The 288,358-nt window shown below is 46.1% G+C and overlaps 2 protein-coding genes across 2 annotated transcripts; one reads left to right on the top strand and one right to left on the bottom strand.

The window, feature by feature from the left end:
- Window positions 1–34,137: 34,137 nt before the first annotated feature.
- On the bottom strand, window positions 34,138–48,237 carry KLHL31 (kelch like family member 31). The gene is made up of 2 exons (NM_001101955.1): window positions 48,071–48,237; window positions 34,138–36,003 (listed from the first exon to the last, which is right to left on the bottom strand). The coding sequence occupies exon 2, from the start codon at window positions 35,968–35,970 to the stop codon at window positions 34,780–34,782; it is 1,191 nt and encodes a 396-aa protein (NP_001095425.1). The 5' UTR covers window positions 35,971–36,003; window positions 48,071–48,237; the 3' UTR covers window positions 34,138–34,779.
- A 103,338-nt stretch (window positions 48,238–151,575) lies between these two features.
- LRRC1 (leucine rich repeat containing 1) lies at window positions 151,576–286,542 on the top strand. Its single transcript, NM_001205469.2, has 14 exons — window positions 151,576–151,734; window positions 201,510–201,627; window positions 237,627–237,705; window positions 241,702–241,791; window positions 255,412–255,468; window positions 255,768–255,831; window positions 256,210–256,284; window positions 259,828–259,972; window positions 262,262–262,380; window positions 263,864–263,947; window positions 274,531–274,646; window positions 282,289–282,461; window positions 283,370–283,506; window positions 285,090–286,542. The coding sequence occupies exons 1-14, from the start codon at window positions 151,576–151,578 to the stop codon at window positions 285,246–285,248; spliced, it is 1,575 nt and encodes a 524-aa protein (NP_001192398.1). The 3' UTR covers window positions 285,249–286,542.
- The last annotated feature ends 1,816 nt before the right edge of the window (window positions 286,543–288,358 follow it).

Genomic DNA, 288,358 nt, shown 5'->3' with positions numbered 1-288,358 from the left:
GTCAATCTGAATGGATTTTCACTGGCCAAAAATGGGAGCATTTGGGCTATGGATTGAAACTCAGGCCTTCCTAGGTGGCGCTAGTGGTAAAGAACTCGCCTGCGGATGCAGGAGATGTTAAGTTACATGGGTTCGATCCCTGAGTCCAGAAGATCCCCCAGAGACGGGTACGGCAACCCACTCCAGTGTTCTGTCCTAGAGAATCCCTTGGACAGAGGAGCCTGGCTGACCACAGACCATGGGGTCGCAAAGAGTCGGACATGACTGAAACGACTTGGCTTGCAGGTATGTTTAAATCTATGAGTTCGTAAAAAATAAAGAACTCCTGATCACCTATAGTGGATTCCGAGAATTGGCAAATAAAAGGAAAGAATCAAAGGTTTATCTTATGTTTCTTATACATTGGGGTAATCAAATAGTCGACAAGAAAAAGTTTCTGTATTGTAGAAGCATTTCTGCTAATAAGTGAATAAAGAGTGGAGAAGACAATGGCACCCCACTCCAGTACTCTTGCCTGGAAAATCCCATGGACGGAGGAGCCTGGTAGGCTGCAGCCATGAGGTCGTCAAGAGTCGGACACGACTGAGCAACTTCACTTTGACTTTTCACATTCATGCATTGGAGAAGGAAATGGCAACCCACTCCAGTATTCTTGCCTGGAGAATCCCAGGGATGGGGGAGCCTGGTGGGCTGTCATCTATGGGGTCGCACAGAGTCAGACACGACTGAAGTGACTTAGCAGCAGAGTGAGGGAATATTTGCATGCTCTAATGAAATAATGAACTTGGACAAAAATTCCTAACACTACACCAAGAAAGACAACTGGGCATTATGTATCTGCTAACGAAAAGTCCTGTCATTATCACCAGTGATGTCTTCTAGCTAAAATATCCAGTCCGTTATTAAGTCTGTGTCCAACTACCCATTGGAGAATGAGAACAGAGAGTGAGGGGGACAGCCAACAGATGAAAAGACACCACGTGGATGCAGTCAGGAATACCCAGAGTGCTGGAAATTCTCCAGAACAAATCACCCTGGTATCCTCACCATGTAAATGGCAAGAAGGGGAGAGTGGGTAGCAATCGCTGTCTGTGCTCACCCAGCTCTTCTGTACCCTTCACTGTGCTCAGCCTGACTTCCAGTGGTCACTGGCTCCTCTTTGTGCCAAAGGAGCTTTCCCCCTGAACCGTGAGAGGCTGCTCTGTCCAATTTTGAAAGGTCAGGAGTGCCAGGAAATCAATGTCCGCAGAAGCAGCCCTCAATCAATGATTAAATCAAGTGGGTGAATAAGTATCCAGCTTTTTCAACTCTCAGGGAGATAATCCTGAGGGGCGTATGTGTGTGTGTTAATCCCTTTTCCAAAAATTCCCCTGAAAGGATTAGGCTTCTATTCTGCACTGGTAAATGGTTAAATGGCCTTGTTGGTTTACGTTTAATACCCGTTGTTGGTTGTCTTCTCCCCCTGACTCCCCTCTCTCTTTCCCTTGTGGTGTTCCCTGAACTTAAACTCCATGGATCTGAATCCTGTCTTACGGTCTCTTTTTGGAGGAACTCAAACTATAGCAGAGGAAGAACTTTAGCTTAAAAGTGACTTACGAGGCAGGGAAATTTGCACACTGACTGGATATTTGAGAACTATATAGAAATTTTTTTTTTGGTGTTTTATTTAGGTGGCATAGTGCTATTATGCTTGTATTTAAGATAAAATGTTATGATATGGGCAATTTGATTTCAAATAATATGGAATTGTGGCTGGGAATACAGTATAAGACTGACAATGAGCTGACAATTTTTAAAACTGGGTGATGGGTGTGTGAGGATTCATACTTTTTTGTGTACTTTTGTATATGCTGGAAATTTTCCCTAATTAATTACCAAAAAAAGCGCTCCCAGGGTGTTGTTTATAACTACTTGGTGCTTGATACTGCATTGCACAGAGTAAGCCAAGAGGCACTCAAAACATTGTTGTTGAATTAACATGTTGTGTCTTATGTTGGGGATACCAAGGCAAATACCGTTGATGTTAATACTTTTAACTGACATACCAGAAAGCTTATGTAGAACAGGGGGGAAAAAAGTCATTGAATCAATTAGAATGATGTCAGCTTTTAAAAATTTCTTGTTTGTCCTATCACTAATTAAAATTTTTCTTTGGCTTATGATTATTCATCATCTGTGGCTTGAAGTTATTCTTCAGTTGTGAATGTTTTTATTGTAATGCTTAAGTGCTGGAATTTTTGGGGCATTTTGATGGCTCAATGGGACAGGATATGGGACAGAACACTTCAAGCAGGACTCAGAAAATCTGAGCTTGTGAGTGCTGAATCTTCAGGGCTATGTGTTTGAAATTTACAAGGTGACTGTTTTGTAGGAATCAAAACCTGATATAACTAACACTTTATTGAGAAAATCTTTAAAAGTATTTTATGTTAAGTGGAAGGGTAGCGTATATCTGAAGTCTGAAGCTTGTAAACAGAAACTTGCAAGCAATTCCTACAGAAATTTTTTATCTTAAAATAGTATAGATATAGATGTATGTATAAGTCCCTAAAAAATCCTGTCACATCCCAGGAGTTCACACAGGCTGAGATTTGCTTTTTGTAGGATTTTCTAGTGATATGACAATCCTTGTTTTCAAGCTATTAATTTGACATATCAGTATTCAGTTTGATATAATATTAATATAAATATCATAATAAGATGTGACTTTGATTGTAGGAAGACTCACTAGAAGATTATGAGAAGTGCAAAGGAATATTTTTGGAATGTCCTTCAAATGTCCTTAAACTGGAAAAAGTGAAAATTTAAATATTATATATATAAAAAGTCTAGCTATTTTTTTCACTTCCTCTTAACAAAGTTGGTACCAAAGTAACTAAATAGCTTCATATAGTAGACAATTTTTTCTTGGATTTATTCCTAGTTCTATTTCATGTATTTTGTTTTCCACCAATATGTAATTTATGTTATCAAGCTCTATTTTATAAAACCGTCTAAGTGGCTTATTATTCTTTATAGAAAATGGTGTGGGAGTAACTAATTAGCCTACTAGTTAAATTTTAAAACTGTAACCCAGTAGATAAAGATTGCACAACATTGTTCTCATAGATTGTTATCCTCACAGTAACATTCATGGAATTTCTTTTCCTTTTAACAATTTTTTGCAGTAATATTTATTTACTTTGACTGCACTGTGTGGCATGTGGGATCTTAGATCCCCGACCAGGGATTGAATCTGTGCCCCCTGCATCAGGAGTGCAGAGTCTTAACCACTGGACCAGAAAATAAATTCTGGTACCCAGAATTTATTTTCTAAGGTATTTCAGAAAATGATATTCTCATTCACATCATGAGCTAGATTCACTCAAATTTACTACTTGGGTTTAGCTGTTTAGCCTGTATAATTAAATCCTAACAAGTTTGCTACTTCTTGGAATCCATCAATAAATGATGGATTTAATATTTCTGTTAACAAACAGTCAAAGAGATTTACTATAAGCTCTAAATAAGTAATTTAATTTCTTTAAGCTGTCAAGAAACTGTTTGGTTCCCCCAAAGGACTCTGAATCGGCTAAACATATTATTAAGAAAAATGACTGTCAACTTCCTTTCAACTCAGTAACATAAAAAAACATCTAAGACAATAGTTCATCCTAACGTCATTAAATTGTAATTCTCAGTAACTCCCAACTTTCTCTCACCATAAATTTTATCTGCAAAATTTCAATTTTGATCCTGATACAGAATGGTGCAGACTTCTACTGTTCCCCTTCCTTTGACCTTAGTGCTCCGCGGCTTCCTGAACCTTCTCTAAAGTTCTCATCTGAATCCATGGTAGAGCTTCCCTGGTGGCTCAGTGGTAGAGAATCAGCCTGCCAATGCAGGAGACATGGGTTCGATCCCAGGTCCTGGAAGATCCCCTGGAGAAGGATATGGCAACCTATTCCAGTATTCTTGCCTGGGAAATCCCATGGACAGAGGAGCCTGGCGGGCTACAGCCCACGGGGTCACAAAAGAGTGAGATGTGACTGAGCAACTGAACAACAACCCCAAGTGTCTGAAAGCACATTCTCCCCATGCTGTGGCATGTGAGGGCACAGAAGTGCCCCTGAGCAAATGTCCTCCATCCTCTGCCCACTTCCCGTGCCTTGTAAACTTGTCCTTAAGTTCCATGCACTCCTGGACCCACTAACAGAAATTTGGAGGATGTAAGTCTTCTGTTACTTTGAAGGGAGGGGTGGGAGAGACCGAGCCTCTGGTAGTGGAGACTTGTCTGAGCTCTACAGGCCTGTCGACAACCCAGGAGAGCAGACATATCTATTTTTTTACATCCGGAAACTGAGGCCTAGAGAAGGCACTTGGGCTCCTTAGCTGTGAGCTGTCAGTGAGCCGTCAGCCTAAGTCAGATCCTTTTATCTACAGCATGACTTCCTGAGTCACGCAAGCGGTGACTCAGAAGAAAGCAGACCCTTGGGGGATGGGCCACCACCCACTGTGAGCTGACCTGGCCTTGAGCACAAGGGAAATCAGGCTGTTCTGGGCACCTGGGGGTGGAAGTCAACCAGTTACCCCGCTAAAGCGGGACACTGAAGGAAACAGGAAATAAAAATGTTCAAGCTTCAAATTCCCACCTGTCGGCCAGCTCAAGCTGGAGCTTGTTTTACAGTAGAAATTAGGCAGCCAGACCGGTCTGTAGGGCACTGGTGTTTTTGTTGAAAATGTATGTTTGACTCTGGTGAAACAGAGCCTTTTACCAAATCGAGGGTCTCTTGTGTGTTCTGCAGAAGTGTGCATGCTTGGTTGTTTTATTTTTTCCTCTTCATGCTGTTCAATGTCTCTTTTTTCTTTTCCTCTATCCAGAAATACCAGTTAAAGAGGGCAAGAAAATGCTCTCTTTTATCAGAGTTACACATCAGGTGGGAAGAAGGCTGTGTTAGGTGAGAGGGTAAGATCTGGTTATAGTAAAACCAGGCAGCTCATCAGTGATTCCAGACACCGAGACACCCGTTCTCTCATCCTCCACTCCCATGGAGTACTGTGCTCAGATGGTCAAAAGAGGGAAGCTGGGTGATGGGCCTGCAAAGATTTTCACTGATTTTTCTCTGTTTACCCTTTTCTATGTGCTATTTCTAGATCTTCAGTATGATCTAGGCAAGAATTATTTGTTTGCAACAAGTGAAAACAAACTGAATCTTGCCTAGGTAACACAGGGGAGGTGGGTGGATAAGGGAAGGATTTGAGGAAATATCCTGAACTTCACTTGCAGGAAGTGTGCATGGACCTCTGGGGAACTCTCCCTGTTTCCTGACTGAGGTGACAACTGCTCTCTGCTATTTCCTTGGACCCTTGCCATAAAGTTGCCCTCATGACTACAGTGCTGTAATAGCCACATAACCACTCAAGTTCCCTTTTTAAGAACGTGTCTTTTGGGGATGTCCCTAGTGGTCTGGTGATGAAGACTCCATGCTTCCACTGCAGAAGATGCAGTTTCAACCCTTGTTGAGTAACTAAGATCCCACAGGCCTCCAGATGCAGCTCCTCTCCAACCCCTGCTGCCAAAAAAAGTGTTTTTTAAGCCAAGGTTTTGCAAGTTGCTTCAGGAAGATTCTGTAAAATGCTTGCAATAAAAGTCTTATTAATTCACATTCATCTTAAAAAGTGTAATGAATCTACATCTTGTAACTTGTTTCCTGTAAGTGCAGACGGAGGCTGCGTATAAGTCCAGATGATCAAGCAGATAGTGATGGGCTGCCAGAATTTCTAAGAGGTTGGGGGTCGTTGTTGGGGGTGGTCAAAGAATCTGTTCCCCCAAAAGGCATGTGGCTTCTGGCCAGCACAGCTCAGAATTCTTCCCTTCTCTTCCCTCCTCTATTCCTGGTGCCTTCTTAAAATGTCTCAGAGTAACCAGGTGGAGTGAAGGATAAGCTATGGCACCCTTCGAGCACACACAGTTGCTTCTGCGATCCACGGCTGCTTGCAAGCATTGGGTGTGCTGTTCTGGCCTTTGTCCTTTGAAAGTTTTAAAGTCGCTTCTTCATCTTGTATCAAATACTGGGCCAGGGGTCAGAGTCCAGAACATTAGACTCAGATGGTAAACTGGTGGGTTGTAAACAGGGACAAGAATGGCACTAAATTGAAATAGATCTAGAATGAGTTACTAAAATTAAGGAAATGAGAAGCAAATTTGGATCCACTTAAAAAGAGCAAAACATAAAGAGATGTTCTATTTATGAACAGAATGAAAAGAACTGGAGAATGAAGAGAACTTGCTTGTTGTCTGGTGACTAGTTGGTCATCTCTCCTGCGGTGACTCTGGCCCTGCTGTACTGGTCACACTGTTGGTGTAACTTCCAGAAGATGGGACACCATGAGTCAGGCACCTCCAGAGGGCTTGGTCAGGGTGACACCATAGGTACTAGAACGTCAATGTGATTGGTACCGAAAGGCCAAGAGATGCCTGTGGTCCGATTAGATCGAGAACATTTAAGGTCACAGAGATGTGGAAACAGTTTTCTTTTTCCCTAGGAAAGGATGATGCAATAGATGACAACAAGCATCTGGGTAAATCCCTCCATCCAGTCTTGGACGGCATTCACGCCACCTGGCAGGTGGGTGGGAGAAGTTTCTTTGGTCCCAAGTGTTCTTCCAGGGCCCACATCCAGCCAGAGCCTTTCAGTTCTAAGCCAAGAGTGGGGCCAACATTCCCAGTCCATTTGAGAATGACCCAGAGAGTGAGATGGGGAGAGGAAGAGACCACTTTTAATCTAGCCTAGAGGATAAAGCCTTGATCTGATTGAGGAGGGTGTGGTCTCATTGAGCAGTGTGTGGTACAGTGTTATTTTTAACTTGAAATTAATTGATTTGTTTTAACTTGAAATTAATTGAATCGGCTGACTGATGGGCGTTGGGGATCTAAACATGAAAATCACATGGTCATACCCCTTACAGAGCTCAGAGTTTAGTGGAGAATGTGGATAAATATCTATGGTATTGTGTGATGAGAGCAACTGTAAAGCAAGTTCCAAGACAGAAGGAATCTTCTGGGCTTCGTGTTAGACACAATGCCTCTGGAAGGCCCTCTTACCTGCAGGCTGGTGTGGGCCTAGCTCTAGCTCCTGTTCTGCTAAATGAGACCTGAGTCTAAAGATCACAGATTATCTCATATCTGGAGCCATGCCTGCTGTCTGAAATTTCCTTGTGGTTACCAAGTTACTGGTCTGGTCCCTACAGGCCCATTAATTATTATCCATCCCACACGGCTACTTCTGGAGCAGACACTGGATAGGTAGTGTCAGGAACGGCACAGCATGTGTTTGTCTCCAATAATCTTTGAAACAGGCCTGCTCCCATTTGGCTGGTGCTGGGGAAGCAGCACCTTCGCTTCCTGGTTTCTGTTCTACCCTTTCCCTCAACCCTGTCTGCCAGGCCCAGCTGGTCAAAGAGCTCAAAGGGAGAGACATTGGCATGGGAGAGACCCGAAGCTCAAGAAATGAGCAGTAATGTCGCAGCCTGGATGGGAGGGGAATCTGGGGGAGAATGGATACGTGTGTATGCATGGCTGAGTCCCTCTGTGTTCACCTGAGACTATCACAACATTGTTAATTGGCTGTATTCCAATATAAAATAGAGTTAAAAAAAAAAGAAATGATCAATAAATAGTACATCATAATCACGGATAATTCAGCAGCCCATGAAAATAGATGACCCTGGAGGGCTGCTGTGATGTTTAATAAATATGCCGTCTCTGACTCTGAGTGGTTCTTTCTGTGTTAGTCTTTGGGGGAAAACAATCCTTGCTACATGCAAAAGTATAAAAGACAGTCTGTTGAAAAGATGAAAAAGGAGCTTCTGTTTTAGACAAAGCTTGTGAAGGTTCAAGGATCGCTTATCTATTGGTCCAACTGAGTTTCAGTGGCTTAAAAATAAAAGAAGAAAAATAAATACAGGTATTCTGGTCTTCTCATTCTACTTAAAGGCACATTTCCTAAGATTTTCTTCTCCACTTGGAAATAGGAATTGAGAACTATTCAGAAGAGATACTAGATAAGACTAGAATTTCAGTAACCTGAAGATAAAACCTATTCTTAGAAGTAAATGCTTGGTTCCAAAAGGTCTCTGAACACCATGGAGCAAGAAAGAAACCAGTTACTGGCTCAGATAACATAATGCTGCTGCTGCTGCTAAGTCACTTCAGTCGTGTCCTACTCTATGTGACCCCATAGACAGCAGCCCACCAGGCTCCCCTGTCCCTGGGATTCTCCAGGCAAGAACACTGGAGTGGGTTGCCATTTCCTTCTCCAATGCAGGAAAGTGAAAAGTGAAAGTGAAGTCGCTCAGTCGTATCCAACTCTTAGGGACCCCCATGGACTGCAGCCTACCAGGCTCCTCCATCCAAGGGATTTTCCAGGCAAGAGTACTGGAGTGGGGTGCCATTGCCTTCTCCAGATTACATAATAACTAGCATGTATTAGGTGTTTGGGCTTCCCAGGTGGCGCTAGTGGTAAGGAACCCACCTACCAATGCAGGAGACATAGGAGATATGGGTTCGATCTCTGGGTGGAGAAGGTCCCCTGGAGTAAGGCATGGCAACCCACCCCAGTATTCTTGACTGGACAATCCCATGGACAGAGGAGCCTGGTGGGCTACAGTCTATGGGGTCACAAAGAGTCAGACATGACTAAAGTGACTGAGCACACACGAACATTAGGTGATTATTATAGTCAGGCACGATTCTAAATGCTGTATATGTATACTAATTTATTTATTCTTGTAGGACATAAAAGATTAGCAGCCCCTTCAGGTTCTGGTATGTTCTAAGATGGGGTTAACCCAGAAACTGTCACGGAAAGACAGATTCAGCAAAAAGACAGCAGCCAATATATTAGAATCAAAGTCCCTGTGGCTTAGCGGTAGTGACTGGACATTGTGCCCTTGGGGAAAAATTAATGAGGTCAGAGCAGATTGGGCGAGATCAGGTCTGGCCCTTTTGCCACAGAGCCTGGATTCAGAGATGGTCTGATGGGGAACCAGGCAGACAGTGCAACTGAGGCATTCAGCCATGGGCCCGGGCCAGAAGGGCACAGTTTGGGTTGAGAATACGGACTTGCCTGATGAAAGCCAGAGGTTGGCAGAAGGGATGAGGGAGCCGAGAGGAGCCTCAGCCCCTGGGACAAAATTGAGGTGCTTTTTATAGAGCGCTGGGTTTGGGATGCTCCGGGGGACCCCGGGAAGGCCTTGAGGGTCCCCAGCACTTTTGGAGATACCCTGCTGTGATTTGATGACTCTAGCAAAGGAGGGGACGAGCTACAAGAATGACCACAGCGGGGAGAAGTTGTGCTGGGTTTCATCCCAGCACCAAGCATAAGATCTTATCCCCTTGTCAGAGACTTATCCCCTAAAGGCAGAGAATTATGCTTTATTTGGTGGGCTTTGCTGAGGTCTTAAGCCTAGGAGGCAGCCTCTCAGGTAGCTCTGTGGGACTGCTCTGAGGTCATAAGGGAGGAGTCAGGATATATAATTTTTGCAACAAAAACCATGAATTTAGGAATATCAAAAGATGACTGTTAATTAAAGAAAAGCAGCATCTCAAATGGATGAAAGTAACCCTTTTCTATGGATGGGAAGATTGAGGTGTCTGCGCTCCCTGAAGCCATCCCTCTGACGTGCACCCAAACTACACAGGGCCGGTACCCAGCTTTTTCTCGGTCCCAAGACCCCTCAGGTGCCCCGCGGTGGGGCGGCTGTCTTGGCTGAGGGCTTGATGCTGCAACATCCTTGGTTTACAAGGCAGATGCCCTGCTTCAAGCCTTAGAGGGCTAGTCTAAACTGTGATTCAGTCTTCTTTTCTATTCGTTCTGGGATTCTGATTCTTAATAGTGCTGACTTCTGGCATCTCTATTGTTATGATTGCTAGGGGGTTTTGGTGGTTTAAACCCTACCTGGCTTGTACCAATAGGTACTAATGCCAAGCATTAACCACTAAGCTCATAGCCTTGTTATGAACCAGGAGGTTGCAAGTTACTGCTGGAAACCCGTGTGTTTGGGGCTTTGTGATATCCTTTAGTTCCTAATTCCCTAAATCTAGATAAAGCATTGGCAGACTTCTTCTGTAAAGGGCCAGATGGTAGATATTTTAGGTTTTGCTGGCAACGCCCAGTTCTGCCGTATAGTGGGTAGCAGGGATGAACAATAAAACAAATGCGGTTGGCCGTGTTTCAATAAAACTTTATTCACAAAACAAGTCGCCATCGGTTTGGCATGTGGGCTCCCATTGCTGACCAGATATAAATAAACACACAGGCGAACAAACAGGTAAATAACTTTCATGCTCTTCACAAGCAATTTTATTTAAAAATTTTTAATTGTCTTTTCCTGAAGAATGGGGAAAGGAGGACCCGTTTTGCCTGCGGAACTGTGTCACTGTCATTTCCCTTCTATCTCACGTTGTGACTTTGGAAACTAACAGCCTTAAACCAAACTTCATGCCTGCTTTTAAGATACAGAAAGAACGTGTTGTTCCAGGCTTCCTTTAAAGAGAGGGGCCCCCTTTGCTATCCCCACCCCCCAGGCTAGTGAAGTTCTTTGCTTGCAGACAGCCACTGGTGCGGGTTGAGGAGCGTCTCTGAGGCAGTCTCTGTCTTCTTTCTCCCACGTTAATGCCAACAATGACCAACTAAACAGCTTTTGGGATTTTACCTTCTAGGGTGACATCCACATGAAGAACAACAGATTTAAAGACAGGACAAAGACCATTTCTTCCAAAACTGGAAGCAGACTAAAACAGAAATCAAGTGAAACAGTAGAAGAGAGTTTTTCTTAGAAGATCAAGTCTAAGGGTGAAACGTGTACACTCTCCTCATTTAAGGAGTGAAGATACTCAGACTAGTGGGCAAAGCTTGACTGACTCTGAATTCTCCTCAGCAATTAGCAAATCCACACCTGTTATTGCTTGCATTGTGTCCCCCGCCCCCAAAGAGATGTTGAAATCCTAACCCTTGGTACTTGGGAACGTGATCTGATTTGTGATAAAGGTCTTTGGAGATGTGATCAAGGTAAGTTGAGGTCATTAAGGTGGTACCAATCCAACACCCTGAGGGAAGTTTGGACACACACACACACACACACACACACACAGGAAAATGCCATGAGAAGACACAGGGAGACACTGGGAGAAGGTGGTCACGGAGTCATGGAGTTTCAAGTCAAGAAACGCCGAAGACGGGTGGAAGCCTCCAGCAGCTGGGAGAGAAGCACGGAACAGATGCTCCCTCGCAGCCCTCCTGAGGGAACCAACCTTCCTGGCACCTGGATTTTGGACCTCTTGCCTCCAGAACAGTGAAAGAATACTTTTCTATTGTTGTGAGTCATCCAAATTGTGGTCATTTGTTATGACAGCCCTAGAAAACTAGTCCACCGCCTGTGGACTCAGATAAATCCTGTGCAGGGCTCCCCTCTGCTCATGTTTGCCAAACACCCCCTTCCTCCTATTTAGATGCCTCAGGAATGGAATACATTTAATAACTCTGCCATCAGATGCAACGGGCTGCACTCTGGGTTTAGTTTGACTGATCTTTCAGATAATCTGGGACTTTTAAAGTCTGACGGAAGTGAGCATTTTAATACCCATCCTCTTTTTGTTCTGTGAACTCAGGGACGATGCCGAAGGCGGTTTGGCAAACAGTCAGCCACTGGTAGTATGACTGCAAAACCTGATATGTCAGCTATTGTCCTCCTGTATTAGCGGCATCTTTGGGTGCCATGAACTCATGAAATATAACAAAGCAGTGTATTGTCTAAACTCTTCTGAATATGTGGCTGGTGTTCACATAACTCCCTTTGTCTTGGTCTGTGCCTGTCAAACGGGAATTCTCTGGTGTCTTTGTTTCCCTGTGGAGCTTTCCTCTCTAATCTGGTCTGTGTTTGATGACATGCACAGAAAGGGCACCACGCACCTGGCATACCCAGGTCACGACAAGCACTGCTGAGCCGTCCTGCAGTCTCTGCACTCCAGGCGGAAGGGAAGGAAATTTTCCAGGAAGAAGACTTGTCACGGCTATCACATTTAGCCTGTAATACGTACGTGCCAAACCCTCCTCTAGGCACTGACAGAATATAACTCTTTCCGTTCTCACGGGTACCACTTGAGGCAGGTATCCTCATTCAACTGCCCAAGCATCTGAATTGCAGGGATGGTAAATAAAACCTGCTGGTCACAAGACTGGTCAGGGCTGGAGCTGAGCCGAGGAACCCAGGGTGACTAGCTGCAAAGTCTTAGCTTTCACAATCACTCTGTTGGCTTCCTGGCTGGAAATACTCCCATCCTGAATCTGAATGCTGTGATTTTTTTTTTTTTCCACTGAAAACTAGTCTTTCTATCCTTTTCAGCTAATGCAAACTTTGGGTTTATGTCCTTGCCCAAGGTTATGGGGTCATCTTTGGAGGAAGGGGAGAGGATGAGCTGGCCCCTGGAGCCCAGCTTGAGGGAGTCACAATGGGTGGTGGTATAGAGGTCTCTCCATCTTGGAATGAGGAAAACCAGGTGTGCACCATCTTCCAGCAGTTACATTTCCTCCAGCTAGGCCCACTCACCAGAAATCCCTGTTGCTGTCATTGTTCAGTCGCTCAGTGGTGTTTGACTCTTTGTGACCCCATGGACTACGCATGCCAGGCTTCCCTTCACTGTCTCCCAGAGTTTACTCTAACTCATGTCCATTGAGTTGATGATGCCATCCAGCTATGTCATCCTCTGTTGCCCCCTTCTACTCCTGCCCCCAATCTGTTCTAGCATCAGGCTAAAAATGGAATATTTTACTTTAAAAAATCATGATATTATATGATAACATTAGTGACAGTGACCATTTGGAGATCTACTCACTTCCTTACAGAATACACACATTTTGGCAGGGGATGTCAGAGACCCAGGAAGGGAGGGCTAGGTCCAGTGCCTTGTCGTCCTGCAGACCAGCATCTCCACCAGCTGGAGTGGGCAGGAGAGAAGAGAACTAACGGAAAGGATGGTCAGAAATGCTTCCAGAGCAGGGTTTCAATCCCATCTTCCCCAACACCTCTCCCTGTCAATTAAAAAAAAAATTAACTTCTTTTATCTTAAAATAACTTTCAGAGATAATATAACCTATTATACAATCAGTATAATGTCCCACCTGAAAAATAAAGAAAAAATAAAAGGAACATCAGTGAAACTGGTAATAGTTTGATATCTGTTGCTCGGGACCAGCTAAAATCACAGTGATGTAGCCAAATGTTTGCACTCACGTGGAGCCTCTGCAAAGCCACACAGAGGCGGACGCGCTGAATCGAGGGTGTGTGTCTGACTCAGGCATTCCCCATGGCCTTTACAGCAAGAGCTGAGGTCTTCCGGTGGTGAACAAGTCAAGTAGAATCATTACAAAACAAACTACAGTCGTCCTCTGCTTTAAAAAAAAATTATCAGCAAAGCAACATATAATTTTCTTTTTAATCTAGCGGCATTACTGGGATATTCAGCTTATATCAAAATAGAGCAATAATACTGTGTGCTATTAGGGAAAAACAGAGTCGACTCCTGGATCTCTCACCTTCCTGGATTAGTTCCATGGTTAAGCAGGATGTGGTGGTCAAACAACACGATCCTACAGTATAGCACAAAGAAATATATTAGTATCTGATGATAAACAATAATGGAAAAAGTATTTAAAAAAGAATGTGTATATATTTATATATATAAGAGAATCGCTTTGTTGTACAGCAGTAATGAACAGAACATTGTAAATCAACTCTACTTCAATAAAAAAATAGGATATATAAACCATCATTAAGTGACTTTTAAAACATAATAAATATTGATAAGATAAAATTAAGAAAAAAAGCAAGCTGGGCCCCTTCTTTGAGTGGTGGGATCTGGAGACCCACATGACAGCTGCCACGTGCCACCTGCAAGTGTGGAGACAGGCAGCCACGCCCTTAGGTTTTCCCAGCATGCTCTGGGGCTGTAACACTCCATCCAAGGGGACAGGCAGCCACGCCCTTAGATTTTCCCAGCATCCTCTGGGGCTGAAACACTCCATCCAAAGGGACAGGCAGCCACGCCCTTAGATTTTCCCAGCATCCTCTGGGGCTGTAACACTCCATCCAAAGACTCTGAGGTGAGCATGTCCCCGGTCACAGGGCTTCTCTCGCCGCCTTTACCTCTCTGTGCATTTCCTTCTCCCTCTTCTGTCCCCCAACCACGTTCTTCTTCACTTCACTTGCTTCTTACGTTCTCCAGTTCTCTCTTTACCTCGCCCAGACCCTCCCCCTTCAGCAGGAGGAGGTGACGGCCGCTTTCAGGAGTGGAGCTGAGGACTGCTTGTCTCTTGTGGAGAACAGATCTCATCGGGCTGCCCGCTGTGGTCCTCCCAGCCCTGGCCTGATCCTGCACACTCTCTCTCATTTTTCCAGTTCTCAAGTTTTAATCTGTAATTTCAACTGTAGACGTCAGACGATACTGTCTGAGGAACGCTGTGATATCAGAACCTTAACTCTTTAATACAGTTTTCATATAGACGCTTAAGCACCAAACAATGGCTAAGATGTATTTGCACAAAAACTTACTTACCGGCACTGTGCCAGGTGCTTCAATACACATCACTGGCTTTGACGTCCGTGTTAACCCCATTTTGCAGACGAGGACTAAGACTTTAGGAAATTAAATGGTAGGCCAAGCTCACAGATCTCATAAATGACAGAACTGGAATGTATGCTTATGTACCAGGTAAAGGAGCACCAGAGAACCAATTTCCCTCCTCAGAGAGCTGAAGTGAATCTGACAGCTGGTATTTACTGGATGGGCTTCCCAGGTGGTGCTACTGACAAAGAACCCACCTGCCATTGCAGGAGACATAAGAGACGTGGGTTCGATCCCTGAGTTGAGACGATTCCCTAGAGGAGGGCATGGCAACCCACTCTAATATTCTTGCCTGAAGAATCCCGTGGACAGGGAAGCTTGGTGGGCTACAGTCCATAGGGTCACAAAGAGTCAGACGTGACTGAAGCAACTTAGCACATACCCATGCATTTGTTGGGCATTGCACACGTCATCAAGTGTGCTACTTGCATTATCTTATCATCATTATCCCCTTAATAACCCTATAATGATAAGGCCATTGTTAGCATGGCCACCACAGCCTCCCCCTTACAGATAAGGGGCCAGAGGTAGGAAGGTTCAGTAGCAAAGCAGAGGTTCAGACTCAAGCTGACTTCCTAGGGGCCTGGATTCTTTCCCACTAGTCTAAGCTGGTGAACATATTCCCAACATCTGGGATCAGGGAGGAGTGGCATTTGGGCTGAGCTTAGCAAGGAGAAGGGCTTCCCTGGTAGCTCAGATGGTAAAGAGTCTGCCTGCAATGCAGGAGATCCGATTCCATTCCTGGGTCAGGAAGATCTCCCTGGAGATGGGAATGGCAACCCACTCCAGTATTCTTATCTGGAGGGTTCCATGGACAGAAGAGCCTGGCGGGCTACAGTCCAAGGAGTCACAAAGAGTCAGACATAACTGAGTGACTAACACTTAGGCAGGAGAGGAATTTCCACTGGCAGAGGTGGGAAAAGGGGTTCTGTGCCTAGAATGGCTGGAGGGGAACAGAGCAGGGGTGTCCCCACAGCTGTGCAAACCCCTGGGAGGAAGGCGGGAACCTGGGCAGGCAGGCAGCCTGTACTTTCTCCTTTATATTTTAGAGGCATGGGGTTTTTTATTTTTCCTTTTTTTCTCCAGCTGAATATTGAAGGGAATGAACTTTACTGTTGAGCATTTGTAATTGGAATAAATATATCCCTGTCTGTTCTGAGTGGCTATTAAATGATGCGTTAGCAGGACTGCTGCCATTCCTCCTGGTGCTCTGGGTGCCGTGTGTACACAGAGGATGGTCTGAAAGCAGGAGCTGGAGTCCAAGTCTGGATCCCACCCTGTGACTTCATCTTCCTCATTCTTCTGCAAGTCTGGGGCAGTCATATGTGCCCCAGCTCATCTTGGAAAGACATGAGGGGGTTCCCAGAGAGAACAGATGTGCAAGGCTTCAGAAGAAAGGTGCTGTGGAACTCAAAGGAGTCAAATCATGTATTACTCTGATGAGTCTGTTCTTTTAGAACATGGCAGTCATTCACAGCAGCCACAGGAACTCAGTGTAGAAACGCCGTGACCTGAAGTAATCTGTCGGGTGCCCTAGCGTTTTCGTGTACATGATATAATTTAATCTTTACAATTGTCCTACAAGATAAGCAGAATGGTTATGATTAACTACCATTTTTACAGAAACCAAACCATTTGTTTAGCAGATGCTGGATTTAGATATAAAACACCAGTTTTCCAACTCTCGATTTAGGCTTCTTTCTAAAGACGATAGATGAGGTCATGAGGGGCTAACCCTTGTTAAATTTTTTGGTAAAATTCAAGGGAGGCCAGAGTATACACTTATAATGCTCTTTTTTAAAATTTTTAATTAATTTTTGGCTTGTTGTTTTGCGGGTTTTTCTCTAGTTGGAGTGGTGGGGGCTACTCTTCGCTGCAGGCTGCAGGCTTCTCGCTGTGGTGGCTTCTCTGGTTGCAGAGCGTGGGCTCCTGGGTGCTAGAGCACAGGCTCAGCAGTTGTGGTGCATGGGCTTCGTTGCTCCACAGCAGGTGGGATTTTCTCAGAATTGAATAGAACCCACATCTCCTGCATTGGCAGGCGGATTCTTCACCAACTGAGCCACCAGGGAAGCCCTACAATCTCTTTGAATGTAGTGCATGATCCACAGAAATACTTGATTTCTAAATCTTTTTTTAAATCCAGTTGGAAGTTTGCCTCTTTTGCGTTGACCCCTGTAGAGAAGTTGCCTCTCCCGCAGGATCCCATGAGGCTCTGCACACACCCTGGGGTTCCCTGCATTGCATCATCCGGCAATTACTTGTTTACACTTCTGTCTCCCAGCCTCTCTCCCACACCCCTCCACCCCTGGGGACTCCCAAGGTCTAGTCATCTTGGGTCCAGCGCCTAGCAGGTTGCTAGACATAACAGTTCAAGATGTATCTTTATGTTTTTCACAAAGTAAAAAATTTGTTTTGACTGCATAACATTTAAAGACATTTAAACAGTAAAGGATATATCCTAAACAAAATAAAGGTTAAAAACACATGGAAAAATAAGAAACAAAGGTGAATGTCAAATCCCCTAAACTATGAGTTAGTGATTATAAAAATATTGCAAGACTAAGTTTAGCTGGGGGTGGTGTTGTCATTTGGGGGTGTGTGTGTGTGTGTGTGTGTGTCTACACTCATGTGTTGTTTTTAAAAGCAATCAAAATTTTTGAGATATTAACCTACTATTATAGATTTCCAATAACAGCTCATAGAATATAGAAATGATCTTTATGCTTTTGAATGTTTCCTTCTGTCCATGTTGAAGTTTAATGATGGCTTAAATGATCATGGACCTTTTATTTTAAACAAAATACAATATTTATATGATTTATTCTCTACAGGAAATAATGTATGCATAAGAATTACATAGCAACCACTTATATTTGAAAAACAATACCTTAGGAATTGTAATTTTATCAGCAAATGTGGCATCAGTGAAAAAAATAGTGGTTAAACTAAAAACAGATAAATTGACTTTTAAAGAGAGAAAACACAGGCAAATTTCCTGTGGCTGTGGATGCACAGGGGCCAGTGAAAGCGGAAACAGACCTGCATGTGACCCTGGGTTCCAGAGTCCTTAACTCTCCTCCTCCCTCGGGGACCTGATGCACTGATCTTTTAGGACCTGTGCCGAGGGCTGCTTGTCGACTGGAAGAATATTAGCTCTCAACTTAGTTCCTCAAAACAACACACATTTATTCTAGTTCTGTAGGTCAGAGGTGTGACTTTGCTCTCTGGTTTCTTTGCATCAAAGTGCGGATGGGCCGGACTCTATCTAATAGAGAGGCTCAGGCTAGGCTCATTCAGGTTGTTGGCAAAACTCAGTTCCTTGCAGCTGTAGGTCCGAGGTCCTGTTTCCTGGCCAGCTGTCAGCTAGGGGCTGGCAGCAGCTTCTCGAGGCCTTTATTCAACCTTTGCACGTGGACAACTGCGACTCGGCGGTGCAGTGAATCCTTCTCCCACCTGGAAATTCCCTGACTTCCTCTCTGACTCTAGTTGGAGAAATTTCTCTGGTTTTTCGAGGTCTCAAGTGACTAGATTGCATCCATCTGGTGAGTCCAGGATAGTCATCGCCTCAAGATCCATAACCTTAATTACCTCTATGAGGTCCTTTTGGCCACATGACACAAGTTATGCACAAGATCCAAACAGTGGGGTGTGGCCATTAATCAGCCCACTCTAGGGCTGCTTGGGGAAATTGGAAATTTACTTCAGCTGATTTTTGCCAGGTACGGCCATTCCCTTGTCTTAGCTCACTGAGCTTTCTTCCAGTTGTCGAAGCTGCCAGCCAGCTCTCTTGAGCTTTTTTCTCATGGAAGATAATCCATCTAGCTTTCCAAGAAGGAAGTTGTAATTCTTTCTCCAGACCTTCAGCCAGACTGTCTTCTGGCTGGAGTTGTGTCTCCAATTCATGTTTCTGATGCTTTTCTACATTTTTGGAAGTTTTTCCTCTAAGAGATAAATTACCTCCTCAGCTGGTTTTCTACAAAGTTTCACTGTGTGTTCTTGACACAGTTCAGGCAGTATTTGAAGTTCAGTTGAAGTTCTTATCTCTCACCTTTAGGCTGTGAACTTTTAGACATTAAGATACTTGCTCAGTTTGGAAATTTTTCATTTGAACTATAAACTCTTCATCCATCTGATTTTAGTCAAATTATTTAAAATAATTCCTGTTTTTCTCTTTCAAGGAAACATTTAAGCAAGCAGCATTGATAAGTTTCTTCAAATTGACTTCTGACTGATAGTATAAGCAGCTGTGTTCGAATCACTTTTTTCATCTAATTCAAATGTAATCTTCCCTAAACTAAGCAGGCAGATGTATCATCTTCAGTATAGTTTCAGTTAGAGATGTGAACTGGCTCCCTTCATCATTTGAAACTATTTTGTTTTGTAGGATTTGAATATTTTTTTCCCTTTCTTTAATTCCTGCACTTTCTTCCATCTCATAACTTCTTGGATCAGCAGTTTAAGGCTTTCCAGAAGATGAGTGTTTTCATGCAAACCATTCATCATTTCTCTCTGAAGTTGTTCTATATTCTCCCAAGATGCCTATAAGATATTTTTGGTGTGAGTTACCAGGCACTGGGGGATGTTGATGCCTCTTCAACTGACTGTACCTCTGTCCTTGAAGGTGAGCCAATGTCACACCAAGAAATGAGAGGTTGGGGGTCTCGGTTTTCTATCTTTTGTCAGGAAGGCCTATTGTATCCTCAAGTGAAGAGATGAACATATTCAGATTTTTGTCACATGCTTGTAACTTCAGAGGACCAGTCTCCACTAGAGGTGACTCGTGCCTTCTTGGGTCTTGTAAGAAGTCTGATCTCTCTGACTTTACTGTAGTATTAATCCCTGGCACAAAACCTTTTGCTTCACTCTTTTTCCCACCTTATAGCTCAGTTGGTAAAGAATCCACCTGCAATGCAGGAGACCCCAGTTCAATTCCTGGGTCAGGAAGATCCACTGGAGAAGGGATGGGCTACCCACTCCAGTATTCTTGTGCTTCCCTTGTGGCTCAGCTGGTAAAGAATCTGCATGTAATGCGGGAGACCTGGGTTTGATCCCCGGGATGGGAAGATTCCCTGGAGAAGGGATAGGATACCTGCTCCAGTGTACTGGCCTGGAAAATTCCATGGGCTGTACAGTCCATGGGGCCGCAAAGAGTCAGACATGACTGAGCCACTTTCACTTTTCCCTTCTTAAAGTACACAGGCTTTTTCGAATAAAGAGCAGATACCACACTCAGTGGGAAACTCAGAGAAAACTGAGCACCATTCCCAGCATTCTGACCACACAGGGGGACCCAGCTGTTCCATGGCTGTTGGAAAGATATTCCCGTGGCAGTCAGCAGGCCCTCCATGGCTCCAAAGAACCCTGCAGCTCTGTTGCTGGTTGCCAGTGTCCTGTGAGCCACAACTGATACTCTGCATGGAATCCTGTGGAGTTCTGACCCAAACAAGTGCCTGATATCCAGGGCAGACCATCAGTGGGGCTCGATTCTATAAAACAGGGCTCTCTAACTTTGCACTGCGTGAGCAAAGAGAAAATGCACAAAGAGAAAGTAGAATTATGTAATGTGGTGCATTGGGGAAAAATGGAAAAGACTGACTGCAGCCTGAGAAGCACTGGCCTCTGCGGGTTCCATCTGGCAAACCCACAGCCAAATCCCTTCCACTACATCCCAACAGCAAAGAGGAACTGAAGAGTCTCTTGATGAAAGTGAAAGAGGAGAGTGAAAAAGCTGGCTTAAAACCCAACATTCCAAAAACTAAGATCATGACATCCGGTTCCATCACTTCATGGCAAATAGATGGGGAAACAATGGAAACAGTGACAGACTTTATTTTCTTGGGCTCCAAAATCTTGCAGATGTTGACTGCAGGCATGAAATTAAAAGATGCTTGCTCCTTGGAAGAAAAGTTGTAACCAACCTAGACAGCATATTAAAAAGCAGAGATATTACTTTGCTGACAAAGTCCCTGTAGTCAAAGCTATGGTTTTTCCAGTAGTCATGTGTGAATATGAGAGTTGGACCATAAAGAAAGTCGAGTGCCGAAGAATTGATGCTTTTGAACTCTGGTGTTGGAGAAGACTCTAAGGACTTGAGAGTCCCTTAGACTGCAAGGAGATCAAACCAGTCCATCCTAAAGGAAATCAGTTGTAGTTGTTCATTGGAAGGACTGATGCTGAAGCTGAAACTCCAGTACTTTGGCCACCTGATGCAAAGAACTAACTCACTGGAAAAGACCCTGATGCTGGGAAAGATTGAAGGCAGGAGAAGGGGATGACAGAGGATGAGATGGTTGGATGGCATCACTGACTCAATGGACGTGAGTTTGAGCAAAGTCTGGGAGATGGTGATGGACAGGGAAGCCTGGCGTGCTGCAGTCCATGGGGTTGCAAAGAGTCAGACATGACTGAGCGACTGAACTGGACATTCCAACAGCAAACCCGGGAGGCATCAAAGCAGGGCTTGGCCATCACTTGTTCCCTGCTCAGGAGTGTGGCAGAGCATATGGTGGCATGTGCTCCATCCCTAGGGAAGCCCCCCCCCCACCGCCCCCTAGTGTAAAGTCTCCTCCTGCAGCTTGGAGCCCAGGGCTGCCTGTGGTCACAGGGACCTCTGACCCCTAGAACTCCCTCTCTCATCTGTGTTTGGTCAATGTAGTCAGGGTCAGAGGTCTGACAGACTTCACCAAAGGCACTGACTTATTGAGCTGGATTTCTACTGGAGGATGGGCTTCCCTGGTGGATCAGTGGTAAAGAATCCTCCTGCCAATGGTTTGATCCCTGGGTCAGGAAACTTCCCTGGAGGAGGAAATGGCAACCCACTCCAGTATTCTTGCCTGGAAAATTCCATGTAGGCTGGCAGGCTACAGTCTATGAGGTCACAAAGAATTGGACATGACTGAGTGACTGAGCATGACTGAATGAATTCATCAGAAATCAAAGGGAAGTGACAGTATCTCAATATTTCATGGACTTTTGGTGGAGCCAGTTTGTCCCTGTTCCAGCCAATCCTTGGATGGAGAAGCTCTCCTCCAGGGACCCTGCCACCTCCAGCACATGCCTTCCGCCCTTGCCTGGGATCAGTCTCCCATCCACTGTATCACCTTCAGAAGGGTGCCCCTGGGGAGAGCCTCTGAAGAGTGGGCAGGTCCTTCTTTCAGCTGAGTTTACCACCTTCTATGTTATTTAATGTCACATTTTAGTGTCTCTGGAAGATGTCCTAGTATCTCAGGTCAGGGCTGGTGCTGTCCATCATCCAGGGACTGTGACCCGAGTCCTGACTGGTCCTCAGTGTCTTTATCCATGAGGGAAATGAGAGAACCATCAGTGAAGGACTGTCTGGGGGATCTAAAGGGCTCCAGGGTTTGGGCTGCAGGTGCCCTGCTCCCAAGAGTCCCTCTGTCTATGGCTCATTTCTGAACCAAAACAAGTCCTCTGGGGGTCAGGGGGTGGGCTTCAACCTTCTCAGGTTTCTCCATGTGGCCAGGAACATGGCGGCCCTCAAGACGTATTTAAAGAAATGAATGTTGCCTACGAACTCATTCAGCTCCCATGGAATTTAAGGCAGTGGCATCAGAATGGCTGTTAAATCTCAGAACCAAACGTGATGAGACATAGATATGTCTCTGTCTCTATAATCTTCATCTCTACTTGTATTCCTAGCTCAGTCTGCTCCAGCTGGGGCTGCTGTAACAAGGCACCGTAGACCAGGAGGCTCCACAACATACATTCATTTCTCACTGTTCTGGAGGCAGGGAAGTCCTGAGAGTTAGTGTGGTCAGAGTCTGGATGAAGGCCCTATTCCTGGTCCACAGATGGCCATCTTCTCAAGGTGACTTCACAGGGGAACAGGGAGGGCTCACTCCCCCTCTTCTTACAAGGACACTACTCCCATCATGGGGCTCCACCTTCATGACTTAATGATCTCCCAGTCATGACCAACTTAGATAGCATATTGAAAAGCAGAGACATTACTTTGCCAGCAAAGGTCCATCTAGTCAAGGCTATGGTTTTTCCAGTGGTCATGTATGGATGTAAGAGTTGGACTGTGAAGAAAGCTGAGCACTGAAGAATTGATGCTTTTGAACTGTGGTGTTGGAGAAGACTCTTGAGAGTCCCTTGAACTGCAAAGAGATCCAACCAGTCCATTCTAAAGGAGATCAGTCCTGGGTGTTCTTTGGAAGGAATGATGCTAAAGCTGAAACTCCAGTACTTTGGCCACCTCATGCAAAGAGTTGACTCATTGGAAAAGACTCTGATGCTGGAAGGGATTGGGGGCAGGAAGAGAAGGGGATGACAGAATGAGACAGCTGGATGGCATCACTGGCTCGATGGACATGAGTTTGAGTGAACTCCGGGAGTTGGTGATGGACAGGGAGGCCTGGTGTGCTGCGATTCATGGGGTCGCAAAGAGTCGGACATGACTAAGTGACTGAACTGAACTGAACTGAAAGGCCTGCTTCCAAATACCATCACATTAGGGGTTCAACATAGGAATTTTGAGGGGACACAGTCCCCTATTACACATAACATTGTAACTATATATATAAGTACATATATATGTATAAAACTATATATAGGACTTGATTCTACATTTAGCTGGTATTTATTTAGTGATAAATACAGATAGATCTAGCTAGCTACAAAATTTAACAGGATGTATGTTTATATTCATATATATACACCATTTGACAGAATAAGTATAAACAAATATATTCTATCAAATTATATATAATTATATACTATATATTTATATTCTATATAGTAAGCACGAAATAAATGCTTACCAGCTATTTGCTGAAATTAGTCCTAACCTGCTTTTAAAGGTTTGGCAATGTTAGAGAAAAAGTATGTGATTTAAAAAATTTTAATAGAGAAATAAGTATAGAAATATTATCAACCTTCTAAGAAATTTAAAAGTAAATAGGCAGAGGTAGAGTAAGGTTTGTCTGGATAATTCCCTTTGCCTGTGATGTGTTCTCAGCAATAGAATTCACGATGTCCCATTAGTTTGGAGAGGTTCTTGTTGCCATGGTTGTCACAACAGCCTTCATTATACTCACCTCTTCCTGGGGCAAAGGAAAGTGCTTTGAATGTAGTAGATGTGCAGTAATTGATTGTTAAATAAATGAATGGGGCTTCCCTAGTGGCGCAGTGGATGAGAATCCACCTGCCAGTGGAGAGGACACACGTTCCATCCCTGGTCCAGGAAGATTCCCGCACACCACGCCGCAACTAAGCCCATGCACCATAGCTACTGAACCCTCCTGCTCCCACTACTGAAGCCCACATACCTAGAGCACGTGCTCCTCAGTGAAGAAGCCTCCACAGTGAGAAGCCCGCACACCACAAAAAAGAGCAGCCCCAGTCAGTAAAACTAGACAGAGCCAGTGCCAAGCAGCAGAGACCCAGCGCAGCCAAATCTAACTAAACAGACAGAAATCCAGCTGTTTAAAAATAGTAATAACAAAGGACCTTGTGTACGTGCTAAGTCGCTTCAGTTGTGTCTGACTCTGTGTGACCCTACAGACTGTAGTCCGACAGGCTCCTCCGTCCATGGGATTCTCCAGGCAAGGATATTAGAATGGGTTGTCAAGCCCTCCTCCAGGGGATCTTCCTGACCCAGAGATTGAACCTGCATCTCTTACATCTCCTGCACTGGCGGGTGGGTTCTTTACCACTAGCACCACCTGGGAAGCCCCATAAAGGACCCTATCATTCTTTGAAAATAATTGGAATGGGAATCTAGCAAGCAGTAAGTTACATGGGTTTGTAATTTCATTCACGTGTTCATTCATTTATTCAGTCAACAAAACATGCTGATCCCCTGCTGTGCACCAGGCATGTTCTAGACGCTGGATGTTCACAGCAGTGCCTGAGACGGACAAGGTCCTCTCTCTCAAGGAACATATTCCCAGAAGGGTGACAGACTGTCAACAAGCCAGTGAGAAGGTACCCAGGGTCGGCAGCTGGTGTGGAGGTGTGAGTCCTGCGAGAGCCGGAGTCCCGGGGCTGCAGGCACAGAAGAGCCGTGGAGAGGGACACCTGCTGGAGAACAGGCCAGAAACACCGCAGCCACTCTCTCCCACCTCAGACCTTCCTGCGTCCTCCCACAGAAGAAATACAACCTCTCATCTGAAGAGTCTGAGTCTGGGTGCTAGTCCCTGGGGGTCAGCCTCCTGGAGCACAGAGCCAGGCAGAGACAGAGCGTGATCAGGGCCCAGCGGGGTCAATCAGGAAGCTTCTCACCACATCTGAGCACCCTGAGCGCAGGCTCTAAGTTGGGTTTACCTTTCTTTTCTCCATAGCACCCAGGGAACACAGAACTTGGCAAGGAGCACGTGCTTGCTAATTTAATTGTGTGCTGTAGGGTTGGCCCTACTTGATCTAAATATGCACTTCAGGCATCGGGCAGGAATCCCATGGGGACTCTGGTTCTTCACTACCCTTGGGGAAACACAGCATCTTGTTCACCATGTATCACAGCAGAGCGCCTGGTACTTGTAAACATTTGCTAAATGCGGATTCTTTTTGCATGCAGAATTTTCTTTGTTACCCATATGCAAAACTCTGATAGGATAAAACATTTCTCAGCTTCAAGCTTGCACTAAATGGAAAGGTTTCATAGAGGTTAGGGAAGAAGATTTGGAGGACAGACTGATTATTTCAGTTTCCTTCCTCCTCTCTCCCTAAGGAATCCTCTCCTGTGATGGTGATGAAGAATTGATGAATTGAGGGGAGAAGGATAAATCAGGAATTTGGGATTAACAGATACACACTGCTGCTGCTGCTGCTGCTAAGTCGCTTCAGTCATGTCCGACTCTGTGCGACCCGAGACGGCAGCCCACCAGGCTCCCCCATCCCTGGGATTCTCCAGGCAAGAACATTGGAGTGGGTTTCCATTTCCTTCTCCAGATACACACTACTCCATGTAAAATAGATAAACAACAAGGACCCACTGTATAACACAGGGAACTGTACTCACATCTTGTAACAATCTATGATGGAAAAGAATCTAAAAAAGAATATATATATATTCTTTTGTACATGTTCATATATGTATGTATAATTGGATCACTTTGCTGTACATCGGAAACTAACATAAGAAAACAAAAGAATCGATGCATAGTATTTCCTCTCTTAGACTACACAATGTGCTCTTCCCCCCAAAGCATCATGCATTAGGAACCTTCTTCTATGGCTGGAATGAGAGAAGTTTAGTCACAGAAAAGGACTGTATAGTCCACATTGTCTTAGAAGAAGTGTTTTAATAAAATCAAGAAGAGTTTAGAGCATTCTAGAAGTAGAAGGACAAGGAAACCTGAGTGGGGGAGAGGTAAGGGGGGCAATTCTGATATTAGACCAGTTTCCTTGAGTTCATTGGCACCAGCTTTATGCAAATACCCGAGGCTTACAGAACCCATTAAATGTATGCTGGAGACCCATAAGAGCCCTGAATTGAGAAAAGGCTGCAAGAGCTGTCTGCGCTTGTCTTCAGAAGGGAAGAAGCAAGATCTAAGGAGGGGGCTGAGTGCAAGACCTGTGAGCCTGGAAGCGGGTGGACGGAGCACATGCTGCCGCGTGAGCACAGAGAGAGGGGCACTGGGAAGCTCCTTGTTTCCTGGACAGCCGGGGTGGGAGATGAGAGCTATGGTTTCCAAAGGGTAATCCTTCATCGTGTAGAGACAACACTCTGGGAAAGCTTTTCTTTTTCCCTCCCAGGCTCACCTGAAGCCTCTTTCCCCAGCTCCTGAGCATCCAGGAGGGCCACGTGCCTACTTCTAGCCGAAGTGACATAGATGCAATTGACATAAACCACTTCCATCCCTAGCCCACCAAACATTCACCCTGCTCAGTGTGCCCCCTGATCTTGTTGAGGAGCAAAGATATCCCCAAGATGGAAAGGCTTTCCGAATGTGGAGCCTCTGATGATAACCTAAACGTGAACGCAAAGCAAAGATGGTCAGAAAGGCGGGGGTAAGTTCTCTATTCGTATCACTGGACTCTTCCCTCCTCTGGGTCCGTGTTGCTGGCCAGTATGGGGAGGCAGTGGGAGAAATGTTTGTTACTATGATCAGAGCCATGCTTCTTCCTTTTTGGCACATCATCCCTTCTGGGCTAAATGAATAATGGTAATTAACAAGGGTCTTCTTTTTGAAGACTGCGATCACTTCTGAATATCAAGGCAAAGTCCAGATGGAAGATCAGTTATGAGTCAGCCTGACTTACTTTATAAGGCTTTGCTCTGAAAGGGATAAGGAAAGAAATTGCATAGGATCTTTAGGCTAATCTGAGGGTACTGTTTCTGTCCAAAGGTTCAGGAAAAGTGCTTTCTCCTCTGTACCACTCCCTAAAGAGCAGATTTGGTCTGAAACTGGGTAGAAGGTTGGTGCCGGCATGAGGAATAATGCACGTTCCACCCAGGTTCATAAGCCGGCAAAAGGGCTGGGCAGGGTGTTCCCAGGGGCCACTGGTTGGATCCCTCTCTCCCTAAAGGCCCGTTTGTGAAATGGACCTCCTACTGCTCTTCTCTGTACCGCTTTGAAGGGAGGAAAGCAGAGGGGAAGGTCTGAGTATCTTTTCCCCGCTAGTCTTTCTACTTCGTTTGCCAAGCACACTGTGTGCTAAATGGTTATTTCTTTGACACACAAAGGCGTAATTTCATGAAATAACTTCCTGTGTATTATGATTTGGATAGATGGTATATGAACGTCAGGGGAGAGGAGGGCTAACCTGCAGAGAAACTTGGAGCTCTGTGGGGGCTCAAAGAAAACTCGAGGAAACTCTGGGGCCCTTGGCTGGGATGCTCACGATTGGGAATGCCACCTGTTTCTGTTTGGGGCCCAATCCCTGGTGGCTAGCTGGTAAAAAAAAAAAAAATCCACCTGCAATGTGGGAGACGAAGGTTCCATCCCTGGGTTGGGAAGATGCCCTGGAAGAGGGTATGACAACCCACTCCAGTATCCTTGTCTGGGAAATTCCATGGACAGAGGAGCCTGGCGGGTTACAGTCCATGGGCTGCAAGAGTAGGACATGACTTAGCGACAAAACCACCACCACTAACTAGTCTCTGTACCTGGTCATGAGACTCGGGGAAGCTTAAGAAAAAGTTATTTCTGCCATTTAGAATTTTCTAGAAATGACTAAGATGGCCTCAACTGAGTTTCAATATTTTACTACTAGGACATCCCCAGTGGTCCACTGGTTAAGTGCCTTCCAATGTAGGGGGTATGGATTCCATACTTGGTTGGGGAGCTGAGATCCCAAGGCCGGAGCCAAAAACCAAAACAAAAAACAGAAGCAATATTGTAAAAAAGAAAATCAAGAAGGACTTAAAAAAATGGTCCACGTGTAAAAGAAAAAAACCTTTACTGCTAACTCAGATCAAAGGTTGAACACCTCGTGTTGGTTACACGTCATTTGCTCGTTTGGATGGTGAGGTGGAAGGGACAGGCTGTGAGGCTGGTCTGACAGCAACATGATTTCATTTCCTAAGTGGTGGTTTCCTTGCAAATGATGATGAATCCGAGTCTGTTCCGGGCTGGCTGTGGTCAGGGCGGAACCAAGATGAGAAACCACACTTCATCTATGACTTATGCACGGTCAGGACTGACAGACAGACCTGGGCTCCTGTCTGAGTTACAAAGCAAGTCATTAGCAATGCTTTATCCCTTTTTGTTTTTCACTAGTCTTCAGGTTATTGGAACAGCTTTTTAAATGATTTGTGGCTTCCTTTTTTGTTGTGTTTCGTTGAGGTGAGTCATCATGAAAACAAAATAAAGAAGAAGAAGAAGTAAAAAAGAAACCAACACCCAACTATCACAGAAAGAACACTTCAAAGCTGCCCACATCTGATCACTGACAAAGTGCTTGTTGAATACAGCTTTATTGATAGTGAGGAGATTATAAACAGGATATACCTTTTAGTTTGTTGTTCCTTATACAGTACAAGAATGTTTTAAGCAAACAAAGAAATTTTGGGCCAAAATTTGATGAATAAACACAAAGATTTTTAAGGAGTATTCAAGACAAGTATTTTATTTCTGGTTCCCTGAGAGGGGCATTTAAATGCTCTTTACTTTCTCAATGTGGTGAAGGGTAAAATTGTTAGTTTTAGAATCTTCTCATAATTATGATGGAGGAGTGTTTAGGAAACCAGTCTGCAGTTTTTAAAAAGCATGTATTGAAAAATAATTCCTTTGAATTATTTTTGTGCTGGAGAATATACTCATCAGTGGCTGGGCTGGGAATTCTAGTTTATTCAGAGAAGACTCATTCAGAGTAGATGGCATAAACTCATTTCTTTGTAACTCTGGAAGAAAAATAAGTGAAGTGATATTAGTTTCTTTTATCTAATAACTTGGATGAATTTGGAAGATATTTGGCCAGGGTAACCAGCAAAAGATGGACCTCTTAACACTTACATATTTCCAGGCAAACTTTAACTACACGCACATTTGTAAAATACACTTATTATAATGCTGCTCTGCCTTAAGTCATAGAGCCAGTCAGTACGTTCTCACATGCTTCTTACCTCAATTATACCTCCTCATTCATAACACTCCACTACCATCTAAGCCTGGTTTAGAATTATATTCATCTGCACCATCACTGACCTCCTATTCATAACCATTCGTACAACATAGGAAGCAAAAATAAAACCCATCCAACGCCGCTGAAAGCAACTGGTACATCAGGGATAACAATCTGGTACCAAAAGTCTAACTAAAAATGGACAGACTACAGTCTGGTATCCTGGAAACCTTCACATCAGATCTCTGGCCCATTCCAAAAAAGAGAGCTTGAATTTTATTATTTCAGCTGCTGGGTGGCCTGCTATTTCTCTGATACATTGAACTAATGCTTTTATTTCATCAGAGGACTCTGGTATTACAAAAATAATAAGTCCTTTGCTTTCAGAAAAATAAAAACAGGAACAGGGTTGGATCCTAAAGGCCTGAAAGTGTGATTGATTCTAAGTTTAAAACATAATGAAAATTAAGTAATTTTCCAGTTGGAAAACATGGAGAAATTGTCAAGTTTTCTAGGAACACCTGCTTCAGTAGTTGGCTTAAAGAGTGTGTTTCCCTTACACATGGAAGGTTACAGACATCATTTTGATGCTATACACTTTCATGGCTTTCGATTGTCCACGCAGGATGTTCTAAGATGTAAAACTTTCATTAACTCTTATGTTCCTTGCTCCCTACTAATTTGATATGTAAGAAATTCTGGAATTTCAAATTTCTATTAGTTTTTTGTTTATTGACCTAACTGTTGGAGCAGACGAAACAACAGCAATATACCCAGGAATCTGGTTAGCGCAGATAATTGTATTCTGAGTCTTCAAGCAACCAGTGTAGAAAATACATTAAACGGTCATCTCAAACAATCTGTCCATTCTAACCCAGGCTCTCTTCTAGAAAGTCACTACCGAATTTTTGCACATCATATTTTATCAAGCTCTGATGGATAAAAAATCTTCTAGTTTCAGCATCTTTTCTCATTCTTCCATGATAAAATACTTTAATTGATTGGTTGTATTCCATTCACATCTTAGGCCCCCCACTTCACGATGTTTCTAGGATCTCGGTGGGAGACACATCCAAGAAATTATGTCTGTTTGCCCACTTATGGCCGGTAACCCACAATACATCACTTTTCTCTCTCAAAATTAACGATGCGCTGTAGGTTTCTCAATTGTATGCGAATATATCACAGCAAACGAAACAATATTACAGTCACCCTCACACTGGCTTTGTAAGTTGTGGCCAAAATAATTTATTACAAATCAAAGTTAACTTTACCAGTAGTGCTGCAAGGACAAAAGTCTATCTATGCGTTGCACATTGGGACTTAAGAGCTCAGTGATGTAACCGCTCCATGCACTGGCTTCTCACACGCTTTATTTTTCAGACTGGGACAGTAAAGAATCAAGGAGCAGGTCTGCTCTGTACTGCCCTGCATGGGGAGAGGAAACAGCCCAGTGTTTTTATATTAATAATGTCTTATTCTCAACCTATGGTGTTTTAGCCTTTACCCAAGTATTACCATTAAACACTCAGAGACTGAACTTCCTCTCAGGGGCAATGATATAAAATTGTTCCACAAAATGTACTATATGAACCACTTTTCACAGTTCGAATAAAATATTTTAAATATAAATATTGTAACTCTAGCCATAACCTATCTACACAAGGTGGAAGAGGAGGGGGTTCATGGAAACCCAGTTATACTGTCATAGATATTCATGTTTCACCATTTAGATACTTTATCTTATTTTTTCAAAATCCATTTGCACGTAACCCATAATTGATAAGCCCTTCCTCTCCAAAACGAACTATCAAAGAACAAAAGGATAAATTATAAGAAAGGAAAATATGTATCATTTACTACCATCATTCCTTTGCTCCCAAACTTGGCAAACATAATAAAAAAGTGATATGCAGTGGATATAGTTTCATTTGTAAAGCTAATTTGCAACAGATGAAATTTTAAACATATGTGATCAAATGGGCATATATTAACATTTCAATGGGAAATGAATGTGTTAGATTTTTAATTAAGAAATCAGGATTGATATGAAATGGTAAGCAATAGGATTTACCAACAGGAAAATCCATTCATCCCACTTGTGCCAAATCCAGGAATTCTAAACATTTCCTTCATTCTCACTCATCTAAGAGTGGAAGAAATCAAATTATTGTTACTGGCTCCATAACCTTTGGGCTGTGTATGCTTTAAGTTAATGATCCTTAAGGACAGACTTTTATTTGCTGTTCTTCTGGGGTCCTACATGAAGGTCAAGGTTGCCTTTAACCATCTTGGGGTGGTTTTTAGATTAGCAATTATATTAATAATATCAATATTTGCAATCCCTTTAACAGGGAAGCAAAGTAAAGTGCTAATACTTCCAGGAGAAACAGAAAAATGATCTAAATTTACACTAGAAATGAAATGACTGATGTCAGTTTCTTCTCTGAGAGTAGGATTTTATGATAGGAAATACTCTGGAGGGCCTGAGGCATGGAGGAGGGAATCACTCTTAAGCCAAAGGCATCAACCTGGCAGCCCCTGGATGGAGTCCCTGTTACTTTCCAGTCGCGCTCTCATCTTAAGCTTTGTGATTTTTCTCCTGGGATGCCTTTAAAAATCTTTTACTCAGGCACGCATAGGAAAAGAAATTGCATTGACACATAGAATTAAATCTTGAGTTCTTATGGACGCAGACGGATTTCCATTTTAAAATAAAGTCTATAAAGAATATTTTTAATTTCCTAAAGAAAAAAAAAAAGAGGACAATCAACTTTTGTACGAGAGATCTTTTACTCACATAAGCTTCCTGTGTTACTAAAATGCGGAAGCACCATCTCCAAGGTGGGTGTAACCGCTCTAGTTTAAAAAGGATGCGGCGATGAAGTGCGCACCGCGAGTGCTGCCTGCCACCCAGTGGCCGCTGAAATCAACAGCTTCTTGTCTCTGTTGGCTCCGGCCCTGACTTTTGCTTAAGGAAAAAAAAAAAAAAATCGACAGAGAGGTAGATGATGCCCCACCAGCAACTGCAAACCCCCGAGACGGGTGCCTCGATGGATCTGAAAAGACTGCCCCGTAGTAAATGTTAGATATTTTCCTTTCCTCTCCCCCAGCTCACGCTTCGCCGCGCCGGCCGCTCTCTCTTCCCGCGGCGCCCCGGGCTCAGATGCTGACCGGCACCGAGGACACGGAGCTGGCGCGCGACTCCCGGGTCACGGGGTTGGGCATGGCCAGGGCGCAGCACGAGACGCCCACGGTGGCCTCGGGCAGCTCGTCGTCCTCCGTCCACTCGTTGAGCTCGGGGTTGAAGCACTGGATGCACTTCTTGTACTTCCTCTCGCCCTCGTTCCAGCCGCCCAGCAGGTAGGCGCGGCCGTGCAGCACCGAGGCGCCCGCCGTGCTCACGCCCACCGGCAGCGGCGCCGCGTAGCTCCACTGGCCAGAGGCCGGGCAGAAGCTCTCCACGGTCAGCACGTCCACGCGCTCGCCGCGCGGCCCCAGCTGGCTGCCGCCCATCACGAACACGCGCTCGCCCAGCGCCACCGCGCAGTGCCAGCCGCGCGGCGTGCCCAGCGCCGGCCGCTCCTGCCACGCGTCGCGCGCCGGGTCGTAGGCGCACACGGAGCGCGAGTAGGCGCCGCCGATGTAGCCGCCGGTCACCAGCACGCGGCCCTCGGCCACCGCACTGGCGTGGCAGCAGCGCGCCACCTCCAGGGGCGCTTTGGGCAGCCACTGGTTGGCCGAGGGCACGTAGCACTCGAGCGAGGCCAGGCTGCCCTCGGCGTTGCGGCCGCCCACTGCGTACAGGAGCCCGTTGAACACGCTCAGGCTGAAGTGCGTGCGCCTCTGGGTCATGTTGGCCAGGTGGATCCACGTGTTGAAGCGGGGGTCGTATCTGGAAGTGGCAGAGCAAGCGTGACAGCCTGGCGGGAAGTACCCGGGGCGGGGGCGGGGCTGGGGGTGGGTGAGGGGTAGACACCAGCCCGTCCGTGCGAGGAGCCGGGGGACCCAGAGCAACTCCTTGCCGGGATGGAGGCTGCTGATCCTCTCTGATCCAGTAACAAAGTGTGGCCCTTAGGAAAGGCAGGGCCGGCGAGGGTGACTCCCGCCCCTCCCGCGTGTAAAACCAGCCACAACCGCCCCGCTGAGATGACCTCCGGCCCCCTTTCCTCCGTATTCAAATATGGAGGGGGGGAGGTGAAGCCGGAATGTGTGGAATGAGAGAAGGGGAAAGGAAACGCGGCCGCATGAAAGCCAATTCCGCGTATCCTCAGACACCAGCCCCTCCAGCTCATCCTCACAGCTTAATCAAGGTAGGGGTTGACTAACTGGGTTTGTTTCTTCTTTTCTCACAAATCCCTTCTTGTTCACACACCTCTCCTGGCCACTGGCACCGTAAAGCTAGTCACTGAGTCTTCAATCCTCTGTTGAGCATGAGAACAGTAGAACTCATGTCTCAGCGCATCAACAAAGCTAAACTGTGGATGCTTTTCTAATTTCTAGCACTCATTATTAATAATAGGTCCGATTTTTTTAGCGTAGGTATACACTTTTTTCAGTGTTCAACGTTACAATTACTATACAATCAGCATTGAAGTCAATACCGCAAAAGGTGGAGTACCAACAGTTATCAGCTGGAGGAAAAGAAGCACCCATAGGAAACTAATACTTTCCTATTTCCGTAGTTCCAAGTATTGTAAACACAGAACTGACTTTGTTTGATGTTCATTCATGTTTGTCTCATTTCACCTCCAAGTCAAGACTTAACCATGGCTGTCAAGGCTAAAAATCATTAAGTGTTTAATTTAAATGACACGTGCATATAATAAAATAGTAAAGAATATTTTTTATGATTACTAGATGAAGTTTCAACTCTTGTTCATTAGGTATGTTTGGCTTTGAACCACTACCCCAATAGAAGCACTGCTTTCTGAACATTTCATGTGTATGTAGGTTTCATTTTTTATTATAAATATACAAAAATAACATGCATGTAAATTTCACTTTCTGCAGGATTCGTTATGCTTTTGCTCTCTACATGCATCAAAGATATTGATGGTATTTAGTCTTTAAAGAAATGTTTTAAATTAATTTAAATTAATTAGCTGTCACATTTTTAATAATCTCAACCTAGTTGCCAGTTATGAATCTGACAGTCATCAGTAACAAGCCAGTTATGAATCTGACAGTCATCGGTAACAATCCACTTAAAAGAAATTTTACATCCTTTTAATCTTCTTACTTTGCACCCAGTTCCTTTCAAAAAGGCACGGTATCATGAAGAGCATCCTGACCAGAAATGAGAACATGTGAATTCCACTTACTAGCAGCATCACTTCTCTGGGTGTCAGATTTCTCACATGTAAAATCAGAATCATCAGACTCTTCCTGGCTTGCTTCACTGGCATATTCAGAAATTTCTAGTGCAGAATCTATGTGAGTGCACTCTATAAAATGTGAAGTTTTATATATGTGTATTGTGGCGTTATTATTATTGATTTACTGAGCCAGTAACCTAAGCTAATAGACATGATTAGCTTCCTTTTATGTCAGGGCAATTCCCTCATGATATTGAACCATTTCTATTTCTAATAAAAGAGTCTGTACCTGCAGAAATTGCTGACTGCATGCTTGGCTTGATTTCTTGCATCGTTCTGGTCTTCCCCACCAGCCACATAAAGAAATCCATCCATCACAGCCACACACTGATTAAAACTCTTGGCTGGCATCTCTGTAAGTTTGCTCCATCCGATTTCAGGGTCTCTATACAAGACGTCTCTACTAAGGGACTTCTCTGTAAGGCCTGGACGGCCGCCCACAGTGACAAGCACACGACAGCCTCCTCGGATTCTCGTGCGTCTAGACTGTAACGTGTTCTGATGATAGGGAAGGAGGTGGTAGTTCATAGCATCTACAAGAAGCTTGTGACAGTCAGCATCTTGCATCATTCTCGGTACTGACTGAACATAATTGACCAGGTCTTGTGCAGAGATGGTACCAAAGCGAATATTGCTCAAAAGATCGGCAGCGTATTTCACTCTCTTTTGGTCAAATTCTAACCATTTCATTGCAATCTGGAATGCTACTATTTCAGAAGGCAACTGTAAATCATCATCTATAAGAAGTTCATTAATTTGCTCAAAGGTAAGTTTCATAAAATGATCTGTCTCTGCAAATTCAAGGAAGTTATCCCGGATAAATTTCTGGGCGGCTGCCTTTGCGTTTCTCAGGGAGTATGTTTCGGCGATGTTAGCAATGTACATGCAATTCTCAACGCTCATCTCTTGTATCAGAAAATCACTGCACATCTTGACAAGGGTGTGGATCTGAAGATAAACAGCAGCAGAAATAATGCTTCCTATGGTATACAGGGAGAGAGTGAGCTTTCCGGTGTAGGCGTATGCAATGACTGTGGCCAGGCCCAGCGGTGCGATGTCATTGAGATCTACCCTTTGGGTTGAGGGGTCTTTTTTTAGGATGTTGTAAAAGTACTCACTGCATGAAGCCATCACTGACTTGTGAACATCAAAGGATTTGGTTTTTGTGCTGATGACTAAGTCACAAAGGAAGCCCTCCTGCCTCATTTTACTCAAACCTTCCAAGAGGTTGGGGCCATAAGAAGCATCTGTCAGTTCAGAAGAAATGCAGCTAAGGCCGTTGCCTCCTTCCAGGAGCCCATTCAGAGCGTTGAGCTTGTTGAGGGGACTGTCTTCCACAATGATGGTCATCTCATTGACGTCAGCTTTGTTCTTCCTGACCGTCTTCTTTTTGGGGGCCATGTTGGCAAACACACTGTCACAGGCAAGAACTTGCTAGGAAAAAAAAAAGACTTGGTTTTCATTGTGCTTTGGACTTCGAAATACTACCCGGAGAAACTTCTCTTTTCCTTTGTAAGATAGTAGTTTTTTAATGGCACAATGTAGATTGTCTCAAAAAAAGATTTAAAGACATTGAACTAGATCCACATCTTATTGACAGTTGACTTAAGCATCAATCATTGCAGACAATGCTAGAAAGATTTATGTTATCAAATGAGACCTCTCAGTAGCTATATGGACAAATTTTATACAGCAGAAATGGCCAAATATTCTCTGATCTAGCTGCCCAATAATTATGGAATAAGCTAAACATCATTTCAAGGACTGAGCTTGCACTCAGGAAGAAGTAAATTAGAACTGTGCTCAGTTGCTCAGTCGTGTCTGACTCTGCGATCCCAGGACTGTAGCGTGCCAGGCTCCTCTGTCCATGGCGATTCTCCAGGCAAGAATCCTGGAGTGGGTTGCCATGGCCTTCTCCAGGGGATCTTCCCAACCCAGGGGGCCACCAGGGAAGCCCAAATTATAACTACTCTGAAGTTTTTCTCAATGAAATACTATAATACTAAAACTCAGGAATTCATGTTAAATGTAGATGTCTGAATATATATTAGAATACACATGGCTAATAATCAGTGGATAAGAACTTGTAATGATGTTCAAGTACTTCCTACTCTGCATAGTCACTAAAATAATTTCCAGTTGAATTAAATATCTAAAGGATGCATATACACACACAAACTTACAAAAACAAGAACAAAATAGTTAAAAAAAAAAAAAAACCTTAGCATCAGAAAGATACTTAAGCATAACATAAAATCCAGAAGCATACAGGGAAAGACTGAACTCTGAATATTAAAAAAAGTGAAAACTTATATCTATAAAACAACATCAGCTATTTAAAAGACAAGCAACAGACTGTGAAGACAAATGTTCGTAACATTTTTGACAGATAAAAGGTTGCTGCTGCTGCTAAGTCGCTTCAGTCATGTCCGACTCTGTGCAACCCCATAGATGGCAGCCCACCAGGCTCCCCTGTCCCTGGGATTCTCCAGGAAAGAACACTGGAGTGGGTTGCCATTGCCTTCTCCAGTGCAGGAAAGTGAAAAGTAAAGTGAAGTAGCTCAGTCGTGTCTGACTCTTAGAGACCCCATGGACTGCAGCCCACCAGGCTCCTCCATCCATAGGATTTTCCAGGCAAGAGTATTGCGGTGGGGTGCCAAAGTAAAGTTAATACGGTGTCTATTTTTATTTATTTTTATTTTTTGGCCACACCTCACAGCTTGTAGGATCTTAGTTCCCTGATCAGAGATCAAACCTAGGCCCCAGCAGTGAAAGCACTGGGCTATCAGGGAATCCCCTAACATGGTAGTTAAAGAGCTCCTACAATTAAGAGGTAAAAGGTTAACAAAGGAATCTTTGTAATAGAAAGTGGTTGCTAAGGAACATCAATAAAAATGTTATATAAACGACAACAAAAAAAGAAGTAAAAGGTAACCCAACTAGAAAATGGATGAAGACTATGACTGGGTAACTAGTTGTTCACAGAAAATAAAATACAGAGTTAATATTTTTTAAAAAAGCTAAACTAACAATAATCAGGGAACTGTCAACTGAAATACAGAGAGCATTTTTATTTTTTGTGGTCAAATTTTGCTTATCAAATGGTTAAAATATCTTAAAATACGAAGAATATCAGATGTTGGTGTTGATGGGAGGATAATTGATACAGACTTTTGAATAATAATTAGCAGACTATCAAAAAAAATTTATGCTTTGACACTAAAGTTCCAAATCTACCAATATGCATCTTAGAAATATATTTACATGGATGCTGATGTATGAAGGACAGTAACCATTTCATATTATCAATATCATAAATATTTGAACCAACTTCTAAACCTATAGGGAGTGTGGGTTTAGCTGTATATTTAGAGCTATGAACAGCTCTAATATTAAATGTAGACCAAACTCCTAACTTATCCCTTCCCCACCCCATCCTGTTTCTCCTTTTGGTAACGGTAGTTTGTTTTCTGTCTGTGGGTCTATTTCTGTTTTATAAATTAGTTCATTTGCATTTTTTTAGATTCCACATATAAGCGATATCATATGATATTAGCTTTTTTCTTACTTAGTATCATACTCTGTAGGTCCATCCATTTTTTTTTCATTTTTAAAATGTCAAAATCATGTGAAGGGACCTAGAGAGTATTATACAGGGTGATGTAAGTCAGAAAGAGAAAAACGTTGTGTATTAATGGACGTATGTGGAATCTAGAAAAATGGTATCAATGATCTTATTTGCAAAGCAGAGATAGAGACATAGATGTAGAGGATAAATACATGGACACCAAGGGGAAAAGGAGTGGTTGGGAGGGATTGGGAGATTGGAATTGACACACATATGCCATTGATACTATGTATAAGATAGATAACCAATGAGAACACAGTGTATAGCACAGGGAACTCTACTTAAAGCCCTGTGGTGGCTGGATGGGAAGGAAGTCTCAAAGGGATATATGCATGTGTGACTCACTTTGCTGTATGGTACACAACATTGTAAAGCAACTATACTCCGAAAAAATTAATTTAAAAAGAAAAAAATCATGTTTCTCACCAAAAATAATAAAATCAGTATGTGTAATTCAACAGTTAGCCGTTTGCTGTATATCATTCCAGACCATATATGCTTATGCATATAGATATCCATAGACCTTTCAGGGCTTCCCTGTGGCTCCGTGGTAAAGAATCCACATGCCAATGCAGGAAATGCAGGAGATGTGGGCTCGATCTCTGGGTCAGAAAGATCCACTGGAGTAGGAAATGGCAACCCACTCCAGTGTTCTTGCACGGGAAAGTTCAGGGACAGAGGAGCCTGGCAGGCTACAGTCCATGGGGTTGCAAACAGTCGGATACGACTGAGCAACTAAACGATTCCCTTGATATAAATACACTTGTGGTTGGTTTTAAGCTGTCAACAACCAGTTTGCTAAATTCCTGAAAATATACATTGGTTCTTATAAGCTCCAGCATACCACTGTGAGACAAGTTATCTCAACTCTGTGCAACTCTGTGGACTGTGGCCCGCCAGGCTCCTCTGTCCATGGGATTCTCCAGGCTAGAATCCTGGAGTGGGCGGCCATGCCCTCATTAGGGGATCTCCCTGACCCAGGAATCAAACCCGAGGCTCTTATGTCTCCTGCATTGGCAGGCGGGTTCTTTACCACCAGTACCACCCGGGGAAACCCAAAACAAGTTTGTGCTCTATTATTCGGCAATTTGCTTTCTTCACTGGGATGTACTCATGTACTTCTTTCCGTAACAGCACATACATAAATTTATCTTATTCTCCCTAATAGCTGCAGAGACTCCCACAGCAAGGATATATAAAATTTGTTGAGTTATTCTTGTGTTGATGGGCATTTAGGTGTTTAGGTATTCTATCACTTTTGAAGGATGGTGTGTGTGTATTTTAAGTCTCACTGAGGGGTGACACTTAGCTTTGAGTCCCCCTTGAATGTTTTCAATTTAATTACTACTGGAATAGATGTTTGAAGAACTCTATAACCTTTCTATTGTGTTTGTTCTTGTTCTTTTCCATGTGGAAGGAGAGAAGCAAGTAGGGAAGAAACAGGGTGTCTGTCTCTTTGCCGGGCCTTTTGTCTTCCTCATTAAGCTCTGATTGTCATGTTCACATTTGTATTTGTTTACAAGACTGGAGCACGTGTGTCCTTCTTCATTCTTCCTTGTGAGCAAAGCCACATGCTTCCTTACCTGTGAAATAGATTTTCAACCCCCCATCATTTTAGTCTTCACATGCATTTGACTTATGTGGCGAGTGACCCGTTATTGGATTTTTCTGGGGAAAATTTAAAAAATTTTGTTCAGCAAGCAGTTATCAGGGTGTGGGCGGCACTGTGCTGGGAGTGAGGGAGCGATACAATGTGCAATTCATGTTAAACAGACAGACAAGGGCAAGTATGGGATGCCAGCAAGAGAGTAGGGAAGCGCAGCAGAGTACCTGCGAAATAACACAAGCAGTTTCCACCACCGGGAGCACACATGTGTCTTCGCAAGAAGCCCTGTCTGTTTCTCCTGGAGGAATCCCTACGGGCAGTTTTTCACTCGTGTAGATGTAGGGCTTATAACTACTCATCAGTCTTTGTTTTGGAGGACATCAGGGAACTCAAATAATACGCTTCTAAATAATCCATGAGTCAAAGAAGAAATCACAAGGGAGATTGGATCGTATTTCAAACTGAATGATAATGACAATATGATGTAAATACCAGCTTGCCTACTTATCTGACGTGTGACTTTTCATAGATTACTGACCTCTCAGAGTCTGCACGGACTTACCTCTAAAGGAAAGATAACAATGGTGCTTGCCTGTAGAGTGGCCCATGAAAGCTTAGTGAGGAAGCATCTATACAGCATTTAATAGGGTATCTTGCAAAAAGTCAATTGTTGTCATTAAAACAAACAGCCCCTGTTATTTGTGTTTAGAGGAATAAAGGAAGTGACCTGTTTAAGCTTTGAGGTGAAGCCCATCAGAGAGAGCAGCTGCACTATGGAGAGGTAATCAGGGGATTAGGAGATTTCTGGAACAGTAGACATTTCTAAGGGATCTTTGAAAATGCCAGGGAGAGAACTGGAATTCATGCAATGATATAGGCTGAAGAACAGGTTATCTTTACGTTGCTATGAATAAGGGTAACCCTGGAAGTTTAGAAAACTTGGGACACAGATTATGTAAACAAAAGAACTAATATATGGGTGACTTCCCTGGTGGTCCCCTGGTTAAGACTACCCACTTCTGTGGCAGGGGGCACCACTTCCATCCCTGGTTGGGGAACTAAGATCTCATATGCCGCATGGTGTGGCAAAAAAAAAAAAAGCAAAACAAAACAAAAAACCCCAAAACAAACAAACAAAAACACGGATTATATGGAACAGGTTGAATCTATGAGCCTGGACCTTAGAATTCAGATGAAAGGAATTGTTTTGTTGTGATACAGTTAGGATGGGAAAGTTTATAGATAACAAGAATCTTGCTGGTTCTAGTACTGAAAGCTTTTTAAGAGGAGTAGGTATGGGGGTGGGTGGAGGGGAACAAGGGCTTTAAAGCAGAGGAAATGCCCTTGTGGAAGCAGAGAGGGATGTGCAGACCGAGACGGCTGGAGTGATGGAGACAGGAGGGCAGGTAACACCAGACCAACACAGAAAGGATGCTGGGCGCCAGGAAGGGTTTGAACCTGAGAAGCTGGTACACGACTGGGAAGGACAAAGAAACCTCCAGGAAGGAGAGAACACACTGAGGCCCTAGTGCACTCCGTCACGTTTCCGCCGTGGCTTCCTGCTCTTGCTTCCTGTTATCACCTTCTCTTTCCTCCATAGTCTGGCCTTCCCGCTTCCTGCTGCCCTTGGCGTTCCCTTGGAGACCTCTCAACCCTCCATCTGAATCCTCTTGCCTTTGTCCCATTTCCCCAGGACCCTACTGGGTGAGACATCAGCTGGTCTGATAGATGATCGAGGATATGCATGGTTTCTCCCAGATATGCGTGGTTTTTGTTTTGTTTTTATCAGTGTCCTCCTATGACTCACATACAAATTTCTAACAGAGTTGCCACCATGGGACATATATTTTTTAATGTATTATTATGATATATTAATATTCAAATAATATTTTAACATCATTAATTTATTTAATCTTAATGTTCTTAATTTGGCAATAAGGAGTTCATGATCTGAGCCACAGTCAGCTCCTGGTCTTGTTTTTGTTGACTGTATAGAGCTTCTCCATCTTTGGCTGCAAAGAATATAATCAATCTGATTTTGGTGTTGACCATCTGGTGATGTCCATGTGTAGAGTCTTCTCTTGTGTTGTTGGAAGAGGGTGTTTGCTATGACGAGTGCATTTTCTTGGCAAAACTCTATTAGTCTTTGCCCTGCTTCATTCCGTATTCCAAGGCCAAATTTGCCTGTTACTCCAGGTGTTTCTTGACTTCCTACTTTTGCATTCCAGTCCCCTATAATGAAAAGGATATCTTTTTTGGGTGTTAGTTCTAAAAGGTCTTTTAGAACAACAGACCAGTTCCAAATAGGAAAAGGAGTACGTCAAGGCTGTATATTGATTTATTTAATTTCTATGCAGAGTACATCATGAGAAACGCTGGGCTGGAAGAAGCACAAGCTGGAATCAAGATTGCTGGGAGAAATATCAGTAACCTCAGATATGCAGATGACACCACCCTTATGGCAGAAAGTGAAGAGGAACTAAAAAGCCTCTTGATGAAGGTGAAAGAGGAGAGTGAAAAAGTTGGCTTAAAACTCAACATTTAGAAAACAAAGATCATGGCATCCAGTCCCATCACTTCATGGGAAATAGATGGAGAAACAGTGGAAACAGTGACAGACTTTATTTTTGGGGGGCTCCAAAATCACTGCAGATGGTGATTGCAGCCATGAAATTAAAAGACGCTTACTCCTTGGAAGAAAAGTTATGACCAACCTAGATAGCATATTGAAAAGCAGAGACATTACTTTGCCAACAAAGGTCCGTCTAGTCAAGGCTATGGTTTTTCCAGTGGTCATGTATGGATGTGAAAGTTGGACTGTGAAGAAAGCTGAGCACTGAAGAATTGATGCTTTTGAACTGTGGTGTTGGAGAAGGCTCTTGAGAGTCCCTTGGACTGCAAGGAGATCCAACCAGTCCATTCTGAAGGAGATCAGCCCTGGGATTTCTTTGGAAGGACTGATGCTAAAGCTGAAACTCCAGTACTTTGGCCACCTGATGCGAAGAGTTGACTCACTGGAAAAGACTCTGATGCTGGGAGGGATTGGGGGCAGGAGGAGAAGGGGACGACAGAGGATGAGATGGCTGGATGGCATCACTGACTTGATGGACGTGAGTCTGAGTGAACTCCAGGAGTTGGTGATGGACAGGGAGGCCTGGTGTGCTGTGATTCATGGGGTCGCAAAGAGTCGGACATGACTGAGCGACTGAACTGAACTGAATGTTCTTAATAAATATATTTTAAATACATATATATATCTTAAATAAGAGAGGCTTTTTAGAGTCCTCAAAAGCACTTTGTAAAGGCTTCTTTAGCAGGGGACCATCTAACAATTTTGAAATCAGAGCCTGCAGACCCCTTCCTGGTGGCTGTATTTCCCCAGGTATGCTCATACATCCAGTCTTTCTTTACGAGAGCTGCCATTGCATTCTGTTCCAAGGTCTGCACCTCAGAGATAAAGCTATCCCGGCACCTGCCCAGGTGTACTTGGTTGGGGCTGAGTTCCTTCAGCAACACTGCAGATGCCTCCGAGGAGCCTGGGGTCCAGGCTCACTCCTTGGAAACTGGGCCAGGTCCTGATGATGTCCTCTCGGCTGCGGAGATGGTCACCGCCTCCCACATCCTAGGCAATGCTTTTCCTCTGGTGTCTCCCAGGGAGACAGGGCCCTGGCCAAAGCCCTTCTCAGTTTATGGGTAAGAACAGTAGGGCAGCTGCAGGGTGCTCTGGTCCCTGCTGCAGGTTCGACCAGCTCCCTCCTGATGGGGAGGCAAGACTCAGAGGCTCTGTTCTCCGCAGGCGCCCTGGGAAGCCTTCAATGACCCTCCAGGCCCCTCACACCGAGGCCTCTCTGACATGGCACGCTAGGGACAAACACACACACACTCTCACCACGCCACGTGACTAACACACCCAGCATTGTTCTACAATCACACTTAAATGAAAAAGCAAAGGCAGCCTTAAAGGAAAGAAGTTATAAGCAGGCAGCCTGGGTCATGAATGGAAGGAAAGGGGAACAGTTTAATTCACTGCTATTCACTCATCTGGTGGTGGTGCTGGGTTGCTGGGCTGATGGTGTGGGCTTATGGAGGGAGATTAGAAAAACACAGAATGTCCACAGACATGTACTACTCAGTCCCAAGGTTATATGTGAACATGTAGTCAAAACAATGCACCGGAACCCTCGGTGGATCCTTCAGTTATTATGTGTGAAAGTCTTAGTTGCTCAGTAGTGTCTACTCTTTGTGATCCCACGGACTGGAGCTTGCCAGGCCCCTCTGTCCATGGGATTCTCCAGTCAAGAGTACTGGAGTGGGTAGCCATTTCCTTTTCCAGAAGATCTTCCCAATCCAGGGATCAAACCCACGTCTACTGCATTGGCAGGCAGATTCTTTACCATCTGAGCCGCCAGGGAAGCTAATATGTGTGTGTGTGTGTGTGTGTGTGTGTGTGTGTGTGTGTGTATGAGTTTTTACAATCATACAAATGTTCATTATGCACCCATAATGACCCAATATGGGTCATATTGTAAATGATCACAAATGATGGCCACAGATGATACCAAAATGTGGCTGCAAGGGAGACGCAGAGGTTACGCCAGTGAGTTGCCTGTATACATCCTTATATGATCCAGACTATAACCCAGGCATTGAGTTACAGTTTGGAAAGCCTTCCATTCTTATTATATCAACTCAAAGTTGGATGAGCATTCTACTTGTTGTTTTCAAGGCGTTTTTCTTTTTTTGACGAGTGAGTGCTTTGTGGCTGGTGGTCAGGGAACCCCCCAGCTTGGTAGCTGTTGCCATGGGTCCCGGCGGGGGTGGGGGCTCTGATGGGGGTCACAGTCAGTGTGCATGGGGTCTGCATGGTCAGCCTAGCTGAGCAGCCTGCAGCTGGGACACTTTCAAGACTATTTCTCTGTTTTTCTCTGAAGCACAAAGGGCTGGGTTCTCCCTCCCCACTGTGGGGTTCTAATGAGTCGTCCCCTTGGGATGGAAGCACTTTCCCAGCACCCTGGGACCGGGAGTGGCCCTGCCGTAGCAGGACACACTAGACGGAGCAGGTCCAGCCCTGGCAGCAAGCTTGTGTAACGGGATGAGCAGCTGTTAGGAGGCACTGCCGGTCCCCTTCTGTCCCTTCCCTTTTTGAGTAAAAGAGGTGCAGGGTGCGGAAGGCTGCAGAAGGCTCGCAACCGAGCCATGCTTTCATTCTGTGGAGGGAACCCGGAGAATTCTCCTCTGGTCTTGAAGCCCACAGCCTCCTTCCCCCTCTGCTACATCCACTGTCTCCCAGAGCAACCTCCCAGGTGCCCTAGAAGAGCTGCCCGTTAGAAAGTGGGCAAAAGGCAACATAAGGCCATGCTCTCCTCCCACTGCCCGCCACTGCTCTCAGCACTTCTATCATTTCTGACAATAGGATCACGTATTCAGCGTGTGATCAATGAGTGGGCAGTTACATGAGCTGTCAAATTTGCTATGCTCTTTTGTCTTTGAAAATTTTAAGTATGTGAATAATTAACTCCTAAATATAAATCATCAAGCATGAATCTAGACTCTGTATTCAATGGAAACCATTACCTTTATTTCTACCTAAAATATTGATAATATTTATAGAGCTAGCAAACGTTGAGGACCACTGTGTTCTGTGCCCAGGTAAATACATGATTCTATTTTTATAAATTTAAGCATCATGCAAATTCCAAAAAGGCAGGTGATATTATGTTCACTTTACAAATGAGGAAATTAATATTCTGAGAGAATTTAAAAGACATATCCAAGTTCACACACTGGGTACATAATTCGTAGTGGAGCAAAGATCCAAATCCAGATTGAACCCTGACCCCCTATATTACCCTTACCTCCAGGGCAGCTTGTAATCTTTCATAGGTTAAAAGGTTAGCTCCTTCCAGCATGAGCAGATAGAGACTGAATGAGGTGGAACTCAAGTTTATAATTTCAAAGGGTAGATATGGAGATCATGAAATGGTTCTTTCTGGCTCCAGACTGAAGCCCTGAAGCTGCCCTTCTCAATGGGAGACAGATTTGTTTAGAGACGGTCAGAGCCTGTGAGTTTCTTTATCTTATTAGGGGCAGTGAAGCTATGAGATTCTAGTAGTTTGGGTGAGCCAAAAGCAAAAGTAGGTTCAAGGAGATCTTGCGTGGATTTGTTGACCAGAGAATCAAACACTTCCTTTTAAGTGTTAGGTTGAATATAAAGTTATCAACTTTTGCTTAAAGACAAATATTGCCAATCTCTTATGGATCAACTTAGCTAGAGACCTGTCTATCTATAAAGTGTACAGACTCTATACCTAAAGCTACCTTCGGTTAAATCTGCATACACAATGTAAGGACTCTGTGCTAAGATTTTTGGCCTTGATTTTGTTGAAAATTTTAGTAAAATAGCTCTTTATTGTTTCTAGTCTTTGGTGTGTGTATGTTAAGGTTGTGAGAAGTGAGGTTGGAAATCTGGTTTGTAAGACTAATGATCTGGTCATCATAGAACTGAGAATTGGGTTTTGGTGTTAATGTTGCTGTAGCCATCTGAATGATCTGTGGCAAAACACTCAATTTTTTAAGATTTCAGTTTAATCATCTGTCAAATGAGGAGCTATATACCTTTCAGTTCTAAAATTTTACAGAGTTAAGAATAAACAGCTGGTCTTTGCTGTTAGAATTGTCAAAGTCTGATCTGTATCACTTCTTCTCCCTGACCCCCCTTCAGTATGGCCTTTTAGACTGGTAGTATCAACTCATGATTAACTATGGATAAACCAACAGAGATAAGGGATTCTTCACCCCGGGATCATGCATTTGGGTCTGAGTTGCCAACTTTAGCAAATAAAAATAGAAGATTTCTAGATAAATTTGAATTTCAGAGAAACCACTAATCATCTTTTAGAATTTAAGTATATCCCAGGCTATACTTGGGACAAACTTATACTAAAAACTGGTTTGTATCTGAAATTACCTGGCTGTACTGAATTATATCAGGCAACCCTTTATTGGGTTGGGTTTCAGGAGTCCAGGAATTGCATGAAAATTTCTGGAATATTATGAAAACATATTCTGCATGTGTGTTCATGTGTATTTTTCTCTAAGTGGGCCCAGAGCTTTCATAGGTTCAGAAAAAGGTCCATAACCCCAAATATTGGGTTGACCAAAAAGTTCGTTCAGGTTTTTCCATAACATCTTTTTGGCCAATCTAATAGATCTGCAACCACTGGACTGAAGTAAGGCTGCCAAGAAATGCTAACGTAATTCTACCCTCTTTTACGAGGGGCAAGCCCACGTGGCAGGATCACACTCGTCCCTCATGGCCTGAAACAGATTTCAGATGAAAACTCCTAGAAACGATTGCAGAGTGGGACCGTCACTTCATAAGTAAGAACGTGTTCTTTCCTTCCGCCCTCCACCCCGCCTCCTGGGAGGCCTCTGCCCGGTGCGGCCTGGGCAGCCTTGTGTGTCCAAGTGTCCCTGTCACTCTCCTGCCAGACCGAGCTGGGATCCCAGAGGGCCTTCTTGCCAAGGGGGTGGCAGCTGCGCCTGCCCCGGCCCCAGCACATTCCAGCCACCGCGTGTGTCCGCCCGGCAGCTTGACTCCGGGAATAGAAACAGCAGCCCTCTGCCTCTTGCCATTTTAAGCGAAGTCCAGCTTTAGGGGAGGTTTCCATTTTACTGTTCCACTTCCAAAATGATTTCTAGCATAAAACACAGGTCAGTATTGCCACAGGTGCACATCCGGAACAAAAACTTGTTTTAAAGTTAAATTAAACGCTGTTCTTTTTTTGCAGAAGACATTTTGTCAATAGGCTCTGTTTCTGGGAATTCAAAGAGCTGTCTGATTTGTTGGTACTGATTTCAACACAACAGATTATATTTTATCTAAACTTATCAGATACTAAATGCTCCTGATGTTCCTGATAAAAATGAAGATGAACTTCTAAACTTTAAGAACAAAACCTCAGAGGTTTATTTCCCCTCCCTCCTCTCTAACACAGAAAAAGAAAAACCTACATTAGCATTAGAGACTTAAAATGAGTGTTAGTAATTGTCACTTTACTTTCACGCCTTTCTATAACTATACTTCCTCCTCACATTCCTTAGATTTCAAGAAAATGTTTTCTAGCTCACGGCTTCAGGACTGGAGGATATGACGGAGAGGAGATCGTTGTCTATAAAATCACTACCACCGCGAACACACAGACACCCCCCTCCCACCCTCTGTCATTCACCCCCCGGATTTGGAGACTGGGGCCCCAGCGCCTTACCCTCCTGTGTGAGGGGCGTCCCGGAGACTTGCGATGCTGAAGTTTCAGCTGCAAACTCCTTTTGAGAAGCAATCTGTGGCGAGAGGGCGGAGGAAGACCCGGTGCGGAGCCCCCAGCAGCCACCTGACGCGTCCAGCAGCAGCAGTGCTTAGAGTGACCCTTCACCGCCCCGCGGCTGCGGCGACGAGCCTGTGCTCTGCCCTCCGCTCCCTCTCTGGCTTCAATTTCAGGCCACCCCGGGGCAGAGGGCGGAGCCTCTGGTTGGTGGAGAGGGTTTGGGTTTCTTGATCTCCCCACTTATTGAAAAACAAAAAATAGTCAAGCCCCCATAACCTGAGAGTGAGGAGAGAAAATTAATTAGGTAGATATTTAATTGTCAGAAGCAGATTAGAGTGTGTGTGGACTTGGTCAGAGAAAGGGAATGTGGTGGATAAAATGAGCTTCTGGAAAGGTAAATAGCCTGGTCAGCTCAGGTCCTTTGAGAAGACTGGGCTTATAAATAGACTGTTCTTTAGAAGAGGAGCTTCTGGTAGCTCGCACATGGCACCATCATCATTGGAGTCACAGTTCCACGGGGTGAGATTCACAGTCCCGACTCTCCGGTGGTCCCCAGGGAAGCCTGAGATGAACACGCACCCCAGCACACCCAGAGCTTGGGGATATACTTTGGCAGTGCTTCCTGTGGGGGGAGAAACAGAGAGGGTCATAACTGACCACAAGCTTTAAATAGGTTCTGGGAGTGTGAAATAGCTGCTAAAAAAGTTACCCTGATAGTAGGCTGCAATAATAGAAAAATAGATCATGGAAAATAAATGTTCTAATTATTCTTGATTAGTCAGATCGTGAGTTCAGCATTGCTTTGCTGCTGTGGCTCGCTGAGAAGTTCTGTATCCTGAAGGAGGGGGCTGGAAGGAAGCTGGGCGTGTTGGGACCATCTGCAGAAAAGAAGAACCAAGAGAGGACTCAGGAGGAGTGGGAATCCTGGGTGCAAGTGTCCTGGGCGCTGTTGGGCAGCAAGGGGCCTTAATTAAAAATTTTGTGGTTTTAAGATATCAAAACTTAATATCAAATATCAAATATCAAAAGTTCTACCAGTGGGTAGAACTTCCAACAAAAGACCAAAGTACTCAACTCTATTCCTGCTGTGATAAAAAATGAGCCTTATATCAGTATTTATGATAATGATGTTATAATGGCAAGAGCCTCTATCATGGCATCTGGTCCCATCACTTCATGGGAAATAGATGGGGAAACAGTGTCAGACTTTATTTTTTGGGGCTCCAAAATCACTGCAGATGGTGACTGCAGCCATGAAATTAAAAGATGCTTACTCCTTGGAAGGAAAGTTATGACCAACCTAGATAGCATGTTGAAAAGCAGAGACATTACTTTGCCAACAAAGGTCCGTCTAGTCAAGGCTATGGTTTTTCCAGTGGTCATGTATGGATGTGAGAGTTGGACTGTGAAGAAAGCTGAGCACCGAAGAATTGATGCTTTTGAACTGTGGTGTTGGAGAAGGCTCTTGAGAGTCCCTTGGACTGCAAGGAGATCCAACCAGTCCATTCTAAAGGAGATCAGCCCTGGGATTTCTTTGGAAGGACTGATGCTAAAGCTGAAACTCCAGTACTTTGGCCACCTGATGCGAAGAGTTGACTCATTGGAAAAGACTCTGATGCTGGGAGGGATTGGGGGCAGGAGGAGAAGGGGACGACAGAGGATGAGATGGCTGGATGGCATCACTGACTTGATGGACGTGAGTCTGAGTGAACTCCGGGAGATGGTGATGGACAGGGAGGCCTGGCGTGCTGCGATTCATGGGGTCGCAAAGAGTCAGACACGACTGAGCGACTGAACTGAACTGAACTGAATGGCAAGAGCCTCTAAGAGGTAGGTGTTGGAGCCAACACTGTTTTCGAGGGTTCAATACTGTTCATTTCAGTTCTACTGGAACAACACTGAGGTCATCCTTTCAATAGACTATTATTTTACATAGCGGTATGAACCCAAGTGGAAGAAATCAATGGCAGAAATGGGAAATCTAAGACACTTTGATTTAAAAACATTTACAGAATAACTACATGTGCCAGGATTCAACTTCTGCTGTGGTTTGTATGCTAGAAATGGGGGCATAGAATGTGGGTGAAAAAGGAGCCTGTATGTGGATGAAAAAGGAGTCCTTGTGTATATTAGGACATTTAATCTTTATTTTTAAAGCAATGGGAGCTTATGTATTGAAGTCTATTATGACAAAAAGATCATGATGAGATTCGCATGGGAAAGAATGCTCTGGCATTTGGGGACTTTAACCTTTATAGACTTTAGAGGTTTAGAAAGAGAGAGAAAATATTAGGTGAGTTATCAGCAAAGACTGGGGTAGAGTAGATGGTGCTGGTGATGGAACGTGGGTTGGGATTGCCTGGCAGGATAGAAGGCCCCACTGAGGTCAGTGGCGGTGACTGTGGGTCTGAGACCTGTCAGTCTGCATGTATGCTTTTCTTAACCCAACTTCAACTGCAGAAGAAGGGAGAAGGGGTATTGCAAGGTGGGTAGTTTACTTGTTTCCATTGCTGGTGCCCACCTCTCCTTCACCAACCTCTCCTCCGGACCCTGTACCACAGGCCGTCTCAAATGTGAGCTCCAGGAGAGCAAGGGTCTTCTTCTGATGAGTCCCAAGTGCCTGAAACAGTGCTTGGCACATATTGGCTGATGAGTCATTGTTTATTAATTGACTAGGTGAATAAATGAATGAATAATTAGACACTGAATGAGTACAATGAAGTTAGGGGACGAGAGAGTGGAGGGTGTATGCCAAGGAGTATTATAATGGCAGGCCACAAAACTGAGCTGAGTGAGGATGGATATGAAATCCTAAGGGCAGGGGATTTTTCTTGTTAATTACTGCCATCCCAGAACCAAGACGCTGCATATAGTAGATACTCAATAAACTAGAGTTTATTAAAAAAAAAAAAACAAACACCGGACATACATGGTGGCCCAGTGGTTAAGACTCTGCACTTCAACTGCAGCTGGCGCAGGTTCAATCCCTGGTCAGGAAGCTAAGATCTCTCAAAAAAAAAAAAAAAAATCCACTATTATAAATAAATAAATGATTACCTTAAAAAGTAGTACTGACAACACAGCAAAATACAAAGCTGAAAAGTGTTGTGATACTTTGCTTTTTCCTTATCCTATTTGTCTCTTATAGAAATTCATAGGGATTCTGTAGCTAAAACAAGTGTGTCTTTTAAAAAAACTTGTAAAGCTGAAAGAACCATTGGACAAAAAGGCATGGTCCTTAAAGTATACGTGTCTGCTGTAGATTACAGCTCTGACCCTTTAGTCAGTTCTCAACTCTTAGATTTAATAGGAAGTCGTTAAGAATGCTGTTTCTCAAATTTTAGCGGATACGGGACTCCTGAGAACATTTTTAAACACTCATTCTGGTTAAGGGATGTCTGAAGTGAGGCCCAAGATTCTGCCTCTCTAACTAGCTCACAGGTAACGTTGATGCTGCTGGTCTCAGGGCCACGCTTTGAATAGCAAGGATTTGGAATGCTTGGTTACTCAGCATCTGAAAGGAAAGGGTTTGTTAAAAGACAATAGAAGCCATTTCATCAGAACTCAGTATTTCAGTATCACATCTTCAGATCCACTGGAAAAAGTTCCTGACGTTTCTTCATTAAGTTGTAACAGCCCGGACTTCCCTGAAGGCTTAGTAGTAAAGAATCTGCCTGCCAACGCAGGAGACACAGGTTCGATTTCTGATCCAGGAAGATACCACATGCCTCGAGGCAATGATGCCTGTGTCCCACAACTACTGTGCCCCCAAACTACTGAAGCCCACCCACCCTAGACCCTGTGCTCCGCAACAAGAGAAACCACCACAGTGAGAAGCCTGAACACCACAACTAGAGAGGAGCAAGTAGAGAAAACAAGCACAGCGATGGAGACCCAGCGCAGCCAAGAATAAATAAGCAAATGATGTGGAGCAGCCCTCCTCCTAAACCCAGCTTTGGACCACTGCCGCAACCACCTGTTTGGGAACCCCACCCTCCGTATCTGCAGCTAATTTCTACCACCATTGAATGGTACACACGCTTTCTCTATTAAAAAACAACAACAACGGCAAACAAAACTTTCCATTTAGTCTGTTTTTCCCTGCAGTTAAAGCCACATTTCCTTCCACGTCCTCACAGGCACATTTCTCAGGCGCGCTGCCTGTCTCCTGTTGCTTTCCATTTCCCCTTAACTGTATCCAACCAAGCCTCCCTGTTTGCCCTCTACCAAGTGATTTGCCAAGGTTGTAAATAACCCTGGGTCACTGGGTTTTTTTTGGACATTTGCCAGTGTTTGACCTTTCAGAATGATTCCACACAGCTGACCAATTGCTCCTACTAAAAATGCCCTTTTCCCATTGGTTTTGGTTTTCCTCAAATTGCTCTGGCTGTTTCTTCTTATCCTCTTTTCCTCACGGAAGGTCTTCTGCTCAACTCTTGAAGATTACAATCCTTCAGGTCTGTCCTGGACTCTCTTTTCAGCCTCAAAACTGGAAGACGAGCTCATGCATTCTTAGATATCCACAGATATCTAAGAATATCTTTCCAAGACTGGAGTCATCCTTTCCCTCCAAATAGGTTCCTCTTACAATATTCTCTTTGGTAGTGAACAAGCCACCCCTCGTCCAGTTCCTTAAATGGTAAATCTGGGCTCATACATGACCTCTTCCTCACCACCCCGTGCCCGCATCTCCACATCTGATTGATTGCCATGTCCTTGTGCTACGTATCTATAATTTCTTCTCACTGCTGCCATTCTGGTCCAAGCCATCAGCACCTCTCACCGGGACCATCGTGAAATCCCCCCAAAATGACTTTACTGTATCCACTCTTGCTTCCCTCCAATCCATCCTCTGCACAGTACAGTCAAAGTGATCTCTTCACATCTGATCATGTGACTGCCCTACAGAAAATCTCACAGCTTTCCATTTTCTTAGGAGAAAGTCTCAACTCCTTCTTGGTTTGTAGTGGTTTGCAAACCACTTTGCAAACCTTGGTTTGCCTCTCAGCCACCTGGTCCCACAGTGTCCACCTCTGTGATCCCTTCATTCAAAACCCTCTTCAAGGGCCCCCAATATTCCATACTCATCTTCTGCCTTGGCTTTCCATACTTGCTGTTCCAACTGCCCGAGTGATCTCTTCCTCACCTTTGCCTAACAATTCCTAACTCATCCTTTGCCTTGTGGCTTAAATATCACTTCCTCAAAAAATCCTCTCTTGAACCTTCAGCTCAACTTCTGTGTTCCCGCAGCAGCTTCAGTTCCCCTTCCAGAGCACGTGGCTGGTGATGGGTGGAGCCATGATGTGAACCACATGGTCAGGCTCCAGGGGCCATGCTGCTGACCTTGACTTCGATGGAGGTAGGTCTGTCTAATGTGTCCACAGCTCTAATGCTAGTCACAACACGGTATTTAGCACATACATTATTTGGTTAATTAATTGATTACTTAATTCAGAAACTTACTAAATGAATAGATTGTTTATGTGCTGGGACTGTTACAAGTGTATTCTTAAGTGGTATAGTGTCTGTTTGGTCTCAAAGGCATCTTCTCATTTTGTAGATTGTCTAGGTGTGGGATGGGCCGTATACTAATTGACTGAAAGTTAGAGATGCATTTCAGTGTATAGAGCAGCATATATACACATTATGTGAGTTACATATGTAGCTTTAAATTTTCTGGAAGTTGCTTTAAAAAGCAAAATATTAAAATATTTTTTTATTAAAAAAGGATCCCGTGCAGCTCAGGAATCGTTTCAGCTGGACGACCAGAGAAACAGACCAGGGAAAGGAAAGGAGAAAACGGGTCTTCTGCAGATAGAACCACAGCCCAGACAAGCTCCAGACACCATAGCAGCCCGCACAGGGCCACGGAAGCCATAACTGAAACTGGCAGCTTGGATATTTCTCTCTCTTTTTTTAAGATTCTTTTTTATGTGGACCATTTTTAAAGTATTTACTGAATTTGTTACAATATTGCTTTCATTAAAGCAATCACTGCAGACGGTGACTGCAGCCGTAAAGTCAGAAGATGACTGCTTTGGCAGGAGATTGATGACAAACCTAGGCAGTGTGTTGAAAAGCAGAGACATCACTCTGCCGACAAAGGTCTGTATAGTCAAGGCTATGGTCTTCCCCGTTGTCTATGGTTGTGAGAGCTGGACTGTAAAGAAGGCAGAGCACCAAAGAATCAATGCCTTCCAACTGTGGTGATGGAGAAGACTCCTGAAAGCCCCTTGGACAGCAAGGAGACAGAACCAGTCAATCTGAAGGGAGATGAACCCTGAGTTTTCATTGGAAGGACTGATGCTGAAGCTGCAGCTCCAGTATTTTGGTCATCTGATGCAAACAGCCGACTCATTGGAAAAGTCAATGATGCTGGGCAAGACTGAGGGCAGAAGCAGAAGAGGGTGGGTAAGGTTGGGTACAAGGATGAGACAGCATCACCAATGCAATGAACATGAACTTGGGCAAACTCTGGGAGATGAGGAGGGACAGGGAGGCCTGGCATGCTGCAGTCCATGGAGTCGCAAAGAGCTGGACACAACTGGGTGCCTGAACAACAGTGTAGTTGATTTACAATATTGTGTTAGTTTCAGGTGTCCCGCATGGTGATTCAGTTACATATTCATATGTATGTGTGTACATATATATGTCACATACATGTATGTGTAGGTATATGCACACATATATGTTAATATATATACACATATTCTTTTTCAGATTCTTTCCCCTTACAGATTATTGCATGATATTGAGCACAGTTCTCTGTGCTATACACTAGGTCCTTGTTGGTCATCTATTTTTTTTATAGCAACTATTAATCCCAAACTCCTATCCCTCCCGTCCTTGCTTCCAGTAGACCCCTTTTCTCCTTAGTTACACAGTTATCTGCTCAGGAGCTCATGAAATGAGGGGCACTGAGGAGCTGGGAGCAGACCACCTTGGAGGCAGGAAGGCTGGGGCTGAGGCACACGACTTGAGCTGGAGTCTGTGGGGAAAAGGGGCCCGGGAGGACTTCCTGAGGCCCAGCGGCCGCAGGACCCACGTCAGCAAAGGTGCCTGACCATCTGTGTTCAGTGGCTTGCGTTCTGTGGAGTGAGGACCCTCCACGGCGCCGGGGTGTCAGGAAAGCCTGCTCTCCGTAAACGCTGGGTGGGTGTTTCGAGTGGAGATCACTGAAGAGAGCACTCGGTGGGCAGAGCTGATAGGAGAGCTAAGCAGAAGGACGTGATGGGGAGTGAGACGCGGGCCTGAGGCCCTGGGCCCGCCCCTGCAACGCAGGTGAGGGCAGGGAACTCCCCAAAGGCTGTGACTTTGAGAGGTCAAGCCAGTTCTATTTAAAAAGGCTCAGAGACCTCAGTTGACATCCGGGTCACACCAGAGCTAATCCACTTGTCTTCGCTGAGGAGGACACACGGTGACAGGTCACAGGGAACGACAAGGCTGTTTCCATCGTCGCTGCGGGAGGTGGAAACTGCCTGCAAGAGGAGCTGTCAGTGACTCTGCAAACAAATGCCACGCGCAGAGCCAGCAGAGGCCACGTGCCAAGAATTCCAGATAACAGACTCGAAACCTTGCCTTTTCAAGGGGACACAAAGTGGGATGCTTTATTATTCAGACAGGTAGGTCGGAAGCAGGAAGCCATAAGTTCAGCACAGATGTGTTGACTTCCCATCAAGCTCTAACTTCTGGAAAATAAACAGGAGGTTCATCAATGTAGTCAAAACGTTCATGGAGACTGCTGCTAACTCAGTGAATTCCCACTGCCTGTTCCAACAGCCTCGAGAAATGCCAGCTGTGCTGAGCTGCACTGAATATAGCTAAGAGCTTCTTGATGTAAGTGGACACTTGCGGTTCACATGCTCTGTTGTGACATTTTAAAGGTAGCAGCACTGTTTGGGATAAGACACACTCGGAAAGGAGAAAGCATATGCGTTGCAAGCACTTCTGAAAGTATCATGCAGTTTGCAAAACCCAGAGCAAGGTTTCTCTGACTGTAAGCGGGCAGCCACCATGGGCTGCTTTTCAGTGTCAAATAATGAAAACAGTGTACATATGAGAGCTGAGCGCCAGCCCGCCTTTGCGGTGGCACTGTTGAAGAGTCTTTCTTCTAGAATGTAGATGCCTCTTAATCAGGCTACTTGCTGTCCTGGCAGCCTTTGGCTTAATCAAAAGTAGGTTGATTCCTGTGACATCACTTCACTGACAAAGGTCCATCTAGTCAAAGCTATGGTTTTTCCAGTAATCACGTACGGATGTGAGAGTTCGACCATAAAACAGGCTAAGCGTCAAAGGATTGACATTTTTGAATTTTGGTGCTGGAGAAGACTCTTGAGAGTCCCTTGGACTGCACGGAGATCAAACAAGTCAATTCTAAAGGAAATCAACCCTGAATACTCATTGGAAGGACTGCTGCTGAATTTGAAGCTCCAATACTTTGGCCCCCTGATGCAGAGCTGACCACTGGAAAAGACCCTGATGTTGGGAAAGATTGAAGGCAGGAGGAGAAGGGGACAGCAGAAGATGAGATGGTTAGATGGCATCACCAACTCAATGGACATGAGATTGGGTAAACTCCAGGAGTTGGTGATGGACAGGGAGGCCTGGTGTTCTGTGGTCCATGGGGTCGCAAAGAGTAGGACATGACTGAGCGACTGAACTGAACTCCGCTTCATATGAACAAGCTGCATTCAAAGAATGAGTTCGAAAAGACAATTTGTTCTTAAGTCTGAAGAAGTTAGCCTAGGTACTAACACAATTGGCTGTATACTGCTGGACTATAATAGGCTTATAATACTTTTCACACAAATAATACATAGAAAACAAATACAAAAAAATAAAACATTTTTAATCTTGCAGTATAGTACCTTGAAAAGTATAGGAGTATAGTACAACAGCTGGCACACAGGGGCTGGCATCGAGTGAACAGTCAGGAGTTACTGACTGGAGATGGTAGCGCTGAAGGATCGTCAGCAATAGGAGATAAAGGGCAAGCCGCAATGTCACTCACGCCTGACACTGATGGCACAGCTTGTAGTTCCTTGCTGGAACCAGATGCATGTTCTCGTCTTTGAAAGTTTGCAACTTGAAGGTTCGTATGTAGGGGGCTTACTGTATAGTTCTCTTGAAATATGTATTTTTCTGGGGTTGGTCTGCTGTGGGGCCTGAGATTCTGCATGGCTAACAAGCTGTCGGAGGCAAGGGATGCTATTGGTCTGCAGACCATGCTTTGAGATACCTCAGTTCTAATGCTGACATCCTGACTTCTTGCTCTGAGGTAGAACCCAGACATTACCATTTTCTAAAGCTTTCCAGGGCTCTTTTGTAAACAGGGTGGAAGTGATGAGTAGCTTGGGGCCCCTAGCGAGGGTAGGAACACTGAGAAGAGGACTGCATTAGACATGCTTAGTTCTGAATACTTCAGCTAAGAAAGTGTTCTAAAAGATGAGCGTAATATGACTTGAAATTATGAAAGTTTATAAAATAAGAGAATCCTTCATTCTTCACACAGTATAAAGAAAACTAAAAAAAAATTAAGCTATCTCTGCATATGCAACAGTTTTCTTTTTCTTTTTAAAATCTTTTCAGGCATGTGGGACCTTAGTTCCTGACCAGGGATCGAACCCGTGCCCCCTGCAGTGGAATTGCACAGTCATAACCACTGGACTACCAGGGAAGTTCTTACAACAATGTTCTAACTCAGTGATGAGTCACGAGCCTCTTCCAGCATCAGTACTCGGAAACATACTGCGTCCTTACTGACACGGCGCTGTATTCCACAGCTTGGTTAAGCCATAATTCATCTCACCAACTCCTTATAGGGGGACATCCTGTTGACTCTGATTTTTCTGTTTTGCAGATGATGCTCTGTGCGCATATCCATGGGCACATGTACACGATGTTCCATAGGGACAGATTTCTAGATGTGGAAGTGCTGGGTTATTTAAATAATGCTCCTCAAATTGTCCTCCAAATCACATCTTCTTCAAACAGCTCACCAAATTACATTCCTACCATCTTATATAAAAATGCTTTTTTCCCAATCACTTTGCAACCACTGGGCCTTGGCCGTCTTTCGAGATTAACCAATATGCCATGTGAAAAGTGGCTCCATGGTGTTGTAGTTTGCCTGTCATGATGAAGGTGTGAGGCTGAATTAGATTTAAGGACCTCTTCTTGGGATGGCCTGTCTATAGCTTTTGTCCCTTTAGCTATTTGATTGTGTTTTTACAGTAATCTTTTGTCTACTATGCATTATAAGTATTTTCAGCCTGTTTGACAGTGGTACACAGACAAGTTCCCTTTCTATACAGTGAGATCTATTCATTTTCATGACTTCTGAGTTTTACTTCTTGTTTAAGAAAGACGTCCTTATCCCAAGATTATAAAATATATTCCTGGTTTCTCTATCTGCTACTTGCATAGATTTGTCATTTATTAATCTGTCTGATCATTAATCCTTGTGCAAAATGTACGCTTCACTTACGACTTGAAGTTGAGCTATTACTTCGTTTCTTTTATTTTCAAATTTCATTCTCAGCACCAGACAGGTCTTCATTATTCCCGGATTTGAATCATCTCCTTTATCATATAGTCAACTCCACAGGTACATTCTGGTCCTTCCTTTTATCTCTTCCTCTTTTTACGTGACTATCCGAGCTGTCAAAACTTCTGCAGTTTTATAGAACTTCTAGAAAGTTTAGTTTTTGTTTTTCTTCTTCTCCCCTTCCTCCGCCTCTTTCTTCTTTTAACAAATTTCTTCTTGACTTTTTTCTAGATGGATTAGGAATTCCCATGTCAGGTTCTAAAGCAGTCTCATTGGAATTTTTACTGCAATTCCATTTTAATCCACGAATGTAAGAATAGACTTTTTTACAGTATTGAGTGCTCCAGACAGAAACAAGGTCTCTCCACTTATACATGTATATTATTCATATATATTTAAAATATTTTTTACAAATATAGATCTTACACATTTCTTATTAAGCTTATTCCTGATGTTGACAGATAGACTGATCTATTAATCATCATTTTAATTGATTACTAACAGTATACGACAGCTATTGATTTCAATATCTGCTGTTGCTGTTAAGTAGCTAAGTCATGTCCTACTCTTTGCAACCCCATGGACTGTTGCCCACCAGACTCCTCTATCCATGGGATTTTCCAAGCAAGAATACTGGAGTGGGTTGCCATTTCCTTCTCCAGGAGATTTAAATATATTTATCTCCTAATCATCAATCTCACTAGGCTCTTAAGGCCTCATGGTTTAATTCATTGTCTTTGGAGTTATTAAGCTTTGATTTTACAAAACCCATTTATTAGTTTCCTTTTTCAACTATGAAGCTAATAAATATGCAATTGGGAAAATTAGAAATATAACAGAGAAACTACCCCAACAACCAAGAACAACTATTATTATTTTATTATTTTACTTGCATCGGTTTTCATTCCTTTTTTTAACATTTTTTGTAACATTGAAATGTTGTAGGCTTACAGGGCTTCCCTGGTGACCCAGTGGTAAAGAATCCACCTGCCACTGCAGGAGACACAGGAGATGCAAGTTTGATCCCTGGAAAATTCCATGTACAGAAGAGCCTGGCGGGCTGCAGTCCATGGGGTTGCAAAGAGTTGAGCATGCACACGCAATTGAGCATGCACATGTGCACAGTTGTAGAGTATAATATTAATTTCAGGTGTACCATACAGTGATTCAATATTCTTATATAGTACAAAGTACAGTTACCCTCTGTCATCATACAAAGCTATGACAAAAGGAACTACAGTCAATATCTTATAGGTTATTGTAATAATTTATAATGAAAAATAATATATATGTGTTACTGAATCATTTAGCTATACACCTGAAACATTGTAAATCAGTTGTACTTCAATAAAAAATTTTTTTTTAATTTTAAAGGAGGAGGACAAGATATATTTGCATGGCTTCTTCCACAGAATTGTAATAACACGGCATACTTAACTGGGTGCCTTTCTTAAATGAATAATTGCCTTCTATTTGCCAAACCCTTTTGCTGGAGGCATATTTGTCTAATAAGGAGCCGTGTGCTTCTCACTTAGGGGCAGAAGCACTCATGTGACTTGTGCACTGAGATGCTGAGTTAGGTCAGCCCCTCTGCTGCCAGCCTGGCCTGCTGGCATCTGAACCACCCGCTCCGGTTCAGCGTAACCAGGCCTTCCGGCCCTCGCTCCACACATAGCTGCTAACCTCTCTACATACCTAGCTGCCCCTTTCCAGGCCTCTGAGCAATCACTTTCAGGGTTCAAGTGATGTGGAGGTGGCAGAGGCCTTATAATTCTACTTAAAAGGCTGACCAGGGGCTTCCCTGGTGGTCCAGTGGCTAAGACTCCGTGTTCCCAATGCAGGCAGGCAGGTTCAGCCACTGGTCAGGGAACTAAAGGCCCAGCGCCGCCCTCCCCCCACAAAACAAGTCCAAAAAGAAAAGACTGACTAGACTGTGACATGATAGAGATTTCCCAAGAACACTTTTAGAAACCATTTCCCATATGGCTCTTCCATGGGGGTTGGGTAGCAGAGTTTCTACTTCTTGAATGGGTGCTTCTCCATCAACTGACCCTGTGGGAGGTGGCTGATTCCCCTGCTGTGTGTGATGGTGTTTCTCCCCCTTCTCTGGGCCCTAGCAAAATTCCCTGCAACAGGAGAAACCCGTTTACCTGATACCCTATTACTCTGCTAGCCTAGCATCCTCTTCGGAGTATTGGAGGGTGACACCCGAGGTATTTGTGAGCCACTTGAGCCAAGACAAGGAGATGATCTTTCGCTGTAGCTGCATCGCCCACATGACCAACGTGAGGACTGAATTAGAGCGGTGGGCGTGGGCTTTGACCCCTGCTCACATGGAAATGAGCAGAAATGTCGGCACATGGCAGCTGAAGATATTCCACGTCTAGACGAGCCTTTTGTCGTTTGGAAGGGAGCCAAGCTCAATGAGTGACTGCACCTGTTCATCCAAAGAATCTTAAAAAGATCATCTCAAGGGAGCAGAAATAGTCCTACACTTGACTAAGTCCAGGTTTCTGGACTGAAGAAAACAATCACTTTTTTTTTTTTAAGGTTTTGAGCCAGTATTGGTCAGGTACTGGTGAAGATTTCATATTTTTTCCCCTACTTGTCAATTAACTGGTTTCATTTTTCTTTTGCTCTCAGGGATGAAGGTCTCACTTAAATCATTAGCATAACTCCACAGATTGGAGCTTTACTGAGTGGTGATCTCAGAGGTAGCTTTGAATATTTAAAAACCATGTGTAGAGCAGACCCAAACCGGTACCCACAAAAACAGTGATGAGGGTAGTCGGCTCAAAGGAGCTGATGGAGCACAGCCCCAGCTCACAGACACCACGGCAGATCTAACAAGCAGCCTTTCTCTTCAGCAAATGACACCTGTGATGCAGAGAGCTGAGACACGCCGCAGTACAGAGCTTGACAAGGGCAGGCGATCCCCAAGCCTTACCCTGGCTATCTCCTCTGAATTTCTAGATTATTACAGACTGAGAACTCAAACTACTTGCTCACAGCTGGCATGAAGCTGAGGCATCTTCATTTGTTGCAAACAGACTGCTGATGCTAAAAAAGGAACTCACTTCATCCGGGGTTAGGTTGCTGCTTAAGCCGGCTCCGACCAGAGCTGTTTAAAACAACTGCGCTGAAATTAACCAAATAGCCACATTACTTTAAGAGAAACACATTGTAGGCGTGAATAAATCTGTGCTGAAGAGAAGCGTGAAGCTGTCTGAACTGATGTTTACAGGTGAGCAGGGAGAAGTAAGAATGGCATTGGAAGGGCTGTTGGATTTCATGCATGTGATTGGAGGGTGTGCGTTACAACACCAGCACCCATTCCAGTCCTCAGTCCCCAAACCCAAGGGTGGTTCTGGATTCCTGCTCCCACCTCCCCCTTCGCAGTCTCTCAGCAAGTCCTGCCAGGTCCAAAATGCAACCAGACTCACCTGCTTTCTCCATCACTACTGCCCCTGTGCAGTCCAGGAGTCTGCCCTGGCTTCCTCTGCATCCCACTTACAGCCACACCAAGGGCCCACAACACTTCTCTACTTACCACCCCACAGGGCACCCCTTCTTAGAGCCCACAGTGTCCTTCAGGATCTGAGCCCTGCTTCCCGCTCTTTCCCTCATCTTCTCACACCTTCTACCCTAAGCGAGTGCAGCACACTGCAGCCCAGGCAGATACACTAACGGCTTTAGGTTCTCTGATGGGACTTCCCTGGTGGCTCAGACAGTAAAGAAACTGCCTGCAACGCAGGAGATCCAGGTTTAATCCCTGCATCAGGAAGATCCCCTGGAGAAGGAAATGGCGACCCAGGGGACGACAGAGGATGAGATAGTTGGATGGCATCACCGACTCAATGGATGTGAGTTTGAGCAAACTCTGGGAGTTGGTGATGGACAGGGAAGCCTGGCGTGCTGCAGGCCATGGGGTTGCAAATAGTCAGACATGACTGAGTGACTGAACAACAACCACCAATATTCTTGCCTGGAGAATCCCATGAACAGAGGAGCCTGGTGGACTACATACAGTCCATGGGGTCACAAAGAGTCGGACATGACTGAGTGATTCACACTTTCACTGTTTTCAATGTACCTCGTGGTCTTTGCATTGCTATTCTCTCTGCACAGACTGTTCCTCGCATGGCTCACAGCTCAAATGTCATCTTCTTAGAGATGCCCCCCACCCCATGGCCTCAGTCACTGCTCAGTCCCTCTATGGAGCAACCAGGCTTTATCCTCTTTATAGCTTGATTACAACCTGACCTCTGCTTGTTTGCTAACCAACTCCTTAATAGAAGCAGTGACTGTATCTGTCTTATTCACTGCCGTGTGCCCAGCGCCTACTCATTCTCAGTTAATAATGGTTGAGTCAGTGAAGAGGATGCCACGTTTCCCGCCCATTTGCTTCGATTTGGACTGTGCCCCCTCTTCCCCCCAAATCACAGAAGAATAATGCGTTAACAGTTGACAGGAAACTGAGGCGAACAACTTCCCTTCTCCCCTGCTGGGCTGGGGAGCTGGAGGCTGCGGTTCCGAGGTGGTTTGCCCAGTAGCACACAGCTCACCAGGGGCAGAGTCCGGAATGAAGCCGGGTCTCAGGACTCTGTCTGGCACCCTCCCTACAAAACCTGTGGATGGGCTGGGCTCCAAAAGAACTGGATTTTGTGGCTGAGCAAACAGTAATAAGGAATATGCGATGAAAGGAGGAAGGCGAGCCTGGGAAGAGAATACCATAAGACCCCTTAAAACAGCAGGGATAGGGAACAAGGTCCTGAAATAAAAAATAAAGGGAAGTCTTGCCATCCATCTGCCAATGCAGGAGACTCAGGTTTGATCCCTGGTCCAGGAAGAGCCCAGAGTCCTCGGGACGACTGAGCCTGAGAGCCGCAACTACTGAGCCCATGAGCTACAGCTACTGAAGCCCATGTGCCCTAGAGACCGTGCTCGGCAACAAGAGAAGCCTCTGCGATGATAAGCTGAGCACGGCAGATACAGGGCAGCCCCTGTTGGCCACAACTACAGAAAGCCTGCATGCAGCAATGAAGAACTGGCGTAGCCAAGATAAAAGTAAGGGGAAGTACACGTGTGGGAGGAGCAGTCATTGGCACGGGCCGTGGAGGTCGAGGTACAGTCTCCTGCTTTGTAGAAGGGCTTCCAGGGCAGCAATGTGTGAGAAGGCGTGGAGGCTGCCCCGTGAGACAGTGATGAGGACCCAAGCAGGTAGGAGGCAGACTCTCGAGCCCCGGCAGACACTCACAGGCACTACTCAAATGCTCTTGTGGACAAATGTAAACTTTTTATGTGGCTGGATGCAGCCCCGGGGAAGTCAGTTTGAATCCTTTGACACAAAACCTCTGAATCTGGTTGGGTCTTCTTGTTGTTCAGTCGCTCAGTCGTGTCCAACTCTTTGTGACCCTGTGGACTGCAGCACGCCAGGCTTCCCTGTCCTTTACCATCTCCTGGCACTTACTCAAACTCTTGTCTATCGAGTCAGTGATGCCATCCAACCATCTCATCCTCTGTCGTCCCCTTCTCCTGCCTTCAATCTTTCCCAGCGTCAGGGTCTTTTCCAAGGAGTCAGTTCTTCACATCAGATGGCTTCAGCTTCAGAATTAGTCTTTCCAATGAATATTCAGGACTGATTTTCTTTAGGATGGACTGGTTCGATCTCCTTGCTGTCCAAGGTACTCCAAAGAGTCTTCTCCAACACCACGGTTTGAAGGCATCCATTCTTCAACACTGTCTTTTTGATTGTCCAGCTCTCACATCCATACACGACTACTGGAAAAACCATAGCTTTGACTAGACGGACCTTTGTTGGCAAAGTAATGTCTCTGCTTTTTAATATGCTGTCTAGGTTGTTCACAGCTTTTCTTCCAAGGAGGAAGCGTCTTTTAATTTCATGGCTGCAGTCACCATCTGCAGTGATCTTGGAGCCCAAGAAAATAAAGTCTGTCACTGTTTCCATTGTTTCCCCAATTATCTGCCATGAAGTGATGGGACAGGATACCACGACCTTAGTTTTTTGAATGTTGAGTTTTAAGCCAGCTTTTTCACTCTCCTCTTTCACCTTCATCAAGAGGCTCCTTAATTCCTCTTCACTTTCTGCCGTAAGGGTGGTGTCATCTGCATATCTGAGGTTATTGATATTTCTCCCAGCAATCTTGATTCCAGCTTGCACTTCTTCCACCCCAGCATTTTGCATGATGTACTCTGCATATACGTTAAATAAGCAGGGTGACAATATGCAGCCTTGACGTACTCCTTTCTCAACTATGAACCGGTCTCTTGGGTCTTGTGTTGTTCCAAATATACAGTGAACTTGAATTGTGGTCAGTGCTGAGCAGAAGATTACCTCTGATGGGAGAAGTGGCAGAAAAAGCTATGGGGTTGCTTCTGAATCTTTGTCATCTTCTCTTCCTCCCAAATTCCTGCCCACGGTTTGACAGCTCAAGCAGGGAGTGACACAGGAGAAGATGGAGCTGGCCTGTGGCTGGCAGTGGGCATCTGTCCACACGCCTGTCCACACACATGTCCTTCTTCTTCTTTACATGGACTCCAGGCTATGACGGATTGTGTCTTGGAATTAAAGACAGTCATATACTCTGGTCCCTTGGTGGGATCCCAGAATTTGCTATTGAGTTAGGAAGGAAACCCAGGATTGGGTTAGAAAGCAAGGGTGATGGGAAAAGTCAGGGCATTAATATTAACGATGGATGTAGTCAGAGGAATTGGAAGGGGGGCAAGGAATTAAAGGGAGAACTCTTTAAATGAAAGGGGGGAAGCCCACTCAAGGTGGTATCAATCAGTCTATTTTGGTGACTACTCTTTAACTTATCCTTCATACATAATAGGCTGTGTGTGTGGTGGTGGGGAGTGTTCCAGATAAAAATAAATACCAACCACCAAAAAAAAAACCTTTTCAAGGAAACTACTGAAGTAATACCCAATTTTTTTGCGGGTCCCTGACTCCAAAGAAACTTTCTGAAGAAACATCATACGAGATCCTAAGTCTTGGTTTATTTTGCGGGAAATTGTTCCAAATACAATAGTAGTTCCTCTAACGCACTGCACTGGCTGACAGTGATCACTGCTATTCATTACATTTCAGTTCACGGGAGATGAAAGTCTTCAATAACCTGAGCAGAAAGGAAGGAGGAGTAACAATAGCTTTAAGACAGGAGGGCTGCTCCCAAGAATTCTTCCTCTTCTTCCCCAGCCCCTTCAATAAGGCGCTTGCTGGCTTGGTGGTCTTTCTTCCTGACTTTCGAGGCATGTTTGGCCGCATGGATGAGACTGCAGGCTCCGGAACCCGGTGAGGAGTGTGTCCACCTGAGGGGCCGCCTGTGCGGGTCAGGAGGTCTGTCCACACGGGGGCAGCGAGGTCTGGGGGTCAGGGCCCACGTGGAGGGAAGAGGGGATGTGATGTAGAAGAGCGTGTCTCGGGTATGAGCATCTAAGCAGAGCGAGGGTGGTGATGCAGGGCAGGATGTCAGGGCTCAGGTAGAGTGGGGGGGTTCCGGGGGGCTCCCACCCTCCAGCAGGCCTGACCCTGAGGGAAACAGGATGGGGGGAAGGGCACACCTGTCTGGGAAGGGGGTGGCCGCAGCAATATGGACCTGATTATAAGGAGGGAATTGATTCGATAAGTGAACATATCAAGAATGATGGGTGCCAAGTCTCTCACCGTCAGCAAGAGAAACTATTAAAATGGAAAGGGGGAAAGCAGGAGGAACCCTGTGGGATGTGGTTAGAACTGGCATCAATGCTGAAAATTGTGTGTGTGAGTGTGTTCTCTTTGCCGATAACCTGGGAGCAGGTTCCACTATAAATTCTAAATACCGTTTCCTACTAGAAGGAACCGGAGATCGTTGCAGAATTTGGCTGATTTCAGAGCGAGGGCAAGGCAAACATACCCCAAAATGGCTGTGCTTTTGCATTCACATCGTTGGAGATCTTCCGCCACTGGAGTATTTTTATTCTACAACAGTCTGTGTTTTATGTGTTCTCTGCACCTCCAGCCTAGCACACAGTAGGTTCTCAGCATAAATCTTTTTGCTGAACGCATTTCACTTTCATCTTTTGAACACTTACTTTGAAAACACAGAAAGCTTCAGAAAAATTTTACCTTAAATTGTAAATGAACGCTCCTATTCTAAATGTTTTATTTATGTGCTTATTTATTGAAGTTCAGGTGATTTACAATGCTGTGTTAGCTTCTGGTGTACAGTAAAGTGATTCTTTGATGTATACACACACACATACACATGTGTATTCTTTTTCAGATTCTTTCCTCTTATAGGTTATCATGACATATTGCAGATATTTCCATGTGCTGCACAGTACAACCTTGTTGTTTAGTTTATATATACTAGTGTGTATCTGCTAATCCAAAACTCCTAATTTATCCCTTATCCCTTCCTTCTTTTCCCCTTTGGTAACCATATGTTTGTTTTCTATGTCTGTGAATCTATTTTTGTTTTCTAAATAAGTTCATTTGTATCATTTTTTTTAGATTCCACATATAAGTGATATCATGTGATATCTGTCTGATTTATTTCATTTAGTATGATCATCTCTAGGTCCATTCACTTTGCTGCAAATGGCATTATTTCATTCATTATTTCATATGGCCGAGTAATATTCCACTGTATGTTTATATACTACATCTTTTTGTCCATTGATCTGTTGATGGATATGTAGGTTGCTTCCATGTCTTGAGTATTGTAAATAGTAATGCTACATGGTTTAACAAGAATTTTATTTTCAACCAATTCATAACCTAGAGTATGACCCAGACATCGGATTAGAACACTTATTGAATATTTAGAGGGAAGGGGAAAATTACAGAAGTCAAGATTTTTGTTTCTTTATAAAAGTGATAAAATTCTCCAAATTTTAAATTTTAGCAGAAAGTTAAAGAAGCGTTTAATATGTCTTTTGCTCAATTATCAGTCTGGGCCAAGAGACTTCCATGGAATTTTTCACATGCTCAAGTCTTGCCTGCTAGAGGGGAAACTTGCTTTTGAAGGCAACTGTCACCGCAAGTCTACCGGGAGGACAGGTGAGTGGACAAGGCAGGATGGCGAAGGACTTTCAGGTGGAGACATGCCTGCTCTTTCCCACGGTCCCTTCCGGGGCTAATGGCGCCCCCGTATCTATCCCCCAGGACATAAACCTGTGGATTGAGATTGGTACCGCAGACTCCTTTATGCCTCCCACAAAGACACCCAATGAACCCATCATCAAATGGTTCTTAACCTCCCAAACATCTCCCCTCTCATTCTGGGCCAGCTTCGCAACCGTGCCGTGGCGCGGGGCCGGCTCTCAGCGGTGTCTTCTGGGGTTTAAGGCTCTGAGGCTGCTGTTTAACGCATCTTAACCAGGTTGGTTCTGGGGTTTTGCGAGGAAGTCGAAGGGGAGGAGGGAGCAGGCTCCAGGGGCTTCGGAGCACGCGTTGTCGGAGGTGCAGCCCTCCGGCCAGGAGCTTCTCCCCACCCGCACCCCGGCTCTGCAGCCCTTCCCCCGCTGCCCAGGTCTCGGGTCGCAGGGTCAGATCTGTGGGCCCTGGGCCATCGTGGCGGGGCAGGGGGTGGCTCTCAGGCCGCCGACCCCTGCGAGGCTGGGGGCCGTGGGGGCTGCGAGCTCCCACGCCTCCCGCAGGGGCAGCGCCTCCGGCCGGCGCTGGACAGGGAGGCGCCGGCTCGGCGGGGGCGGCAGCGCCCCGAGACTCCGCGCAGCCCCACCGTCACCCCCACCCGCACTAGAGAGGACCCCCTGCTCCTCCCTCCGACCTTCCCCCAGGCGCCCCCCAGGATGAGCCGCAAAATTCAAAAGGCTCGAAAACTCTGATATTTGTATTTAACACTGGCCTTGCACAATATAAGGATAAGGGGTAACATTCAACGCAGGAATGTAGAGTTAAATTTTTCTTTACTGGGAAAAGCACTAAATGGCAAGTAAAAAATATCCCAAGTTGAGAGGGATTTGGGCGGGGGCGGGGTGCTGTGGAAGGAGACTCTTGTCCCTTTCAGGGTCTTTCCCCTTGGCACTGAGCCCTGCGGCCCCGGCCCTCTGCCCCCAGCTCAGCCTCTCCGTCTCCAGCCTCAAGTTAAGGCTAGGTTCTGGGCCTAACTCTCCTCAGGCACCATTTCAACAGCTTCTTCCGGCCTCTCAGAGTCCAGTCTGACGCCAGTCCACCCCAATACCTCCTCCAGTTTGCAAGAGCAACCTTTAGCACCCTCCAGAGTCTCAGCTCCGGTGACCTTGCCAATAATCCTTCTGAGTTTGCTCCAAAGTTACACACTTGCCCCTTCTCTTTTCTGAACTGAACTTTGTATATTTCTATTGTAGCACGTTTAATACATCATATTATAAAAACTGTTTTGCATTTCTTCCTGAGTCAACAGCAGCTTGAAGGCGAGTTCTATTTATTTCTTAATATTCTTTATTTTCCAGTGGTCGTGTATGGATGCAAGAGTTGGACTGTGAAGAAAGCTGAGCACCGAAGAATTGATGCTTTTGAACTGTGGTGTTGGAGAAGACTCTTGAGAGTCCCTTGGACTGCAAGGAGATCCAACCAGTCCATTCTGAAGGAGATCAGCCCTGGGTGTTCTTTGGAAGGAATGATGCTAAAGCTGAAACTCCAGTACTTTGGCCACCTGATGCGAAGAGTTGACTCATTGGAAAAGACTCTGATGCTGGGAGGGATTGGGGGCAGGAGGAGAAGGGGACGACAGATGATGAGATGGCTGGATGGCATCACTGACTCGATGGACGTGAGTTTGAGTGAACTCCAGGAGTTGGTGATGGACAGGGAGGCCTGGTGTGCTGTGATTCATGGGGTCGCAAAGAGTCGGACATGACTGAACAACTGAACCGAACTGATTCTTTATTTGGGGGCTTCCCTGGTGGCTCAGACGGTCGTGTATCTAGCATGTCCTAGGCACTCTTAAGCTAAGAATTCAATGGTTAACAACAAAAAATGCCTGCATTCAAGGAATTGCTGTTTAGTCATTGAGATAGAGAATCGCATAGCAGATTACATTTCAACAGAGAAGGGGTGCTTTCAGGGGAGCTTTAGGGGATCTGATGTAGTTAAGGAAGCAGAGGTGGCATTCCTGAGAGCAGATTAAGCTGAAGCGTGGGTAGGAGTCCCCCAGGCAGAGCTGGGGAGAGAGGTTTCAGGAAGATGAAGCAGGGCCTGCAGAGACTGTACAGTGTAGCCTATGCCACTGGAGGTCAGGGCATGAGGGCCTAGAAGGTGAAATGAGCCCAGAGGGGTAGGTGGGGTAGAGTTTTGTGCAACACAAGCCCAAGAAGTGAAGAAAACTAGATTAAGCAAAATCTGGACATACTTTGCAGTGGTAAAGTTCAAAAGCATCTATGTAATACCAGCCTCACGGAGAAGGCAATGGCACCCCACTCCAGTACTCTTGCCTGGAAAATCCCATGGATGGAGGACCCTGGTAGGCTGCAGTCCATGGGGTCACTAAGAGTCGGACACGACTGAGCGATTTCACTTTAACTTTTCACTTTCATGCATTGGGGAAGGAAATGGCAACCCACTCCAGTGTTGTTGCCTGGAGAATCCCAGGGACGGGGGAGCCTGGTGGGCTGCCGTCTATGGGGTCACACAGAGTCGGACACGACTGAAGCGACTTAGCAGCAGTAGTAGCAATACCAACCTCTGGTTTTGCCAGTAGGCATGTACAGATGTGAGAGATATAAAGAAGTCTGAGTGCCAGAGAATTGATGCTTTTAAATCATGGTGCTGTTAAATCATGATGACTATTGAGAGTCTCTTGACTGCAAGGAGCTCGAACTAGTCAATCGTAAAGGAAATCAGTCCTAAATATTCATTGGAAGGATTGATGCTGAAGCTGAAGCTCCGATACTTTGGCCACCTGATTCAAAGAGCCAACTCATTGGAAAAGACCCTGATGCTGGGAAAGATTGAAGGCAAAAGGAGGAGGGGTTGGCAGAGGATGAGATGCTTAGATAGCATCACTGACTTAATGGACATGAATTTGAGCAAACTCCAGGAGATAGTGGAGGACAGAGGAGCCTGGTGTGCTCCTGTCTATGGGATCGGAGAGTTGGACATGACTTAGTGACTGAACACCACCAACAACAAATACCATCCTGGTTGAGAGTGTGGGAAACCATGGCCCTTGTATTAGGCTGGGGACAACTTTTTGGATCCCAATTTGGTCAAGTGTATTATAAGCCCCTTAATATCCTTTGACACAATAGTTCTACTTTCAGGAACTTACCATAAATAATTAAATGAGGGTATTAAGATAGTGTTAATTATTTAGACTTTGTAGAAAAGAGGATTTCACACTTGGGAGATTGTTACTTCTTTTGATATTCATGAAGGAATTCATGAAGTTTTCTTTTTGAGTATGCAAGTCTATTTATTTATCTGAATAGATGGGTTTTTTTTTTCTGCTTATGTCCCTAACAAAGTAAAAACTAAACATTATTAGTTTAGCCATTATCTTAGTTGATTCCACATATGATAAAGCCATTTGTTAAGAATGAAGAGATATTTTCTCTTTTAAAAACAATTCGAACCAAGTGTCTTCATGGTGGATCTTGCTATTTAAGGCGCTGTTTGGGAGTCACAAATCACTGCCTGTCCATGGCAACTGTTGTAAGTAATGTGATTTTGCAACATGGCAGCTTGGACACTGGGCTGCTGACTCCTGCAAGTGACATGGATCAGTTTTCTTGCCTCATATAGTACGGTGCTCCTGGCAGGTGGATTATATGCCTTCAGGTCTACAAACATGATTTTTTAGAGTGATTTAAATGTGGTTGCACATGTTTTAGAATGTCATCAAGAACTAGACCTACCAGTGATCACCCTAGAATTGATAGGACAATGTTAAGATTCAGCATCTTGGGTCTCATCAGGGCTTTAATAAACTGTGAATAAGCCCGAAATCAACTCTGGTATCAAAGAGCATGGATTATGCCGCTTCTAACTGTTACCTTGCCAGGAAACAAGAGATAAAGGAACTTCTCTGAACCACCCTCCTTGTCTACGATTAGAGCTAACAACAGTAGTATCACCCCATCAGGTGATGCAGGGGATTAAATGAGCTAATACAGATAAAGAACTAAGAGCCACACCTGGCTCAGGGTAGACCCCAAACAACGTCAACCATCTCGATCCACAATAGAGAGATGCTGTGAGAGACGCCATTTTCCAAGTTAAAAGAAGTTATGAATCCACTGGGAGAAAACTGCTGTTATGGGAAAAAAAAGGGAGACACGTCTTAGCATAGCCTTAAAATTCTTGCTTCAAGAAACCCAGTCTCTTCTTTGTTGCCAGCCAAAAAGTGACAGACATGGAACTGCTAGTCTCCAGGTGTCAGAGGTAAGGCAGATGTGGAAGCCCTGGGGAGGAGGAGAGATTAGGACTGCCCTGGTGGGGGAATGCGGTGAGCTGTAGGTAAATTTGTAGAGAGCCACCTTTGACCGGACATAGAGAATGAATGGTTACCTTGGAAGAAATCATCTCTAGATAGTCATGGGCTACATGACTTTGCAGTAAACATAAATCTCCAGAATCCCAAAAAGTCTTCTTTTCTATTCAAAGGTATGTGTCTTTTCCTTATGGTTACTTGACATCTTTCAAAGGGACAGTTTGTAGAGGTTCAGTGTACAGACCCTTAAGTCGGAAAAGACTGAATTTGTATCTTTTTTCTGCCACTTTCTTAGCTGTGTGACCGTTGGCATGTTAATCACCCTCTCTGGGAGGGATTGGGGGCGGGAGGAGAAGGGGACGACAGAGGATGAGATGGCTGGATGGCATCACTGACTTGATGGATGTGAGCTTGAGTGAACTCTGGGAGATGGTGATGGACAGGGAGGCCTGGCGTGCTGCGATTTATGGGGTCGAAAAGAGTTGGACACGACTGAGCGACTGAACTGAACTGAACTGGGCTATGTGTGATATTAATTGCATCTACTACAGTGAGTTGCTGTGAAAACCACAATAATCTCTATACAGTGTTTCAGTACTCACTAGCACTTGCATGCGCCCTCAGTCGCTCAGTTGTGTCCGACTCTTTGCAACGCCATGGACAGCAGCCCTCTAGGCTCCTCTGTCCGTGGAATTTTCCAGGGAAGAATACTGGAGTGGGTTGCTATTTCCTACTCCAGGGGATCTTCTCGACCTACAGATTGAATCCGCATCTCTGGCATCTCCTGCATTGGCAGGTGGATTTTTTTTTTTTTTTCCACCACTGCGCCACCTGGGACTAGCACTTACCAAAATACTATTATTGTGTGTATTGTCATTTCTTTTTTCATCTTCTAGTCCCTGAAGTTCTGATTGTTTTTATAGACACTCAGCCCCTTTCTGGGTTCTCTTTTTTCCTTAGGAAACCTGGGCCTGAGCCCATTTTACAGGAACATCTCCACCACTTTGCATTCTCTGCCTTCTGGACACACAGTGGGTTGCTAAATGGAGTGGGTGCCAGGAGAGCTCAGCTGCAAGTCCAGGTTGTCAGTGGGGCATCGACATTAATACAGGATGTCGAGGCTGCTACTGATTGAGAACAGCAGCTTTGAAGTCAGATGACAGGTTCCAGGCCTGACTCTGATCTCTGACCATCTACAAGGCTTTAAACAACAGAAGCCCTAGTCTATGCCTCAGTCTGCTCACCTGCAGCCAGGCTGTAGCCTGGGCTGTGATGGCTCTCCGCTGGTGCCCCACCAGGTAGTGCTCTTCCCCACCTCTGCTCTGTGCCCCTGGGGGATCCCAAGCCCCCTTGGGAAGCATCCAGAGGTCGGTTGGCACATCCGTCTCCCAGGAGGGCACATGTCAGGTCAGACTTGTGCAAATTTGGCTCTCAGGAAGCTGCTGGGACTCTTGGGGCATGGAGTGAGTGTGCGATTGTTGCCTGTAATTCTTCCTGACCTGGCAAGAATCTCACTTTTACCTCCTCTTCTTCCTGTCAAAATCCCCTCAAGCTGAGCTGATGAGTGCAGATTACTCGCGCCCCCCACCCCCCGCCCCGTTTCCCAAGCATGTCCACGCAATTCCCTACCTTTGTGCCCCTGCCAATCTCTGCCAGGGCCTGACTGTGCAGGACTCAATCCCTGTTCTGGCTCAAATGCCTTCAAGACACACCGTGCCTCACCCCCGCCAAACACAGGAACTGGTCTCCTTCAGGAGCGTCCACATTCCTGTGTGTGTATCTTTGGACACTTCCTCACTTCCCACCTGTATTATAACTGCGCGTTCTATTTCCCATGTTGTTTGGGAAGTTCCATGGGGAAATGTCCAGTGTTGGACTCATCCGATGCCCCCACAATTACCTGCCCACGGAGGCGGTTCAACAAAGACTTCATGAATGAGGCATGGTGTGTTGATAGACGGTTGATGTCCACGCGCTGGTTGAAAGGATGATACCAGTTTACGGATTTGCTTGTAACCAGCTCTTCTGGAGGTGTTTAGCCATCTGAGTAAGGATTGGGCCTTTTGTAAAGTGCTGCTCAGCTCGGGGGAGGGATGAGGAGTAAATTCACCTCTAATCTTGCTTTTGGACCACTGCTACTTATAGTTCATGATGACACCCTGTCAAAAAAGTTCCCTGGAGTGACCCTGTGTGGATGGTGGGTGCTAGGGTTAGGTGGGGTGTTAAGAAGGGAGATGGTGAAATTCTCACTCTCTGCCTGCCTGCCAGGAAAAAGAGGAAGCATCTTCCACCCTGGCGTCTTTGATTCCCCTCTCACATTAGGACACACAGGAGGAATTATGTTTATGACTTAGTGATAAACGCAGTGAACCTGCATTGGGTGCCCCGGCACTGCCCCATGCTTTGGGGGACCCCAAGGACTGGAGGCAGGGTCTCTGCCCGGAATATATTGTTCAAATTTCCATGGGAAACAAGATCAAAGCTATACCATCCACAGCAAGGAGGCACACAGGTTGGTTCATGATCTGACAACTTTCTGCCCCAAAACCATTCATGAGTTGAAAGTAGTTTGGTGTAATTTGAGATCACATTACATGAGCCAGATTCGCCGGCCTGAGTTCCTCTCCGGGAAGAAGTAAGGTTCCTTTAAGGCAGCCCAGGAGTAAAAATAGCTTACTGTGGACTTTGAGTTACCCTCTTAGGAAGCAGACTTGGATGGCTCCCTGCCCTTTAGGACCCCAGGCCTGCCCTGTACTTGTCTGCCTCATCTCAGAAGCTTGAACAGGACCCTGCTGGTGGTGGCCACTGGAGGGAGGTGTGAGACTGCCCTCGGGTCCCGGGGAGTGGGCTGGGCTGCTGGCAGAGTGGCGAGCGGTTTGGGTGACCCCACACCCAGCAGGTGGGGCTGGGCCCTCCTTTCCCCTGAGTGTCCATTTAACCCGTGCTGTTTCAGATTTGTTTACAAAGCCTGTGACTCAGAAATGAAAGGAAAGGCAATTTCACATTTTTAACGTCCCTTAACCCACTGGTTATGGCTTGATTCTTGCCCTACTTGTCTGTTTTCCCAGCAGCTTGCTGCTTTAGGAGGTTGGGAAGATGAGCTCAAGTCATTTAGAGAACTCAGCACTTCTTCTTTGACCGTTTATCCCAGATTCCCAAGGATTAACAGAATCCTTAGGCAAGTTATTAGCACATCAGTGCCTTGGTTTCCTCATCCGTAAAATGAGAGGATTGTGTGAGATAATACCCATAAAATACTTAGAGTAGTGCCTGACGCATGGCAAGCACTCAGTGAATGTTGGGCTTCCCTGGTGACTCAGCTGGTAAAGAATCCGCCTGCATTGTGGGAGACCTGAGTTCGATGCCTGGGTTGGGACGATTCCCTGGAGAACGGAAAGGCTACCCACCCCAGTATTCTGGCCTGGAGAATTCCAGGGACTGTATAGTCCATGGGGTCACAGAGAGTCAGACACACGACTGAGCGACTTTCAATAAATGTTAGCTGTTACCAGCTGTCCTTCTTTGGCCTTCTGTAACACTTAGATTCTTTCACGGGGCAGTTATTACCTTATGCCATATCTGTTTGATTTCTCTCTATATCTTCTGGTGTATTGGTAGCATAAGCATACCTTGTGACCAATATCAGGCCTTATATGTAATATGCTTTACGTAAATACCGATTGAATAAAAATAAAGTACTTGGGTGAAAGTACTTTAATAATAAATAATAATAATAAATTATAAATAAAAATAAATAATATATTTATTTATTTAAATTATAAATAAAAGTAAATAAATAATAATAAAGTCCCGCAGGGTGAAAGTGCAGAGCATCATGCAAAAATATTGTGTTTTGTGGAAGATTCATCATTTAGTACTGTCTCAGCCTAGTGATGCCTTGAGAGCAGAAACCGCATTCTAATTTTTTCTGATTACAACCTAGCATGTGGCTTAAATGCATTCCTCACTTTGATTAAACCGTTAATACTATATGATGATGGATCCTAAGAAAGCAAGTTGTGATAGTAAGTGTTACAAATGAACCCTCTTCCTGATGTTACACCTGCGTGTTTACTGCGAGTGTCCCTCGATGTCACACCAACTGGTTTGGAAGAGAGGACCCTGCCCAGAGCTGTATTCAGAGTGGCTTGGGGACAGTCTTGGTGTTCTTGAACTTGTATAAGTTTTTTTGGTCACAGATGAACGGACATCAACTCTTGCAGCTGCTCCAGTGGCTCTGTCCAAAGGAAAGCCACTCTCAAAATAGAATCAATGGGAACAAATGGCCTGCCTGATAGACTATTTTGAGGAGGAGGTTGGAGAATCCAAGTTTGAAATACTGTTATTAAGGAGGATAAAAAGGATGTAGAATTTGGAGAAGTTTGGGGGTGTGACTTTTTAAAAAAAAATGTTCAGTTGGCCAAGTCCATGGATATGTGCCACCCTAAAAGACCAAACATATAGAGTTTCAATATTGGATACAACCCAATGTTTAAAGTTTTACATGTTTCCTACAAAAAGCAAAGTCCTCTGTATCTTAGGGACACAATTTCAAGTTTTCAGAGTAAAACTCTGGCCTTTAAAATGGTGTTGGGGCTGCAGACATCCATGTTAGAGAACATTTAACTCCCTCACTACTGGGACTCCTGGTAGCACAAAAGACAGACCCAGCTTCAGCCGGATTGCTGCTCTGGACTCTATCCACGAGCTCACAGCCCAAAGCCCGGCTCAGGCTTCCCCCTCCCCATGGGATCCTAAATTTTCCTTCCCTCTCAGTAAGTTGGGGATGATCCAAATGAGGGGTCAGCAAATCAAACAGCAGCACCAGATCCAGTTGTGTGGACTCATGTCCTATGTGGGCACCCAGAGTACTGTGCCCAGAACCATTGCTAAATTTCTCGTGCGTGTTCTTACATGCTTTTAGTAATAATAAATAATTATAGATGTAATCATAATGTTTATACAGTTATGCCCTTTGCCCTTTCACATATAGGTATTTTCACCCATAATACGTTCATTAACTCTTTTTAAGAATAATTTTGTCTATTTATTTGCTTATGGCTGTCTGGGGTCCTCTGCGCTGCACAGGCTTCCTCTAGTTGCGGTGAGCAGGGGCCACTTTTCGTTCTGGTGCCGGCCTCTCACTGCAGTGGCTTCTCTTGTTGCGGAGCACGGGCTCTAGGTTCCCCGGGCGTCAGGAGTTCAGCACACGGGCTCAGTACTCAAAGCTCGAATGTGGGGCTGAGACGCTGATGCTGAGTGACCCAAATGTTTGTACAGATAAGACCCTGGCAAAATAGATTTGTCCTTCCCCTGCTCCTGCCACCCCAGGGACAGTCCTGGAAAAACAAGGGAGAGGTTGGGCAAAGGAAGGTGCCAAGTTGCCAAAGGGCCTGAGAGAGATCAAGAGACTTAGCTGGGGAAGATTTGAGAGAAAGTCCATTAACAATAATACGTAGTTAGTAATAGCTAGTACTCTCACAGGATTGTTATCATGGCCTGGAGTCTAAGACCCCTACAAATACTAACTTGTTCTGTCCTCACAACAACCCTACGAGGTGGGGGCTATGAGTATCCCAATTCATAAGAGAGAGAGAGAAAAAAAGAGAGAGAGAGAAAGGTTGGAGAATGGAGAGAGGGAAGAGAGAAAAGCGAAGGGAAGGGAAGGGAAGGGAAGGGAAGGGAAGGGAAGGGAAAGTAGAGTGTATCTGTTAACCTCAAACTCTAATTTATCCCTGCCTTGCCCTTTCTGCTTTGGTAACAATAAGTTTTTTTTTTTTTTTTTTTTCCCTTGTCTATGAGTCTATTTCTGTTTTGTAAATAAGTTCCTTTTAGATTCCACATGTAAGTGATATCATATGATATTTGTCTTTCTCTTTCTGATTTACTTCATTTAGTATGATAATCTCTAGATCCATCCACGTTTCTGCAAATGGCATCATTTCATTCTTTCTAGTAGAAAGAATGGCTGAGTAGTCTTCCATTGTATTTATGTACCACATTTTCTTTATCCATTCATCTGTCGATGGACATTTAGGTTGTTTATGCCCTGGGTATTGTGAATAGTGCTGCTATGAACACATCTTTTGAATTATGGTTTTGTTTTATATATATATATATATATATATGCCCAGAACTGGGGTTGCAGGATTATATGTTATCCCTGTTTTTAGTTTTTTTTTTTCCTTCCTTTTTATTGCTGAGTTGCATTCCATGGTACGAATATACCAGTTTGTTTAACTATTCACCTGTTGAAAGAAATCTGGTTTTTTTCCAATTTTGAGCTATTTCAAAGAAAGCTGCTGTAAACCTTCATTTACAGTTTTTTGTGTAAATGTAAGTTTTCTTTTTTTTTTTTTTTCTGTAACAGTTGCCCAGCAATTCAAGTGCTGGATCATTTAGTAGTTGATGTTGACTGTTCAAAAAAAAAAAAAAAAGTCAAATATTTTCAGAGTGGCATAACCATTTTTTCCTTCCCATCAACCATTCACAGTAATCTAGTTTATCTCTCTCCTTACCAGCATTTGGTGTTGTCTTCATTTTTCATTTTAGGCATTTTGATGTGTGTTTAGTGATGTTTTGTGGTTTTGTTTTTTAATTGAAGGATAATTGCTTTACAGAGTTTTGTGGTCTTCTGTCATACATCACCAAGAACCAGCCATGGGTACCCCCATGTCCCCTCCCTCCTTAACCTCCCCCCCATCTCCCTCCCCACTCCACCCTTCTAGATTGTCACAGGACCCCTGTTTGAGTTCCCTGAGTCATAGAGCAGATTCCCACTGGCCGTGTATTTTACATATGCATTGTAAGTTTCCGTGTTACTTTCTCTATACACCTCACCCTCTCCCTCCTCCCATGTTTTTAGTTTTCTTAAGGAACTTCCATACTGTTCTCCCTAGTGGCTGTACCAGCTTACATTTGGAGTGGGCTTCGTCTTGATTCCAGTGGTGGTGTTGGAGCCTGGAGGCTTTACTGAAACCTTCTAGCACTTTCTGCTATTACATCAACTGATCCATGGAAGTGTTTCATTGGATTCTACTCTTAAGCTTCTGCTTGATTCAGTGAAAAATCCAGGATAAAGTGTTTTGTGTGAAGTTTCTTGATTTTGTGGGTAATGTGATGCTGTAATATATGTGTGATATATGAGATTATGTTTGAAATGTTTCAAAGGTCTTGCCTTTCTCAGGGAAGGAGTGTGGGCCTTTTGTGCCAGGGATTTCTTGCCCATTTTTATCCCCTTGTTTTTCAGTTCTCCTTATCATCTTGGCTTTGGCTCTGTGGTTATTTTAAGGCCACTGTTGTGACTGAGCTTCTCAGTGAACTTGACCCAGCACCTTCCAGTCCCAGAGACCTCCCAAGGGACAGGGGAGTGAGAAAAGGGCTGGACGAGCTGGAAAGAGGGAATGAGAAGGCCAAGTGTTGGAAATGCCACCCCACTAAAACCATCCACTCGGTGGTAAATTCCAGCAAACAACTTTCCAGGTGTTGCTGAATTTCCAAGATATTAATGCAATCCCTAAGGGCAAAAATCTTAAAAAGAAACCAGAAACCAATATGGGAAAAGGGCAGACCTGGGAACCTACACAGAGAGGCTCTGCTGTGTGCACTTCTTACACACAAGTCATCACAGACCATGCCTATAAGCAGAGAAATGTCAGTAATTGGAAATGTGGAAGTCTCTTTGGCTCAGACAAGGCTTCTGCCCCTAGGATGTGAATGATTTGTGCCACAAATAACAGCAGCTTCCTCTGACACAGCGGTGGAGGAATTCCATGGAGAAGGGAAATGCATTCATTGCCACGTCTCACCTGGTTTGGTCATTTGTCCTGTCTCAGAAGGCCTAACTGCAAGTCCACCATATGAAACAAAGTACAAAGACAAAGAGCCAGAGCATCACCTCTGGCCCCACCTTATTTTGCACACACCCTCCCCTGCATCTGCACGAGCAGCCTGTGAAAATCCGGGGTCCTTGTTCTACACCCCTTCCTCATCCTCCTCCGTCAGGCTCCTTTCATCTTTTCTATGTAAGATGTAATACTCTATGTAATACTCTATTGACTGTAGTATTTATTTGTTTGGTATGTCATGTCATTCCAACTGTTGATATTTTTATGAGAAATAGTAATTTGTTCCCAGATTAGAGTTGCATTGATTGAGTTGCTGGCCACTTTTTCTCACTCCATAAACCATGTTGTTTTTAATGTACGATATCACAGAATGTGAGGTGTTTATTTTGGGGGTTACATCATGAATGGATGTAAGAGGTTGGACCAGAAGGAAGGCTGAACACTGAAGAATCAATGCTTTTGAACTGTGAAAAGACTCCTGAGAGTCTCAAACAGCAAGGAGATCAAATCAGTCAAAAAGGAAATCAACCCTGAATATTCATTGGAAAGACTGATGCTGAAGCTGAAGCTCCAACACTTTGGCCACCTGATGCGAAGAGCAGACTGGTTGGAAAAGACCCTGATGCTGGGAAAGATTGAAGGCAGAAGGAGAAGGGGACGACAGAGGATGAGATGGTTGGATGGCATCACCAACTCGATGTACATGAGTTTGAGCAAGCTCCGGGAGCTAGTAAAGGACAGGGAAGCCTGGCGGACTGCAGTCCATGGGGTCGCAAAGAGTCTCACACGACTTACGGACTGAACAACAAAGAATTGGTGAATACCCTGGGCGGACAGCTCGGAAATACCCAGCTCCCCCTGGCGGGCTCTGGCGCCTGGCGCTTCGCCGCTTCTCTGCCCCGCCCTCTAGTGCCGCAGGGGTGTCGGCGCTGGGCTGCTCCGCTCTGCACCAGGCTGCCAGGGACGCATTTTCTACTGTTTCTCAACTTTTCCCTTCCAGTCCTGAGAGTTCTTGCTCAAGTTCTTGTTTCTTGCCAGAAGAGAGTCACCTTTAATGGACAACATTGGTCTTGGGCCCTACTTGGAATAAAAGTGCTTAAAAAACGTAGAACATCCGGCTGGAAAGAACATGCCCATTTGCAGTAACCAGGATGGGATCCAGGCCCCTCGACGAGAGCCTCCGATTCAGCACCGTGGGGGCCGATGGCGGGCTGTCGGGGAGCCGTAGCCGGGCCGGGGTGCCCCTCTTCACCACCCGGATGTCATTCCCAGCTGTCAGGAGGGAGGTAGCCTTTCTGTTCTATTCAGGTTCTCAACAGGTTGGGAGGCTGGGCCCATCCGCGTGCAGAGGATGGTGTGCATTACTCCGCCCACCGACTCCAATACTTCTCTCTCCCGGAAACACCCTCGCAGACACCCGGAGACGCCCTCACAGACACCCGGGAACACCCTCACACACCCAGGAACACACAGACACCCGGGAACGCCCTCACGGACACCCGAAAGTAATGTTTAACCAGCTTATATGAGGAAACAGCAACCCACTCGTGTTCTTGCCTGGAGAATCCCAAGGATAGAGGAGCCTGGCGGGCTACAGTCCACGGGGTCGAGAGAGTCGGACACGACTGAGTTACTAAACCATGAACATCTCGGCGCGCAGTCAAGCTGCTAAGTTAATTAACCATCACAGGGAAAAATTATTTCACTGAAGAAGTAACAGGACAAAAGTAAGTACTGTGTTAGCATGATAAAGAGAGGAAGTGAATGGTGGCTAAAGGAAAACTTCTCAGTCTTGAACATGGTCTACGATGAATTCTCAGTTGCTAACGATTACTACTGGTACTTTGTAAACCCAGTAGGGCGGCCAACCAAAGACCCCAAGAAGCCAAGAAGGCGCTTCGGAGATGCGGCGTCTGTCTGTGGCTCAGAGGTGAGACCCCAGGAAAGGGCAGGGAGGGGCTCGGAACAACCTGAAGGAGGCGGCAAAGAGGGGCCAAAGGGAGCAGTTGGCAGATGCCCATCTGAGGGGGATTCTGGAGATTAAAAGGTGACTCGTAAGAACGACAAAGTAAGTATTTTGCCACACTTTCTACCCTCCGTGTATTAGTTTTTATGTTTACACTACTTTCTATGTGAAAACAGATTTTACCTACAAACCATTTCAGGTGTTGAAGGTGCAAGTAAAGGTTACGTAGAAGCTTTAGTGCATCCCTGGTGCTTAGAGAAGCAAGGGGGGATGGCCCGTGTCCTGAATTGGAATTTTGTGTTTTCCCTACGAAATCTCACCTGCGCATATAACTCGAGACCGCACTGACTTCACATTAGAATCACCTGGAGACTCTTCAGAAGGTTAAGTTGGAGTGGGGGAGGGGCAGCGGGTTTTTCAGACCCTCCCCAGGTGAGCTGAGGGTACTGGTGGCCGCGATAGGAACACTGTGTGGGCACTTAGCGCTGCTGCACCTGCGGGGGAAGCGTGGGGATGAGGTGGATATTTCGGAGACGTGGAGACATGTTCCCACACGGCTCCTCTGAGGAAACTTCCCCAGGTACCAGCCAGAAGCCCTGTCATCCCCTGGGGACGGCACACAGTCTAGAGATGATATTCAAGTGCCTTATCTCAGGCCAGTGGGATTATACTGTTGTTTTCTTCCTAGATTGTTTCTAAGCCCAAACCTGAAATCTAGAAAAGTTTATGGTCAAAAACAAAACAAAACAAAACAAAAAACCCAACGGGTTCGGTTTTGTTTTGTTTGTGCTCACTATTGGCTTTTTCTCATTGATATTTTGCACTTTGGTTTTGGTTTTCTGTCATGTATTGTTACACTGAAAGCATGTTGTCAAAGAGCCATCTCTGTTCCTGCCTGGGTTTTCTCCTTCACCGGGTGATTTCTGATCTGGTCTCTGAGTCTCAGCACACTGAGGCCTTGGGGACACACTGCCTGCTCGCCCCCACCCCTCATCTGACTTACACCCCTCTGGCCCCAGCTCACGTTGCCTTTAGGACGTTGCCTGATGAACTCATCTGTTGGCCTCGCTGCGGAGACCATAATACACCTGTGGCAGGAAGTGGCCAAGAGATGCTGGTCTGCGCAGTCTGCACATGCATGCAAAGGGCTGAAATATTTTAATGAATGAAATTTGTCAAAGGCAAGAACCTTATCTTCGTTATGCAATATTGAATTTCAAAGCGTTCAGCTAGTGCTTGCCCCGGCCGCCGCGCTGCCCCCCGCCTTTAGCGGTGACTCTCATAGTGCGGCGTTATTTAAGGGATGAAGAGTGAGTTCTGTGTATAAGGTCTGCCGGACGCTCAGCCCTTGGTCTCCGCTTGGGATTCCGAGAGGATGCTTAACACGAAGTGGTCTGCGTTGCCCTCTTGTGGTCGCCGCGTCGCAGGACACCTCCAAAGAATACCTTCATGAATTCTTAACTCTGTAGTAGTAGAGGACGGAGAAGGCAGTGGCACCCCACTCCAGTACTCTTGCCTGGAAAATCCCATGCGCGGAGGAGCCTGGTAGGCTGCAGTCCATGGGGTCGCTAAGAGTCGGAACGACTCAGTGACTTCACTTTCACTTTTCACTTTCATGCATTGGAGAAGGAAATGGCAACCCACTCCAGTGTTCTTGCCTGGAGAATCCCAGGGACGGGGAAGCCTGGTGGGCTGCCGTCTATGGGGTCGCACAGAGTCGGACACGACTGAAGCGATTTAGCAGCAGCAGCAGTAGTAGAGGATGGAGAAGGCAATGGCACCCCACTCCAGTACTCTTGCCTGGAAAATCCCATGGGCGGAGGAGCCTGGTAGGCTGCAGTCCATGGGGTCGCTAAGAGTCGGACAGGACTTGGCGGCTGAACAACAACAGAAGTCATAGTAACTGTCATGATAGTAATGAGATGGTTAGATAACATCTCCATCTCAGTGGACATGAATTTGAGCAAACTCTGGGAGATAGTGGAGAACAGAGGAGCCTGGCCTGCTGCAGTCCATGGAGTTGCTGAGAGTCAGACACAACTTAGTGATGCTGACTGAACAAGCAGTAAGAGTCGTTATCATCACCACCGTCATCTCTCCATGATGGTAGTGGAATGCCAGCCTGTACAGCAGCCTGGTATGACATCCGATGGGTCTCCCTGCGTTCTTTTGCTGTTTTCTGTGAGAGATGAGGGACCCTTGGTCAACAGTCTGTAGGCATACTCTGCAGGAGATTTCGTGTTTAAGAACACTCCTCCCCTCAACACTCTGCAGGTCCAAGCAGCATCCCACAGGCCACTTTAAATGTTTTCTGTCTTTCGAATCCCAGATATTTTCCCATACAGTTTAGGAGTGACTGCAGATTAGGTTTGGCAAGACTCCTTTAGGCTAAATATTCAAATGAAATTCTATCATAAAAATTCAACATAGCCCAATAGAGCTGAACCACTATGAACATTTCATCAGGCTTCAGTAAGTTAAAGAAAGTTATTTTTCAGACTTCCCTGGTGGTCCAGTGGTTAAGAATCCACCTGCCAGTGCAGAGGACACAGATTCGATCCTTGGTCCAGGAAGATTCCACGTGCCTCAGGGCAAGCCTGAGCGCCGCAACAACTGAAGTCTGTGTGTCCTAGAATCCATCCTCTACAACCTGTGCACCACAGCTAGAGAGTAGCTCCCACTCGTGACAACGAGAGAAAGCCCACATGCTGCAATGAAGACCCAGTACAGCCAAAAATAAAATAAATAAATACATAAATAAAAGGACCACAATGTTACAATAAGAAAGAAAGCTACTTTTTATTAAATTATAGCTGATTTACAGTATTGTGTGTGTTAGTTTTGGGTGTACAAAGTGATTTGGTCATACATATGTATATGTTGTTTTTCCTGATTCTTTCTCGTTATACTTTACTACAAGAAGTTGAATGTAGTCCTCTGTTCTATACAGTAAAACTTTGTTGTTTATCTCAGAAAGTTACTTTAGTTTCTGAGTTTGGGTGGTGGTGGTGGTGGTGTGAGGACTTTTTGTTTGTTAAGTTTTTGTGTTTAATTGTGACAACAGAAAATGGTTGTGAGGATTTGGGGAAGAAATACAGAATATTCCTGAGGCCAGTTGCTTTATAAAACCGACCACACAAAATCTGTTGATGAAGAAAAAAAGACATTCTGATTCCTATCTGACCGTTTTTAGATTGGGGCATGGGGACGATTAGGGACAGTGCAGGAAATAACACGGTGTCCACAGAGGAGTGTCCCCTGCCCGTGACCTACAGATTGCTGCAAACACTCTCTGCAAGTTGCAGGCACAGTTTTGAGTCCCCACAGTGTGGTTCATGATGCAATTTGTAGTCTCAGTTTCTTTTACAAAATTATGATGTTTAAAGCATCGTGTAATTAGGTCAGAGGAAAACAGTGTTTATTCTATGAGCTGAGCAGAGGCTGCACTTCTGAGTTCTCATTAACCCAGTGGTTGATTTGCTACTGCCAAGAGTCTGCTGACAATGAAGGCATGAGAGCAGGCCGACAGGTAATGATTGCAAAGGAGTTCTTCTTTTTATGTTTCACTCTTTTAATTTCAGTGTTGATTACTTAGAACTTTTACAGACTGTTTGAATAAACCCAGTATTCCTGCATAGAATGGATAGATCACCTTATTTTTGTTGTTAATATTTAATATTTTATTTTTTGTTTTGGGGTTTTAAATTTTTAAGATTTTTTTTTAATTGGAGGAAAATTGCTTTACAATGTTGTGTTGGTTTCTGCCATACAACAATGCAAATCAGCCATAATTATACATATATCACCTCCCTCTTGAACCTCTTCCCCCTGCCCCCATCCCACTCCTCTAGGTCATCCTAGAGCACCAAGTGGGGCTCCCTGTGTTATATAGCAACTTCTGACCAGCTATCTGTTCTATGCATAATAGTGTACATATGTTGATGCTGCTTTCTCCCTTCGTCCCACTCTTTCCTTCCTCCACTGTGTCCACAATTCTGTTCTCTAGATGAATGGATAAAGAAGATGTGATACATAAATACAATGTAATATTACTCAGCCATTAAAAAAGAATAATTTGAGTCAGTTCTAGTGAGTTGGATGAACCTAGAATCTGTTATACAGAGTAAAGTAAGTCAGAGAGAGAAAAACAAATATTGTACATTAACGCATATATATGGAATCTAGAAAAACAGTATTGATGAACCTATTTGCAGAGAAGGAATGGAGACGCAGATATAGAGAAGGGGCTTCCTTATAGCCGCAGCTCACGGGCAGATGCTGACGGCTTCAGACCCTGATCCTGTCTGAGAACGTGCGTAAGAATGAACTGGATTCACACTTCAACCCCCCTTGGAAGAAAATAGAGATTTTCTTCCCCCCAAATATGTACAGTGTGGCACCTGGAAAAATGCAGGTATTCACAGATGAAAGTATTAAACCATGCATTTTGGACAAGACAGCAAGGCTTAAGAGAGACTGCTCTGATTTCAGCGCTAGATGACTACTGACCTCAGTACCCCAGGGAACCAGAGTCAGTGGTGTCTTGGGAAGCCTTTGATCACCTTCTGCTTTCTTTTTGTAGAATTGATCAAAATGCTAACTGTGAAGAAAATCTCCTTGGGAAGCTGTAGGGCTCAACTCAGTCCTAGGCCCAGGGAGATTAAAATGTTATGACAGTTATGAAGTTCCTTTCTGGTAAAGCTCCAGAATCCTGTGAAAAGTATCAGAGGAGAATAATTAATGCAAAAAGAGGACTTCACCTTGTACCTCAAAGTCAAAGGATGTGTTGTTGTTGTTCAGTCACTCAGTCATGTCCGACTCTTTGTGACCCCATGGAATGCAGCACACCAGGCCTCCCTGTCCTTCACTAGCTCCCGGAGTTTGCTCAAACTCATGTCCATTGAGTCAGTGATGCCATCCAACCATCTCATCTTCTGTCTCCCCCTTCTCCTCCTGCCTTCAATCTTTCCCAGCATCAGGGTCTTTTCCAATGAGTCAGGCTCTTCACATCAGGTGGCCAAAGTATTGGAGCTTCAGTTTCACCATCAGTCCTTCCAATGAATATTCAAGGTTGATTTCCTTTAGGACTGACTGATTTGATCTCCTTGCAGTCCCCCCTTAATATTAGTGGGGGGAACTAATATTAGTCCCCCAAGGGACTCTCAAGAGTCTTCTCCAGCACTACAGTAGAAGATGGAGTAGAACATTAACTGTAGTCACTCCAGTGTGACAGAAATGCTACATACTCCTGCCGCCTCAAGTCCCCAGTCTGTTCTTGCTAACACACACACACACCCTAACGTCCTTTAGTCTTTCTAGCAGAGTGTTTCCTTGCTGATGGTGCTCTATGTGGGAGGCAGATTAAAGAGAGGAAACCTTGTCTAAGTGGAGGCTGTTTTTCAGAACTTGAATCTTTCACCCCAGGCATACATACCTGGGTAGAGCAGAGCATGACCCCCACCTTAATGGTAAATCAGTTTAGCTGTGAACCCAAACAAAAGCTCTCATCCTCAGCACCTCCGCCTCTTCCTGTCTGCAGGTTTCCCCTCTCCCCCTGCAACACCCTGACTCCTTCCTTCCCTTTGAGACAGGCTGGGACCTCAAGCACCCTTTTCTGTAGTGCTTGTACCTGGACACACCTGTCCTCGAGCAACAAAAAACAAAGAAACTGTATGGGACTGAAAATACTAGCATGCACATTTGGGGCAAATTCTAGACCCAAAGGATATAAAGAAACCAAAAACACCAACTACCACTTTTTTCCAACTACCACTTTTGAGGACAGCGGGTACGGAGCAAAAGCAGGGTACTGCGCATGCCCCCTGCATATTCCACCGCCTAAGGGGTGGGCAAACCACCTAAGCGAGCCCTCTGGCGAGACCCCTGGACACACCCCTACCCTCGGCCCATGTAAGGAACAAGCTTGTCCCCCCTCAGGAAGCCAGCACGGGAACATGTTGCTTGTTCTCCACCCCTGCTGCTGCAGTACCCCAGTAAAAGCCTTGCCTGACTTTCCTGTCTGGCCTCTAGTCAATTTCTATTGATGAATGAGGCTGAGAACCCTGGTCAGTAACACCTTGACTGCCAGTCCTGACCATCCTTCTGGTGAAGGGCTCTGACTTCGGGGGCATGTTCCTCCTCTGTCTCCTTCCTTATTGCTTGACTGATAAGAAACGGCCTGAGAAAACCCCACGTGGATAACAAAGCCATGAGACTCCTTCTAATGCAGCTGTCTGCTGCCCTTCAGAGTGTCTCAAAAGACCCCTCCCTTTCTGCCCAGACTTTAATCTTGTGAGACTGGAAGGCCAGGTGTGATGTTTTCCAGGTGGAGCTGTGGGTATCGAGGTTGAAGATCCGCACTGAGGCTGCCCCAGGTAGGACTGTGGAACAAGTACTTGGTGTCTTCCATCACCTTTTAGTTTCTTATCTGCTTTCCTCCCTTCCCTCCCTTCCTTTCTTTCCTAGTATATTCGGTGCAGAAACTTCCAGGAGCAAATTTGCTGCTGGCTCCCAGCCCTCCCACCTGCCCTTGCTTCAGCTGATCACCAGTAGGCATGGAGGTGCACTGCATTTAACAAGGGGTCTCCATTCATGGTCCATATAGTCAAAGACCCGTATAGTCAAAGGTATGGTTTTTCCAGTGGTCATGTATGGATGTGATAGTTGGATCAGAAAGAAGGCTAAGCACTGGAAAATTGATGCTTTTAAACTGTGGTGTTGGAGAAGACTCGAGAAACCCTTTGACTGCAAGGAGATCAAAGCAGTCAATCCTAAATGAAATCAACACTGAGTTTTCATCAGAAGGACTGATGCTAAAGCTGAAGCTCCAATACTTTGGCCACCTGATGCAAAGAGCCAGCTCATTGGAAAAGATCCTGATGCTGAGAAAGATAGAAGGCAGGAGGAGGAGGGAACGACAGAGGATGAGATGGTTGGATGGCATCACTGACTCAATGGACATGAGTTTGAGTAAACTCCAGGAGATACTGAAGGTCATGGAAGCCTGGTGTGCTGCAGTCCAAGGGCTTGCAAAGAGTTGGACATGACTTAGCAACTGAACAATAACTTCATTCCTGGTGGTAACAAGTTGGTGGACAGGGATGCTCTCTATTCCCTGGGATCATGTGTCTGTGGAGGCTGCCCTGGGTGGATACAGTCAAATTCTTCTTGGAAGAGTCAAGTTGCTCTGAGAGCCTGTTCTAGAACTCTGCTCCATCACCAGCATCACCTGAAAAGTTACCAACAGAAGATGGACGATAGTCACCCACTTGAATTTCTCTGGTCAAATTTGATTTTTTATCTCAGAGGGATTTCTTCTTGCTTTAACGCAGCAGCTACTGTATTCATGGGATACAACGTCTTTCAGATGTGATATTTTTTTCAAATCAAGCCTGAGCCTGCAAAGATCTCAGCTTTCATCCTTGGCGGCTGTGCGGCCTCAAGTAAGCTGCATCCATTCATTCTATGAACATAGGTGCCTGCAGGCCCTGGGATGCAGTGGTGAGCACACAGAACACGGCCCCCAGTATAGCCCACGGCAATTTGCTCTACAGTCTCAGTACAGGACCAAGGGCAGACAGGAAGCAGCTCCTGGTCTGCTGGAGGAGGAGCCCTTTCACAAGACACGTGGCCATCAGCTCTAGTGCTGTGACACACCTTGTTAGCTGCGCCTGACCACAAGCTTCTTGAGAGCACCTGTTTGAAAACTGTACATTTCTCCTGATGGCGATAGTTACAGTCTGATCACTCATAGATGACTTTCAAAGTCTGAAGTTAACAAATATCTCTGCCTCCCCCGATAGATTTTAGAACACTCTCAGCCAGCAGTCTTGTTGGAACTCCATCATATTTTTATAAGTACAAATCAATCATTGTAATTATGTCGGTTTATACAATCAAGGCCTATTTAGAATTTTCTAAGTATTTAGTAACTTTGCTTACTACACCTTTATGCATCTTACTTCTTCCTTCTGAGTTCAAATTTTTTCTTCCTGAAGTAGTAGGGCCTGTTAGGAGTACATTATCATCATCATCATCATTATCATTATTTTAATGGTAGTTTAGTTGGGCACAGGGTTTCAGGTTGGTGGCTAGATTATCTCAGCCCGTTGAAGATGGGAGTACACTGTCTTCTGACCTACAGTGTTGCTGTTGAGAATTATTACATGAATCTTTCTATTGTGCTCTTGTGTCATCTGACTTCCCTCTGCTTGGTACAGTCTTGGTCTTCACTATTCTGCTGCTCAGTACAGGCTGTTTTTGATTTACTTTTATTTGTCCTGATCAAGGCTTCTTTTTTGTTGTTGACGTATAGTTTATTTTCCATGCTGTGCTAGCTTCAGGTGTACAGCAAAGTGATTCTAAGTTGTGTGTATATATAGCAAGAAAATCGGGCAGCTGGAGGGGACCTTGGTGAGAAATGTATTTATTTGTTTGTCCAGCCAGCCAGCCAGTTACCTGATGTATGTGTACTAAAATGACACAGAAACTGCTGAGGATACAGTTGCTCCTCTTATAAAGCTTATCTTCAGATAGGAAGCGGCACACAATGAACAGAAAACAAGTGATTAAGGAAAATAGTTGCAGATGGTGATAAAGGCTGCAGAGAAATAGAGCTGGAGAGGCATCTTCTATAAAGAAGCGACAGCGAGGGACTTCCCTGGCTGTCCAATGAGCAAGACTCTGCCTTTCTAGTGCAGGGAACTCAGGTGCCGTCCCATCTGGGAACTAAGATCCCAGCAGCTGCGTGCCGCCAAAACCGGGGGGAGGGGAGGGGAGAAGCAGCAATGTGCTGACCCTAAACCGTGAAAAGCCACCAGTTATAAGAGCCAGGGCAGGAAGACAGTCTTCAGTCCAACCGGCGGAGGGAACCCTAGTGAGAAACCACAGCAGATGGATTCCAGAACCCAGATCCCAGCTGTGCCGGAGCTGATCCTACCGAGGCTCTGATCCTACAGCTTCTATTCTCCAATTCCCAGCCTCTCACATGCGGCTAATCCCCACGCCAGCTGTCCTGCTCAGCTCCGTCTTTAGACAAGCTGTCACCTCCCACGTCAAATAACGCTGAGCGCCCACACGAGCCACACCTGCAGCATCCCTCCTCCAGCTGTCTCGGGGGCTGGGGCCCCTGGCTCCAGATCCTCAGAGCTGCTGCCGTCAGTGCCTCTGTGAGCTCTTGCACCTGTTATTTGTATGTTTCAGTGTGTGTTCATTTGGATAACCACTAATTATGTCCTGGTGTAATAAATATAAAATTTGCTATTGTGGTTTTCGCAACAAAGAAAGTGCTTGATATGTTAATAGAAAAATCTCTAGCTTTCCTTGTAAAACTCCCAGCCACTTTTGTTACATACAGAGCTCTACAGCTCTGCTTCAAGTTAGCAACAAGAATATATACACATACAGAGGTATATATGCATTTATATGACAGTCCTAAAAGAAAGAAAAGGACTGTTTGGAATTTTACTGTCTTCTCTTTCATATGATATTACTGATTGATAACTACATATTCCTTATACTTTGAAACTATTGTTTACCTGATTTCACCTTATTTTCATAATAATCACATAAGGTAAATAGTTTATTTCTCTTCTTTTACAATAATTTGAAAACTTAGTCCAAAATGGGAACAGATTTGTCCATGATAGTACAATACAAAATATTACTGAGAATAAAATATTTGATCGCTCTCTGTACTAAGTGAAGAGCACAGTTACACCTTCATTTGCATTAATTAAATATCTTAAATAACTATAATCTCCAACCATTAGTAGGAAGACTGAGGTGCATAAGAATGCTTTTAAAATAAACATTCATTGACCAAGATTCACTCATTATTGAATACAATATCAAAATTAAAATTTCAGTTTTTATATGTAAGATGTGATTATATGTTCTTTACCTTGATTTTTGAAGGCCTTTTGATAGGAAGTCAGGGTCTTCTATGAATTCTGGAATGAGATATATTTCTGAGACATTAATCAAGTTACATGGAGTTACATTCATTAACCCTTTGTAGAGCAACTGAGAAGAGATGGTGGAAACATTCAGCTTAGACATAGAAACACCCCATGGGAGGAACATCACAACACAGTCCCGGGTCCCCAGTCTTAATTTCGTCTTCGCTTCGGTGCTGCAAACGGAATGTTAGGATTTGTACCATCAGCACTTGTCAGGTGACTTTTCTCAGCGACGATGTTGCCTCTGTATCCCCCTCCTGCCCATCCAGTCCATCCAGTGATGCCCTTTGGGACGAGTTAGAACACAAACCAGGAATTGAACAGCTTTCTGACACAGCTGTGTTGCATCTCAGGTTTTGTTTTACTTGGTCTGGTTAAGTGTCTTCACTTGGCAGCAAGGCTGTTCCTTCAGGCCTATAAAATGGATCAGGCAGGAAAATAATTGTGCAAATCACATGCATATGATTTCTAACCATGCCTTCAAAAGTTAAGCTTTGGGAGGGAAAAAAAGAGACTTATCTAGGGCCTTACTTGTGGATACTAGAGAAGTCTGTATAGTACTCTACAAGTTAATCTTCACTAAAGGATACAAATAGAATGAGCAGACAAAAATTAGTAAACGTGAGGATTTAAACAACATGATTAACAAATTTGACATAATTGATGTATATATATTAGAAAGTGAACTCAACAACTGCAGACTGCACATTTTTTTCAAGTGTGTGTAGAACATTATCAAAAACTAGACCATATACTTGGCAATAAAGGAAGTCTCAGCAAACATCAAAAGCAAATAGTGCAGAGATGGTTCTCAGGCCATAAGGCAGTGAAGCTAGTAATAAATATACCAATACAAAAATATACCAACATGAAAATCCCACAATTTTAGAAATTAGTACTATGTTGCTAAATAATCCAGTGGATCAAATGAAAAATCACTGTAGGAATTTGAATATATTTTTAATTGAACATATTGAAAATAGGAGGTACAAAAATTTGTAGGCTGCATTCAAAGCTATGCTTCAAGGGAAATTTATAGGCTTAAATGCATTTACTAGAGAAGTAGAAAAACTGAATGACCCAAGTATCCATTTCAAGAAGTAGAAATACCACAGAAAACTCAAAGGAAGTAGAGAAGGTAAATAATAAACCACAAAGTACAAAACAGACAACAAACTTACAATGAGGATTATTTGGTCTAAAAATTCTATCCAAAAAAAAAGGACAAATTGACAAACACTTGGCCAGTCTGATCCTGGTAAAGAATCCATCTGCAATGCAGGAGACCTAGGTTCGATCCCTGGGTTGGGAAGATTCCCTGGAGAAGGAAAAAGCTACCCATTCCAGTATTCTGGCCTGGAGAATTCCATGGACTGTATAGTCCATGGAATCGAAAAGAGTCAGACACAACTAGTGACTTTCACTTCACTTGGCCAGTCTGATCAAGAAAAGAGGTGGAGGAAATGTGTACATAATGTCAGGGATGAACAGAGTCGTTGAAAAGGTCGTAGGATGTCCATGTGAATAATTTTATGCCAATAATTTTGAAAATTTAGATACGGATAAAACCCCAGTGTACCTAAATGGACACAGTAAAAAATAAGATTAAAATCTAGATCTGGGGACTTCCCTGCTGGTCCAGTGGTTAAGAATCCTCCTCGCAGTGCAGGGCACATAGGTTCGATTTCTGGCCGGGAAACTAAGATCCCACATGCCAAGGAGAAACTAAGCCTGAGAGCCTCAAATCCCAAGTCCACTCACCGCAGAGGCCGCGTGCCTCAATGGAAAGTTCCTGCGCCAAAAAGAAAGATCCCTTATGAGGCAACAAAGTTCTGTGTGATGCAACTAAGACTCTGCACGGCCAAACAAATAAGTAAATAAAAATTAAAAATCTGGATCAAAAGGAACTGAGCCTCTGTCATCAAACTCTTTCCTACCCTAGATGCTTCTCTAGTGAGTTCTACCAAATATTTTAAAAAGTAATAACATCAGTCTTACACAAACTTTTCCAGAGAATAGCAAAAGAAGGACATTTTATGAGACCCACATAAGTTTGATACCCAAACCTGACAATGAGATACAAGGAAAGAAGTTACAGGGTGCTCTTGTTACCAAAAGAGTGTCTAGGGTTCGGCTGCTTCCCACTTAAAAGCCAATAGACCGGCCAGGTTGGTGAAAAGTTTGCTTTATTTCAGATGCTGGCAACTGAGGGTGGAGGGGGCAGGGGGCCGGTTGACGGACATCTGTCCAAAGGCCAACCGCTCTCCCCCGACAAGCAGGGGGTGAGAGCTTTTACAGACAGAGTGTGTTTGGGGGTGGGGGGCTACATGCAGACACAGTACAGTCGTCTCTAACAGTCATCTTCAAATTAGTCATCAGTGGTCTGACCACCATCATCTTGGTTGATTTAGGTAGTTATTCTGCAGTTCCAGGGTCCATTTTTTCCCCACTTCTTTGCAGTCAATTCTCGGAATTTTGGCAGCTCAAGTCCTGGGTACAGTCTGGCCATCATGTAGTTAACTTCTCCACCTGGTGTTTTGGTATCTATAAGACAGCTCACAGATGTGGCTCAGAATATTATCTACAGCCCTTGAGAAAGAACTAAAGGTCCTTGACTATGCTTAGTGACTATATTATTATTATTTAGTTTCCTTTGACTGTTTTCCTTTGTTTCAGCATTTCTCACTTCTCTGATTAAACTTATTTTTTTGACTCAAGTTTTCGCAGACAAAAGGCAGAGGGCATGGTGCGGGGTGGGGGGTGGGGGGCAAGGACCTGCTCCGTCTCTCTCTTGTCAAAGTAGTGAAAGTGAAAGTCACTCAGTCGTGTCTGATTCTCTGTGACCTTATAGACGGTGGCCCGCCAGGCTCCTCTGTCCATGGGATTCTACAGTCAGGAATACTGGAGTGGGTAGCCATTCCCTTCTCCAGGGGATCTTCCTGACCCAAGAATTGAACCTAGGTCTCCTGCATGGCGGGCAGATTCTTTACCACTGAGCCACCAGGGAAGCCCTTTAGGATTAGAAAAAGAGAAATAAATCTGTAATTATTTATATATAATATAATTTCATGTGCAGAAAAAGCAAAGATATCTGCAGATAAACTATTAGAATTAATAGGAGAATTGAACAAGTTCACTGCGTAGATGGTCAATAAACAAAATCATGTAGTTTATTTCTGTGCATAACTAATACTATTGATATTTATCAACATAAACACAAAAAGCGTATGTCTAAGAACCAAACCAAAAATACTCTGCAAGATCTTGACACAGAAAATTACAAAACATGGTGGGGAGAAATGGAAGAACCTCTGATAAAGGAGCAACTGAGGACGTTCATGAAGTAAATTCATATTACAAAGTCGCTTTGTTACCACTCCAAAAAGTAATGGCTGAAATCAGCAACAATCAATCATTGCTGATGACTCCATAGATGGCCAGATTCAGTGGACAACTCTGCTGGTCTCCTTGGGGTCCCTCCTGCGGCTGCAGTTGAATGGGGACTGGGACAGCTTCATTCACTGACGCCTTGAGGGATAGCTGGGCCACTGGGCTTCACACTTTCTTACTTGTGATCCAGGGCTTTTCCCTCCCCACCTGGCTTTTCCATGTGATCGCCCCAGTGGAGCATCTGAAATTCTTACACAGCAGCTCAGGGATCCCCAAAGTACAGAGAGGAGGCTGCTTGGCCTTGTTAAGGCTTGTGTGCAGAACTGCCATGATGTTACCTCTCCAGTGTTCTAATAGTGAAAACAAGTCACCAGATTTAGTGTAGGAGGACACTGGCCCCTGGGGGCCTGAAATCCAGGAGGTCAGGCTGACCGGGGTGTGTTTAGACACCAGTTATGAGTGCACTCTCAAGGGGAGCCCTCTCACGGGCTTCAAGGACTCACACCCCTCACAAGCAAAATGCATGTACACCCACTCCTCTCTTCACTTCCAAAGCCTCATCCCATGACACAGTTCTTAAAAAATCGTGTGGGTTCTGATGTATCAAACAACACACTTACTCCCTTGGGTTCCATTTGTATAAGCTACTAGTTAGCGGGGAAAGGGGCTTCCCTGGTGGCTCAGACGGTAAAGAATCCACCTGCAATGCAGGAGACCTGGGTTCGCTCCCTGGGTCGGGAAGTTCCCCCAAAGAAGGGAATGGCTACCCTCTCCTGTGTTCTGGACTGGAGAATCCCATGAACAGAGGAACCTGGTGAACTACAGTCCATGGGGTCGCAAAGAGTCAGACCTGACTGAGCGACTAACACTTTCACTTCACTGGGGGGAGAGAAACTGATGACATCCTATTTCTTGGCCCGGTGGCCACCTCCTCCTGTATCTCCACCTCAGACCCTCTGAGTACCACCTGTGTCTTCATCTTATTAGCACCAGAAAAATCACAGGATGATCAGATCGGGATGTCAGATACAGAATTCTTAGTGAAAACGGCTCCACTGAAGTGTATTAGTGGTGATGACTGAATGATTGCCCCAAACCCAGAATACCAGGTAAGGAGCATATACAAGAAAGTCTGCCTGAGCCCTGATTTGCTACAAGTAGCACTTCCTGTTTCGAATCAAGTCACAACCAGCTATTCTTAGGCTTTTCCTCATCCAAACCAGTTCTACCTGTTAGAATGCTTTATCTCCTAGAACTTGTTAAGGAAATATTTTTCCCACAATGGCCAACTGAGAAAATCTCCCTTGTTCAAGTCACATAAATGACAACCTAATAGATTTCAAGTGTTAATTTGAAATTAATGTTACTGATATTATTTCACAGGTATCAATGCTATTAGGAAAGATTTTAAAGTTTGATAATGCAACTGTGGGCTTCCCCGATGGCTCAGTGGGTAAAGAATCTGCCTGCAATGCAGGAGACAGAGGAGACGTGGGTTCAATCCCTGGGTCAGGAAGATACCCTGGAGGAGGAAATGGCAACCCACTCCAGTATTCTTGCTTGGGAAATCCCATGGATGGAGGAGCCTGGCACTGTCCAAAGAATCACAGAGTCAGGCAGGACTGAGTGATGAAGCACACACAGTGCAGCTGTGGGGAAAAGGAGACCCTCATACATTGCATGTAATGTTGACCGTACTAGAGTGTAAATACCTAAAGAGCTAAAGATGCACCTATTCATCGCTCAGAAATACCTTTTCTGGGTGGAGTGTGTGTGTGTGTGTGTGTGTACACTCAGTCGTGTACAACTCTGTGTGACCCCATGAACTATAGCCCACCAGGCTCCTCTGTTCATGGAATTTGCCAGGCAAGAACACTGGAGTGGGTTGCCTTTCCTCCTCCAGGGGATCTTTCTAACCTGGAGATAGAACCCACGTCTCCTGGATCTCCTGCATTGGCAGGTGGGTTTTTTTTTTTTTTTCCCACTGTGCCACCTGGGAAGCCCTCTGGATGGAAACTGCAGAAATTCTGAACTGCTATCGTGAGAATCCAGTGTTTCCCTTTTGAATTTCCAACCTATTGAGGATCAACATATTTATAAGGATAAAGCAAAAAAATTCATAAAATGTAGGAGAAGGCAAGGGTGGGATGCTTTGAGACAATAGCATTGAAACATGTATATTATCATATGTGAAATAGATCACCAGTCCAGGTTCGATGCATGAGACAGGGTGCTCAGGGCTGGTGCACTGGGATGACCCAGAGGGATGGGAAGGGGAGGGGGGTGGGAGGGGGGGTTCAGGATGGGGAACACATGTACACCCGTGGCAGATTCATATCAATGTGTGGCAAAAACCACTACAATATTGTAAAGTATTAGCCTCCAATTAAAACAAATAAATTTTAAAATAAATAAAATACATAAAACAAATGAAATATAACAATAGACCTACAAAATATAAGCCTGAATAATTTTTTATTATTAGACTCCATAGATGTAAAAGTCTCAGTTGAATAACTTTTGAAGTTTCTAAGTGCTTATTCTGCACTTCTGCAGTTCCTGGCCATGAAATGCTAACAGTCTGCAGTTCTCAGTTTGAGGAACTGTGCCATTAGTAACTGAACCCCACGGGCATGAGGAGATGCATTTAAAGAAGAAAATAAACATTAGGGGAAATGTTCATAGGGAAAAATAAACATTATAGTCATACAATGAAATACAATATAGCAGTTAAAATAAATGTTTCTATCCACATATTAACATGGGTAAATCTTGAAATCAAAACATTGAGATAAAAAAACTGTCAACTGAATCTTTCTTGTATATTATCACTTATAGGCAGACCTCATTTTAATGCATTTTATTGTGCTTTACAGATACTGCATTTTTTACAGATTGAAGGTTTGTGGTAACCTGCCTTACACAAGTCAGTCGGAGCCAGTTTTGCTCAGTTCGTATTTCTGTCACATTTCAGTAATTTTCACAATATTCCAAACTTTCTTTGTTTTCTTTGTGTGTTAAAGTGATCTGTGATCAGTGGTCTTTTGTGTTGTTACTGTGATTGTTTTGGAGTTCTGTGAACCGTGCCCATGTAAGAAGGCAAACTTAAACAGTGAATGTCGTGTGTGTTCTGCCTGTTCCACGGACTAGCTGCTCCCCCTGCTCTCTCCTAGGGCCCTCCTGTTCCCTGAGACACAACAGTATTGAAATTACATCAGTTAATAACTCTACAATGGCCTCCAAGTGTTTGAATAAAAGGAAGAGTCGCATGTCTCTCACTTTAAATCAAAAGCTAGGAATAATTAAGCTTAGTAAGGAAGGCATGTTGAAAGCCAAGTTAGGCTAAAAGCGAGGCCTCTTGCGCCAAACTGTTAGCTAAGTCATGAATGCAAAGGAAAAGTTCTTGAAGGAAATTAAAAATGCTGCTCCAGTGAACACATGAATGATAAGAAAGTGAGATAACCTTATTGCTGATATGGAGAAAATGTTAATCTCTGGGTAGAAAGTCAATCCAGGCACAATATGCCCTTAAGGCCTAACTCCCTTCAATTCTATGAAGGTTAAGAGAGGTGAGGCAGCTGCAGAAGAAAAGTCTGAAGCTGGCAGAGTTTGGGTCATGACTTTTAGGGAAAGAAACCACCTCCCTAACAGAAGTGCAAGGGGAAACAGCTAGTGCTAACGTAGAAGCTGCACCAGTTAATCCAGAAGATTTAGCTAAGATAACTCATGAAGGTGGCCACACTAAACAGATTTTCCATATGGACAACACAGCCTTTTACTGGAAGAAGATGCCATGTGGAACTTTCACAGATGGAGAGGAGAAGTCAATGTCCGGCTTCAAAACTTCGAAGGGCAGGCTGATTCTCTTGTTAGGGGCTAAGGCAGCTAGCGACTTGAAGTTGAAGCCAGTGCTCGCTCACCATTCCCCAAATCCTAGGACCTTTATCCTAAATCAGGGCTTCCCTGGTGGCCCAGAGGTAAAGAATCCGCCTGCCAATCCAGGAGACACGGGTTTGGTTTCTGGTCTTGGAGGATCCCACACGCCTCGGAGCAACTAAGCCCAGGCACCGCAACTGTGGGGCCTGTGTTCCAGAGCAAGGGGGCAGCAACCACGGATGCCCTCACCCCGGAGGCCCTGCTCCGCAGCAAGAGAAGACACTGCGATGAGAAGCCTGCGCACCCAGCTAGAGAAAAGCCTGTGCAGCGATGAAGACCCAGCACTGCCGAAAATAAAACACATGGTTTTGAAAAATTGAAAGAATTATGTGACATCTACCCTGCCTGTGCTCTATAAATGGAACAACAAAACCTGGGTGATATTGCATCTTGTTTACAACGCGGTTTCAGAAAATAAAAAAAAAAGCTTTTTATTCAAAATGTTACTGCTCACTGAGAATGCACCTGGTCATCCGAGAGCTCTGATGGAGCTGTGCAAGGAGGCTCATGTTGTTTTCATGCTTGTTAACAGGACATCCACTCGGCAGCCCACGGATCAAGGGGTAATTTCAACTTTCCAGTCTTATAATTTAAGAAATATACTTCATAAGGCTATAGATGCTATACAAAGTGCTTCCTCTGATGGATCTGAGCAAGGTCAATTGCCCGGAAAGGATTCACCACCTCGGAGGCCATGAAGAACATTTGTGATTCATGGCAAGAGGTCAAAATATCAAGGTTACCAGGAGTTTGGAAGAAGCTGATTCCTCAGAAATGGAGCAGGACGCTGTGGTCGTTGCTCCCTCACCATATCCTCTGCATGCCTTTTGTCTGTGCAAAACTATAAAGAATAAGTTTTATCACAGAAGTGAGAAATGCTGAAACAAAGGAAAACAGCCAAAGGAGACTAAATAATAATAATGTAGTCATTAAGCATAGTCCATTCTGAAGGAGATCAGCCCTGGGTGTTCTTTGGAAGGAATGATGCTAAAGCTGAAACTCTAGTACTTTGGCCACCTGATGCGAAGAGTTGACTCATTGGAAAAGACTCTGATGCTGGGAGGGATTGGGGGCAGGAGGAGAAGGAAATGACAGAGGATGAGATGGCTGGATGGCATCACTGACTCGATGGACGTGAGTCTGAGTGAACTCTGGGAGTTGGTGATGGACAGGGAGGCCTGGCGTGCTGCGATTCATGGGGTCGCAAAGAGTCAGACATGACTGAGCGACTGAACTGAACTGACTGAAGCATAGTCAAGGACCTTTAGATCTTTCTCAAGGGCTGTGGATAGTATTCTGAGCCATATCCTGTGAGCTGTCTTGTAGATACTAAAACACCAGGTGGAGAAGTTAACTACATGATGGCCAGACTGTACTTCAGCTGCCACAGTTCCGAGAATTGGCCGCAAAGAGATGGGAACAAGTGCACCCCGGAACTGAAGATTAACTGAACCTAAAACAACCAAGGTGATGCTGGTCAGACCACTGATGACCAATGTGAAGATGACTGTTAGAGATGACTGTGCTGTTTCTGCATGTAACCCCCTGCCCCCGCCAATACTCTGTCTATAAAAGCTCCCACTGTCAGGGGCAGGGGCGAAGTTGGACTTTGGACAGGTGTCCGCCACCCTCCACCCCCAGTTGCCAACGTCTGAAATAAAGCAAACTTTCCTTTCCACCAACCTGGCCTCTTTGTTGGCTTTTGAGTGGTGAGCAGCCGGACCCCACACTCCCCTTTCGGTAGCACTCATGAATGACTGACGGTTCAAGACCTCAGTGGAGGAAGCAACTGCAAATGTGGTGGGGAAAGTAGGGGAGCTAGAATTAGAAGTGGAGCCTGAAGATGGGACTGAATTGCTGTGGTCTCAGGATAAAACTGGAACAGATGAAAAGTTGTTTCTTATGAATCAGCACATAGAGTGAGTTTTTGACATAGGACCTACTGTTGGTAAAGACGCTGTGAAGATTGCTGAAATGACAATGTAGGATTTAGAATATTATACAAATATTCTAAATAATTATATAAATATCACCCAAAGTTTACAGGTCACTCTTGGTTTTGTAATTTGATGGGTTTGGGCAAATATATTCATCACGTACTTTTCAAAGTTATATCTTAAAACTAGAATACTCCAGAAACTTAGTAGGGATGATAGGAAAAAAAAAGAAACAACTGATGCCTTTTGAAAACAAAATCTGTGTCCCAGCCCTTCCTTACCCATAGGAAGCAAAAAAAAAAAAAAAAAAGGCTTTGATGTCAGGCAGATCTTGGTGTGAGTTCAAGCCCTGTTCTGTGTGTTAGCTGTATGACCTTGGTCCCAGGGTGACTCTTCTTTAAGTACAGGTCACATATAGCCTCTCTGATGAATGTACGCAATGGGTGTCTAATGTGATTTGTGCTCACTCTTCTGCAGCCTCTGCACAGTTATTTTTAACTCCATGCCTACTTAGAGCTGATGAGACAGACAAGTTAACAGATGATTACAAGTCAGACAAGGGCCAACTGGACACATCAGAAGTACTCTGAGGTAGCTGCAGAAGCAGTAACGATTATACTAGACTGTGTTGCCATGTAACTATCTGCGTTTCAGTGTATTCCCTTATAAAGTAATTCTCTGCTTATTGTTCTCCTGATTCAGAAGTGAGAGCCTAAAGGAATGAAAGTCTTGGTCTGTCCTACAACAGAACCACCAGTAGGAGGTGCACTGGGCAGAAAAATGGCCTGTCAAAGATGTCCATGTCCCTGTGTTACCTAGTAAGGTGGGATGAAGGTTGCTAACCAACTGCTCTTATTTATTTTTTTGGAACATAATTATTTATTATTTGACTGCATCGGGTCTTAGTTGCGGCATGTGGGATCTTTCGGTGTGGCATGTTGGAACTACTTCCGTGATGAAGGATCGAACCCAAGCCCCCTGCATTAGGAGCTCAGAGTCTTAGTCACTGGATCACCAGGGAAGCCCCAGCTGTCCTTAAAATATGGATCTTATCTTGGACTCTCTAGTTGGTTCAATATAATCACAAGGGAAAAGGGAAGCAGAAGTTCAGAATCAGAAGGTTTTGAAGGTGCTGCTCTGCTGGCTTTGGAGACAGAGGAAGCACACCCCCAGGAAAATGGATGGCCTCCAGAAGCTGCAAAGGTGAGGAAACAGTCTCTCCTGGAGATTCCAGAAGGAATGCAGCCCTGACAGCAGCTCCGTGTTAGCTCATTAGCCCATTTTAGACTTCTCACCTCCAGTGTAAAATGTATAAATGTGTAAAATGTATAAATGTAAAATGATAAATGTGTGCTTTCTAAGGCTTTTTAAAAGTATTTATGTATGTACTTATTTGGGGCTGCACTGGGTCTTGGTTGCTGAGCGTGGGCTTTCTCCAGTTCGGTGGGCGGGCTTCTCACTGCAGTGGCTTCTCTTGTGGTACACAGGCTCAGTTGCCCTGTGGCATGTGGGATCTTCCTGGACCAGGGATCAAATCCTTGTCTCCTGCACTGGCAGGCGACTTCTTAACCACTGGACCACCAGGGAAGTCAGATGTGTGCTGATTTAAAGCGGATTTAAGTTTGTAGTAATTTGGTGACAGTGGTGTTGGGGCCCAAGGCAGTCTGGCCCCAAATATACCAAAGTGGCATATTGATTAGTTTGCATGAAAGTTACATAAGAAACAGCTGATACAAGGACACTCTGACCCTCCCCTCCATCTCCCTGAAAACAGGAAATAGGTCTCCCATGTGAAAGTTGCCAGGAAGGCTCTAGAAACAACCTTGTTTCTTCTTTACTAATTTATCACCCAAGCCCAATTCTGTTTAGATTCTTCACTAATAATCACCTAAGTCTCAGTTTCTTCATCCTCTCCATTCCTCACAAATGTGTTGTTTCTTTGTCTAAAGAATCTAAAAGCTGACTGCCTTGGTTACTTCTTAGGTCTGTTCTATAAGAATTGTATGTTTTTGTTTTTTTTTCCTATTATTCTGTCTTGGGTCAATTTAGTGATTAGATTATACAACAGAATTCAAGAAGGATGGGAGGAAATTGTCCCTCTCGAAACATGAAAGAATCCCCCTCTCTTTCATGCAAAGACAGGCACAATAAAGGACAGAAATGGTATGGACCTGACAGAAGCAGAAGATAAGAAGAGGTGGCAAGAATACACAGAAGAACTATACAAAAAAGATCATAATGACCCAGATAACCACGATGGTGTGATCACTCACCTAGAGCCAGACATCCTGGAATGTGAAGTCAAGTGGGCCTTAGGAAGTGTCACTATGAACAAAGCTAGTGGAGGTGATGGAATTCCAGTTGAGCTATTTCAAATCCTAAAACATGATGCTGTGAAAGTGCTGCACTCAGTATGCCAGCAAATTTGGAAAACTCAGCAGTGGCCACAGGACTGGAAAAGGTCAGTCTTCATTCCAATCCCAAAGAAAGGCAATGCCAAAGAATGCTCAAACTACCACACAATTGCATTCATTTCACATGCTGCTGCTAAGTCGCTTCAGTCGTGTTCAACTCTGTGCGACACCAGAGACGGCAGCCCACCATGCTCCCCCGTCCCTGAGATTCACATGCTAGCAAAGTAATACTCAAAATTCTCCAAGCTAGGCTTCAACAGTACATGAACTGAGAACTTCCAGATGTTCAAGCTAGATTTAGAAATGGCAGAGGAACCAGAGATCAAATTGCCAACATCCGTTGGATCATAGAAAAAACAAGAGAGTTCCAGAAAAACATCTACTTCTACTTCATTGACTATGCTAGCTATGTAGATCATAACAAACTGGAAACTTCTTCAAGAGATGGGAATACCAGACTACCTTACCTGCCTCCTGAGAAATCTGTATGCAGGTCACGGAGCAACAGTTAGAACCGGGTATGGGACAACAGACTGGTTCCAAATTGGGAAATGAATACATCAAGGTTGTAGATTGTCACCCTGCTTATTTAACTATATACAGAGTACATCATGAGAAACACTGGGCTGGAAGAAGCACAAGCTGGAATCAAGATTGCCGGGAGAAATATCAATAACCTCAGATAAGCAGATGATACTACCCTTATGGCAGAAAGTGAAGAATTAAAGAGCCTCTTGATGAAAATGAAAAAGGAGAATGAAAAAGTTAGCTTAAAACTCAACATTCAAAAAACTAATGGCATCTGGTCCCATCACTTCGTGGCAACAATGGCAGACTTTATTTTCTTGGGCTCCAAAATCACTGCATATGGTGACTACAGCCATGAAATTAAATGACACTTGCTCCTTGGAAGAAAAGTTATGACAAACCTAGACAGCATATTAGAAAGCAGAGACATTAATTTGCCAACAAAGGTCCTTATAGTCAAAGCTATGGTTTTTCCAGTGGTCATGTATGGATGTGAGAGTTGGACCATAAAGAAGGCTGAGCAATGAAGAATTGATACTTTTTTTTTTTTAATTGATACTTCTGAACTGTGGTGTTGGAGAAGACTCTTGAGAGTCCCTTAGACTGCAAGGAGATCAAACCAGTCAATCATAAAGGACCTCTGTCCTGAATATTCACTGGAAGGACTGATGCTGAAGCTGAAGGTCCAATACTTTGGCCACCTGATGCAAAGAACTGACTCATTAGAAAAGACCCTGATGCTGGGAAAGACTGACGGCAGGAGGAGAAGGGGACGACAGAGGATGAGATGGTTGGATGGCATCACTGACTCAATGGACATGAGTTTGAGTAAGCTCCAGGAGATATAGAAGGACAGGGAAGGCTGGTGTGCTGCAGTCCATGGGGCCGCAAAGAGCTGGACACGACTGAGTGACTGAACAACAACAGCAACAGTGGAAATAGGAAACTAATCCAATCCTTGAAGCATAAAGGATGGATTCTTTTGGAAAGCAGCACAGAACGTGAGTCTTACTTTTCCTCTTTTAAGAGTCACTGTCCATCAAACCGGAGACACTGGGTTCAAATGGCCCCTCGTGGTTGATCTGGGCTGAGATGCAGCCGTAGGAGGCCTTTCATTAAACCTCTTCTAGCTCGATGTAGCTCTGGCAGCCACAAGGCTGTGCTCATCTCTATGCGCTAGTGGCCCTGGTCTATTCCATGACAGATGCTGATCACGGGTCCCCCAGAACGTGCCTGACTTCTCCCCTCAGGACTCTTCTTGGAGGCCAGATACTGTGCATGAATGTTGCTTGATGTTTCTTGATCTTTGTTTTAGATGTTTAGGTTTACCTGGTAAACTTGAGCTCATCTCTCAGGATGTAGAGCCAAGGTCTTATGGTAAATTGAGTTTGGAGCCCCAGTTTCTTTACTCCCCTGTAGAGCATCCACACAGACACTGTGGAAAAGTGGAGTGTACTGCCCAGTCCCTTGACTTTGGACGTGGCCACCTTGCTCGCTTTGGCCACCGGAATTTTAGTGACCGCAGTGAGAGGCGAGACTTACTGTTTTTGCACTGTTGAGCTCTCTTGCTCTTTAGAGACCCACTCTGAGAACAAATTCAGATCTAAGGAAGAGAAGAGCCGTGTGGAGTGAATGCAAACGCAATCAGCAGCGTAGAGCCGGAACCCAGAGCTTGCAGTCAAGTTCAGCCCAGTGGGTTGGCCGTTGTCCCGTAGACTGTGAGCCTGAGGACTATTGTTTTAACTCACTGTGTCTTTGAGCCGTGAGCTGCAACACTACTGTGGCCATAGCTGGTTGCTACTCCTCCCACAGGAAAGCTTTGCCAACTCCTCTCCCTCGATGGAACTGACCACTCTGCTTGGTGCCCACCATACAGTCTTACTGTGGCAGATATTCACATCTGTCTCCCCAGCTGGACTTAAATTTCCCTGATGGCAGGTCCCAGGTATTGACTTTGCATCTGTGACCTCCGAGCTGCTCAGAATATACTCAGCCCCAATACATTTTTTTTTTTTTTAACGAAAAGAAACGATTAACCAAATGAATGGATACAAGGAACACAATGGATTCCAAGTCTATGATCTTCAAGTAGCGACAGCGAGGAGAGGAAGAAGTCATAGGGGCCACTGCAAACATCATCTCGTTCCTCAGGGGCCCAGCATTGTTGGTCAACCGAAGAATTCATATTCTTTAATGAAATTTTCCAATAACATAAATGCTAATATAATCCATGAGGCAAAGATATTTGTTTCAAAGTCATGGCAAAGGTGCAGCTGCTAGCGATCATGTAGGCCTTTCTTCGAATGATGTACTCAAAAAGAACAACGCAACTCATAGAAGGAATGAAAAGTTTTGACAGGAAAAAGAGGCCCTCCTATTCCAAGATATTGGGAACTGTTGTTCTAAATGATTCCTTTTTAAGACGCCATCAAGAATTCAGCTCTTGCTTGTTGACTTGTGGTTCATGGAGCGGGGACTTTATGTGACTGTCTGACTTATTCTCCTCTGAATCTCTGGGTCACTGCCTGTTTACATGACCAGGGCAGGGCTACTGTGAGACTTCAAGATGCCTCAAAGGAAATTGTAAGCTTTCATTCTCTCTCCACCCTTCCTGTCACAAAAGCTGTCACATCGCGGCATCTTCTAGCTCAGTCTTGGGTTTGCAATTACAGTTGTTGCCATAAGAATGCTTCCAAAAGAGAGGCTTATTCAATAGGAAGAAACTCACATACACAAAAGAAAGACTGCCAGTACGGGAGTAATGATTGAACACGATCGTTTAAAACAATGATCGAACACGATCATTTAAACCAAGAGAACTATATACGCTGAATGTGGCTGGGAGTGCCTTAAGCCATGTTGCCTTCTTGTCTGAAAGAGTCTTAGCAGCAGAGAGGTTTCTGTGCCACATTTCCCTTCTGTGTTAAAGCCCTTTCTTTCTCTTGAAATTTGTTTATTTTCTTTCACTCTATTCTTTTAAAGGTTGACATGTCTAATCTATGGGTGAAACATAAGACAGAAATACTGAGGGACTTCTCTTGTGGTCCAATGGTTAAGACTGTGCTTCCGCTGCAGGAGGCGTGTACTCCATCCCCGGACACGGAACTAAGATCACGCACGCCTCACAGTGCAGCCAAGAAAAGTACTGAAGGATCCAAAGGCATGTTCTGGGGCCTGAGAGTGGAGGTTGGGGAGGGGGAAGCAATAAACCAACGGTGACTTCGCTTAGAATCTTTATCTGCTCACTGATGACTTTGAGCGTCTTAAGCCATGACACAACCATAGCTCTCTGGAGCTGGTGGAACTAATAGGAGACATGGGAAAGAATGTTAGATAAATATTTGTTGATGAACATGTGAATGACAGCCTCTGCCTAACCCCTCACTCCGGTGTTTCCTAATCATCCTCCTTGTAATCCTGCAGCAATGACCCGCTTGCTATTCTAAAAAGCATCACATGCTTCCTCTTGCTGTAATTTCTGGCTTCCTTATCATCCTAGGCAGCCCACCATTGCCCAGGCAGTCCCTCTCAACTTCCAAGTTATAACTCAGGCTCCGTGCTGGGGCAGTACTTCCTGTGTGTATCATGACACAGGACTCAGCTTGTTGCAGTTTTCCCAGCTCAAGTGCAGGAACCGTATATTTTAGATACTAATTTATTTGGCTGTGCCGGGTCTTAGTTGCAGCACACAGGGTCTTTAGTTGTGGCATGTGGGACCCAGTTCCCTGACCAGGGGTCGAACCTGGGCCCCCTGCACTGGGAGTGTGGAGTCTTAGCCACTGGACCAGCAGAGAAGTCCCAGGAACCATGTATTGTAATCATTGTCACTTAGCAACTGACTTGGTGCCAGACACATCACAGGTATTCAGTAAGTGATCACAAAACAACCTTTATGTTATTTGAGTCTTCCAGTGCCTTCCAAGCCAGACTATAAATTACCTCCATGTAGGATGATCTCCTCTACAACTCTCTTCTTATGCGTCTTCTATTCCTGGCTTGTGGCAGTCCCTCACTCTGTCCCAACAGTGATCAAGCTGGGAAAGGAGGAAGACACGGTTCTGGGTGCTGGGTTAGGAGTAAGAAGGTAAGACCATTGGGAAGCTTTTAGTTGGAGATGACGTCATCAGATTACCTGTGGGAAAGAAACCTTAGAGTTTAGAGAGAGCACCGTTTAGATGCTCTCTAAAGAGCATGGGGACAGTCCAGAAAAAGTGACTGCAGATTATTTCAGATTTTAACTAGGATCACAGCTCTGGGAATAGAGTTGGGGATCTATATTTTGTATTTCAGAGATGGCATTTGGATTTGGCAGATGATTAATAAATGGTGCAAAAGATGGAGGGAATCTAGGATGACTCCAGGGTTGTTTGCTTGGGCAGATAGTGTATCCTTCTATACAGTGGGGAATATAGTGGGAAGAGGTCCACCAGCAGAAGGGAGAAGGGCCCTGAATTCACTATTGCTTTGATTGCAAATGTGGGTCCTGTGGACCGACCGGAAGATAGGTACCCACTAGCAGACGGGGGTTTTGGAGCTCAGCAGTGTGATCTGGATTGAAGATGCAGAGTTCAGAGTCATTAGCAAGCAAGCAGAAGTTGAAGATGAGATAACTACTGACTGACTTTGCCCAAGAATATTGTATAGAGCAGAGGTTCTGGGGGTCTGAGTTTACACAGGAATTTCCCCACCTGAAAATGTTTAGTTTTAGGTGACCTACAGAATATGCCTTTGGGTACTTCCCTGGAGCTACAGTGGCTAAGAATCTACCTCCCAATGCAGGGGACATGGGTTCGGTCCCTGGTCCAGGAAGATCCCACATGCCATGGGGCTACTTAGCCTTTGGGCCACAACTGCTGAGCCTGAGCACCTAGAGCCCATGATCCACAACAAGAGAAGCCGTGGCAATGAGAAGCCCTAAAACAGCAGCTAGAGAGTAGCCCCTGCTCGCCGCAACTGGAGAAAGCTCACACACAGCAGCTAAGACCCAGCACAGTCAAACGCCCCACAAAACAAACAACCCCCAAGACCCCACACCTTTCATTGCTAGGTACAGGCGGGAGCAGTTTTGAGGGAGTGAGACTTACTGAGAGCATAGAATCCCAGCCCCCCTGGAGGTGGCTGTGTGTGATCTGAAAAGCTCCCCGTGTGTGTCTGATATCACCTCCCATCTCGTGAGCCTCTGTGGAATCTGCTTCTAGAACCCTGGTTACATCCATTTATAGATTTGACTTTCCTGTAGATTCTGGAGAGCCGGAACTTTGTCTTGTTCAAAGTATATCCCTAGGACTCAGCACAGGGTCTGACACATAGGTGTTCAAGTGTTTTATGAGTCAAATGATCTCATTTACTGTTGACTTCATGAGACGTTGTTTGTCACTGACATTTTAGATGTGAGAAAAGGAAGTCCCACAAGATGAAGTATCTTGGTCACGTCACACAGTTATTAATAATAAGTGACTCCACAAATACTCTGCCGCAGCGTCAGTCCAGGCTCTTCCCCTGTGGACACGGCCCCTGCTCATTCCTGACCAGCCTTCAGCATCAAAAGGAAGGATGGGAGATTGGCGGCAAGATGGATGGACTAGAGGCGATCCTACTAAGTAAAGTCAGAAACGGAAAGACAAATGCATGATATATGTGTGGAATCTAAAACATTACACAAATGAACCTGTCTATGAAGCGGACTCACAGAAAAAGACCAGACTTGTGGCTGCCAAGAGAGGGGACATGGGGGAGGGACAGAGTGGGGGTTTGGGATAAGCAGATACAAGCTACTACCCACAAGAGGGATAAACAACAGGGGCCTACTGTACGGCACAGGGAACCATATTCAACAGCCTGTGATAAATCAGAGTGAAAAGAAATGGAAAAGAATATATATATATGTGGGGCTTCCTGGATGGCTCAGTGGTAAAGAATGTGCCTGCCGATGCAGGAGATGCAGGTTCGATCCCTGGGCCAGGAAGCTCCCCTGGAGAAGGAAATGGCAACACACTCTAGTAATCTTGCCTGGAAAATCTCATGGATAGAGGAGCCTGGTGGACTACAGTTCATGGTGTTGCAAAAGAGTCCGACATGACTTAGTGACTAGACAACAACAATGTGTGTGTGTGTTTGTGTATGTGTGTGCTCGCGCATGCTCCGTTCTGTCCGACTCTTTGCGGCCCCATGGACTGCAGCCTGCCAGGCTCCTCTACCCATGGGATTGTTCCAGCAAGAACACTGGAGTGGGTTGCCATTTCCTCCTCCAGGGGATCTTCCTGACCTAGGGATCAAATCCATGTCTCTTGCATCTCCTGCTTTGGCAGGCAGACTCTTTCCCACTGTGCTGTTTGGGCAGCCAAATATATAAAATGGAGTCACTTTGGTGTACAGCAGAAATGGATACAACATGGTAAATCAGCTATACTTTAAAAAAAGTATTTATTTACTTGCTGTGGTGGGTCTTCTTTGTTGCGCGAGGGCTGTCTCTAATCACGGTGCTCGGGCTTCTCCCTGTGGTGGCTTCTCTTGTCATGGAGCACAGGCTCTCCGGGGTGCGGGCTTCAGCAGCTATGGGCCTCAGGCTCTAGAGCAGAGGCTCAGTAGCTGTGGCTCATGAGTCCAGCTGCTCCTCAGCAGGTGGAACCTTCCCAGACCAGAGATTGAACCCAAGTCCCAGGTACTGGCAGGGGATTCTTAACCACTGGACCACCAGAGAAGTCCAACTATACTTTAATAAAATAATTTTTTTAAGAAGGTGGGATAGGCACTTCTCTGGCGGTCCAGTGGTTAGCACTCTGCGCTTTCACTGCAGAGGGCGTAGGTTTGATCCCTGGAGAAGTCAGTGGCACCCCACTCCAGTACTCTTGCCTGGAAAATCCCAGGGATGGAGGAGCCTGGTAGGCTGCAGTCCATGGGGTTGCTAGGAGTCGGGTACGACTGAGTGACTTCACTTTCACTTTTCACTTCCATGCATTGGAGAAGGAAATGGCAACCCACTCCAGTGTTCTTGCCTGGAAAATCCCAGGGACGGGGGAGCCTGGTGGACTGCCATCTATGGGGTCGCACAGAGTCGGACATGACTGAAGTGACTTAGCAGCAGCAGCAGCAGCAGGGAACTAAGATCCTGCAAACCATGCCTAAAACAAACAAAAACAAAAATTAAAAAAAATTAAAAAGTCTAAATAGGAGGCTAGTTTAGCAACTGACTGCAGCTCTCCTGGAAGATTTTGCTAAGGGAAATACAAGTTGCTCTCTAAGATTCATGCAATTTAGCTGTTCTCTATTAATAGATTTCTTAAAATATCAATGAAAAAATAGGAAGATGGGGTTATTTCATTTTGGACTCAGGGTTGGATGCAAAAATAGGAGAAATGAGTAACTGAAGAAGTACGTGTCATCATTCTTGATAAGCCTCACCCTTTTCATCTGATCAAATAGGGAGTTTGTTTTCACATGTTTCTTGTATGAATAATACGATTTTTCAAACAGGAAAGTAAAACTTGTGCTGTTCTTTAGGACTCTATTCAATATCTTGTAATAACCTATATTAGAAAAGACTCTGAAAAAGAATATATACACACACACATACCTGAATCATTGTATAAATAAATAAATATATATATTATATATAGGTGTACATCAAAGTGATGTACACCTGAATCATGGTAAATCAACTCTTCTTTCAGTTAAAAAAAAAATAAACTAAACTCTATTGAACAAAAAAAGAAAAAAAGAAAGTTGACAGATATACGGTTGTTTAAAAAAGGACTCTCATTAACCAAAACACTGATAGGTGAATGCTGGATCTGGGCAACCCGCTCCAGTGTTCTTGCCTGGAGAATCCCAGGGATGGGGGCCTGGCGGGCTGCACTCCATGGGGTCGCACAGAGTCGGACACGACTGAGCGACTTCACTTTCACTTTTCACTTTCATGCATTGGAGAAGGAAATGGCAACCCACTCCAGTGTTCTTGCCTGGAGAATCCCAGGGACAGGGGAGCCTGGTAGGCTACAGTCCATGGGGTCGTACAGAGTCGGACATGACTGAAGCAACTTAGCAGCAGCAGTAACTCCGCATGTAAAGGATCTGCTTGCAACGCAGGAGACAAAGCAGACTTGGGTTTGATCCCTGGGTTTCGAGGATCCCCTGGAGGAGAAAATGGCAACGCACTGCAGTATTCTTGCCTGAAACATCCCATGGGCTGAAGAGCATGGCAGGACGTCCAAAATGTTGCAGAGAGCTGGACAGTCCTGAGCATGAACCTGATGGAATGTTGGGTTTAGTACAGAAAATAGAGACAAAGGAAAAAGAGAAAAGCATTGAGAAGGGCGGTGGGGGCTAGAGAGGAATTTTGTGATTGAAAAATAGAGGGGGCTGTATTGTCACTTGGCTCCTCTGAGTGGAAACTCCTAGTACCTGCCAGAGACGGGGGGCAAAGTTGTTCTGAGGCTCAGACCTTCACTGAGTTATGCGTTTGAGATTCTTGGTGGTCCTTCATGAGTGAATAAGCATAAAATTTTACCATGTCAGAGCTTTCTCTTCTCTTTTATACTCAGTTGCTGTTAATTTGAATTCCTTCCTCCCTGAACAACTTGTTGTTTGGAATTTTCCAAGGACACATTTTATTAATTTTTTTTTCTCATTATAAAAGCAACACTTGTTCACTGTAGAAAACTCAGTAAATACAGAAAAGGAGAAAGAAGAAAATAAATTAATCATCCTTCTACTCATGGGGGCCACTTGTGCACCTTCCTTGAGCCCTGTGACACCTTCTGAAGCTCGCTGGCTGGACTGACGACCTCGGGCCTGGCCTCCACCTCCATCCTGTGTCCTTCCTGCCTCCTCCCCTCCCCCATCTCCTTTACTCCTGCCACTCACCCCTAAATCACAAACAGCTCCCCAAAATTAAAAGTGTAAATGTCATTATGAATATTGTACTAACTCGGAAAATTTAGGATGGGACAGACCCACAGGTAAGGGCATAAACTTGCCCGTTAGCTTTGATAGGACAGGAGGCTATGAGCACAACTCATCTGAAGAAGGAGCTGGGTAAGAACCAGGAAAGAGTTTGTTCTGGGGTTATGAAAAAGCTCACTTTCTCCACCTTTTCAGAGTTGGCAGTCCAGACCTTTCTAGAGCAAAGGCTATCTTATTTACTGTGTTCTGTGGCTCAGACAGAACCACAAGGAAATGGCAGCCCACTCCACTGTTCTTGCCTGGAGAATCCCAGGGATGGGGAGCCTGGTGGGCTGCCATCTATGGGGTCACACAGAGTCGGACTTACCAGCAGCAGCAGTGGCTCAGACGGTAAAGCGTCTGTCTACAATGTGGGAGACCTGAGTTCGATCCCTTGGTCGGGAAGTTCACTGGAGAAGGAAAAGGCAACCCACTCCAGTACTCTTGCCTAGAAAATCCCATGGACGGAGGAGCTTGGTGTCCATGGGGTTGCAAAGAGTCGGACACGACTGAGCGACTTCATTCAGTCACAGCACACAGCACTTGAAAGAATTGACAGTGAAAGTTGCTTACAGTCCGTGGAATCCTCCAGGCCAGAATACTAGAGTGGGTAGCTGTTCCCTTCTCCAGGGGATCTTGCCAACCCAGGGATTGGACTCAGGTCTCCCGCATTGCAGGCAGATTCTTTACCGGCTGAGCCACCAGCGAAGCCCAAGAATACCGGAGTGGGTAGCCTGTCCCTTCTCCAGCAGATCTTCCCGACCCAGGACTTACTATGCACCAAACCCTGTTAGAAGCGCTGTATGTATACTGGGACTTCCCTGGCGGTCCAGTGCTTAGAACTCAGCACTTTCACTACCAGGGCTGTGGTTCAGTCCCTGGTAGAGGAACTAAGATCCTGCGAGCCAAGTGGTGCGGCTGGGGGAAAAAAAGCATCTTGTATACATTAAATTCATGGTGCTGTCAGCCCATTTTACAGATGAGCATGCTGAGGCACAGAAAGACTAAGTGACCTGCTCAATGTTGAGCATCACATCTGGGGTCTGGACCCTGGCAGTCTGTTCCTAGAACCCCTAGTTTCAAACCGCTATGCCACGCTGCCTCTAAAGTGCTTTCATAGGCTTTAAGTTGTGATTTCCGCAGTGTTGGGGGTGAGACAGTTTTAGGTGGTTTTTGGAGACAGTTTTAAAAATACCATGTCTTCATGTGTGTTTGGGGAAAAAAAAATCTCTTAAAAGTGTAATGTTACAAATATTTTCATGTAAGATGAACAAGATTTAAAAGTCAGCTCCAAGTCAGCTACTGTTAATAACAGTACAAATAGTATGAAAAGTTGCAGAAATAATAAAAGTGACACGCTTGTGAAACACTGTCGATGAAAAAATCAAAACAAAAAATCCCACTTCCAACTCGATGAGGCACCTGGGAGAGATTTCCCACCAGCAGAGATTGGTTCAAAGGTGGTGGACTGAGGCCCACTGTACAGCACAGGGAACTGTACTCAGCATTGTGGAGCAACCCACATGGGAAAGGGTCTGAAAGAGAGTGTGTGTGCGTGCTCAGCCACAGCCAACTCTTTGTGACTCCATGAACTGTAGGACTCCAGGCTCCTCTGTCCGTGGAATTTTCCAGGCAAGAATACTGGACTGGGTTGCCATTTCCTCCATATATATATATATATATATATATATATATATATATATATATATATATATATATGACTGAATCACTTTGCTGTATGCCTGAAATTAATCAGATCAGATCAGCTCAGTCACTCAGTCGTGTCCGACTCTGCGACCCCATGAATCGCAGCACACCAGGCCTCCCTGTCCATTACCAACTCCCGGAGTCCACCCAAACTCATGTGCATCGAGTCACTGATGCCATCCAGCCATCTCATCCTCTGTCGTCCCCTTCTCCTCCTGCCCCCAATCCCTCCCAGCATCAGAGTCTTTTCCAATGAGTCAACTCTTCGCATCAGGTGGCCAAAGTACTGGAGTTTCAGCTTTAGCATCATTCCTTCCAAAGAAATCCCAGGGCTGATCTCCTTCACAATGGACTGGTTAGATCTCCTTGCAGTCCAAGGGACTCTCAAGAGTCTTCTCCAACACCACAGTTCAAAAGCATCAATTCTTCGGCGCTCAGCCTTCTTCACAGTCCACTTCTCACATCCATACATGACCACAGGGAAAAACCATAGCCTTGACTAGATGGACCTTTGTTGGCAAAGTAATGTCTCTGCTTTTGAATATGCTATCTAGGTTGGTCATAACTTTCCTTCCAAGGAGCAAACGTCTTTTAATTTCATGGCTGCAATCACCATCTGTAGTGATTTTGGAGCCCAGAAAAATAAAGTCTGACACTGTTTCCACTGTTTCCCAATCTATTTCCCATGAAGTGGTGGGACCGGATGCCATGATCTTCGTTTTCCGAATGTTGAGCTTTAAGTCAACTTTTTCACTCTCCACTTTCACTTATTAATACAACATTCTAAATCAACTATACTTCATTAGAAAAAGTAATAAATTAATGATAGTGAGTGAGTGAGTGAGTGAAGTCACTCAGTCGTGTCTGACTCTTTTCGACCCCATGAACTGTAGCCTACCAGGCTCCTCCGTCCATGGGATTTTTCCAGGCAAGAATACTGGAGTGGGTTGCCAATTCCTTCTCCAGGAGATCTTCCCGACCCAGGGATTGAACCCAGGTCTCCCACATTGTAGGTAGACGCCTTACCGTCTGAGCCACCAGGGAAGTCCAAATTAATGATAAACCCCCCCCGCCAAAGGTGGCAGGCTCAAATTCTTGCCCAGAATGGATTCTGTTGGTGCTTTGAGTGAGGCCTCTCTGGGTGAAATTTTTTTAAAAAAATTATAATCCTAGAAAAAGTTGGCCTAAAACTCAACATTCAGAAACTAAGATCATGGCATCTGGTCCCATCACTTCATGGCAAATAGATGGGGAAACAGTGCAAACAGTGACAGACATTATTTTCTTGGGCTCCAAAATCACTGCAGATGGTGACAGCATATTCAAAAGTAGAGACATTACTTTGCCAACAAAGGTCCCTATAGTCAAAGCTATGATTTTTCCAGTAGTCATGTATGGATGTGAGAGCTGGACTATAAAGAAAGCTGAGTGCCAAAGAACTGATGCTTTTGAACTGTGGTGTTGGAGAAGACTCTTGAGAGTCCTTGGACTGCAAGGAGATCAAACCAGTCAATCATAAAAGACCTCTGTCCTGAATATTCACTGGAAGGACTGATGCTGAAGCTGAAGGTCCAGTACTTTGGCCACCTGATGAGAAGAACTGACTCACTGGAAAAGACCTGATGCTGGGAAAGATTGAAGGCAGGAGGAGAAGGGGACGACAGAGGATGAGATGGTTGGATGGCATCACCAACTCAATGAACATGAGTTTGAGTAAACTCCAGGAGGTGGTGATGGACAGGGAAGCCTGGCGTGCTGCAGTTCATGGCGTCTCAAAGAGTTGGACACAACTGAGCGACTGATCTGAATTGATACTCCTAATAATTTTTAAGATATTATCTGCCTTGAAAAGTTGTCAGCCTGGGTATCACAGGCTGAAGTTCTACCTAAGGAGCGGGCAGAGAATGGATAGTTATTCCATTTCTAATCTTCACTATATTTTTATTGACTCGCTGAGAAATACGTTAGAAATATTACAAGATTGTGTACAGTTTTTATAACCAGTGCCTTGGCTGAGGGCTGGTTATGTAGAGGCATAGACCCTTGGTCACTGAGCTGTACCAGAATCTGGCCACAGAGGGGTCAAGGTCGGGACAGAGTCTTGGCAGCTCCAGTAATCATTTGCAGTGAATAAAATACACATGTATTTTTTAACAATGTGTTTTGTCTGCCCATCCTTGAAACTTGTGCTTCGATGACTTGAATGATGCTGTAATTCTACAAAACTCTGGATTGTACAGACGTTGAAAGAATTTTTTCAAGTTTTTACAAGGTCTTCTTTTTGACAATGCTGGAGGCATTTTCCCCTCTGGTCTCAGTTCCAGACATTTTCATTTAAGCAGACTGTGAATATACCACTTGTTTTCATACAATAAAAGGTAGAGCTGAGTGAGTAGCCACTGTCTCAGTGGCTCTCAAGTCTCAGATACCATGAACGTACAGCTTTTGACTTATATCTCATCGTTTTCCCACCTATTTTTCATTTGGCTTATGTCCTTCATTCTTTTATTCAAAATTGTGTTTTCTTCCATGGCCTGTATATCTGTATAATCCATTTTACATTTTGCATGGAATAAAACAGAATGTAAATAAGGAAAATTATTATGCCCCAAATACTAAGCGTAAAATAGATTATGACTCAAATTGCCAAAGGCAGGGAAACCATAGAAAGTGTTTTTGTAACTGCCAGTCACCATTAAATTGGCTTTGTGAGCCAGAGCTAATGCGTGCATCTTTTCCAGTTCCACACCCAGGCATGCATATTCATGGTGCCTTTGACGTCCTGCTTCTCCCCTGGTGCTTTATGGCTCAATAACAGAACTAGTTGTCTGGGTGTGGAGCCCATGAAAGCAAGATTTTTTTTTTTAAATTTCTTTTTTCCTAAAAAGATTTCCTGATCTATTTTAGACAGGGCCTGGGTATTTGTGGTAATAGGCATGATTCTCTTGTTCTGTTATAGTTCAAGGTCATTTTGATCATAGATCTATTTAAAGCTTTTTTAAAAAAGTTTAAGAAATTCACAACACCAGGAAAGAAGTAGGGAAACCAAAGTGCTAGTCAAAACACTTCTCCAAGACTCCTGTGTAAAGGCCTAAATAGACATCTTTGCTGTGTCCTTGTCAAACTATTTTTGGTTTAGCCTTTTAATTAAACTGCCACCAGGACCCTTTTAGAATCCCACTCTACTCTCCGATCCATTCTGAAAACGAGGTGAAGTTTCATACGCACTTTAAGATCTCAGTGACTGCTTTAGACTCAAGTTTTATCTACCAGGGATGCAGGGAGTTCAAGTGTGTGGGATTCTGGAGGTCTATAAACTGTTGTAAGCAGAGTTTTTAAAAAAAAATTATTTTATTGAAGTACAGTTGATTTACAATGTTGTGCTAATTTCTTCTGTAACAGCAAAGGGACTCAGATATATATTATATAGATATATGTATTCTTTTCCATTAAGGTTTATCACAGGATACTGAATATAGTTTCCTGTGCAATACAGTAGGAAAGTGAAGTTTTCTCAGTCATGTCCGACTCCTTGCGACTCCATGGACTATACAGTCCGTGGAATTCTCCAGGCCAGAATACTGGAGTGGGTAGCCTTTCCCTTCTCCAGGACATCTTCCCAACCCAGGGATCAAATCCAGGTCTGCCGCATTGTGGGCGGATTCTTTACCCGCTGAGCCACCAGGGAAGCCCAAGAATCCTGGAGTGGGTAGCCGATCCCTCCTCCAGCAGATCTTCCTGACCCAGGAGTCAAACCGGGATCTGCATTGCAGGTGGATTCTTTACCAACTGAGCTACCAGGGAAGCCCTTGTTTATGCACTCAGAGTTCGTATCTGCTAATCCCAAGCTCCCAGCCCATCCCTGCCCCTCACCTTGGCAACCACAGCAAGTCTGTTCTCCATGTTTGTGACTGTTTCTGTTTTATATGTGTTTACTTGTTTCATACATTAGATTCCACACATAAGTGGTGTCATATGAGGTTGATATGTCTTTCTCTTTCTGACTGACTTCACTTATCACAGTCATCTTTAGGTCCGTCCATGTTGCTGCAAGTGGCGAAATTTCATTCTTTTTTACGGCTGAATAATATTCCATTGTATATAAGTACCGTATCTTATTTATTCATTTATCTGTTGATCAGCCATCAGTTTGTTTTTGGCTGTGCTGGGTCTTCATCTGCAGTGTGCAGGCTTTCTCTAGTTGCAGGGATTTACAAAGCAGGTAACCAGGAGCCTGTCATTTGCTGTCCTAGGAATGCACCGCTCAGTACAACAGGGCCCCTGCTTTGCTCACTCTTTCAATCACCTGCAAATCTTTAACGTCTGCTCCTGCTTGGCCCCGCCCCCAGACAAACTGATTTAATTGGTCAGGGACAATGGGGATCGACAAGCTCCCCAGGAATTTCTGGGGACCATAGCTTAGGAAAGCTTAGGAAATTCAGCAAAGCTTAGGAACCACTGATCTGATAGCTACCATCATTGCCTCTGCATCTTGTAACTTCTGAAAGTGATTAGTGAAGTCAGAATAAAACCTTGGTCTGCCTGAGCCCTGAGCCTACCAGTAGGGAACTGCTGATCTTTCAACTCAAGCACTTTATACCTATTTTCTGTGAGTTTCTTAGAAATGTTTACTACGACCTTACTGTTATATTTTCATACAATAATAAAAGACAATCTTGAGAGTCAGACAAAGCCAGGAGAAATTAGTCATGTAGGGTGACATCAAGTCTATTTTGGTAAGCATTTAATATAATCCTAAATGGTGCAAAGAACAGTTCAAAGTAGTATTAACAACTGCTTTGTAAACAGATACTGAAAGTTCCCTGTTAAGGTAAGTAAGATCGTAATAGTGGGTTCTGGACCAAGTTTTTCAGCATGGGGCAAAAGTTACCCCTGCCCCCCACTAACAGGTAATTCTCTGGACACCAGCTGAGTGTCCTACAATTCAACACAATTCTGACCTAGTTACCGGAGATGGTGTCCCTCCCCACTTCAGATGCCAATCAAACATCCAGCCTTTTGCCTGGCCCACTGGAGATCAAAGATTCCAATGACCTCAGCTTGTGGGTTCTATTAATTTGCTCAGAGAACTCAGAGAAACACTTTACGGCCACCCGTTTATTACAAAAGACTGTAACTCAGGAACAGACAGAGGAAGGCAATGCAGAGGGTAAGGTATGTGGGAAAGGGTGTGGGACACCCATGCTCCCTGAGAAGTTTACCCTCCCCACATTGCCACATGTTCACCAACCAGAAGCTCCCTGGACCCGGTCCTTTGGGGTTTTCACGGAGGCTTCGTGGCACCGGCACAACTGATCAAATCATTGGTCACTGGTGACTGACTCAACCTCCAGCCCCTCTCCTCTTCCTGGAACTGAAAGGTCCAACCCTCTAACCATTTGATTTGTTTTCTTGGCAACCGTATGTGTTTCTGGATAAATGGCTAGAAATAGAACATCACAGTGATCTAGCCAGACCAGACTGGCAGACTCCTGTTGGGGTTCCAGCTTTCCCTTTATAAACTTGTGACTTGGGAGCAAGATTCAGGGTACATGGAAGGTGGGCACCATCAGCCTCAGCAGGATGAAGGCTGCTCCGGGCTCATCGCAGCTGCGGCCTCGGGTCACCCGGGCCAGAACTGCTCACGTTCTAGCGCGTGAATCACTGAGGGATGTTTTCTGAATGCAGATTCCAACTCAGCAGGTTTGTTGGAGATTTGGCCTGAGGTTCTGCATTTCCAACAAATTCCTGGTGATGCCGCAGCCGGTGTACAGACCACACTCGGGATCGAGATAACTTAGCATGAGAGCTACTTCGTCCCCTGTTTCGGTGCTTGACTGACATCCTGGTTCTTTCTGTGTCTCTGTGTTTCTCCATGTACCTGTAGCTTCTGTCCCTCCTCCAGTTGTTTGTATCTTAAGTACAACTAATTACAAATTTCCACAAGAGAAAAGATTGAATTGATTGATCTCAGAATAGTGGAGATATGGGTTTCCTGGAGGCTCAGATGGTAAACAATTTGCCTGCAATGCGGGAGACCTGGGTTCGATATCTGGGTTGGGAAGATCCCTTGGAGGAGGGCATGGCAACCCACTTCAGTATTCTTACCTGGAGAATCCTCATGGACAGAGGACCCTGGCGGACTACAGTCCATGGTGTTGCAGAGTCAGACATGACTGAGCGACTAAGCACAGCACAGTGGAGATACAGGCACTTTAAAAACTATGCTTTCATCCTTTCTCAAAGTTATTTCATACCTTCTAAATATTCTTTCACACACTAGCATAACTTGTTTTACCAGAAAAAAATTTATCTCCTGCTATTGGAATGAACCACATTATCACTCTGCTGTCTTGCATGCCATGCTGACCAGATTTAAACCCTTCAGAATCCCACAGAGCTGGAGAGGAAAGTACAAACTCAAGAGGCAGGAAGTAGAACCCGTGGCACTAAAGAACACATCCTAAGGACACAGCCAGCATCTTTGGAAGGAACCGCAGAATTCCAGAGGGTCCGGCAAATGGCATCCAAACTTTACGAGCCCTGCTTTCCTGAAAATTTCTAATGTTCTGTGTGTCAGGGAGTCTGGCATCGCAGCTCCGTGGGCTCATTCTGGAAGAGGGCAGGAGAGCTTTGTCAGTGTGTGATGGTTTCCGTCTTTAGACAAGCTTGCAGCAATTCCATGTCAGCCATGCACGGTCCCTTGGCACGTGAATACAGTTAAAATGCAAGAGAGTCTTATCTGAGCGTGTCCACAGAAGCTCAAGTCGGCCTGTGGATAACTGAAAGGCTTAAGAAGATTTCTCTGCAGATTTGTGCTAATTGTTGGCTCAGAACTTCACTGGCTCAAGATGGTATGTTTTACCAGCTTTTTGTATTTTGCACTCAGTAACTCTGGCTCAGACGGTAAAGAATCTGCCTGCAATGCAGAAGACCTGGGTTTGATACCTGGGTCTGGAAGATCCCCTGGAGAAGGGCATGGCAACCCATTCCAGTATTCTTGCCTGGAGAGTCCCATGGACAGAGGAGCCTGCTGGGTTACAGAAGAGTGGGACATGACTGAGCAAATAACACACACACACACACAGTCAGAGAAACAAGTACCTAACATAACACAGGGGTGGGAGTGGCGGGGCAGGAATCAAAGCTCTTCCCTTCTGGGAAAGCTCTAGGATTTGACTGAAAACTGCTTCATAAAATGGTTTAAAGACTCCGATGCTTCTCAGCAGTTTCGAGCCGAAGGGTGGGCCTGCTCTGGTTGGCTTCTGCCCCTGTTTCTGTTAAAGAAAGGGCTTTCCTGAGCCTGCACTTGCCCTCCCCACTGGTCACTAGCCTTTAACCACAGCTGCATGAGAGCATTATTTTCTGGACTCAGAGGGGCAGGATATCAGCTGATCCTGCCTCCTGCAGACTCCCATCGCCCACCCACCAGATGGCGTCATGGAAAATTGTACATCGACCCTCAGGTTTTCTGCTCGTGGAAAGGACCACCCCGCAGGCTGCCCTTTGAAAGGTTCTGCCAGCCCCGCCGCAGTTTTCTTGCTGGGGGTACTCAGAGCACACGGAGCTGATAGTTGCATCTTATGAGCTGCTGAAGGTCTGAGACGGGCAATGATGAGCACCATACCATCTTCCCCAGTTAAGTGCAGAAACCATATACATGGCACACACATTATCTCATGACGTAACTTGAGCCTGCTGATGTGTACAGATATTTTTAAATGAACCATAGACATTGTTTTCCATGTTGGTTTGTTTTGCAGACGTTCCCGCTTCAATCTCCCAACCCGTCAAACACTGGTTGTTCCTCCTTGAAGTCATAAAGACTTTCTGGGGTGGCCTGGCTGTTTGCTTCCTTTTTCTGTGCTTTGTCACAGTGGTTTGGTGGAGCAAATTATGACAGGGAGGAAAGTCAGAGTGCTTCTAGAAAGACAGAGAAGACAATGCCCACACTAGTGGCAGAGCTGGAGAGTGCCTTCAGGAGGACAGAAAGGTCTAACGGGTAACTCTCGGAAAGTTCGCTGATGGTGTGGGACTCAAACCCCCTCTGCTGCTTCTTGCACAGAATCTTCATAAAGGATGTGGTTCTGACCAGTGGCTTTGTGTGAACAGAAGACACAAGAGTGTGTGGAGATTTGCTGTGTGTGAAGATTTCCAGGTTCTGGTGGGTGTGAAGAGAACACAGCTCCCAGGTGCAGGGGCTGGAAGATGGGGGCCCTGGGTGTGTTTGCCCAGGTCGCGCACTGCCTGGGAAAGCACTCCTCATGCTGGAGGTGAATGTCACCCCTTAAAACTGTTTCGCCCTGCACAGCCATCTGTGGGGCCCCAAATCAAAGGTCAGCTCTGCAGTGGGTTTGCTTTTTCAACATCGGCACATTTACAGAGCACCTCCTGTGTATATGGGCTTCCTTGGTGGCTCAGCTCATAAAGAATCCACCTGGAAAGTGGGAAACCTGGGTTTGATCCCTGGGTTGGGGAAATCCCCTGGAGAAGGGTAAGACTACCCACTCCAGTATTCTGGCCTGGAGAATTCCATGGACTGTATAGTCCATGGGGTCGCAAACGGAAAGTTATGACCAACCTAGACAGCATATTCAAAAGCAGAGACATTACTTTGCCAACAAAGGTTCGTCTAGTCAAGGCTATGGTTTTTCCTGTGGTCATGTATGGATGTGAGAGTTGGACTGTGAAGAAGGCTGAGCGCAGAAGAATTGATGCTTTTGAACTGTGGTTTTGGAGAAGACTCTTGAGAGTCCCTTGGACTGCAAGGAGATCCAACCAGTTCATTGTGAAGGAGATCAGCCCTGGGATTTCTTTGGAAGGAATGATGCTAAAGCTGAAACTCCAGTACTTTGGCCACCTGATGCGAAGAGTTGACTCATTGGAAAAGACTCTGATGCTGGGAGGGATTGGGGGCAGGAGGAGAAGGGGACGACAGAGGATGAGACAGCTGAATGGCATCACTGACTTGATGGACGTGAGTCTGAGTGAACTCTGGGAGTTGGTGATGGACAGGGATGCCTGGCCTGCTGCGATTCATGGGGTCGAAAAGAGTCGGACATGACTGAGCGACTGATCTGATCTGATCTGATCTGAGTGACTTTCACTTTCCTGGGTATATGGCTAGAATTTTATTCTTGCCTTGGAATTTCCCATATGTTGTAGGGAAGGTGAAGTGAAATGCAGAGATAAAAATATAACATAGCATATGCTGAGTGTCACATGAGCTGTATAGAAACTCTTCTCAGAAATTCCAGTTCCGTCAGATATTCTGTGAAGTGTCGCAGAGTGGATTCAGTTGGGAAAACACTCGTGGAGCCCTTGCGTGAGTGTTTCCTTGGAGACTCCCCATGCAGGTGAAGACTCTCCTTAGCATATGAAGGCTGGGGGTCTTGCAGCAGTGTAATCTGCAGACCTTTTGTTAACACTGAATTCCCTATTTGTTTGAACCTGGAACCCATTTTTGTATAACACCCATGAAACATTCCAAGAAAATGGTGAGATACTGTTGTAGGGGACACGCACTGAGGATTTAAGGGTGGAAGAAGTCACGGTGGGCTGGAATCACTGTACTAGGGGAACATTTCAGGGAAGCAAAGGAAAAGCAGCTCAGCCTCCCGAGATCCACAACAGTCAGGTGAGCAGAGCCAGGCAGGGAAGAGAATGCTCGCGAAGCAGGAGAGCAAGGAACACACACACACACACACACAATTCATGTAGACATAGTCACACATGCATGCACATACATACATGTAAATGCAGGCACACACATTCATATACAGACACACAGGAACACAACATACACACACACACAGACACATGCACACACACACACACACACACACACACACACACGCACTCACCGCTGTACCACAAGGGGTTTCAGTGTCCTGCCTGCAGTAAAGGGATGTGCTGAGGTTGCTCAGAAGATCCCGTCAGTCTCTGCCATTGTGTCATCTTAGGTCCTGGAATAATTACCTTAGAGGGAACCTTTGAAATAACTAGCCTTAATGGTGGTAGAACTGCTGTAAACTTAGGCTTCTAAAATGTCTTACTCTTAAACACAAATCAACAGGCGAATCATATGACGTAATGGCACGAGTTCTTTATTTTTTACACATTTCTGCGGGTAATTTTAAAGTTACCCACAGTGATGAACTGGCAGTGCTTAGTCTATTATACAGAATAAAAGCATTCCCCTCCCTATTCCCCCTTTAATTGGTTTAACTCATTAGGAACCACTTTTGATAACTCTTTAGAAGAATAAGCAAGATTAAGAACTTTATTTCTATCATACCTTTAGGGAAGGCAGAGATTTTGTGAGGCTTTTAAAGGTAAGACTAAAACAATGAAATGTACGTTACCAGAGGGTGTGGAGCAAAGAAAGCCTTTCTACACTGGTGGTGGGAATGTAAATTAGCGCAGCCACAGAGAAAAACAGTATGGAAGTTGCTAACAAAGATAAAAATAGAGTTGCCATATGATCCAGCAATCCCATTCCTGGACATATATCAAGACAAAACTGTAAGTCGAAAAGATACATGCACCCTGATGTCCATAGCTGCACCGTTCATAATAACCAAGCATGGAGACAACCTAAATGTCCATGGACAGATGCGTGGATACACAAGGTGCGGTATCTTTTTGAGAAATATATATACGATGGAATACTACTCAACCATGGGACAGAATGAAACAATGCCACCTGCAGCAGCACAGACGGACCTAGAGACGATCACACTAAGCGAAGTAAGCCAGAAAGGGAAAGACAAGTACCATATGGTATCTCTTATATGTGGAGTCTAAAATATGACATGAGTGAATGTGAAACAGAAAACAGAAACAGACACAGAGAGAACAGACTTGTGGCTGCCAAGGGGCATGTGAGTCGGGGAGGGACGGAGGGGACTTTGGGATTAGCAGATGCAAACTACTCTATAGAGAACGGATAAGCAACAAGGCCCTAGTGTAGAGTGCAGGGAACTCGTCAATATCCTGCAATAAGCTATACTGGAAAAGAAAGAAATAAAATGTCACACACAGATGGCCAACGAACACAGACAAGGATGCTCAACGCTGCTCATTGTTAGAGAAATGCAAGTCAAAACTACGAGTACACAAGTCAGAATGGCCATCATCAAACATCTACAAACAACAAATGCTGGAGAGGGTGTGGAGAAAAGGGAATTCTCTTGTATTGTTGGTGGGAGTGTAAATTGACTCAGCCACTATGGAGAACAGTATGGAGATGCCTTTTGGAAAAAAAAAAAAAAAAGGAATAAAACTACTATATGACCCAACAATCCCACTACTGGGCATATACCCTGAGAAAACCATAATTCAAAAAGACGCATGTACCCTAAAGCTCACTGCAGCACTACTTACAATAGCCAGGACATGGGAACAACCTAGATGTCCATCGAGGGATGAATGGATTAAGAGGTTGTGGTACATATACACAAAGGAATATTACTCAGGCATACAAAGGAATGAATCTGAGTCAGTTCTAGTGGGGTGGATGAACCAAGAAGCCTGTCATACACAGTGAAGTAAGTCAGAAAGAGAAAAACAAATGCTGTTTATTAATGCATATATATGGTATCTAGAAAATGGTCCTGATAAACCTACTCGCAGGGCAGGAATAGAGACGCAGACGCAGCAGGGGAAGGAGAAGGTGGGACGAATTGAGAGAGCAGCATTGACACGTGTACATTTCCGTATGTGAAATAGACGGCTAGTGGGAAGTTGTGTATGACACAGGGAGCTCGGCCCAGTGCTCTGTGACAACCTAGAGGGGTGGGTGGTGGGGTGAGGGGAGGTTCAAGAGGCAGGGGATGTATATATATACTTATGGCTGATTCATGTTGCATGGCAGAAACCAACACATTGTAAAGCAATTATCCTCCAATTAAAAATAAATTAAAAAATAAAATGTCAAAAAAGAAACATATGCTATCAAACTGAAACACAGTCATATTAATACTCGATCATTTAGAACAATGATTCTCAACTGGAGACAGTTTTGTCCCCCAGGGGACATCTGGACATAACTGGAGACATTTTTGAACATCACTGCTTGGGAGCCGGGTGTCTTGGTATCTAGCGGGTGGGGTCAAGGATGCTGGTGAACAGCTTATAATGCACAGGACACCCTCTACTACAAAGAGTTGTCCAACTTAAAGTGGTAATGGTGCTAAGTTGGAAAAACTTGGATTTCAGGATACAGACAGGGTGGTTCAAACCTGTCTTCGAGTTTCTAAAGTGAAATGTTTCACGAGCGTATGAACTGAGTTCTTGTTAAAAGAGGGCAAAAAAATGAAAGTCACTGCACGAAATTTCTCTACATTCTGTAGGGACAGAGTTGGTGGCATTAAGCGAATGGTAATGTAATCACTGCTTCTGACTTTAGTTTGGAGCACACAGCTTAATTATACATGACAGCTCCCACGGTGAGAAAAGAAATTGTCGTGATGGAACAAGAAGAAATAACCGCCCCCAAAAGTCCTGGGAAAGTTTTAACAACAAAAGTGGTAGCCAGTGGAAATCGAAGCAATTGACTGTCACCTTGTTCCTAAAACAGCTGAACCCTCCTGGCGGCGGCTGCCAACAGCATGCTGGGTCAAAAGGACCTTGTCAGGGAAAGGCTTGTAATTGCCAACAGCTTCCCTGGGCAAGAGAGGGAGAAAAAGAGCTGAAAATTTCCATCGCTCTGTGAATTGCTAAAACACAGAGCACAAAGAAGTGGTCATAACAGCTTTTAAGCAAACAGCGGCTGTAGACCCCGCAGATGTTTAATGAGCCTGTGACAGGACACTTTGCTCTGTCCCAGTGGCCATAGCTAATTTTCACTAAATTTCACTGACTCGGTGGGCAAAGGTTTCTGAGTGAGACGTCCTATCATTTTTCTTGGTTACCTATAAATAAATTGTGGGAGGTACAGCTCTGGAGAATTCTAGTCAGTTAGAAGGGCTTCCCTGGAGAAGGCAATGGCGCCCCACTCCAGTACTCTTGCCTGGAGAATCCCATGGACGGAGGAGCCTGGTGGGCTGCAGTTCATGGGGTTGCTAAGGGTCGGACACGACTGAGCGACTTCCCTTTCACTTTTCCCTTTCATGCATTGGAGAAGGAAATGGCAACCCACTCCAGTGTTCTTGCCTGGAGATTCCCAGGGACCGGGGAGCCTGGTGGGCTGCTGTCTATGGGGTCGCACAGAGTTGGACACGACTGAAGCAACTTAGCAGCAGCAGCAGCAGCAGCAACAGAAGGGCTTCCCAGGTAGCTCAGTGGTAAAGAAACTGCCTGTCAGAGCAGGAGATGCAGGAGACTCAGGTTCGATCCTTGGGTTAGGACGACTTCCCTGGAGGAGGAAGTGGCAACCCACTCCAGTATTCTTACCTGGAAAATCTCATGGACAGAGGAGCCTGGTGGGCTACAGTTCCTGGGGTCGCAAAGAGTTGGACACAACTGGGCCATTGAGCACACACTGTCTGTTAGAAATAGAAGGAGGCACAGATGTGAACTGTGGGTACTGTTTCCTCTTGCACAGGACAGAAGCAAGAAGATTCGGAACCGTGGAGACGGCATCTGGGATCTCTGGGTCACTGAATGGCAGGTACCTTCCCTTTCTTCCGCCACTCTGAAAACACCAATTCAGTGTGGCTCCAGTGCTCTTCTGATAGATGATGACGGGTGTTAGGTAAGCTGAGAAAGGAAGAAACGTGTCTGCTGGGACAGAGTTGTGGGGAGAAGCACACAGCTGGGGGACACCCTGGAATGGTTTCCAGAGGCTGATTTCCAAGTTTTGAAGGTGAGTGGCCAGGGATCAGGGTACATAAGTCCCAGCCACCAGCCCAAGTGCAGCTTGGTCTAAATTATAAAAGAAGACCCTTCTGAAAGATGATTTTCTGCTGTCCTCCAGAAAACTGTCATAACAGTTACACAATCTACAGTGACTACTTCATCAGACCTCACCCCTCAAGTTGTGCGAAGCACAATCTATAAAATCATAACAAAGCAGGTCTGGTAAAAATAATAGTGGTCACTGAAGGCTGACATTTTAACATTTCAGTGGTCTTAGTTCATCCCCAGTTAACAAGAGAAAGCTCTTTCTTCTTAGAGCCAAGCCAGCTAACAGATGTAGCAGAAAGTCTAGAACCAGAAAAAGCATCATTTTTGCAGCTCCCGTTTAAATAACCGATGCAGGCAAAGATCATCAATGAATGCTAAAACCACTCGGGGAAAGGCCCCCGCGGAACAGCACTTCCATGGTGCCAAAGTATCACCCTATGGATTATTTGTTTTTCAAAAAGAACCAAACACGTCTTTTTCTTTTTTCCATTTAACTCTCCCACTATAACTTTACTTATTTATACACCGTATTCAGTTCCTTCTGTACGAATGTATTTCTAAAACACACACACACACACACAATACATCTAAAAGAGTGAGTTATAAATAGAAAAAAGTATGAGGCAGGATCAGGATGGCAGAGTAGGAAGCCCTGAACTCCCCTCCTCCTGTGGACACACTGAAGCTACATTCCACAGGGAGCAACTCTCTGAGAACGCACGACCCGAAGCCAAACAGCTCTTCCATAACTAAGGTTATAAGGGAAAAAAAGCACATAAAGGTGGGTGGCAGGGCAGACACGCAGTCTAGTCAGGACCCACACCCCCAGCGAGGGAACCCACAAGCAGGAGGGGAAATCCCAGAGGCAAGGTTTTCCCTCAGGAGCTAGGGGTTCAAGCCCCACATTGAGCTCCTCTACCCTGGGGACCTGAGCCTGCATGATGCCTGGCTTTGAAAGTTGGGGTGTGTACATCTGGGAGAGCAGGGGAGCTGGGAATGGGAAACTCCTCTGTTTTCTTTAGAAATCTTTTTTAAAAATAATTGAAGTATAGTTGATTTATAATGTGTTAATTTCTGCTCTACAGCAAAGGGACTCAGTTATACATTTATTCTTTTTTATATCTTTTCCATTATGATTTATCCCAAGACACTGAATCCTGTGCTACGCACTACGATTTCATTGTTTTTCAATTCTGTATATAATAGTTTGCACCTACTAACCCCACACTCCCCCCACCCCTCCACATCCCCCTCCCCCTGGCAGCCACAAGTCTGTGCCCTGTGTTTGTGGAGACTCCACTCCGCAGGGCTCACACGCATACTCATCGGCTCCAGGTCCCAGTGCAGAGGCAGCGGTGTGAAAAGTACCTGTCCACGTGTGGAAAAGATCCATTGGCCACTTCCGTTTTTATTAATTTTTATTGGAGTATAGTTGCTTTACAATGTTGTGTTCGTTTCTGCTGTACAGGAAAGTGAATCAGCTATGTGTATGCATACATCCCCTCTTTTTAGATTTCCTTCCCATTTAAATGATCACAGAGCACTGAGGAGAGTTCCTTGTGCTCTACAGTAGATTGTCATTAGTTTTCTATTTTATACATATCAGTAAATATGTCAGTCCCGATCTTCCAACTCACGGCACGCCCCCTTCCCCTCTTGGTATCCATAAATTTGTTCCCTACATTTGTGTCTCTATTTCTGCTTCACAAATAAATTCATCTGTATCACTTTTCCTAGATTCTAGGTATAATCACTGACTGCTTTCAGGGTGAGTGCCAAAGAGGCAAGAATCTTGTGGAACTGTCTCTAGGGAATGGATCACTGATGGTTCCCCTCTATCTAGCTACCTTGCTGTTTCTTTTTTTTTTTTTTCTAATTTTATTTTATTTTTAAACTTTACATAATTGTATTAGTTTGCCAAATATCAAAATGAATCCGCCACAGGTATACATGTGTTCCCCATCCCGAACCCTCCTCCCTCCTCCCTCCCCATACCATCCCTCTGGGCCGTCCCAGTGCACCAGCCCCAAGCATCCAGCATCGTGCATCGAACCTGGACTGGCAACTGGTTTCCTACATGATATTTTACATGTTTCATTGCCATTCTCCCAAATCTTCCCACCCTCTCCCTCTCCCACAGAGTCCATAAGACTGTTCTATACATCAGTGTCTCTTTTGCTGTCTCGTACACCGGGTTATTGTTACCATCTTTCTAAATTCCATATATATGCGTTAGTATACTGTATTTATGTTTTTCCTTCTGGCTTACTTCACTCTGTACAATAGGCTCCAGTTTCATCCAACTCATTAGAACTGATTCAAATGTATTCTTTTTAATGGCTGAGTAATACTCCATTGTGTATATGTACCACAGCTTTCTTATCCATTCATCTGCTGATGGACATCTAGGTTGCTTCCATGTCTTGGCTATTATAAACAGTGCTGCGATGAACATTGGGGTACACGTGTCTCTTTCCCTTCTGGTTTCCTCAGTGTGTATGCCCAGCAGTGGGGTTGCTGGATCATAAGGCAGTTCTATTTCCAGTTTTTTAAGGAATCTCCACACTGTTCTCCATAGTGGCTGTACTAGTTTGCATTCCCACCAACAGTGTAAGACCAGAAACTAAAAAACTCCTAGAGGAGAACATAGGCAAAACACTCTCCGACATACATCACAGTAGGATCCTCTATGACCCACCTCCCAGAATATTGGAAATAAAAGCAAAAATAAACAAATGGGACCTAATTAACCTTAAAAGCTTCTGCACATCAAAGGAAACTATTAGCAAGGTGAAAAGGCAGCCTTCAGAATGGGAGAAAATAATAGCAAATGAAGCAACCGACAAACAACTAATCTCAAAAATATACAAGCAACTCCTACAGCTCAACTCCAGAAAAATAAATGACCCAATCAAAAAATGGGCCAAAGAACTAAATAGACATTTCTCCAAAGAAGACATACAGATGGCTAACAAACACATGAAAAGATGCTCAACATCACTCATTATCAGAGAAATGCAAATCAAAACCACTATGAGGTACCATTTCACACCAGTCAGAATGGCTGCGATCCAAAAGTCTACAAATAATAAATGCTGGAGAGGGTGTGGAGAAAAGGGAACCCTCTTACACTGTTGGTGGGAATGCAAACTAGTACCTTGCTGTTTCTGACTCTAGCCAGCTGCCTTGCCAGCACTGGCTGCTCCAGCATCCCCTGTGGACTCCCCCTGGCTGCACCCCTCCACAGCGGCTCCCCCGCACCCCGCACACTCAGAAGGCAGCCTTGGAAGGGACCAGTGTCCTGACCACCCTTGTTCAGGCAGCAGGACCCCTTCCTTGGGGTCTTTCCAGCCCCTTTCCCTCCTTTAAAGTCTCCTGTTATCATTTTCAAAATATATTCATACTTTACGTATGTAGATTTCTTTGCATATTACACATTGATTGCCTCTCTTGCCTTACTGGAATGTAGGCACAGCCTTCCTACCCTCAATGAAGCATGATGGTGCTCAATAGGTTTGCGTAGCATTTACTGAATGAAAGAGCCCATTGTGCATTCATGGAAGGGCCCTGGGCCTGACTGCTGGCACAATAGAAAAATGGATAAAAGGCAGCCTCTGCTCCTTGCAGACAGTCCACCTGCCTCCCTGCTCTGCTCCCAGCGCTGTTCACATCATCATCATCTCGCACATGTAGACCTTTTGTTTTTATTCCCCTTTCCCATTTCTCATATTCTTTTTTTTTTTTTCCTTCTTGTCTTTAACTCTCACCCGATTGTTCTAGGGAAATATCTTGTTCTCCCTTAAAAGAAATCACTGTGACTAATGAGCAGAGAAGGTGGTACTGGTAATTACATATTTATTAAGAGAAAGTCAAATTTGAAGAGAAAACAATAATAATAGTATTATCAGTTGGGAACATCTAGTAAGTGTTTACCATATGCCTGATTCACTGCCAGGCAATTTCTATGCATGGCCTCCTTGAATCAGCACAGATAAGGACACCATGTCAGCAAGAAGTAACCTGTCCTGATCTCAGAGCCAGTGACTGGTCTGAACCAGTGTTGGCCTGATTCCAGAGCCTGAGCCGTCCCAGGGGCAGCAGAGGCTGCGCTGTTCGTGCCCGCTGTAACCCTCACGGGGGCTTCCCGCGACCCCGCCCTGCCACTGCCGCTCACGTTCCTGCAGCGATCAACCCACCCTGACTTCAGCTCTTATCACCTGAAAGGTGAGGCGTGCCTCTGGAAGATTTGCACTCACTCCCCGTGTCATTCATTGCAATTAGCGTTGTAATGGAAGCAGGACCTCCCTGTTTGCGCATCTACTCACAGATCAGACTTCAAAACCAGAGTTCCAAGCCAGCGTCTGCTACCTGCTACTGCGATCGAGGTGGGCAAGTTATTTAACCCTTCTTTTTTAAAGTATTAAAAGAAAGTTTCATTGGAGTATAGTTGCTTTACGACGTTGTGTTAGTTTCCACTGTATAGTAAGGCGAATCAGCTATATATACATATATAGCTTATATATATATATCTTCCCTCATTTTTCAATTTCCTTTCCCTATATGTCACCACAGAGCATTAAGTAGAGTTCCCTGTGCTATATTTTGTATGAAGTCGCTCAGTTGTGTCTGACTCTTTGCAACCCCACGGACAGTAGCCTGCACCAGGCTCCTCCATCCATGGGATTTTCTAGGCAAGAGTGCTGGAGTGGGTTGCCATTTCCTTCTCCAGGGGAATCTTCCTGACCCAGGGATCGAACCCGGGTCTCCTGCATTGTAGACAGACGCTTTACCATCTGAGCCACCAGGGAAGTCTATGTAGTAGGTTTTTATTAGTCATCTATTGTATACCTGGTATCAATAGTATATATACATCAATCCCAATCTCCCGATTCATCCCCCTCCCCGTTTTTTAAAACAGTTCAGGAATTTACAGTTTATTTTCTTTTCAATCCTCGTCTAGTGATTTTCAAACTTTTTTAGCTTGATCTTGATTTTTTCAAATCTAATATTACTTCATATATTTTGTTGTTTAGTTGCTAAGTCATGTCCCACTCTTTTGCAACCCCATGGACTGTAGCTTGCCAGGCTCCTCTGTTCATATGATTTTCCAGGCAAGAAAACTGGAGTGGGTTGCCATTTCGTTCTCCACTCTTCCATGTTTTTCAAAGTATTTATTGGAGAGGGTTTATTTTTTCATTTAAAATAGATTATATCAATTGTCAAAGGAAATAAACTTGCTGGATAATTTCTTAGCCTATTTCAATCCTCCTTTGCATACAAAGCCATATGCTAAAAAAACTTCCCCAAACATGTGAAGTTACCACCAATCTTTGATTAACAGAAGTAATGGAACTTGGAAAAGACTCTTTACTGAATGAGCCTAGAATAATTTGTAATCCGTATGAAAATATACTTCAACGCTATTTCACCTCACACACAGAAGCCAATTCTAAGTACATTAAGAGCTTAAGTAAAGAAGGAAAGGAAAGTGAAGTCACTCTGTCGTGTCTGACTCTTTTCGACCCCTGCTGGGCTGTAGCCCACCAGGCTCCTGTGTCCATGGGATTTCCCAGACAAGAGTACTGGACTGGGTTGCCATTTCCTCCTCCAGGGGATCTTCCTGCAGGGATCGAACCCAGGTCTCCCACATTGCAGGCAGACACTTTACCCTCTAAGCCACCAGGGAGGCCCAAGTAAAGAAGGCAAAATTCAAATTATTCAATCCTTCTGAACCTTAGGTTATGCATGTGTGATATGGGCAGAATGACGCCAGGGCTCCAGAGTGTCGTGAATAACCTCAGGTGTGTCTGTAGGGACAACACGGCTGCTCCATGCGCTGGGTCACCGTTCACGTCTCTCCTGCCTCGACTCTGACTCTTCCACTCCACCTTGTATAGGATTTCAGCTATGCCACGTGTTACCTATTATGCTTTGAATTAGTCATCTGTTACTGTACAACAAATGACTCCAGATTTTGCAGCCTAAGGCAATACACATCTACTGTCTCAAAGTTTCTGCGGGTCAGGGATCTGGGCACAGCTTCCTGGGGGCATTCTGGCTCAGCCCCGTTGCGAGGTTACAGTGAAGATGTCAGCCGACCTGCAATCAACTCAAGGGGAAGACTCTGCCCCTGAGCTCACTCACGTGGCTGCTGCTGCACTTCAACAGGCCAGCTTCCAGGCTTATTTAAATGGGTGTCTCTGCAGGGCCGTCTCAGGCCGTAGCGGCTGGCTCCCCCCCAGAGCAAGTCACCCTAAGACAGAAGGAGACAGGACACCCAAGATGGGAGTCATGGCTTTTTACAACTGAATCACGTCTCATGAATTTTGCTGCCTTTTGATTCATTAGAAGCAACTCAATCAATCCAGCCAACTCTTGAGAGGAGGGAATAACGCCAGAACCTCCGCTGTGTACTGAGATGGGGAGATGGCTGGGGCCCTGTGAGAGTCTGCCTACCACGTGGTTTAGTCCTACAGACCTAGCCCAGGGATTGTGACGTGTCCAGTTGTATTTCATCGCTTTCATAAGAAAGTTAGTCCTGTCTTTCTGTAAGAGACTTGCACACTATGAAGACAAAAACACGGCTAAGCAGTGTGACCGGCTGTACCAGAAGAGCTTCAACACACCCCACGAAGAAAACAATAATTACGACTTCTTTTGTGTAATCTTGGAACTTATCATACCATCTGTACCTTTCAATTCCCACTCGTCTAATTGTACTTTTCCTTTGAGCTGGTTTGTTTCTTAAAAACCATTTCCCCTTTGGCTGTCTCCTTGGTACATTTTCCACTTCCTCTTCTTTGGTTTACACACACACACACACACACACACACACACACACACACACACACTCCAGCTTCCTTCCTCAGGGAGCCCCGAAGATCAGGTAGGTAGTCATGGTGACATGGAAACATCACTCCCAGCCCACACAGGGAAGGCAGCTTGTTTATTATTCCCAACTAAGGCACCGTGAGCTGCAGCCAGCTCCCCAGGGTGGAGTGTTCTGCCCCTGGATGATCTTGGCTCTTCTCCCCTCGTTGTCCTGCTGGCTTCCCCTTGGCTATGGCATTGCCTAGTTGCATGAGCCTCCCAAGAGGTATGACATAGATCACATCTGATAGCTGCATCCTTTCAGGTTTTAAAGATAGATTATACTATATAAATACTAAACTATGTATGATGTAACTAGATAAACATATCATAAATACTAAATCAGAATTATAAATATTAACAATTTACTGTATAAGTAGGAAAACGTACCTTTTATAAAAACACAACCTGCTTGGAGATTAAGAAGGTCAATACAACAGTCTGACATTTTGTGTTTTTCCATCTCTATGAATTACAGAGTCTATTGTATTAGGGACAGCATTTAATTCCTGGGTTTTTGGTGACAGTCAATCACTCTATTAAACTTAACAATTTCTGTTTTTGAAGTATGCTTTCTCAGTAAGGTAGAGAAAAATGAGGAGTCAGATGAACATAGAAGGGACTGTAAGGGGCTATGAACAGGTGATTATTCTGAGGCAAACAGATTTGATGATGACAGTTATACTGGGAAGAAGAAAAGTAATCATGGAAAACAGGAGATGCCCTGACTGTGACTCATGAAAGAGAAATGCTTGCAAACATGAAAACCTGCTAGCATGTTTCCTTATGATGGAGTTTGTGCCGTTAACTTTTGCTAAAAGGTATACTGAGTACAGGACTGGAAAAGGTCAGTTTTCATTCCAATCCTAAAGAAAGGCAATGCCAAAGAATGTTCAAACTACCACACAATTGCACTTATCTCACACGCTAGCAAAGTAATGCTCAAAATTCTCCAAGCCAGGCTTCAACAGTATGTGAATCAAGAACTTCCAGATGTTCAAGCTGGACTTAGAAAAGGCAGAGGAACCAGAGAGCAAATTGCCAACATCTGTTGGGTCATTGAAAAAGCAACAGGGTTCCCCAAAAATGTCTATTTTTGCTTTATCGACTATGTCAAAACCTATGTGTGGATCACAACAAACTGTGGAAAATTCTTCAAGAGATGGGAGTGCCAGACCACCTGACCTGCCTCCTGAGAAATCTGTATGCAGGTCAGGAAGCAACAGTTAGAACTGGACATGGAACAACAGACTGGTTCCAAATAGGAAAAGGAGTATGTCAAGGCTGTATATTGTCACCCTGCCTATTTAACTTATATGCAGAGTACATCATGAGAAACTCTGGGCTGGATGAAGCACAAGCTGGAATCAAGATTGCTGGGAGAAATATTAATAACCTCAGATATGCAGATGACATCACCCTTATGGCAGAAAGCAAAGAGGAACTAAAGAGCCTCTTGATGAAAGTGAAAATGGAGAGTGAAAAAGCTGGCTTAAAACTCAGCATTCAAGAAACAAAGATCATGACATCCGGTCCCACCACTTCATGGCAAATAGATGGGGAGACAATAGAAACAGTGACAGACTATTTTCTTGGGCTCCAAAATCACTGCAGATGGTGACTGCCACCATGAAATTAAAAGAAACTTTCTCCTTGGAAGAAAAGCTATGACCAACCTAGACAGCATGTTAAATAGCAGAGACATTACTTTGCTGACAAAGGTCTGTCTAGTCAAAACTATGGTTTTTCCATTAGTCTTGTATGGATGTGAGAGTTGGACCATAAGGAAAGCTGAGCACTGATGCTTTTGAACTGTGGTGTTGGAAAAGACTTTTGAGAGTCCCTTGGACTCTCAAGAAGATCAAACCAGTTAATCCTAAAGGAATTCAATCCTTAATATTCATTGGAAAGACTGATGCTGAAGCTGAAACTCCAATACTCTGGCCACCTGATGTGAAGAACTGACTCACTGGAAAAGACCCTGATGCTGGGAAAGATTGAAGGCAGGAAGAGAAGGGACAACAGAGGATGAGATGGTTAGATGGCATCACTGACTCAATGGACATGAGTTTGAGCAAGGTCTGGGAGTTGGCGATGGACAGGGAGGCCTGGTGTGCTGCAGTCCATTTGGTCGCAAACAGTTGGACATGATGAGTGACTGAACTGAACTGATATCGAGCAGAACATTTTACAGAATAAAAAGAATCATTGTCCTTTTAATAGAAGTTGTCAGAGACCTTACACGCTTTGTCACCCCATCTGCTCTGGGTAGAGATGAGAGAATGAGACCCAGGAGAGGAGAATCTTCTGATGTCTAATGCTATTTTGTTGAAAAGCCAGGACCGACAGTCACTGAATTCCTGATTCAGTGGCTTTTGTTAATAATTTTATTTTATAGTCTAGAAGAGAATTGGTTTAAGTTTTTCTTATAAATGTAAGTTAGTTATTTTCTATATCACTTAAGATGTTAAAAATATGAAATAAGCCCATTATATAGCACAGGGAACCATATCCTTGATAAACCATAATGGAAAAGAATATGAAAAAGAATGTATATATAACAGAATCACCCTGTTGTATAGCAGAAATTAATACAACATTGTAAGTCCATTAGACTTCAGTAAAATAAATTTTAAAAATATGAAACAAACTTATCAAGTGAACTTTCCTTATATGTGTATGTGGATTTTAGCAAGTTGTGCTTTCAATGTGAATTTTCCTCAATTCTTGTTATACAGCAGGCCTAAGAGAGATTCAAACTCTCTGGTGCGGGTTATGTTCTGATGGGCTCAGGACTTGCACAGAGTAATGTCTTCACTGTTAAGCACAGGTGTTGAACAATATCGTATTCAAGACTAATGCATTAGATGTCTAGCTACAAAATTGTATGAAACAATTTTGGGGTAAGTAAAGTTCAATTTCAGTACATTAAAATAATGATCCATTTAAACCTTGCAGTAAATTGTTTTGGCAAAGCAATAGATTGAGAGAAGGCGTCTCCTCAAATTTGCTATAAGATTAGGTATTCTCATGCTTGATTTTCTTAGAGATAGTGTTGTCTTCTACAAATTGATTCAGGTTATACCAAGGGATAGATTTATAATAATATCAGTTACTGATATTTCTATCCAAATACTTAAATTTTTATCTCTTTTAAGGTGCTAGTAGAATGAATAAAAATAAACATACTTGCATACAAATTGTTCAACATATTAAGAAAATAAAATTCTTACAAGATAATGCTCTTTAAAAATATTTCCCCCTCATGTTTTGTGGGGGAAATGGAAAAAAAAGAATTTTTAGTTGATCCAGTAATGTAAAATACTAAGAATAAATTCCAGTCCATTCTGAAGGAGATCAGCCCTGGGATTTCTTTGGAAGGAGTGATGCTAAAGCTGAAACTCCAGTACTTTGGCCACCTCATGCGAAGAGTTGACTCATTGGAAAAGACTCTGATGCTGGGAGGGATTGGGGGCAGGAGAATGGAACGACAGAGGATGAGATGGCTGGATGGTATCACCGACTCGATGGACGTGAGTCTGAGTGAAGTCCGGGAGTTGGTGATGGACAGGGAGGCCTGGCGTGCTGCGATTCATGGGGTCGCGAAGAGTCGGACACGACTGAGCGACTGAACTGAACTGAACTGAAGAATAAATTAGAATTGAGGAGACCTCTGAATGATTTATTAAGTAAAGAAATATGATTGAATAAAATCTAAGTGTTATACTTTTAAATATATAAATATTTATAACTTTATACATATATATGACTTATCTTTATTATTTGGTTAGTAATGTAACTGGAAGACGAAAAATAAGCTATCTGTTACTCTTAAACAGTTAATTTGTTTTTGTAGATAGCCTGGAAGTCCACAGTTATCTTTCTTTTCTTTAAGGAAGCTTCATTAGAGATGTCCACTCTCATCACTTTTATTCAACGTAGCTTTGGAAGTCCTACCTACAGCAATCAGAGAAGAAAAGGAAGTAAAGGGAATCCAAATTGGAAAAGAAGAAGTTAAACTGTCACTGTCTGCGGATGATGATACTGTACATGAGTGAGTGAGTGAATTCACTCAGTTGTGTCCGACTCTTTGCGACCCCATGGACTGGAGCCTACCAGGCTCCTCCATCCATGGGATTTTCCAGGCAAGAATACTGGAGTGGGTTGCCATTTCCTCCTCCAGAAGATCTTCTCAACCCAGGGATCAAACCCAGGTCTCTCGCATTGTAGGCAGACGCTTTGCCGTCTGAGCCACCAGGGAAGCCCTGTACATAGAAGATCCTAAAGATGCTACCAGAAAACTACCAGCACTCATCAGTGGATCTGATGAGTGGATCAGTGGATCAGCACTCATCAGTGGATCTGGTAAGGGTGCAGGCTACAAAACCAATGCACAGAAGTCTGTTGCACTTCTACACACTAACAATGAAAGATTAGAAAGAGACATTGAAGAAACAATTTCATTTACCATCATATCAAAAAAAATAAAGTACCTAGGAACTAACCTACCTAAGGAGACAAAAGACCTTATTCTGAAAACGACAAGATGCTAATGAAAGAAATCAAAGAAGACATAAACAGATGAAAAGATGTATCATGTTTATGGATTAGAAGAATCAATATTGTCAAAATGACTGTACTACCCAAGGCAATCTACAGATTCAATGCAATTCCTATCAAATTACCAGTGACATTTTTCACAGAACTGAAACAAACAAAAATCTCAAAATTTGTATGGAGACAAAAAAGAGCTCAAATAGCAAAAGAAATCTTGAGAAAGAAAAACTGAGCTGGAGGAATCAGGCTCCCTGACTTCAGATTATACTACGAAGCTACAGTCATCAAAACAATATAATACTGGTACAAAAATAGAAATATAGATCAATGGAAAAGGGTAGCAAACCCAGAAATAAGCCCGTGCACCTATGGACAATTAATCTATGACAAAGGAGGCAACTCTAATATTGGAAAGACAGTCTCTTCAACAAATGATGCTGGGAAAACTGGACAGCCATGTGTAAAAAAATGAAATTAGATCATTCTCCAACTCCATACACAAAAATAAGCTCAAAATGGATTAAAGACCTAAATGTGAGACCAGACACTATAAAACTACAGGAAAACATAGGCAGAACACTCTCTGACATAACACAGCAATATCTTTTTTGATACATCTCCCAGAATAATGGAAATAAAAAAATTAAACAAATAGGACCTACTTAAACTCAAAGGTTTTTTGCATAGCAGAGAAAACAATAAACAAAAAGGCAACTCACAGATTGGGAGAAAATATTTGCAAATGATGTGACTGATAAGGGATTAGTCTCTAAAATGTACAAACAGCTCATGATGCTTAACAGCATCAAAACAAACAAGCCATTCAAAAAATAACCAGGAGACCTAAATGAACATTTCTGCAACAAAGATATACAGGTGGCCAACAGGCACATGAAAAGATGTTCAACATTACTAAATATTAGAGATATGCAAATCAAAACTACAATAAGATCCATCTCACACAAGCCAGAATGGCTGTCATCAAAAAATCCACAAACAGTAAATTCTGAAGAGGGTGTGAAGAGAAGGAAACACTCTTCCACTGTTTGTGGGGATGTAAATTGGCATAGCCACTATGGAGAACAATATGTGTGTGTGTCACTTGCTAAACTGGGTCCAACTCTTTGAGACCTCTTGGACTGTAGCCCACCAGGTTCCTCTGTCCATGGAATTTTCTAGGCAAGAATACTTGCATGGGTTTCCATTTCTTTCTCCAGGGGATCTTCCCGACCCAGGGATCAAACCCACATCTCTTGTGTCTCCTGCTTTGGCAGGCGAATTCTTTATCAATGTGCCACCTCCTTAAAAAACTAAAAATAGAGTTACTGTATGACCCTGGGTATGCCAGGGTATATATGCCCACTCCTATATATCCAGAGAAAAAGATGATCCAAAAAGATGCAGGCACCGCGATGTTCATTGCAGCACTATTTACAGTAGCCAAGACATGGAAGCAACTTTAATGTCCATCGACAGAGGAATGGATAAAGAAGATGTGGTACACATATACAATGGAATATTACTCAGCCAATTAAAAAGAAAGAAATAATGCCATCTGCAGCAACATAGACAGACCTAGAGCGTGTTATACAGAGTGAAGTAAGTCAGACAGAGAAGGAGAAATATTTTATGACATCCCTTGTATGTGGAATATAAAAAGAAATGATACAAAGAAACTTACAAGACTCATAGACTTCGAAAACAAGCTTATAGTTGCCAGGGGAAAGGATGGGAGAAGGGGTGGTTAAGGGAGTTTGGATGGGCATGTATACACTGCAATATTTAAAAGGGTAAACAGAAAGGACCTATTGTATAGCACAAGGAACTCTGTTGAATGTTTTGTGGCAGCCTGGATGGGAGGGGAGAATGGATACACACATATATATGCCTGAATCCCTTCACTGTTCACCTGAAACCCTCACAACATTGTTATTTGGCTACACTCCTATACAAAATAAAAAGTTAAAAAAGGTTCATTAGCGTCCCAGTCTTAGATGGCAGCATAGGAATCACCTGAACTTACCTCTTTCCCTGGATGCACTAAATCTATTCCTCTACAAGAAATCCAGAAACCAGCTGCGTAAGGTCTCTACATTGGGCAGATGAGAAAATACCCATATTGAAATGGGCCTTGGCACACCCTCAATTCCTGGGAGCCACTAAGAACAAAGAAGGCAGTTTGAATGAGCACAAAGACTTGAGAGGAACACACAGCTCAGGCCAGGCTGAGTGATAAGGATAATCTCTCACACAAGGCCACTCTGTCCAGACTGAAAAGTGACTATTTTACCTAAGGCACAGAATTCAGCACAGAGAGTCAAAGAAAAAGAAGAATATATTTCAAAAGAAGATAGGATAAAACTCCAGCAACAGACCTTAATGAAATATAGATAAGTGATATACCTTATAAGGAATTCAAAATAGCAGTCAGAAATATGCTTACTGAAGTCAAGAAAGCAATGCATGAACAAAGTGAAAATTTCAACAAAGAATACAATGAAGTACACAAAAGAAAGAATGGAGCTGAAGAGAACAACAATTGAACTGAAACATTCAATAGAAGTGTTTAACAGCAGATAAGATAGAGAAAGAAAAAAATCAGAGAAATCAAAGAACGGGCAGTGAAACTCATCCAATCAGAAGAGCAAAAAGAGAAGAAAAGAGTGAAAAGAAAAGATAGCTTAAGGGATTTATGGGGAAACACCAAGTGGACCAATGTTCACATGATAGGGGTGCAGGAGGAGAAGAGAGAGAGAAACGAGCAGAAAGCTTACTTGAAAAAGCAATGGCTGAAAGCTTCCCTAACGTGGGGATGGAAATAAACATCCATATTAACAAAATGAGGTATAAAAAAAATCATGAAATCATTTTGACAGATACAGAAAAAGAATGTGACAAAATTCAACATTCATTTATAATAAAATGAACTCAATGAACTGGGTGCAGAGGGCACACAGTTCAGCATAATAAACTCTATATATGAGTCGCTCAGTTGTGTTCAACTCTTTGTGACCCCATGAACTGTAGCCCACCAGGCTCCTCTATCCGTGGAATTCTCCAGGTAAGAGTACTGGAGTGGGCTGCCATTCCCTCCTCCAGGCAGATTCTTTACCATCTGAGCACCAGGGAAGCCCCCTATATGTGATAAGCCCACAGTTAACATAGTATTCAATGGTGAAAAGCTGAAAGATTTCCTCTAAGATTTGGAACAAGACCAAATGCCCACTGTTACCACTTTTATTCAATACAGCATTAGGAGATCTGGCCAGAGCAATTAGGTAAGAATAAAAAGGCCTCCAAATCAGAAAGAAAGATGTAAAACTATCTCTATTTGCAGATGACATGATATTATATACGTATAAAAACTCCACCAAAAACCGTTAGAACTAATAAAAAATTCAGTAAATTTTCAGGATACAAAGTTAATAGACTACAATCAGTTGTATTTCTATTCATTAACAATAGACTATCAGAAAGAGGGCTTCCCTTGTGGTTCAGCTGGTGGAGAATCCGCCTGCAATGTGGGAGACCTGGGTTCAATCACTGGGTTGGGAATATATCCTGGAGAAGGGAAAGGCTACCCACTCCAGTATTTGGCTTGAAGAATTCCATGAACTATATAATCAATGGGGTCGCAAAGAGGCAGACACGACTGAGTGACTTTCACTTTCACATCAGAAAGAGGAATTAAGAAAACAATTCCATTTACAGTTGCATCAGAAAGAATGAAATACCTAGGAATAAATTTAACGAAGGTAGCGAAAGCTGTACACCAAAAAACATTGATTAAAAAAACTGAATGAGACACAAGTAAATGGAAAGATATTTCATGTTCATGGATTGGAAAAATTATATTGTTAAAATGTCCATACTACCCAAAGCAATCTAGAAAGTCAATGCAATTCATATCAAAATTCCAATGAAAATTTTTCACAGAAATAGAACAAGCAATCCTAAAATTTGTATGCAACCACCAAAAACTCTGAAAAGTCAAAGCAACTTTGAGAAAGAAGAATGATGCTGAAGGTATCATGTGTCCTTGTTTCCAACTATATCACAAAGCTATAGTTATCAACACAGTATAGTACTGGTACAAAAACAGATTCATCGATCAATATAAAAGAATAGAGAGCCCAGAAATAAATCCATAAATATCTGGTCAATTGATTTACAATGGAGCCTAGAATGTACAATGGGGAGAGGATAGTCTTTTCAGTAAATGGTGCTGGGAAAACTGAACAGCTATATCCCTTTCTTATATTGTATACAAAAATCAAACAGAGAAAGGCAAATACTGCATGGTATCATTTATGTGCTGAATCTTTTTTAAAAAATTCAAGCTCATAGAAACAGAAGAGAAAGTTGGTGGTTTGCCAGGAAGAACAGAGTGAGGTTGGTAAAAGGGCACATAATTTCAGTTATAAGATGAATAATGTTTTAGTATCTAATGTAAAATATGATGTCTATAGTTAATAACACTGTATTGTATAAACAGAATTTGCTAAGAAATTAGAACAGAAATCTTCTCATCAAAAAAAGGAGAAAAAGAAGAAAAAGACAAGTATGCTAATTAACTAGATGAAGGAATACTTTTGCATGTGTAATCAAATCACCATTACATACACATTAAGTATTTTATAATTTTATATGTTCATTATACCTCAATTAAACTAAATTTTTTAATAAAAAGCTTTATCAGTAACCTCACAAAGTTTTATTCTGTCAGGGCATAAAATATTATTTCTCCAATTAAGCTTACATGAATTATATGGATGGTGCAAACTTCACTGGAGAAACATGACCTTTTCTAGATTTATTTTAGTGAACTGATCAACATACTTTTATTAGCAGTGGTATTTGAATTGCTTGAATCATTAGAAGGGGCACAGTTCTGCTCATTGATATCTTTTTCTATTTTTTATGCAGTGAGTCTTGGCTTTCAGTGAAGACTTAGTATCCATGCTACTTTAATTTATACAGTAGGCATTATAGCTATAGGAGTAATATAAGAAAAGGAGGATTTGTAGGACCTTCTTAAGTCCTTTCTGGATCAAGTTGACAAATAAATGAAGCAAGAAATGAAGCCTCTGTGTTTATCTAAATGACTAAAAATTACATTTCAATCCAGTGAGATGATGTATGTTATGGTTCTTTAAACTAAAATGCATTGAGACGTCCCTGGCAGTCCAGTGGTTAAGATTATGCTTCCGTTGCAGGGAACACAGGTTTAAAGGAAACTAAAAAGCCTTATACAAATGGACATCATTGCCCCAACCTGAGGAAGGGTGCTTGGGAGCCTCCTCTAGGCTTTGCCTGACATGTTCTGCTTTTTTGGAAGAAGGAGGTTGTGACACAGAGACAGAAAAAATAAAATGCACAGAGTGGTGGGTGCTTTAGTTTTTACTGGGCTCCTCTGGTATATTCTCTTTCATGTTGAAAAATGTTGCCGTCTAACTTCTTCCAATCCAATGATTTACATACTGTTTACCCAAACAGAGTACACACTCCGCAGGCTTTATTTTGGCTGGTGACTGAAAAAAGAATACGGACAGTGACTAATGCCTAATGTGTCATTTTCTGTGGCACAGAAAGCTCTTTCCACTACATTAATCCGCAGTTTCCTTGACAGCTTTTTGAGGGTGGCATTTTTCATCTCTTTTGAAGATATAAAGAAAATGAACGCTGGAGTTAGTATGATTCACCCAAGATCTCCTCCCTAGTTAGCAGCAGATGCAAAAATTCAAGGCAAAATTATGAGTTCTTTACACCAGCCTACATGACAGACAGTGCTTGGCTCATCTCCACCAAGGCAAAATGTTGTTCAATATTTGTCTCATCGTGAGCACATTTACAACACTGACAAAAACAGAAGAGCAGAGAAGCTGAACTGCTCATTTGTAACTTCTCCGAATGGAGGAGCAGATTAAAGTCTTCATCATGTGAAATTGTAGACTGCTTACATATATTACAACCTATAAAGCTGGGTAAACAAATGTTTATGATTAATAAAAAACAGAAAATAGTGACTGAGTGGTTACCATCGGACCGACCTTCGCACAGACAACAACGATAATGTTGGACAAACATTAAGAAAAAGCTATCTGGGGTTTCACTGGTGGTCCAGTGATGACGACTTTGACGACTGCGAGGGGGCATGGGTTCAATCCCCATTCAGAGAACTAAGATCCCACGTGAATAAATAAATAAACATAAACTATAGGGGAAAAAAGCACAAGAAAAGACTATCTGAAGGTACTGGAGGGTGACCAAAACCAAGCGGAAACTGAAGGGGAGTCTACACCAGGAAGGGGAAATAACACTCGGTGAGGTTCTGTTTCATGGTTTTGACAAGTGTAGTCATTATTCTCTACTGCACAGAACAGATAATATTTCTTCTCTCTATTAAAACAGCCAAAGTTTAGAGCAGTTTGGTCAGGCTTGGGGTGACCAAAGCAGTTGGGAAGTGAGAGGAGGAGTCTCAGAAGGGATTGAGTGAAGGTCCATCCATCCATCCATTCATCCATCTGTCACCTGCTCAGTTGCATCTGACTCTTTGGGACCCTATGGACTGTAGCCCGCCAGGCTCCTCTGTCCATGGGATTGTCCAGGCAAGAACACTGGAGTGGGTTGCCATTTCCTCCTGCAGGGGACCTTCCTGACCCAGGGATTGAACCTGCATCACCTGTGTCTCCTGTATTTCGGGTGGATTCTTCACTGTTTGAGCGGTAAAGGCAGCCCCTGAGTGACAGTGGGTGCTCTCAATTCTGCATCAACTCCTTCCCTATCTTTGGCTGACCTTTCATTATGCATGTGGAGTTCAGTTTCTAAGAATCACAGTTAAGAATAAAATAACTCAAAATTTCAGCTACATCCAGCAGAGAAGATAAGATGCTATAGATAAGTAGGTATTCCCCTAAATTTATATCTTGAAATGCAATTCCCAATATGACGGTATATGGAAGTAGAGCAATTGGATGGTCATTAGATCATGAGGGTGGCACTCTCATGAATAGGATTAGGGCCCTTATAAAAGAGACCCCAGAGAGCTCCCCAGGTCTCCTTATACTGTATGAGAACGCAGTGAAAAGATGATCATTTGTGAACCAGGAAGCAGGTCCTTACCTGACATCGTATCTACTGGTGCCTTGATCTTGGACTTCCCCACCTCAAGAACTGTGAGAAATACATTTTTGTTGTTTATGAATCACTAAGTATATGGTAGTTTTTTTTATCCTGAATGGACTAAAACACAAGTTTGGAGTTTGATTTCATCCAAGCTGATGTATAATCTCTAGAAAAGATTCTTAAATTCAAGCTTGGGGGAACTGAGGTATAGGTCTCCCAGAGGGCTGTGTGATTCTTATGCAAATTTCTTCCAGCATTGCATTGCCTGTAAGATTTAATTTCCCTGTTTGATATGCCTTTGCCATCAGTCTTTCTGTCCATATCTCTACTCCAATCTCTGACTGCAGGTAACCAGTGACCTAGGTTGTACTGCAATATATTAGTTTGCGTTGTCTAGAATTTGTATGTTGGAGAAGGCAATGGCACCCCACTCCAGTACTCTTGCCTGGAAAATCCCATGGGCGGAGGAGCCTGGTGGGCTGCAGTCCATGGGGTCGCTGAGGGTCGGACACGACTGAACGACTTCCCTTTCACTTTTCTCTTTCCTGCATTGGAGAAGGAAATTGGCAACCCACTCCAGTGTTCTTGCCTGGAGAATCCCAGGGACGGGGGAGCCTGGTGGGCTGCCGTCTGTGGGGTCACACAGTCGGACACCACTGAAGTGACTTAGCAGTAGCAGAATTTATATGTATATAAAAGGAATCAAACAGTATATAGCCTTTTGTGTATGGCTTTGCTTTTGCTAAACATGCTGTTTCTGAAATTCATCCACATTGTTGCAAGTATCAGTAACATTAGGAAAGTAGTAGAAAAGGAACAAAATTCCTTTTTATTGTTGTTTTTCTATTGTTTCAATGTAGTACATTTTGTGCATTCATTTATCTATTGATGACTCTTTGGATGGTTTCTAGTTTGGGCTATTTTTAACAAAATTGGTACCAACACTTGTAAACAAGGCTTTGTATGGAAATAAGCTTTCATTTTTTTCATTTCATTCTACCTGGGGGTAGAATGGCTGGATCATCAAGACAGGTATATGCTGATAAAAAACTTAAACATTGTTTTCCAAAAGTGGTTTTTATTATTTTATACCCCTACCAGCAAAGCCTGAGTTCCAGTTGCTCCTTACCTTCAGTAACACTTGAGACTGTCCATCTTTTACTTTTTAGTCGTTCTAGTGAAGGGGTGGTGTCTCCCTTTAAAATTCACATGCTCAAAACTCTGAATTCTCATTTGACGCCATCTTATCAGCTATTGTTTTGGACTTTCACTGTCAATGACAACCATCATCACCAAAGAAATAATAACAGGGCAACAATACCACCATTAATGGAGCATTTATTGTTCTTAACAAGATCTGTCTGGAGTACCATCTGGGGAGCATAAGTAAATTTATAAGTTATCTGTCGCTGTGTAACAAATTACCCCAAATATTAGCAGCTGAAAATAAGAAACGTTTGTTTTATACAGTTTCTGAGAGGAGTCCAGGAGCCGCTTAAAGTGGTCCTGGATCCAGGTCTATCCTGCTGTTGTGGTTAGGGGATTGGCTGGTTCTGTCATCATTTGTAGGCGTGACTGAGACAGGAGGGTTGGCTTCCAAGTCTACTGACTCACTTAGCTATGGGCAAGATAGTCGTGTGGGTCTCTCTATGGGGCTGCACAACATAGCTGCTGGTTTCTCCAAAGTGAGTGATCCAAAGTAGATGCTGATTACACAGACCAACTAGTACATAGTGAATATTTATTGCCTGAATAGACGTGTACCTGACACTCTGCTAAGCATTTTACTTACATCATCTTATTTAATCCTGATAACAACTTGTGGACCATTGTCCTCACTTGCACTGATAAAACTGAGGCTTATAAAAGTGAAACCTATCGAACTCAACAAAGCTGAAAGTTGGACTTCTCTAGCCCCAAAGGATGTGAAAAGTGGTCACACTGAAAATTAATTGCATTATTCCAAACAAAATTAGATTTCTATGGTTATTTACATTTTAACTTGAGTCAAAACGTTTACACAGAAGGAAAGAAATTAGAATTTTTGTCAGTAGGGAAACCCTCAAACTCTTCAGGAAGATACAGAATTGATTTTCTAATTCTCCACTTCACCAAGTGTTTTCATATTTTCTCTATTACCACACTAACGTTTCAGATTCTTGGCAGATCTTTGAAAATGAGGAAATTCAAGAATTCTGCCACTGGCTTTCCAAAGATTCAAGGCAATTTGATCATTCAATGTGCCTATAGGGCTATGGTAGTTGTTGGGGTCTACAGAGCAAGTGAAATAGTACCTGTGGTCTAAGAAGTCACAATCTTTTGGAGATTAAGTAAAGATAATCTAATATATGGAAGTGTAAGTGCCATAGAGAGACACATGGAGAATGCTTCTTGAGGTTTGGAGTCTTAAAAAGATCAGCCTCATTTTAAAAACATTTGGTGTTTATGATAATAACCTAGTGTGATAATTCTGGAAATCAACAGAAGATGAAGATAAGGGGGCCAGATCTCCTTTATTTTTATTATTATTTTTAAGCAGTTGGAAAACTTACAAGGCCAGTGACTTGCTTACTTTTTTAGACCTAGGCTCTCAGGCAGGAACCAGTCTCCCCACCAAAGATGTCACAAAGTGGGTTTCTGGAATTCGAGAATGAAGGAAGGGGGACTAAGGTTCAAAGTCCAGGTAACCTCCCTTGAGAATGCAGAAATCAAGCCAGGACAAACGAAAGTCAAGGTGGACTGGGTAGGGCAGTGGAGTTAAGGGACGGATTGGAATTAGAGTTACGGTGGTAATGCGGGGGTAGAAACAGACAAGGCCATGGAACTTGGACCAGTCCTCACTGACTGGGAAGTGAAAAGCTCTCCTAGCAGAGTTGAAATGATGAACTGTTCTCCCCACTCACCCCACAAGGACTGTCCCATGCACAGCTGGAACCGAGACCACTTATACCTTGCAAAAACTAGTTTCAGATCCAAATTTGCTTTGACTACAGAGCACGCTCAGCGCTCAGTCTTCTGCAGAAATGTGGATTCCTTGACTTCAGACTCCTTGACTAGCTTCCGAAGTTTGGGGGCGGGGTGGTAGAGCCTGGGGGGGAGAGCTTGAGTACTAGAGGTCATAGGTCAAGTTCACTTGAAGGGGGAAGGCGTGAGGACGAAGGGGCGCCCAGATGGGGAGTCAGAGTCGACCCCGAGAAAACAACCCATCAATGTGACTGGTTTTGACCTGGTCAGCAACCTTTTGCCAAGGAGCTGGTGTGGTTATTCGGAGACAGGAAGAGGGGAAGTTCAGGGTGCTGGCCCTAGTCCTCTGATACGAATCAGCGGCAAGGTCATGGTCACCCAGTAGTGAGCCTCCTGGGTCCTCCCAGCTACTCCTTCTGGGGCTGCAATCTACCCTTTGCAAGAGACTAGGTGTTGGTGGAGAAACGCAGGAGCCAGACGGAGGATGCTACCCGGCGGCCCCCTGCCCTCCTCCCCAGCTGTTCCCTCCAGTCCAGGCTGGTCTCCAGGGGCCAACGTCCAGCCGGGCTGCAATGGGCTCAGAAACCCGTATTTGCCTGCTCGTTTGTGTCTGTGGGCTGCCCACCGGGTGCCATCCCCTCTATGAGGGTCTCGCAGACTCCCTGACGCCTATGTCCTTGGCGGTGTGGTAAAAGGGGTCTCCTTTCACTGCGTAGAGAGACGAAGGATACCGAGGACGCTACGGCGGCCTGCAGGCGGTGCCCGCGGGCCGCAGGGCAGCCCGCTCACCTGTGGGGCCGCCGGAGCATCGCGGGCGGGGAGGGGGGGCGGCAGAAAAGTCGCGCGGCGGCGACACCTCAAACGCGCCCGGAACCCGGAGCTCAGGGGCGCCCAGGGCGCGCAAGGTACGCTCCAGGGCGGCGCCTCCCGACCCCGGAAGGGAAAGCGGTTTCGGGGCGAGGGGAGCCGGAGAGCGAGGTACGCGCAGCTACTTCAGAAGTTGTCCCGCCGCCCGCCACGCCCCCTCCCCGCTGCATCCCCTCAAAGGTGCTCCCCGGACACGCCCCGGGGCCCAGCCCGAGCGCGCACCGCCAGCGTCCGGCTGCCGCGGGGCCGACCCTCGGGTTCCGGGCCACCGGGAAAGCCCCGAGAGGAGTGACCCCCCCAGACCCGAGCAGCCCCGCGCGCGCCCCCCACGCCGGCGCGCAGGCGCAGTGGCGAGGCGGCGGCGTGTCGGAAGCGGGGCCCGCGGTGGGCGGGGCCCGGGTGGGCGGTGCGTCGGAAGCGGCGGTGGCGCTGGGTGGGCGGGGCTCCCGCCGAGGTGCCTGCGCGCGGCTGCGAGTCCGGAGCCCGGCGCGAGGCGCCAGCGAGCGAGCCCTGGGGCCGACGGGCGCGCGGGTGCGCGGCGGGCGGAGCGCGGCCGCCGGGCGGGCGCGGAGCCCGGGTCTCGGCGGCGCGGGCCCCGGCGGCGGGCGGCGATGTTCCACTGCATCCCGCTGTGGCGGTGCAACCGTCATGTGGAGACCATCGACAGGCGCCACTGCTCGCTGCTCTACGTGCCCGACGAGGTCTACCGCTACGCCCGCAGCCTGGAGGAGCTGCTGCTGGACGCCAACCAGCTCCGCGAGCTGCCGGAGGTGAGTGCGGCCTCACCTGCGCGCCCTGCCGCCCCGTCCCCTACTTTCCGCTCCCCCTTCCGTCTCCTTGGCCATCTGGGGGCCTGGCCGCCAGGTCCCGCGGGCACGAAGTCTACCTGCGCTCACCTGCTGCTTCCTCCTCAAAGTTCCTTTTCTTTCTCTACGGAGCGACCTGCTGTGGTCGCCGGAGCGTGTGCGCTTTGTGGAGACGTCCTGTGCAGACACGCCGTCTGGATACACATCTAGAGACCAGAGTCCGGCACCTGTGAGCTGGCGAGTGCGGGGCCAGGCGGCCCAGGACTGTGCCCGGCTGGGAGAGCCCGGCCCGGCGTCCGGCTCTCGGGGCCGGTCCCCTCGGCCCCGCCGTGCCGCGATCGCCGGCCGGGGCGCGGTTCCCCTCCGGCCCGGGCAGGGCCGGGAGGAGGAGGCGGGCAGCGCGCGGGCTGGCCGTGCTATCTCGGCATCTCCCGAGGAATGTGCTCCCGGCCTCGTCGGGGGGAAGAGCCGTGGCTGGCCGGCCCGCCCGCCCGGGCTCCAGGACCGGCCGCCCGGGGCGGGGCGGGGTTGGCGGGGGCTGCCCCGGCGGAGCTGTGGGCAGGTGCCCGGCTCTGCGTGGACCTGTTGCGTGAAAGGAACCGCGGCGAATGCCAGCAGAGCCTCCGCCGGGCGGGCTAGCCTTGCCGCCGGGCTCCCGGAGCGGCGGCGTTCAGCCTGCTGATTGCTGCCTTTGCAGGGGTTGCATTTACCTCTTCTGAGTTGTTTGTTGTACATTAATCTCCCTATCCGGCCAGACCTGTCGAAGCGACACATGCTGATTGTGCTTTAATGGAGGGTCGCTCGGGGACTGCGAAACTTTTACGCTTCGAGCCTGCCTGGGGAAATTAGCTTGAGAGAGCCCGAAGGAGGAAGGTAGCCCAGCATCCAGGGCTCTGCAGGAAGTCGGGGCGCTTGATCCGAAGGTGTGCAGGAAGTGCGGAGGCTGCTGGCAGCGGGGCCAGACCTGAAGGCCCGAGCTTCCTCCTGCTGGACCCTTTGTTAACACAAAGCCGAGACGTGGTCACAAAAACACTCAGCAGTCAAATGTTCTGGCCTGTTAGAATGACCCGATTCGTCCTCTGGCCCGGCAGAGGGTTTTAAACAGAACTGTGTTTTTCCTCAATATTTCAAGTGTTGTTATTATTCCTGGATTAACTTTCCTTGTTCCCTGGTTAGAAGTGATTGGATGGTTTGCTCTGTGCAGTTGAGGGGGGATTATCCTCACTAGGATCTTTGCAAAGCTCCCCCCACCCCCCAAGCTTTATTTAGCTTAGAAGCAGAAAAGCCATCCAGTTCCCTCCGGCATTTATTATTTTGCAGGCATTTTCAAACACATGGTTTTATCTGGCCTTTAGCTGCCTTAAATTTGACTTAAAAGTCATGAGCTCACTTACTGCCTTAACTTGTAATAAATTTTAGGCATTTCTACTGTCAGGAATATCAAATATGTAATTTAATACTTTTCAAGGGCTTCAGAATGAACTTATTAAAGCTTGAGGGAAAAGCTGTTGGACTAGAAATGTTTCAGGGCTCTTTGTGGTGTTTTTGTTTGTTTGTTTTCCTTTGTAGCACTGGAAGATTTCCTGTGACTGGATTGGCTTTTTACTGCCTTCCACAACGTTTGTGGGTTTTCTGTAATGTTTGGCGATCCAGCTTGGTATGGGAAATTATGGGGTTTGGATGTGCCAGGTATTCCTACTGATTCTAAATGGAAACTTCTCAGAAGCTCAAAATACAGTTGGATCGCCCTCAGTAAATATGGTAAAAAAAGGCTTTTCAAAGGTTATAAGAGGTCTTGCTTATGGATAATTGCTCTAACAGCTCTTAAAATAGTTTTATAGTTTTCAAGTTGTGTAAAATGTTTCTCCCTGCCTTCTTGTGTGCCTGGGTGTGCGCAAGCCAGACTCCAGCAACAGCCGTGAAAACACCAGAGTTTTATTCACAGTCTTTGAGACCCGAGTGGCTCATTGGTGCTGCTCGCCGCTGGCCTGACCTCCCCCGGCCCGTCCCCTTACCCGCCACATCACCAGGGGGCCCTTTTGCTGACACTCCTCCAGGGCCCTTGGGGTGGTGGCCATACCTGTGGTACCTTCTCGCCTCTGCAGTTTGTTTGCAGCCTTGGTCCCCCAGCCCCAACAGCGAAGGTGCACACGCAGCTTAGCCATCAGCATCATGAAAAGCATCTCCTCTCTCTGAAGGTCTGCAACCTCTGGTTTGCTCCAGTCCCCTCGTTTTCCAAAGCGAGACTCAGGACTGAAGTGACCTTCAGGGCTATTCAGCCAGTGAGATCTGATCGCTGTGGCCACCCCTGCCTGCCTCCCCCGCCATGCGTCTGCCAACTGAACAGGAAGCTGGCCTCGCCCGCTTCTCACCCCCATCAGACCCTCAGTTATTCAGCCCCTCTGGTTTATCCTTGTCATGAAAGCTTGGTCTCAGTCGAGCCTTTATTGACCCTCCAGGATTTTGCTAGTTGTGGGGGATACAGAGATTAAAGAAAATATGAGTCCTATGAGCAGTTTGTGGGGAGACAGTGACTTTAGTACAAGTGTGGTGGGTGTGGGTGGAGCGGGCACCCCCGTCATCAGAGTCAGCAGTGGTTACTGACCTAATTGCCGACCTCTTGCTGAACCTGCATCGGTGCCCTCGGCAGGGGCCACACCCACAGATACCCTCTCATGGCTACAGGAGACTCAGTCCTCACCTTCAGCCTCCTCACCCTGTCCCCTCCTTTCGCTGGTCCCCTCGCCCAGCCCCATCCCTTCGGGATGTATGTTAACGAGACACCTTGAGGTGCGCCCTTGGGAGCATGAGTTATGTGTCCGGTGGGTCCTGCTCAGTAAACCCCTGTTCTTCTGTTGAATGAAGGTTGCCGAGTCTGATGCAGATCCTCCTCTGCTTCTTGTCCCTTGAAGCTCATCACTGCTGTGGCCTCTGGCCTTCTCTAATGTAGTCAGAGAACAGTCAGGTCTTCAGAAGCGAAGGTCGCCCACGTGGTGCAGTGGTTTTGTCTGCCTCTCCTGCCTTCCTCTCTGCGTTCCTGACACCATCGGTCTTCCCTTCGGTGTGCACGATTCTCAGATGCCTTCAAACGTGTGTTTGCTGTGGTCTCTTTGGAGCATCGCAGGGCCTGGTCTACCAGGCATCAGACACCGGGAGCGAGTGCTCTCAAGCCTTTCTAGGTTAAAGACTTGAGTTTCATCTTGTCCCCTCTTCTTAGAGCTCAGTTGATGGTTCCACGGTTGCCAGATGCCATCTGCCCCCACCCTTCCTTCTCTCTGGCATCCTGCTTTATTCTTTTCCTAGCCCTTAGAGCACTTGTCACCCCCTGACTCCAGACTGGGTCCTCACTTACTCATTCTTTGTCTCCTCAACCAGAGCTTAAGCTCCACGTGGGCAGGGGAGTTTTAGTTTGTGGCTGAACTGAGGACAGTGTCTGGGACACCGTGGGCACGCCTGTTGCCTGGATGTGTCCTTACACGCCGTCGCAGGGACACTGTGCTGTTTCTTCACCATTGTGATCGCCCTTCCCACGCCTAGCTTCTCCCGTGCACTGGTCTGTTGGGATTGGAAAAGACGTTCAGAGTCCAGTGTCCTATCCTGCCTGCTTTTGTTCTCTGTCTCTTCTTGTGCCGGACAGTTTTTTTTTTTTTTTTTTTTTCCGGGAGGCTTGCAGGATCTTATCCCTCCCCCTCTCCCCCCGGCCCTGCCCCAGGCATTGAACCTGAGCCCCCAACAGTGAAAACGCTGAGTCCTAACCACTGGACCGCCAGGGAGTTCCCCCATGCTGGACATTTTGACTACCTTGTCTTTCTGAAGTCATCTTCATGCATCATAAACATAATTTCTGTGAATGTGACTGCAGGCTCTTCAGCTGTGATCTGTTGAGAATAAGTCCGCCTTGTCTTCAGCCCACTGTGTTTGAATGTGCAGTGGCTCCTCTCGCCAGCAGTTCCCGGCTGGCGGCCGGGCCCATGATTTTTTCGGGCTCACAGGTTCAGGGACTCAGCCTGCCTCCATCCCTCCTGTCCCTGGGTCCCACCGTTGCCGGGCGGGTCTGGAAGCAGCAGGGGCGGGGCTGCTGGCGTCAGTTCGGGGCTGCTCTTGCATCACCTGCATTCTCTCCTCAAGCCTTGGCTTCCTCCTGTGTCACAGTGACTTCTGCCTTATAGGGTGGTTTCTGGGATGAAAGAGAGGATGCATGCAGAGCACTTACAGTTAGCTCTGCGATGTTTAAGATTTCTGGATATTATGGTAAGGCACTTTTATTAGGAAACTGTTTTTTTTCCATATAACAAATTTGTAATATCTATACAACTGTTTTATTCTTTCACCAAAATATAATATTCTCTTAATTTTTGAGGAAACGATGTCTTTTAAACTGGAGTTTAAAGGCAATTTCCTGGGAATTTGAAAAAAAATTAAAATTTTAATATCCTTTTAAGTAATAATTAAAGGAATCATAGATTCTGTAAAATGTAGGTGACCTCACAAGTGTGTTGTGCCATAAGGATTTCCTGCTGATGTCCAGTGTGCCCTCTTTCAGTTGTAGCCAAGGGGGAAAGGACAGATGTGGACTTAGTGCAGAAGTCATCTCTTGGGATCAAATGAGGGCTGGGAGTTGATGGATGGGGTTTCAGGGCAGTCCACTAGAGGAGAGCGACAGATGGACGGCTGAGGGGTCCCAGCCCCGTGGTGCGCGGCCATGCAGGGCCCCTGGGAGCCCGCTCCGAGGCGGTGGTGTAGTTCATACATGTGCAGCCGTGCGTCGTACATAGTCGCATCGTACATGCTGAGTTCTCTTTTTGTTGCTTTTTTTTTAATCTGATTTTTACGTTGTCTCACCTTATAGTTTTATAAGGGCTAAAGCATATAAAACGTTATATTTGGACAGACTTTAAGTAACATTATCCTAGAGGAGGGCATGGCAACCCACTCCAGTATTCTTTCCTGGAGAATCCCCATGAACAGAGGAACCTGGTGGGCTGCAGTCCACGGGGTCGCAAAGAGTTGGACAGGACTGAACGACTAAGCACAGCACAGCAAGTAACATTACAATGAAAATAATTTAAGGCAAGCCCAGGAGGAAGGGCGTCCAAGAGAGCGCTTGCCCCTTAGAGCTTGACGCGTTTCTGCTTAGGGAGCCGGTTCTCCTTCTGCAGAGAGCCTGTCCTGTTACCCAGCTGAGCACTTAGCTGTTTCCTGACTCTGTTCTGTGTTAGCCCAGCCCCCCACCTTTCCTCCCTACGGCCCCGCCCGCCACCCCCCGCTTTACAGGTGAGGAAACTGAGGCCTGGTGGCTGTTGCTGCTGCTGCTAAGTCGCTTCAGTTGTGTCCGACTCTGTGTGACCCCATAGACGGCAGCCCACCAGGCTCCCCCGTCCCTGGGATTCTCCTGGCAAGAACACTGGAGTGGGTTGCCATTTCCTTCTCCAATGCATGAAAGTGAAAAGTGAAAGTGAAGTCACTCAGTTGTGTCCGACTCCTAGCGACCCCATGGACTGCAGCCTACCAGGCTCCATGGGATTTTCCAGGCAAGAGTACTGGAGTGGGGTGCCATTGCCTTCTCCAGAGGCCTGGTGGGGGAGTTGTAATTTGCCCTAGGTTGGTGGACACTGGAGGGTCTTTGATTAGAAACTACTTATTAATAATAATTACTGATATTTGAATGAGTGCCAAACACTGTATTAAGTGCTCTCTAGAAATTATTTCCCTTAGATGGAATCACCACTCACTTTAGCCCTTATAATTCCAGTTTTGCCCATTCGGGCACCGAGACGATACGTATTTAAGGAGTGGTCTTGAGGCTCATGCAGGGAACTTGGCCACCGTCAGCCGTGGAGCCAGGCCCCGCCTCCAGGCCCCTGTCACTTGTACCGGGGGCGGGGCCTGGCCCTGTTACAGTTAGGAGGCGGCTCCTTCTCTGGGGGGCAGAGGGGAGGCTTCCGGGGGTGATGCTCACCTTAGAAGGAAGGAGAAGACCCGTAGCGGTCCCCAGAGCCTGTCCTTCCCGGGTAGCCAGAGCGAGGGGTGCCTGGGTGGTCGAGCAGGACTGGAGCAGGGCCGGGCCGGGTCTGAGCAGGTGGACCTCAGTTCTGCAGAGGTGGTTCCGGAGCGGAGCAGAGGAGGCAGTGAGGCTCGGTGCGGAGGTCTGGCGCCCTGGGGTCGCCGCGCCCTCAGGGACGTTCGGGCGTCTGATCCAGTGCGCTTCCTCCCGCTCCCCTTGCCGTGTTGTGCTGACCGCCCAAGCCCCTCGTCAGTGCTGGGGGTCACAGCGCACAGAACATCCGCCTGCTTGTCGTGGATGTGTTCTCCTCCATCGTGGGGCATGTTGGCACTGAATTTGTCAAGTGCTCGCTAAACAGCATACTGGACATTAACTCAGGAGAAAGGTGGAAGGCCCGAGGTGCTGGCTTTCTTTTGGGTTTCAGTGAATGTGGTTATCAAGTTGATAATACTGTAGCCACAGTGACGCTGGAGACCCCGTGGGTTCTTTTTCCCCAGTGACATGAGCTTTGCCATGCCTGTACCTCCCCAGGGAATTCAGCCTCGGCCTCCTCTGCTGATGCTTTGCAGCACTGATGCTTGCAGCATTTCGACTTCCAGAGTCACTTGAACTCTTGCTGAAATCTCTTTGTTTAAAAGCAGCTCAGTTCTTTGAGAAAAAGTAAAGCTGTTCCCTGAACAAACCTGTCCCAGCACTGACAGAGTTGAGTCATGCTGCTAACATGGCAAAATAAGCCAGTTCCACAGCCCCCCTTCCTTCTTCCCAGGGGCTTTTGGGGAGAAGGGGTCACCCCCGTCCCTCCTCATATCTTCCAGAGTGTTATCACCTCTGCAAGAAATTGCGGCTGCTGAAACTGTGGTACTTGGGTACTTGGTGGTATTCAGTCGCTCACTGATGTCCGACTCTTTGCAACCCTATGGACTGTAGCCCACCAGGCTTCTCTGTCCGTGGAATTCTCTAGGCAAGAATATTGGAGTGGGTTGCCATTTTTTTTCTCCAGGGGATCTTCCCAACCCAAGGTACTTGGGATTTCCTCAAAAAGGATCCTTTACACAGGCTTGAATTTTGGGGAGGTGTAAAGGGTAGCTTTTTTCGATAATCCAGCGGATGTTGGCAAATTGATCTCTGGTTCCTCTGCCTTTTCTAAAACCAGCTTGAACATCTGGAAGTTCATGGTTCATGAATTGCTGAAGCCTGGCTTGGAGAATTTTGGCATTACTTCACTAGCGTGTGACATGAGTGCAATTGTGTGGTAGTTTGAGCATTCTTTGGCATTGCCTTTCTTTGGGATTGGAATGAAGACTGACCTTTTCCAGTCCTGTGGCCACTGCTAAGTTTTCCAAATTTGCTGGCATATTGAGTGCAGCACTTTCACAGCATCATCTTTCAGGATTTGAAATAGCTGCACTGGAATTCCATCACCTCTGCTAGCTTTGTTCATAGTGATGCTTTCTAAGGCCCACTTGACTTCACATTCCAGGATGTCTGGCTCTAGGTGAGTGATCACACCATTGTGATTATCTTGGTCGTGAAGATCTTTTTTGTACAGTTCTTCTGTGTATTCTTGCCATGTCTTCTTAATATCTTCTGCTTCTGTTAGGTCCATACCATTTCTGTCCTGTATCGAGCCCGTCTTTGTGTGAAATGTTCCCTTGGTATCTCTAATTTTCTTGAAGAGATCTCTAGTCTTTCCCGTTCTGTTGTTTTCCTCTATTTTTTTGCATTGATCGCTGAAGAAGGCTTTCTTATCTCTTCTTGCTATTCTTTGGAACTCTGCATTCAGATGCTTGTATCTTTCCTTTTCTCCTTTGCTTTTAGCTTCTCTTCATAGCTATTTGTAAGGCCTCCCCAGACAGCCATTTTGCTTTTTTGCATTTCTTTTCCATGGGGATGGTCTTGATCCCTGTCTCCTGTACAATGTCATGAACCTCTGTCCGTAGTTCATCAGGCACTCTATCAGATCTAGCCCCTTAAATCTATTTCTCACTTCCACTATATAATCATAAGGGATTTGATTTAGGTCCTACCTGAATGGTCTAGTGGTTTTCCCTACTTTCTTCAATTTAAGTCTGAATTTGCCAATAAGGAGTTCATGATCTGAGCCACAGTCAGCTCCTGGTCTCGTTTTTGCTGACTGTATAGAGCTTCTCCATCTTTGGCTTCATGGGAAATAGATGGGGAAACAGTGTCAGACTTTACTTTTTTGGGCTCCAGAATCACTGCAGATGGTGACTGCAGCCATGAAATTAAAAGACGCTTACTCCTTGGAAGGAAAGTTATGACCAACCTAGATACCATATTAAAAAGCAGAGACATTACTTTGCCAAAAAAGGTCCATCTAGTCAAGGCTATAGTTTTTCCTGTGGTCATGTATGGATGTGAGAGTTGGACTGTGAAGAAAGCTGAGCACTGGAGAATTGATGCTTTTGAACTGTGGTGTTGGAGAAGATTCCTGAGAGTCCCATGGACTGCAAGGAGATCCAACCAGTCCATTCTGAAGGAGATCAGCCCTGGGTGTTCTTTGGAAGGAATGATGCTAAAGCTGAAACTCCAGTACTTTGGCCACCTGATGCGAAGAGTTGACTCATTGGAAAAGACTCTGATGCTGCGAGGGATTGGGGGCAGGAGGAGAAGGGGACGACAGAGGATGAGATGGTTGGATGGCATCACTGACTCGATGGAGTCTGAGTGAACTCTGGAAGTTGGTGATGGACAGGGAGGCCTGGTGTGCTGCGATTCATGGGGTTGCAAAGAGTTGGACATGACTGAGCGACTGAACTGAACTGAAAGGGTAGCTGATATTTACACAAGAGGGTCAGAAATAACAGTGTCAACAGTTCTCAGCAGTGATGACAAAAATCCTAACCATGGTCCCGCTGAGCCATGGCCAGAGACATTGGGCTTATGAGGGTGTGGATCCAGTGAGGCTGAGGGCTTCTCTGCTCACAGAAGTCTGAAGGAATTTTGCCCATTTCATGGTTTCTCCAGGAACACGGGGCTAGTCGTTTGTCTTTCACTTCGTGTGATAGTGATGGGGGCAGTGAGCTCGTGGGCCAGATCTCAGTTAACACGAGGAGACACTGCTGGATGTCCATTTACTTTCTCGGGTGTGATTTAGAGGACAGGGGTGGTAATTTACTGTTGCATGTGGTATTTCAGCAGATCTGATCGTGTGTGTGTGTTTGTGTGTGTGTGTGTTTGTATGTGTCTTAGTGTAAAATATTCTGAATTTCTAGAAGTCAGATGGGATATGAATTTTTTTCTTGCTTATCACAGTTTAGAAGAATTTCCTTATCTAGGCTGTAACTTCTGGATCCCAAAGAATTTGACTCAGTTGGGAGAGATTTGGTATTTCTGTTTCCAAGAACCACAGGGCATGGATTTGTCCTGTAGCAGGCGGAAGGTGTTATGCCTAGTTGCAGTACATTCCAGACTGATTCCTGCAAGTGTGGCTTCTACAGCCTGATGGCTCTCATCACCTGTCTTTCCACAATCTATACACATTTCTGGGAGACAGATAGTTGGAGGGGCTGTCAGCCAACTTGGGGTGGACGTGGGGAGCTTGAGTCAGACGAGCAACAGTGAAGGCTGGAAAGGAGCTGCTGAAACTCTGAGGATGTGACCTGGGCTCTTGACTGCCTGACCTGAAATGGAAGATAGGGAGGCCTCTGAGGCTTGTGCCTTTAGTGCAACCTGCCTGACTTTGACCACGACACGGCCTTGTTTTGTCTATCTGTTATGTGTTGAATATGTAGAAGAACTCAAAGAATAAACAATGTGACTTTTCCTTAATTCCTTCCAGGTAATACCAGACATGAACAGTTTATTTATTTTTTTAGCGTATTTATTTATTTAGCCACATCTATACAATGAGTGAGATCTTAGTTCCCACACCAGGGGTTGAACCTGTGCCCCCTGCAGTGCAAGCTCGGAGTCCTAACCGCTGGACCCCAGGGGAAGCCCCCACATGAACAATTTTAGGTTGTTCTTACTGACTTTTTCTCTTCCCATACCAGCATCTGTTTATCATTCTTGAAAAGAGGGCTCCTACATAAATTACTTCTATGTAAATTGCTGTATAAATTGCTTCACCCATTGCTTTTTCTGCAGTTAACACCCTGCCCTGGATGTCTGCTGTGTCAATATGTGTACATGTATTTTAGCATCGGTACTGGTGCCCTGGGTTCCCTTGTACTCGATACACCGTGATTTATTTATTTCACCATTCTCCTTTCGCTGGACATTTCGATTGTTCCAGTGTTTTGAAGCACTGATTTGTGTTAGATTGAGTATCCTTGTCCATATTACTTTGTACACCTGTGCAGACATTTCTTTAAGATAAAGTTCAAGGTGCATAATTGTTAGATGAAAGGATGTATACTTTACAGAGTTCAATAGGTGTTGCTAGGTTGTCAGAGATTATTACTTTAAATTTTTATTTATTTTTAGTTGTGTTGGGTCTTCATTGCTGCTCGGCCTTCTTCTCTAGTCGTCACGAGTGGGCTCTAGGCGTGGGCTTTAGTACGGGTGGCGCACAGGCTTAGTTGCCTCTTAGCACCTGGAATCTTCCCCAACCACGGATTGATCACTTGTGCCCTGCACTGGCAGGTGGATTCTTATCCTGTGCACCACAAGGGAAGTCCAGGGATTGTTATTTTTGAATACAGGTTGGATAGGAGAAATCTACCCACTTTACAGCTAAAGAAATGCAAGACGAGAGAGGCGAATTGATGGGTCGTAGCAGAGTTAACGTGGGCTGTCTTCTCCCACTCCCGACTCCAGGTCCGGTGGTCCTTCTGGGCTGGAAAAATACACAGGGAGATGGATTCTGTCATCTCTGCCCCCTCTCTTCTTGGCTGGGCTCTTTCCCGGAGACTTGGGAGGACCCTTGGCTTTCCATCAGACAGTCAGATGTTTGCTCTGGGTCTTCGAAAGACTGAGGTCTGATGCTTGCTTTCAAGAGCCTACCTATTAGTTGGGCAGAGAGGTTGGCGTCATGGAATTCCAAATGTGAGCTGACTTGGTTTCTGGAGCAGGAGGGCAGGTGGTGAGCAGGGTGTGGGGCCCGGCAAGCCCACATGGGTCCGCACCTCCCTTCGACCCTCCTGTTGGTGTGTTCGTGCCGGCTTGGATCTTTTGCTTGATGGAAAAGTGTGTAGGGTGGTTAGGAGATACACCTCTTAGCTGTGACGCCTGGGACAAGTTCTTCAGCCTTACTGGACCTCAGTTTGCTCATCTGTACAAAGGGACTAACAGTCCCCACCTCATGTGTGTGAAGATGTAGTGGGTTACTGTGTATAAAGTGCTGGGAACAGTGTCTGTTCCATAGATGGCACCCAGGCAAACCTGCTGGGTGTTGTCATCATTCGTGGCTATTTTATGGGAGAGGCCCAAACAACCTCTGCCCCGTCTTTCTGCGAATCCTGTCTCAGTTCCTGGTGGGAGAGATCTGGTGTGATGGGTCGCTCGGTTCCTGGTGGGAGAGATCTGATGTAAGGGGTGGCTCCCCGCTGCAGTGGCTGCTCTCTAGCAGAGCGCAGCCTGGCTCTGTCTTCCACCTGATCTCCCGTCTCTTCCCAGCCTGAGCTGTGCATTTCGGCAGCCCTTCACTGCCCTGGGTTACCTGTCATTTCATGGCTTCATTTTTGTGCTCTGTCTCCTGGGAGTTCCTCTTTCTCAGCTTCTTTGTCTGCCTCCCGATCTTCCTCCCATGGGATGCAGTTCAGGAGCTCCTGTTCCCCTGGGCAGCCTTCCCTTCTCTCCTGCCTGGTTTCCAGGGACAGCTGTGTCATTACTTTGACCCCCTTGTAATGACCTCTGTCCGCCACCAAAGCTACACACCTTGTCTTCTTTACATTCCTGCTGCCCCACAAAGCAGGCTTTTAAGACATATCCGAGCAGGATTCTTGCGGATGTTTTCAGCCCTTTTGGGGAGTGGCTTTGGAAATAGGTTCGTAAATCGAACTTACCGATGGTTACTTCATGAAGAGCTGGGCGTTCTCACAGCCTTGCCTGTATGGGTGGTGTCTGGGTGGTGGCCCTGATCTCACAATTACACAGCCCTGGACTCGGGTGATCGCTCTCACGGACCCTAGCACTGACCTCGGGCAGTGTCATAATCTCAGTTTCCCTGTCTGAGTCATGAAGGGGTGCTGTCAGTGACGTTCAAGGTCTCTCTGCGCTCTGACCTCCCTGGATGCTAGTTTTACAGCATTTTATGACTCCATGCCTCAGCCTTAACCTGAGGGGAGTGGGCCCCGGTTGTGCACGTGACCTGTGAGGTTGCTCAATGAGGTTTAGTAGAACCACAAGTTGAGGCTTAATCATTATAATCAAGGATTCGATAATAAGGAGAAGCTGTTCCAAACGCTTACCCTCCTGTGGTCAGTTGTTGATTCCCAGAACCAATTAAGGGAAAAAGATCAGCAGATTTTCTTTGGTTAAAACACATACACACACACCCCCTCCAGCAACCTTTGAACACCGAATTTTTTCCCCCATGTCAGTTGCATTCTCCAGCTTTTAGAAGTGACGAAAGATAGGCCAGTTAGCTGAGGCAGTTTGTCTCCTTTTGAAATGAACTCGAGCGGTTCAGAGGAGGTTGCTTGAAACTTCACTCCGGGTTGGTTTGAGCATCCACCCGAGAGTGTACTTTGGGAAACTCACGTTGGGGACTGTTAAGGAATGTCTGTGGGTTGATATCAGACTGAGGTGGCTTTTCGAGGAGTATTTTAGGATCAGAAGCTGCAGCCTTCTGCTTTTCCGCTGTCGGTTGCTCTCCTGACTGGATGCTGGTGTCAGGCTTCCCAGGCAGTGTGGTTCAGGAGTGGGCTTTGGGGGCAGCTTATCTGCTGGGCCCCGGCAGACCCTTCCTCCCACTCCGCTACGCACTCGGCATCTTTATTCAGTGCTGCCTGCGTTCCAGGCTTCGTTCTGCCCGGCAAGGTGGGTGCCTTGCCTTGTCCTAACGGAGCTTCCATTCCAGGTAAGGGAGTCCGCCAGTAAATGGAAGAGCAGATAAGAATTTCAGATAGTGATCAGTGCTATAAAGCAAACCAAACAGGGAAATGGCATCAAGCGTGGTGGTGAGGTTTCTGTTTATTCCGAGAAGGCCTTTCCCAGGAGCTGACCTTTGCCCTGGAGTGTGAGGCAGCTGTGTGCGCAGTGAGGAGGTCCTTGCAAAGGTTCTGGTTGAGTTCGGGGTGTTTGTGGGTGGAAGGAAGGCCAGAGTAGCTTGTGTGTGGGTGGGAGAAATAAAGGTGAAGTTGCTGGTGGAGTTAATGTGTGTTGGGTCTCAGACACCCTGGTGATTTCGGACTTTTTTTTTTTTCCCCACACACTGAAAGTATGGCAGATGTAAGCCCATAGAGATCTGGTTTGTGTTTTACAAAGTTTACTCTGCCGGCTGGTGAGAGTTTAATCTCGAGGGAGGAAGGTTCACAGAAGCAGAGACCTGGAGAACCAGTGGGGGCTTGGAGCAGGGTGGTAGCAGTGAGTGACGAGATTTATATTGGGGGTAAAGTCAACAGGACCGCTGATGTGTGAATGCAGGTTTTTGGTTTTATCAGTTAGGGATCCGGCAGGGCCTTCCCTGGTTTGGGAGGACCAGAAAGGGCATATAGTGGCATCAGATCAGATGAGATCAGTCGCTCAGTCGTGTCCGACTCTTTGCGACCCCATGAATCGCAGCACGCCAGGCCTCCCTGTCCATCACCAACTCCCGGAGTTCACTCAGACTCACGTCCATCGAGTCAGTGATGCCATCCAGCCATCTCATCCTCTGTCGTCCCCTTCTCCTCCTGCCCCCAATCCCTCGCAGCATCAGAGTCTTTTCCAATGAGTCAACTCTTCGCATGAGGTGGCCAAAGTACTGGAGTTTCAGCTTTAGCATCATTCCTTCCAAAGAAATCCCAGGGCTGATCTCCTTCACAATGGACTGGTTGGATCTCCTTGCAGTCCAAGGGACTCTCAAGAATCTTCTCCAACACCACACTTCAAAAGCATAGTGGCATAGGAACTGGTAAATCCTTGAGTTAGGGTGTGGCAAAGTGTTTACGAGACCCGGGACTTAGGCGCGGAAGCCTGGACACCAATAATTATAATAAAGACAGCAGACATTTTTTGAGCAATGGGCCCTGGACTGCACTTTGCCTAAACAGTTCCCATGAGGAACTTGTTCAGTCCTCACAGAGACCTAACTTCCTTTTACATAAATGCACGTGTGCTCAGTCATGTCCGACTCTTTGGGACCCCATGAACTGCAGCCCACCAGGCTCCTCTGTCCATTGGATTATCGAGGCAAGAATACTGGAGTGGGTTGCCATTTCCTCTTCCAGGGGATCTTCCCAACCCAGGATTGAACACGTGTGTCCGCATCTCCTACATTGGCAGGGAGATTCTTTGCCACTGGCCCCGTCTGGGAAGCTCTTTTATGTAAATAGCTTTATTATACTCCCGAGGACACCCGGGGCACAGACTTACCTTGCTCAAGGCACACAGCTAGTAGACAGCAGAGCTCGGGGGTCAGACCAAGACGGTCTAGCCGGTATCCCTAACCCCCGGACCAACCTTCCTCAGGGTCACACAGGCAGAGACCACTTCATGGGTGCCAAAAGCCCCCTGATGGGCCTCGAGTTATGTCTGCTCTGGGTTCTTTTTACAGTTGTTTAGAAAAAGAGTGCTGAGCTGAAATACCGTTTTAAGAATTAGGTCACCAAATATTAATGTGCTTATTCACGCATAATCTTTCAGAGAAGATTAGTGGTGCCCATTTTGCGGGCCTGCGTTTTTTACCTTCAGGAGAGAAAGTGAATGCTGGTTTTATGCTAGGAGTGTGCCTGTTATAATTCTGCTCCCGATTACTCAGTTATTGTACTATTGATTTCTGTTCTGAAAGCGTGATGTCAAGTGATTAGCTTATGAGGCAGTTACGAGTCTTGACCGAAAGGTCAGAATCATGGAGAGGTTCTGATGAACTATACACATTCCAGTACTGCTGCCCATGGATGCCAGTACTATCAGGTCGATAGAAACTGTGCGTCTGATGGGAGATGCGCCTTACCCAGTACCTGTACCCGTGACTCACCTACCTTGATTTTTGACATCTTCATTCTAAAATGGCAAGAGATAGGAAAGTGTCACGTCATCTCTGTTAACAGTGATTCATGCAAGTTACACGGAGGGCCAGAGAAAGCGCCCCACCCCCCAGTCTTCAGCCCCACCCCCAGTCTTCAGCCCCACCCCTGCCCACCCCTCTTTACAGCTGACCTTCAAGATGCCTTTGTCAGGCAGATGGAGCAGAGGGTAATTGCTCGTGAGGCTTAGATCACGTGGTCTTTACAAAATTTCTGTATTCTAGAATGTCTGATTTTGATTTTTGGGCTTAGGTCTAATGCAAGTCTGGCCCAGGAGGTATGTCGGGTCACATCTGTGGTTTCAGCTCGCTGGTCGTTGCCTCGCATAGGGGCTTTCAGCCCCCCAGAAACAGGAGCGCCTTTGGAATACTCTCAGCTGCAAGGAACAAGCATCTCAGCCTAAGATGCCTTGAATGACAGGGGCCCTTAGGCCTCGTGTGTCAGGAGGCCGGGAGGAAGGTGGTGGCAGGGTGGGTCCAGCAGGTCAGCTCCTTGGCGGGTGGGGCCCGGGAACGGGCGTGCTCACAGTCACGGGCGGGCCCTGGGCTCTAAGGGCGGGGGGCAGGCGAGGAGCCGAGCGCTGGGCTCGGTGGGCGTGGGTGCTGTGCTCCGCCAGGTGGAGGGCAGAGACGGCGCCCGCCTGTTGGCGCTGGCAGGTGTGATCCTCTGGTGACCTCTCTCTGGTCTAACCCTCTTTTTTTTTTTAATATTTATTTATTTGCTGCTGCGGGTCTTAGTTGAGGCATGTAGGATCTCGTTCCCCGACCAGGGGTCGAACCCTGCATTGGGAGCTTGGAGTCTTAGCCGGTGGGGCACTGGGGAGGCCGCTAATCAATGCCTTCTGCCAGAAGCACAGAGACTGTCTGCTCAGAAAACGTCTCTGGCGGGAATGATTTCTGTTTAAAAAAAATGGAAAGCTTGGACATGTCAGTGTCTTCCCTAGGTTTTTTTCACACTGTGTGTGAGAGATTTGGGAGAGAGGAAAAAGACAAGTCAGTAGGATATTATAAAGATTTAATTGCCAAGTAGACCTATTTTCTAAGTTGTTAAATTCAAATGTGCTGGATACTTTCTAGTAGTTTCTGACTGTGGTCTTTCATTGCTAACTTTCTCTGACTTAGTGGTCTCACGTCTTCCAGACCTCCATGCGTCTGTAGGTGCTGTGCACTTGGCTTAGAAACCTCTTCTCCAGGACGTATGCTGCCCCCTCCGAGAAGCCCTCCCAGCTCTGCAGCCACACCCATATCTCCATTCGGCCTCTGCCCCCAGCCTCCCCCACCCCAGCACTGCTCCGCCCACCTCACTCCTGCTGTTCCTCAGGGTTAGACTTGGCCCTGCATCTGTTTGTTTCCCTTTGTTTGCCGTCAGGGACTTGTTCTCTGTCTCAGGCGCTGGGGAACTCAGTGTCTTATTCACAGGAAATGTTCAGAAAACATCTGTTGCGTTGAAAAAAAAATTATTTTATTGGGGTAGCTGAGATATATAAATCCTTGGACGCTTCCTTTGATGCCCCAGTGTGTGAGTTGCTCCAGGGGACCAGCGGTGCTCCATCCGCCTCAGCCAAGTTCAGCCTGTGCCCGGTGTCTCTGGAGGGAGTGCAGGCTGCCGGCAGGCCGGGCATGCTGCCCCCGGACAGGAGGCTGGGGCTGAGTCAGCGCACCGTGGTGGTCCGGAGAGGACCCAGCGTGGGCCTGCTCAGGCCTGTCTCATCGCAGAGGTGTGGATGAGGAGAGAGGTGACCAGGGTTGAGGGGGGAGGTCTGCCCACACACTGGACCGCCTGCCCTCACCTTGGAAGGAGGGAAGGAAGCCTCAGCGGCAGTTTTGAAAATGCCCAGAGCAGCCTTGTGCTGACTGCCTTTGCTGATCGCGTGTTTCAGATGCACAGCTAGGCACGTACCTGGGATGTGCTTAGTCCTCAGGTCAGCCTTAGGTGGGAGGGCTTTTAAAAGCCCCATTTTACAGATGGGAACAGGAGGCTGAGCCCTTGGCTGAGGCCGCCTGCAGGGCAAACAACCTGGTGGGAAGTGCAGGCGCTTCAGAGGCCCTGCTTTTCTGCCTGCGCTCTCGTGTCAGAGCAGGCCGGGGGCCTGGAGATCAACACGAGGCTCCGGGGCGTTGAAAACCCACCGTGTTGATGAATCAGGCACCAGGCAAAGCAGAAGTGAGTGGCAGCGGCATCCGACACCTGAGCCGATGGTGCCTTGGAGGCTGCGGAACTGGTGGCACAGGCTTCCTGGGGGCGGAGTGCAGAGGGCACAGCCCAGCCACAGGTTTCAGGAGAGGGGTCAGGACGCAGGAGCCCCATTGTGGGCGGCGGAGGGAGCCAGCTTTGGGAGGTTGGGCTTTATCTCGTCAGTGGAGGCTTGTCATCGGTGGAGTTGAAATAAACCTGGGCGGAGCGGGGCACGGGGTGGGGGCTGATCAGACTTGTGTGGAGACAGCTCATCCTGGGGGCAGCTTGTGCACGGACTTTCCGGGGAGCGGGACAGGTGACGGGGGCATATATCAGAGGCAGATAGAGTCAGACTTTGGTGACTGACTGGCCTGGAGGGTCTCGGGGGACAGGGGTCAAGGATCACCGCTGAGTTTTCAGTTTGAGTCACTGGGTCTGGCCTTCAGAATTTGAAGAATGAGGGGGAGGGTGCATGAGGTTAATAAGAGATCAGGCCTGGGGGCTTCAGTTCTCTCATTCTATGGGGGGGTGCGGGTTCCTGGGGTGGTGCTGGCCTTTCTGCTTCATTTTGTTGGAAGGCTCAGTTCTGTGGACTTGGGATAATGCAGGGTGCCTAGTCCACCTGCAGGGGGAGGCTGTAGGATGAGAAGGAGGGGCGAGGGGCCTGATGGGTTCAATCCCTGGGTCGGGAAGATCCCCTGGAGGAGGGCACGGCAACCCACTGCAGGATTCTTGCCTGAGAAATCCCGTGGACAGAGAACTGTAGCATTCACACCACTCAAAATTTTGGGCTTCCCAGGTGGTGCTAGTGGTAAGGACCCGGTCTGCCAGTGCAGGTAGATGAATTAGACAGGGTTCGATCCCTGGGTGGGGAAGATCCTCGAGAGGAGGGCATGGCAGCCCACTGCAGCGTTCTTGCCTGGAGAATCCCATGGACGGAGAAGCCTGGTGGGCTGCCGTCCACGGGGTCGCAAGAGTCGGACACGACTGAAGTGACTTGGTACGCATTAGCTTGAGGCCCCTGAGGTTTCCCACGCTCGAGGTTTGCGTTGCTGTTTCCGCAGACAGAGGAGAGGGTTTCCGCCCGGGGAGGGGGAGAAAGTCCTGGAGAAGTGATGGGTGGAGACCATGGGAGAGGTTGTGGCAGGTCTGGAACAGCGGAGTCAGGGGAGTGACAGGAAGTAGCTCTGAGCAGGGTCAGCGGCCCAGGGTGTGACCAGGAGGTGACAGGGCGCCCAGGGCATGGCGATCACCGACCTTCTGTCCCCGCAGGATGGAGGGGGTCCAGCCAGAGACAGGCGTGTGGGCAGGAGGGGTGTGCCCCTGCGCCCCGGGGGAGGGAGCCTCCTGCTACTGCCTCACTGAGTGCTGTTTTTTTTTTTTTTTATTATTCTTTTGCTGGAAAACAAGAGTTCCCATGTGAAGTCTCTGATTTTTGAGTGCTGACATCTAACTCAACCATTTTGAAGCCACACTGTGGGTCAGGGGCGCAGGGTGGGTTTGGCTGGGCTCCTGTGGGCTCTGACGTTCCTAGGACTCTGCAGAGGGACTGACCGGGAGCTGGATCCCACTGTCTGGGTGGCGTCTCGCCTTGCTGGGCGTCTCCTTTGGTTTGGAGGATGGAGGCTCTAAAGATAAAGACTTAACTAGCTAATTAGTTTCTCAGGAGGAGCTAACAGGGGCGATAGTAATCTGAAGCCTTGGCCCGGGTGAACCGGGATCCTGGTAACAGAGTGCCGCAGCTCCGCTCCTTTGCTCTGGGCAGAGCGGCCCTCTTCGCCAGCCCTCTCTCTCTTTTCTTGTTCCCAGGTCTTTGCTTGACTTGCCTTCGTCTTTGCTTCTTCACAGCCTTTCTTTCCTTACTGCTTTCCCCATCTCTTTTTTTTTTTTTCTGTATTTCCCTTCTTCCCAGTTCATTTTTCTCAGAGTTTGCCTCAAGGTAATTCGTTCAGGCTGAGTGTAGACCAATGCTTTTGCGTGTTGCTTCAGTAAACTTTTATATTCCCTCCTCCGAGTTTTCAGACTCCGGGAATGAGCTGTAACGTAGGCACATGTACAATCACAGGCAGCCTTTCCCCTTCAGATTGGTGGGGAGCCTGAACCCTGGGGGTTTTGCTCAAATTTCAGAAACGCTGTCTGCCCTCAGCCATCCTCTCATAGCTTTGACCACCCTTGAGCTGACAGGTCCTTGTCCCTTTGGAGGGACAGTTGACATTTGGGGCAGGCTGGGAAGCAAGTCTGCAGTGTAAGGCGTGGGTCTGTGTGGGAAAGCCCTGCAGCGCTGACCCAGGTCCTCTGCATTGCTGACGTGGGGTGTTCCCGAGGCGGCCCCCAGGCAGCCCCCGGGGGAGGCACCTAGACATCGGACCCTCGCTGCCTGCCTGGGGTCTGTGCCACTTCCGGCCTGCATTTTCAGTCTGGCTGTGAAGGCTTGGAGTCCAAACACACTGTATTTGTGAAGTAACTAACCGTTAAGTTTTTTCACTTCCAGAGACATTTTACTTAGACCTTGAGTTAGTCTTCTGGAGAGAAAGGTCCGATTTCTCTTGGCGCTTATGGTACTGCGGTACAGGGACTCTGAGCCTGTCTTCACGGGCCTTTCGGGCTCTGGAGGCGCTAGGTTGGGAGCCCCCCGGGGCCTGGGCTCCCTGGGGGCCTGTAAGGAATGCCGTGCACGAGGCCAGCACGGTGGGTTGCTGACCAGCACACGCATACAAAGCAGGCCCTCGGCTGCACCCCTCAGGGACCTGCTGGGGGCCGGGCTGCCTCCTCTGGCCCGTCCTGGGCAGACTCCGCCTGGTACGGACCTGCTTCTTTACCAGAAGCACCCACAGTTCTTTGAACACCGTGGATTCTGAAGCTGTGTTTCTCGGGATACTGACGTGTGGCGTGGAGCAGGGGGCAGTGGGCGCCCAGGTGAGCGGTGCTGGGGTCCGGTGGCCCTGCCCTGAGGACCGCGGGCGCTGTGGGCTCCGGGGCAGGAGGGACGGGTTCCTGCCCCGTCTCCTCTCACGGTCCCATGGTCTTACCGAGTGACCTCATGTCTCCCAGCCTCGCCTCTCTGGTCCTTTAAAGGGAGGCTGGCGCCGCCGTCGGGAGGGCGTGGTGAGGAGCACAGTCCTGTCCGCAGGGCGCCTGGCTCAGTCTGGCATGTGCTTCGGTGCTTATCACCTGGGCTTGCAAACCCAGGATCTCCATCCGTACTCTGAACTTCTTGTCAGAGAGAGCGGATGGCTGACCCCTGGGGCTCTCCTCTGTCCTGGAGCCCTTCCTCTGTGGGGACCCTGGATGTGGGACCCTCATCCTGTTGACCCTGGCGTTTGGGGCTCAGCCTGTAGGTCTGCATCTGCGTTGCCTTTCTCTCACTTCCTGCTTTGCTCTCCTGTAGGGCCTTTCTTCCTGCATCCTTACACGTATGTACACATGTGTATACACATGCACACGCGTGTATGCACATGTACATGCACGTACACACATGTGTGCACTGCTGAGCTGGTACCGAGGAGCTGTATCTGAAGCCTGGCTTAAGCCCAGCCGGCTTCTCCCAGGTCACTGGCACGAGGTGACAGTTGTCCGAGGCCCTGGCCTGCCGGGGGGCTCTGCAGCCTGCGAGGGCTGACCTCTGCCTGCTGGGCCTGCAGGAGCTCAGGGACAAACCCAGGCTCTGTTCTTCCTCCGCACCCACAGACACACGAAGCAGGCTTCACGTATCGGTCTCCACGAAACTTCATCTCAGCCACTGTGAGCTTGACTCTTCCTGGAGGACAGGCAAGCTGCCTTTTACAAAATGTTTTGTTTTTATTGGTTTTTAATGCTAGCCCTGAAAAAGAATGCCTTGGTTTTGGCCCAGGGTGCTGTCAATACAAAAGCCTTCCCGTATCCAGGATAGAAGCAGGTTTCCGGAGGGCCCACGCGCGTTGCCACGGTTGAGTCTCCATCTACCCTTTGTGACTTTTCAGTAACTCTGTATCCTCCTCGCGCTGATCATTTAAAATTCTAATTGAAAGTGTGGCTTTCATAACGTGAGCTCTTTTGGCAAACGCGTGAAGGTGTGTCTGATGTAATTCCAGTCTCAGAAGCAGTTTTTAAGTAAAAGAGGCTTTAATCTTCAATGCCTTTGATGCTGGGTTGTTCATTAGATATTTTGAGAATGTAAATTATGGTGAACACAGTACCAAAGGGCACTTTTTTTTTTTTTCTTCCGTTTGGTGTATTTCCTCATTCTTGGGTTGGTAATTATATTTGGGATAATTTAGGCTTGGACTAGAAGGCAATGGCAACCCACTCCAGTACTCTTGCCTGGAAAATCCCATGGATGGAGGAGCCTGGTGGGCTGCAGTCCATGGGGTCGCAAAGAGTCGGACACGACTGAGCGACTTCCCTTTCACTTTTCACTTTCATGCATTGGAAAAGGCAATGGCAACCCATTCCAGTGTTCTTGCCTGGAGAATCCCAGGGACAGTGGAGCTTGGTGGGCTGCCATCTATGGGGTCGCACAGAGTTGGACACGACTGAAGTGACTTAGGAGTAGCAGGAGCAGGAGGCTTGGACTGCAAAATCGATTTTGGGTCTGCGTTCTCTCTTTGTTATGTAGTAGTGCTTCTTTGTTCACTACCTGACACGGTGTCTGGATGTGTTTTGGGACTGGAACCGCTACTTGTCTCTCTCAACAGGCTCTTGAATCTTAAGCAAAAGAAACACGTGGGGAGAGAACTCCCAGAGATGGAAACTCTAAGTGCCCAGCACCTATAGAAATCAATCAAAAACCTTTTTGTGTTCATTTTGAATTACCAAAAATGAGTTCAGTTCAGTTCAGTCGCTCAGTTGTGTCTGACTATTTGTGATCCTGTGAATCACAGCACGCCAGGCCTCCCTGTCCATCACCAACTCCCAGAGTTCACCCAAACTCATGTGCATCGAGTCGGTGATGCCATCCAGCCATCTCATCCTCTGTTGTCCGCTTCTCCTCCTGCTCCCAATCCTTCCCAGCATCAGAGTCTTTTCCAATGAGTCAACTCTTTGCATGAGGTGGCCAAAGTATTGGAGTTTCAGCCTCAGCATCAGTCCTTCCAATGAACACCCAGGACTGATCTCCCTTTGGAATGACTGGTTGGATCTCCTTGCAGTCCAAGGGACTCGTGAGAGTCTTCTCCAACACCACAGTTCAAAAGCATCAATTCTTTGGCGCTCAGCTTTCTTCACAGTCCAACTTTCACATCCATACATGACCACTGGAAAAACCATAGCCTTGACTAGATGACCTTTGTTGGCAAAGTAATATCTCTGCTTTTGAATATGCTATCTAGATTGGTCATAACTTTCCTTCCAAGGAGTAAGCGTCTTTTAATTTCATGGCTGCAGTCACCATCTGCAGTGATTTTGGAGCCCCCAAAATAAAGTCTGACGCTGTTTCCACTGTTTCCCCATTTATTTCCCATGAAGTGATGGGACCGGATGCCATGATCTTAGTTTTCTGAATGTTGAGTTTTAAGTCAACGTTTTCACTCTCCTCTTTCACTTTCATCAGGAGGCTTTTTAGTTCCTCTTCACTTTCTGCCATAATGTTGGTATCATCTGCCTATCTGGGGTTATTGATATTTCTCCCGGCAGTCTTGATTCCAGCTTGTGCTTAAATCAAAGTAGAGCTAAATTTACAGTTAGTGCTTTTTGAATATGGCTTTATTTCAATAGAATATTTAAATAATATGTTAAAGTTCCTTATTCAAGTTTTTAATAATTTTCTGGGATTCTTTGTAAACTATATCTTTGAAAGTCAGGGGAGGCTTATGGACACGTACCCGCCCTTCCTTCCTGTTCTTTCTGATCCATACATCTTGGGAACGCTTTCCTAGGTGTCAGAGCATCTGAAACAGTGTGTGAGCTCCCTAAAAACCCAGCTCTCTTCCCCTCTACAAACATTTTATCACATTAGTGTCATGGTAATAGATTAAGACAGAGAAGATAGCCAGAGTTTTAATTAGTGCTTCCAATTTTAAGCCAAAAAAATCCAGTTAGGATGATATTTTTGATTCTGGACGTTGATTTTGGGGGGTAGTATTTTTTTTTATTTTCTTCCTCTGATTACAAATATGACACTGATGCCCTTTTCGGGAACCTTGATAAATTCAAAATGTTTAACAAGGCAGAAGAAAGTCCCCTGTAATCACATGTAAGGTTCAAAAGATTCGAGTCCCTGACTCCAATAAGAGGTAGTGATTGTGCAGAATTCCACCTCAGGAACTCTGGGGTCATCGTCACCCTCCAGCATCTGGTTTCGCGTGCCCCCTGCCCTGCATTGTGAATGCCTGCCTTTCTCCTGGACTCAGAGCTCCTGGAGGGGAGGGGCTGCCCTCAGTTTTTGTATCACAAGGATCTAGAGTAATGGGGGTGCTCCAGAATGGTTAAGTTGAGGGACTTCCCTTGTGGCCCAGTGGTTAAGCATCTGCCTTGCAGTGCAGAGGACGTGGGTTCGATCCCTGGTCCGAGAACTAAGAGCTCACATGCTGTGAGACAGCTAAGCCCGCAAGCCACAACTCCTGAGCCCACGTGCTCCGGAGCCCACGCTCTGCAACAGGAGTGGCTTTCTCTGCTGAACCCCAGTGCAACCAAGAAAAGATTAAGTTGAAATGAAATTCCGTGCGTTTTAAGTTCACACCACTGAATTGGATGTAGCCAGTGCTCCGTGGTCAGGACTGGATTTGTTTTGGTTTTTTTTTGAAATGTCTAGAAATATTTTAGAGAGCATTTTATATTTTGAATAAGTAATGCACGGATGTGATAAAACACTGAGGCAGCACCGGAGCGTGTGTACAGAGAAGAGCAGCTGCATCCCGTTCCCGGGTTCTAGGCCTGCACTTCCTTCCGCAGAGAAAGGGCTCTTATCACTTGTGTCTTTCCAGAGGTGGTCTGTGCACGTGCAGACACGAATGCCGGTTACCTTTTAAGCAGCTTTCCTTTGGGCGGCAGGGCAGGGGTGGATGTGTGATGATAGGGCCTTTCTGGAAGCCTCTCCGTACTCTCTGTGAAAACTGGAAGCCCAGCCCAGCAATTCCAGCTCTGGCATTCAGTTTTAAAAATAGAAATACCAGTCTGTCAAGATAGAGATTGAAGAATTTTGTTAACGCATTTTTGCAGTGGCCAAAAGGAGGGAGACGAAAAGGAACAGAAAAAAGAAAAAAAAGGGAAAAGGAAATACAGTGAAGGCTTGTCAGGGAAGTGATTGAATAGATTGCGATACACTTACAGAGAGGACGCGGTGCTTTATTAAGTAGTCTGGAGGAACTTTCTTGATGTATTTTTATCTAAGAAAAGAAAGATGCAGAGAAGATTGTCCAGTATCTCCTTTTTACAAAATAATGAGAAACTCCGTGTGTGGCTGTGCATTTGTCTGTTTATGTATGATGTTATGAGTGTGGAGAAAGACCGGGAAGGGGAGAGTCAAGTCAAAAATGCTTTCTAAATTGAGTTTACTTTTCTTGATTTTTAACAATATGCCTGGAATCTTCCCTGGAATAGGTGTCGCGGTCATTGAAGTCATTTGTCAAATCTCCTTCCTTTCACTTCTAGGAAATGGGTACTCAAATCCTCACTTAATCTCATTGCGCAAGTGCGCTTGTGTTTTAGGGTCTGAGTCACCCAGGGCAGGAGCTCACTGCTCAGCACGCATGTGGTGGGTCCCGCTGTGGCCTGAGCGTCTGGAGGTGCTCAGCGTCCGTGTAATCGTTCTGTAGGACCAGAAGAAATGATTGCTGAGGCCGTGCAAGAGCTAGGGTAGTACAGGGTCTGATGGTCACCGGAGGGTCTTACCAGCAAGGTGAGTTAGGTGACAGAGTTACTCAGTGGTGATGGTGACAAATGGAACGGCATTGTGGAGAAACAGGCAGTTTGGGGGGGGGGCGGGTGTCCGCTGGGTTTGCCTCTCAGCATACCTCTTGGTTGCCCTTCGCATTTATCTGGTTAGCCTTGCTGGGATTAGGCAAGTACACCAAGGCATCGTGTCCCCGCAGGTTCACAGAAGTGCCTACACGCTCCTGAGTGAATGTGCAGTAAGTCCCAGGGAAAGGTCTAAATTGCTGTTATCGGGACCCTAAATAATTAGTCTTGGCTTGAGGAGGTTCCGTATCTGCTCAGACATCTGTAGAGGAGTCTAGAAGCTCCACTCTTGACCAGAGCAGCATAAATGCCAGATGAAAGGGATGGTGGTGGCCCTGGTGGCAGGGCCTCAGCCCCCGAGGGTAGGGCAACCCACCAGCATCTCTCTGGCTTGCGTGTCCCCTCCCACTTCTGTAGAATCTGGGCTCCAATGAAAACTTTCTCGTTCCTAGATTTTCCCTGTTGTGCTTCTGTAGGAAATGTTACATTTCACCAGGGCTCTTTTAAAAAATGCTATGTCTGAAGTGAGATTTATCAGCCAGGGCAGAGAAGGGCTCCTCCCCTCGTTTTGGGCAGAACACGCTCATAGATGCAGTCTGAGAGCATAGAATGCATGCGTGATTATCAGATTCGTATTGTGCTTAGGGCTTAGTTAACATGTATAGTTCAGGGCATAAAACGCTTGGTTAACTCCATCTGCAGGTCTTGCTCACGCACGTTGCTTCGTTCAGACCACGTCTCCATTATTTTGTGCAGAATTTTAGTTTTTTTTAGAATCAAATGCAAGACTTCACATTTCTTGGGGCTAAATTTACTCTCATTAGATTAGCACATTAGCTCTACTGTGGCTGCCTTTCAGAAGATCTTTTTTCCACTGCTGCTGCTGCTGCTAAGTCACTTCAGTTGTGTCCAACCCTGTGCGACCCCATAGACCGTAGCCCACCAGGCTCCCCCGTTCCTGGGATTCTCCAGGCAACAACACTGGAGTGGGTTGCCATTTCCTTCTCCAATGCATGAAAGTGAAAAGTGAAAGGGAAGTCGCTCAGTCGTGTCCGACTCTTAGCGACCCCATGGACTGCAGCCCACAAGGCTCCTCCATCCATGGGATTTTCCAGGCAGGAGTACTAGAGTGGGGTGCCATTGCCTTCTCCGCTTTTTTCTACTAGATTTTCTTAAAAACTTACTGGCTAGTTTCTGGGGCCCTGAAAATGAAAGAAAAATGTGTCATCAAATGGAAAGGAAGTGGGAGCCAGGAGCTGAATTTAAGAGTTCTGACCTTCAGCAGGTTACTCAGCCCTTGTGAACTTCCGTCCCATATACCATCATTGGTGTGAAATGGAAACCTCTTGCTCCTAGTCCTGTTATAAATAAGGGCACTCTACGCAGGCATCTGGAGTGGAGCTGTGCACACTGTCAGTGCGTTGAGTCCGCGCAGGCATCTGGAGTGGAGCTGTGCACACTGTGGCTCCCTGGGATTAGCATCAGTGTCTGAAACGCACCCGCGGCAGTGCTGCACGGCCGGACACCTGCCTCGTGCCCCCGTTCACTCCTGCAGGTGGGTGACACACCCACGGCCAGCCTTCTCTGAGTTGACCTTGATCGTTCCACCAGTTTCCACTCCCTGTGTTTTCTCTTCATCCCGTCCCTCCTTTCGTTCAGGGCAGCGTAAGAAATGTTCCCACATGCCTTGGTGAGCTCCAGATGCTCTGTTTAGGGACACGGGAAATGATTCAGGATGTAATATTACAGGAAAAAGGCAAGATATTGGAGTGTACAAATCACAATTCAGTGAAACAAAACGTTGCAAGGTGAAGTAGATGTGACCTGAGGTGGCACGCCCAGCCTCAGCACTGACCTTGCGGGCACACGTGGGTGCACTTCTGTATGCCGCTGCGGCGGCCACATGGAGCGGCTCCTTCAGGGCGGGTTGCCTTCTTTGCTTTTTTCCTAGGTGCCAGAGCTTGTTTCCTCTCTGCTGTTCAGAGAGCACTTACACCTCTGTCACTGGCACCAAGCTCTCTTTGAACAATTTAAAGCAAAAATGATTTTTTCCTTTTCCCCGTGCCTGTTGTAATCTGCAGAGTTGAGCCGTCAGGGCAGAAGGTCATCTGTGTCCTTGCTTTGCACCATTTGAATCCTGCACCACGCCCCATGCTCCCCTGACCCCTGCCCCGGGTCCCCAGGGGTCTCCCAGGGCCCTGGGTAAACAGCATCTCCAGCATGCTTTCCTCTGTGCACGGGGCTGACTGTCCTGGGCCCTGTAGGCACTTTTCCTTCCTGGGTCCCTTCCTTTATGACTGTGATGGACAAATATAATCCAGGCTTATGTTATTCTTGTATCCATTTTTTTTCCTTTTGATCTTAAATAAAAGTACTTTTGAGGTCCTCAGAGTATCTTCAGCATTGGGGCCTCAGCATTGGTCCTCCTGGGTTGAAAAGCTCAGGGGAGCCCCTGGCACCCTGACCTTGTGCTGACCTTGATTGTTCTAGCAGTTTCCATTCCCCCCTGTTTTCCCTTCATTGGTCCAGGGTACCTTAAGAGGTGTTCCCACATCCCTTGGTGAGTTCCAGATGCTCTGTTTAGGGACACACCTGCTTAGGGACACAGCCCCCTGAGGACCACGTGATTTCTGTGGTCGTGCCTGTCCACTTGTATCCTCAGTTACTCTGAGTCTATTGGATGGTCCCGAAGACCATCTGAGAAGTCACCGCCTGCTTTTTCCATCTTCATGCCGCTCTCTGGTTTTTTCCAAGTTGTTGGGCCCTGGTGGCCTTTCTCAGATTCTGTGCAGACCCCTACTCTGTTTTTAAAAACAGTTAACTTATTTTTGGCTGTGCGGGGCCTGCATTGCTGCACAAGGGCTTTCTCTCGTTGCAGCGCGCGGGCTCCTCATTGCAGTGGCATCTTGTTGTGGAGCGCGGCCTCTGGGCACGAGGGCATCCGTAGTTGCTGCCTGCAAGCATAACAGCTGCACAGCACGTGGGCTCTTCCTGGAGCAGGGATCAAGCCCCTGTCTCTGGAGTTGGCAGGCGGATTCTGGACTGCCAGGGAAGTCCAGCCCCTGCACTTAAATATAGTGATGGAGGGGAACTTTGTCAGTAACTGCTGTGGCCCATTTCAAGCTGACTTTGGAAAGACTACAAGGTTAATGCTTTGCTTTCTAATACTAGGCTTTTAAAACATTAAGAAAAAAAAATTTTCTTTTTTTCATGTTGTGAGAGCATTCTGTTCTTTTCCTTTTTGAAGGGAGCCCATCAAACGTATTTAGATTTTTGTCAGTAATTATTTTGAACTAAAACTTGTGAAAGAAATTATAATCACCACACTTGTCATGAGTTGAGAGACTGTTTACTCTCTGTTCTTCCCCTGGCTGCATATTTCTGGGTCCTGTTAGGAACAGCACATCCACTGTGCCAGTGTCAGGTGGCTGGTAAGGAATACGGCTCCTTGACAAGAAGAACATAGCAATTGAGAGAGGAAAATTGCAGAGGAGCCGGGAGGACGCAGGAGCCGCAAAGGCTCAGATGCCAGTGAGAGACCAGGGAAAACGGTTTAAACTTGCTTCTTGAGTGTTTAAACCAATGGGTGACCCAAAAATAAAGCCCCACCCCCACCCCACAAAGCCAGAACAAGTACCACTGAGTGAATCCCACCCTTGGAATGGAGGAGGTCAGGGAGATACAGGACGAAGCTTAGTCTGGCAGTGCGGCTGTGGCCTCATCAGGAAGGTGGCTTTGGCATTCTGAGAGCCAGGAACACTGCTGGCGTCTCCAGTGTGCTGACAGGTGAGTGGCCTGGAGCAGTGACAGCATGTCTTCCTAGAGGTGGCTGGGGAGCAAGCAGCCAGCACATGGGGCTTGCTGAGCTGCAGCCAGGTCCTGGAGGGTTGGCTCAGGTTTCCGAGGTTCCCCTGGGATTAGCTGACGGCCACTCGTCTGTCCCTGGCCACGTACTGAAATCTCACTGGTACTAAATGCCCGCTAACTTCACTTGTCCATCCTAGGGCCTCTCCGAATGTGCTTTTTCGTAATGGGTAGGAAGAATGGCCACACAAAGGATTCATCCTCTCCTCTTCTTGTTCTTGACCTTGCAGACGTGAAATCCACACATGTATTCTTGGGAGATGTGAGTGTGTTCCCTGCAGTGGGGAAGATTGAGCCCCGTTTAGGTGGAAGCCTCCCAAGCACTAGAAAGGGCTTGAGCAGGTGCGGTGGTGAGAGGTACGCCAAAGCTCCTTCCAGCTCAGCCGTCCCCACATACAAAGAGATCGGATGCCTGGATGCATCACCTAAGGTCAGACTCCTAACTCTCCGTGTGCTTGGTCCTTGGGGAGGTCATGGCAGCCTGAAGGCCGTGGCCAGTCTGCTCCTGGCCTGAGGCCTCACAGTGCTTCACTTAGACCTGCATTCTGAAGATAGGGAACAGTTGTATTCTGTTACAAGTGTCCCACTAAAGGGATGTTGCCTGTAAGCTTAGGTTCTACGTAATGGCCCGCCTCTGGCAAACCTGACTCCTGGTGAGTATGAAGCTAAAATATCTTCGTTCAGGTTATAGGCAGGAAGATCTTGACCAGCTCATCTGTGAATGACTGCAGGAAGGAAGAAATTAACATATGCCCTCTGGAGGCTGATGGGAATCAGGAAATACTTGACTTGACTCCCTCCCCTTTTAGTACAAAGGAAGCCTAAGTTCTGACTCAGGCGAGATGGTCTTTGGAACATGAGGCCACCATCTTCTCAGTCTGCTGGCTTTCCTAATGCAGTCATGGTTCTTTGTCCCAACAACTCATCTCTTAATCATTGGCCTGTCATGTGGTCAGTAGTATGAGTTTGGACTCGGTAGCAATTCCCACTCATAGTGCCGTTCTCACCCGTGTGTGTGTGTGTGTGTGTGTGTGTGTGTGTGTGCGCGCGTGCACGCATGCCCACGTGCTCAGCCACGTCCGACTCTTTGCGACCCCATGGACTATAGCCCACCGGGCTCCTCTGTCCATGGGATTTCCCAGGCAAGAATACTGGAGTGTGTTGGCATTTCCTTCTCCCGGAGATCTTCCCAACCCAGGGACTGAACCCTTGTTTCCCTGCGTCGGCACGCGGTTCTTTACCACCAAGCCACTTGGGAAGCCCCCACTGTTCTCATTTATGAGGTCTGATTTTTGGATTTAAAAACAGAACAGGAGCCTTCGATTAGCATGGAAAGTACTGATAGGAATCAATTAAGATTCTGTATCTTTTTAAAGTTCTTTGTAGCTCCTGAGGGAGGACATGGTCCTTTCGTGGAGAGCTTACTGTGTTGCTGCCTGCATCCTTGCGCAGAAGCCAGTGCTGATGCTGTCTGGCCAGACTCTTCCTTTATCTCCTTCCTTCCAACTCCCGTGAAAAGTCACGCTATGTTTTTGACATCCGTCTTGATCAGGCTTATTTTCCTCCTCAGTCGCCAGGGGATGTGACATCACGTTTGTTCTTTTTGGCAGCACTGGGTCTTTGTTGCAGCACGTGGGCTTCTCCTGTGCGTGGAGTGCAGATGCTAAAGCACGTGGGCTCAGGAGTTGCAGCACGAGGGCTTAGCTGCCCCGCGGCTCGTGGGATCTTAGTTTGCCAACCAGGAACTGAGCCCGTGTCTCCTGCATTGGAAGCCGGTTTCTTAGTACTAGACCGCCAGGGAAGTTCCATGACATCATGGTAGACTTGATTTTGGGGTGCTGAATTCTGACCCCAGATAACCTGCTGATGGCTTTGCTGCTTCTTGCAGATGCTGTACTTTTCGCTCAGTCGTGTCTGACTTTTTGCGACCCCATGGACTATACAGTCCATGGAATTCTCCAGGCCAGAATACTGGAGTGGGTAGCCTTTCCCTTCTCCAGGGGATCTTCCCAACCCAAGGACTGAACCCAGGTCTCGCTCATTGCAGGCGGATTCTTTACCAGCTGAGTCACAAGGGAAGCCCCAGGGCTAGTTAATTATAGGCCAAAGAGCAGATCACCCGTTGTTATCTCAGAACCTTGGGAAGTTTTGACTGGAAGGAAGAACATGCCCAAGGGAAGTTGAACTTGCAGAATCTCAGGGTCAGAAAGGTACTTTGTAGATCAACTTCCCATTTAGTCCATCTGATTCCATCCTGAAGCCACATGGAGCAGTCATCTAGCCTGTTTGAGCAGGGAATTCACTGGGTCCCCAGAGGACTCTGCCATGTTCAGTTCAATTGTAGAGGGATGTTTTTCTTTCTTTGGTTGGGCCTTACTGAGCAAGTCTGATTCTTCCACCATGTGACAGGTCTTCAGATACTCATAAGCCATTTGACAATCCCTGCAAATCTTAACTCCCTTTTGGCTCATCACCATTCTTGCTGTGCTGGTTGCTCTGTCCTGAGCTTTTTGCAGCATCCTGTGAGGTTCCCGTTGTTGCCTGGTAACCACGCATGGGGAAAGAGCGTGACATTGTCCTTAGACCTTTGATCTGTATGGCTCTGATGTGTACTTCATAATGGCAGTAAGTTTCAAATCTTGCATATGTGGTGGGAGAAGATGCACTTAATTTTTTTAAACATTGAAGTATCGTCGATTTACAACGTTGTATTAATTTCTGGTGTACAGCAAAGTGGTTCAGTTATACACGCATGCATGCATGCTGAGTCGCTCACTCATGTATGACTCTCTGCAACCCCATGGACTGTAGCACACAAGGCTCCTCTGTCCATGGGATTCTCCTGGCAAGAATACTAGAGTGGGTAGTCATTTCCTTCTCCAGGGGATCTTCTTGACCCAGGGATCGAACCTGGGTCTCCTGCATTGAAGGTAGATTCTTTACCATATACGTGTATATGTATAAATGCATGTTGTTTTTCATATTCCTTTCCATTCAGGTAAATCACAGGATAGTGATTGGGCATAAAGACTTCTGAGAGGTTGTGGCATTTGGGATGAGCGGCATGTTTCTAGCTGGAGAAAGGTGTTGGAGACAGTGAGGGGGGACCTGGTGCATAGCAGATGGTTCCCTGGGGCTGCAGATGTGGGGACCGAGGTCAGAAAGGCCACTGGGCAGTTGTGGGCAGAGGGTAACTGGATGTCAGACTTGCAGCCCAGGGAGCCTGGGTGTGAGGGGTGGTTTGGATGCTTTACGTACCATGTAGTCTTCCTTGAGTTCAGTGGCACCCCACTCCAGTACTCTTGCCTGGAGAATCCCATGGACAGAGGAGCCTGGTAGGCTGCAGTCCATGGGGTCGCTAAGAGTCGGACACGACTGAGCGACTTCACTTTTCACTTTGCTGCATTGGAGAAGGAAATGGCAACCCACTCCAGTGTTCTTGCCTGGAGAATCCCAGGGATGGGGGAGCCTGAAGCGACTGAAGTGACTTAGCAGGAGCAGCAGCAGCAGTACTGGAGTGGGGTGCCATTGCCTTCTCCCCACCAGGTCCCCAGGCTTCCCCAAAATACTCCTAGCCCTTTCATGTTGGTTTTCATTCACTCTTTTGCTTTATTGTGTTTTGGATTATTTGATGAGTTGGGAATAACTGCTTTTGAATTTACTTGTCTTATTTGGATAGTAGCTCGAGTACTAAGTATACTGGGGGTGACTGGACTTGTTAGCGAATATCTGAAGTCCCTTCTCCAGGTCCTGTAAGCATTTGGTCTCAGCAGTCTATTGATTTATGTGTAATAATGTCTTTTTGTTTGTGGTCTTTCTCTGATTTTGAAAATAACAGAAGTCTTGAAATGTATGGATGTGGTCCTCATTTAGCACCTAGCTGCATCCTAACAGGATAATCCAAGGGCAGTAATGCTGTAGTTGGATCTATATATCTTACATTTGAGAAGTTTTAGTAGCTTAGGTACATAGGATTTTTTTTTTTTTAGTGTATGATTCAATTTATATGAAACGTCCAGTGTCAGACTTTATTTTTCTGGGCTCCAAAATCACTACAGATGGTGACTGCAGCCATGAAATTAAAAGACACTTACTCCTGGTAGGAAAGTTATGACCAACCTAGATAGCATATTCAAAAGCAGAGACATTACTTTGCCAACAAAGGTCTGTCTAGTCAAGGCTATGGTTTTTCCTGTGGTCAAGTATGGATGTGAGAGTTGGACTGTGAAGAAGGCTGAGCGCAGAAGAATTGATGCTTTTGAACTGTGGTGTTGGAGAAGACTCTTGAGAGTCCCTTGGACTGCAAGGAGATCCAACCAGTCCATTGTGAAGGAGATCAGCCCTGGGATTTCTTTGGAAGGAATGATGCTGAAGCTGAAACTCCAGTACTTTGGCCACCTGATTCGAAGAGTTGACTCATTGGAAAAGACTCTGATGCTGGGAGGGATTGGGGGCAAGAGGAGAAGGGGACGACAGAGGATGAGATGGTTGGATGGCATCACTGACTCAATGGACGTGAGTCTGAGTGAACTCTGGGAGTTGGTGATGGACGGGGAGGCCTGGCGTGCTGCGATTCATGGGGTCGCAGAGTCGGACACGACTGAGCAACTGATGTGATCTGATCTGATGATTCAATTTATATGAAATGTCCATAAAAGGCAAATCCATAGAAACAGGAAGCAGATCAGTGGTTTCCAAGGGCTGGAGAAAGGGAGGTTTGGGGAGTTATTGTTTACTGGGTGCAGAGTCTGGTTGGGATAATGAGAAAGTTCTGGAAATAGAAGTGGTTGCACAGCACTGTGAGTACAACCAACACCACATAACTGTATAGTTTAAAACAGTTAAATGGATACATTTATGTTTATATATTACTGCAGTTTTTTTAAAAAAGACCAGAAGGTCACAAAACAAATTTTAGTTATTGACTTTTGAGTGGTAGATTTACAAAGGTCATGCCTTCTTTCCTCTTTAAAACATGCTGCTCCTTTACGGGGGACCTTGCTTATGACTGGCTTCAGTTTATAAAGTACTGCAGCAGTATGTAGTCCATCTGAATTTATTGCACTGCAAAGCCTTCTGATGCGAGAGCCCCTCGACCTCTGGGTGGGGACCCTGCTTGGACGACACCCCGTCCCTGTCAGTGTGCGGCTACCATGCTGGCCGGAGGAAACGATCTGCCTCTGAGCTTCACCCTGGTCAGGAGGGGGTGTTTTATGGAGGGACAGTAGTGATAATCACAGCTAACATTGTCAAACGTCTCTCCTAGGCCAGCACTGTTCTGTGTACTTGACCTGGAGGAGGGACAGTAGTGATAATCACAGCTAACATTGTCAAACGTCTCTCCTAGGCCGGCACTGTTCTGTGTACGTGACCTGGAGGAGGGACAGTAGTGATAATCACAGCTAACATTGTCAAACGTCTCTCCTAGGCCGGCACTGTTCTGTGTGCTTGACCTGGACTTGCTCATATGATTGTCACTGCGCCTCAGTGAGGGATGGGTGCTGTTATGACCCTTTACAGGTGGAGATACCGGGGTACAGGGAGGCTAAGCAGCTTGCCTGAGGTCACACAGACAGCCAGTAGCTTGGGGAGCCAGCTCTGCAGACTTGGGGCCCCACAGTGCTTCTTGACCCTCTGTTTATCATAGCAGACAGGTGGGGACTTTGGACCTGCGTTTGGGCCCTGCCGCTGACGCCTGTGTAAAGGTGTGCTGCCGCCCTGTGCTGCACTTTCATGATTTGTGAACTCCTGGTAGCTGCTGGGCTTAGGGTGGTTTTTAAGATCCAGTGAGGCAATGTTTATAGAGCCCCCTGCCTGCTACCTGGCAACTTAGGGGCATTTCTTATTTAGTTTAGAGTTACTTTTGTGAAAAGTAGTTTTGAAGTTTTTGAAATTAGACTTTCAAAATCCACTCTGATCATGTACCATTTTAATTTTAAATCACTTGGACCTATGCATACGAGAGGATTGACCTTAAAAGAAATGATCAGTGAGTAGCCAGCCAGTAGTCAGTAGTGCTGCGGAAGGTGCTTTCCAGAAAGACGGTGATGCCGGGTCGGGCTCAGATTCCATTGGTGCAGATAGAACGGATGGATGGTGCTGAGGGGACCCCACGGCAGGCGTGAAGGGATGACCTGGTGTCCTTTTATTAGACGCACCTAGGTGAAAAGCTGGACTCTGGGCTGGGAGTTGGAGTCTGGGGAAGTGATAGCACAGAACCTACTGGAACCCCGAAACTACCACAGAAAATGGCCCCAGGAACTTACGGGGGCTAGTCCTCACCGTTACAGCAGGCCACCTGGGAGCTCTTGCTTGTTTCCAGGGGTCCAGGAGCTGAAGGAAGGCAGCTGCCTCTCCTGCTTCACTCTGGGATACATTCATGAGTTCCCTGTTTCTTGAATGTTCTTTTTGGTCACAGGCTGCAATGGAAGGTTTTTGACTCTGCCAACTCGTGAGGTGATGGCACTGAGTAAACTCTTATCCTGCAGAGATGACTGGTTGGCAGCGCGAGAAGTTTACTAGGACCTCTCTGCAGAGCTTGGTGGCAACAGAAGAACCAAGTCCTTAACTGTTGGGCCGAGTGAATGGAGTGGGTGGTGGTGGTGGGGGGCCTGGGTACCCCTAGCCCCGCTGTATGTCCCGAGGTTGGGCCAGTGCCAGGCACATCGCATGGCCTCTGACCAAGGTTGCTGGCAAACAGTAGAAATGAAATCTAAAGCATGTTGTAAAGCACAGCCTGAAGAAGTGGCTGGGAGAGGGCTCTGCCTGCCCTCTCCCCACACAAAGCGTTTACTTAGATGGAGACCGTGGGCCGAGTGTTTTCTGGGGTAGGGCGATTCAGAAAGTTTTCAAAATTAGGTCTTGTGTTTGTGGTTCTTCATCTGGATTAACACTGGAATTTAGTATCTGTTCAGTTTGTGGTGCTGAAACACGGGGACGGGCAGGAGCTCCATCGTGTTTTTTCGTAACTGTTTGGGAGTTGCTAGGGAATCTGCTCTTGGTTTTTTCCATCTTGCTTCTCACTTAGCTGTCGGGGCAGCCAGTAGGAAGCAGAGTGCATTTAATGTGTGTGAGAAGTTTGAACACAAGAGAGGATCTCCTTTGAAGACACCAGGCCGCTCTCACAGGAGCTAGACGCACTTGGGAACCTGAACCTATCTAGGCAGAGTGAGACGCTTATACTGAAGTTCCTGAATTATGAAATTTTAGTCTTGAATTGTGATTACAGACATGCTAAAGTACATGTTAATAGCTCCTGTGTATTTAGAATATATTAGAAAATGTTTGCAGGGGTAAGCCCTGCAGCAGCTTGTAAAACATGGATTCTGGGCGTCTGTCAAATTCACTGGTTCCCCCCACCACCCCAGAAATCTCTCGATAGTGGCTTACAACAGTGTGATCATCTCCAGTGTTTTTGAGGATAAGAGACAAAGTCCTTTTCTTACCTCTTTACTTATAATTAGTGTACTCTTGTCTGGAAAATCCCATGGATGGAGGAGCCTGGTGGGCTGTAGTCCATGGGGTCGCGAAGAGTCGTGCACTACTGAGCGACTTCACTTTCATTTTTCACTTTCATGCATTGGAGAAGGAAATGGCAACCCACTCCAGTGTTCTTGCCTGGAGAATCCCGGGGATGGGGAAGCCTGGTGGGCTGCCGTCTATGGGGTTGCACAGAGTCGGACACAACTGCAGCAGCAGCAGCAGCAGCAGTGTGCACTGAAACTGCCGTTACGTGTCACCTTAGAAGGTTAGGGACCATTCTTCTGTTTTGATTTATTTCCAGTCACATTGATGGACATTTAAAAATTCCTCCTGTGTAATCAAATTTTCTATGCACTTTTTCAGTGCATCTCCTCCTTTGGGTATCCCAACAGCTCCCTCAACCCCTTGTCAACATCGGATCAAACACAGGCTTTCCTGCTAACCAGAGACCAAACCAAGGGCTCCCTTTCTCAGTTGAAGGTCAGCATGGCATGAAGGGCACTCAGCAAGTAGTTCCCAGTAGCCCAGGATGTGCTGTGCTGACCCTCACACGTCTCAAATCCAAGACATGGTTTTATACTGACATTCATGTGAACAATTATATTTTGCGCCTGTTGAAACAAAAAGTCACACAATGACTGATTTCACAGTGAAGTATCTCCAAATAAAAGTTCCCATGTGGAAGGGCTTGGAGTCTTTGTGAGGTTTCTCAAATGGACACTCCCTCCGCCTTGGGACCCAGGCTGGTTTGGGACACTGTGGAGTTGGTGGTGTGATTTCACTGGGACCGCTGCTGGATATTCAGGGGAAATGATGCAATACAGTCTGATTCGTTCAGATTATATAGAAGAAGGCTCACAAATTAGGCCTGTCATTATTCTAAAGATATCAAGCCACAGAGGTATTGATGAGCTTTGTGGTTAGCAAAAGAGACTCTTCCCCAGAGTTTTGAGTGACTGTGAACTGGTAACTCAGAGTTAATAGTGTGTTATTAATTCATCAGTGACCGGATTCCTCCAGTTCTTGCTTGCTATCCGGAAAGATCAACCCTTGGCTGGGGTGCTCTCAGTTTATTACTTCAGGAGGTGGAAAACATCAGCGAGTTGGCAGTTGGCAGAATTCTGTTCATCCAGGATGGGCGTTCATTAGCGTTGCCTGTATCTTTTCTTAATTGAGCCTGGAAGAACGCAGAGCATTGATCCAAATGTTGATATATTTCTTGAGAAAATTTAGGAAGTTTTCCTAATCGTTTTTCTGAATAACCCATTCTTAAGTGGTGTCTCATTGGAAACTGATCTTACTGGTATGGCGTGATTGACCATGAAATAGCCTGATTTTTTTATTTAACCTAAAGAAGCGTATCAGGTGTAGCTAAAGATAAGACATTTATTATCCTTTCACAGTATTTTGAGCCTCACTTATTCCACTTTCCCCCTTGTGTTTTAACTACTATTTGTGTCAACTCCTGGGCGTGTCCTGAGAGTAAGGACTGCGTCTGTTGACGTCTTTTCCTCCACTTGAGAACCCTGTGCGTGGGTTCCGTGTAGTGTCTGCTCCTGTTGTTAGCTTGGAAGAGTTGTATTGAATCCAAGACAAAACGTCCCCCAAACAGGATTTTATTCCACTTGAGTCACGTAATGCCTTCCTGAGTACAATGTGTGAAAAATTCAACCTTATTCAAAATCCTGTGTCAAAATATGAGACCAGTTTAATAATCTAAATTGCTTATCTGTTTGACTTCTTGTTGGAAGAGCTGTTTTTTGGTGCGTAAGCTGGTCTTAGCGCCTTCCCTTCAAGTTTTGCTTGAAGTCAGTTCAAGTTTAAAGGAAAATCAACTCTTCCTTCAGATAAATAGGCTTTGGATTTTTATGGTACAAAACATCGGTACCCCACAGCCAAGTGATCCTTATTCATTGAATTAAAATTATTTTTTCTCAGATTTAACTTTTTAAAGTAGTTTTTTTCCCCTGAAATTAGTATTGCATTAAAAAAATTGGTCGTTTATTTTTGGCTGCGTTGGGTCCTTGTGGCTCCGCGTGTGCTGTCTCTAATTGGGGCGAGCAGAGGCTGCTCCTCACTGTGGAGCCTTTCACGGCGGTGACTTCTCTCGCTGTGGAGCACGCTCCGGGTGCGCCAGCTTCGGCGGTTGCAGCGCTTGAGCTCAGTAGCTGCGGCTTGCTGGCCCCAGCTCACGGGCTCGGCAGTGGCGGTCCACAGGCTTCGCTGCTCCTTGGTGTGTGGAGTCTTCCCTGACCAGGGATCGAACCCACGTCCCCTGCGTTGGCAGGCAGATTCTCATCCCGCTGTGCCGCCAAGTAAGTCCCAGCATTACTCTTTTAGCATAACAGGCATTATACTCTTTATATACTTTTGCATTTTTTTCATAATCCTAGAACACACGGATTTACCATATTATTAAAGATTCTCTAGAAACATTTTTAGTGGTCATGCAGTAACTTATTACTTGACCAGCCTGTATTTAATCCTTCCCCTTTGCTAGGTTTCAGGTTGACATCTCTTTCTTGCTGTGATATCCGATCCTCCCACTCTGGGCCTCTCCTGCTCAGTCCACATCTGTCTCTCTTCTCTCTGTGCCACCAGCCTGCCCACCAGTGCCCACGGCTTTCCCCTCACTCAGATTCTCGGCACAGGAGAACCTCGTACTTTCAATGAATGTTTCTTGTCTCCAAACCGTTGCCAGTACCTCTCCCATCCTCATCCACAGACTTCTGATCATAGCACCATAAATGAAGCATTCCCGGTTTTATGATTCTCACAGTGATTCACACCTGAGCTATTTTAATTACTGAGGGTGCACCCTTGAGTGGAGAAGGCAATGGCACCCCACTCCAGTACTCTTGCCTGGAAAATCCCATGGACAGAGGAGCCTGGTGGGCTGCAGTCCATTGGGTCGCTAAGAGTCGGACATGACTGAGCGACTTCACTTTCACTTTTCACTTTCATGCATTGGAGAAGGAAATGGCAACCCACTCCAGTGTTCTTGCCTGGAGAATCCCAGGGACGGGGGAGCCTGGTGGGCTGCCGTTTATGGGGTCGCACAGAGTCAGACATGACTGAAGCGACTTAGCAGCAGCAGCACCCTTGAAGCATTCGTATCCTCCTTATTGTTCATTCATGACGCCAGCTTGATAATGTAATGAAAGCACCATGAAACTGTGAAAATTTGTTATCAAATAAGAGAGGGTAAAATGGTTAGTAGAGACCAGAGACAGAAAAATTGGAAAGAGAAATATTCCAAGCAGAGTAAACACCTTTGTTGTAAGCACTCACTTACACATGCCGGCTCTTAGTGGGAAGCTCGTTTGCTTGTCTGAACTTTGATTTGCCTGTGACCTTCTGGGGCCACTCAAGGAGAAGAACATGCATTCTTTTCTTTGTTGCCTGAAGAACGTGGACCTGTGCTGCTCAGTCAGGAACTGATTAAAACTTTGTGTTTTAGAACAGGAGACTTTTTTCTGTGGTCTGTTCCACTTATTTGTCTTATGGACGAATCAGTGAGCAGGGAAATAGGTTTCTCCCGCTTCCCATTATAGAGAGGGCAGCTAGTGTTATTGGAGGGACTGAACCTTTTATGTCATTTCATGTTTATCATCTGTGCACTGTCCAGACAGTGGGATGTGGACATCAGCTTCCCATTTTGTGAATCAGCGTTCTAAATTCTTGACTCTCTTTTGAATTTCATCGTATGTCTATCTGAAAATCATTCAGAGAGTTCGAATTGCCAGTTGAACAGTGTGGGAAGTCTTTTTTGAAATCTGCCAGGGCTGCCTTGCTGCGGGGGATGTTTCCTCCTTTGCCTCCAAAAGTAGACCAAGCTTTTTCTTTATGGACATGTCCCTTTTGCTCTGACGTATTGTAGACTTGTACGAAGGCGGGAGGAGAAGGGGACGATGGGACGAGATGGTTGGATGGCATCACCGGCTCGATGGACATGAGTTTGAACAAGCACTGGGAATTGGTGATGGACAGGGAGGCCTGGCGTGCTGCAGTCCATGGGGTTGCAAAGAGTCAGACAGGACCAAGTGACTGAACTGAACTGGTCCCAGTTCTGTGTACTGGTTTCCTGTCTTTCAGCCTTTCCCCTGGCCTTAGGCTTTATCTGGAGTTAGCCTTCCAGGACCAAGTGCCTCCAGAAGATACTCTCTTATCTGCCTGGACTTCTTCCCCTTCACACGTGGTCTCTGCGCCTGGACTGCCATGCGGGCCCCTCAGCGTGTTGTTTTCTTTCCCCACAGCACTGGCAGCATTGTAGTGCGACCTAGCCCTGGTTCCCACTTCCCGGGACTTTGTTTCACTTTGCTCGTTAAAATATAGCTTCACAGATGTTTTTTGTTTGCCGGTTACCTGAGAATTTATTATCCTGTGATTCTCTAACGTGGGTGTGCCTTGGAATTTTCCTGAAAGAATGTTATTAAGTGGTAGTGGCATCTGGGAGCTGTGCAGTGTTGCCAAAATGTTTCCTCATCAGTGAACTGGAGATGAAAAGCCTTCCCTCGCTGGCACGTGTAGCAATGCAGTTAAACCAAGTGCGCAGCTGCTCAGCCCTCTGCGACCCCATGGACTGCAGGCCTCCAGGCTCCTCTGTCCATGGGATTCTCTTGGCAGGAATACTGGAGTAGGTTACCCTTTCCTTCTCCATGGGATCTTCCTGACCCAGGGATTGAGCCTGCATCTGCTGTGGGTCCTGCATTGGCAGGCAAATTCTTTACCACTGAGCTACCTGGGAAGCCCAGTGAAATAAAAATGTCCAGGAAAACTCTAATTTGAAAAGATACACGCACCCCCATGGTCACAGCAGCACTTCTTACAATAGCCAAGACATGGAACAACCTAAATGCCCATCTACAGATGACTGGATAAAGGAGGTGTGGTGCGTGTATAAAGGGGCATAGTACGCAGCCATAAAAATGGAAATAATGCCACTATAACAGCATGGACTGACCTAGAGATCACAGAAGTGAAGTCAGACAGAGAAAGAGACATGGTGTCTCTTATATGTGAAATCTAAGAGGATGAGACAGTTGAACTTGATTTATATAACAAAAACAGACTCACATACACAACACAAATGTACAGTTACTAACAGAGAAAGTAGGGTGGTGAGGAGGCACAGATTAGGAGTTTGGGATTAGCAGATACAAACTACAGAAACTAGATAAACAACAGAGACCTCCTGTTTAGCGCTGGAAACTATATTCAGAATCTTTTAATAAATAACTAGAATGGAAACTAATCCGAAAAAGAACATGAATGTGTGTGTGTAACTGAGTCATTTTGCCGTACATGAGGAATTGACACAACATTGTAAATCAACCACACTTCACTTAAATAAAAAAGTGTGTATATCTAGCCTCAGTTCAGTTCAGTTCAGTTCAGTCGCTCAGTCATGTCTGACTCTTTGTGACCCCATGAACCGCAGCACGCCGGGCCTCCCTGTCCATCACCAACTCCTGGAGTCCACCCAAACTCATGTCCATTATGTCGGTGATGCCATCCAGCCATCTCATCCTCTGTCGTCCCCTTCTCCTGCCCCCAATCCCTCCCAGCATCAGAGTCTTTTTCAATGAGTCAACTCTTTACATGAGGTGGCCAAAGTACTGGAGTTTCAGCTTTAGCATCATTCCTTCCAAAGAACACCCAGGGCTGATCTCCTTCAGAATGGACTGGTTGGATCTCTCGTTTCCTAGGCAACCGCTAATCTACTTTCTGTAATTTTATTCATTTTTAAGTGCATGCTTGTTATATTGTGGGCTAATAGGATTGTTATGTTTTTATGGTACATTGAAGGTATTTTGAAATGCAGTTCTAACGTTTTTAGAACTAAAAAGAGCCCTTCGATCATTTAATGCTTATTTTTTACAGAAACAGAGGACCAGGGAAGTCATGTGATTCCCCTGGGGACATTCCCATTCCACACCTCTTTACCAAAACACAGTAGAAAAAGTATCTTGTTAACACTTGTTTCATCAGCAGTTCTTATTTTTGAGTGTTTGCTGAAACCCTTTCAAATTCAAATTCTGGATGTGAGATATGATCCTTTGAATTCTCTGCTTTAGCTAATGGATCTTTTTATTCTTCTGTGAATATTTCTTGAGTCTTTTCCCTTTAACTTTCTTGTGTGTTAAAAGTCATGTCTTAACCAAAGTTTATCCAGTATATTATTACATTTTCTGTTTAGATTTCCTTTGGAAAAATCGTTACTCTGTGGTGAATCATAGAGTTTTATAGAATAGTCTGGTTTTTATACGTGGTCTTCTGTGGTACCTCTGAGGCCCCTACCTCATTTTATAGTAGACCATTTAATCTACCAGATTTTACCCCTTCCAAGCCTCTTTTCAGTGTGATTTTTGCTGCTCTTTCCATCTACCAGTGGAGACTTATTTCCCCATTCCCCTCACTATGGCAGAAGTGACATGGTGCAGATTTCAAGGTTTTGGCTCTGAGAGTCCTCCCGGACTCTTTGCCCCTTTTGAAGGCTGGTCTGAGAACCGCTGGATCATATGGCAAAGGAACGAGGCCTGTGGAGAGCAGAGGAGCTCCCGCTGGGTGTTGGCACAAGTAGCAAACCATGAGCTGAGGCTGGGGTGGTCTTCCTGCGCCTCTGACCCGCTCGCTGAGTGAAGCTGCATGAGTGAGCTCAAGCGAAAACAGCAGGCCCACAGAAATGTGAGAAATTTCAAGAAATCGTGTTGCTTTTGAGTCACTGAGTTTGAGATGGTTTGTTGTGCAGCAGTGACCGTTCTACATAGATGTTAGCTCTGTAGCGATGTTGAGATGACTACAGAGTATGACCTGAGTGGAGTCCTTGGCTCACTGCTGAGCACAGAGAATCCCACAGTAAATAAAGGGTGACGGTTAATGGCTGCAGCGTGGTCATTCTAACGTTGTTGTTTTGGTTGCTGCTGGCCTTTTTGTTTCTCCTCCTGCAGACGTGATGCCATTGCTTTTCATTACCATCACCTCTGTCAGGGTGAGGCATTTGATGTCATTGGTCCTAATTGGTGTTTTTCTTTCTGATTAGTCAGTAGTTTAAAACTTTTAAAACTTCTCTTATTGTGAAATAAAACACACATATTAATAGTGCACAAAAGCATAAATATACAGCTCACAACAAATTATAAAATGAAAACCTATGACTAGCAGTCAGGTTAGAAGGTTTAGAATTGGCAGGACTCCTGAAGCCCATCTCATGCCCTTCCTGATCATGTTTCCTTCACGACTGGAAGAAGCCGCTAACTTGATTTAATACGGATCACCTCTTTGCCTTTTTCAAAAATACTTTTTACCACCTCTGTATGCATCTCTAAACAAAGAAGTTTGGTTTTGGTGATTTTTCTACATTATATAAATGGGGTAATATAGTGTGCCTTCTTTGGTGTCTGATTTTATTTGCTGAATATTATTTCTAGATTTCTCTGTACTCCAAGAGCAAGTGTTCATTTTCATTGCCATGAAAAATTTCATTGTAAGAATACATTTCTGTCAGATGTCCTATTGATGGGTATTTGGGTTATTTACAGTTTTGGGCAATTATGAATAATTCTGTCAAGCACATTCAAATATATAAAATATACTAGAATAATATGTGAATTTTTTTTTTAAACAAGTATGCAAAGTACATACCTAGAAGAATTTATCTGGGTAACAAAGTCATGATCACTTTTTATAAGTCTCATAGTGAAGAACATGGCCAGGTGATGAAAATGATAGATACTGTAACATGATTATTCTCACCTGGAGATTAGAACCACTGGTTTACAATATCTTTGCCAAGCTGGTTGACCACAAAGGCAGTTCAGGTCTTTGGGGACAGGGATGTGATGAGACTTAGGTAGGGTGGGAAGGGGTCAGCGTTTAGTTGAGGGGTTGAAAAGTGAAAGCAGTCACTCAGTCGTGCTCAGCTCTTCGCAACCGCATGGACTGTAGACCAACAGGCTCCTCTGTCCATGGGATTCTCCAGGCAAGAATACTGGAGTGGGTTGCCATTTCCTTCTCCAGGGGATCTTCCCGATCCAGGGATCGAACCCAGGTCTCCCACATTGCAGGCAGATTGTTTACCACCTGAGCCACCAGGGAATCACAGCTGAAGGGCTAGAAGCTGCCCAGAAGGAAGTGTGTGAGTTCATCTGGTGTCCTGACAGCTCAGAGTCAGACAGCTTTTCAGGAGGTTAATCCCATTCTTTATGCTGTCCTCCCCAGGTGAGTCTGCAACAATGGTTCATCTTTTCCCCACCTTATGGGGAAGTTTGGGGAGACTGTTGATCCTTGGCCATATGGTGATAGCAAAGGACGCAGCTCTCTTAAGACTCAGATTTCCTAAGAAGGGAGAGGAACTAACACTTTATCAAGAGAAGGGAAAAGAATCTCGTTAGAAATGGAGAATGGGAAAAAGAAACATTCTGTTGAACCAAATTAAAGACTCTGTATCTACTAAAAACAATGGTGGCTATAAGAAGACTGTGGCGCGGCAACGCAGGCCAAGGCAATTTGGGTTTCTTTGCATGTAACTGTACAGAATGTGCTCGGTGTGGGCCAGGGCGCTGTAATCAACATGGTGCGGTTGAAGAATGGTGTCTGTGTGCCCCGTCACGTGATCGCCCTGCCCAGGCGCCCTGCCAAGACTGCCGTGGGAATTGTTCCTGTGGGCCCTGGCTCATCCCAGAGAAGGCAGAAGGGTTTATACAGTTTTGGAGTTTTCCTCTGTGACTGTCTGCAAGTGCAACACTTGAAGATTTAAGCAGTCTTAGTGATATTGTGTCTCTCTTACAGATTGTAGTTGATTTAAAGCATTTGAATGCCAAATTAGGGTCCCCTCAGGATAATGAGGGAAGGATTGAGGAATCGCTGTTTTCATTGTGGGATGCTGTTGGATAGGGCTGTTTCTCTATCTGGTCTGTGTGTCCCCAGTTGAATAAAGTAGTATTTGTGACAGGTCCTTTTTGAGGATGTTTTTAACATGCAGAACAACTTAAATTTGCTTGCTTGAAATTAGGATTTAAAGTTAGGATTAGGAATTTCTGTTGAACATTGCGATTCGAAGCTTGTCATTTCCACAGGCATAAAACTAGCTTATTATCCACTGATGATTTAAGTCCCTGGTTGACTTGGTTTCTTGTATTATTTCTGAACGGTCCTCGAATGTATGGATTAGGTGATGGCCTTTGAGCTGTAGCTTTCCTGGAAAACAAAGTGAGCTTTTCATGCCTGAGTAAGCACATCGATGCATTATGAAACTGTCAGACTCTTTTGAACAACTGGCATAAGCTCTGTTATTCAAATGTGACTCTTTTGAATGGCTTTTGTGTCAGCTAATGCTTTAGTATAACCCACATAAAGAAATTTCCGAATCTTTCCTTAAGAAATTAAATTTCAGCCCTATGATTGAAGAACTCGAAAGGATTAGTCCTTTTGTTGAGCATGCTCATTATTATATATAGCTGATTGGTAGCATTCATTTGATGAGATTCGTAGTTCATATTAAAGTATCTTTTTTGTTAAAAAATAAAATTGTTCATGCATTTCCCTTGTCTCTTGGCGTAACTTTCCCTGCTGTGTTCTCTTCTCAACAGGTACATGTGCTTTTCCATAGAGTACCTGCTATTTTGTCTTCTTTTAAAATTATATTTGCATCGTCAATCTCTTTGAAGTTCTCTGGTGTTTATAGTAATCTTTGGTTGCTTAATATTGAGTTCTTAATAACATGCTAGTCATTTCTCTTATTTGATATGCTTTTCATTTCTAGTGATAAGAATGCAGAAACATACTGTGCACCGTAGCTGCTTTTTCTTATTTTCAATTATGTTACTAGAACAGATGCCCAAAAGTGTTGTTACGATGTCAGTGGACTTGAAAACTTTTTATATTTTGTATTGCCCCATTGATTTCCAAAAGATGATGCCTTCTTTTTGATTATGTAAGTTACAATCCCTTTTACTAAAGGAAAAAACTGACGAAGCTTATTAAATGTTGGCAGCCTTCACAACTATCATTTGGAGTACCCTGTTGTCTTGGTGGAGATGTTTTCTTTTGTAAATTCAATTTCTATTTTTAGCAAGGTAATATATGCAAATAATTTTTTAAAAATCCCATAAATCTCTTGTCCTCCCCTCCGCCACTCCAGTGTCTTGCTTTTGAGAACCCCCAGCTCTGGGATTTCTGTTAACATTTGCTTCCACATTGCTAAATGGCTTGCTTTTACAGTTTGATTTTTACCCAATACTATTTAGTTGTTTACTGATTTCCTTCTGTGGAAGATGAGTCTTTAGCACTTATGGTTTCTTTCCTATCCTCTCAATATTGACATAATGTAAAATTTGTTTTTAACAATTTATAAATATTAAAATATTATGACTGCATAAATATTGTTCATAATCAAATCTTGTATTTTGCCTATATATCTTCTTTTACGCTGTATTTTTTTTCTGGAATTAATAACTCCTTCCTTTTTTTGCTTGCTTTGTTTTCTCTATTTCATTTTCTAATTTGTCACCAAGTAAATTTCCTGATACTTCCAGACATGTCAGATAATCCCTCACATGTGTCTTTTTTTTTTTTCCAAGCTCTCCTCTGAGAGCCCTGGTATTTTCTTCAGTGTAAACTGGCTGCTCTCGGGACCTGCTGCTTGGCTGCCGTCTTGGAATGCCTTCACTGTTTTAGCCTCTGTCTCCTTCTGTTTGGCTGATTCTCTGGTTTCTGAATCTCAGATCTTCCTCCTTTTAGATTTGCTTCCACATTTTGATGGATTCTTGGGAAAGGTGCAAGGAAGATAACTCTTTTGAGACCATGTATGTCTGAGAATGTCTTTTATTCATTCATCATACCTGATCGATAGTCTGGCTGGGTATGTGAGTGGGTTGGAAATGTTTTCTTGGAATTTTGAAGGCACTGCTCTGTTGCCTTCTTACTTTCAAGGTTGCTGTTGAGTCCAGTGCCACTTCTGAGTCCCAATCCTTTGTTATTGCCATCTTCCCCTTGTCTCCACCCTTCAGCCTCTGGAAGCTTTTAGAATCATCTTATTTCTGGAGTTACGAACTTTTATCATATTCTTTGGTATTCCTATATGTTTTGTTTCATTCGTGTAACTGGCCACATGGTGGGCCTTTTTAACCTGGAAACTTATACTCTGCGGTCTGTAAGTTTCTATCTTTGGAATATCTGTTCATTGGATCTAGTACCTTGCAACCTTATCCTCTAATTTTCCTTTTTTTTTTCCTATTCTGTCTCTCCATCTCTTTGTCTTTCTATTGTCCCTTCTGGGAGATTTCTAGCTTTATTTTTCATCTCTTTTGTTGGATTCTTACCTTGATGCTGCACTAGTTTTTAATTTCTTAGGGTTTATTTCTTCTTATTTTATGGCTGTTTCACCTCGTCTTATTTATCCGTGTCTGAAGAACCTTGGCTTTGTTTAAATGAGATTCAGGCACCTGAATTAAAAAAGAGAACTGAAGCTCTGAGTGCCTGAATGGGGCTTATAACCTGGGGCTTCCCTCTTGTATAATCTGTGTCTGTTAGTCTGTTTTCTTGCTGAGAAGCCCGGCTGCAGGGAGAAGGGAGTAGATCTCATGGAGCAGGCTCTGACCCCCTTCCCTGTTTCTGGTTGTGTGCCTCATCCCTGATTTTAGCTGGTCTTAGAGTCAGCTCTTCTGGAGGAAATTTCCAGTCCCCTGCTTAGTTGTGCAAGCCAGAGGAGGGGCTTTGGGGACTTAATGGTCTTTATATCCAAAGTGAAAGTTGCTCAGTCGTGTCTGACTCTTTATGACTCTGTGGACTATACAGTCCATGGAATTCTCCAGGCCAGAATACTGGGGTGGGTAGCTGTTCCTGTCTCCAGGGGATCATCCCAACACAGGGATTTAACCAAGGTCTCCCACGTTGCAGGCGGATTCTTTACCAGCTGAGCCACAGAGGAAGCCTGAAAATACTGGAGTAGGTAGCCTGTCCCTTCTCTGGTGGATCTTCCCAACCCAGGAATCGAACCCGGGGTCTCCTACAGTACAGGCAGATACTTTACCAACTGAGCTCTCAGGGAAGCCCCTTCCTTCAGAGATACCTGTACCTAATCTCCACAGGCTACTCACTCCACAGGCTTAAAGTTCAGCTTTGTTTTGACTCTTTTATTCACTGCCATTTATTCATCTGTTTCCTTGCTTCAAGGATTTTGTCACATGTCTAGTTTGCTTTTCATCTCCTCTCATCTTGAATTGTCTTCATCCCTTTATTTTGTATTTTTATGTCTATGTCCATCTCCCTATAAATTCCTTTAATGCTATTTTAGTACAGTTTTTAAAGGGTGTGGGGCAGAAGGCATTTGCCTTATGTGCCATGTTTAAGGCAAGGATCCAGTGCAGGCTCTTTTTTAGATTGACCAAAAATATTTCCTTTTCTCCTACACACACTTGTGGGATATTTATATATTTTCTGATGCACAGGAATTTCTTTTGAAATGTTTAAGAAATATTTTATTCTAATTTTCAAATATCTTTACTTAACATAGAAGGTTTCATACCAGTTTCTGTAAGTAGAAAATGTGACCACCTACTGGATACTGTAAAGGAGGCATTACTATTCTCACTGAGTTACTTGTTCATTGTGAAAATTTTTTAATTTTGAAATAAGTGTTGCTTGTGCACAGAAATGTCTTGTGTACCTCGTTTACCCCAGCGGTTACGTCGTCGCATGACTGTGGTACAATATTAAGATCAGGAAAGTGACATTGGTGCAGTCCTTGATAATTTTTAAAAGACATTTAAAAACATTTTATTATTTTATCTTTGGTTGTGCTGGGTCTTTATTTGCTGCGCGGGCTTTTCTCTAGTTGCGGCAAGTGGGGGCTGTTTTCTGGCTGTGGTGCGTGGGCTTCTCATTGTGGCAGCTTCTCTTGTTGCAGAGTGTGGGCTCTAGGGTGCCCAGGCTTCAGTAGCTGCGGCGCGTGGGCTCAGTACTTGTGGCTCCCGGGCTCTCAAGCACAGGCTCAGTAGTTGTGGAGCACGGGCTTTGTTGCTCCACGGCATGTGGGATCTTCCTGGATCAGGGCTCAAACCCGCATCTCCTGCAATGGCAGGCAGATTCTTTACCACTGAGCCCCCAGGGAAGACCCTAGAAGACATACTGTTTTAGATTTCATATTGGGCAAAAAGTTTGCATTGCAAATATCTGTGAGACCTACATAAACCTGTTTTGTCTTTCAGCAATTTTTCCAGCTAGTCAAGTTACGAAAGCTTGGACTGAGTGATAACGAGATCCAGCGACTCCCTCCAGAAATAGCCAACTTCATGCAGCTGGTGGAGCTCGATGTGTCCCGGAATGGTAAGAAGAAAATGGTTCCACGTGAACCGTCCGTTTGTCTCTTCCAATGCTGATGTTCGCAATTTTGAGTAAATGTGGCTGGATGAATGTTCAGGAAGAAAGCTATGTATATGTTTGGGATGAAATTACTTCCATTATCGAATAGTTTGCCACAAAACAAATTTTAGGTGCTGATTTTCTTCCGGTCAGTTCACCCTGATTCACAGCGGTGGAGAGGGGCCTGAGAACTCGGCAGCTGTCCCCTCATTTGATGGGAGGAGACACTGAGGGCTGGGAGCGTGGTCACTTGTCCAGACCTCTGGGGGCTGCTGTGGTGGGAGCCTTGCTTGGGGAAGGGCTGGTCTCTCCTGGCGGTGGCCCGGCCCCTCAGCTGCTCCCCTGAGAACCTGCCTTTCTGCTGCAGTGAATGGACCTGCCTGCCATTTCAGGCATTTCTGTCAGTCTTATTTATTTCTGACTGCGCCCTAGGTAGGCCTGCCCACTTGAATTTGTGTGGCGTGTTTGTGAGTTTATTTTGATTTTCAGATTCCATTGTGATGTTGCCTCCTTTTAATGGAACGGCCTGACAGGGTGTTTACATCGTGTTTAACCTTTTGCTTTTAAATGGGTACCTGGTTTCACCTTGCGTCTTGTAGCCTTGGAGCATTCCCGGGGTAGACTGGTCCCGTGGCTTGCTGGAACATGTTTGATTAGTTACCTCAAGGTAAAGTGGCAGCTCCCAGGGACCCTGTCTTTAGCGGTGGCATTCTGTTCTTGCGAGGACTCTGGTCTAATGTCCTGAGGATAAGCCCACATGTGCTGTGTTTATAACAGCGATAGTCTGTTCTGCCTCACCTATTGCACGCCTGCTTTGTGTTTTGTTTTGCTTTCGTACAAGACTCTGTAGGTTCCTTCTCAACGACCCTCAGGTCTGGCTCTTTCAGTGTGGTGTCCTCTGCAGAAGCCCCCAGCTCTGGATATAGTATTTTCCTGTGGGTCCTTGTTATAAGGCAGCAGTGATAATCAGTACTTCATTGAAAATGTGAAGAAAACAATGCTTTCCCCTCTCCCCCCCACCCCCCACCTTTTAAATTGCCGCTCCCTCTCAGATCCCGTAATTGGAAACTGTCTTTAGGCCGAGTCATATGCTCTTGTCATAGTGTCTGCTTTTGTTTGTCATGAGAATTATTTCTTCCCTTGAAAGTACTACAGAAAGTGAAAAAATTACTTGGGGGGCTTGTTTGTCTTCTTTGGTTGCAGGGGAGTCGGCTCTCCTCAGGTAAAAGGGATTTGGTGGTGAGAATGGGGGTGGAGCTGGCGTTCTGAGCGTTGCGCTGGGGCCCACACCCGACACTACGCTAGGGCTTTCGCGGCCTCTCTTCTGTCTGTGGGTGGTCTGTTCCTCCCTCCACGCTGACCTGCTGTCTCACCACCAGCCTCTTCAGTCTGTCTGTTGTGGTCTTCTGCCCTTGTGGCCGCATCTGACGGCCATTACTGAGTGAGGCCTGGTTGACCCAGTGCATCTTTCTAAGGCAGCCGTTAGCCCCAGCTCCAGGTCACTGGCTGCCCTAGACACTGGCTGTCCTGCAGCAGAGGTGGGCGGCAGTGCAGAGCACAGTCAGCCTCCCCTTACACTGCTGTGCAGCGGGGGGACCTCTGGCATTCCCCACCGCCCCCCCCCCCCCCCCCGCGTCTGAGGTCCGGCATCTCCCTGGTCTGAGGTCTGATATCGCCTGGGTCTGAGGTCAGGCATCCCCCGGTCTGAGGTCCGGCATCCCCCCGTCTGAGGTCCGGCATCCCCCGGTCTGAGATCTAGCATTCCCTACTGTCTGAGGTCCGGCATCCCCCCGTCTGAGGTCCGGCATCCCCCGGTCTGAGATCTAGCATTCCCTACTGTCTGAGGTCCGGCATCCCCCTGTCTGAGGTCCGGCATCCCCCGGTCTGAGATCTAGCATTCCCTACTGTCTGAGGTCCGGCATCCCCCCCAGTCTGAGGTATGGCATCCCCCGGTCTGAGGTCTGGCATCCCGCCTGTCTGAGGTCCGGCATCCGCCTGTCTGAGGTCCGGCATCCCCCTGTCTGAGGCCTGGCATCCCCCACCGTCTGAGGTCCGGCATCTCCCCCGTCTGAGGTCCGGCATCCCCCCTAGTCTGAGGTCCGGCATCTCCCCCGTCTGAGGTCCGGCATCGCCCCGTCTGAGGTCCGGCATCCCCCGCGTCTGAGGTCCGGCATCTCCCCAGTCTGAGGTCCGGCATCTCCCCCGTCTGAGGTCCGGCATCACCCCCTGTCTGAGGTCCGGCATCCCCCCCGTCTGAGGTCCGGCATCGCCCCGTCTGAGGTCCGGCATCCCCCGCGTCTGAGGTCCGGCATCCGCCCCGTCTGAAGTCCGGCATCCCCCCCGTCTGAGGTCCGGCATCCCCCCTGTCTGAGGTCCGGCATCCCCCGGTCTGAGGTCTGGCATCCCGCCTGTCTGAGGTCCGGCATCCCCCGTCTGAGGCCCGGCATCCCCCACCATTCTGAGGTCCGGCATCCCCGGGTCTGAGGTCCGGCATCCCCCCGTCTGAGGCCGGGCATCCGCCACCGTCTGAGATCCGGCATCCCCCGACGTCTGAGGTTTGGCACCCGCCCCACCTGAGGTCCTGCATCTCGCCTGCCTAAGGTCCGGCACCCGCCTGTCTGAAGTCCGGCATCCTGCCCGTCTGAGGTCCGGTTCTCCCCTGCCTGAGGTGCATGTATAGAAACTGCTCTCTCTCGTCTCAGCTGTGCTCTCAGCGGTAAAGACTGGATGGCTGTGAACTCTGCAGCGACTTTGAAAAATGACCGCTGAAATCACACAACCCAAAGAAATCAGATAGCCTTTTTGAAATTGGCGTTAAGAAGAAAAAGAAGCAGGGGTCCAGAAATCCTCGAGAAAGAGGAGACCTATTGGCTTCAATTACTTGGGAGCTGAGGAAAAAACCGAGCTGGAAGGTTGCAGTCCCGTTACTGACTCTTGTGGGAAGACGTGCTCCGTATGAATTCAGTGTTGTCAGGGGCCAGTTGTACTGGTTCCCACATCAGCTGTGTCTTTTGAAACATTCAGAGGAAGAAAGAAGGGCTACGTGCCTCTCCTCACGCACCCATTTATACCTTCCAGCGTGGATAGGAGGACATGAGCTGTCACTGAAGCCCAGTCAGGTCCCAGTGTTTGCTTTCCCAGGGAGAACCTTCCCTCCTGCAGGTCTGGACTTTGGTGATGGATCCTGCAGGTCTGCCCCCTTTTTATCAGGCTCTTGTGGAAATGCTGGGGGACTTAACCGCCTGCTTCTCCTAACGGCAGAGGCTTGCTCTGGTGTGTGCACATGTTCGTGTGTGTGCGCGCGCGCACAGTGGGAGGTCGTGGAGGAGGCTTTTTTGTGGTGGTGAAAAAGCTGCACAGATGACAGAGCGGAGAAGGGTCACGGTTTTACCATCACCAACGGGATCTTGGGTCTTGAGCTGTTTCCAGACCAGGCAAATCTGCCCGTGTCTCCTCTCATTTTTTCTGGCTGATCAAATCCCATGAGTGTGAATTTCCTAGGCAGGTCAATCAAAGTGGTAGAGTCTGCAGCCTGAGAGGCCACGTGGGGACCCCCACTTTTTCCAGATGCGGGCTTTTGTAAGGGTTTGGGGCTTGTATCTGGGGGCCCATGTGAAACTAGGCTCCTGTAGTCCCCGCAGAGGTGGCCCGCCCAGTGATCAGGGTCCTGTGTGTCCCTGAGCTGTCGCATGGCTGTGGCTGGCGCTGACCACTGTCAGGGTAGAACCTTTCCTGGCGTCCTCAGTCTCTGACTGTCCAGAGAGCATCACTGACCGTGGATGGAGGCACCGGAGAGGGTGGTGTCAGACCCCTGAGGCCCTTTGGATCGGTGCTCGTCAGGCTTGAATGTGCCATGGATTAACCGCAGGGTTTTGTTAAAATGTGGATTCTGATGCAGGCGGTCTGGGGTGGGTCTGGGGATGCTGCATTGTTCAGAAGCCCCAAAGGGATGCCAGACACACCGAGGGTGGGGTTTTGGCTGTCCCCACTCCCCGGCTTTCTCCTAACATCCCCTCAGCAGCTTCCTGTGGCTTTCAGCACAAATTCACTTAGCTTCTGTCGACCCCACACCTTCCCCGTGTGGAAGGTGGGAAACCTTCAGGGTTTAACCTCCTGGCTAAAGGGTGAGATGCTAGAGCTGACTGAACAAGTTGGCTTTGATTCCAGGAGCAAAACGAGCCCTTTGCTGATGTTCCCTTGCTCAAGGGAGGGGACCAGCGCTATAGGTTTCAAGTTAAGGTCTGGTGCGGTTTCCTGTGGTGAAGAGCACACTACACTTTCATGCCTGGACTTTATATGTGTTTTCTCTGTTCACCAATTCTTAGTGGTTGGAGGCGAATGCTTTCTGGATACGTGAGAAAAGGCACTATTCCGTCTCACTGTCCACGAATCGGGGACAGACTTTCTTAATGCATCATGAATCTTGCCCAGAGGGTTAGCAATTCACATTTTATAGTCCGTGCTGTAATTTGACTTACATCACAGTACTGTATCATTATCTATTTAGTTCAGTTTTTCCCCCACAAATGTAAGGCCTGTGCTACCAGCACTGCTAGAGACGATTTTTAAGTGGCACTGCAAAACAGCAGCTTTTAATATTGGATCAGAGTGAGGAGTTAAACTTTTTCCTTTTCATTAAACTTTTTTTTTTTTTACTCTCTTTAGGTTGCTTCCTGTAAAACTTAATAGCTATATTGTATTGATTGTTATATTTATCTTTTATGTCTGTTGATGATAATAGCTTTCTTCCCTGGTGGTTCAGCTGATAAAGAATCTGCCTGCAATGTGGGATACCTGGGTTTGATCCCTGGGTTGGAAAGATCCCCTGGAGAAGGGATCGGCTACCCACTTCTGTATTCTGACTGGGAGAATTCCAGGGTCTGTATAGTTCATGGGGTCACAAAAAGTTGGACACGACTGAATGACTTTCACTTTCATTCAAGTTAGTGATTTTAAAAATAAGTCTTACTCAAAAAAAGTTAACTTAAAAGAATGAAGTAAATAATAAAGAACACAGGTGCCCCACCAGGATGGCACAGATCATAAAGGTAGAACAGGGGTAGATGGAGTTGAGGGAATGCTGTTATTATGCACACAGCCAGTGAGGGTTTGAGTTTCTTTCATTTATGGGGCAAATAATGCTGTGTGTGGAACAAACATGGCCAGAGACCCCACATCCTGGAGAATTACTTTGCAAACTTGAGTGAACAGGAAACTAAAATGTAGGTTTAATACAAACCCTCACTGGCACCAGGATGGCACTTCACACTTGGCAGAGGGACAGCTGATCCAATGGAGAAGGCAGTGGCAGCCCACTCTGGCGCTCTTGCCTGGAGAATCCCATGGACGGAGGAGCCTGGTGGACTGCAGTCCATGGGGTCGCACAGAGTTGGACACGACTGACGTGACTTAACAGCAGCAGTTGATCAATCCACCAGCAGGATCCTCATCCCACAAAGTCAAGAGCTGGATGTGTGCTAAGTGCTGGGGTTAGTTGCCCTCTGTCCAGCTGTAAGACGGGGGTCACAGCCCGTGGTCGGCGGCTGCGGGCTTGTTTAATGACATCTGAGGCCAGTTTTGAAGCCTGCTGGAATGACCTGGTGACATCAAGTCTTGGTGTTTCTCAGTGAGCCCTGCAAAAAGCTCTTTCTGGCAAGCAAGGCGTCCCATGTGCCTAGAAGTCCCTTCTCAGTGATGAACAGTTGGCCCTTTGGGGGTAATGACTACATACGTCCACAGCCCAAGTTCGGCAGAGGCCACTGCCCATGAAGACTTTAGACTTGCCACAGCCAGGCCATTTCCCCCGTCTGCCTCTGCCTGGTTCGGGACCGGGCTTGGAGCCCTGCTCCACTGCTAGACTTCAGCCATGCTGTCTGTCAGAGCGTTTCTTAGTCCCAGTCACTGTGAAAACGGACCAGGAGACTCCCCTGGGGGAGACGCCCGTGGAGCCCCTGTGCCGCAGGGCAGAGCGACAGGCCTGCCGTTGCCGTCTGTGCGGGTGCTGCCACGTTCCTGCCGCAAGCCCTTCCTCTGTCTTTTTACCTTTTGTTAGGAAGAGGGGTTCACAAAAAATATATATATATTATTGTCCTCTACTCACATTTTAAATCCTGATAATAGTACTTATTTTCAAAGTGAATATGGAAAGAAAATTTGGCATCTGTTTTCTAATCACCCTTCCATGCCACAAAGACTCTTTTTGGGGAACCTTGTATATTTTTTAAATTAAAACGGACAGTCTATCTATTGATTTGGCTGTGTCGGGTCTCAGTTACCGCACGTGGGGTGTTTGTTGCAGAGTCTTCGTTGTGTCATACCAATCTTTCTTTGTTGCGTGTGGCTCAGTAGTTGTGGAATCGGGCTTAGTTGTTCTGCATGTTGTGGGATCTTAATTCCCGAACGACGGATTGAACCCCTGTCCCCTGTTTTGGAAGGTGGATTCTTAACCCCTGGACTATCAAGGAAGCCCTGGGAAGCCTTGTTTAGATGTGAGGGTGTATGGGAATCATTGTAAACACTGAAAGTTGGAATAAACCTTGCAAACGTTGCAAAAGATCCTTTGTCCCTTTTCTTTTGTGCCATAGAGAAACATCAGTGGTATTTTATCAAATTATTGAATTTGAAGGGAAGTTTGGAAGTAGTGCTTCTGCTCAAAATGATTTTGCAGCTCTTTAAGAATTTGTTGGTTTGTGATCCACAGACCGGTGGTTTCACGTCCTCAAGTGGATTGGTTTTCAAAAACAGCCACCTTAGGTAAATAAACCAGGACAGTTTTATAGGAATCAAAATCTGCCTCAGGTTGCAATTTCAAAAAACTATAGAAGAGTTGTTAAGTAAGTAAGTAAGTGAAAGTCACTCAGTCACGTCTGACTCTTTGCGACCACATGGGCTATACAGTCCGTGGACTTCTCTAGGCCAGAATACTGGAGTGGGTTGCCTTTCCCTTCTCCAGGGGATCTTCCCAACCCAGGGATTGAACTGGGGTCTCTCGATTCTTTACCAGCTGAGCTACAAGGGAAGCCCAAAAGAGTTGTTACTCTTTATTAACTCATATGGTTGTTTTCTTCTTTTCAGAAAAATTGTGATTGTTCTCAGTAAGTTGTAGGTTTATATAACTTCCTCTCTCTCTCTCTCTTTAATTATTAGGTTCGTAATAGAGAAGGTGCCCCCTGAGTTTGAAGTCAACACCTTTGAATGTATCTTTTAGGTTAATATGCTCTTCAGTCTATCCTGGGTTCTCGAAATGCTTAGAGACTCTCATCCTCATCTCCTCTCCACATCTCCCCCATTCAGTTTATTCACTCAGTCCTGTGCTGCTCTGTGCTGGGGGATGAATTTTCCAGAACAGTGTTAGATTTACACGAACTAATTTAGAGTGGGCTAAATTGAAGATACACAATTGTAGTGGTTTCTCCTGAAATAAAACGAAACCCTGGGCATATATCCGAAGAAAACTCTAATTGGAAAAGATTCATGCATCCCAGTGTTGATAGCACTATTCACAATGGCAAGAAGCAGCCTAAACTGCCCATCGATAAATGAATGGATAAAGATGCGCGTATGTAAAATGGTGTATTACTCAGCCATGATAAAAATGAAATAATGCCATTTGTAGCAACATGGATGGACCTAGAGATGGTGATACTAAAAGAAGTAGGCCAGAAAAGACAAGTAGCATATGGTATCACTTACATGTGGAATCTAAAATATGACACAAAGGAACTTACCTATGAAATGGAAGCAGACTCGCGGACGTAGGGAACAGACGGGTGGTTGCTAAGGGGAGGACGGAGGGGAGGGGATGGGCTGGGAGTGTGGGATGCGGAGATGCAACTGTTGCACGTAGAATGGATGAACAACAAGGTCCTACTTGCCGCACGGGGACCTCTGCTCAGCATCCTGTGACAGGGAATCTGTTGGTCACCTCCACTGTATAAGGGGTTTGATTTAGGTCTTACCTGAATGGCTTAGTGGTTTTCCCTACCTCCTTCAATATAAGTGTGAATTTTGCAGTAAGGAGCTCATGACCTGAGCCACCGTCAGCTCCAGGTCTTGTTTTTGCTGACTGTATAGAGCTTCTCCATCTTTGGCTGCAAAGAATATAATCAGTCTGATTTCAGTATTGGCCATCTGGTGATGTCCATGTATAGAGTCTTCTCTTGTGTTGTTGGAAGAGGGTGTTTGCCATGACCAGTGCCTTCTCTTGATAAAGCTCTGTTAGCCTTCACCCTGCTTCATTTTGTACTCAAAGGCCAAACTTGTGGGTTATCCAGGTCTCTCTTGACTTCCTACTTTTGCATTCCAATCCCCATGATAAAAAGGGCATCTTTTTTTTTTTTTTTTGGTGTTAGTTCTAGAAGGTGTTGTAGGTCTTCATAGAACCATTCAACTTCAGCTTCTTAGGCATTGGTGGTTGGGGCATAGACTTGGATTACTGTGATATTGAATGGTTTGCCTTGGAAACAAATCAAGATCATTCCATTGTTTTTTGAGATTGCAACCAAGTACTGCATTTAGACTCTTTTGTTGATTATGAGGGCTATTATGAAGAATTCTTGCCCTCACAGTAGTAGATACAATGGTCACCTGAATTAAATTTGCTCATTCCTGTCCATTTAGTTCACTGATTACTAAGATGTTGACATTCACTCTCGCCATCTCCTTCTTGACTACATCCAGTTTGCCTTGATTCATGGACCTAACGTTCCAGGTTCCTATGCAATATTGTTCTTTAAAGATCAGGCTTTACTTTTACCACCAGACACATCCACAGCTGGGCATTGTTTCTGCTTTGGCCCAGCCTGTTCATTCTTTCTGGAGCTATTTCTCTACTGTTCCTCAGTAGCATATGGGACACCTAATGACCTGGGGGTTTCATCTTCTGATGTCATATCTTTTTGCCTTTACATATTGTTCATGGGGTTCTCGTGGCAAGAATACTGGAGTGGTTTGCTATTCCGTCCTCTCCTGGACCATGTTTTTTCAGAACTCTTCACTATGACCTATCTGTCTTGGGTGGCCCTGCATGGGATGGCTCGTAGCTTCACTGGGTTACGCAAGCCCCTTCACCATGACAAGGGCTGTGTTCATGAAGGAGAGGCTATTATATATAGAATGGATAAATAACAAGGTCCTGCTGTATGCAGAGGGAACTCTATTCAATATCCTGTGATAAACCATAATGGAAAAGATATGACAAAGAATGTGTAGATATGTATAATTGAGTCACTTTGCTGTATGGCAGAAATGATCACAAATGATCACAAATCAACTATACTTCAAAAAAAAAAAAGTGGGATGCTAGCCTCTGCTCCCTTTCTAATCAGACAGTTTATGTTGGTGCTGGGTTGACAGTTTCCAGCTCTAAAAGTGGTTGAGGGTGAGTGGCCACAGGCCCTCATTTTTGATTTTGAGGTCACCTGTTTTGTCGTGTGAATGAGGCTTGAGCCAGGAGATGCTGAGCCTTCAGGCAGCTGAGGGCTGGATGGCCTCTCTCCATCAGGATGACGACAACCATGTGTTGCCATGACCACAAACAGTGCTCTGAGCTTATTAAGCTAGAAAAGATGCATCTTAGAAAGGGATGAGGAGTCCTAGGAGGAAAGAGGGAATGAGGAGCAGGACTGAGAACTGAAACTAGATTGCATATAGAAATGGTGTGGATTTTAAATTGGCTTTGTATGCATTGAATATGTACCTGCTCAAAGCTAATAATAAATTGTGATTCTTAAATCTTTTTAGTTTGGAAAACCCATGGACCCACGCCTTTTTTTTTTTTTTAATGCTTATGATTATCAACTATAGCCCATAATTATTATTTTTTATTCAAGCAACATTTTTGAGTACTTACTGTGTTTGTGTAAGGCTCTTTGCTGAATTCTTCTGTCCCTTAAGGAGGTAATTCTACAGGCACAACAGACATATGTAAGGAATTCAACATTAATGACTTACATTGTTATATAAATACAGTGCTCACTGCATGCAGAGAGGTGTCAGTTGCTGCTGCTGCTGCTGCTGCTGCTAAGTCGCTTCAGTCATGTCCAACTCTGTGCGACCCCATAGACGGCAGCCCACCAGGCTCCCCCGTCCCTGGGATTCTCCAGGCAAGACACTGGAGTGGGTTGCCATTTCCTTCTCTGATGCATGAAAGTGAAAAGTGAAAGTGAAGTCGCTCAGTCATGTCTGACTCTTAGCGACCTGATGGACTGCAGCCTACCAGGCTCCTCTGTCCATGGGATTTTCCAGGCAAGAGTATTGGAGTGGGGTGCCATTGCCTTCTCTGAGGTGTCAGTTACAGTATAACTGATTCGAAAGAGACTTGAGAGAACAATGGAGATTTTTGGTTTGAAGTTGAAATCATGCAGTCTTTAACAGTTCTAATGCTTTAGTTGCAAATTTGGAGGGAGTTAATAAGTGGATAACCTCAGCTGAGTTGTTGGTTGGAAAAAAATTTTCAAATGTTTGTTATATATTCACAGAGTCAATGGTATCATTAAAATTGCAAATATCTCAGTGCTTGCCTAGTGGATATTCACTGAAAATTTTTAAATTCGTCAAAGATCAGAGAAGAGGGAATTCCCTGGTGGTCCAGTGGTTAGGACTTGGAGCTTTCACTGCTGTGGGCCTGGGTTCAGTCCCTGGGCAGGGAACTAAGACCCACAAACTGTGCGGCCAAATAAATCAGAGACATTCTCAAGATCAGAGACATGCCTGGTGCATATAGTAAGAACTACAGCTACCTGAATTGTCCCGAGATTCAGTGTATGGCTGACCACTGCTGTGTTGTAAAGGGTTTGCTCTGACTATACTCAGCTCTGTGCATTAGTCAAGAGAGACTGACTATTGCTACAAAATGCAGAAATCTCGAGGGCTCAACAGAATGAGAGACTTGCCGGTCAGTCTGTCAGCTACAGTTCTGTGTGTGTGTGTGTGTGTGTGCGTGTGTGCGTGCGCGTGCGCATGTGCTGGGGGGTCATGGAATGGGGAGGTGGGGGGTAAGAGGCTTTGCTCTATATATTTAGGGATCTGGCTTTTCCTTCTTGGATGCACATTTTCCTTCTAGTGGCCCCCAATGGGAGGGGGAGATGGGGTTTGTGCCTGGGTTAATTTTGTGGGCTGTGTTGAGAAATGGCCTACTTCATCCCCATCCATGTTCTGTTGGCCAGTTTTATGTCCACAACTTAACTGAATGGAGCTTGGAAGTGCAGTTAGCTGTTTACACAAGAAGAAGGGAAACCAGCTGTTGGTAAGGCAGGAGCAGTAGCTGCCGCAACTTGCATTTAATTGAATCCTGGAATGGTATGGTTTTATATTGTGGCTCAGTGGTAAACAGTCTGCCTGCCAGTGCAGGAGATGTGGGTTCAGTCTCTGGGTTGGGAAGAGCCCCTGGAGAAGAAAATGGCTACCCACTCCGGTGCTCTTGTCTGGGAGATCCCATGGACAGAGGAGCCTGGGGGGCTATAGTCCATGGGGTTGCAAAAGAGTCAGACATGACTTAATGACTAAACAACATGTCACTGATCACACGGAAGCCTAGTAAACACACACACTCAATTCTGTTGCACTGTCACAGTCTTCCAGTGAGTGACCCATTTGTAGAAAATTCAGGTGTATGCCCCCAAAGAAGAAGGGTAGACTCCTCCCCACATCTGCACAAAAATGTGTAAACTCAGAGACAGATCAACCCAGTGGGTGCCCACCCATTTGCTACGAGTTAGCATAAAACCTACGGAAGTACACATGATTATTTTAAAATTTGAATTTTTAGAAACTGGTTTAAAGTGTATTTTGAAAATACACTTTACATTTGAGGGATGTTTGAAGTACTTGCTTTAGGCAACATGGAATCCTGAAAGGTTTTCAGGACAGGAATCACCATCTTGGACGAGTTGCTTCAGCTCTATCTTTCTCGGTTTCTTCGTCTGTGAGATGGTATGATGACTCTTAAAAGAGGCTATACAAGCAGAGGACTTAAAACAGTGCCTTGTGTGCAGTGAACATGGTCGGCTGCTGGCATTAGCCCTATCGTAGTCCTTCGCTTCACACCGTGAGGGTCTGCATTGGCGTCGTGAGACTAAGAATGCAGGGCAAGAGCGAGGACCCCGGCAGGTCTGAAGGCTGCCGTGATGCAGGTAGGGGAGGCTTCTTCCTGAAGTGACGTCTAGATACTGTGTGCTTTATGCTAGGCAAGTGCTGTCTCATCACACCTGCGATTTATCTACTCAACACACCAGTCTTGGGAGCTGGATCAGCAGCATCTCAGGATGACTCATGAGGAAGCTGGGGACTGAAGAAGCTGTGATGTGCCTCCAAGTCATATTTCTAGTAAGGGATGGAGCTTCAGTAAGAAGCCCAGAGGGGTGGCACTTTTAATTATTCTGGGGAACATTGAGCATGATAAAGGTAAGGCTGATAGTTTTAGTCTGTTTTGAGAGAAAGAATAGAGACAATATTAGGACTAAGTACTCTTCGCATTTGGAGATGAAAAGAGGAAGAAGTTATCCTAAGAGATTTAAACTCATGAAATTCTGCCCGGTGAATGAATTCAGCCACCAGCAGACGTGGTCCACTGTGAGAGGTGGCTTGTATGTCTTTTGTGTCCAGAAAGGGAACATCAGCTACTAAGGGGGAGCAGGCCTTTCTTGGGAAGCTCTGAAGCCATCCTTCTGAGGTCATTGTTGTGCTGTTTTGGCAAAAGATTGGTGTGTTGCCTGAAGTGTAGAACAAGGAAAGCCCAAAACAAAGACCTTATGGGGTTTTACTTTTGAAAACAAAGTAAAAAGATTAGACAATGTGAATGTCCCAGGTCCTTTGGAAGTAGGTATGGATGGCCCTCTCCTATGGAGAGGACTGTGTCTCTGGATGGCCAGTGGCCAAGGTCAGCCCATATTCTTTTCTCAGAGTGTGAATATTCTGCAAGCACTGTAATGGGGTGTTTAATTCTTGATATGGATCGTGAAGGTGTAGAGAATACCTTCAGCTGATACGCTGACATGTTGGTATCAGCATCTGGCTCCATCAGATTGATCACTGGTCCCACCTGAATTTTCTTAGTGTGGCACCTATTTTCATAGCCTTCTCTCCTTTGTGCAAACTGTCACTGACCTGGCACCTGGGTGACTCACCTGGTTAACTCACTGATGTTCGGCTCACTCCTGGTGTACACGGGAGGCTCCTGGTCTCTGGGAAATTCTTCTTTGAGTACCCCCAACTTAGCTGCTGTTTTTTTGTTTTTATCTTGCTCTCAGTTCAGTTCAGTTCAGTCGCTCAGTCGTGTCCGACTCTTTGCGATCCCATGAATCGCAGCACGCCAGGCCTCCCTGTCCATCACCAACTCCCAGAGTTCACTCAGACTCACGTCCATCGAGTCAGTGATGCCATCCAGCCATCTCATCCTCTGTCGTCCCCTTCTCCTCCTGCCCCCAATCCCTCCCAGCATCAGAGTCTTTTCCAATGAGTCGACTCTTCGCATGAGGTGGCCAAAGTACTGGAGTTTCAGCTTTAGCATCATTCCTTCCAAAGAAATCCCAGGGCTGATCTCCTTCACAATGGACTGGTTGGATCTCCTTGCAGTCCAAGGGACTCTCCAGAGTCTTCTCCAACACCACAGTTCAGATGCATCAATTCTTCGGCACTCAGCTTTCTTCACAGTCCAACTCTCACATCCATACATGACCACTGGAAAAACCATAGCCTTGACTAGACGAACCTTTGTTGGCAAAGTAATGTCTCTGCTTTTGAATATGCTGTCTAGGTTGGTCATAACTTTCCTTCTAAGGAGTAAGCGTCTTCTAATTTCATGGCTGCAGTCACCATCTGCAGTGATTTTGGAGCCCAAAAAAATAAAGTCTGACACTGTTTACCCATCTATTTCCCCTGAAGTGATGTCTTGCTCTAGATAATGTGAATTACACTTGACCCATCCCTGAGATGACTGGGAAGGGTAGAATGGGGAAATACAAGGATCGTTTCTTTAGCACCTTATGTTTTTCAAAACACAGGTTGCTTGTTAACCATAATAATAAGGCAGCGTAAAGAAACACGGTTGATTAACCAAGAGAACCCAGTAGATCTTTATCCTCAGAATACTTCCTGAAGGCTTACTGGGCATAAGCTGTGAGGCCAAGCACGCACGGCCTGTGTGTTTTCACCTTTAATCCTAAACCAGCTCCAAGAAGGAAGCTTGTACCCCCTTTTTGACAGTTGAGAAAATCATCTCTCAGGTTTAAAAACTTGGTTGCTCATCACAGGGCAATTGAGTAGTGGATCCAGGTTTTGTTAGATTCCAAATCACAGTTCTGTCTCCCCAGTATGCAAATTTTGTGTCTTCCCAGAAATAGTCATCATTAATGTTTTTATGTATTCTGTTAATTCTTTTCATTACCTGCTTCACAAAGTTGGGGTTATGCAGCATGTAGATATTTCTGTCTTGCTTTCACTCACTTCATTTAAGTTTGCGAACATTTCCCGAACCATTATTGGTAAATATTTAACTGTTTTACCAAGGTAAATTAATCAATAACCTTTGCCTTTTTGACTTTCTGGAGAAAACATGAACACCAAGAGGAAGCTATAGGCTTGAAAGGTAGAAGTGGATAGGTAACTATCAGGACGGGGATTTCCAGAGAATGTGATAAGGTACAGGCAACTGGACAGTGCGGAGGGAGGCGAGGAAGCAGTTTGGAAGTCTCTGCCTGCCTTAGAGTCTCCTGTTGAGAGCAGTGAGGGAGGCACCGCCACCCCGGGCCGCGGCTCAGGGTGGGCGCGCGGTGGTGGATGTGGACCGAAGCAGGCGGAGCGCAGGCGCCCAGCCCTCTTCCGGCTCTGTGAAGCATCAGCCCGTGTGTACCAGACGTGTGTCTTGTTGGTGAAGGTGCTCGGGGAAGGTGCCACTGCGCGTTAAGAGGTGTTGTCCTGAAGGGTTTAACTCCGCTGTTCACCTTTGTCTGACGGTGCTGCAGGCTGTGGAGGAACAGGCCTTCCTGTGTTCAGCGGGGTGGGTGAGTGCTGGGTGGAGAGGAACACGGGGTCTGAGCCAGGCAGACGCACGTGGCGGGGGCCGGGGGGGGGGGTGCTGCTGAGCTAGGCAGATGCACGTGGTGGGGCCTGAGCGAGGCAGACGCACGTGGCGGCGGGGGGGGGGGGGGGTTGCTGCTAAGCGAGGCAGACGCACGTGGGAGGGCCACTTGCCGGTAACTCACACGCATCCCCCGCCACAGGCGGCCCCGAGCCGGGGGCCATGGGGTCCCTAGGGAAACCGGAAAGGCGAGCAGAGGCCAGGTCTCTCATCAGCGGCCCCCGCTCAGTGCAGGGGGCAGCCGGCAGCTGGGAACTGAGTGGGTCACAAGGTTTCCTCCCTCCCCACGTCTAACTCAGACCTTCCTAACTTTTTTAATTCCATTTTTAAAATGTTGTATTGGTGTATAGTTGATATACAGTGTTGTGCCTAGAGGAGGGCATGGGAACCCACTCCAGTGTTCTTGCCTGGAGAATCCCAGGACTGAGGTGCCTGGCAGGCTACAGTCCAGGGGGTTGCAGTCAGACACGACTGAAGCGACTTAGCACACGAGCACACAGTTGATTTATAATATGTTAGTTTCAGGTGTACAGCTAAGTGAATCAGTTACACATACACATGAATCCATTCTTTTTCAGATTGTTTTTCCTTGTAGGTTATTACAGAATATAAAGCAGAGTTCCCTGTGCTATACAGGAGTCCTTGTTTCTTATCTATTTTGTATATAGTAATGTGTGTATGTTAATTCCAAACTCCTAATTTATCTCTCCCTACCACATTTCCCCTTTGGTACGGAGTCTGTGAGTCTGTTTCTTGTAAATGAGTTCATTTGCATCATTTTTTTTAAATTTCACATGTAAGTGATATCATATGGTATTTGTCTTTCTCTGTCTGACTGACTGAGTATGATAATCTCTTAAGTCCATTCATGTCGCTGCAAATGGCCTTCTTTCATTCTTGTTTTGTGGCTAATGTTTCATTGTGTATATGTACCCCATGTTATTTATCCATAACTCAGACCTTGTCATCAAGGTCCCTGCCTTGAGCTCTTATCTTGGACTAGTCAGCTTTTAGGTGTGGCCCGTTGAACCGTGGTGAGGAGGTCTCCCTGTAGGTCACTGGCATTTCCTGAGCAGATGCTCTGGCTTCTGGAGCCCTTACTGTGCTGCCAGCCAAAGTTATTCTTATTTCTAAGATGCCACTTGGCCATGTTGGCAACTGTTAATGACCTTCCTCAGTGGTCCAGATGGGAAGAATAAAATTCAAGTCAGTGATCAAAATTAAGGCAGCATGTTTCCTTGTGAAAGGCCCATCAGAGCCCGGGTGAAGTTTCTTGGCCAGAATGCATGCTTCACTGCGACAAGGGACAGTGGGGCAGGAACAGTTTTGGAATGAGTTGTACTGACTTCTTGAATTTTTCACCAAAACCACGTATTCGAGTTCTGTGCTGGGGGCCAGCAGTAACAGGTCAGAAGGGTGATGGCTCTCAGGGGATTTAGGGACAGGGGTGAAAGGACAGGTCCATCTGTGATGACTAGACGAGGTTAGAGGTGTGCCTGAAGGAGCACAGGGTGGGGTGGGGCCTCCGTCCTTCCCCGGGATGGAGGAATATTAAGAAGACTTCCTGGGAAAGGTGACATTTACTCAGGCTCTGAGGAACAAGTCACAGGTAGAGACAAAGCAACGCAGGAAGGATGTTCCTAGGCAGATGACATAGCACGTGTGCTTGTCTGAAGGTGTGAAACTTGGAAAATGCAGTTTGTTACCGCAGCACATGGCGAGAGATGAGACAGCAGAGAGGTGGACGGCAGGGGCATTGGGAGGGCCCGGGGACCTGGTGAGGAGCATTTTCTGGAAACCCGGGGCAGTGGGGGTGTTGGGTCTGTGAAAGGGTGATGCTGAGGTCACCCAGAGGGAGCTTGGGCTTGGTGGGGGCAGCCTGGGGGGGCAGGAGGCAGGCGTCCACGTTGGGGATGGAGAGACTGTGTGGGGAGCGGGGGAAGGGGAGATGCTGGACCAGGCCCGAGGGTGACAGGTGGGGAGGTGACTGGATGTGGGGGGAAGGGCGAGTGAGAGGTCTGGGTCTGGGATGAACCCCCGCTTCCCACCACGGGGAGACGGGAGATCCTGAAGGCAGGAGCAGGACTGAGTGCAGAGATGCGGGGAGGCGCCTTTGGAAGATCCCAGTGGGGGTGTTCGGTGGGCAGCGGAGCATCAGGTCTCAGGCTCGGGGGAGCTGAAGGTTTGGGAGGCATCCCCCAGAAAAATGCGAGGAGGAGTGGCGAGGGGGCCGGTCAGCAGAGTGCTGGCTGGCATCAAGGACAAGCTGCCGCCTGACTGCGTCAGACACCCCACAGGACGGACCTTACAGGTGGAGTTAGAGCTGTCACCACAGATGACGTGGTCCAGGGGCTGTGAGAGGGCAGGACCCTGGGGAGCACCACTGTGACAGGACTGATAGAAAGGAACCTGAGACCAGGGGCTGGGAGGGAGCAGGGAGGGAGATGGGGGTCTCCTGAAAGCTTGCCCAGGAGCCAGATGCAGGACGTGCATCCGGGAAGGCTGCCTGGAAGAGGAGGCGGGATGGTCAGTAAACGTGGGCTGATTTGGCGTCAGGACGTCCTCTGTGACCTTAGAAGCGGCACCAGGAGGTTATAACCCTCATTGCTTTGTTCTGTGTGTGTGCCCAGACTCTCTTTATGAGATCAGAGGAGTGCTGCAAAGGCACCCCGGCCCCACTTCCTAAAGGAAACAGCAGCTTCCTGGCTTCCTGCAGGGTCTGCCAGTTCTAAGGGATGGGAACAGTCCTGATGCAAAGTGTGCCTTGGATGGCTGACTGGGATTTCGTTAATGGAGGACTTCAGTCACTCGGGTCATATGTGTATGGTTTGACGGCTGCCTGGCACGGGGATGAGCCATCCAGGCAGACCCTTCAGAAGGCAGAAGGGTGGTGGGGGGAACCAGTCATCGGTATTCTTCTTCTGAAGTCTGGTTGTCAGTGATGATGGGACCAAAGTGGATTCTGGGCATGTTAAGCCTGGTTATTCCATGTTAAGTCTTGAGGACCACAGACAGTGTTCCTTCTTTCTAAGACCCTTGAATGATTGCATTTACTCATTGTGTTTCCAAGTTTATTTCATTTTGGGATTTTTTTTTAATTATAAAAGCAGCATATGGTTCATTATAAAAATCAGTGGAGGTAAATAAGGTTTAAGTCATCAACCTGCCCTTCCCACTTGAAGACTCTCCCCACGCTGGTAAGGTCTCTGGTGTGGGGCGTCACACTATACTGCTCTCTTGCCCCCTGGATTTTGAAGTCTTCGTGGGCCAAGGCTGTACCGCTTACTCACCTTTGCCTCCTTCCCTCTGCCACACAGCTTGACCTAAGTCTCCAGGGTCCACTAAATATTAGTGGCATAAGTAATCTGATATGTGAACGGGTGAAGGAATAGGGTGATCTCTTAGGCTTTGCCCTTGGGGCTGTTGCTTCCATTTTCACTTCAGAGAGAAACTGGACGCAAGAGGAGAGTCCCCATGTTGGTCACTTGTTGATTTGCAGGAGTGCCTATTCTGTGGAAGGCGCTTTGCAACAAGGTGCAGGGTCTGCAGCCCCTCTGTCCAGCCTTAGGTGTAGATTTCTTGAATTATGTGAATTAATCTGTTTAGAAAGCAGTAGATGGCTGGCAGAGAATCAATGAGATGAGAGGTTTAGCACGTTCATGGCATTATAAGATGTGATCTTTATAATGCATTTTAAATTCTTCAAAAGCACGCCAAAACTTCTGAAATTAAGTGCAAATAGTCAGGAGACGTTTACTCTGCTTTCTCTGAACCTCAGGCACTGGGATGTTATCACAGATAAAGCAGAAGGAAGAATCCTGTCCAAGAGGTGGCAAGTCACAGTCTGTCCCCAGAGGCCTGCAGACCGTGTGGGCAAAACCATATTTGTAGGTATGAAAGGAAGGATGGAGAAAAAGATGAAAAGTCCAGCAAATCAGAATGTCCTGCTGACCACAGACCACAGAGAAAGGGGATTTCAGGTATGATGGGAGCAAGACTTCTTTCTGCCTGGAAATTTAGACTTTGGGTTTTGTTCTTCCTTCGTTCACTTGGAGCAGTGTTTCTCCAGGTGGGCTCTGGGACCACCTATGTCAGAATCCTTGTAAAAATTGCTTATTGCCTACCTTCTCCAAGGACTATACAATCAGAATTCCCAGGGCAGGATCCCAGAGTCTGCATTTTAATCTCTAGGGCAACTACTGTAAGTTAAACTGGAGCCAGAAGACACATGTACCACACTGTTCATAGCAGCTCTGATCACAGTCAGGACACGGGGGCAGCCTGTTGTCTACTGACGGATGACTGGAGATTACAGACAGTCAGGACACGGGGCAACCTGATGTCTACTGACGGATGACTGGAGATTACAGACAGTCAGGACATGGGGGTAGCCTGATGTCTACTGACAGATGACTGGAGATTACAGATAGTCAGGACACTGGGGCAGCCTGATGTCTACTGACGGATGACTGGAGATTACAGATAGTCAGGACACTGGGCAACCTGATGTCTACTGACGGATGACTGGAGATTACAGACAGTCAGGACATGGGGGTAGCCTGATGTCTACTGACAGATGACTGAAGATTACAGATAGTCAGGACACGGGGCAACCTGATGTCTACTGACGGATGACTGGATAAGGAAGATGTGAGAGAGACACACACACGCACACACACTGGAATACTACTTAGCCATAAAAAGAATGAAATAACGCCATTTGCAGTGATATGGAGTTAGAGATTATCATACTAAGTGAAGTAAGTCTTACAGAGAAACATGAATACATGATATTGCTTGTAGGTGGAATCTTAAAAAATAAGATACACGTGAACTTATATACAGAATGGAAATAGACCCATGGACATAGAAAACAAACTTACAGTTACCAAAGGGAAAGGGGTGGGGGATAAATTAGGTGTTTGGGATTAATAGATACATACTACTTCATACAGAATAGATAACCAACAAGGACCTACTGTATAGCACAGGTAACAATACTTAATAAATAATCTATAAGGAAAAAGAATCTGAAAAAGAATACATATACATATATGTATAACTGAATCACTTTGCTGTACAGCTAAAATAGAACGTTGTAAACTAACTATATTTTAATTTAAAAGAGGCATCACCATTTAAAACAAGAAAAAAAAAAAAAAAAAGAACCTAACAGAACCTAGACAGTTCCTGATGGTTTCAAGATCCTAGATGGCATTTAGGCCAAAAGTTTTCTTGCCATGGACTAAATCCATGGACTAACAGCTTAAGTTCAGAAAATGATTTTTTGCACAGTCCGGAATTCAAGAGTGTGCTGTACTAACCCAGATGACTCCTCAGCAGAAGCAAACATTCCATCTTCTCTCTGCGTTAAACTTGGGTGGAGGGCCTGGGAGGATTGGTTTAGGACGTGGACATAGATGCAAACTTAACATATCATCTTCAGAGTGAAATTCAGCGGAAACAACAGAGTATATTTTATACTAGCTCCCGGTGTTGAATTTTCTGTAATTGATAGAGACTGCATTGGTTCTGCAAGATTTTCTCAAAACCGTGGGTTACGAGAAATACTCACTGCAGTTCTGAGAAGGAACACTAAAACATTCATCTGGTGACAACACCAGAATATGTATGCATGCCTCCTGTGCTGCCTGCTTCAGGGGCACTACCAATTTCAGTGTGTAAGTTCTGAAATGTTTCTTTTTAAGAAGTTAAACATGTTCCTAATAGCATACCTTTTCTTCTGTCAGTTGGCAGCTTATATATTTAAGCCCTTAAGCTGTTTTCTACAGTATTGTTTGAAATTGTGTAAACGTGTGTTTGAGCCCTTTATAAAATACTTTTTTTTTAATATATTTTTTTTTATAAAATACTTTTGCACTCCGTTTTCTGGTTTAACCTTCTTTTTTTTTTTTTTAGGGTTTCTTTTGAAAAAGTATATTTGTATCACAGTAGAGAAATTTCTTAAAAATGGATTGTATTTAAAAATGGGAAGTAGACTGTTGAATTAGATTCAAACAGACCCCTTTTACATCTTTTCCCACCTCTTTTTCCCCACTCTTTCCCCCATCTTCCAAGCATCAGAGCAGCCCTATTTTCCCTCCCGTCACTGTTCTGCCTCCCTTTGAAGCACTCTGATCCAGGCCTAGGTGTGTGCAGCCGTCCGTGTAGGCTGGGCTTCCCTCTAACAACAGAAAGAGCTTTCCCTGGAGATGGATGGTGGGCAGGAGCCACGAGTAATTGTCGGGTGGGTCGGGTACCGCACCAGCATGGCTAGAGCCACCTCATCAGTGACCCCTGACCTGACTGCATCTTAGATTCCGCTGAAGTAGGGTTTTTTTTTTTAATGACATATAGTTGATTTGCAATATTGTGTTAGTTTCTGGTGTACAGCAAAGTGGTTCAGTTATATAAATATATATTCAGTTATAAAGTGCATGTTTAAATACATACATGTAAGTGTATGTATCCTTTTTCAGATTCTTTTCCATTATAGGTTATTTCAAGGTGCTGAATGTAGTCCCCTGTGCTCTGCAGTAGGTGGCTGTTAATTTGTTTTGTATTTAGTAGTCTGTATCTGTTCATCCCAAGCTCCTGGTTTATCCCAGCTGCCTCCCACTCCCTTTTGGTGACAGTAAGTTTGTTTCCTATGTCTGTGAATCTGTTTCTATTTTGTAATAAGTTCACTTGTATCTTTTTTTTTAATTCCGCATAGAAGGGATATCCTATGATGTTTGTCTTGCTGCCCAGACTCCACCCAGGAGTGACGTCACTGGACTCTCAGGCCCCAGGCGGTTCTGAAGTGCATTCAGGGCTAGGAACCAGTGAGGTCAGATGCCTCAGTGTTTCTCTGGGGCTTCAAGGCACTTTCTGTCTGCGTCTCCAGGAGAGCTGGGTTAAAACGCAGAGTCCTTCTCCAGACCCCAGACCCTGCGAATCTGTTGCTCGGAGTGGGCCTGGCCTCATCAGCGTGTAAATGTGTCTGTGTTGGGAGCCCCCAGCCTTGGGATCCTCAGGGTGTTTTTGGACCCGGGTTAGCGAGGTGCCCGGGGAAGGCTGGTGGGAACTGCGGAGCGTCAGGGCTCTGGCCGGTTTGTCTGGGGGTGGGAGGCTTCTCCCCGCTTTGGGGAGGACGGTGTGCTGTCCCCCTCTGTTCTCCGTGCTCCCTAGAGCGTGGCTCCGGGCTCTGAATGACTCACTCCAGCCTGTGGCCTGTCAGCTGGCAAACACCGTGCCCAGTGTGGGGGTGTGAGGATGTTTATCCCAGCTGACAGGCGCAGATGCTAATTGGAAAGATGAAGGGAATACATTTATAAGGGTGCCACAAACAGCTCGGGGCCAGGCCTGGAATCCACGAGAAGGGGCCCTGACCCCAGGGACTCATGTGCAGTTCAGGGGACGGAGGAAAGGGCTTGTGGTCTCAGAAGATGGAGAGGACTTGGGGTGAGGGGAGCTGAAGCCTTCATTTCTGGGCCGGGGCATCCCGGATCCATTGAGAGACCTCATTTCCCTGAGAAGTTTAGTGCCTAAATACCCAAGTTGTGATTTTGTCTGTATTAAATGGAGGTAATTAAAATGAGCAGTAATTTAGAATGACAAAGTAACTGATGAATACGAATATTGTTTTTTAATTTTGGGCATTTAGTTGCTGTTGTCTTGAGGTTTAAGTAGACATTATTCAGAATCTATATATTTTATTTCGGGAAGAGGATGAGCAGAAAGAAGCCCGAACTGTGTGCGTCTCCCTGCCCCGCCCCCTCTCCCTCCCCTGGCCAGTATGTCTGAAACCCTACATTTAATATTCTGTAATGCTTTACCTTCTGCTGATTTTTTTCCAGCCCCCCCAACAAGAGGTCGTGTATCTTAGGACATATTTGTGTTTATTGAGCCAACACTGCTGGGGAGGAAAAGCTGAGGCATAAAGGTTATTTTTGTAATTGTGGCTGGAATTAGGTGAAAATCCTCTTGGCTGGGAAAGCTTTTTCTTTTTCTTTTTTTGAGTGCTGAGTTACCAAGACTCAAAATAAAACTTTGACAAAGGGGCCTGTGTCCCCTCTGACCCCCTCACCATGTAGAGACCGCGCCAGCTTTTCTGCCCCACACTGTCTGTTCCCATCGGCCCTTCCAGAGGATGGACACGCTTCCCTGGGCAGGAGTCCTGTCTCTGTCTCTCCAAGGCCCACTGCCTCCTGGGCAAGTCCCTGGGGTTTTGGAAAATGTGATAAGTGGGGGGATGGTGCCTTTGAAAAAAAGATCTCTGCTTCTCTTTGTTATTTTCCCTGTACGCCGAGAGGAACAGCTGTGGCAGCAAGTGCGGGCCAGGATTATACGTTCATCCCGAGTCTTATTTGACAATCCCAGATATGTTTAAGCAGGATGGAGCCAGGAGCCCAGCAGTCAGCCAGCCGGATTGGCATACAAGGCCCTGTGTTACGCGAGGGGTGAACAGCCCTCAGTGAAGCAGTTTGATGTACGGAGCGAGCCCGAAGTCAGCCCTCAGGGTTCCACCGCGGCCCGAAGCGTCTCTTTTTATGCACTCATCCTGTCCACGGCTGGTGTTTAGTCCTTGTATTCCAGTCCAGTCTTCAGTGAGGCCTCGTCTCATGGTGTTGATAGGTGACATGACCCCCAGAGTGAGCTTCCCGCCTCCCCTGGGCCTGCGTGCAGCCTTGCAGCCAGATGCGGGGTTCGTCGTTTGCGGAGGATGTTTCATGTTTGGGGTCTTGTCACTTGCTTCTGCTGTGGGGAGGGCTGTCTCCTGGTCTGTGGGCCCCTTCCTCGTCTGCACAGGGCCCCCCCAACCTTCCCTGTGGGCGTGGATGGTGTCCTCAGGCCTCCGCTTGGCCCCTGTGCCCCTGTGTGCTGCCTTCTGAGTGAAGGTGGGCATGAGTGTCCACGCCGCTTCACCCCACTTCTGTCTGCCTCTCTGCCTGCCCCATAGATACCGCAACAAAAAGGTCAACCCAAACATGCTCCTCAAGCCACAGACCCTTCCTCTCTCCCCTGAATTGCCAGGCTTTCTGAAGGCTTTCCCCCATCCCTAGGCTCGCAGATGTCCAGATTTAATGGAGCAGCAGGATTTATTTTAGATGGGATCGTGACACGGGATTGCCAAGTCTTTTTGATAAGAAGAACTCATTGTCATTTAGTGAAAAGCCAGGAGATTCAGCCCCCCAGCAAGGCTGTAATCTCTGATTAAACAGAGCCCAGGGCACAGCAGCCCTTGTGAACACATCTGTCCGGCTTCACGATGGCAGAGTCACGTCACTGTCCCCCCATTTCCCGGTTTTGCCGGCCAGAAGCCCCACATCCAAGACCAGAAGCAGCAGCTTCTGTGTGCCTACCCCTCCTCTCTGTATATAGGAGCTGGTGGGGGACCTGGCTTCCCCACCTTTGCGGTCTGATTCTTCACACCATCTCCATGTTGGTGGCCCCTGGACAATGCCCGCGGATCCCTGTGGGCAGCACGTGCTCCCCTGACCTGCTGGCCACCCCGCTGACCCGCCCTCTTGGGGACCCTTTGCTCTTTGACCTTTCAATCTTGCCGCCACAGCTGCCTGCTGGGGCCCCTGGCCGCCTCAGCATGACCTCACCCCCTCTGATTGTGGGTGAAATGACTGCCTGGGGGCTCTCGGAACCCTGCTGGGATGAGGCCAGGACCTGGGTTTCTAGGCTCTGCTCGTGGGCGCAGGACCTCAGCTGTTTACCTTGGGCCTCCAGGGCCTCTCCTGCATCTGCTCGCGCTGACAGCCATCCATCTTGGTGTTTGTTCTGGGTTCAGACCACGCATGGAGGCCCTCGAAGTGGCAGCTCTTCTTGCCTGGGGCCACGTGGGCGAGTGGTGAGGGAGGACCCGGAGGAGCTCCTCTTTCGACCCGGACCTGTCGCTTCCTGCTCCCAGCCCGCCTGTCCCCTGCTGCTCTCTCGGCGCCTGAGCCAGCCGCTCGTGTCCCGGGGGGTGGTGACAGCCGCCTGCCCGGTGACCGATCTTAAACGGGCTGCTCTGAGCACTGGAGAGTGGAGAGCAGCTTCACATCTTCCTCTAAGAAGTATAGGTGTGTGTGTGGTTGAAGTGTGTGTGTGTGTGTGTGTGTGTGTGTTGGGGGTCACATTGGCCAGTGGGCCCTGGTGCGCCTTTCCTCCCAGGACAAGTCTCGGGTGTTCTGTTGAGTGTCGCTGCAGGTTCAGGGGCGGTTAGAGTCTGGTACCCGTGTGCTTCTGAAGCGGCTGGGCTGCCGCTGGGTCATCCCCGCCCCTGGACCTCTGAGGGCGGTTCCGGGGTGCCTCCTGTTGCCCCGGCACCGTTTGCTTGTGCTGTCTTCTTTTTTGTTTGCCTCTGACATGGTTAAGCATCAGGTTCTGCCCTCAACTCCTGACGGTTCACTCAGCGGCACGCTTCTCTCCGGTGGGATACTGATGACGATGCTCAGGTGTACCCCATGCCAACGGAGGTGTTGATGAGGGCTTCCCCTCTGACCTGAGTCTGTCGGGGTGAGAGGAGGTGCGGCACGTGCCCGCTGATAGAAAAGGTGATGAAACCTGTGCGCCTCGGGGGGCGCCCCTCCCCAGTCCTTTACATTCGTCTGCTTGACGGTGTTGCCCCGTCCACCAGCCCATCGAACCCCTCAGTCTCCGCACTGCTGGATGAGGCAGGGGATGCCCTTGGGAGGAGCCGAGGTCCCGGGCAGTGCAGGTGTCCCCCGACCCCAGGCCCAGTCAGGGGGCAGTCAGTAGCATTGCACACCGGCTTTGGGCCCGCGTGGTCATGCTATGGAGATGCTGGTGACAAGATAGGCCTGGTCCTGGGGACTTCCCTGGCGGTCCAGTGGTTAGGGCCTTGTACTATCACTCCCGGGAGCCCGGGTTCAATCCCTGGTCGAGAATCTAAGACCCCCGAAGTCACATGGCATGGCCAGAAGGAACACATGTGGTCCCTGAGCCAGCAGAGTACCCCTGGTGGGGAAGGCAGGGGCTGGGAACATTTTGGTGTTAACAGATACTCACTTTAGAGCACAGGGCATGGTGGGAGGCCTCATCTGTTTGACGGGGTTTGGGGACAGTATACCTGGAATTTGATGACGCTCTGGCGCCTTTTTGTCAATAGTGCTAACTATATTCCCTATCTTCCCTCATAGGAGCTTCCTTAAGCAAGAAACAAGGACGAAATAGCTTAATATTCTGTACTTAGGCAAATACCATACTTAATTTCAAAGCTCCATCAGAGTCAAAAGTTGGTAACGATTAGCCAAAGCAGAGAATTGAGTTTTGAACTTTTTCCTTTGCTACTTTGGTATTTTTGTGATGTTCTCTTGAAAGTGAATTATTAGCTTGGTTTCATTTAATCAGAGGAATTGGGTGGGAAAAAAAGAACGTTTAAAGCTGCCCTCAGAGGTCCGTGGGCTAGAGTGCCCCCACAGGCTCCCTCGTGTGCCCCTGCTGGAGACGGGGGATGGGGGTCCCCCTGCAGTGGTGGCCTCGCCTCCCTGAGGGGCACACGCTGGGGGCTGGCGGGTCGGGCCTTCGGGTGGAGGTGGATGGTTTGTCTTGACATCACAGGTTTCTTTCAGAGTCGGGATGACTCTATGGTCCAGAGCGTAGGCTCAGGGGGAAGTGGGGTGAGACGGCCCGGGTTCTCCCTGCTGTCCTGCGGATGCGCTTCCTTCCACAGGGGGCGGGGGTGGGCGTCACTTCCCTGGAGTTGTTGTGAGGGTTTGAACCGGTTCATTTATGCAGAGTGCTTGGAGTCGTGCCTGACCCTCAGTAAGCCTGCCTCCCTTGCGGCTCAGCGGGAAGGAGGCTGGGCTGCCTGCCCTAGCTTTCAGGCGAGGGGTCCCGGGCCGCGGGGCTGGGGCCGGGAGAGGAGCCGTCTGCACTGGACGCAGCCTGCCTGCGGGACAGCGGAGCCATTGCCCTCCGTGCCGACAGCGACTGACACGGCTCTTGCTCCATGTCCAGTAATAAATCGTCAACTTACCAGCCTTCCATGGAGTGTGTCTTGAGTTTTAAAATGTTATTCCTTTCAGTTTTACCAAATTATGTGATGTTGATCATAATTTGCTTTCTTTAAGCCTTTCAGTTCTCCTTTAAATGCTCTCCTTCCAATTTTTAATCAGTTAACACAGATTAGATACTCTTAGAGAAAAGTGTGAAAGTGTTAGTCGCTCAGTTGTGTCCAGCTCTTTGTGACCCCATGGACTGTAGCCTGCCAGGCTCCGCTGTCCCTGGAATTCTCCAGGCAAGAATGCTGGAGTGGGTAATCATTCCCTTCTCTGGGGGATCTTCCTGACCCAGGGATCTAACCTGGGTCTCTGGCATTGCAGGCAGATTCCTTACCAGCTGAGCCACCAGGAACAGCTACCACATATGTAAGGCTTTCTTTTTGCTTTGAATGTCACAGTCTTTTCAGTGGAGAGAGCCTAGTACTATAACTGCAGACATCATACAGGTCTTGAGCCCAGGAGAAGAGATGCTCTTTATATAGAACCAGTGAGAAATGCCATTTATTCAAAAAGAACTTGGGCTTCTGTGCACAGGGACTGTGGTCACAGACTGGGCAGGCTGTCTGCATGCAGTTCTCCATGAAAGGAAAGGCCCTGGAAGGTTCTGTACTCCACAGACGTTGAAGGAACCACGAGGTCACACAGTCCAGCCTGAGTCCATCACACAGCGGGCCCTGCGATGGTTAAAGCTTTTCAGGAGAGGTGCTGGTCCGCCTTCAGGCTCCTGGGCGTCCGATCCCTTGTCGAGGGATGTAGACTAAGCCTCTGTATTCCTCTTGTAGGTTAGGGGGCTGCGGAAGGTGGAACCGCATCCTGATGTGTTAAAAGTGGTTGCTGAGAAAAGGAGTACCAGGAAGGGCAGCCCTGTCCTTCTGGATCACTTTCTAAATGACAGAATCTGCGGGAGAAGCGTGTTCTCTCTCAGAAGCCCCTGGGCTCTTGGTGCCAGGGTGGTTGTCCGCTTAGTGGTGGTGAAGATGAAGATTTTTGGCACTGCAGAGTTTAGGGCTGATTATAAGTCCCCTGGATACAGGTGATAGTAATGGTTATATTGGTAAACAGCAGATTAGGTATTTTTACTCTTTAAATAAACTCAAAGCAGTTCTGATTCAGAAATGAGGAAAGCTTAGAGTGTGTCCAGATTGAAGATTATCTTAAGAAACTTGTAGGGAAGAGATTACTTAATTTTACTATCATTCTCAGACATTTTATAAATATCAAATTTTATGCTTTTATTCTTGGACATACATGAGATAAAGCCCGTTTGAATTCATGAAAAATGTGATTAAATTTGCTTTTTTTTTTTTTTTAACCTTTTTAAAAATCTGTATAGAAGCTTGAAGTAAGCTGAATGTTGGCAGTTAGGAGTTTGGGGGCACCTTCTTTAATGAGCTGAAAACCTCATGAGTTATTTCTCATATTTGTATGTTAATAAATCTTCATTCAGGGTTTAATCACTATTGCTTCTCAGTTAAAACAGCAGCAGAAGCTCTCAATCCTCTCGTCTCTGTTAATCACACTGCTCTTCTTCAAATTATCCAACCGTCATTCACAACAATATGAATGGACTTAGAGATGATCATACTGAGTCAGAAAGGGAAAGACAGGTGCCACAGGCTGTCACTTACACGCGGAATCCAGAGAACGACACGAGTGAGCCCGTCTACGAAACAGACACCGGCTCACGGACGTGAAGAGCAGGCGTGTGGTTGCTGCGGGGGCTGGGGAGGGTGGAGCTGGGCGTTGGGGTTAGCAGGTGTAAACGTTTATGTATAGAATAAGCAACGGGTCCCACTGTAGGGCACAGGGAAGTGTATTCAACATCCTGTGAGAAAACATCATGGGAAGGAAGGCTTAAAAAAAAGAATGTATAGGGGGCTTCCCTGGCCGTCCAGTGGTTAAGAGTCCAGGCCTCCACTTCAGGGATTGACGGTTCACTCCCTGGTCGGGGAACTAGGATCTGTATCCCAGGCAGCTTGACCGAGAAGGAAAAAGGGTGGGTGGGTGTGGGAGTGTGTGTGTACATATCTGTATCAGATATGTATATATCTGAATGTCTTTGCTGTATAGCAGGAATTAACACAACACTATAAATCTAACTACGTTTAAATTAAAAAAAATGCTCAGCCTTGAATGGCAAACAGTGGTCCTCTCCACTGACCGCCATCCAGTATAAAACAAGAGGTCAGGAGATGCGCCCTGTTGTTGGTGTGCCTCTCCTTTATCCTTTGACAGCCCTACACTGGAGCTGTGGTTATCGCTTTTTTAGAGGAGTAAACTCCGTGTCTGGCCAATTAACTGCACACACTCAGCCTGGTCTCAGGAGTCTTCTGTCAAGAGGTCTCTCTGGCCTTCTCCGCAGATACTCCTGCACTGATGCTCCGAGTTCAGGAAGCTGTGACCCAGGCCGACCCTGTCCCCGCTCAGCATTCAGGATCACGTTTCTGCTTGTGCTCCTCTCCTCTTATTTATTTATTTCAAAGCATGTGTCCTTTGTCTCATTGTATCCTTTCTCTGAACTTCTGCAACACTTAAGGTATGATATGCTGATATTATTTTAAAATATCTGTTGCTGAGCCATTTTACAGATGAGGAAATCAAGGCCCAGGCAGGTTAAGTAGTTTGTCAGACACCACAGACCTGGTAAGTGTGGAAAATGTGCAAATCGGTCTTGTGACTCTTTGGATTTGATGGATGACTAATGGGATTCAGAGAGAGACCGTTTAGCAGGATAGTGTATTATATAGAATAGGTAATCCCTGTGTAGCACAGGGAACTCTGCTCAATATTCTGTGATAACCTATATGCAAGAAAGAATGGATACACATATATGTAAAACCGAACTACTTTACTGGACACCTGGAACGAACACAGCATTGTTAACTGTACTCCAGTGCAAAATAAAAACTAAAAGAGAATAGGGTAGTCTCCTAGAGCATTGAAGCCTGAACTGGACTGATAATGTGAGTGGATAGGAAAGATGGGCGGGGAAAATAATAGAGAATGACAGAAGATTTGGAGACTGAGTGTGCGTGGCAGGGAGAGAGGGTGTGGGGGAAGAGATTGAAATTACAGTTTTTTAATGAGGTTCGTGCTCAGCCTCGACCTCACTGAGAAGTGGCTTTTTATCTGTAGTTTTTTCATATGTTTAGTCTTAAAACTAACATTTATCCAGAGCAAAACACTGGGAAGACAGTTAAAGGGGATTTCAGCTGGGAATAACCTGCAAGCTTTATACTATCTCTTATGAGGGGCCTAGGACCAAACAGTTTTCTTACTGGTAAAAACAGACTGGGGGATATTTCCTGACTCAGGTGAGAGAGCAACTGTCTTTGCAGAGGCTTAGCAATGTGAGTTTCTCATTTACTCCTTCATTCATTCAGCACTGTGGGCTGCTTGAACTTAATGCAGGCATCCCTCAGCATCTGGGATGCTGGAGCCCCTTATATAAGACAGCACAGTGTTGGCATGGAATCTTGTGTATCCTCCTGTACACTTTAATCTCCAGATCACTTCTAATACCTAGTACAATGTAAACAGTTGTTGCTGCTGCTGCTAAGTCACTTCAGTCGTGTCCGACTCTGTGCGACCCCATAGACGGCAGCCCACCAGGCTCCGCCGTCCCTGGGATTCTCCAGGCAAGAACACTGGAGTGGGTTGCCATTTCCTTCTCCAATGCATGAAAGTGAAAAGTGAAAGTGAAGTCGCTCAGTCGTGTCCGACCCTCAGCGAACCCATGGACTGCAGCCCACCAGGCTCCTCCGTCCATGGGACCTTCCAGGCAAGAGTACTGGAGTGGGGTGCCATTGCCTTCTCCGAAACAGTTGTTAATACTATGTAAATGGTTGTCACATGAGTAAATAGTTTTGCTTTTGGACCATTCTGGAATTTTCTTTCTTTAATATTTTGATCCACAGTTGGTAGAGTCTCCAGGTATGGAACCTGGGAGCCAACTGTACTATGTCAGCCTTGGGGACGCAGACAAGGCCCACAGGGTCTTTCTTGCCAGTGAGCTTAGAGTTAGTAAGGGAGATCGATCATCACCAAACAATTATTTAATTACCACTGTAACAGATTTCAGGAAGCTGAAGCCCAAGGAAGCTGAGAGTAGGGGAATGCAACCTAATCTTGGGGCCAAAGGAGGTGTCCTGGAGGGCGTGGCATTTTAGCTGGCATTTAAGGAGGAGTGGCTGTACCCCGTCTTCAGCTTTCTGTTCTGATATTTTTAGTAACTTAAAGCAAACCAGTAATCAGGACTCTTCAAACCACTCTCTTGCTTGCCTTGTCTAAAGCTCTTATTTTTACAGGCAAATGCCTGCTTTCCTTTCAAGTTAGGACACACATAAGGCAGAAAGAAACAGTCTTTGGAGTTGAGACCTGTGTTCCATTTGCTGGTTTTGTGTGCGAGCAGGTTTGCCCAGGGAGGGAGCGTCTTCCTGCGAGGCGGACCTCGCCCACCTCCGTCTGGACTGGGTCCATCTGTTTTCTCCAGCAGTTGCTGTTTCTACCTTCAGAGTCCCTGACTCCAGACCAGCCCTGACCAGAGTTCTGGCAGCCACTGCTTATGATGTTCCTTGGTAAACCCATCATCCTGAGCTTCAGGGATGCTTCTGATGCTCTTTGAAGTGTTAAAGATTTCCACCCAATTAACAAGCCTTCACTCTCTCTCTGTTTCCTTGATCTTTTCCTCGGAAAGCTGCCACATGACGTACATGTGGGTGTCAGCTTGACCTCCTTCCTGAGCGCTTGTGAGGTGGCAGGTGCATCCCTTGCACCTCTTTTCTCAGCCTTAGAAAACCTGCTCAGCAGGACCCGGCGTGGTGGCTGAGGGGTGCAGCCAGGAGTGCAGACCAGCTGGCACTGTCCCCCGGGCGGCCTCACCTGGGTGGCTGAGGGGTGCAGTTGGGAGTGCAGACCAGCTGGCACCGTCCCCCGGGCGGCCTCACCTGCCAGGACCCGGCGTGGTGGCTGAGGGGTGCAGTCAGGAGTGCAGACCAGCTGGCACCATCCCCCGGGCGGCCTCACCTGCCTGGATAGCCTCGCTGCTCCTGTAACGGAGGGAGGTTCCTGCCTTCGTTCTGTCTTTTGTTTCTGTTTTTTGGTCTTTTCCTTCTTTTAAAAATTGAAGTATAGTTGATGTACCGTATTATGTAAGTTATAGGTATGCACTATAGTGATTCACAGTTTTTAAGGCTTATACTCCATTTATAGTTACTATAAAGTATTACCTGTGTTCCCCATATTGTCCAACAGATCCTTGTAGCTTTTTATACCCAGTAGTTTGCACCTCTTGCTCCTCTCCCCCATCACCCCTCCCTAGTGGTGACCTCTAGCTTGACCTCTATATCCCTGAGTCCGCCTCTTTTCTGTTACATTCACTAGTTTGTTCATTCGTATGCCCAACAGTGCCATGATCTCAGCCTTCAGTAAAGTGACTGCTAACATTGGGGGGGTGGTTCTTCATCTCTGAGCCTTAGTGTCCACTTTGGGCAATGGAAGTTACAGTAATTTATGTTGCAGTTACACAAGGTAATGGGCTTCCCTGGTGGCTTAGATGGTGAAGAATCTACTTGCAGTGCAGGAAAACCAGGTTCGATCCCTGGGTCTGGAAGAATCCCTGGAGAAGGAAATGGCAATCCACTCCAGTATGTTTGCCTGGAGAATCCCATGGACAGAGGAGCCTGGCGAGCTACAGTCCATGGCGTTGCAAAGAGTTGGACACGACTGAGCAACTTCCACTTTAGTTTACATAAGGTAATATGTATAAAGGGTCTTGCCACTGTATATGTGCCTCAGGGCCTACAAATGTTGGTGTGTTTTAAAAATTCATTCCAGATTCAACTGTGGACAAACCATATATACACATATATACGTCTTGTATATGTGTGTATGTACATGTTCATATGTGTATTAATATATATCTGTATATGTGTGTGTGTGTGTATGTGCATGTTTGTGTGTGTGTGTGTATGTATGTGCATGTTTGTGTGTGTGTGTGTATGTATGTGCATGTCCGTGTGTGTATATACTGGTATCGTATTTATGAACTAGGACCATAAATAATGTGTGTTCTTTACTACCTTATACAACCAATTTTTTAAATTGAAATGTGTGTTCTTTACTAACTTATACGACAAGGCAGAGACTTGTGTGAGGCAAATGTTACCACAGATTTAAATATTTGCAGCTTTAAAATTTGTACTGAGAGCTTGTATGTAGCTTCTGATGACTGTGCAGCTTCATCTTCCCCTGACTTCTTCTGTCTCTCTTTACCCCCAGTTTAGAAAAATCAGGTATGTTTAGGCTCTGCTTGCCTTTGTCGAGCTGCTGGAAGAAACAGCATGGGACAAGGAGAAGCTCTTCTATTTCAGCCCTTCTTAATGTTGTGGGCTCAGTCATCTCTGCCTTTGTGACCCCACAGGCTGTAGCTTGCTGGGCTTCTCTGCTCATGGAATTTTCCTGGCAGGAATATTGGAGTGGGTTGCCATTTCCTCCTCAGGGGATCTTTCCGACCCAGGGATTGAACCTGCGTTTCCTGTGTCTCCTGCGTTGGCAGGTAGATTCTTTACCACTGAGCCACCTGGGAATCACTTCTTAGTGTTAGTATGTCCAAAATAATGTATTCTTGAAATTAAATACTATGAACTAACCTTTTCTAGCCCGGAAAGCTGTTATCTCAGGGTTTAAACAAGAGGAACTTAAAATAGCAATTTTGGTTTATTTCAAGATTACAGCACTTAGTGGCAGGTAAACATGGGGGAAAATATTCAGCCTCATTAGTAATCAAAGGAACAGAAAACAAAATGTTACCAGACTATTTTACCAATAACACAGGCAGTTTTTAAAATGTAAGAGACAGGAAAGAGGGGAAGACGTTGAAGGGGTGGCGGAAGCATAAGGGTGTGCCTCGCCCCCGCCTGCGCGGTGTGGCGGTGTTGGTGCCTTTGGCACAGCGGTTACCCTGAGGGAGCTTAGCCTAAGGAGGTAACCAGGAGCGAGCATAAACATAATTATCACCTCAGGACCTTGGAAACAACCTAAATGTCCAGCCACTGGGGATTGGTTACATGGAGTAGGAAGAGATAGGCAGCGGACTTTTCTGCCACTAGAATGGAGGACTATTTGGAAAAATAATGATGGGGGAAAGTTTGTAAAATAACATCAAGGGAAGCACGAACCTAGTCACTGTGTCTGTGTGACAAATAAAAACTACATTGGAACAAAACGTCATCCCTGTGTGATGGGAACGCTGGTGGTTCCTCCCCCCGCCTTTGGACTTTTCTGTATTTTCCAGATTATGCTCATAATCAGAAGAAAATCTGTAATTTAAAAATGCATACTTTATGGCTGAGTAATGTCCCATTGTGTATATATGTACCAGAGCTTCTTTATCCACTCATCTGTCGGTGCACATACTTTATGGCTGAGTAATGTTGCATTGTGTATATATGTACCAGAGCGTCTTTATCCACTCATCTGTCGGGGCACATGTAGGTTGCTTCCACATCCTAGCAGTTGTAATGGTGCTGCAGTGAACACTGAGATACATGTGTCTTCTTCAATCATGTTTCTCAGGGTGTATGCCCAGTAGTGGGATTGTTGGGCATTTGGGTCGGTTCTAATGAAGCGGATGAGCCTAGAACCTAGAAAAACAAATGTCACGTGTTAATTCATATATATGGAATCTAGATGGAAACAGATGGTACTGATGAACCCACTTGCAGGTCAGTGACGGAGACACAGACAGAGAGAGCAGAATTGTGAACACAGACAGAGAATTGTGAACACAGACAGAGAGAGCAGAATTGTGAACACAGACAGAGAGAGCAGAATTGTGAACACAGAGAGAGAGCAGAATTGTGAACACAGACAGAGAGAGCAGAATTGTGAACACAGACAGAGAGAGCAGAATTGTGAACACAGACAGAGAGAGCAGAATTGTGAACACAGAGAGAGCAGAATTGTGAACACAGACAGAGAGAGCAGAATTGTGAACACAGAGAGAGCAGAATTGTGAACACAGAGAGAGCAGAATTGTGAACACAGACAGAGAATTGTGAACACAGACAGAGAGAGCAGAATTGTGAACACAGAGAGAGAGCAGAATTGTGAACACAGAGAGAGAGCAGAATTGTGAACACAGACAGAGAGAGCAGAATTGTGAACACAGACAGAGAGAGCAGAATTGTGAACACAGACAGAGAGAGCAGAATTGTGAACACAGACAGAGAGAGCAGAATTGTGAACACAGAGAGCAGAATTGTGAACACAGAGAGCAGAATTGTGAACACAGGGGGAGCAAGAGTGGGTGGGGTGAATGGAGAGAGTGGCATGGGAACATTACGTTATATGTAAAATAGACAGCTAGTGGAGACTTGCAGTATGGCTCAGGGAGCTCAGAGTGGTGCCCTGTGACAACCTAGACGGGTGGGAGGTGGGGGGAGATTCAAGAGGGAGGGGACATGTGTATACTACGGCTGATTCATGTTGATGTGTGGCAGAAACCAACACAATATTGTAAAACAGTTGTCCTTCAATTAAAAATAAACAAATGTAAAAAATGCATACTTTAGCATACTTTGTACTGATGAAACCGTATGAACACTTAGTGGGGTTTGAAAAGCCTCGTGGGAATGACAACAGTGACTTTTGATGAGGTGATGGGACTTGGTGGAGGGGATTGTTTTTAATGTTTTGCTTGAATATGCTTTTGTTCAGACTATATCTTGTATCGGGAAAGCGAATATAAACGTAGAAAAAGTGTTTTGGAAATCCACGCCACATTTGAGCAGAGGTAGTAGTGTGCAGATACCTCCTGGTCCACGTTGAGGATGATGGAAACAGCTAACAACGGTGGTCAATGATAGACGTTTTCTTTCCTTCTGCAGATATTCCTGAAATTCCAGAGAGCATCTCATTCTGTAAAGCACTACAGATCGCTGACTTCAGCGGAAACCCATTGACTAGGTAACCTTTCTGCTTGCTTTTCTGACCATAGTACTAAAGGCACCTTTTCCCTCCTGGCTCAGTTGTGAGCCCACTGACCGGTGGATTCCAGGCACCTGTGATGCCAGGGTGACTGAATTGCTGCCCACACAGCAGTGCGGGGACAGCTCTCTGGAGTCTGTCCCAGGGGTGTCTCTGGGCCACGTGGGCCCATTTCTAAGATTTCTCGAGACTCTAAGCAACCTCGGAAGAAAGAAAGGTATTTTTCCTTTCCATTCCTTTTGTTTGTTTTTAAAGTGTCTAGAAAAATTGGGATTAAGTTAAAACTTGGGAGTCATCTATCTCAAAATTGCTTGGGTCTTCTTGGGTATGGAGAATGCCCTATTTCACTTTGTTTTTCCTGTACCTGCTTATTTTTAAGAAGTAAGTATGTCTTTAATTCTGTTTTTTCTCCTTTGAATTTCAGTTTTATGTTACTAATAATGCTTATTTTATGGAAAATAGTGTTCTAGTAAGCTCCAGCCCGATTGCTTTCTGACTCACCACTGTCGTCACGTCTCATCCTCTTTCCTGACCATCCTTGTCCGTGTGGTTGTCCCTCTTCCTCAAACATTTCTGCAGCTCCCACCACGATGTCAGGTGGGAGCCCCTACCGTGCTGTGAGTCTCCTCCACCCTCTGTCTGACCTCGGCCTGCCTTCCGGCCTTCACTTCCCTCAGTTGCCTTCTCTGGCCTGGTCCTCGATTTCCCTCCCCCTCTGTTTTGGCTTTGCCAGTCCCTTCACTCACCTTTCAGATGCAGCCCACGCATCACACTTCTGCAGGACCCTTTCCTGGTGACTCCCACGGCCCCTCCTCTGGGCTCTGTAATGCTCTCTGGGTACTTTTCTCATAACGCTGGAAATCTGCATGTGAGTGATCACTCCGACCCAGGCCCCTGGACTGGACTGTGTTCCTCTGTCACTTAGCTTGTATCTGCTGCCCTGCTGTCCTTTCTGGAAATGAGAGAACCCTCAACTAGTGTTTGTGGAACCAAACTGAGCTGCTTGTGCTAAAGGCAGCTTCTGGGTTAGGCAGCTGAGAAACACTCACTATACTGGCTGGAAGCTTTTTGTTAACTCTTCAGTTGCTTAATCCCCTTTTCTGTTTCTTATGTTTTTTTCCCCTCATGTCTGCCGACATGTGACTTTACCATCATCTCAAAACTCTGGATCAGAACACATTGCATCATAAGAGGCCTTACTCAGTTTTCACCCTGGCCTCTTGTTTACCAGGTTTCTTGAAGGAGAGCCATTTTAATGTGGCGGGTGTGTTCTTTTAAGAATTATGAGTTAAGAATCTGTGAGTTGAAGGGACTTCACTTTCACTTTTCACTCTCATACATTGGAGAAGGAAGTGGCAACCCATTCCAGTGTTCTTGCCTGGAAAATCCCAGGGACGGGGGAGCCTGGTGGGCTGCCGTCTATGGGGTCACACAGAGTCGGACACGACTGAAGCGACTTAGCAGCAGCAGCAGCAGCAACAATTATTCAGCATGGCCTACAGATTTTATTACTGAAGCAGCTGAGGCTCCAAGAGATGGAACGACCATTTAGGATTGGCCTACGGATTTAATTACTGAAGCAGCTGAGGCTCCAAGAGATGGAACGACCATTTAGGATCATGTAGCCACTGAGTGACAGCTCAGACTAGCTTTCCTCCCTCCCCACCGTAAGTCTGGCCTTCCTCAGCATAGCCCATCACATCACTAGCTTGACTCTTAATGTTAACAGCCAGTAAAAAAGCAAACCAGCCACTTAAAAATATATTTTCCTTACATTTAAGATCATTTTAGCTAGTTTTAAAATTATATATATATATATATATATATATATATATATATATATATATATATATATAGTTTCTGGAAAAAATTCAGAACAGATAAGTTGCATCTTTTGAACTATAGATTAAAAAAAAAACTTACCTCTATTACACTATGGAAGAGGTTATTGTTGTTGTTCAGTCACTCAGTCGTGTCTGACTCTTTGTGACCCCATGGACTACAGTATGCCAGGCTTCCCTGTCCATCACCAGCTCCCAGAGCTTGCTCAAACTCATGTCCATTGAGTCGGTGATACCATCCAACCATGTCTTCTCTGTCATCCCCTTCCCCTGCCTTTAATCTTTCCCAGCATGAAGGTCTTTTCTAACGAGTCAGTTCTTCACATCAGGTGGCCAAAGTATTGAAGTTTCAGCTTCAGCATCCATCCTTCCAATGAATATTCAGGACTGATTTCCTTTAGGATGGACTGGTTTGATCTCCTTGCAGTCCAAGGGACTCAGCTCTCAGCTTTCCTTATGGTCCAACTCTCACATCCATACATGACTACTGGAAAAACTATAGCTTTGACTAAATGAACCTTTGTGGGCAAAGTAATATTTCTGCTTTTTCATACACCATCTAGGTTTGTCATAGCGTTTCTTCCAAGGAGCAAGCATCTTTTAATTGCATGGCTGCAGTCCCCATCTGCAGTGATTTTGGAGCCCAAGAAAATAAAGTCTGTCACTGTTTACATTGTCTCCTTATCTATTTGCCATGAAGTGATGGGACCAGATGCCATGATCTTTGTTATTTGAATGTTGAGTTTTAAACCAGCTTTTTCAGTCTTCTCTTTCACTTTCATCAAGAGGCTCTTTAGTTCTTCTTCACTTTCTGACATAAGGGTGATGTCATCTGCGTATCTGAGGTTACTGATATTTCTCCTGGCAATCTTGATTCCAGCTTGTGCTTCATCCAGCCCAGCATTTCTCATGATGTACTCTGCATGTAAGTTAAATAAGCAGGGTGACAGTATACAGCCTTGATGTACTCCTTTTCCTATTTGGAACCAGTCTGTTTTTCTATGTCTGGTTCTGACTGTTGCTTCTTGACCTGCACACAGATTTCTCAGGAGGCAGGTCAGGTGGTCTGGTATTCCCATCTCTTTTCAGAATTTTCCACAGTGGAAGAGTTTGCAACTTTGTAAAAACCATTCCTGAGAATGTATTTCATCGATTATGAAAGCCCTCATTAATACTCTCATATTATTCTCTATATTAAACGTCATACAGCATAGGATTTGTTTTTTAAAAAAGGAATCTAGAAAGAGGAGAGAAACGAAAGACTCTAATCTAGAGGCTATCACTAAGGCAAGAAGCCCTCACTACCCCCTGCAAAAAAATGAGTTATGTGTTCTCTTCTCCATCTTAGCGGGTTTATGTATAAGGACCTTCAGCATTTTAGATGCAGTGAGATCTTTTTGCCTTCAGTTGGTGTTTTTTAAGCCTCAAATACTGGTAACCATAGGAATATTGAAAGTAAATTTTCTTTATAAGTATTTAAATAATTTTATTTTGAATCTTCTCTGTTCAGTAGAGTCTAAGAGAAGTATACAGAATTTCTTTTTTGTGTAGAATGTTGTGAAACATATAATCATCTCACATGATTGGCATCTTAGATCAAATCAAAAGAAAAATATTAAGAAAGTAGCAATTGGCTGTCAGCTGATTAATTGTAAGTAATCTGTAGCTTTGCTCTGGGTATTATAAGCTACAGGAAAAAAACCTGAAGCAGGTGTCTTACGTTTTATGATAATCTTGTGGGGTAAGATTTCTCTCTGTTTTCTGTTAATCGATAAAGTGTTTTCACTCTTAGGCACCTCCAACTGCAGCAAGTTTTTACCGTTTTCTTTCATAGAGTGCTCAGTAGGCTCACGACACTTTTTCTCCTTTATTCTTACAATTTGTATTTCTTCCTTCTTTATTTCTGGATCACTTTATCCACAAGTATTTATCATGTCCCTGTACTGCCAGGTAAACCAAGTCCTTACTTTTTTTTCATTATAGTTAGAAAGACAAGAAACATGCCACATATAATGTAATTTTAGGAGGTTATTTCAATCAGCAAATAGAAGAAGAAATCATTATAATTATGTTCACTATACACCATATATGCAATTCTCTTTATCAATTATAACATTTTTTGTTGTTTTTTTAGATTGCCAGAAAGCTTTCCTGAATTACAGAATTTGACATGTCTTTCCGTAAATGACATCTCACTGCAGTCTCTGCCTGAAAATATTGGCAAGTAAGTTAAGTTTTTATGTGAAGTTTGCTTATATCAGGGTGAATGGGCATTTATATCAACTCCACCTCCTTCCCTTTTTTGGCTCTTGTTTTACGTCTACTCAGAAAGCTGCTTACCCAGTCTTCAGTTTCCCCTCAGGAAAGACCACAACCAGCTTCTGTGTGTTTTGCATCCAGTTGCCCCTGAATTTTAATAATTAAAAAGGATGCTGCCTCTTGTTACTGGTGGAGAACCTAATTTATTTGGAGTGTTTCTCTATAAACGGATGGATTCTAGAGTAGTTAATTGAAGCGAAGCAGCGTGTGTCATATAGGTGGTTATTAAATCCTGTTAGGAATGACTGCTCCTAGTAATTTCATTGAAAACTTATGGCCTGTGCCTTATACAGCAGCTGTGTCTGACAGGCTGTGCACCGTGGATCTGGGGACAGGGAGCGAGGGTGGTGGTCTGGAGAGCAGGCTTGGAACGGGGAGGGGCGAGGCGTGGCGAGGCTGTGTCAGGAGGGGATGGAGCAGGGCGGGCGGGGGACTGGCCCAGCTCAGTCCCCATACTGGTTCCTGAGGTCAGGGAGCATGGCCATGGCAAGAAGTGTAGGATCCTTTGAAGGAACTGTATGCTGGTGAATCTGTTCTCTTGCACATTCCCACAGATGAACTGATGGAGGGAATTATCTTAGCAGGTCTTCTCCATCCCTTCAGGATGGATGGTGGCTTGAAGCAGGCCGGTGGCTCATGCTTGACCACTTGAAAGCCCACCTTGCCGGCCAGCACTCGTGGACCAGTGTGTGGCTGTTATAAACGATTTCTCTCATGCTTACCTGTCCTGCTTAAGTTCTGAGATGAAACAGAAGCTCGCTTTTTGGGAACTGCAGTGTATCTGGGTCTCTTCTGCAAAGGCTTTTCTTCCCAGGTGTCTGCAGTCCACCGTGTCCCCTCCTTGCTAGAGGGAGACGGCTGGCTGCCCCGTTTCTACCTGCAGGCCTGTGTTTCTCTGCGGTTCATGCAGATGTTTGGACCCTGAGCCAGCATATGTGATGATTAAGAACTCCACCCTTTTAGCTCTGGGACAGGATAGACACAGGAAGGTCCCAGCACCGCGAGTTCATGGCACCCTTCGTGGAGGAAATCGCAGTGTTTTGTGCTGGAGAAAGCAGTCATTATGATGTTTTTATGGAAACTTTTTGTTGTTGTATTTTTGTTAATATGCATATTTGAAAAGTGTTCCAGCAATCATTGGATTTAGTACATGCTAAGATGGGCTTCTCTGATAGCTCAGTTGATAAAGAATCTGCCTGCAATGCAGGAGACCCTGGTTCGATCCCTGGGTCAGGAAGATCCCCTGGAGAAGGGAACAGCTGCTCACACCAGTATTCTGGCCTGGAGAATTCCATGGACTGTATAGTCCATGGAGTCGCAAAGAGTCGGACACGACTGAGCGACTTTCAGTCAATAATCATGCCCTGCACTCGTGCTGTGTCAGGTTTCATGGATTTCTAATTAATACACTAGCCATGTAAATATTGACCTTGCCCGCCTCCTGCCCTCAGGGTCTCTGGAATCTAATTCTCTGAGCCCCTCCTCCCCTCTTCTCCTGCTCTGGCTGGCCAGCTGGCTGCTCCGTCCATCTCCTCATTTGTGTGTTTTTAAACAGGTTTCATGGACCCGACTGAGCGACTTCACTTTCACTTTTCACTTTCACTTTTCACTTTCCTGCATTGGAGAAGGAAATGGCAACCCACTCCAGTGTTCTTGCCTGGAGAATCCCATGGACAGAGGAGCCTGGCGGCCGCAGTCCATAGGGTCTCAAAGAGTCAGACACGACTGAAGCCACTTAGCGCTTCCTCATTGGGAGGGACTCTGCAGTTTCCCAAAGGATTCCCACATGGTTGCTTTGGAGCATTTAACTAAATATTTAGTAACCAGAAAACTTCTTAGTGACAGGATGGTATTGTGAACAGGGCACAAATAGCAGGTGCTGCAGAAAGCACGAAAAGGATGTTGAATGGCCACTTACCTGATGGATACTCCCCGCTGTCCCTGTGGATGCTGGAGTGGAGGGCCGGGCGTGAGTTACCCTGCCGGTTTGGTCAGATGAGGCAGACACCTCATTGTCGGTCCTTTCAGGCTCTGTTGACGATGGGAACCCTGTTTCTCCTTTCGGCGCCTGGCTTGGACAGGTGGCCTTAACTGAGAAAGCTGTGGAATTCTCCAGGGCCGGATGGGGGTGTCCTGCCTGGGGGAGAGAGCCCAGCCTTTAGGACAAGCAGCCTTGCAGGACCTTGGAACCGAGGGCACCCTGTTCCCTCCTGTGTGATTTGCCAAGAGGCAGTTTGGAGGGCGTTTGGGCATTGAGGGCAGAGCTGGAGCTGGAGTCTGGCTCTTCTGGTCCCAGGCCTGCTTTTCCCCAACTCCCTGCCGCATCACCGTGGGATAGCCGCCTCCCCCCCACGGCCCTGAGAGCCTCAGTGACTATGTCCTGGTTCCCCTTGTGGCACCTAACAGTCCACTCGTTAAGGAGGCAGTTCCAAACAGCTTGGTAAAAATTTTTCTGCTAACAAGCTAGTGGCTGTTCGAAAAAGTAGTCATATACTTTGAAAGACTGAATATTTGTATTGCATTCTGAAACATCCCCAGATCCGTGCCATGGGAGGGGGGTACCTGATGGGCACCAGGCCAGCTTCTCAGATCACCGTGGCCTCTCCTCTTCCCTGTCCTCACCGTTTGTCACTGCTTTGCAAAGATGCTGTGTCGTCCACACACGCTCAGAGCTGTCCAGTGTGGAAGCTGAGCCGCTGGTTTACCTGGTAGCGTTTCGCTGCGTGTCTTTCTCATATAGAACTTTCTGTGGGGCTCCCGTGAGTTCCCCCCCAGTGCACAGGAGCTTGAGCTGCTGCCGTGGGAATTGCTGAGTGCGCTGTTTGGGTTCTTGCGAGTCTGCAGCATCAGCTGTTGGTGATGAGCAGCAGCCAGCATGGCACAGGTGGTTCATTCCTGCAGGGCGTGGCTCTGAGCCAGGTAACCATTGTCTGCTCACTGGGATGAAGCAAGGCTCTCCAGCAGTAGAATCTTTGCAATACTTTGTAACAAGATGAGGAATGATCATGAAAATCTTTTAAGCCACCAAGAGGTGTACCAGCTACTTCATGCAAAAGTATACATTTTTCTGTCACTAGAATAAAAGTGTCCCAGATTTGCTGGCCCTTTTCTGGGATGGCCCGTCCATAATTACTTGGCCCTTCAAAGGAAAGGGCATTTAACAAGAAAGCAGGAAACTAACTGACTTTCGATGGGTGTTTAAAAACCTCTTTGTTAATTAAAAAACCTCTTTGTTAAAAATACACTTTCTGATTAGTCTTCTTGAACACACGTGTTTGATGTCAGGGATGATGGGACTTTATCAGCTGAATTTCAGCAAAGACCTTTCCATAATCAGAAGAAATTTTTTAAAATTACTAATGAATGATTTAATAAGTGCAGTTGATGACACAGTTCTTGGATCAGTGTAACTTAAAAAGAAAATATCTTGGCTGGGCTGAAGTATGTAGAATCTTTGTTCCCTGACCAAGGATCAAACCTGAGCCTCCTGCAGTGGAAGTGCTGAGTCCTAACCACTGGACTGCCAGCAAAGTCCCTGGATCAGTGTGACTTTGCGAGGTGTCTTTTTCCCTTGTTACACCATTAAACAAGTATCAAAGTGAATCATTTAGGGTCAGTTTTGTTCCTAAACGTAAAACAGAGTATTTACTACATAATATAGTATTTTCAGTCTCATTGCTTTCACTAATGAGAGCCCAAAAGATTTTTGTATCTCTCATAAAATATTTAAGAATATTTTTCTTTTGTTTTTATTTTCTACTTATTTTTTTTCTTTTTATATTTTATATATGGGTACATAGTGTATCTATATATCTATCTTACAATAAATATAAGTGTAAGGATTTACTCTTAAATGTGTGGGACCACCCTTTAGAACAGAATAGTTGGGAGTCACTTAAGCTAGAGACCAGTGATTCTCAAACTCTGCCGTGTTGGGTCCCCAGGGGTTTCTAGAAGTCTTTCCCGGCTCTTGTGGAGAGTATGGACCAGGCTGTGGTGGGTGGTCCCTGCTAGCCCCTCCCTGCTTGTACCAGCACAGTTCTGCTATTAGCTTCTGATGTTTTTGTATCTGTGTTGCATGTAATGTTTGCATTTAAAAACCTGCTGCATGTGTGTTTAACATGGTTCAGTGACCTGTTGCAGACGCTTGGCAGTGCTTGCTCACTGTAGCATCAGGAGTTTTCACTGGGCTGTAGATCACTTCAAACCCTCTCACGAAAGTGAATTAAAAAATTTTTACCTGTCTGCTCACTATCCAGACTGGCTGAGGTTTCCCCCCACTTAGTGGTTGAAGTTCTAGCTCTTTTGTGAAAACTTCCCTAGTGACTAGGAGAGATGAAAGAGATCCCAGACTCACAGATACCTGATCCCTGGGTCGCCCGCACGCTCAGCACTGGATCCTTTGTCTACACACAGAAGGCTAGTGCAGTGTGTGTGTGTGTGTGTGTGTGTGTGTGTGTGTGTGGTTGGCATGTACACTGGGTCCACCTTGTCTCCTGGAGCTGTGGAGCTCTGGGTCTGAGTCCCTCTTTGTGTCTGGACCGACCCTGCTGTGGCTCTGACGCGCTGGGCAAATTCATGGATGAGACGCATGGTGTTCCCTCCTCCATGCTGCTGGTCTCCAGACGGACATCGCAGATGGTCCAGGTGGGCTCTAGAAGCTTTGTGCTGGGACCACGTTAGCCTGTCCCTGCAGAGTCACCTTCTGGGCTGAATGCTGTATCGTTCCTATAAAAAGCTGACTGAAGAAGCAACTGTGAAAAGAACCTGTTTCTCTGAAACCGTCTCCTGAAAAATGTGTGTGTGTGAGTCGCTCAGTTGTGTCCGACCCTTTGCGACCCCACAGACTGTAGCCCGCCAGGCTCGTCTGTCCAGGCAGGAACACTGGAGTGGGTTCCCATGCCCTCCTCCTACTGAAGAATACTTGTTACCAAATGATGTTGCTTATTTTCCCCCAGGTAAGGAGGTATTACAGAGAGATTTAAAAAATACGTATTTTTAGGGGAAAAAATGCCTCACTGGGAGAACCGTAAGCTTCTTCCTTTTAATAACAGTTCTAACATTTATCACATTTCCCTTTCTGCTTTTGTTGCCAGAAAGCTTAGAGCTGGTTCCCACGATCAGCAGGAGCAGCTGTGTTGGTTTCCATGTGGTGGAGGGACCCGGGGACCCGGGGGCAGGGGTGCTGCCGGCGTGCAGGGGGGCGGGGGCGGGGTGGGGGCCTCGGCACACCTGTCCCGTTACAGCTCCCACTCGCTGAGCACAGGGCGCCAACCCACGCTGTGTTAGCTTTGTCTGTAAAGTGGGGTAAGTCATCTGCCCGTGTGTGTCTCACTGGTGGGGTTTGAACTTGGTCTCCTCCTGTAGGAAGCTGCATTTCCTCTGCTGTCGGATGCCCCGCTGAGCACATGAATCTCCTCCTCCCTTCCCCAGCCCTCGTTCTCTAATTCATGAAACTTTTGGCCTGGTTGTGCTTTATGAAGACCTCTTTAAGTCCCTCCTAGAAAGAGTTGGGGTAAAATTAAGTAAAGGGCTTTGTCACTGAAGGTGCCAGTGAGGCAGAAGGGCGGCAGGGGAGGAGGGGGTCCTTCGTAGACCTTTGAGAGAATTCTAGGTCTCGGATGGGCTTTATGAAAACTCTCTCAGTAAAACTGAGTTTTCAGATATGCTCTTGAAAACAGTGCCAAGTGACAGTGACTTTTTACTATCACTAAAAACACCTGGAAGATTCCACTGCTCAAGCCAGGAAAGATGAATTTACTTTAAGAAGTTTTGAAACATTGGTACAAAGTGTAAATGAACTTTCCTCTCAAAAGAGCCTTTTGAGCTTGTGAAAACATTTTTCTTGAGATTAGTGGTAGCAACGTGGATGGACCTAGAGATTATCAAACTAAGTAAAGCAGGTCAGACAGAAAGACAAATGTGTCAGTTTTATGTGGAAGCTGAACGATAGTACAAATGGAGTTATTTATAAAACAAAAACAGTCTTGTAGACAGAGAAGACAAGCTTTTGGTTACCAAAGGGGAAAGGCAGCGAGGGATAAATCAGGGGATTGGGCTGAATAGATACTCACTACTGGGACTTCTGTGCTGGTCCAGGGGTTAAGAACTTGCCTTCCAAAGCAGGGGACGTGGGTTCGATCCCTGGTCGGGGAACCAAGATCAAACATGCCATGGGGCAGCTGAGCCCGCACGCTGCAACTACCGAAGCCCACACACTTTAGGCCTATGGTCTGCCACAGCAGAGGCCCCCTGCACAGCAATGAACAGCCTGTGCAGCCATAATGATACTTTTTAAAAATCAGACACACACTACTCCCCAGGTGGTGCTAGTGGTAAATAACCCACCTGCCAGTGCAAGATACAAAAGAGACATGGGTTCCATCCCTGGAGGAGGGCATGGCAACCCACTCTGGTACTCTTGTCTGGAGAATCCCATGGCACCTGGTGGGCTACAGTCCATGGGGTCGCAAAGAGTAGGACATGACTGAAGTGACTTGCGCATGTGTGCGTGTATATATATATATATATATATATATATATATATATATATATGTAACACTGAATCACTTGCTGTGTACTTGAACTTAGCACAGTATTATAAATCAAGTATACTTCAATAAAAAGGATGCAGCCCTCATTTAAGGGAGGGGGTCCTTCCTCAAAAAGTTGAACGTGATTACTGTATGACCCAGAAGTCCCACTGCTAGTCATGTTTACCCGAGAAAACTGAAAACACATGTCTATAGAAAATGGGTGTACAAATGTTCATAGAAGCATCATAATAGCCAATTTGAAACAATTCAGATTTTCATCAGTGGAGGAACCAATAGACAAAATCTGCTGTTCCCATGTGATGGAGTATTACTCAGCCATAAAAAGGTAATGAGGTAGTTACACATGCTCCAGTGTGGATGGACCTAGGAAACGTGTTCAGTAGGGAAGCCGGACAGCAAGGTCACATACCGTACCATTTCATTCAGATGAGATGTTCAGCAGAAGCAAGCTCATAGGGACAGAAATTAGTGGGTTGCCTGTGACTGGGGTAAGAATAGGGTGGGATGGTGGGAGCAGGGGGTGTGTGTGTGTGTGTGTGTGTGTGTGTGTGTGTGTGTGTGTGTGTATCTCACTGGTGGGGTTTGAACTTGGTCTCGTCCTGTAGGAAGCTGCATTTCCTCTGGTGTCAGATGCCCTGCTGAGCACATGAATTTTTTCCTCCCTTCCCCAGCCCTCATTTTCTAATTCATGAAACTTTTGGCATATTTGGGCTTTATGAAGACCTCTTTAAACCCCTCCTAGAAAGAATTGACTTGTGATGGATGTGAAGTTTCTTTTTGGATGATAGAAATTTTCTAGAATTAGGTCATGGTGATGTTTGTACAACCTTGTGAATATACTGAAAACCACTGAATGGTACCCATTATAAAAGTGGATATTATAGTATGTGAAATGTATCAAAATAATAAAAAAGAAGGGACGTTAGGCAAACTTGAAGAAGCCTGGTGCTGCTGAGGGATGATGCCATACCTAGGAAATGGATCTATGCTATTCTTACAGGAACTCTTCTGTAATGTAGCCTCACCAGCAATGTGCTAAGATCATTTCATCTCAGTTACTGGCACCTGGTGATAAGCAGGTACACAGAGCCAGAGCCTCCAAGACGTCCAGGTGTTGTGGAGTCGGGGTGGTGGGGAGCTCAGGGAGAATGTGAGAATCTGGGAAGCCTCTGCCTTCGTCGTGAGCAAGCTGCTCTGTTTGACTTTGTGTATCTAGCTTCATGAGATTCCATATCCTTGGCTGTTAAAGAAACTGGTACCATCAGAAAAAAGGTGAGTTAGCCTAAATATATCTAGACATCTCTATTTAATTAAATTTCCTCCTCAAAGAATAACGTTCTTTAAGAAGAAGAAATATGTGTAATAGATTGGAATGGTGCCCAAAACCCAGTGGTCAGTCACTAAATGGTTATCATCAATAAAGACTTGGTTGTGACCATTTGCTAATAGAAGTAGAACAAGCAGATAAGCCCTGGGTTCTCTGGCAGATTGAAGTCGAGCGTGTGGGTGTGATTTTGTGTCTGCTGCCCTTGGGAATGGTGACCTGTTAGTACATGCTCCCTGAAAAGAATCAGTCTTTTTGAAAACTGTTACTGTATTTAATACTTTTTTTTTTTTGAGGCCTGGGAATTTCTGTAAATATTTATTGCTCCAAAAATAAAATGAAAGATTTTTAGAAAATTTTCTAGAGCAACACCGCCATAAGGAAGTTTGTAACCAGAGTTTTCTTATTAAATACTAATCTGGTACTAAAAAAGTGGAAATACCGTGGATATGTAAATACTTCCCTCATCCTAGTTGAAAAGTATTGCCATAAATGTTTCCAGATTTTATATTTTAATGGTTTAATAGTATACTGTCATTTGTTTGTTTGGGGGCACCTAAATTTATTTTATTCTTTCTTTTCTTAATGATATTTGCCACCAAAATGGGGAAAAAAAAAAAATCCCAGTGGTTTAGAAAGGAATTTTTAAAATACAGTGGAGGACAGATGTAAATTTTTTTTTTTTAAGTAACCCCTCATCCAGTCCCTGAAATAGAATCCTAAAAATACAGTTGGCCTGCGTGTTGGCTCACAGCAGGGTGAACTCTTGCACGTGCTCTCAGGGACTGTCAGCTGCTGGCACCAAAGACTTCTGCAGACTCTTCCTGCAGAAGCTTGTTAGGATTTTATCTTTCTTTTATTAAACCCTGTTTGGGGGACTTCGTGGTAGTTCAGTGGTTAAGGGTTCGCCTTCCAGTGCAGAGGACACAGGTTCAGTCCCCTGGGTGGGGAGCTAAGACCTTACGTGCCACAGGACAGCGAAGCCTGTGCACTGAGCTACTGAGCCTGGGGCGCTCCGGGGCCAGACGCCAGCTCAAGGAAGCCCAAGTGGGCAGTGAGGACCTGATGTGGCCAAATAAATGGTATTTTTTAAAAAAAGAAAAGAAAAAGTTAAACCCCATTTGATGGTAAAAACGGTGGGAGTGAAGGAAAGATAGAAAATAGTGGTTTGTGTAGGAGGTCATCCTGATGATATTACACAGAAATTTAATTTGTCAGGAATTAAAATTGAAGGGTAAAATATCTGTTACTAGGGGAGTGGTTTTGGAGAAGGCAATGGCACCCCACTCCAGCACTCTTGCCTGGGAAATCCCATGGACGGAGGAGCCTGGTAGGCTGCAGTCCACGGGGTCGAGAAGAGTCGGACACGACTGAGCGACTTCACTTTCACTTTTCACTTTCATGCATTGGAGAAGAAAATGGCAACCCACTCCAGTGTTCTTGCCTGGAGAATCCCAGGGACGGGGGAGCCTGGTGGGCTGCCGTTTATGGGGTCGCACAGAGTCGGACACGCCTGACGTGACTTAGCAGCAGCAGCAGCAGCAGCAGCAGGGGAGTGGTTTAAAAAAAGTAAGGTTTGTATGGATTCTGAATTACCATGCAATTAAAAAAACAATACCTGTGTGTATTATCTGTTGATAAGAAAGTTAAAAATCTCCTTTGTATAGGATGCTGCCTTTTGTATGAAAAAAGGAAGCTAAGGCTATATATTCATACCCCTTTTTCTTTGCATAAAAGGCAACTCTGGGTAAATGCACAAATAACCAATAGAAAGGGGTTATTTCCCGTGAGAAGGGTCTAGGTGGTAGGAGACTGGATAGACGCAGGACAGAGATGGGAGCCAACTCATTCCTGAATATTTGTTCTGCGTGTTTATTCATGTATTATATTGCTGCTGCTGTTTAGTCATTCAGTCGTGTCTGACTGTGACCCCATGGACTTAGCCCGCCAGGCTCCTGTGTCCATGGAGTTCTCCAGGCAAGAATCCTGGAGTGGGGTGCCTTCCTTCAGGGGATCTGCATGACTCAGGGATTGAACCGGTGTCTCCTTCATTGACAGATTCCTTACCACTGAGCCACCTGGGAAGCCCCAGTGTATTAGTACTGTATTACACATATTCACAAATATTGTATTCCCTGTTCACAAAGTGAACCTCACAGACTCGAGGGTGAGAGCAGAAAGTGGTGACTGAAAATACAGATTCCATGATGAGTCCTGGCTCTGCCCCTTCCCAATCGTGGGAGACCTCATTCAGGTGCCCTCTTGTGCCTTCATTTTCTCATCCATAAAGTTAATTCTTGGCAAGAACTGGCAACAGTCTCTGTCATACAGTTCCTGTTGATGTTGTTACAGTAGTCATCAATGGCCAGTCATGTTGCCTGTTGAGTGTCTAAGCTTTTGGTCACATATCACGTGTTGACTGCATCAGCTGATCAATGCATGTGGAGTTTCTCTTGGCCTGTGGCTAACAGCCTGGCCTCTGAAGTAGACAGAGTTCAAGTCTCCGGACTGCGTCAGTTCTTAGCAGTGTGTCCTTTGCTCGCAAATATGCTGGAGTGGCATTGACCAGGTTGCCTGCATAGGGAAGTCACCTTCCTGAAGTCTATAATGGAAGATGCTGTATTCAGAAAAGCCAGGAGAGGAGGTCATTCATCCTTGAATTTTGATCTTACTGTCTCTGGTCCAAATCTGCATTCAGGCCAGCCCTGTTTATGTCAGCTCTTCCTAGAACGGCCTAGAGAACTCTCTTCTGGAGAGACTGGTAGGATTGTGCGTTGGCCTGGGGCTGTCCAGGGCAGGGTACTGATGAGAACCAAACCTGTGGTTTCATTTGAGAATCAGTTAATAATCAAAATGAGAACAGCCAGGCCAGGTTACACTCTGAGGTTTGGGCTTATATGGGAGGTGGGCATCTGTAGTCAAACCAGTGTCCTTACTTTTTATTCATCATTGTCCCTCAAGTCACCAGTTACGTATGATGTATCCTTAAAAGTTGTCCCGTACCAGCGGCTCCCCATCTGCAGGCCTGTCCTTGGAGGCGGTTTTGGGCAGAGGGGATGGCTCCCGTGGTTGATAGAATTGTGGAGCAGTCTTTCTAGGGACCCCGCCTTGGGGCTCATACATTTGTGTGGCCCCCGACTATACTTCCCTGGAGTAGGAAATGTCAACCCACTCCAGTATTCTTGCCTGGAAAATTCCAGGGACAGAGGAGCCTAGCGGGCTACAGTCCATGGGGTCAGAAAGGGCTGGGCACGACTGAGTGACCGAGCATGCAGGCAGGCATGACTGCTTGGGCACAGGGCCGTCTCAAGGAAATAACACATCAGACTAGCTCTGTCAACTTGAAGGAACATGTATCCTGCCCTAACTGCTGCAGCAGGTATGACTGTCTTCATTTTAGGGGACTCGAGGCGCCGTGGCGAAGCACTTCAGCCAAGCAGATCCAGGTAGTTGTGAGGATGTAAATTATAGAGAGAGAGTTCCAAAGAATGGCAGTCCCCAGAGTGAGGGCGGAGAAAGACGTGGCATCCTGCTCCAGTATTCCTGCCTGGAGAATTCCATGGACACGGGAGCCTGGTGGGCTGCAGTCCACAGGGTCGCAAAGACTCGGACATGACCGAGTGCCTAACGCACGCAGGGTGAGGGCAGGGTCTTGGCTGTCACTGGGTTTGAGCTGTGGCTTTGCCACTGTCTGATGGACCTCACACCAGTGGACCTCGGTTTCTTGATGGGGTCATCCTGGTGATACCAGCGACATGCTGGGTGGTTCCCGGTCAGGAGATGACAGTAAGGACCCAGGGGGTGCCCCGGGTGGCGGGCCCAGCTCTGTACTGCTTCAGGCAGGAGGTGTCGGGCCAGGAGGTGTCGGTAGCTGGGCCTGGTGACACTGCTTTGCAAGGTACACTTGATGGTGCCCAAGGAGGGAGCTTTGGAAGCAAGAGGAACGTTTTCCCTCATCTCATTAGTGGACGTCTCTAGTGGGTCAAAGAGATGTGAAAGTGATGAGCGTTCAACCTGGCAGGTCTGTCAGTGGTTTTAAAATAGAGATGTGAAAACAGCCAAATGCTTATCACCTTTCCCATAAGACTGGTTCTGGGAACAGCTAAAACTGAAAACCAGGCCCTTGATTTTACTTTCACAGTGGCCTGTAATGTCCCGTCTCCGCCTTATCTATGGGTTGCTTTTAGGGGCACATAATGGGTGGTCCCCCATCCCTCCCACGTTATTTCTTCTATGTGAGGGTTTGGCCCAGAGGCAGTGGGACTGGGAAGTTGCGATTCCACCTGGCTGCATTTTAGAGAAAGAGTCTTGGTATTAAATTCATAATTACTTATTAGCAGGGTTACTGACTTTTAAAAATATGTATATTCTGAAGGGTTTTATTTTTTTCCTCTGGTTTAATTGTGAGACTGTTAACTGTTTCTAAATTTCTAAAATTATTTTTAGAAAATTGAAGGGGATATCAATTTTGTGCATTTCAAATGTATAGTTCAGATACATTTTTCAAGCCACTGGGTTTTATGTGTGTATATGATTGTTCCTGCAAATCAAATTTACATTTTCTAATGTTATGAAAAGCGCTGTCAGTGCCTGCAATTCTGGCTTTGATGTTGGAAGGAGAACAGAGGATTAAGGCAGATTAGGGTGTTGGTCTGACACCCTGTGTTCTGTGGGATCACAAGTAAAAGTCCTCCAAATCTGGGCGTTACTCTGGTGACATTAGCAGAAGCTGGAGTTCTCGCTTTTCAGAGCTTAGCACACGCCTGCTGGAGTAACCAGCCGATTCTGTCCTGAATCAGCGTGTCGTGCCAGCGCTAACATACTGGGAGGTGTGTGGCGTCTGCTGATTCAGAATCGCCACCGTGACCCAGATCACCAGCATCTGGGGAGAACCTCTGTATGCTCGCACGGTGTTTCTGCTAGACGTGGATTACGGCTGAGAGGCAGGAGAATCTGCTGAAAAGAGTGCCACCCGGGATTTATTAAGAATAAAAGCAACATTATCACAGCCACTGCTTACCGAATCAGGCTGGTGTCCCGGGCACCGCGTGGAGTGTGTCGTTACTTGACCTCCTGCATCTCAGGGGCCCCTTGCTCTGTGAGTGTGGGAACTTAAGTGGAGCACGTGGACTCTCTGAACTGAGATGCCCACTGCGATCAGACAGACAGACTTCTCAGTGATGTTCAAACAGACTTCTCAGTGATGTTTGCAAGAAGAGCAGCTTGAGATTAAAGGCGTTCGGGTGGTCCTGTTTTTAAGGCAGTGGTGCATTTTTTACATTCTCAAGCCTGGAAGTGCATATTCGGCCCCCGTCTTGGTCCTGGGAGTGGCTGTCTCCCAGGGACTGGAGAGCTCTTCCCGTGTATCAGCGCACAGAGTTCATGTGCGCGAGGCCCTGCGGTGACGGTGCCACTCTCTTTACTTTAATGTTAAAATTTGCAAAGTAGAGACGATACTATTTTTACTGGGGATGGGGTGGTCATAGATATTTTTCCTCAGGGCAGTGAGTTACATGTCTTATTACTAAGAATTGCTCCTTCTGGAGTGCATACGTTGGGGAGTGGGGATTGCTGGGGAGGGGAGGGAATAGGAAGAATCTTAGGTATTTTCCTTAAACCCTTTTTTTCTTCTGTTCATTTCTAGTCTTTATAACCTGGCTTCACTGGAACTGAGAGAGAATCTACTTACTTATCTCCCTGAGTGAGTCTCTGGGGAAAAGCGGGGGGGGTTTCATACTGAATGAATTTCCTGAAGCATTAAAAAAAAAAAACTACAAAAAAAACTACAGTAGCTTGTCAAAAAGAAGTTCTGTGTCTTTTGGAAAATTTGAGAGATGCCAGCCTTAATAGACTTCCTGTGTAGTATTTATGGCCATAAAATCCAGATGAATCTTATTTTGGGAAACTAGTCCAAGTGAGGAATCTCATGTTGCTCAGCATTTCTAAATCCCAAGAGCTCCTTCCCTTTGTGTGTGTGTGTGTGTGTTTTTTTTTAAATAGCTCCCTTACCCAGCTACGGAGACTAGAAGAACTTGATTTAGGAAACAATGAAATATATAATTTGGTAAGTCTGTACTGAAGAGAGATTTGAATTTCACTTGTTCTTAGTTATGATCACAAAATATTTGGGGGACATCTCTAGGGATACTCTTAAGCCATTGTTTCCACAGAGACAGCTTGGCAACATTAGAGCACGTGCTTCGGTTCACACGGGTTACGGATAATGATTGGGGGTGGAGGGTCGGGGGTGGAGGTGATGGCGTGAGTGGAAGCAGCTGGGAGTCTTGGGGATGCTTTTAGGAGAGGGGTGCTGATTTTAGAGAAGTACCCACAAACCTTTGCTGTGATACTCCATTCCTAACTGTTGAGTGAAGGTCCTTTCCTTCTTAATGGGGGGCTAAATACTGGAGCTTTGTTTCGGTAACATTGCTTTTTGTTTTAGCCAGAATCAATAGGAGCTCTTTTACATCTAAAGGATCTCTGGTTGGATGGAAATCAGCTGTCAGAATTACCTCAGGTGAGTGGTAATTTCACACTGTTTCCCTCCAAAATGCAAAGAGACCACCGTCACCCTCATGCATCCCCTGCTTCTCCATGAGACTTCTAGAAAAGGGAGCTTGAAAACTAAAACGTTGGTTGCCAAAGCAGATTTGGAAAAATTTGTTGAGCATTCATCGCGCCACATGGCCACAAAAAATTGAAAGCCTCAACCCATCGTTTCTAAAGATAGTAAATATATCTTTTGGTGTGTGAAGTCTGCATTTTATTTCATCCTGGCTTGAGGCCTGGGTTGCCTGCTTGAAGCCCAGCTCATTTGGAAATTACCAGGATGCCGGATTCTGATGGCAGAAGTTTCTGCCACTGTTGGTGATATGCCAAGTGTTTTGAGATGATTTGAGCACATTTTGCTGTGTAATAGTTGATGTAAAATCAGTGCAAAAAGTTTCTACTTCATATTTTCTCCCAAATGTTGCTTATGGTGTAGCTGGGCCGTCACAAGCTCTTTATGTTTCTCCTGCTGGTACCAAGCATGAGGAGCCGTGTTCCAAATGAAACGGGCTCTCGTGTGGGCTTCTGTGTCAGCCTGTGGGTTCTAGCGCATAGACCCACCTTCCCATCAGTTGAGAGAGAGTTAAACAACAACAACACACAGGCATTTCCCCCAACTTTGTTTTTCTCCAGCTGTTACCGAATTCTACTCTTCGGGGTCTCTTAGAGCCAGGGTTTAAAGTCCATATATTTCCTGATGGTTGAGGTGTGTGTATTGTATAGTAATTCAGGGGCTGTCTCTGCTAGGCTGTCCGGACCAGCTATGATGGACCGTGCCCTTCGGGTGGAGAAGGTGTCTCTGTGCAAGGAAGCCTGGTGCTATAAAAAAGCACTTGAGTAAAATTCTAGTTGTAGTTATGTGCTAGAATTGCCAGGACATCACCGACGACTCACGCGACTACGGAGCTAATGCGAGTCTGTTCCTGAGGTCTTGGCTGCATTTGGGAAAAGGAAAGGGCAGATCAGCAGCTGATATGAGTGAGGGTTTGATTAACAGATTTCTCTAGGAAATTATGAAACGTCCTGATTAAGAGAAGTCTAGTTACTTAAAAGAGTCAAAGGATGGGGCAGAAATGCCAGGAAGATATTAAGAAAGTATAAAATACCAGCTGTAAAGGCTGGATAAACAACAAGGCCCTGTGGAGCACAGGGAACTATATTCAATATCCTGTAATAAAACAGAATGGAAGAAGAATATGAAGAAGTGTGTATGTATAACTGAGTCACTTTGCAGTATAGGAGAAGTTAACACAGCATACTTGAATAAAGTAAAAATCAGCTCTTAGACATGCGGAGGAGAGTATATGTGTGGACGGATGTATGTAAACAATTGTGTGCAAAATGTCACGTCCTAAACACAAAGAAATTAACATGCCACTGATCATGTTATTAATTTTTTTTTATGCATCTCATTGGCCCACTTGTATAACCTTTTGTTAAGTCAGGACTAAACTCATCAGACAGTCTCAGATAATCAGTTATTTTCCTGTCTTCACTGATGACAGAAAGAAAAGGAGACAAAGACGTTGTTTAAAGGAATACATTTAAAAAGTAGACTATCCTCAGGGAGCCTGGCCTGAAATTAGTAGAAAGGTAGTCTGCTTTCCTCCAGGCAGGAAATGCAGGGTTGGAGTCCCGGGGTGAGTACTGGATTGGGTAGGGATAATCTGGGTAGTTGTTCAGGCCAAATTCAGTGCTAATTTAGGAGTCTGTGCCTATGTAGACTTCAGGGGGCCACTGGAGTTCGAGGTGGGGTTTCATTCTGGGCCTGGAGTGATGTTTCCCAGCGGGAAGGATGGAGGCACAGATGTGAACAGACTTGGGCAGAGGGTGTCCAGACCTGTCCAGGCGAGAGGGTGCTGAGCGCGGGGGCGGGGGTGGGGGGGCGCGGACAGGCTGGCAGCAGATCGGGGCAGTGGGGGCACCGGTAAGAGGGAGCGTGTGTCAGGAGAGTGGAGGGTCAGATGCCTCTGGATTGGAGCTTGGGCCCCAAGGAGGTGCCTCCCCTCCAGGTCGGCTCTTCCCTTTCAGAGCAGTCTGGCTCTCTTGTCTCGGGTATTAACAGAGAGTGTGTGTGTGTATTAATAGTGTGTGTGGTATGTGTGTGCATCTGTGTCTGTCGTATCTGTGTGTGTGTCTGTGTGTGTATGTCTGTGTGTAAGTTTGTGTGTGTGTGTGGCTCTCGTATCTCGGGTATTAACTATGTGTCTGTGCGCGTGTGTGTGTGCATGCGTGTGCCGTGTGTGTGTGTGTGCATGCATGTGCCGTGTGTGTGTGTGTATTGTGTGTGTGGTGTATGTGTCTGTGTCCATGTGTATCTGTGTGTGTGTGAGCATGCACATGTGTGTGTGCGCTCTCCAGTTTCCCCGGGGAGCAGCTGAGCCCCTGTTGTGTGTGTGTGTGTGTGTGTGTGTGGGTGTATGTGTCCGTGTGTGTGTGTGTGTGTGTGTGTGTGTGTGTGTGAGTGCGCACATGTGTGTGTGCTCTCCAGTTTCCCCAGGGAGCAGCTGAGCCCCTGTTGTGTGTGTGTGTGTCTGTGTGTGTATGTTTGTGTGTGTGTGTGGCTCTGTTGTCTTGGGTATTAACTGTGTGTCTGTGTGCGTGTGTGCGTGTGCCTGTGTGTGTGTGTCTGTGTCCGTGTGTATCTGTGTGTGTGAGCGTGCACATGTGTGTGCGTTCATTTCCCCGGGGAGCAGCTGAGCCCCTATTGTGTGTGTGTGTGTGTGTGCGCTCCAGTTTCCCCAGGGAGCAGCTGAGCCCCTGGTGTGTGTGTGTGTATCTGAGTGTGTGTGTGTGTGTGTGTGTGTGTATCTGAGTGTGTGTGTGTATCTGAGTGTGTGTGTGTGTGTGTGTGTGTGTGTGTGCTCCAATTTCCCCGGGGAGCAGCTGAGCCCCTGTTGTGTGTGTATCTGAGTGTGTGTGTGTGTGTGTGTATCTGAGTGTGTGTGTGTGTGTGTGTATCTGAGTGTGTGTGTGTGTGTGTGTATCTGAGTGTGTGTGTGTGTGTGTGTGTGTGTATTTGTGTGTGTGTGTGTGTGCTCCAGTTTCCCCGGGGAGCAGCTGAGCCCGTGTTGTCCCACGAGGTGCCTGTCACAGACATAGAAAGGAGTTGGCTTCCCACAGGACTTCACAGGCTGTTCTGAGTATTGAGTCCAAATGTGGAGAACTGGCGTCTGGCCTCTTTTTTTTCTTCTTTATCCCGAACTGTGGGGCCTTCAAGCGGCTGGTTTTCCCCTGGTGCCCATGTCCTCATCTTACTGAGGGAATGACTCCTCGCCTGCCTGCAGGTGGAGGGCCTGGCCTCCCTTCCCAGTACCCATGTGTGATTCACACAGCTTCCCGTTTTCATCGGAAGGGGTCTGGAAACTCACCCCCGCTGTCGCCTTTGACCAGCACTTATGGAAGAATCCTTAGGGCCACTCTGCGGTGATCTTGAAAAATCAATATAAGAAATTCCTCCAAACGGTGACTGGTTCTGGCGTGACTTTCTTTTCCTGTGTCATTGGTACAGGAAATAGGAAATCTGAAGAACCTGCTCTGCTTAGACGTCTCTGAAAACAGGTTGGAAAGGCTTCCGGAAGAAATCAGCGGCCTGACTTCACTGACGGATTTGGTCATTTCGCAGAACTTGTTAGAAATGCTCCCGGACGGCATCGGTGAGTGTAGACGCCAGCTGCCCCCGTGCTGGCTGTTCTCGTGCTGGGGCGTGGTTCCTTCAGTCGTTACAGGTTGAATCTCTCTGTGTGCAGGCATGTCTGTGTTCCTGGTCTGGGAGCGGGCCTGTTAAATATACGTTACTACTTTTAAGTGTAGGCCCGTCTACCTCCTCTGCAGCTTGTGTCCATGATTTTGGTGGGGATGAGCCCAAATTGTAGAATGTGTTTTGGGCATATGAACAGTTATCAAGACTTTTCTAATTGAGCATTGCAAATAGTTTATGTGGAATGACCTTTGACCTCATAGTGTGACCCCCAGGAAGGGCTGTTACTGGGGGGAAACACATTGAGCCTTTTCTGTTGAGCCTTTTCTGATTCCATCGGGAATCATCTTTTCCTTGAACCATTCTGTGCCGTTTCCTTTAAAAAACAGTCCAGACGTTTCCTTTACCGAACAGGAGCTCAGCTCAGGGTGAGAAAATAAACACAGAGAAGATAAACAGACATGGGCTGTCAGCTCTGCCATAGCCAGGCCTTCCTAGAAACTGTAGGAAGCTGTATTAAACCGTGTGGCTGTCGTAGGGCAGCTTCTTTGACCTTCACTTAACCTGCATTCAGAACATCAAAGGGAGTTTGGGAGAGGTTTTCAGTAGTTGGAGAAGCCGTGTGACAGGGGCCCGGCTTCCTTTCTGGCATCTGGTCCAGATGAAAGGGTTGTTGATAAGAGCAGCTTGGCAGAAGGACCGACAGACGCTGCCTTTCAGGTGAGTCTGGTTGGGGACCTGAGTGGGACTCTGACTCTAGGTGGGAATGTCCGGTAGGAATCACGTATAGCATCAGAACAGCTGTGGGGACTCAGGATGTTTGGCTGCTGGGAAAAGAGAGAAGTAGGCACGAGATGGCTGAAATCAGGCCTTTGAAGGGCTGTCGGGTAGAAGGAGGTGTCGCCTCCTTCTGTCTTCTCGTTCAAGAGGGTGAAAGGAAAAGGTTGTGAATCTCAGTTTGATTTAAGGAAGAGCTTAACGTGCATCTCTTAGGAATCAGTGTGGGCTGCTTAGTGAAGAAATGAGCCTCCTGGCACTAGAAGTATTCAAGGAGAGTCTGCAGGCCCGCTTGTGAGTGGTGTTGAGGAGCTCTTGGGGTGAGCTCTGCCAGCTGTATGTTCCATGCCCCAAAGACAGTGCTGACGAGTCGCCTGGCCTGAGGACTGGGGGCCCTTTTGGGGACAGGGTTAGTAGGTACTGACTGTGCTGAATAAGCAGCCCCCCTGCCCTGCCCCGTGACCGCACTCAGCATGAGTTCACCCTTTTGGCATCTCCCCGTCTCTGGCTTTATCACTTCTGTGATAGAGGCTGTCCTCTGACTGCCCTGAGGACAGTGACACCACGCTGGCCACCCTCTGTGGATACCAAGGACACCTGCTTGGGAGGCGCGCCCTCGAGGCAGGAGCAGGTGACAGCGAGACTCTGATGGCTCAGGGTCTCCTCCAGCCCTTGGCGGCTGCAGAGGCTGCGGTAAACTGGCTCTTCCTCTGTGGCCTGAGGGCACCTCTCATGAGTCCATTCTGCGTTCTGAGTGAGACAGACCTGTCTTAATGTGGCCTTCTAGAGATTACCATCTGACCCCGCAGGCTCAGAGATTTCCCTTGTAGGGCTCCTCACTGACTCATCGTCACCCCCAGGTGATGGAATGGACTGCCGTGTGCTGTCTTTTGTTTTTAGCGAGGGTGATTCTCGTGTGTGTTAGCTGCTCAGTTGTGTCTGACTCTTTGTGACCCATGGACCGTAGACCATCAGGATCCCTGATCCCGGAATTCTCCAGGCAAGAGTCCTGGAGAGGGTTGCCATTTCCTTCCCCAGGGGATCTTCCTGACCCAGGGATTGAACCCAGGTCTCCTGCATTGCAGGCAGGTTCTTTGCCATCTGAGCCAGGATGATTCTTAGGGTAACGTAAAAGTCTCTCCTCTGTATACAAGACGTTTCCTGTTCTTGAAGCTCCATCAAGAGCCAGCTCTTTGTTTTTTCGTGAAAATCTATGGGCTTTGACATGATTTTTTTAGGTAGCAACTTTTTAAATGATTTGCCATTAATTGCCAACTGTTTCTGACAAACAGAACACATGATTTTAACTCTCAACCTTTTGTACTCTAAATGCAAATAGCACAATTTCTTGAAGCTGGGTGAGGAAACCAAATGAGAATGGAAATTCCAAACAGCAAGCAGAGGGGAGATGCCAAGTGGTGACCAGAAAAACAGTGATAACTAATGAGCCTAAATGACCCTTTTACAGGAAAACTAAAGAAACTGTCCATCTTGAAGGTGGATCAGAATCGACTCACCCAGTTGCCCGAGGCGGTTGGAGACTGTGAGAGCCTCACGGAATTGGTTCTTACAGAAAATCGGCTCCTGGTGAGTGTGGCCCCAGGGTCAGGTGGAGATTGATGGTGTGGGTTCCGCGTCAGCAACGCTTTGCAGGGTCGCTTCTGCATATTTGTAATTTGGGTGGACCAGATGGAGGTCCCCTTATGTTGTAACTAACGAAGGGGCCTGAGAAGCAGGCTCGGGACATGCAGATGATCCCGGTCCCCCCGTCAGAGACTGCGCCCCATCGTGACGCTCAGGGTACGGGCACTGGCCTGGACACCTGGGGAAGGGAGGCGGGGGGACCGGCCCTGCTGGTGGAAGTGCCTCTGCTCGTGTCTGAGGGTGGGCCAGTGGGAATGGTGTCCTTCTGGTTCTTGGAGCAGATGTGAGTGCAGGGGAGGGGAGGGGATGGGGGCTGGACCCAGAAAGCCTTGGGGACACTGAGGGTGGGGGATGCTCTTTTGGGGAGCCAGAGCACAGCTCTGACCTTGATCTCACCCCGTCCAAGAAGCTGGGTGAGGCAGAGCAGGTGCCCGGGCTTGGACCGGCCCTCCCCGTCCTCTGGGTGACGCCTGCAGAGCGGGTTTCTGGGGCGGCTGCTCTCTGCCCGCTGCTGCTCCTGCTGCCCGCCCCATCTGCTCACCCTGCTCCCCCTGTCCTGGCCTTGTAGCCTCTTTGTTTTTGGTTTACTTTTCTGCCTTTCCCTCCACTTCTCTGTCTTCATTTTGTCACTTTAGTTTTTACCCGACTTTTCCTTTTACCTCTTTCTCCCCTTTTCTCCTCTCTTTATAAAAGGAGTAAGTAATGCTCTTCTGGGGAGCAGAGCAGAAGAAGACAGCAAGAGTGGGTTAAGGAGGCGGAGCTGGTGTGGGCCTGGGAACATCCCCCTGTAGTCAGGACACTGGGCTCCTTCCTTGTTTCTGGAAGGAATCCGTTAGAATTACAGATGGTAGTCGTGACAGTTAGAAAAGTGACGTTCACCCCTGGATTGCATCAGGGTTGAAGATCCTCCTCTCCCCATGGACCCAGGGCCGGTTCCTGCAGGGTTGGAGGGCTCACACCAGCCAGGGTGGTCCCCGCCCCAGCCCCGGCGGGCACCCCACCCCCCCCCCCGCCCCCACACACACACCTGCCCAGTTCCAGCTCCCACCGCCTGCACTCCGGCCCCCACAGGCATCTGCAAACTAGCGGTTCTCAGAGGTGCGGGCAGGGATGGGTGGATCTTAGGGGTGCAGATTTCACTTCCTTGACTTGAAGGGCCTTCACTACCTCTTTTACTGTGTGTTTCCCTGTTCCCAGGCCTGTGTCTTTAACCTCATTTCATTGAAACATACTCTCATTTCTACAAAAATGCAAAATATTAGATGCCACATCCCCAAGTGAGCATTACAAACACCTGCTGTTGAGGAAGGACTTGTCTTGCTGGATGAGATTAGACCCTCTCAGTTCTTGAAAAGATCCATTTTATCTGTTTTACTCTGAGCCATGTCCAAAGTATGTGTTAATAACAAAAATGTTATTTTAACAGACTTTACCTAAGAGCATTGGAAAACTTAAGAAGTTGAGCAACTTGAATGCAGACAGAAATAAATTAGTGTCTTTACCAAAAGAGGTATGTGCTTTTAAGAAAATAATATAATAATTCATAAAGAAATAATGATAAACAAGGGATCACAGATGTCAAATACTTATATGCTGCTTTTTAAAGGTGTGAACTCTCATCAGTGGGTCCAGAGATGGTCGGAGGAATTGTATCAAAGAATGACCCATCAGTAACGTTGGGGAGAGTTGGGAAAGGTGAATTCGGAGGGGGACAGAGAGAGTGGCGTTTGGGGGCTGGCCTAGGAGAAGAGCAAGACCATTGACAGGAAGGGGTGATTATGGACTTTGGCTTTGGGGGTGATTGGGTCTAGTGAGCAGGTAAGCCCTCCCATGAGCCATTGGAGTTGTGAAGATGGGTCTCGGTGGACAGTCTTCCTGGGCAGAAGCTCATGTCTGGGAGAACGAGAGGGAGCCCTTCATGTAGAGGCGGATGCCCGGGAACGTAGAGCCCGGTTCTTAAGATTTTTTGGTGGATGCTCCCAGCGGGAGAAGAGAGCCTCCACCCCTTGTGGGCATGGCTGTGTGATTTAGAGGCATTTATCCGAGGAGGTGCCGGAACTGAGAATGGGAGGAAGCCCTAAGGGGTCGCACGAGGTGGCCTCCGGGGTGCTGTTTAAAAGGAAGGCTGTCTTTCTCTTTGGAACCAGGAGAACCTGCCTGAAGATGGGTCCCACCGAGCTTGGTCTCTGTTAAAGAGTAAAACGCTGTTTTTCTGACGCACAGCAAGCTGCTGAGCCGCTCCGCCTGGCCGCACAGGAGGAGGTGTGGCCTCCTGCGCTGTGGTCCCCAGGGAGCAGCTTCCCGCTTCCTTCTCTGCTCCACCCTTGTCACCGCCCATCTTGCAGTCATTTCAGAGCTGTTCTCCAGGCAGCGAGCGCTTGAGGGGCTCTGACGCTCCCCGGCCGCTCCTGCAGGCATCTCACCTGGCCTGGTCTTTTCTCCCCCGTCCCTGTCTGGGGGTTCAGCGGCCCCGCTTCTCCCTGGGTGCGTTAGCCGGTGCTCCTGAGCGGAAGGATAGGGATGTTTGTTACAGATGTGACCGCATTCTCACACAGCCACGATGGGAACCCTAACATTTAATTAAGTAAAGCTGTTTCCAGCGCAAAGGCTTAAGTCTCCATCTTCGCTAAACTGGGACTCAAGGAAGAGATTCTGCTCATTAAATCCTCATTTTGGTTCCAGTCTAAAAGCAATAAACTGAAGGACAGAGCTGGTGTTGATTGTACTCTGGTGGGAGAGCGCGTGTGGGTGGGTGTAGGTCAGACGCACAGGCAGAGGGAAGGACAAAAGATCCAGGCCCTCCCTCCGCAGTGGCTGCCCCGGACCAGGCGCTGTCCTGCCTGTTCAGTGAATGTCACGGCCCTGGACCAGGTGCTGTCCTGCTTGTTCAGTGAATGTCACGGCCGCTTTTGAGGCCATGAGGATCTGGATCTCCCTGCTTTATAGACGGGGAAGCTGAGGCAGGGAGAGCTTTCCGGCCGGGGCTCCCGCAGCTGGAGTCTGGAGAAGAGACTGCAGATGTGTCCCCCACGGCCAAGCCCGTAAAAGCCTGGCCGCTCAGCTGGTAGAGATGGAACCCCACCTTTTCACCTCTTGACCTTGACATGAGGCAGCCCCCTTGGTTGCGTAAAGGAAGTGCAGTTTGGACACCTTAGAAGATTAATGCATTTGAGGAAAGTTTTCAGTAGACCCTGAAGAGAGCACTTTCGAGTGTGACGTTAATCCCCAGCAAGGTCCCCGCATCCCTGCCCCTCTCTGCATCCGGTCTTTCAAAGGGACACGTTGTAGACAAGAACGTGAGGAATTGCTTCCTGTAAACTGTCCCCGTCATATTAGCATCAGCCCTTTTTTCACTCTGAGAGGATGAAATTATGATGCTTCCCTGGCATCTGGAATTTCATCAGGGGATGGAGTCTGCGCCTTTTCCTTCCGCTGCCCAAAAAGGCAGTTGTTTAGGGCCCTGGGGACTGGCTCCTTTCTTGCCCATTTCACCCCCGCTCACACTCAGCTCCCAGACTGGGATGTGTCCCAGTTCTGCTTGTGAATCCCAGCTCGGTGACCCTGCAGAAATTGGCAGTGCTGCCCCGTGGACTGGGCCGACAAACCACGGAGGGGCCCTCACCTTGTGCTGGGTCTCCTTTGTTGGTCTGGGCTGTGCGTGCGTGCGTGCGTGCGCATGTTCTCTGCCTCCAAGCTTGATACCATCCCATCAAATCCTGCACTCTCCTGATTGGATTCTCCTCTCTTCTTCTTCCTGACGTGATTGCTTCCTCTTGAACAGTTGTCTCACGCATGACGCATTTAGACTGACGGTGCCAACCAGTCCCGTGTACGTGTCCCCAGCCGTAGCTGTATTAGTGGCCGTTGGTCTGGGGCGCTGTGAGCTCTTTCTCTTTGTCTTTTCTTTCCCATTTGGTAACGTAACGTACTGTCAGTTTTACAGCACAGTCCCTTCGTCTATAGCAGCATTTCTTTGCATTTTTTCCCCACATGGTTGAGGGGAAGATGTTTGTACTGTGTGGGTCACAATGATAGATTCTGTTTGTGTTCTGTGGTGTCACGTGTAGTAAACATTTGCAAATCAATGAATGTCTTTTGTTTTCTTAATTGTTAGCTGCTTGGATATTTAGAAAAGTCGGGTAAACTTGCCATCTTGTAAGTATTGTTCAGACCACAGTTGCATCTCCAGCTTCCATTCTGCTGCTCATATGCATGAAGATTCAGATTGGCTGAGCACTTTATGCGCTTTTCATTGTAAAATGTTGGACATTTTCCTCCAAACTCAGTTTTTCTTTTCGTGAATGACTGCATGGCCTGGAACCTAATTTTGTTATGTGTTTGTCAGATTTGTTCCAATTGTTCTCTCTCAAAAGAATGCTTTTCTGTGAATTACATCTTAAGTTATTCAGATATTTTGAAAGGCATAACTTGGCAGCTCACCTGCCTTCACCCGATTCTAGTTTATTGGCATGATTCTGTCTCCGATGCGAAGGCTAGATTCGCTGTATTTGCTACATGTGGCATGCTTCTAATTTTTCAGGTCACTTATTTGCATCTTTTACCCCTCATCATATTGCTCAAGTATGTATGTTTCTGCAATAAGGAAGTTCCCTTAAAAAAATCCTGGTTTTGGTGGATGGAAGACTTAAGGGGAAGAGGCTGTTGTAGCGTGATTTGCGGACAGACAGGACGTTGGTGAATGTGTGATCACGCATATGAAGATACGTTTCCGGCCACCTCTTACCTTTAAGTAACCTTGACCACAAAGATTTCTGCCTGGAAGATGTTGTGCATGTGCCTAAGTTTAGGACTTGGTCTTTTTTCTCTATTAAGTCAAAATGGAGGTGACTCTCATGCCATCATACCTGTCCAGTGAAATAAGACAAGGGAGGATTTACAGATCAGTCATCACAACTTTTCCTCTAACAGGCAATCTGTAAACATCAATTACCCACAGATTTTGTTGTGATATTCAGAAAGGTTCATGGTGATAGAGTATTCATTTTGTGGATAACTTCCTTCCTAATTCTTCAGTTCAGTTGCTCAGTCATGTCTGACTCTTTGCAACCCCATGGACTACAGCATGGACTCCCTGTCCATCACCAACTCTGGAGCTTGCTCAAACCATCGGGTCAGTGATGCCATCCAACCGTCTCATCCTCTCTCGTCCCCTTCTCCTCCTGCCTTCAGTCTTGCCCAGCATCAGGGTCTTTTCCAATGAGTCAGTTCTTTGCATCAGTGATGCCATCCAACCATCTCATCCTCTCTCGTCCCCTTCTCCTCCTGCCTTCAGTCTTGCCCAGCATCAGGGTCTTTTCCAATGAGTCAGTTCTTTGCATCAGGTGGCTAAAGTATTATTCTTAGTACAATTTAAAATTCTTCTAGATTAAGTTCCCATGATATAAAGTGAACTATTGATAAATAAAAGAGATAAGACAAAACCTAAAAATTAAAAAAAGAAGAAAGCTGACCATTGGATTTCAAAGTATCAAAGATGGAGAAGGCATTGTATATTTGGAAGATGAAGTAAGTCATAAAGAAACAGTTGATGGATTTATCTACATGAAGATGAGATTTCTGATCTTTGTGAAAATAAAGACAGCTAGCTGGAAGTCAGGGAGACTTTTACAACATTGCATGTGAAGGCTGCCTTTCCTTACTCTGTTAGAAGTTATTTCACATCCGAGAAGAGTCGTGCCTACTCTAGAACAGTGGACAGAAAGAAAAGCAGAGAAACCCCACAGAAGCCAGTAAGTGATTCACAGGAGAAAAAAATTGAAATGGGTTTCTAATGTGAAATCATTATTCACAGCTAGAATTGAGATTGCCGGGAGAAATATCAATAACCTCAGATATGCAGATGACACCACCCTTATGGCAGGAAGTGAAGAGAAACTAAAGAGCCTCTAGATGAAGTAAAAGAGGAGAGTGAAAAAGTTGGCTTAAAACTCAACATTCAGAAAACTAAGATCATGGCATCTGGTCCCATCACTTCATGGCAAATAGATGGGGAAACAGTGGAAACAGTGACAGACTTTATTTTCTTGGGCTCCGAAATCACTGCAGATGGTGACTGCAGCCATGAAATTAAAAGACGTTTGCTCCTTGGATGAAAAGCTAGTGACAAACCTAGACAGCGTATTAAAAAGCAGAGACATTATTTTGCCAACAAAGGTCTGTCTAGTCAAAGCTATGGTTTTTCCAGTAGCCATGTATGGATGTGAGAGTTGGACCATAAAGAAGGCTGAGTATCAAAGAATTGATGCTTTTGAACTGTGGTATTGGAGAAGACTCTTGAGAGTCCCTTGGACTGTAAGGAGATCAAACCAGTCAAGCCTAAAGGAAATCAGTCCTGAATATTCATTGGCAGGACTAATGCAAAGCTAAAGCTCCAGTGTTTTGGCCACCTGATATGAAGAACCGACTCATTAGAAAAGATCAGTTCAGTTCAGTCGCTCAGTCGTGTCCGACTCTTTGCGACCCCATGAATCACAGCACGCCAGGCCTCCCTGTCCATCACCAACTCCCGGAGTTCACTCAGACTCATGTCCATCGAGTCAGTGATGCCATCCAGCCATCTCATCCTCTGTCATCCCCTTCTCCTCCTGCCCCCAATCCCTCCCAGCATGCTGGAAAAGACTGAAGGCAGGAGGAGAAGGGAATGACAGAGGATGAGATGGTGGGATGGCATCACTGACTCGATGGACATGAGTTTGAGCAGGCTCCAGGAGTTGGTGATGGACAGGGAAGCCTGGGGTACTACAGTCCATGGGGTCACAAAGAGTCAGATAGGACTGAGTGACAGAACAACAGCAACCAGTGTGCATGCTAAGTCGCTTCAGTCCTTTCTGACTCTTTGTGACCCTATTCACTGGAGTCCGCCAGGCTCCTCTGTCCATTGGATTCTCCAGGCAAGAGTACTGGAGTGGGTTGCAATGCCCTCCTCTAGGGGATCTTCCCAACCCATGGGTTGAGCCTGTGACTGAGCAACTGAACAATAACAGTTATTTACAACAATATGTTAATCAAAGCATTTATATCTATCAGATGTTTAAGATTTTAAAAATAGAATAACATACCAAATATTGATGAGAGTACAGGAAGTGCCTGTTATCATGGAAGGATAAATTATTATGGCATCTCTGGAAGGGAATTTGGTAGCATTATTAAAAACGTAAAGAAAGTGCGTACTCTTTGATTGTGTTGTTAGACTTGTAAGAATTTATCCTAAGACAGCAATCAGGAGTGTACGCTAAGAGGCATGCACAAGATTTTTTTCTCCCGATGTACACAGAGGTGTCTAACATGTTCCAAGCACCATGCCAAGCATGTATAGGGGCAGCTGGCATGTGCCAGGTGGCTTCAGGCTAATTCTTGTCTGATTTCCACAACGGTTCTATTAGGTAGAGGCAAATAATCTTCTCCATCCAACAGAGTTCTAAGCTGAGATTCAGAGAGGTTAAGTAACTTGCCCAGGGTCACACAGCAAAGAAATGGCAGAACTAATAAGCAACGTCTGAAAGGGTGATGTGCTAAGTAATCTGTGATCCTTCTGTAGAAAGAAATAACTGAGTGGTCAGTAAAAATCCTGTTAGAATCCTAATGACGTGGGAAAGCATTCTTGGTGCCGTTTTGGGTGGGAAGGCATTCCGGCATGCAGACAAAGGTGCTGAAGATCATAGCTGGTCCTAATTCTGTTGCTCTGCATGTTTATAACCACAGATACCTGGCACTGGCACCTCTGAATGTTAAGGTTGATTATCCCTCTGTGGCAGGATTTGGTTTGAGTTGTTTTCTCATCACGCCGTCGTGTGTGTGTATGTGGTTTTTATTTTTCCAGTCACCTAAGTTACTTTGTATAATTGGGAGAATACTGTCGCTGTCAGTGGGTATTTTGATGTCAGTGGCCCAGCAACTCAGGGAGTCCCCAAACCACACGGTCTCCAAGATATTTCTGGAGTGGGGAGCATTTCAATAATAAGCTACAGATGATGGTGGGAGAGGCAAAAATAGCCTTTGGTTTCTAAAATCACACATCATGTTATTTCTTTTCCAATGGGATTTTGACCCGATTTTGCTTATTGTACATTTTCCCTCTTGGCCGGTGAAGTATGGGTTCAGTTCTGCTACAACAGTATATTGAAAGGAAGATACTGAAGGAAAATGGAAGTTCCTTTCCACTCGGGGCAGGATATGGGCAAAGGTGACTCATACCGCCTTTCTCCTTGAGTCCTGCAATCTGTCTGATGGTCTCCCCCAGCTGTCACCTGCAGGCAGTTGATACTCAGGGAAAGCTGATCTGGGCAAAGGCTTGCTCCGTGATCTGCAGGGGCCGTCTCCTTGAGATGGGTCAGACCAGCGCCAGAGGGTCAAGGGTAGTATTGTTTTGAATAGGAGAGCACAGTGAGTGTCCTCGGCTGCGTTCTGTAGTTCTCAGGGAGCCCAAGTCCAGACCCTCGTATTCTTTTCTGTGGTGCTGTTATCCTTGTGTGCTATTATGAGGTTAAAGGGGTTTTAAAATGTCAGCCTCCTATGTCACTGGTGATAAGTTCCTTAAACAGCATCTCTGCTTCCCAGAAATCCTAAGTGATGAGACATTTTTCCTGTTGACCCCTAAGGAGCAAGTAAACTCTACCTCCTGAACCCGAAAGAGAAAGCAAAACTGCATGAGTGTTGCAAAGCACAGTCTTGAACTCAGGGCAGTTCTTCAGTCCTGTGAACACAAGAAATGTCACCCCAAGGCACGGTCATGGGGCCTGACACCCAAGGGGCTCTGTGGCATCCAGGGCCAAGCGGGGCGGCCTCCGTAAAGTTCCAGTGATGTGGCAGGGGCTCAGGCGTGGACTGCCTCCTGACTCGGACCTGGGACTTGACGTTCTCGGAAAAACACCAGCTCTGTTTACTTGGCAGAGGCGACAGGCCAGGTCCTAGGATAGGGGCTGTGGCAGGTGGTTCCTTTCAACCTAATGCTTATTACTTTCGCTAAAGGAACACGTGAGAACCCACAGGACCCAGGAGGGAGCCTGAATCCCACTGCGGGTCTGTGTGACCCTAAAGACCACCCCCCGCCCCGGTGCCCTCATCCCACCCTGACGTCTGTACAGAGCCCCGTCTTGTGTGTCATGGTTTTAACTGTCCAGTTGTCTTTTCTAAAAGCCAAAGTTTCGCATCCCCCCTTCCCAGGGGCTTGGACAGAGGCCCTGTGGGGTGCTCGCATCTTTTCCCAGATCAGGCAGCCCTTGCGCGTTGGCCCAGATGGGCTCTTTGTTGTCATCCTTCCCCTAGTATGTCGCCGGTGGGGCTCAGAGGCCACTGTCCTGCCTTGGGGACCCAGGGCGCCTGAGGCTCTGGGATACACCGCCTTCCTTCCCTCGACCTCTCCAGTGGTGTGACATTAGAGTGGGGAAATAAAAATAAACCACAAACCATGAACACGTAGGTAGCACACACCCTCCGAGTTTCCCATCTTTTACCCCAAAGTCCTTAAGGGTGTGAACTTGGGCAGAGCTTTTATTGCATGGACAGCGTTCACAGCCCTCTCTGACTCACGTTCATTAGTTAATGATTGTTGAGGAGTAGATGGTATATGCATGTGGTACAAATCGGACATGCTGTGGTGGTGTATCCAACCGTGGACACCCCCCACCGATACAGAGACCCTGCTGGTGCAGGCAGCGGGTGGCTTCAGCACCAGCGAAGCACCAGATCCCCACGCAGTCTCAGCTCTGTGCACCCCCAGTACCTCATCCCTCAGCAGGCAGGTCCTGCGTGTGAATCACCGTCCCTGGCGTCCGAGGGAGTCCTGCCTCAGAGCGGGGCGGGATGCGGTGTGTCTGCCCCTCCTTGCAGACCCAGGGGGGTCCCCGGTGACCGTGGGCGTTCCTCCCTGTGGGTCAGTCTTTGTTGGGGTCGCCTAGATTCATCAGGGGGGCTCTGTCTTGTCGCTCCTCGCCTGCTCCAGGGCATCCCTGGTTTTGATCCACCTCCTTTCCCAAGGTGCCTGGGCACCTGAGGAAAACTGATCCCTTCCTCAAGGGAGGGAAGAACACCTGCCCCCTGGGAGATGCTGACGCCTCTCGTAGGACAGAAAATCTGCACTACATCAGACATAGAGATTCTTGCCAGAGAAAAGAGTTCTGTGGTCTCCAGTTGCTGCACATGGAAGCAGATGACAGCTTCATGCCACAGCCTCTCAGCAGTAGGTGAACAAATAAATGCGAGCATGTAAGCGTACCTTCATGAGGAACGTTGGCTGGTGGCTGGGCTTCCGCTGAGGGTAGATGGGAGGCCAGGCGCCCTGATTACATGTAAACACGCAAATTAAACAGCCTGTCAAACGCTCTTTCAGAGGATTGTGTGGACTAGGAAGGCAATGGATTGATGTGGACCAGGGGTTCTGGGACGGCGGTGTTGGGTTAGAGAATGTTTTTGCTAATTAGGGGTGATTGGTAAGATTCGAAAATGACAGAAGGGTGTTTCTGTAAGAAACAGTGTGATGAGAAATATCAGTCCATGCTGGCTTGTAGAGGACAGTGGGCAAACCAGTTTTTCTGGGATGGGAAATGCAGATACTGAGAATCAAGCATACCTGGGTGTTTCCAGGTAATCAGAGAGGAATGTTAGTCCTGTTTCCTCTGTGTTTTCTTATACATTCATTACGGTTACGTGCTGTGGTTAAATATAGTATTTCAAAATCTTTATATTAACTCCTGAGGGAAGATATAATAAGTTGTCCATGAAAGGAATTATGCAGCAGTTTCATAAATGTGCCTTCTGTTAAGGTCCAAATGTACATTTAACACAGAGATAAATATAGAAAAGGGCAGAAGGTATATTCAGACACTGATGAAGACCCAGGTGTCTTGCTCCTCTTGTGGCAGGAGGCCCTGGAGTACTTTTCCATGGGCTGGAATCAATAGGTCCCTTCAGGAGCCCTTCCACAGCAGCCGCTCTGAGTCAGGACAGCGCCTGGTTGGAGAGTGGAGTGTGGCCCCAGGCCTGCGGGCTGTTGTGTCTAGGACGAGCTGGTTTTGCACCCCCTTGGCTCAGCTTTCCTGTCTGTAGAAGCCACAGCCAGCTTATTCAAGAGAGGCAGTGAATTCTTTTGTGAAGACCAGACTCATACTAAGCTCAATTACCTTAGAATTGGTTACTTTAAATAATAGGGAATTGGATTTGGTGGGTGCAGATATTGACATATGCTTTTAGCAGTAGGTTATGTTGCTGTTGTTTAGTCGCTAGGTCGTGTCTGACTCCTTGTGACCCCGTGGCCTGCAGCACGCCAGTCTTCCCTGTCCTTCCCTGTCTTCCAGAGTTTGCTTATTAGGTCATAGCCGACCGAATTTACTTTTTGCTAAAAAATGGTTGATTTTGCATTTGTCAAAGGCAAATGAATTTATCAAATTAAGTTGTGAATGACCAAAAGCTATTCAGAGACTTGTGGTAGTAATCCGTGAATCATCTCTCAGATGTCTCTCTTTTTTCTCTTTTTAAAATAAACTGGAACACTGAAGTTAATATAGTGGGCAGGTCTTGAAAACTGTGTGTGTGTGTGTGTGTGTGTGTGTGTATGTATCATCTTTCGCCTAACTTTTAAAACCTAGTATTCTTTTTCTTTTAAGCTTTTTATTGAAGTATAGTTGATTTACAATGTGTTAGTTTCTGGGGTACAACAAAGTGATTCGGTTATACAAACAGATATATATATAATTACGCTTTTTCATATTCTTTTCCAACCTAGAATCTTAAACTCCCACATTGCCAAATTGTATATGTGTCTGGACTATGTCATCTGGTTAACATATTTGAAAGATAAAATGGCTTTCTGTTCAGAATGCAGTTTTTGAACTGTATTGTTTATTTTCTTGGCTTCATTGAGAACATGAATGTTTAATGTTCTGCAGAGATTTTTGTCAGGTTACTCAATGTTTCGTGTGATTTAAGTTGAGCACAGTTTGTCATCAGCGAGACTGAATCGTCACGGGATAGAATTCTGTGCATCCGTTTCATGCCATTTGATGAACAAGACCCTCCAGCCCCACCCCCGTGTCCCAGAACAGCCTGGAAAACTGTCGTGTTTCTTTCCTGTCATAGATCGGCGGCTGCTGCAGCCTCACGGTGTTCTGCGTGCGTGACAACAGGCTGACTCGGATCCCCGCGGAGGTGTCTCGGGCGGCCGAGCTGCATGTCCTGGACGTGGCAGGGAACAGGTAAGCCGAGACAAGCAGACGGCCCTCCAGCCCAGCCTCGGCCATCTCGCTTTACTCCCCCTGGTAGAGCGTGTACTGATGGGTCGCCTGAGCCAGGCCCGGAAGCTCTCAGTCTGGGAGCCGGAGTGATGGAGCCCGTGGAGGGTACAAGGTCAGGGCCGCCGGCGCCTGGAGTCCTTTCAGGGTACTGTGGGTGCAGCTGGAGACGTGGGTCTTGGTTGGCGGTACCCTAGTGGGAGGTGGGGGGAGACCTAGGTCTTGGCTTTTATAGCTGGCTTCCATGAGTCACCACGGGCCTCAGTTTCCTCATCTGAAAAATGAGCTCCAGTGAGTCTGAGCTAGAGTTTAGCTGGGAGTCTTGGTCTGCTCTATCTGTGACTCTGAACCCCCTGAATTTGTGGACAATATTGTACTCAGAGACGCTTTGCTGGCGAGAAGATCCATAGCTGATGTCAGAATTACCAAGTGCTTCATAGTCTAAAAAACCTAAAGAGCCGCCAGTCTGTCGGGTTCTGGGTCAGAGGCCTGCCGGCATGCTCACCAGCCTGCAATGTGCAGTAGTTTCAAGCATTCTGAGCTGATTTCATCACTGCAGACATCGCTGCACTTTCCTACCCAGGCTCTGCTTCCCACCTCCGACCCTTTCTCTGGCTCTGTACCTTTATCTTTTCTCCCTCATGCCCCTCTCTGGGAAGACTTCTCTCTGGGTCTGCGTTTCTGGATTATCCCAGTGATCATTGCCTGTTTACCTGCTCGCGGTCCTCCGAAAGCTCAAGTTACCTAAAGTGCATGCGATGGTTTGCGTCTCATTGTGATTTGTGCCTTTAGGAGATGCCTGGCGAATATTTGTTAACTGAATGAAAACATGAGAAATGTTAGTTTTTCAGAATAGCTGGCAGGCCACTGCAAAGTGCCTGATGTCACAGGCTTCATTGCCAAGAGGAATTTAAACAATGCTTTTGCGTGTCAGAGGGTGGGGGACGGGGTGTTAGAGTGTTAGATGGGCTGGGGCCGGGGCCGGGGGGAGGATGATCAGTGGTCCTAAGTGGTAAATGCCGGCGGTGACTTGAAGAGTGTCTGGGGAACTGTGTCCTCACTGATTCGCTGCTCGCAGGTTGGGCGCGGGCCGCAATTTTTCACTCCTGCTAATGGATCGTGGGCAGCAGAGCTAAACAAATAGCAGGACGCGGGGGAATCTGGTGATGAGTTATGGCCTCAAGAAACGCTCGCCGTATTAAAGTTGATGCTTTCAGGACATCATGATAGGTTCTTAAGGCCACTCACTGGTGACTGGGATCTCGGGATTAGTTAGAGCTGGATGTTGACTTTCTGCTTGGACTGAGCCCCCAGGAGACATGCAGCATGAGAAGGTCCCCCTTCCCTCCCTCCTGTGCTCTTCCTGCAGCAGGAGAAGCCCAGGGACTCCAGACCCGTCCTGGTTCTCGCTGCTCTGGAGAGCATGCATTTTCATGACTAATTCTTAAGCAGAAAGATGACTCTGGTGTCTAAAAACTGCTTTTTAACACCAGTGAAGTCCCCGTTCTCCAGTTCTCAGAAGAAGGGAAAGTTCTGTTTTTATTACGCCTGGGCCAGGGTGGAGAAAACCCAGTTAAAAAGCTGAGTGCCACAGCTGTCATCTGAGCGGGTTAAGTGTGCCATTTAGGCCATGGTATATGCAGATTCATAACCAGATTTCAAGCTTATTAAATATATTTAATGACTACTTATTTAAAGTATTGGTATAGAAGCTCATAAAAAAGAGGCTGCCATGTCAGCTTTTCAGCTTGCAGAGATGTGACACCATGGGAAGTCCTACCAAACACCACAGAAGTGTCTGTCTGTCCTCCCAAGCGTATAAAAGTAGCAAATGGCACAGGGGCCCTGCACGTTCGTTCCTAGAAACCTTTGACACGTTTGATAGGAAAAATTGCAGCAAGGATAATGCTAAAGTGCCACTTGGAAACGAAAGCACGAAGCCTCCGGGTCCAGGAACAGAGGAGGTGCCTTGTATCAGCCATGTGGGCCCAGGATGCAGAGGCACCTGACTCTCAGCTTCTTCCCCAGGGGACTGTCCACCAAGCACACACAATCGGGTATCTGAGCATCTTCCTCAAAGAACTACTAACGCGAAATACCGCAAGCCACGGCTGTCAGTGGAAAGATAGTTTGTACCTTTGACTTTCATGATCCAAAAAAATTAAGTTAAAAAGACTAAATAAGGTGTCACCACATACCTATTAGGATGGCTTTTATTAAAAAGACAAGAGGTAAGACGTGTGGGCAGAGAAAAGAGCACCCCTGTGCAGTACTGGGGAAATGTAAGTTGGGGCGTCCACTGTGGGAAACAGCATGGAGTTTTTCCTCAGTAAATGTTTATAAACAGAACTACTGTATGACCCGGCAGTTCCACTTCTGGACAAGAAAGCAGGATGTCAAAGAGGCATCTCCTGTTCCGTGTTCACTGCAGCTTTATTCACAGTAGCCAAGATGTGCAAACAGCGCCAGCAGCGCCGGACGGATGGGTGAAGGCGATGCGGTGTGTGCCTGTGTGTTCATATTCATACATACGAAGTGGAATATTACTCAGCTGTGAGAAGGTCGGAAATCCTGCCATTTACAGCATGTGCCCAGTCGTGTCTGACTCTTTGTGATCTCATGGACTGGAGCCCACCTGGCTCCTCTGTCCATGGAATTTTCCAGGCAAGAATACCAGAGTGGGTTGCCATTTCCTTCTCCAGTTTACAACATGGACAGGCCTTGAAAGCATTTTGCTAAGTGAGATGAGTTAGAGAAAGGCAGATACTGTGAGATCTCACTGATTTGTGGAATCTAAACAAGCTGAGACAGAATAGAGTGGTGGTTGCTAGGGGCCAGTAGGTGGGGAAATGAGATGCGGGAGGGCGCACATTTCCAGTTAGCAGGTGAAGCGGCTCTGGGAGTCTAACATGCAGCAGATGACTGCGGTTAGCAACACTGTACTATATCCTTCAGAGGTACCAAGAGAGTCCATCTTAAATGTCTCCAGCATACACACTCACTGGTGACTATATGAGGAGATGGAGACCCTAAGCCTACTAGGCAATCATTTCCCAATGTCGTTGTCCTCTGTATCCTTGGGGAGGTTGGTTTCAGGACCCGACCAGGGTACCAACAGGGGCAGACGCCTGCAAGGGCAGCTCCTTAGGTTAGATGCCACAGTACAGTGGACCCCCGTATCTGTGAGTCCTGCATCCTCAGACACGGAGAACTGACTGTATATGTAAGTGCATCAAATCATCACACTGTCCACCTCAGGTTTACAAAGTGTTACCTGTCGATAGAGCTGGAAAAAATATTAAAAGAGAAAATGCAACACAACAGTGTAGCCAGAACCCTGAACCGCTAGAGAATGAACTGCGTCTCCGCCCTGCGACCTGCGACGCCCGGGGCTGAGAGCTTGTGTGGCCGGCACCCAGTGATCCCGCTCTTGTTTTTAGAACGTCTTGCCTGCGGAGAACTCCAGAAAGTGAAGTGGTGCCCCGAAGGACGACTGGAAACCCGAGGTTATGGAGGCTTTCTTTCACTTTAGATATTTAGGCACTGTTGACATTTTTTTCACTGATTATGTTCGCTCACTATATGTACCTTTAAACATTTTGAAAACTTTACTTAAAACTAACAATTCTAGTAGGAAGAAACAGATGGAATGCTCAGTTGTAAGTACCATTCAGCTGTCAGTTAAGTTAGTATTACATTAATCAGTCAGCCACATTTGGTTGTTAAATAAATTGGATAAAGTAACTGCTGTCCTAATCTGCTCATAGCTTCCTCATAGCTATGAGGGGCTTCCCTCACAGCTCAGCTGGTAAAGAATCTGCCTGCAATGTAGGAGACCCTGGTTCGATTCCTGGGTCAGGAAGATCCACTGGAGAAGGGGTAGGCTACCCACTCTAGTATTCTTGGGCTTCCCTGTGGCTCAGCTGGTAAAGAATCCACCTACCATGAGGGAGACCTGGGTTCGATGCCTAGGTTGGGAAGATCCCCTGAAGAAGGGAAAGGCTTCCCACTCCAGTATTCTGGCCTGGAGAATTCCATGGACTGTATAGGTCATGGGGTTGCAAAGAGCTGGACACGACTGAATGACTTTAAAAAAAAAAAAGTCCTAATCAGAGGTAGGGAAGGTTACTTCAGGCTGGACTGGTCACTGAGGTACCTAAAAAGAAGACGCTCACTATACGGTTGTTCATTTCTTCTAGTCCTTGTACTGTTGCTGTAAATAGTAGCTGTAGGCTTTTTATTTATTTATTTAGGGGATGTGGTCCTAAATGGAACATGGTGATGTGTACAAATGGGGCTGTGGCTTCTCATGTTGATCTTGTAGTGAGTGGAAAGTACCAGAATAAACCAAAAATATATTATTAACTCTGCTGGAAAGTGGGAATATATACATATATATACTTTAAAAAATAGAAAAGATATGTATATAATATTATATATATTTAATACAGTACAGCTTTTGTATATTTAAACTCTGCCTCTGGCCTGTGTCTGACTTGGTTCACCCAGAGAAGCAGGGCAGCGTGCGTCTTCCCCCTCAGGCTGCAGTGCGCCAGTGCAGGGCCGCCCAGCCCGCAGAGTCTGTTTGCAGACTGGGCAGGGAGCAGAGGCTTTTTTTTTTCCCCTTTTGCACTGGGAACACCTCTGTCCGCAAGACACGTGTGAACGGGCTCGTGTGTGTGGCGTGTGCTTGGCCGGTCGCAGCCGTATCCAAGCTGGTACACTGGTGCTTTGTAGGAAAACCTGTGTGCTAGACCCCGTGTCCGTCTTCCCTGGCTTGGTGGCATGTGACTTTCAGACCTGTTGCTGTGGAGTCTAGTGATTTACTGTAGCTCTTATGACATGATTTGTCATCCTTAGCAGCTGCTACTGATGCTTTGCCTTTCGTTTGTACCTTTGCTTTAGCATTTCGCTGGGAAGCCAGTTATTAGCTCGAGAAGGCACGATGACTGTGTTTTCAGTACCTGCGTGTCATGCCAGCTTTCGAGCCTTGATTTATTCTTTTCTTTCCGCTCCTAAAAGTAGAGATGCTGACTATAGATTTCTTGCCCAAGGCCTTGAAATATTCCAGAGGATATTAGCTTAACTCCTTTTTAAAAGAGAAATAGGGACAAATTTTGAAAAGAAATTATCCTTGGGTTCCATGACATGAAAGAGGGTTTGATGTCCTTTAAGCGCCTGCAGTGAAATAGGGTATTCTTTTTAAAAAGCCCCATCATAGCGTCCGGCAGATACTTGCTTTGTGTCTTCAGCTTCCTTGCGTTTAACATGTGTGTGACGGCATTTAGGCAGATGAGAGATCGTTTGAAGCTTATACAAATAAGCACAGAGATTTCACTTCCAAGCCACCTCAGGAACCCAACCACTGCCTCAGAAAAAGGGGAGCTGGGGCTGTAAGCGGCTGTGCCCCCGAGTTCCCCACCCCTCCCCCAGGCATCCTTATGGTATATGCACGTCACTGCACTGGGTGGATTCTGGGGTTTAAAAACACATATCTCCCACCCAGTTTGACTGTCATTAGTAAAATACTGGCAGGTACACCACGTGGAGTCTTTTCGGGGTCCTTTAACATAGGTAGGTTTCATGGCATTGACTCGAGAACCTCACTCCCCTGTGGGCATGGTTCCCTACATTTATCCAGCACCACACCCCTTGCATGTGTGGGGGTGGATCAGCCTTTCCTGGACGATTAGGAAAAGAAAATATTTTCTCACCTCCATAAATAGGACAAGGGAAGGTGTTTGCGAAAATGTATTCATTCTTCTTACAGAAAATTTGTTAATACTCTCGCTGCTTTCTTTGGTCATTTTTAACTTCATCCGCTAAAATAACTTAGCTGGTCTGTGCTTACGTTTTACTTGGATTCGTCTTATACTACTGGAGTCCAACTGCTCTTCCTAGAGTTCTAGTTTATTTCCCATAAGTCTGTCAATTCAGAATGCATCTGATAAGGCAGTATCAATCTGTTGGTGAGACGTTAGGCGGCTCTTCTATGTATGTTAAGTGGAGATAGAGGTACTTTTTCCTGGAAGAAAGAACCCCAGGATACACACTGTCATGTAATGTCTTTCAGAACTAATGGGCCAGAAATTTCTCTGAAGAAAATATGTGTCATATTGTAGATAACATACTGTGATCAGCTTATTTTTTATCTAACTTAAGAAATCACTTCTCAGGTGGAACCACCATTTAATCCACGGAGCCATCCTTAGAGTAAAAATACTTGATCAGGTATAACCTTCGGTTCTTTAAACCTTAAATTCGTGGCATCTGCAGAGGTTCGGGTGTTTTCAGAGTGAATTAGTGACGTGTGTAAAGCGTTGACTTCTACCACAGCCCCACACTCGGCACCCTTCTGTTTGGGGCCGGAAGGCTCCTTGTTGCGGGACTGTCCTGTGCACTGAGGATGTTTGGCAGCATCCGAGCGTGACCTCTAGATGACAGCAACGTCCCCAGGGGCTTTCCTGGCAACCCCGGGGTTAGAACTCTGCTTCCAGGTTCAGTCCCTGGTTAGGGAACTAAGCTCCTGCAAGCCGCAAGGCGAGGCCACAAAAATTAAAAAAAAAAAAGCCTCCCCCACAGTGTCTCTAGCAGTTACCAGGTGTTTGCTGGGGGCAAAATCACCCCTAGTTGAGATGTTCTCTGCAAGTTGCCTTTGCCAGGTACCAAGTACATTTGATTTCTGGTAACAGTCTCCACTAAATAGATTTCACTGGTCAAGTATTTGTACAGACATAAATATAAAACTAATCTTGAGGAATCGCTTTACAGTTTTTAAAGTGCTTTAATAGATACCTTCCCCTTTGAAACTGAAGCAATCTGAGGTGGAAATTAATGATCATGTAGGTGTCTGAGAAGTGGGAGCTTTCAGAAACTTTAAAGTCTAAAATGGAATGCCTAAAATAATCTCCCCGGAGAGAGCAAGTGGAGTCCATGAAAAAAACGCTTGTAATCTTTACCTGTGATTTAAACTCTTCAGCATCCCAGCCTCCCTCACATCCAGGTTTACAGGTGCGCCTGGGACCAGGCAATCCTGCGGCTTCATTGCAGCCCCGCTGACTGTGACTCAGGAAGGACTTGGCTTATGGGTCCTTCCACAAGTGCACTGGCTTCTCCACCTCTCCACCCCCACCTTTACATGGAAACTGGCTTCCCTGATCGTTCAGCTGGTATAGAATCCACCTGCAATGCAGGAGACCCCGATTCGATTCCTGGGTCAGGAAGATCCCCTGGAGAAGGGAAAGGCTACCCACTGCAGTATTCTGGCCTGGAGAATTCCATGGACTGTATAGTCCGTGGGGTCGCAAAGAGTCGGACACAACTGAGCAACTTTCACTTTCCTAGCCTGAGAATAAACAGTGTGTGCTGTAACTTTTTTGCCCTGTGGCCTGAAGGTGCCAGAGAGATGATGGCAGGAAAGGTGACACAGTCACCCCCGAAGCATCTCCTGGCAAAGAGGACACAGTGCATCTCAGTATAAGCAGAACGCCGTCTCACACACCGCGCCCAGTCTCGGGGAGCAGTTGCTGAATTTTTGTCCGTGTGGACAAGGTTTGATTTAATCACAGACGGTAAGCGCCCGGCCTCTCCCTGTGTTTTCACCAAGGCTGTCGCACCTGCCTTTATCGCTGACCGCTTTGAACTTGAAGGCTCTCTGGTTATCGGACAACCAGGCCCAGCCACTGCTCACGTTCCAGACGGACACCGACCACACCACCGGGGAGAAGATCCTCACCTGTGTCTTACTTCCTCAGCTGCCTTCTGAACCCGCCTGCCAAGGTGAATTGAAGGGCCAGGTTCACTTGACCCCGAGAGTTAGCAGCGGCTCCTGCCCATCCGTAAGGCCTCTCCCCGACCACGGGGCTGCAGGCCAGCCCAGCTGTGAGGTTCCTGTGGGTCTCCCCTGGGGATCTTCTGCCGTATCTTTACAGAACACATGCTCATACCTGTGTATCACGCCTGGCATTCCTTAAATAGCCTTCTGGTTTTGAATTCCAGCTAAGGCTGAAAATGCACATATGTCTTCCTAAAAGAGATTAGAGTCCCTAAGGAAATGGCAGCCCACTCCAATACTGTTGCCTGGAAAATCCCATGGACAGAGGAGCCTGGTAGGCTACAATCCATGGGGTCACAAAGCGTCGGACACGACTGAGCGACTCCACTTTAAAATTCATGCAGACAGTTCAGAGGATTAGTACTGATGGTCTCCAGCAAAGCGTTTTTAAGCCAGGGAGTTGTTTTGAGTAACTATACCTTTGTTTTGTAAATCATACGTGCTTTAAAAAAAGCATTCATAGTCACATGGCATGGCTGTCAGAAACCCTTTGCTGAGAGCTGGTTTTGATAGAAGAAGTCTAGAAGGCTCTGGACAAATGGAGTCACCTTGCTGACCCCAGCCTGGTTAGAGGAACGTTAAGACCCCAAGAGGACAGTGTAGGTTTGAGCGGCCAAGAAAAGGACCAGATCCCACACGTGCAGCCACCTCACTGTCAAGAGGAAGTTTTTGAAGTGAGTGTGTAAGACAGAATCTTGAAAAAGTGGTCTGGGAATCGTGATGACATTCTAAAATGAAATAGTAAACACTTATTTAGCAGATGTGATCTCAGAAAGAATTAGGTATCCTCGGAAAGACAGGGTCAGGGTCGCCTTGCCACAGCAGCCCTGCTCACGTGGTCTTTGTCCGGCAGAGAACCTGCCCCGCTGCGGCGCCCTCGAGAGCCTGGTGCACGACGTGTCAGAAGAGGCCTGGAACGAGCGGGCGGTGAACCGGGTCAGCGCCATCCGGTTTCTGGACGATGAGAAGGATGACGACGACAACGAAACGGTATGGGATTCGGGCTGCTTGGCATTCCGGATGCTCAAAATGGAAACGCGTTCTGAGATTGAGAGTGGCGCCTGATAAAGAGCCCTCTTATTTTCAAACAGTCTTTACTCCTTTCTGCCTTCAGCATTTAAGAATTTTTTTTAGAAGGCAAAAGCTAGATATTTCTAAGCCCTGGTTCACCAAATGCATGTAAAGCAAGTGGGACTTACAGATTTGTTTGTTTGAACAGGGTGTGGGTGCTTCTTTTTCTTTCTTTGTGATGGTTTCCCCTCAGGCCCCCACTGATTTCTTAAAGTCAGCTGGGAAGTGTTTCTTTTCCGCTGTTCTCAGTAAACTAGGTCGCTCCCCTCCCTCCGCCGCCATGCACAGCTCTGCCGTGTGGACTCATCCACGTTTCACCGAGTGGCTTAGCTTGCCTGCTGTCCTCTTGGACTTGGTGCTCCCCTTCATGTGACCCAGGAGCCTTCACCTTCTTGAAGACAGCGTGTGACCTCCGTAGGATTCCCTTACGTGCTATCATTGAGAATCAGGCATAGGTTTGAAAGGACCACTCAGCCCAACTTGCCTCCATCCTCGACACGTGTCTCTGCCATTCGGCTGAGTCAAGGACAACTTGTGAGCCTTGCTGCAAGTTGACTTTGGCCTCTGAACTTTCTGACACTAATTGAGATTTTCATAAGCAGAGCTCACAGGGAATACTTGCTGCCCCCAAGACAAAGGGAGGTTTTAAAATTACTGCCAGGCAGCAGTCTGTTATTCCAGCTGTCTGCAGGGGGACTTTTTACTTATTCTATGAGGGCAGAGTAGGAGTTAAGCATGACAGAATGACTCCAGCCAAAAGGGCTCTTTAATTTTATCTCACGGCTTCTTAGAGCAGGACTGTTTCACCAGCTGCTCGCTGTCTGAGTTCTGCCCTGCCTTTGTTAGCCTACGACGCCCTTCCTCAGACTCACTGACGAGAGGTAGGTGCTGTTTAGGAGCAGAAGAGCACATAGCATCTTTAATAATATAATTTTTAAAACATTGTCCATACCCCGTTACTTCACTTCCAGCCCTGTGGTCTTTTAGGAAAAGAATGTGAATTTTCTTCAGTAGGTCATATAAATATTAATAAAACAGACGAATTAGAAAAGAAGTCCTTTCTCACCTCCCTTTTCCTTCACCTCCTGTGCCTCATGGGTTGAAGAAGACCTTCAGATAATAGTAGAACATTCTAGTGGTTCCAATTTTAAAATTTTTGACTCCTCTTTCTTTTGCCTTCCTCCACCCCCCTCATTATATCTTGTAAGTCTTTTATTATTTTTCTTACTGTTCGTGGAACCTTGTTTTTGTCTTAACACATCTCGTATTTTCCTAAGTATTCTTTTATCCTGAAAGGAACTCTTCCATCTTGACGAGATAAGTTGTAGACAGCATGTTTGTCCTTCCTTCCACTTGGGAGCAGTTGATAAATGCTTGTAGCTCCAAGGCAAGCTTTCCACCCGCTCCGCCTGTGACCTCTGGGCAGCGGGACCTGGGTGGGACAGCTTTTGCGGGAGTGATGGAGTGAAGCCCAAACACTCACCCCGATGCTTGCTTCTCAGAGAACACTCCTGAGACGAGCCACGCCCCACCCAGGGGAGCTCAAGAGCATGAAGAAGACAGTGGAGAATTTACGGAATGACAGGAATGCTGCTAAAGGACTGGATTCCAACAAAAATGAGGTCAACCATGCCGTCGACCGTGTGACCACGTCGGTGTAGGTGGCGCGTCCGTCTTACCTCCCGAGTCGTCCTGCTGCGGAGCCGGCCTGCCCCCTGGAGCCCCCCACGGGGATGCTGCGCCCGGGAAGTGCCTTACTCTCACCCGACAGCCAGTCACTGCACCCTCCCGGTCTCCAGCTTGATTGTTTTTTCCTCCTAAATTTCAGTCATTTGTAATAAGTAGAATACACTACTGACAACACCTGACCTTTGTTTTTGTCTTGTGTTGGGGTCAGGGAGAGCAGGAAGGGGAATGCTGGTCCCCCTCCCTCCCATCAAGTGCTGGGACATTGCAAACCCACCTTCTCTTGGACCTACTGATGAGACAGTTTTATGTGTGGAAAAAAACAGTTGGTAATTTTTTAAACCCTTTTTGGCAGCTCAGATGGTGTACATTTAAACATTTTGTATAGGTATTTCGTAACAAAAAATATGTATTTCCTTTTGTTATTTTATCTTGGAAACGGTACACATTTTAGTATTTGTGCAGGAAAAAAAATACAGTCCTAAAGTATTTGTTTTTATCTGTACTATCCACTTGTGCCTTATTGTCGCCTGAGTCCTGTCAAACCAGTTGTCACAGTGACATCTTTGAGCAGAGATGAGGCTGGAAAGGTGATACTTTGAAAGCAGTGTTGGATTTTAATCAGTAATCAGGATTTATTTTTAACCAAAAAGAAGAATTACCACCAATTTGCAAATTTTATCAATTGATTATTTTTTTAAGATGAACCAAAGGATTAGACTGCTAATATTTCATATCTTTTCCACTTTGACATTTTCATGAATGGGTCTCTTAGGATGAGTGTCCTGTCTGATTGTACCTACTCAGAAGGTACATGCCATTTGTAAAATAAAACAGAGCACAAAAAGAGCAAACCAGTTCAGAAATTCAGTGGGGAAATAAATTATGTACTGCAAAGAGAAAGTATGATTTTTTTTATTAAAGAAAGCTTTAAAAGTTTTATACTGAGATATAAAAACCACAATAAAGCAGAATAACCTACGACCCTGTTAGAAATGTTGCTATCTTTATAAGTGCAATTTAATTTGTAAATAGAGTTTGGATCAAAGTGTAACAAAATATTGCTTCAAGTTTTAATTTTAAGTCTGCTAATTTAAGAGGTGCAGGGTATGTTTTGGTGTGTTTCTGTTGATTTTTTTTTAATTTTATTTTGTATGATGTGATAAAAGAGGAATGAAAAACGCCCGTCCCTGTCTGGTGTTTAGGAAAATCATGCTGTTGGTGTTGCCTTTTTATTCTTTCCATGAAATAAAGTCAGCCTGGACATTAGCGATACAGCTTTTTAAAGTTGATTATGTCCTCGTATGTTCAGATGATAACAGGCAGCCAAGTTCTTTAAGAACGAGCGCCCTCTCGGATTCCGGAAGCCTGAAGCGTTGCTCAGCTTTGTGTGAGCCTCCTGTGGGACCGAACTCCGCATCTCCCCCACCAGAGGGAGCGGAACCCAGCACCCTTCTCAGTCTGCCTCCCCACCTTGGGTTGGGGCCGACTGGCCAGTCGAACTCCTTAGAAACCTGCTTTCAACCAGCCAGATACCATGCCTTCTTTTACTACCGGGCATTTACTTACTGAGTTCGTTCTGCCTTTATGGTGGTGTGTACGTGTGTATCGAGTCGTAAGGCTGCTGAGTTGAGAGCGCGTGGCACGCAGTGGTTTTCACCTGGTCAGTCTCTGTCTCATTCCCGCATCAGTGGGCACCCTTCTCCTTCTTTCCATTTTAAGATTCTGGCATACTCTGTTTTGTAAAGATGATGCCACAGAGTCTCGGGCTGACAGAGCCGCAGACTGACTTTATTTAAGGAGAGTTACCTTGACCCTGATGGCATCACTGACTTGATGGACGTGAGTCTGAGTGAACTCCGGGAGTTGGTGATGGACAGGGAGGCCTGGCGTGCTGCGATTCATGGGGTCGCAAAGAGTCGGACACGACTGAGCGACTGAGCTGATCTGACCTTGACCCTGAAGAGCAGAACAGACTTCCTGGTATTCTGTTGGTTTATCTCCATATGAAGCCCAGACTCAGCTCACCATGGCTTGGGTGGAATAGAGACGGACAGGAAGAGTATGTGTGTTTGAATTTTTCTAGAAAATTCTGCATACCTAATTGTTTCCTTTGGTCTGTCTCCTCTACTTCACATACTCCTGGGCTTTTTTTTTTTTTTCCCCTGGTTTGTTTGATAATGTTTTTTGTTTTCATAAGGAAAAGTCACTGTTCACCTTGGTCATTTATTCTGGGTGACACGATGCTGCTTTTATCCTCCAGATGCTGGGACAGAGGTAGCTTTCACAGCGGAAATGGCACCAACCAGTCAGACCCAACCCAAGAACATGCCAGCCTCTTCCAAGGAAAAGAAATAATTAGGTATGTAGAATCTCCTAGAGAAATTTAAATGTGCACAGTGCTCTGTCCACCTCTTTCCCCCAAAGCTGTGGTGAACTGAACAGTGAAGGATCAGCTTTATATGAAAACAAAATCCATCGTGGACGTTCTCTCTGTTCTTCAGGGTCAAGATTTCACCTTAGATAAAGTCGGTCTGCTTCTCATTCAGCCCATGGGTCTAAGTATCATCTTTATAAAAACAAAACCGAGAATGCCAGAATCTTAAAATGGGAAATGAAGCAAGCTTTCTTATCCTTATGACTCCCTGGGGGCTCAGTGGTAAAGACTCTGCCTGCAGTGCAGGAGACTCGGGTTCAATCTTACCATTTTAAGGGAAACTTGACCATGTGAAAGGAGGCCTTGTGAGGCCAGAGGCAGAAGTTCCTGACCTCTCTCTGAGGAGTCCTGCTCCCCAGCCCTGTCAGCCCTGCCCCTGTCTGTCTTTTCCTCTAGGAAAGGGAGGAGTACCCTGTCTGGCCTGACTGTTTGTCTTGGGGGAGTGGCAGGTAAAAGCAGGAAAGACTTGTATGACCTGTTCGTCCACTTGTTTGTAGCCCCCAGTTCCTCTTCTTTAGCAAGGAAATTGTGCCTAAGTGCGTAAAATTCTCAAAATGGAGAGGGCATGAAATCATGAAATCACTGATGATGAGGAGGGAAAAAGGAAAAGGGTTAGTTGCTCAGTCATGTCCGACTCTTTGCAACCCC

The sequence above is a fragment of the Bos taurus genome, chromosome 23 (genome assembly GCF_002263795.3).
Source record: "Bos taurus isolate L1 Dominette 01449 registration number 42190680 breed Hereford chromosome 23, ARS-UCD2.0, whole genome shotgun sequence".
Taxonomy (NCBI): Eukaryota; Metazoa; Chordata; class Mammalia; order Artiodactyla; family Bovidae; genus Bos; species Bos taurus.
This window is presented reverse-complemented; position numbering and strand designations above follow the sequence as displayed.

Coding starts and splice junctions, on each gene's coding strand:
- KLHL31 (NM_001101955.1), bottom strand. CDS start 35,970: ATGGCCCCCAAAAAGAAGACGGTCAGGAAGAACAAAGCTGACGTCAAT.
- LRRC1 (NM_001205469.2), top strand. CDS start 151,576: ATGTTCCACTGCATCCCGCTGTGGCGGTGCAACCGTCATGTGGAGACC. Junction 151,735..201,509: donor AGCTCCGCGAGCTGCCGGAG/GTGAGTGCGGCC, acceptor TTTGTCTTTCAG/CAATTTTTCCAGCTAGTCAA. Junction 282,462..283,369: donor TTCTGAACCCGCCTGCCAAG/GTGAATTGAAGG, acceptor TTTGTCCGGCAG/AGAACCTGCCCCGCTGCGGC.